At 48.6% G+C, this 244508-nt stretch overlaps 29 protein-coding genes, 6 long non-coding RNA genes and 1 pseudogene across 71 annotated transcripts; 15 read left to right on the forward strand and 21 right to left on the reverse strand.

Moving 5' to 3' along the window:
- Positions 1 to 20800: 20800 nt before the first annotated feature.
- On the reverse strand, positions 20801 to 22530 carry LOC120709004. Its single transcript, XM_039994501.1, has one exon. It carries the CDS (start codon positions 22098 to 22100, stop codon positions 21177 to 21179), a length of 924 nt encoding a protein of 307 aa, XP_039850435.1. The 5' UTR covers positions 22101 to 22530; the 3' UTR covers positions 20801 to 21176.
- A 2708-nt stretch (positions 22531 to 25238) lies between these two features.
- Positions 25239 to 27900, forward strand: LOC120709005. 4 transcript variants are annotated; one of them, XR_005689551.1, is made up of 5 exons: positions 25239 to 25837; positions 25923 to 26080; positions 26197 to 26474; positions 26946 to 27077; positions 27711 to 27900. It is a non-coding gene; the product is annotated as an uncharacterized LOC120709005 (long non-coding RNA). The 4 variants fall into 4 exon arrangements; XR_005689549.1 differs by having other exon boundaries at positions 25253 to 25837; positions 25923 to 26068; XR_005689550.1 differs by having other exon boundaries at positions 25260 to 26080.
- Positions 27901 to 29398: 1498 nt separating this feature from the next.
- Positions 29399 to 31811, reverse strand: LOC120709006. 2 transcript variants are annotated; one of them, XR_005689553.1, is made up of 4 exons: positions 31541 to 31811; positions 30434 to 30616; positions 30242 to 30342; positions 29399 to 29643 (listed from the first exon to the last, which is right to left on the reverse strand). It is a non-coding gene; the product is annotated as an uncharacterized LOC120709006 (long non-coding RNA). The 2 variants fall into 2 exon arrangements; XR_005689552.1 differs by lacking the exon at positions 29399 to 29643 and having other exon boundaries at positions 30237 to 30342.
- A 3484-nt stretch (positions 31812 to 35295) lies between these two features.
- Positions 35296 to 39969, forward strand: LOC120709008. 5 transcript variants are annotated; one of them, XM_039994505.1, is made up of 16 exons: positions 35339 to 35642; positions 35860 to 35940; positions 36490 to 36593; positions 36705 to 36816; positions 36899 to 37042; positions 37402 to 37506; positions 37615 to 37698; positions 37861 to 37976; positions 38062 to 38163; positions 38251 to 38364; positions 38455 to 38511; positions 38589 to 38655; positions 38723 to 38776; positions 39265 to 39339; positions 39427 to 39462; positions 39580 to 39969. In XM_039994505.1, exons 3-16 carry the CDS (start codon positions 36565 to 36567, stop codon positions 39691 to 39693), a joined length of 1209 nt encoding a protein of 402 aa, XP_039850439.1. In that variant the 5' UTR covers positions 35339 to 35642; positions 35860 to 35940; positions 36490 to 36564; the 3' UTR covers positions 39694 to 39969. The 5 variants fall into 5 exon arrangements, with proteins under 5 accessions (XP_039850438.1, XP_039850439.1, XP_039850442.1 ...); XM_039994508.1 differs by having other exon boundaries at positions 36708 to 36816; XM_039994504.1 differs by lacking the exon at positions 35860 to 35940 and having other exon boundaries at positions 35296 to 35642.
- Positions 39970 to 40033: 64 nt separating this feature from the next.
- Positions 40034 to 41831, reverse strand: LOC120709007 (glycine-rich cell wall structural protein 1.8-like). The gene has a single exon (XM_039994503.1). It carries the CDS (start codon positions 41748 to 41750, stop codon positions 40302 to 40304), a length of 1449 nt encoding a protein of 482 aa, XP_039850437.1. The 5' UTR covers positions 41751 to 41831; the 3' UTR covers positions 40034 to 40301.
- Positions 41832 to 66142: 24311 nt separating this feature from the next.
- Positions 66143 to 66932, reverse strand: LOC120709009 (urease accessory protein UreE-like). Of its 2 annotated transcripts, none has more exons than XM_039994509.1 (2): positions 66851 to 66932; positions 66143 to 66776 (listed from the first exon to the last, which is right to left on the reverse strand). In XM_039994509.1, exon 2 carries the CDS (start codon positions 66705 to 66707, stop codon positions 66357 to 66359), a length of 351 nt encoding a protein of 116 aa, XP_039850443.1. In that variant the 5' UTR covers positions 66708 to 66776; positions 66851 to 66932; the 3' UTR covers positions 66143 to 66356. The 2 variants fall into 2 exon arrangements, with proteins under 2 accessions (XP_039850443.1, XP_039850444.1); XM_039994510.1 differs by having other exon boundaries at positions 66143 to 66769; positions 66850 to 66911.
- Positions 66933 to 73160: 6228 nt separating this feature from the next.
- Positions 73161 to 73769, reverse strand: LOC120709011. The gene has a single exon (XM_039994511.1). It carries the CDS (start codon positions 73686 to 73688, stop codon positions 73401 to 73403), a length of 288 nt encoding a protein of 95 aa, XP_039850445.1. The 5' UTR covers positions 73689 to 73769; the 3' UTR covers positions 73161 to 73400.
- A 1732-nt stretch (positions 73770 to 75501) lies between these two features.
- Positions 75502 to 78197, reverse strand: LOC120709013 (neuroguidin-A-like). The gene is made up of 8 exons (XM_039994513.1): positions 78125 to 78197; positions 78028 to 78086; positions 77860 to 77950; positions 77515 to 77694; positions 77231 to 77422; positions 76396 to 76563; positions 76165 to 76319; positions 75502 to 76003 (listed from the first exon to the last, which is right to left on the reverse strand). Exons 2-8 carry the CDS (start codon positions 78072 to 78074, stop codon positions 75850 to 75852), a joined length of 987 nt encoding a protein of 328 aa, XP_039850447.1. The 5' UTR covers positions 78075 to 78086; positions 78125 to 78197; the 3' UTR covers positions 75502 to 75849.
- A 454-nt stretch (positions 78198 to 78651) lies between these two features.
- Positions 78652 to 82818, reverse strand: LOC120709012 (DEAD-box ATP-dependent RNA helicase 30-like). Of its 2 annotated transcripts, XM_039994512.1 has the most exons (10): positions 82601 to 82818; positions 82094 to 82515; positions 81813 to 81992; positions 81566 to 81727; positions 81327 to 81481; positions 81145 to 81237; positions 80961 to 81046; positions 80649 to 80875; positions 79151 to 79384; positions 78652 to 79053 (listed from the first exon to the last, which is right to left on the reverse strand). In XM_039994512.1, exons 1-10 carry the CDS (start codon positions 82654 to 82656, stop codon positions 78959 to 78961), a joined length of 1710 nt encoding a protein of 569 aa, XP_039850446.1. In that variant the 5' UTR covers positions 82657 to 82818; the 3' UTR covers positions 78652 to 78958. The 2 variants fall into 2 exon arrangements, 1 of the variants encoding a protein (XP_039850446.1); XR_005689554.1 differs by lacking the exon at positions 78652 to 79053 and having other exon boundaries at positions 79304 to 79384; positions 80424 to 80875; positions 82601 to 82805.
- A 1648-nt stretch (positions 82819 to 84466) lies between these two features.
- Positions 84467 to 90153, forward strand: LOC120709014 (dolichyl-diphosphooligosaccharide--protein glycosyltransferase subunit 2). Its single transcript, XM_039994515.1, has 19 exons — positions 84467 to 84721; positions 84879 to 85074; positions 85155 to 85244; positions 85364 to 85420; positions 85533 to 85602; positions 85896 to 85960; positions 86353 to 86407; positions 86683 to 86810; positions 86893 to 87008; positions 87194 to 87263; positions 87594 to 87695; positions 87802 to 87891; positions 87982 to 88130; positions 88380 to 88491; positions 88567 to 88650; positions 89072 to 89152; positions 89229 to 89453; positions 89542 to 89664; positions 89744 to 90153. Exons 1-19 carry the CDS (start codon positions 84567 to 84569, stop codon positions 89858 to 89860), a joined length of 2085 nt encoding a protein of 694 aa, XP_039850449.1. The 5' UTR covers positions 84467 to 84566; the 3' UTR covers positions 89861 to 90153.
- A 1255-nt stretch (positions 90154 to 91408) lies between these two features.
- Positions 91409 to 96475, reverse strand: LOC120709015 (ABC transporter B family member 26, chloroplastic-like). The gene is made up of 18 exons (XM_039994516.1): positions 95863 to 96475; positions 95639 to 95763; positions 95092 to 95134; positions 94945 to 94989; positions 94718 to 94840; positions 94527 to 94630; positions 94289 to 94343; positions 94124 to 94194; positions 93926 to 94028; positions 93572 to 93782; positions 93414 to 93487; positions 93138 to 93194; positions 92953 to 93027; positions 92751 to 92825; positions 92382 to 92663; positions 92215 to 92279; positions 92065 to 92125; positions 91409 to 91932 (listed from the first exon to the last, which is right to left on the reverse strand). The coding sequence occupies exons 1-18, from the start codon at positions 96259 to 96261 to the stop codon at positions 91852 to 91854; spliced, it is 2049 nt and encodes a 682-aa protein (XP_039850450.1). The 5' UTR covers positions 96262 to 96475; the 3' UTR covers positions 91409 to 91851.
- Positions 96476 to 101475: 5000 nt separating this feature from the next.
- On the reverse strand, positions 101476 to 105082 carry LOC120709016 (regulatory protein viviparous-1-like). The gene is made up of 6 exons (XM_039994517.1): positions 103523 to 105082; positions 103236 to 103328; positions 102896 to 102996; positions 102239 to 102285; positions 102059 to 102135; positions 101476 to 101706 (listed from the first exon to the last, which is right to left on the reverse strand). Exons 1-6 carry the CDS (start codon positions 105080 to 105082, stop codon positions 101476 to 101478), a joined length of 2109 nt encoding a protein of 702 aa, XP_039850451.1.
- Positions 105083 to 107706: 2624 nt separating this feature from the next.
- LOC120709017 (protein BLISTER-like) lies at positions 107707 to 115187 on the forward strand. Of its 2 annotated transcripts, XM_039994519.1 has the most exons (14): positions 107707 to 108131; positions 108512 to 108699; positions 108775 to 109160; positions 109260 to 109801; positions 110414 to 110533; positions 111117 to 111182; positions 111987 to 112097; positions 112878 to 112954; positions 113270 to 113337; positions 113553 to 113669; positions 113756 to 113937; positions 114070 to 114138; positions 114332 to 114487; positions 114757 to 115187. In XM_039994519.1, exons 1-14 carry the CDS (start codon positions 108057 to 108059, stop codon positions 114832 to 114834), a joined length of 2235 nt encoding a protein of 744 aa, XP_039850453.1. In that variant the 5' UTR covers positions 107707 to 108056; the 3' UTR covers positions 114835 to 115187. The 2 variants fall into 2 exon arrangements, with proteins under 2 accessions (XP_039850453.1, XP_039850452.1); XM_039994518.1 differs by having other exon boundaries at positions 108512 to 109160.
- A 478-nt stretch (positions 115188 to 115665) lies between these two features.
- LOC120709018 lies at positions 115666 to 120432 on the reverse strand. Its single transcript, XM_039994520.1, has 13 exons — positions 120220 to 120432; positions 120016 to 120127; positions 119608 to 119690; positions 119459 to 119524; positions 119213 to 119313; positions 118870 to 118988; positions 118751 to 118791; positions 118229 to 118317; positions 117435 to 117615; positions 117219 to 117335; positions 116915 to 116959; positions 116257 to 116388; positions 115666 to 116126 (listed from the first exon to the last, which is right to left on the reverse strand). Exons 1-13 carry the CDS (start codon positions 120334 to 120336, stop codon positions 115992 to 115994), a joined length of 1338 nt encoding a protein of 445 aa, XP_039850454.1. The 5' UTR covers positions 120337 to 120432; the 3' UTR covers positions 115666 to 115991.
- Positions 120433 to 120579: 147 nt separating this feature from the next.
- Positions 120580 to 122006, forward strand: LOC120709019. The gene has a single exon (XM_039994521.1). It carries the CDS (start codon positions 120656 to 120658, stop codon positions 121577 to 121579), a length of 924 nt encoding a protein of 307 aa, XP_039850455.1. The 5' UTR covers positions 120580 to 120655; the 3' UTR covers positions 121580 to 122006.
- A 2171-nt stretch (positions 122007 to 124177) lies between these two features.
- Positions 124178 to 128207, forward strand: LOC120709021 (snRNA-activating protein complex subunit-like). Its single transcript, XM_039994522.1, has 11 exons — positions 124178 to 124637; positions 124739 to 124791; positions 124889 to 124955; positions 125044 to 125099; positions 125380 to 125824; positions 126410 to 126498; positions 126816 to 126906; positions 126994 to 127089; positions 127173 to 127298; positions 127380 to 127640; positions 127819 to 128207. Exons 1-11 carry the CDS (start codon positions 124485 to 124487, stop codon positions 128098 to 128100), a joined length of 1719 nt encoding a protein of 572 aa, XP_039850456.1. The 5' UTR covers positions 124178 to 124484; the 3' UTR covers positions 128101 to 128207.
- A 1151-nt stretch (positions 128208 to 129358) lies between these two features.
- Positions 129359 to 131603, forward strand: LOC120709022. Its single transcript, XM_039994523.1, has 5 exons — positions 129359 to 129544; positions 129633 to 129871; positions 130379 to 130459; positions 130673 to 131029; positions 131185 to 131603. The coding sequence occupies exons 1-5, from the start codon at positions 129391 to 129393 to the stop codon at positions 131287 to 131289; spliced, it is 936 nt and encodes a 311-aa protein (XP_039850457.1). The 5' UTR covers positions 129359 to 129390; the 3' UTR covers positions 131290 to 131603.
- Positions 131604 to 132857: 1254 nt separating this feature from the next.
- LOC120709027 (thioredoxin F, chloroplastic-like) lies at positions 132858 to 133988 on the forward strand. Its single transcript, XM_039994530.1, has 3 exons — positions 132858 to 133293; positions 133426 to 133525; positions 133620 to 133988. The coding sequence occupies exons 1-3, from the start codon at positions 132977 to 132979 to the stop codon at positions 133752 to 133754; spliced, it is 552 nt and encodes a 183-aa protein (XP_039850464.1). The 5' UTR covers positions 132858 to 132976; the 3' UTR covers positions 133755 to 133988.
- Positions 133891 to 136096, reverse strand: LOC120709025 (putative pentatricopeptide repeat-containing protein At5g37570). The gene has a single exon (XM_039994527.1). It carries the CDS (start codon positions 136084 to 136086, stop codon positions 134470 to 134472), a length of 1617 nt encoding a protein of 538 aa, XP_039850461.1. The 5' UTR covers positions 136087 to 136096; the 3' UTR covers positions 133891 to 134469.
- A 2161-nt stretch (positions 136097 to 138257) lies between these two features.
- LOC120709028 lies at positions 138258 to 139500 on the reverse strand. Of its 2 annotated transcripts, none has more exons than XM_039994532.1 (2): positions 138868 to 139500; positions 138258 to 138746 (listed from the first exon to the last, which is right to left on the reverse strand). In XM_039994532.1, the coding sequence occupies exons 1-2, from the start codon at positions 139333 to 139335 to the stop codon at positions 138696 to 138698; spliced, it is 519 nt and encodes a 172-aa protein (XP_039850466.1). In that variant the 5' UTR covers positions 139336 to 139500; the 3' UTR covers positions 138258 to 138695. The 2 variants fall into 2 exon arrangements, with proteins under 2 accessions (XP_039850466.1, XP_039850465.1); XM_039994531.1 differs by having other exon boundaries at positions 138258 to 138749; positions 138868 to 139486.
- Positions 139501 to 143738: 4238 nt separating this feature from the next.
- Positions 143739 to 156996, forward strand: LOC120709024 (annotated as a pseudogene). The gene is made up of 4 exons (XR_005689556.1): positions 143739 to 143971; positions 153597 to 153814; positions 154351 to 154911; positions 155772 to 156996. The product of XR_005689556.1 is annotated as a protein NRT1/ PTR FAMILY 2.13-like (transcript).
- LOC120709023 (glycine-rich RNA-binding protein 4, mitochondrial-like) lies at positions 153087 to 162512 on the reverse strand. Of its 3 annotated transcripts, none has more exons than XM_039994526.1 (5): positions 162227 to 162495; positions 162055 to 162123; positions 158694 to 158800; positions 158526 to 158608; positions 153087 to 153853 (listed from the first exon to the last, which is right to left on the reverse strand). In XM_039994526.1, exons 1-5 carry the CDS (start codon positions 162390 to 162392, stop codon positions 153850 to 153852), a joined length of 429 nt encoding a protein of 142 aa, XP_039850460.1. In that variant the 5' UTR covers positions 162393 to 162495; the 3' UTR covers positions 153087 to 153849. The 3 variants fall into 3 exon arrangements, 2 of the variants coding, with proteins under 2 accessions (XP_039850460.1, XP_039850458.1); XR_005689555.1 differs by lacking the exon at positions 153087 to 153853 and adding an exon at positions 159812 to 161926 and having other exon boundaries at positions 158228 to 158608; positions 162227 to 162512; XM_039994524.1 differs by lacking the exon at positions 153087 to 153853 and having other exon boundaries at positions 158228 to 158608; positions 162227 to 162485.
- A 38-nt stretch (positions 162513 to 162550) lies between these two features.
- LOC120709026 (pentatricopeptide repeat-containing protein At1g05600-like) lies at positions 162551 to 165117 on the forward strand. 2 transcript variants are annotated; one of them, XM_039994529.1, is made up of 2 exons: positions 162551 to 164169; positions 164754 to 165117. In XM_039994529.1, exon 1 carries the CDS (start codon positions 162607 to 162609, stop codon positions 164143 to 164145), a length of 1539 nt encoding a protein of 512 aa, XP_039850463.1. In that variant the 5' UTR covers positions 162551 to 162606; the 3' UTR covers positions 164146 to 164169; positions 164754 to 165117. The 2 variants fall into 2 exon arrangements, with proteins under 2 accessions (XP_039850463.1, XP_039850462.1); XM_039994528.1 differs by having other exon boundaries at positions 162554 to 164174.
- A 1894-nt stretch (positions 165118 to 167011) lies between these two features.
- On the reverse strand, positions 167012 to 169238 carry LOC120709030. Of its 7 annotated transcripts, XR_005689563.1 has the most exons (4): positions 168506 to 169217; positions 168368 to 168398; positions 167365 to 168293; positions 167012 to 167271 (listed from the first exon to the last, which is right to left on the reverse strand). It is a non-coding gene; the product is annotated as an uncharacterized LOC120709030 (long non-coding RNA). The 7 variants fall into 7 exon arrangements; XR_005689561.1 differs by having other exon boundaries at positions 167365 to 168398; positions 168552 to 169218; XR_005689559.1 differs by having other exon boundaries at positions 167365 to 168398; positions 168506 to 169218.
- Positions 169239 to 175482: 6244 nt separating this feature from the next.
- Positions 175483 to 177143, reverse strand: LOC120709031. 3 transcript variants are annotated; one of them, XM_039994533.1, is made up of 4 exons: positions 176980 to 177143; positions 176327 to 176509; positions 176044 to 176205; positions 175483 to 175682 (listed from the first exon to the last, which is right to left on the reverse strand). In XM_039994533.1, exons 1-4 carry the CDS (start codon positions 176983 to 176985, stop codon positions 175626 to 175628), a joined length of 408 nt encoding a protein of 135 aa, XP_039850467.1. In that variant the 5' UTR covers positions 176986 to 177143; the 3' UTR covers positions 175483 to 175625. The 3 variants fall into 3 exon arrangements, with proteins under 3 accessions (XP_039850467.1, XP_039850469.1, XP_039850468.1); XM_039994535.1 differs by having other exon boundaries at positions 175491 to 175682; positions 176053 to 176205; XM_039994534.1 differs by having other exon boundaries at positions 175491 to 175679.
- Positions 177144 to 179614: 2471 nt separating this feature from the next.
- LOC120709032 lies at positions 179615 to 183603 on the reverse strand. Its single transcript, XM_039994536.1, has 3 exons — positions 182926 to 183603; positions 181118 to 181258; positions 179615 to 179901 (listed from the first exon to the last, which is right to left on the reverse strand). Exons 1-2 carry the CDS (start codon positions 183380 to 183382, stop codon positions 181158 to 181160), a joined length of 558 nt encoding a protein of 185 aa, XP_039850470.1. The 5' UTR covers positions 183383 to 183603; the 3' UTR covers positions 179615 to 179901; positions 181118 to 181157.
- A 5025-nt stretch (positions 183604 to 188628) lies between these two features.
- Positions 188629 to 189317, forward strand: LOC120709033 (putative lipid-transfer protein DIR1). The gene has a single exon (XM_039994537.1). The coding sequence runs from the start codon at positions 188631 to 188633 to the stop codon at positions 189045 to 189047; it is 417 nt and encodes a 138-aa protein (XP_039850471.1). The 5' UTR covers positions 188629 to 188630; the 3' UTR covers positions 189048 to 189317.
- A 687-nt stretch (positions 189318 to 190004) lies between these two features.
- LOC120709034 (pentatricopeptide repeat-containing protein At3g29230-like) lies at positions 190005 to 197474 on the reverse strand. Of its 6 annotated transcripts, XM_039994539.1 has the most exons (4): positions 195216 to 197474; positions 193405 to 193625; positions 190514 to 190566; positions 190005 to 190397 (listed from the first exon to the last, which is right to left on the reverse strand). In XM_039994539.1, the coding sequence occupies exon 1, from the start codon at positions 197443 to 197445 to the stop codon at positions 195670 to 195672; it is 1776 nt and encodes a 591-aa protein (XP_039850473.1). In that variant the 5' UTR covers positions 197446 to 197474; the 3' UTR covers positions 190005 to 190397; positions 190514 to 190566; positions 193405 to 193625; positions 195216 to 195669. The 6 variants fall into 6 exon arrangements, with proteins under 6 accessions (XP_039850473.1, XP_039850475.1, XP_039850472.1 ...); XM_039994541.1 differs by lacking the exon at positions 190514 to 190566; XM_039994538.1 differs by having other exon boundaries at positions 190005 to 190566.
- LOC120709037 lies at positions 190768 to 193337 on the forward strand. 6 transcript variants are annotated; one of them, XR_005689564.1, is made up of 3 exons: positions 190768 to 191161; positions 191287 to 191360; positions 191555 to 191936. XR_005689564.1 is itself a non-coding variant. In XM_039994547.1 (3 exons), the coding sequence occupies exons 1-3, from the start codon at positions 191026 to 191028 to the stop codon at positions 193053 to 193055; spliced, it is 372 nt and encodes a 123-aa protein (XP_039850481.1). In that variant the 5' UTR covers positions 190782 to 191025; the 3' UTR covers positions 193056 to 193314. The 6 variants fall into 6 exon arrangements, 4 of the variants coding, with proteins under 4 accessions (XP_039850481.1, XP_039850479.1, XP_039850482.1 ...); XR_005689565.1 differs by having other exon boundaries at positions 191558 to 191936; XM_039994547.1 differs by lacking the exon at positions 191555 to 191936 and adding an exon at positions 192873 to 193314 and having other exon boundaries at positions 190782 to 191140.
- A 3834-nt stretch (positions 197475 to 201308) lies between the features above and the next one.
- On the forward strand, positions 201309 to 204246 carry LOC120710811 (signal peptide peptidase-like 3). The gene is made up of 12 exons (XM_039996383.1): positions 201309 to 201849; positions 201974 to 202093; positions 202191 to 202315; positions 202425 to 202613; positions 202721 to 202755; positions 202849 to 203005; positions 203101 to 203154; positions 203265 to 203357; positions 203438 to 203577; positions 203722 to 203792; positions 203876 to 203956; positions 204053 to 204246. The coding sequence occupies exons 1-12, from the start codon at positions 201327 to 201329 to the stop codon at positions 204115 to 204117; spliced, it is 1653 nt and encodes a 550-aa protein (XP_039852317.1). The 5' UTR covers positions 201309 to 201326; the 3' UTR covers positions 204118 to 204246.
- Positions 204247 to 210117: 5871 nt separating this feature from the next.
- On the forward strand, positions 210118 to 213350 carry LOC120709038 (protein trichome birefringence-like 18). The gene is made up of 4 exons (XM_039994549.1): positions 210118 to 210280; positions 210359 to 210831; positions 210988 to 211265; positions 212259 to 213350. Exons 2-4 carry the CDS (start codon positions 210405 to 210407, stop codon positions 213054 to 213056), a joined length of 1503 nt encoding a protein of 500 aa, XP_039850483.1. The 5' UTR covers positions 210118 to 210280; positions 210359 to 210404; the 3' UTR covers positions 213057 to 213350.
- A 190-nt stretch (positions 213351 to 213540) lies between these two features.
- LOC120709040 lies at positions 213541 to 214609 on the reverse strand. Its single transcript, XR_005689569.1, has 2 exons — positions 213962 to 214609; positions 213541 to 213837 (listed from the first exon to the last, which is right to left on the reverse strand). It is a non-coding gene; the product is annotated as an uncharacterized LOC120709040 (long non-coding RNA).
- Positions 214610 to 219894: 5285 nt separating this feature from the next.
- On the reverse strand, positions 219895 to 221759 carry LOC120709039. 3 transcript variants are annotated; one of them, XR_005689568.1, is made up of 3 exons: positions 221101 to 221759; positions 220428 to 220565; positions 219895 to 220310 (listed from the first exon to the last, which is right to left on the reverse strand). It is a non-coding gene; the product is annotated as an uncharacterized LOC120709039 (long non-coding RNA). The 3 variants fall into 3 exon arrangements; XR_005689567.1 differs by having other exon boundaries at positions 220428 to 220553; positions 221101 to 221753; XR_005689566.1 differs by having other exon boundaries at positions 220428 to 221755.
- Positions 221760 to 226073: 4314 nt separating this feature from the next.
- Positions 226074 to 227265, reverse strand: LOC120709041. Its single transcript, XM_039994550.1, has one exon. The coding sequence runs from the start codon at positions 227163 to 227165 to the stop codon at positions 226275 to 226277; it is 891 nt and encodes a 296-aa protein (XP_039850484.1). The 5' UTR covers positions 227166 to 227265; the 3' UTR covers positions 226074 to 226274.
- Positions 227266 to 232264: 4999 nt separating this feature from the next.
- On the reverse strand, positions 232265 to 232711 carry LOC120710812. Its single transcript, XR_005690020.1, has 2 exons — positions 232570 to 232711; positions 232265 to 232413 (listed from the first exon to the last, which is right to left on the reverse strand). It is a non-coding gene; the product is annotated as an uncharacterized LOC120710812 (long non-coding RNA).
- A 2117-nt stretch (positions 232712 to 234828) lies between these two features.
- LOC120710813 (cysteine proteinase inhibitor 4-like) lies at positions 234829 to 235574 on the forward strand. The gene has a single exon (XM_039996384.1). The coding sequence runs from the start codon at positions 234926 to 234928 to the stop codon at positions 235346 to 235348; it is 423 nt and encodes a 140-aa protein (XP_039852318.1). The 5' UTR covers positions 234829 to 234925; the 3' UTR covers positions 235349 to 235574.
- The last annotated feature ends 8934 nt before the right edge of the window (positions 235575 to 244508 follow it).

Raw genomic sequence — 244508 nt, forward strand, 5'->3', positions numbered from 1 at the left:
CTCGAGGGTAGCGGATCTGCCCTCGAGCAGGTGACCAATCTCCGCCTCGCTCGAGGGTAGCGGATCTGCCCTCGAGCAGGTGACCAATCTCCGCCTCGCTCGAGGGTAGCGGATCTACCCTCGAGCAGGTGACTCATCTCCGCCTCGCTCGAGGGTAGCGGATCTGCCCTCGAGCAGGTGACTCATCTCCGCCTCGCTCGAGGCCCTCTCACGGCACAAGGGACAAACGGCCCCCGCCGCCCAACCGACCACCGTACAAAGGCATTAAAGGCCAGCCACTCCGCCACGGCTCAAATGACGGGCGGCGCCAGACCGCCGCTCCCGCGGTGGATGTGACCGACGTCCCATCCGCTGACCCCGGTCACCGCTCCGACACCCCGGTCGCTGTAGCAACACTGTGGACATTCAATGCGGGACAAGATAAGCTGGCGCCGCCCCCGTTACTGTTCCGCCGACATCAACCATCCGAACTCACCTCCCGCTGGGGGAGGGGTCTGGCGATGGCATGTGCCCTTCCGAGAGGGGCACTCTGCATGTGCGGGCGGACCCCGGACCTCCCTCTTGTGGGGTCCGGGACTTCCACGCGCCCCCGGACCTTCTAGTGCGCACGCTCGCACCCCGACCAGGGGGTCCGGGACCGTCCCACGCCATTACTACCGCTGGGACACTGCGGGACGACCGGCACAATCTTCGCAGGGCCAAGGACGGAGCCCAGGATGACAGCGACGCGCGCCGCCTTCCCACAGTACACTTTCTACAGTGTTCGTCCACTATACCTGCGATTCGGGGGAAAACGACGACTTCCGCGCACACTACACTCATGCACACCGCCCTCCTTACAACTATAAAAGGAGGGGGTGGACTTCCTTTTGCGCAGGCTGATCAACTCTCTCCAATCGAAAGTGAGCAGCTGGTCCTCCGGTCTTTCTCCCTCAGAAAGGCCTCTGCACTACTGAGCACTCACCTCAACCGACTCCACTCCTAGCAGAGACTTGGGAGCTTCCCTCCCTCTCTCGCTTTGCTTGTATCCCCTACTACAAGCACTCCGGGTGCAAGATAATACAGTGCCCTCGCACACCCCCTTTGCTGGACATACGGCCCCGCGGCCGGAACCAGGATAAAATCGTGCGTTACTGTGTTGCCTCTTGCATCATCATCTGGGACGAGGAAACACGCAGCATTTACTAGTTGGGATTCAGGCCCCTCGGGTCGGAACACTGACAGTTGGCGCGCCAGGTAGGGGCAGCGCTGCGTGACTTTTTCTCTCTTTTTCCCACTTGATCTCCAGGAATGGCGAGCAGATCGAACCCATACCCTATGGGTGTTTCGGATCCGTTTCCAGCAGGACGCGCGATCTCGTTCGGGAGTCTCGAGTTAAGGACAACCGGCAACGGTTACCTCATGCAGCTCCTCTCCTCCGAACGCATCCTCATCACTCCGACTTCGCCAGCCCGGCGCAACAGGCGCTCGGGTCAGCGTTCGCGACAAGCACGCGCGGAGCGGCGTCGTGCGGCACGCCACAGCTCCCCCACGTGGGTCGAGGCTGGCGTGTCGCAACTCAGCATCACGGCCAATGGGGCAACCGTTTCGCCATCGCGTGCCTCGGCGTCATCTGCGCCGGCGCCATCGCCTGCGACAACACTAGTGCCTCCCAGGGGGGACTCGACTTCGGCGTCGCCCTTCCCCTTCGGGATGCGCAACGCTGCCGCCCACGCCTCGTCAACCGTCGCTGACTTCATCGAGCGTGGGGATCTGCCGGGTCATCATCTTCGGTCGATTCGCAGCCCCATCGCGTCATTTCCTGACGAATCCTACCCCGAGACGGCGAGCTCGATCGCCGACGACATCGACTTCTTCATGACCAACTTCGTAGCCGAGGAGACCGAGGACTACTCCGGGGCCCGCGACCCTGACGCTCTCCGTGCGTTCCAGCTGGCGACGGCCTACTGCCTCACCTGCTCCGAAGACTCCAGCGAGGGGGATTTCGATCCTTCCCGGGAGTGCTTCATGGTGGACCTTGCGGACGAGCAAAATGACAACGCCCCAGGCAACGACAGGGAAGGCGGGGCGGACGTACGGGCAAAGCAACCGGTGGTCCCGCCTGCGGCCCCTTCCTCGTCAAGTTCGGCGGCGCGACAAGCTCAACTGGCACAGCTCAACGAGCTTCAAGCCAAGCTCGACGAGCAGCGTCAACAAACCCAGGAGCTACGCGCCGCACTCGAGCAGCAGCGTGCCGTGCCTGGTGCACACGCCCAGGCGGCGGGACGTGTTGCCCGGGAGCGCATCCTGGCCGATGACAACGTCGACAAATCTCCGGAACTGAAGACGGCGGGCGAGAAGCTCGTCGCTGCAGCTTACCTACTCCAAGCTATGCCCGAGCCATCGACACCTTCGGGCCGCAACCTGCGCCGCGAGGCATAGGAGCTCATCGAGCAAGCTGCCGTGCAGCAGGCCGAGAGTTCTGCGTCTCGCATGCGCTCGAAGGCCCCGGAGCAGTGTGATGGGACTGCGCACCAGGACCGTGAGGTCTTCGTGCACACACCCCCAGCGGCGAAGGGCAAAGCAGCCGTAGCGCCCGGCGCGAGGGCACCCTCGGTGCACGAGCGCATCGGGAGAGTTCCCGTAAGGGAGCGAATCCGTGACACTCGCGGGCACGCTGGCGACGGCGACGCCCGCAACGTCATCGACGGCAGGAGGTACACCCCTCGACGGGGTGGACGCTTCGACCCCGAGCACGACAGGGGTGAGTCACCAGAGCCTCCGGGCACCCGGGTGTTCAGCCGGGAGATTCGAACCGCGCCTTTTCCCCCGCGCTTCCGACAACCCAACACCCTCATCAAATACTCGGGCGAGACTGATCCTGCAGTCTGGCATAACGACTACCGCCTAGCATGCCAGCTAGGCGGCGCGACGGAGGACGCGGCCATCATCCGCAACCTTCCTCTCCATCTTGCTGACGCCACACGAACGTGGCTCGAACACCTGCCTGCGGATCAGATCCACAACTGGGCCGATTTGGTCCACATCTTCGTGGGCAATTTCCAGGGCACGTATGTTCGCCCTGGGAACTCTTGGGACCTCAAAGGGTGTCGCCAAAAGCCCCGCGAGTCCCTGCGTGACTACGTGCGACGCTTCTCCAAGCAGTGCACCGAGCTCCCCAGCGTCACCCACGTCGAGGTCATTAACGCTTTCCTCGAGGGTACGACGTGCAGGAACTTGGTGCATGAGGTTGCGAGAAGCCGACCCATTAACACCAATGAGTTGTTCGACGCTGCCACCAACTACGCCGCCGGCGAGGAAGCGGTTGGTGCCATCTTCGACGACAAATCGAGCAAGCGCAAAGACGATGCGCCCGCGGAGGGCGGCAGCATCAAGCCCAATGCCCCCGCCAATAAACTGAAGCGGGGGAAGAAGGGAAAGAAGCCGGTCCCACCAAGCCAGCGCGGGTCGAGACAGGCAGAGGACTCCGAGGAGGCCTTTGCAGCTGCCCCAGACCGCAAGGAACCTCGAGGCCCCCCTCGAGGCGGTGGTGGCCAGTTCGACGACATGCTTAAGAAGCCGTGTCCTTACCACAAGGGCCCGGTCAACCATACCCTCGAGCAGTGCGAGATGCTCAAGAAATACTACAACCGCGTCGTGCATCACGACGAGGACAAGAAGAAGGATGCTGGCGACAAAGGCGGAGATGACGAGTTCCCCCCAGTGGAGAACGCCTTCTACATCTTTGGAGGAACAACGACGAATATGACTTCTCGGCAGCGCAAGCGTGAGCGCCGCGAAATCTTTTCCGTTACCAAAGCCACACCATCCTACCTCGACTGGTCGAAGGATACCATCGCCTTTGGCCGCGAGGACCACCCCGACTACGTCCCGCATCCGGGACGGTATCCGCTCGTTGTCGATCCCATCATTGGCAACACTCGCTTCTCCAAGGTGCTCATGGACGGAGGCAGCAGCCTCAACATCATGTACGCCCCTACCTTGGAGCTCATGGGGATCGGACTGGACAAGCTTCGCCCCAGCAAGTCGCCATTCCATGGCGTTGCGCCGGGGAAGCGAGTCCAACCCCTCGGCCAGATCGATCTGCCTGTATGCTTCGGCACAGCAGCCAACTTCTGCAAGGAGGTTCTCACTTTCGAGGTGGTGGGATTTCGAGGGTCCTATCATGCCATCCTTGGTCGTCCTTGCTACGCCAAGTTTATGGCTGTCCCCAACTACACCTACCTCAAGCTCAAAATGCCGGGTCCGAAGGGCGTCATCACCATCGGCTCTTCGTTCGAGCACGCCTACGAGTGCGACGTCGAGTGCGTTGAGCGTGCGGAAGCTCAAGCGGAGGACGAGGCCCTCGCAGCCACCCTCGACAAAATGGCGAGCGAGGCCTTAGACTCCATGCACCGACACGCCGGGAGCTTCGAGCCCGCCAAGGGTATCAAGAAAGTACCCCTCGACCCAAGCCACTCCGACGACAAGGTGTTGCAGATCAGCGCCACCCTCGACGACAAATAGGAAGTGGTGCTCGTCGATTTCCTCCGCGCCAACGCAGATATCTTTGCGTGGAGCCCCTCGGACATGCCTGGCATACCGAGGGAGGTCGCCAAGCACTCTCTTGATGTCCGACCCAACTCCAAGCCGGTGAAGCAGCGCCTAAGACGCTTCGACGAGCTCAAGCGCCGGGCGATCGGCGAGGAGTTGCAGAAACTTCTGGCGGTCGGATTCATCAAAGAGGTATTCCATCCCGAGTGGCTAGCTAACCCAGTATTAGTGAAGAAAAAGAGTGGAAACTGGAGGATGTGTGTGGACTACACTAGTCTAAATAAGACATGTCCGAAGGTTCCCTTTCCCTTGCCACGAATTGATCAGATTGTAGATACTACTGCGGGATGTGAGCTCTTATCCTTTCTTGATGCTTACTCCGGTTACCACCAAATCAAGATGAAAGAGTCCGACCAGCTCGCGACTTCTTTTATCACACCTTTTGGCATGTACTGCTACGTTACGATGCCCTTTGGCCTCAGAAACGCCGGAGCTACCTATCAACGGTGTATGCTCCACGTTTTCGGAGACCATCTCGGGCGGAGCGTAGAGGCATATGTCGATGACATCGTTGTAAAATCCAGGAAGGTGGACGACCTGGTTGCCGATCTCAGGATCGCATTCGATTGCCTACGGGCCAAAGGGGTAAAACTTAACCCCGAGAAGTGCGTATTTGGGGTGCCTCGAGGCATGCTCTTGGGTTTCATTGTCTCCCAGCGGGGCATCGAACCCAACCCTGACAAAGTCTCGGCCATCACTCGGATGGGACCGATCCGAGATTTAAAGGGGGTACAGAGGGTCATGGGATGCCTAGCGTCCCTTAGCCATTTCATCTCGCGTCTCGGCGAGAAAGGCTTACCCCTGTATCGACTCTTGAGGAAAACCGAGCACTTCACGTGGACCCCCGAAGCTCAAGAAGCCCTCGAAAGGCTGAAGGCATCGCTCACTCATGCTCCCATTCTTACGCCACCTACGGACGGCGAGCCCCTCTATCTGTACGTAGCTGCGACGACCCAAGTGGTCAGCGCGGTGATCGTGGTTGAAAGACAAGAGGAGGGTCAGGCTCTGCCCGTCCAGCGGCCGGTGTACTATATCAGCGAGGTGTTGTCCGAAACCAAGACACGCTATCCGCAGATTCAGAAGCTGCTCTACGCAGTAGTGTTAGCTCGACGCAAGTTGCGCCACTACTTCGAGGCTCACCCCGTCACCGTTGTCTCGTCTTTCCCCTTGGGAGAGATAGCCCGCAACCGGGAAGCCGAGGGTAGAATTGCCAAATGGTCTGTGGAGCTGATGGGAGAGACCCTCGCCTACGCCCCCCGCAGAGCGATCAAGTCCCAAATCTTGGCTGACTTCGTGGCTGAGTGGACGGACACTCAGCTACCCCCATCACAAATCCAGGGCGAATGATGGATTATGTACTTCGACGGGTCGGTGATGAAAACTGGCGCCGGTGCCGGCCTCCTATTCATCTCACCCCTCGGAGAACACATACGGTACGTGATCCGCTTGCATTTCCCTGCTTCGAACAATATGGCGGAGTATGAGGCCCTCCTCGGTGGCCTCCGCATCGCCATCGAGCTCGGCGTCAAACGCCTCGACGCGCGCGGTGACTCTCAGCTTGTCGTCGACCAAGTAATGAAAGAGTCCAGCTGTCACGACCCGAAGATGGAGGCATACTGCAACGCGGTGCGCCGCCTCGAAGACAAATTCGACGGTCTCGAGCTCAATCATGTCCCGCGCAAGTACAACGAGGATGCCGACGAACTGGCCAAGATAGCCTCGGGGCGGACCACTGTCCCCCCGAATATCTTCGCCCGCGACATCGCCAAGCCCTCCGCCGAATTCAAGGACCCGCCGGAGCCGGGCCCCTCGTCCACCGGGTCCCCCGGCGGGAACCACCCGGCGGACGGGGTCGAGCCCATGGACATTGACTTTGGGACCACCTCCGCGGATGAGGCCGAAGCAATGGAAGTCGACGAGGCCCCCACCTCGCGAGACTGGCGCGTCCAGTACCTTGACTGGATGATTCAAGGGATCTTACCCTCGAACCGTGCTCAGGCACGGCGCCTCGCCAGGAGGGCCAAGTCCTTCGCTCTAATCGACAATGAGCTACACAAGCGCAGTCCCTCGGGCGTCTTGCAGCGATGCATCCCCCTTCCCGAGGGCAAGGAGCTGATTCGCGACATCCACGCTGGCATCTGCGGCCATCACGCCGCGCCACGTACCCTCGTGGGCAACGCGTTTCGGCAAGGATTTTACTGGCCCACCGCGGTCGCCGACGCCACCGACGTCGTGCGGACCTGCGAGGGTTGCCAGTTCTATGCTCGAAAAACACATCTTCCGGCCCATGCTCTGCAGACCATCCCCATCACGTGGTCGTTCGCCGTGTGGGGGCTGGACCTCGTCGGTCCGCTGAAGAAGGCGCCCGGGGGCTTCACCCACTTGCTGGTGGCGGTCGACAAGTTCTCCAAATGGATCGAGGCTCGACCCATCGGCAAGATCAAATCCGAGCAAGCAGTCCAATTCTTCACCGACATCGTCTTCAGGTTCGGGGTCCCGAACTCGATCATCACCGACAACGGCACCCAGTTCACAGGCAAGAGGTTCTTGGTGTTCTGTGACAGTTTCCACATACGTGTGGACTGGTCGGCTGTGGCACACCCACAGACGAACGGGCAAGTGGAGCGTGCCAACGGCATGATCCTCCAAGGACTAAAGCCAAGAATCTTCAACAAGCTGAACAAGTTCGGCCGGAGGTGGCTCACGGAGCTACCCTCGGTCATCTGGAGCCTGAGGACGACCCCGAGCAGAGCCACGGGCTTTTCTCCGTTCTTCCTGGTCTATGGTGCCGAGGCTATCCTCCCCACTGACTTGGAGTACGGATCGCCGAGGCTCAAGGCATATCAAGAGCAACGAAACCAGCGAGCTCGCGAAGACTCGCTGGACCAAGTGGACGAGGCTCGAGACATGGCGCTCCTCCACTCTGCGCGCTACCAGCAGTCCTTGCGAAGGTATCAAGCGCAGAGGGTCCGGCGCCGAGACCTCAACGAAGGGGACTTGGTGCTAAGGCTTCGACAAGACAACAGGGGCCGCCACAAGCTCTCACCTCCATGGGAAGGACCGTACATAATCGCCAAGGTGCTCAAGCCCGGCACGTACAAGCTGGCCAACGAAAAAGGCGAAGTCCTCACCAACGCTTGGAATATACAACAGCTACGTCGCTTTTATCCTTAGCATTTCAAGCTATTTGTATATTGTTCGTACTCGTATTTTCAATTTCCCGAAATAATAAGGAAGTACGCTTTACTTATTGCTTTTTGGGAACATTCCCGACCCTCGAGGGCTACTACGGGGGGAACCCCCGAACGTCCCCAAAAAGTCGCCAATGTTTTTTCGAAATATTTCCGTCTCGACCCTAAGCTTCTCGTATCCTTGGAAAAAACGGACGCGAGGCGTAAGCAACTACGGTACGGGGCTGGCCGAGTCATGGGGCCGCCTACGCCTCCGGGATACGGCACCCCCCTCACCACCCTACGCCTACGTTGCTTATGAACGCGAACTTCCTCGCAGATGTTTATCTAAGTCGCATACGAAGAACACGGAAGTAAAGTAAAGAAACACAGGCTCGAACACACGAGGCCTCGACAGGCCACACATTCAAATTATGAAATAATATTTCATATATTCATAGGATACGATTACAAAGAGCGGCTGTGATAAACACTAATCTATTTACAATGGGCTTCGAGGCCCAACTTTCCTACAGGCTACCATCCCCCCTGCGGGTCTTCAGGGGCGTCGAATTCAGCGATGGGAGGGATGTCTGCCTCGAGCTTCTCGGCGAGGACGGTGGCGAACTCCTCCGCGGCTGCGTAAGCTTCATCCATAATGACCGACGCGGCGTCCGCATCCGCATCATCGGGAACGACGTACCCCGACGACACCCTCTGGAGATCCATGAGGTAATGCGTCGAGGCCACGGCGAGAGCCCGCAGGACACCGAGGCGGAAGGTACTCTTGGCGTGTTCGGCAATCCGGCCGCCTAGCGCGCGCAGGCGGCTGATCACCGAACTGCCCGAGACGGCACCCTCCCCCTCGAGCTCTTGACACACGCTCACGGCGGTCTGCTCCAGCTCAGCAAACTCCATCTGTGCCGCCGTGAGCGCGGTGTGGACCGCTTCCTTCGCCGCGGTCTCATCGGCCACCTTTCGCCTCAGCTCTGAGCAAAGGAAATCGACAGACATTAGCCACGAAAGAAAGCAAATCGACGAAAAATCAAAGGTACTCACCCGCCATGTTCTTTTGCGCCTCCTCCCTCTGGGTACGGGCGGCCTCCTCGAGCGAGGACAAGGAGGCTTCTTTTTCCTTAAGGCTAGCCCCCATGTTCTGGAGGGCCACCTCCCTCTCTTCGAGGGCCACACCCTGTTCCTGGAGGGTCCCGGCGAGCGCAACCACGGCCACCTCTTTGTGGAGGAGCTCGGCTTTCTGCTGCTCAAGAGTGGCGCTGAGGCGTTGCAGCTCGGCGCTCTGCGCCTCAGCCTCCCGAGCTCTTTCCTCGAGCATCGTCCGAAGGTGCTGCAGCTCGGCAGCTCGCGCCTCGGCTTCCCGGGCCTTCTGCTCTGCTGTCGCCCTCTGGGCGTTCCGCTCATCGGTGACCCGCGCCAGTTCCTCCTCCAGCGCCCGCTGACACGCCCCCAGATCGGCCATTTTTGTATCGGCGTTGTGTTGCCCGAGCTGGCTCATCTGGGAGTACAGCCGGTTCATCTCGACGCTCTTTTGGCGCGAGATTTCCCTCAGCTGCTGAAAAGGGGGAGGGCGTGGGTGAGGACGCGTAAAAGCTAAAACCGAATTCGAGCAATTTCCGGGGGCAAATACTTACCTGGCTGACCTGGTAATCCGCATTCTGATGGAGCTGATAGGCGCGGTCGAGGGCCTGCAAGATCTCGCGCCCAACGCCCATCTGCTTGTTCCAGGCCTCCTCCTCCTCCTGCTCCTTGCGAAGGAACTCCGAGGGGACACCGGACGGGACGAACACCCCGAGGTGGCTCCCCTCGGACGCCCCCGCTTCGAGCGCGCCCGCGCTGGCCGACGCAAACTCGGCGATATGTGCGGCGGCCCTCGCCGCAGCCGCGGGGTCGATATCCATCGAATCCCCGTATTCCTCGCTGCTGTCCGGCAGCTCCACCACCGCCGTCGCACCCTCCTGCGCCGTTGGCACGGGCACTATTGCGACGGTGCCCTCGTCCTGGGCCTCGGTGGGCTCCGAGAAGGGGGCTCCTTCTACCCCTGGCGCCTCTTGCGCCACGTCCTCTGTGAGGCCCCCGCCCTCGGCCCTCGAGGGCTCGAAGACGAGGGTCTCCTCCGCTGCTTGACCGGCAGGGCGCTCCTGCGCGTCCCCGCCGGTTTCTCCTTCTGTGACCGGTCGGGCGGCGCTGTCCGCATCGCCCTGACCGGCCTCAGCTTCAATAGCCGCCTGGTCGGCGCCACCGGCACGGCCCCGGCCAGTCCCCTCGGCATCGTCAGCCTGAGCAGCCGCTTCTGCATCACTCTGGCCGGCGTCGCCCTCCTCTTGTGCCCGGGCTTGCTACGCCGCCTGGGCCCCTCGGGCCATGGCCTCCCGTAGCCTAGCGGCCGCCGCCTCGAGATCCACGGTGGGCTGGGGCTGCGTCGCCGTGTGCGGAGTGCTGCGAGCCCCGGTCTTGAGAGCCTTGGCCGGGGCAAGCCGCACTACGTCCTTGGGAACGGCCCCGGGGCTGGAAATCAAGAGACGCGAGTTGAGCAGGATCGAGAAATCCGCCAAATACGTGACGAAAACGAGATTCGGAATACTTACCCAGATCGAGAGCTCATACTCCGCTTCCTCGTGGTGGTCTTCCGGGCTCGGGGCATCGTGCTGTCCCTCGAGGTCTGCCCTGAAGCTGCACCCCTCGTGTCGGCCCGGTGGCTCGAGGCTGCCAGCACGGGCGACTCCTCTCCTGCCGCGGCCTCGTGGCCGCGGATCAGCACCTGGGGTGCAGGCGACCCCTCGCCGGCCGCCGGCGAGGATGACCCCCGTACCGCACCCTCGAGGGTGGGATTCGCCGATGACCCCGCTACGGCCCCCGGCTCCTCTGGCGCCACGGTTGCTCCCTCTTCCTCGTCCCACAGGTAGAACGGTAGGGGGCTCGCGCCCTCCCCGTCCCCCCTCGGCGCGCGGTCCTCGGCATCCGAGGCCTCCTCCGAGTCCTCCTCCTCGTCCTCCTCCGAGGACTCAGGTGTGGCGGGCCGCGGCTTCCCCTCCGCCCGAACGAGCTGGCGCGCCTTGTCGTGCGCTGCCTTCCTTTTCCTCTTCCTCTCGGCCTTTGCCTCCGCCGCGTCCTTCCGCCTCTTCATCTTCTCCGCGTGGAGGCGATTGATCAGGCGCTGTTCTGGGACCGGGGGCCTCGAGGTGCCGCATCTCAAACCCTGTACAACACACCCAAGATGGGGTCAGGAAAGGGGAATTACACAATGCATGACGAATTCGAAGCCAAAACTCACCAGGGAAATATACCCCGGCTCGGGGCGCATCTTGATCCTCCAAAGATCCGCGGGATCTTGGGGAAACTCCGCCACCGCATACCTCGCCCTCCGGGCGGCGTTGGTGTGGGAGAGAAGTTTGCTCGACGTCCTCGAGCCCTCGACCTTGCTCCCGGGGATGAGCCGGTAAATCGGCAGGGCCCTCTCTACAAGAGGGATCACCCTCTGCCGGTGAAAGTTCGCGATGACGGCCGCCGCTGTCAACCCCTTCCTCGCCAAACGCGCCAACGCATCGGTGAGGCCCTCGAGCCTGGCTTGTTGCGCCGGGGGCGACACCCCCCAGTCCCACTTCGCCGGACGCTCCCGAAGAACCTTGTTGGAGAACGCCGGGAGCATGCCACTAAAGTTTCGAAGGTAGAACCACCCTCGGCTCCACCCGGAGATGTTTGTCGTCATCTTGCTTGTGATGTAAAGGTTCCTCCGGTTCGGGCGGACATGGAGCGTCAGGCCACCGGCGCGCGCGAACCGCCTCGGCTGGTTCCACGCATTTTCGACGAAGAGCTCGCCGCGGTACAGGTGGATCCAGAGATCCCAGTGGACGTCGATGCCGAGGTACCCCTCGCAGACGGCGACGAAGACCGCCGCCTGCGAGATGGAGTTGGGGCTGAAGTTGTGCAGCTCCACTCTGTAGTACTCGCACAGGGCCCTCATGAACTTGCTGACGGGGACGCCGAAGCCCCGTTCGTGGAGGCGCACGAAGCTTACGACGTAGCCCTGTAGGGGCTTCGGCTCGGTCTCGTCCGGGCGCGGGGAAATCCACGCCGGAGCCCCCAAGTCCGGGTTCCGCGGCAGCAGCCGCTCGGCGACCAGCTGCTCCAGCACCGCCTCGGTGGCGGAGGACTTCCCCCATGGCAAGGGCTCCTGGATGTCCGACATCTCCGAGAGTCGAGGGGGGATGCGAAAAGGAAGGCTCCAAAATGGCTAAGTCTCTCTCTCTCTCTTTCTCCTTTCTCCTTCTCGCTCTTGGCTATGGGTTCAGGAGGCGACGGAGGCGGAGAAGGCGAAACAGGATGAAGGCAAATGGCCAGGTGAACCCAAAACGCCCACTTTCTCTTCGTATTTATTCACCTAGTCGGGCGCATCCGTAGCCACGGCCTAAATCTACCGCATTGAATGCGGTAGATTTTGCTATCGCTGACGGATGGGCCCCACGACCGCGGAGTCCCCCACGCGCGCACGCCGCAATAAATGCGGCACGGTAACCGGCGGGCGCGGCGCGACTGTTGCGCTGTCCCATCCGTCAGCCACCTCCCACGCCGCTTCGTCTGCCCGAGGCTGTCGCCTGAAAAGGCGCACCCACACCGTGCCGCACAAATCGGGCCACGTCGCCCGCTACCGGCGGAAGACCCGCGCGCGCGTGGTTCGCGGCTCTGCAACGTTTTCAGACCACGACGGAATATTCCTTCATAGGAGTCTCTCTACCCTCGAAGGAATCGCATTTCGGGGCCTTACTGATCAGGGGGTCGAAGCCTGGCCCTTCAGGGGGTTCGACAGGCGCCCCAGATCACCAGAGTCAGGGACTGCAGGGATGTGCCGTACAAGCTGCCCTCGAACGCGGAGTTCGAGACATCCTACGCAGTGTTCAAGGCCGGTCGAGGGTGCCTAGATGGGGGATCCCACCGAGGGAGAGCATCGAGCCCTCGAACCCTAACGAATGGGTTCGAGCCCCGCCTAGCGAACCCTCGCGAGCGCTTTATGAGACGTGTCTATGGACCACGAGCCGACCCCTATCGAACGGGGCACGGACGTCCGCTTGAACAACCCGCTAATAGCTCACAGAAGCAGCCATAGCTCGCGGCCCGGGCATGGGTAGCATGGTGTGCTTCACCCCTCCTCCCTGCAGAAGGGCGACGAGGGTCGTAATCAAAGTCGAGGGTTCCCCTGAACGCCTTCACACGGGCCTGGGCTCGGGGGCTCCCCGCACACCACGTTTCAAACCACACTCTCGAATAAGTCGACGACCGTCAATCGTGAAGACTCCACGTGTCTAAACCAAACCCTCCGCTGTTGACGTGCGCTCTCCTGATGGTTAAGCTAAGCCCCGGGCCACTGTACCAGCACTGAGAGTGCCGAGGCCAGCTGAAAGAGTGCCGATGCCGGCTGAAAAAGTCGCTGGACAGCCGCCCCAGTAAAGCTACCCAGTGGGACAACGTTCATAGCCCTTGGACGAGCATAAACTCTCCTCCAAGGCCTCGGGGGCTACACCCGCGGGTGCGCTGACGCGCCCCCGCGAAGGAGACTTCATACATATTCGAGGGTCGTAACTCTATGTACACCCCTATACCCTCGGTAATCCTCCCCGCAGAGGAGAAAGGGGACTTTATTGCTCAATGCGAATAAAGATTACAAACGGTTACCGGCGCGAAGCCATCGAAAGATACAAACACGTCGCCACCTACGTGGCAATTTTCCCTGTCTTGGGGAGGAGCGGGCGATGAAGAAAGGCACCGGGCCCCTAGCAGACGCAATAGCGAGGCTGCTAGGGATGCGAGGACCAGCCCCCAGACCTCACGGGTCCAGCAGGACGCTCTCCTCGCAAGCCTTCTTCTAGCGTCTCCTCCACCGAAGACTACGCGGGGGGCCGAGCTGGCGGACAGCGCCCTCCGCACCGTCTCCCCGAGAGCAACCTCGTCGCCTGGGGGGACGATGCAAAGAACAGCCGCCCAACCTGGCACGAACGCCATGGTCAGGCGTCTCCATCCCCCTTCAGGCTAGGGGACATCGCAGAAGCAGGATCCCACGGGCCCAATGCTCTTCTGCTGATCCCACTGAACCTAAGGGATGGAGCGCACGCCCACTCCGGTCTTCCCCAACCGCTCTCAAGCATTCCTCTAGCGCCAAAAGCCTAAAAAAGCCAGGCCACCCCGTCCGGGGGCCGGACACGAGAAGGCAAAGGAAACATTACAAGAGTTGGGCGACGCTGGAAAAAAGAGTTGGGAGGTTGAAGAAGAAGGGGAACCCCACGACCCCTATTTATAGCTGCGCCAGGCACAAAGCTTCAAGCTTATCAAAGACCGGAGGCTTGTATCGCCCGTGACGAAGCGGCGCTCCACGAGCAAAGGATGTCCTCGGTCGCCGCGCCGAGACACGACCGAACGAAATAAAGCAGAGCTGAGCCCCTGGACGCTAAGCGGTGCAGCATCGACCCTGGCCGGATGCCCTCGAACGGCGCGCCGTAAAGCAACCAGGAACGCTGGGGCCAAGGCCCTACGTACGGGACAGCACGATGGGAGCACTATCTGCCAAGCAGCGGGTGCCACCGTCGCCCTGGCCCCCCTCAGTGCGCGGACACGTCTTGTCCTTTACACAAACAAACGAAGAGGCGTGCGCCTCGAAGTACTCCCCCCACGGGCGTACTATCCCGACCGGCGTGTTGTCACACCTGCCGGGCCCGCGCTCAGGCGCGCCCAGCAGGTGCACGACTTTGACTAAACACGTCAAGGGGGTAAATCGCGGAAACACCCTTTGGCCGAATCCATTAACTCGACCAAAGCCTCGGGGGCTACTGTCGGGTGCCACAATTAAGGACACCCTAATTGGGGTACTAAGATCGCTTTAAAAAACACAAACACCTGTTAAAGCAACTGGGCCCACGAAGGCCCACGGACTGCTTCCTATTCGAAAGAAAGGAAAGGACTCAAAGAAGCCCAGCATGCGGCCCATTCCCATCCCCCTCGAACCAGAAGAACGATCTCCGCTTCGCTCGAGGGTCCCTCTCGGGCCCGCTGGGCAATCTCCGCCTCGCTCGAGGGTAGCGGATCTGCCCTCGAGCAGGTGACCAATCTCCGCCTCGCTCGAGGGTAGCGGATCTGCCCTCGAGCAGGTGACTCATCTCCGCCTCGCTCGAGGGTAGCGGATCTGCCCTCGAGCAGGTGACCAATCTCCGCCTCGCTCGAGGGTAGCGGATCTGCCCTCGAGCAGGTGACCAATCTCCGCCTCGCTCGAGGGTAGCGGATCTGCCCTCGAGCAGGTGACTCATCTCCGCCTCGCTCGAGGGTAGCGGATCTGCCCTCGAGCAGGTGACTCATCTCCGCCTCGCTCGAGGCCCTCTCACGGCACAAGGGACAAACGGCCCCCGCCGCCCAACCGACCACCGTACAAAGGCATTAAAGGCCAGCCACTCCGCCACGGCTCAAATGACGGGCGGCGCCAGACCGCCGCTCCCGCGGTGGATGTGACCGACGTCCCATCCGCTGACCCCGGTCACCGCTCCGCCACCCCGGTCGCTGTAGCAACACTGTGGACATTCAATGCGGGACAAGATAAGCTGGCTTCGCCCCCGTTACTGTTCCGCCGACATCAACCATCCGAACTCACCTCCCGCTGGGGGAGGGGTCTGGCGATGGCACGTGCCCTTCCGAGAGGGGCACTCTGCATGTGCGGGCGGACCCCGGACCTCCCTCTTGTGGGGTCCGGGACTTCCACGCGCCCCCGGACCTTCTAGTGCGCACGCTCGCACCCCGACCAGGGGGTCCGGGACCGTCCCACGCCATTACTACCGCTGGGACACTGCGGGACGACCGGCACAATCTTCGCAGGGCCAAGGACGGAGCCCAGGACGACAGCGACGCGCGCCGCCTTCCCACAGTACACTTTCTACAGTGTTCGTCCACTATACCCGCGATTCGGGGGAAAACGATGACTTCCGCGCACACTACACTCATGCACACCGCCCTCCTTACAACTATAAAAGGAGGGGGTGGACTTCCTTTTGCGCAGGCTGATCAACTCTCTCCAATCGAAAGTGAGCAGCAGGTTCTCCGGTCTTTCTCCCTCAGAAAGGCCTCTGCACTACTGAGCACTCACCTCAACCGACTCCACTCCTAGCAGAGACTTGGGAGCTTCCCTCCCTCTCTCGCTTTGCTTGTATCCCCTACTACAAGCACTCCGGGTGCAAGATAATACAGTGCCCTCGCACACCCCCTTTGCTGGACGTACGGCCCCGCGGCCGGAACCGGGATAAAATCGTGCGTTACTGTGTTGCCTCTTGCATCATCATCTGGGACGAGAAAACACGCAGCATTTACTAGTTGGGATTCAGGCCCCTCGGGTCGGAACACCGACACTGTTCAATTGCTTTTGTTCGGTGCATCTGAGCGTATGAGGCACGAATTGTTTCAGCAATGTAATTACTTAGACATTGATCTGTTCGTATAAAATAAAAAAGTTGAACTCAGACAGTAATAGCTGTTGTTAACTTCTACATTGCATTTTGACTAGTGATGCTCGATCACAATGATCATTCTTTTGTTGAGTACCTGAAGAACACCTACAGAAGTTCAACCACAGATGGTGAGTACTAAAAAAATAACTTTACATATATCACCATACTGTATTTTCACCTTGAAGACAAATTTGCAATTTTCCATTCTTTTTATATCGACCCAGCAGTCATATGTTACAACTGATGTTGTGAAAACAAATATGCTTATTAGTAACTCAGGTACAAATACAAAACTCAATTGAAATTTCCAAATAATTTATTCAGTATTTGATTGCTAATTACGTTTGTCTCAAGTGCCTTGCTCATCTGTTTTGTTTTTACCATGATGGTCTGATATGATCTATTCTTTTCATTACTAGATAATGATGACAGTCCTCCAGAGCAAAAACGTTCTACTTCAGCATCAGGATCATCCCAAGATGCTAAGAAATCAAATTCAAGTAATATTTTTTTTGCACCTCCATTATGATTCAATAAGCAGATTGCTTGTATATAGTTGAATAATTTTACATTATCAGTAGGTGCACCTCATTTGCTTGGTTAACCTTCACGAGATGTAGAAACGAGAAATTAATTGCATCCAGAAATTGGCTCCATCTAGAGTTCCTTTGGAATTGTTTTTGTTTTCTTAAACAGAAAGCTTTTAGATTGTTTTCTTACAAACTTATATCAATTTTGAGCTCTGAACTCTGTGTTAATTACTCTCTGCCTATCTGCCTTGCTACTAGCTAAGCAATTACGTAAAGTTGATCATATGACAATGCAATTTTGATGTGTATATAGATCCTCTAATTTGGTTATGGTTATTTCCATCACAGCTAACCAAAGGACAACACGTGGAATTGGCGGAAAGACTGCAGATGAAGCTTCTCGTGGGAAAAACAACTTTTTCTTGGCGAAATGGTTTGGTTTTGGCCGAAAATAACCTTTTGTCATTAACATAGTTTGACGGTCATTTGACTGATATGTCATGAATTTGAGAAGTACCATTGTTTCGAGAAAGTGCCATGTGAGAACTCTCCCCAGATTGTGTTCATGTAAAACCCCTATTGCATTCTTTGTAACTATTTACATTCCCATGTTTACATATTTTGACCTCTGTCATCGAAGCGCTTCTATAGTACTAGGAATAGGAAGTGAGCCTAGCCTAACTGGTTGGGTTGGTAGTGTGGTTGTGCATCAAAATTTCCAAACTAACCAGGTTTAAATCCTCTTCATTTGAATTTGGGTGCCTATTTTCGTCTCAATGAAAAACCACATAACTCCTCCTAGGTTGGGTTTCGCTGAAACACTTTTATGTTCTATTTTAGGCTGGATTTCTTGGAAATGCTAGGTGGTTTTTGAGATTTTGCTCTTTCCTAAACTATAATCTGGTCATGTTCTCAAAAAAAAAACTATAATCAGGTCATCAATGATTCAACTTTTGGGGGGGGGGATGATGTCAGAAACTCATTTTTCTTATATTTACTCTAATAGTCCATCAAGCTGGTGTTTTTTTCCCTCCTAACACTATATGGAATTTATTAATGGGGAAAAGTGCATGATGGTCCCCCCTAAACTATTTTAGTTTATACAATTTTTGAGGCGAACTGCGGCGGGCCCATTGGACCAGCCTGAACCATATATTAACCAAGCAGAGGTACAATAGAGTTTAGACCGCCCAAGGGACGGGAAGAACAAAAAGAGAGATTACAACAAAGAAAGTTACATATTTACAGCAAAAATTACATGGGATTAAGAGGAAGAAAGTCACTTCAGTTCTCTAAACAAAGTTTATCGGTAGGAGAGCCAAGCCTGCCTATCCAAAGTCGAAGATCAGCAGCACAGCGGCGAAAAATCTCCTCATTAGATTCTTGAGAATGAGAGAAGACCCTGGCATTGCGACATTTCCACAAATTCCAAAGAAGGGCAGTAAGGACCGTCAACTTGACCTTCATCGAGGAACATGGAGGTCCCGGTAGAGTGGCGCTCCAAAGGGCCTCAACCTGCAAAAGATCAAGGGAAGGAATGCCCAAGGCGTTCCAAAAGCTGCTGGCTCTAGGTCAGTGTAAGAAGAGGTGAGAAATATCCTCGGTCAGGCCACGGAAGGAGCAAGAGTCATCATTGTCGGCCCCACGCGAGGAGAGGCGGGCATTGGTGTTGAGCTTACTATGACGAACAAGCCAAAGGAAGGATTTGCATCGTGGGATGGCCGCATTTTGCCAAATGCAGGCGGCGAAGGCATCATCAGGCAAGTGGGAGAAGGAGAACTTATAGAAAGCAGAAGCAGGTAGGAGGTTGCAAGACGATCCGCGAATTGTACGAATATCAGGAGTCTCGGGCTGTAACGAAAAAGAGGAGAGCAAGTTAAGGAGTGAATCAAGCTCAGCAACAGCCGCAGAAGTGAGCCTTGGGCGCAGGCACAGGTTTGGAGAGGCGCCTGAGTCCGAAAGGGTGAAAGCCACGGAGGAGTTTGGGCCAAGGCAAAGTGAGAAAAGAGAGGGGAAAATATCGAATTGAGTTTATACAATCAAGCCCTAAAATTTAGTTTGTCAAATTGAGCCCTGCTGATCAAATTTTTTGGGCAATGAAGCATCTTAAGGACGATCCAGTTTATTCATACCTCTTCAGCTTGTTTTTTTTTTCAATTCTGATCCTTCTTTAACTAATATATCTATGCGGTTTACATTAATTTCAGCAATGTACGATTGGCAAATAAAATGTGCAACTTGGTTACAAATAATTGTTTATGTGACTTATTTTATTGGAAAAAGTCTACATGACCCCCTGAACTATACTGTCAGTACACTTAACCCCCCGAACTCAAAAACCGGATGTTTAACCCCCTAAACTTTGGAAAACCGGACGAAACACCCCCTGAGCGGTTTTGGATGGTGGTTTTGCCACCGTGGAAGCCATGTCAGCGCCACCTAGATGCAAACGTGGCGCGGGGCCCACACGTCAGTGCCCATCTCTACTTTCCCCTTCCTGCCTTGTCCTTCGATGGAGGAGGCGGCTCGCCGACGCAACCTCGGTCTCGGGCGGTGCGAGGCAGCGGGCCGGCCGGGAACGACGCGAGGCGGTGAGCCGGCCGGGGCCCCGTGCTGGAGGGAGGTGGCGCGTTGGGCAGCTCCAGCTGGGGCGGCGCGAGGCGGCGGGCCGGCCGGGGGCGGCGTGAGGCGGTGAGCTGGCCGGGGCTGGAGGGAGGCGGTGCGCCGGGCAGCTCCGATGGCGCCGGTGTGAGGCGGCGGGCCGGCCGAGGGCGGCGCGAGGCGGTGAGCTGGCTTGGGCTGGAGGGAGGCAGCGTGTCGGCGCAACCCCTCGTCCGCATCACCACCCGCCTGGCCCTCCCTCCCGTGCTTCGACTACGCCGCGAGCGCATCGCCCTTCCTCTGCTCCTCGCCCCTCTGCTCCCTCGCACGCCGGCCGCCGGAGCTGGAGCTCGCGCGCGCGCCGGCCTCGGTGGCGAAGCATGGAGCTGACCCTCCTGGAGCTCAAGCTCGGCCGGCGCAGGGCCACGGCGCGGGCCGGCGGCCGAGCTCGGCACGGCTCGCCATGGACGCTCGCGCGGGGCGGCGGCCGAGCTCGCCGTGGACGCCCGCGCGGGGCGCCGCGCCCCTCTTTCTGAGGTCGACGGCAGTGGAGCTCGCCCCCCTCCTCCCTCGTTCTCCCTCTGCTCCCTCCGCCCGCGAGGCCCGCGCCCCTCCTGCTGCGCCGAGGCGACGCCGCCGGGGAGGTGGAGAAGGCACGCCAGGCCGGCGCGCGGGGTGGAGCACGCCCGCCCGCGGCCCCTGCTTCGCGCCCCGCCGCGGCGAGGCCCTCCCCCGTCTATGGCCAGGCCGGCGTGGGCGGCGGCGGGAGTGAGCTTCTGCTCGCTCGAGGAACGGGCGCGGCGGAGCTCGAGGAGCGGTGGCGGCGCAGGAAGCAGCGGCGTCGGAGGAGCGGCGTCCTGCGGCTAGGGGCACGGGAAAGGGCGACGAGAGCCACCGAGAGGGACGACAGACAGCAGATGAGATATGGGCACTGACGTGTGGGCCCCGCGCCACGTTTGCATCTAGGTGGCGCTGACATGGCTTCCACGGTGGCAAAACCACCATCCAAAACCGCTCAGGGGGTGTTTCGTCCGGTTTTCCAAAGTTTAGGGGGTTAAATATCCGGTTTTTGAGTTTGGGGTGTTAAGTGTACTGACAGTATAGTTCAGGGGGTCATGTAGACTTTTTCCTATTTTATTTGTAACTAGTTTGTTAAAAACAAACTGGCCTGGTGTGTCTGAAATCTTAAATGGGAATTTGAGCACAAAGTTGAATGATCCAGATGAAAATGAGATGTCTACTTCAAACCCATGAGGAGAGTATTATATTTGCATTTTTTGAGTAGTGTCCTTTTTTATACAAGTTCACATGAGCTGAATGGTAGAGACTGTATATCAGCATTCAGGGATTTTTTGCCCCCTGTCCGCTGTCATAATTCTTGAACGGAACGGAGTAAAAAAAAATTAGGAGGATAAAAACAAACGAGCAAAAGAATATAATAAGAGAAATGGAGCAGAGTAGTGCATGGGAGAGGGACCAGCTCTTCGCTGGACTCTCCCAGGATAATTCCGCATGAATGCATGATTGGGATAGGCTATGCCATTGCGAATCCTGCCTGTCATGTCTCTCTATCAGATTCAGGACCAGCCTGTTGATCCTAATCCCCAGGACTATCCTGCGCCCCTCCAGTCCAATCCTCCATGTGCTCCCATGGAAAGAGAGAGAAGAAGGCCGCAATAATCATTCCCATACACTTCCACCTCCCAATCCATCAGTATTACATGATATGAATTATTGGTTCATAACATGGCTAGTAGCAACAAGTGTGGCGTAGGATCCTCCTGTCTAGCTCATTCAACCTTCCATGCGTAGAGAAACAGGCAGAAATCAGAGCACTCATCAGAACTGTGGAAGTCAGCAGAGGCCGACGGCGGCTCGGGCTTGAAGATGAAGAGGGCGTTCCTCATCCCCGTGCCGAAGAGCCAGTCGTGCGCGTCCCAGTAGACCTGCACCTTGAGCTGGTTGATCGAGATGCACTCGTTGCCCCTGAACTTCCACTGCAGGTGCCTGACGAGGACGTTGACGGACCCGTCGATCTTGATGACCATGTCGACGTCGACGCCGCCGCCGAGGTTGCTGCTGCTGCACTCGATGCTGATGTCGTGCAGCTTGCCCTTCTCGTGGAACCTGGCCTTGGTGAGGAACCGCTTCTTGCTGAAGACGTGCTCCTTCTTGCACACCAGGACGGCGTCCTGCAGCGACGGCCGCGACCCCGTCCGCCGGAACGCCTCCTTCTTGAGGTTGCCGAGGAGGAGGACAACCTCCTCGCCGGAGACCACCGCGACGTAGTAGTCGGACAGCGGCTCGGGCTCATCGGAGTACCTCGCGCTCCTGAGGTCCCAGACGACGTCGATCGCCTTGCCGTCGACCTGGAACTGCTTGGCGCCGTACTTGCGCCAGAAGTGCCACGGCTGCATCTCCACCTTGCAGGCGCTGCTGCAGCCCTGCTTGGCGCCGCCGGCCTCGCCCCACTCCCTGGCGCTCTTGTCCTTGCCGCCGCCCGCTGACCCTTCTATCGACACGGACAGGCCGTGGGTGAGCAGGTTCCTGCACCATGTCACCGTGACCAGGCGGTCGTGGCCGGCGATCCCAGCGCGGTAGACCAGCGTAACCGCGCTCTGCCCCGACCTGGTCGCCGACGAGGGCGCCGGGACGTCCGGGAGCTTCTCGCCGGCCGAGAAACAGGACGGGACCGAGAACAAGTCCTGCATCATGTGGAGACGAGACGACGACGCTGCTGGCCTTTTGTGGATCGGAACGCAATCCTATATTCCTATCTGATCAAAGGTGTATGCGCGCGTACCCTGATATCGACAGGGTGACTGACGAATTGATCCTCGACAAGGAGGCTAGCTTAGCTATACATAGAGGCGGCTGGAAGTGCCATGAAAGCCATGCAAAGATGTGGAGTTGGGCGAGGGGATGAGGCGACCATGAGTTAGCAAACCGAGCTGGAAAGGGGGGAGGCCAAGAAAGTGAGCTGTACGTGAAAGCGAGTGGAGGAAGAAGCCCTCGGCCTCGTGGGGTGTTTAAAACCGGAGGAACCTTCTCCGCTTGCGTGGAATAACTGCTCCATCTTTCAGGGACCAATCTCGGTTTCCCTGCAGGCCATCGTACTCGCACCACTATTCTAATTTCTACTGCCAACCTTCACCATGACCGGCCGGCGAAGCCCAAAGCAAGCTCCATGAGACATCAGCATTGGAGCTGGATCTCTTTTGGGGGGACCTTCAGGTCTCGGCAGCGGCGAGCATGGCCATGTGGGTGGCAGCATGTTAAAGATAGCAAGCCATGTGGAGAACAGGAGATGAGAGCCACAGGATTTCTCGGTTCCAGGGGAGTATAATGATGTATCGTGCCCAACGATGTGCAGGGCTGCAGGCAGGGGAATGTAGAAGGAGTGGGCAGCTGAGCTGAGGTAACTTGGACAGTGACGACTCTAATGGTAGTACACTGCAACTGCTCACAGAATCTGGACATTTTGTAGGGGAGGAAAGGAGGTTTCCGGGTCCTTTTTTGTTGTTCAGACAAAAGAGTGGTCAATGCATCAGCAAGATGGCTTTAGGATGGCAAGGCATCTTCCTCTACCAGTCTACCGGCACGTTAGTCTTAAAAATAAAAGGCTGCGGCGGCTTGCGTTCCTGCGCTTGTGCTCCGTGGATAAACCTGTAGACTTTCTTCTGTCAACGTCGTCGTCGTCAGAGGCTAAGCCATCAGGATCTGATTGGTCAGTGTGGCGGTCCTGGATGGATGAGAGCCCTTTGCCTCGTTGTGCAAAGGCGTCTGGGGATGCTGGTGGACGCAGTGATGACGGCGACGTGCGAGTTGAGAGCTTCAATGTGGAATTGATCAGAGCATTTGGTGGCGAGTGACGGCGGCGGATTCAACGTTCTTCCTGAATATCTCTTCCGTGTTGGACTGGACCAGTGGCCAGGGCCAATGCTTATTGCATGTTTGTTTATCCTTTCTAGGCCTGGGGCTCGGAACCGGAGAGGAGAAAGGTTCAGCTTTGTGGCGAAGTGAGAAAAAGAATTGTTCCAGCTTCAGGCAAGAGGCTCTGGTTGGTACAATTAGCGTCGCTGAGTTACTGACCGAATAATCATGGACATCTTCTCCTGCTCTCTTTTGTATGACCGTACTGAATGAATATTCACGTACTGTCACCAATCAGTTATGTCCAGTCAATCTGTCTGCACTTACTCTACCCCGCACGTTACTGGAAAAAAAGTTTCTGAAATCACGTCTTGAAAGCAATTTGTGTTTGCAAGCAGGAACTACTGCATGGCCCCGTTTAGATCCCAAAACCCCCACAAAAACCAAATTTTCCATCACATCTCCATCGTATCGAAATATTAAATGTAGCAAATGACTCATGCATGGAGTAAAAAACTAATTGCATAGTTTTGATGTACATTGCGAGACGAATCTTTTGAGCCTAGTTAGGTCATGATAGGACAATATCTACCACAAACAAACGAAAAGTACTATAATGTACTACAGTGTTTTTCACCAGCGCTACCATGTTTTTAAGGGGAACTAAACACAGCCCGTACTGACTGATCTCAACAATCAGCATCACATATCAAGACATGGGGAGCGCTACCATGTTTTTAAGGGGAACTAAACACAGCCCGTACTGACTGATCTCAACAATCAGCATCACATATCAAGACATGGGGATGGGACGCATCGGTTTGCTCCAACTGCCACCGACTCCCCCAGTTGGCCAATCTCTTGCGTTGTGTTTAGTTTCAAAATTTCTCTCGCCAAATTTCACTATTCATTTATCACATCAAATCTTTTACCTTATGTATGGAGTATTAAATATAGATAAATAAAAAAATTATTTGCATAGTTTTGATGTACACGACGAGACGAATCTTTTGAGCCTAGTTAGGTCATGGTAGGACAACAATTACCACAGACAAATGAAAAGTGATATAGTGTGCTGCAGTGTCTGATGCGACTTTTTTACGCATCTAACACGCAGCCTTGCGCGCCGGCCGATCTGCCTACTAGAGTTCGTTGGATCGAGCACCACGATATCCAGCCGACCTGCTCCCTTTTCCGCCTACGGCATCGCGGATTAACCGAGCACGGCCGGCCGGCGGAACCGAGCCCTGTACGAGCTCGCGATCGGAGTCGTTGCAGGCTTGCAGCAGGTTGCCAGCGCGCGCTCACGAGCCCTGTCCGAGCTCTCTCTCTCCCTCCCCAGGTTAGGCGGAAGCTGCCAGTACCCGGACCACCGAACCAGTGAACCACCACACCGGGCACGTGGCCGTGTCCGCGCGCCATGAATGGCCGGTGCCGGTATGCCCGCGCGCCGGCCCGGCGCGTCGCAGTTCACGTGCCGCGCAGGCGTAGTCACGGTGCCATGCCGTGCCCGCCCAGCCCTGCCGGCGTCTGAGAGGCCTGAGTGATCTCGGGTCAGGCGTGTCTACGCAGGGCGAGGCCGCGCGTCGCCTGCGCCATACCTGCGAGTACGAGCGGCGCGTTCGTTTTCATCTCATCGACGGCAGCCTCGCTCACGGGAGGGAGCACGGAGTGAGTGACCATCGCCTTCTGCCCCGTGCCCGCGCCGTTCTCTGCTTAAAATTCTAGCAGAAATCCTAATCCTCGTGCTCTCAGACAGACTAATTAGAATTAATATAAAAATAAAATCTACAGCTAATAGTTATAATTATCTATTTCACCCTCTCTTTCATCTATTCAATATTGTAACACATACTCTAAAATACATATTTATTATTATCAAGTTGTAATCTACCATATTTTCTATTTCTGTATACCACTTCTTGCTCCTCAGCCGGCCACGTCATCCTTTAATATCGTCCGTCCGATCTGCCATCCGATGTCTCATATCGCTTCCAACGGATTCCGTCAGCAGCGACTTCTCGCTCCGAATCCGTCGCGACGGCTTCTTGCGGACTTTTTTTTGTCTTCCTCTGCTTCTGCTCCTCAGTCGTACACTGAAATATCTTCCCAGCTTCTTTCCTCTCCCCCTCTGTGCACGACTCCGGCCGATCCCTCCGCCTCCCTTTCTTTCCCCTACCTCCAGTGGGGGCTCCGCCCAAACCCGCCGCCCCCTTCGCGTCGCCCTGAACCAGCGATGCGCGGTCCCGGGCGCCATGGCCTCCCCAGCACGGGCGGCACCGGGTACCACGGCGGCACCACCGCCCCAGTACGGCCGATGCCGGCCGCCCCGGCGGTGCGGCCGCGCTAGCACGAGCAGCCCCGTGGGCCCTGCGGGAGCCCTTGCAAGGGCGCCGCCAGGCCACCCTACGGCGCCACCGCTCCGGCACGGGCCAAGCCAGTGGCCGTAGCACGGGCGCCCCCCTGCGCGTCGGCCTCAACGACCGGCCCTGCCTGGTCGTGTCTTCCTCTTCCCCGGCTACTGCTCCGCTCGGTAGGTGGCCTTTGCCAAGGCGCGTCACCTCAGCGACCGGATCTGGTGAGACCTCACCCTCTTCTTCTCCTCCTCTATTCCATAGCTGCTCCCCCAGGTCCTCCATCCCTCCGCGTTCGCCTTCGTGCAGGTGAGTGGCCGCTGCGGCAGCATGTGCTACCTCCCCTCTACACGCCGGTCGCATCCACCGCCTCCGTGGCTGCCGTTTTCGCCGTTGGTCTTCCTCTTCACCTCCGCCAACCCCCGTGCTTTGCGTTTTCAATTCCCCTACGAACGGTAAGGCCCCAGGTGTTGTTCCCTCTTCGCTTCCTGTTCTGTGGCCTTCAAATCTTCATATATTTTCCTGTGCATCGTGTAAGTTATCCAGTGTATTCCATGAACTAATTTGGCCTTTTGTTTTGCAGCAAGCTAGGCTTAGCGGTGCCGAGGGAGGTCTAGCAGTTCCATCTCCACCATGGATTCTTTGATCAGGACTAATATTTTTCAGCACACGGCTAAATAGAGTTAAGGCTTCAAGAGTCTTCTCTCCTTTCTTGATTGCTGTCCACATCTTCTTTGCCTTCCATTCCATAAGACATGGAGTACTATCACTTTCATGGTGTTTTTTTTTGGCAGAATCTGTGTTCCAATCACCCACGAACTGCACTTCGCAGGTCAGGTAGCACAGAAAAAAAACAGAGAGGTGAGTATCCATTCAAAGAGGCATTCCCTTATCTGAAATATATTAGCAGAAGTACAAACAAATTCTTGATATTTAAATAAAATCATTCGATATGAAGACAATCAAGCAATTGAAGTGACATGAATCAAAATATCAATCAAATGGGATCATCTCCCCTCTATTTATTTTTGCAAGAGATATTCCCCTATTTGAAATATATTAGCAGAAGTACAAACAAATTCTTAGTATTTAAATAAAATCATTCGATAGGAAGACAACCAGGCAGATGATGTGCCATGAATCAAAGTATCAGTCAAATGGGATTATCTCCCCTCAATTTATTTGGAGCAAATAATGTTAGGTTGTTATGGCATATAACACATTTCAGTTCCAATGTCCTAAAAAAAACAAAGGCACTATGAGGAAATAAATATGTAGCTTCAGTAACGACATGTAGCTTCAGTAACGACATTGACATTTTAATCAATGCAGGCAGCATAGGACCTGAAGAGAATTGAAAACTGAAGCCCATGTTGAGATCATTGCCACAATTGGGTGGCACTCCATGTAGCAGACTATCAACCTTGGAGCAAAACATTATGCCTGAACACCACATAGTACCAGGTACAGCACACCCATTTTCACTCCATCATTCAGTAAAAAGCACTTCTTTATTTTCTTCTTACAAATCATAATTTGCACTACCCTTTTATCACCTTCCTTCACCATATAGTTACATGGTATGTTATTGCTATAAGTCCCTGTGCTTCATAAGCCATAATGGTATGTCATATGTTTAGTTTATTGGTTTGCTTCAAAAGGACAGCAGTACCCAAGAGATTTCGTATGCTTGCATTTACATTCCGTATTACTATACCAATGCACCTTTAAAAAGGTACCACATAGATCAGATGTGTGGACAGCGGCAGCCCAGCCTGCTAATGATAGTTCCCTACAAATGCAAAAAATGGAGCAACACATGCATAAAAAAAAATTCTGCTTCTTGCCCCAGCTGTTACATTGCCACTGCTTTACCCAATTCTTCAGGTCTCTATATCCAGATATGGAACACCTGCTTTTTCTACGACCACTAAAATATTCTTCCTATAATTGGTAGGATGCTTTCTCTATGATCAGTAAAATTCATCCATCTATACCTGCCCAAACTATGTTTGACATCTTACTGACAAGTCTCTTCTTTGCCTGCAACACACTGGGGTATATATCCGCTCGAGCTTATTTTGTTTTTGGTTCCAGGAGAGGCACTGCAGTTGAGATCAATATGGTGGATCTGTTGATTACGTCAGCTGTATTCTTCTCTATTCTTTTCGAATGGTTGGATTGTGGATGTGTTGTTGCAAATGCATGTATTTTATTGGTGCCCTTTGTGTTGTTTCCTCCTGTTGAGATTCGATAAGCACTTCCTTGGCTAAATCATCTTGCTCTCCCCCCCCTAAGTATCACCGATACGCGATACGCCGATACGGGTACGGGTACGGCGATACGGCGATTTTCAAAAAATAAGGATACGCCGATACGGCAAGTATATATATTTTTAAAAATGTAAATTGCCAAATAATTCGTAAGAACGAAATAGATAATAAATATTACATTTCCAAAGAGCCAACATACGTAGTAAATGTTCAAGTTCAACCAAATATAGCTAAATGATTAGTTCAACCTGGATGAGCCTATGTTGATGGGCTCCCGATGCTCTTTCAAATGAGGTGTTATTGGCCTAAAAGTATCGGACAGAGTATCGGGAAGTATTGGACGGAGTATCGGGAATTAAATCTTTTATTTTTAAATTATAATTTTTCGATACTTCCCGATACGCGTATCGGGGCGTATCGGGCCGTATCGGATACGGGTGCGGCATTCATTTTGAAGTATCGGTGATTCATAGCTCCCCCCACTGTGGTTGGACGGACAACCTTCTTAGGAATTAGAGGTAAACTACATCTCCATGAATCAAGCCAAGTAGTACTTTCTCTTTAATATTCACAGACATCGCTCACCGTCCTTGCTCCTTTGTTCAGAAATATGAACCTTTGGTGTATACGTTCCTGCTAATATTGAGAGGAGAGATCCAAATGTTTCTTCATCTACCTTTGTTGCTTGGAATGTTTGGCATCATCATATATTTGTAAATTAGCTTTCGACACATATCCAATTTCTTAGATCTTAAAACATTTCATATCAGGTTGCTTATTTTATTGTGTGAATAGGGGAAGAAACAGCTGCTCTAATGGTCTACATTTCTATGTGCATGTCCTGATTAGAGGCCTGCACAAAGTTTCTCATGAACTGTGATTCATTGCAACTTCTATGAGACCTACCTCAGCGACTCAGATCTCCATATTTCTGCAAACCTTTTGGTTCTTAGGTTCAATTGTTTCATGCTATCTTTCGGACTTCCTGCCCCGTGCGAAGCACGGGGGTACCCGCTAGTAAATTTTAGTTTGCATCACACCTCCATACTCTAGATACATTCATTTTAGTGCTGCAAAGCACTGTTATATACTTAAAAGATCAATGCTAGCAAGATATTCCAAGTGGTGGATCATAAGTCATCCTTTCAATATTTTAAATACCATTAGTCGAAACATCATTTATTATAGGACACGGCTAACGTACGGCCGGCCGTAAATTAGACCGGCCGTACGGCATACTCTTTTTTGGCCATATAGAGGTATCGGATTTCTCTTTTTGTAAAAAAATTGGTACCGGAGTGCAACTTCATAAGATAAACACAAAAAGATGATATCAGCACATGCAAAAGCAATCTCAAATTTAAAAAAACCATAACTTTACCCCCTGAGCATCAAAATTAAAATATAATTGTATCATTGAGTTGCCCTCAACAAAACCATCAAACCAAAATCTCACTTCAACATATGTCGATAATATTTTTTCCCATGTAATCCCAAAAAGCACTTTTTGTTGAAAGTTGAAAGCATATCGTAATAAACTCTGAAGTAATTTAGTAAATGTACAAACCCAAAAAAATTGCTCGATTTTAGGCTTCCTCTTCCCACAAGCCTCGTTGCCGAAAGACACACAATCTGAACCACCTTTGCTTATTCAACTGCCCCTAGTAGAATTGCTAGATCTACAAAGTTGTTTGGCCAAATTCTTCACATGCACACTGCTGGTCAAGCCTCACCCCACCCAGTCCTTTTTGTTGAAGCTGCAAAATGTAGATGGCAAAAAAGTCGACATGCTAGTTTGTGTGTTCTAGCCGTAATGTTGCAAAAAAAAATGCTTAGACAAAATTGCTTAAATAAAGGTATTGCTATGCCTAGATACAACAATAAAATTATTTATTAGGAATCAATATTATTGCCTCTGTATAACCGTTTTATTGAGAACTCAATAAGGGATATACCGAAAAATACAATAGTACAAGCCTTACAGCCTAAGAGCATGTTATAGTGATGATTCACTATGAAAAATAAACTTGCATGCATAAAAATTATCAGGTTTCAGATCCTAAACACTGTTTTGTGTTACCAAAACAAGAATCGAAAACATGAAAAGAATAGAGAGTGCAGTTAGTATTAGGAGTAAACATCAGCAAGGCACCCTGGTAACAGAGATTGTTAGTTCTATATATATGACCTAATTCATGATCACATTTTGCTAATTCAGAAAATTGTCAGAAACACATTATTGCCCAATTCAAAACCATATTATTGCCTTAAACAATTGCATAATTTGCCTAATCTAGAACAACATTATTGCCTAATGAAGTACATATTTAGACAAAAAGAATGCAAGAAATGTACTTGCTGTCACTATGTACTTATTTACTTGAGCTGGTTCATAATGCACACCATATCTGCTTCATGCTTTGTACTTGATCTTCCCTGCTAGATAACCTGGGATCCTACAATGTAAGAATAGAAAAAATAAAGATGAATTAGAGAAGAAAGAATACTGTAAAAATGACCCAACGATTTGCAGTGTTTTGCCTTGACCTTATGACAATATTGCTTGATCATAGTATATTTATTTGCCTATTCTCGTAGCAATTATTACTTTCTAACCGCCAAATGAAGTTTGGTAACTAATCGGATGCACCTGCAGGCATATCATACTGGCGGTGTCTCAACTATAATTCCTCAATAACCCAAATAACCTTGCTACCTCGGGTCATGCAGCTGCATCACCAAACATAAACAACTCACCAAGATAAAAAAAGTTAAATGAAAAAAATGAAAAATGTGCTAACTAAGGGGATGAATGCTCAGGTAAAGAGGAAGAAGTCCAGGATTTGCATGTCAACCAAATCACACTGCTCCAAAATGTACGGAGAAATAAACAAAGAACATTTAATTCAGAAAAGGTCTGTGCTTATTCATCCATTGCAAGCTAATCTATTTATCCTGTGATTGTAATGATGTAACAAACTTGATTCCAGACAAAAGGAGAATTTATCACACGAGACATATGAATGTAAAAAAATGATTGAACTAAAAATTTAAAATGCTATCTGAATAGTATTTAAATGCCTACTAAAGATTTGTTTAAATGCTTCTGGCAATCAACTTTTTTTAATTTTAGTTGGCACAAAGGAAATATAATGGAAACCAATGGCATTGACAATTATGATCAACAAAACCGACGATAGGTAGCAAATAACTGGGCATGAATTGCAATAAGTATGACCACTGTCACTAGCAGAGGACTAGTAATTACCCCTAGAACATCAGTGTCATCAAACTCTCTCAATATTAGCAATTGAGGACAGTAATCAAAAGCACATTTGTCAACTATAAGGAACAAAGAAAAAAGGCTGCTGATTAAATGTGTAAGAAACATTTGTGAACGTTCAAGCAAACCTCGACCTAGGACATTTTTTGTCTAAAAACAAAGGAATGTTAATTTTTGTACCCTGAGCAGGTAGTAGAATCTATATATGTAACTCCTAAGACGACATCAGGTACACAACATAGAAAAAGCAAAATAAAAAGGGCTGTGCCAACTCTCAAATGATTCAGCAAATTAAAAGGAGTGCAGAATTTTCTCTTGCCAGAAGAAACAAACAAATTTATGCAAGCTAGCAAACAAAAGAATAAAGGTACCTGGATGAGCCATTACTTTGAGTGATAGTACTCTCGACATGAATAGTGTAAGGAAAATCATCTTCTAGAAGTAAAATCAGCTCCAGTGCCCTTTCTGAAATCATACCATATCCAATCTTCTGCCACTAGGTGCTCCAATTCGACCAACTTCACCATCATGCAGTAACCTTTGTTGAAAACTAAACTTCAAGCTAGAAAATGGGGCACTATTTTAGGATTGTTTCACAAGGGTTGTGCCAACACATGATGGTGGTGGACTGGTGGTACATTTTCAGCAAAAGAAAAAGGTTCCCTAGTTTTTTTATATAATTGCATATTGGAAAGTTTGGAAAAAAAATGCTTCTAGTATTTGATGTATTTGGCTACTGGAAGGTACCGAAATATTTCTATTAATTGATATAATTACATATAGAGAAGTACGCTAGAGACAAAACTATTGCAAAAACAGCAATCAGCTTGAGCTGGCATTCCATCAAACACTAGCAGCACAGGGCAACAAAACAGAGCCAAAACACCACCGAGCAATGCAATCCCATCAGCAGCATGAGGGGACAAAAGTTCAAGCGTCAGGCAAACACTGCAGGACAGATCATGGCCGCCCCGACCTCAGATGGCATGGCGACGATGTGCATGGTGGGCACATAGCTGCAGCGTTGGCGCAAGGAAAACCTCCAGCCCATGCCACACTGATGCGCAGGAGGCTCGAGAATGGCGCATGGCAACGGGGAGAAGGGGACAGTGAACAGACAGAAATTAAACACGCACGGAGGGCATGAATTGGCTCTTACCGTTAGGATTGGTTCCTCGTCGTCGGCCGCCAGCACACGCGCCCGCTTCGCCGGCGAGCTGCTGCCTTCGTCATCATCTACGCACGACACGCCGCCGCCAGATCTATGCCCACCGAGCACCCTTCACTTCGCCTGCGGCTGCGCCGCGTTGTCCGTGCTCGACGATGCACCGGATCAGCTAACGGGGCTTCCTCCCCGAACCCAGCCCCAGATTCCCTCCTCCTCCTCCGTTGGCACCGGCTTCCTCCTGAACCCCCCGAGCAGGTCGGCGTCCACAGCCATGAGCCTCTTCTTCTCCTCCGCCCGCGGCACGGCCCCAAGGCCCCCGAGGAAGTCACCGTCGTCGATGGAGCCCTCAATAATGAGACGAGGAGCGAGTTGATGGGGACGCAGGGGCGGGGGCGGGGGTGGGGTTGCCGAAGAGGTCGGCTGAGGTGGATCTGCCCGGGTTGGACCACGCGACGGCGGATCCGGCGACGGGCGAGAGCTGGAACCGGCCGTGGGCCCCGCCTTGACTTGCGGCAGCATGCCGAAGTCGCGTACCAGGAGGCCCTCGATCCCGTTCATGGCTCCGGGAAGCGACGTCAGACGTCCCACCGGTGTCCTCGCCGGCGACGAGCCAGATGGGGAGGAGAGGAGGGGGAGGAAGGAGCCCCGACGAGGTCGTATCGAGATGGGGGGCGAGAGATCCGGGGGGAGGAGAGAGCAGCAGCAGCAACTCGTCTGCTGAGGAAGGGAGAGGGGAATGGAGAGGCGTGAGTGGGTGGGGCGGAGTCATGCCGCGGATGCCAGCAAGGAATAGAAACCGGTTAAATATTTTGTTGGATGCAGTCGGCCGTTTTAGGGCCTGATTGGTTCTCTGCTGCCGGCAGCCTGGCTCGTGCTAGCCATCCAGACCCATGCTGGACAGGCTCGCGAGGTGCAGCGTCAAGTTGTTTGGTTCACGTTTCCCCAGAGCTAGGCCAGCCAGAGCAATTGATTGGTTATATGCTTAACTAGCTTGACCAGTCCCTTTTGTTTGTCTGGATGCTGGCCCCCATGCTTGCTCCTGCATCACGGCAGCCAGGCTCACCGCGTGCGACCGATTTCCACGTTCCTCAGGAGCCAGGCTCGTGGGAACCTTTTGCACCGCCGGAGCCAGGCTCGCTACCTCGTACAGATATCCAAACAGGCTTAAACTGCATCCCGTGAGCCTGCCTAGAGGTTGATGCAGGGAACCAATCAGACCCTTAATTGACAAGAATACGGCCGGCCGCAAAAAAAGTTATTACCTTTATTATAAAGCAGTAAATCAAACGGTTGCTCTGAACATCGTATCATTATTTTTCTTAGTCGCATTTCTTAAGCTACCGTCTAAAGTCGAGTTAGAGAAGATAAATGGTTCACTAGCTTATTCGGTAGATATGTGATATTTTGCTCGTAAAATTTTTACTGATTAGTATTTGTATGGAATGTTATTTTTCGCCTTATTCTCTAAAGTTTTATGTTGTGTATATCTGTGTAAGATTTGAATCAATAACCAAAAGTGGCCTAGTACGAAAATGATTAGAGGACGGTCCAATTTAATTGGTATAACATGTTTTATGTAGCTAAATAGAGTAAAAAGATGATGAACTAATTATTATTTCATCTATTATACTAAAAAGAAAAGATAGGAGTATAAAAAAGAAAGAGAGGTAAAGAAATAAAAAGATGATCAACTAATTTTATTATTCCATCCATCATATTAAAGAAAAGATAGGAGTATAAAAAAGAAAGGGAGGTAGAGAAATAAAATAGCATCACGACAAGCTGATTTATAGACCTACCGACTTGCTGAGCATTAGGCATCAGCATTCCTTTCTAATCGAACCAATCTTTTCGTTTTTCGGTTTCTACACAAGTTCGATTCTAAGAAAATAAGGACCGATTGTCTCTTTTCAGAAGTGAGAAATGAAGAAATTCACTTTCGATTAATTCGGTTCGGTTCCGATTATAACCTAATCAATTTAACTGAGTCTATCTTAGCACAGGTTCACAAAATCAAAAAAGAAAAATGGGATCCAGTCCGCTGTTTTGCCTCCTGAATCGTTGCTCTCACCCGGTGGAAAGGCGCCGCCACAAAATTGCGCACGCACTGGCCACCGCCCGCTGAGGTGGCTGTCACGACGCTCACCCGCTGGATCCACGACACACTGCAGGTACCCCTTGCCTGCTGGATGTGCTGGTTGGAGTCGGCGAGTCGCCGCTGCACAAGACGGGGGCACCATCTTGTCATCACCATCTGCCCATCCCCCGCACGTCCCGGCGGCCGCGCACGCTGCCCTTGCACCTCCGGCAACGTTAAAGGTACTGAACGGAGGCGCAAAGCTCACCGGAGGAGGGCACTGTCGGGGTTCGAAGAGCGAAGGTAGACGCGGGCTAGGGGTGAAACTAGAGATGAATCGAGTGGGGTGCACTATTCATGAATTTTCTACTAGCTCTCTTATTTATATGATAAAAATTTGATGATTAACACTAAACTTTTATTTTGGTGTAGATGCATGAGCGCACACTGAGCTCTACATAACTCCGTCCTGGCGGCCCTCAAAAAAAAAACTCCGTCCTGGCGCACGGACTGTGGGCAGGGCCGAGGGCAGCGGGGCCGAGAGGGGTTGGGGTCCATGGGACCGCCGAGGGAGAGGGCTGGGGCGCCGGGATCAAATTATCGTGGAGAGAAGTGAATTCTTGGGTTTTGGTTTTTCAGTTTTGGGATATAAATTCCTAGAACTGTAGGTTACCTTGCTACCTCTATTAAATTTCCAACTATCCAAAGTTAAAATGATATAGTTGTAGGCTAGAGCCTTCCATTAGCTAGCGACACAAAAATTAAAGTAGATATAAAATAACAAAACTAAATATTCAGATTTGCTTATCTTTCTATTTATTTATCAAAATAAATCCGTTTTTATATTTATATATCTTCTCTTTTATCATCCATGCTACTGGTTTAAAAAAACTAAGAACATCTCGGAGTCTTTTTTTTTTTGAGTAATAAACATCTCGGAGTCAGATCCACCTCGACTCTGGATGCTCAGCTTGGGGTGGCAGGCTCGCTCAAGCTCCGGGATGCTCCAGATTGAGGTTGCAGGCTCGCTCGAGCTCGGCTCTTGACAGCCCTCCCCGATGGCTCAGGGCCTCGGTTCATCTCCTCCTTCTGTTTCTTAAACCTTTCCCCTTCTCTCGGACTCTCTCCTCTCTTGCTCTTCCTTCCCTGGCGGCGACGACTGGGCAAGCGGCTCCACCATTTTCACGTCTTCGCCCAGCCCGTTGCCGGCGACGAGCGCATCCTCCAGGTATGCCCGCCCCTTCTCTTTCCTTCTGCTGTGCGAGACGGAGTACCCCAAACCCTAACAAAACTATTTGTATTCGGATCTGAATCCAGTTACAATTACAATATACTACCTACTAACTTCGATTTCGTTTGCAAAAATTATCGGGTGTACATGTGTACACCCATGTCCTATGCTGGGTCCGCCCCTGCTTTGTCCATCAATGATTTGGGACGCACAGTACTAATGTGTCGGGACGAAAAGCAATTGATGCACATTTTGCTACATTTGGAGTGATTTCAACGCCGAAGCCAGCAGCTATGTATTTCTCTTACTTAAAGAAAATGCTATTTCTGCTAACTCAATAGCTCACTGGCAAATCGGCTAGTCATGCTCAGCTGGTTTTGGGTTATCTGCCAAAAAGGGCTTCTTTGGAGTGTTGCATGTACAGTGAGGGCTTCTTGAGGATTGCTATAAGAGTATCTGTTTTTGAAAGGAGTAGAATAAAAAAAATTAAAATATTGTTGCGAAACACATTGAGCCTGTAACTGTTGTCCATCAGTAATATGGATGCATGCTACCGTCTATATTTTTAGTGTGTCAGTAGTTTGGATATTTTGTGGTTTCTTCATCTCAAACTGTGATTTCAAAATAAGCATGTAGTTTAATGGTAATGCAGCTGGGTTTGATAAAAAGGAAACTACTGTGTGCTGCAAAGCAGTTATTTTGTAGTTTATTTAGAAGAAGTGCATAGAGTGGTTTTGTGTAGGATCATATCTTGTTGTTTTATCACTTATCAGCTTCAGTACTCCTCTTCTCGATGAACTACTTTCTTAGAAGAAGCTCTGATTTACCATCTTTTATCCAACAGCTACAAGTGCTTCAGCGGTGCCAATACCATCCTGTCAACAAGTTCCTCTTGTCACAAAAGGACAACACTCGTATCATGGCAAAAGCTGGCATTTTAGGCCGTAGGTACGTTCAATGCATATTGCCTATGAATTGCACTACTGTGCATAACAAATAATTAGTTCTCTTTTCCACGGCCATTCGTACACGTCATAATTTACTGTCGATCCTTAACAGCAGCAGTGTGCCAAGATCAAATGAGAGCTTGCGAATCATATTGTCAGCAGTTATCGGCATTATGCTTGGGTACTTGTTTGGCATTTCCCTCCCTACAGTTAATATAACAAAGGTAAAATGGATCGTTTGCTTCTGTCGTCGTCTTCTGCCGCATGCTCTGTTTATAGAAAATCTTGACTGGCTACATTTTGTAGCTCCACTTCCCTTCAAGCATTATCTCCTATATTGAAGACAGAAACTCTGGCATTACAACCCAAACATTATTGAACCATGCATGGACGTCTGCTGCTAGTCACAAGAAGAACAATTCGGTTTCTAACCCGGATGAAATTCTGAAGGTACTTTGCCAGTCTTTTACTTCTGAGAGTTGCTTTCTCATGCTAATTTGGTGAGTTATGACATATACTTTTGTTACTGTACTATGCATACTCTGGTCAATATCTTTTTGACCTGTTTTTTTACTAATTCCTTTTCATGCACGGTGTATAAGTTTCAAGTTCTTACTCACATGAGCGCTTTTAATCTAGGAAATTCTGCCTACATCGGCCTCCAGTTGTTAATATGGTTCAATTTGTCGCCTTTATTGAAAGTATATGATATAATGAATTGAATATATGGTGTCTACCCAAAGATATCAACTGCTTTGTATTTTAATCCTGTTCTTCCTCTACTTAATTTTGCCAAAAAATTTCCTCAGATTTATGTACCAACAAACCCTAAAGGTGCTGAAAGGCTCCCACCTGGCATCGTTGTGTCTGAAACAGACCTTTATCTCCGGAGATTGTGGGGTGAGCCTAGTGAGGTTGGTCATTGTTTTTGTTTCTTCTCAGTACATTTATCTTCTCAGAACTTTTTTTATTAAATCTTCCTTTTGTGAGCAACATCTAAAATATATGACTTATACCATCAGGATCTTACTAGCCAACCAAGATACCTTGTCACATTTACAGTTGGATACTCCCAGAAGGCAAATATTGATGCAGCGGTAAAAAAGGTAATTTTGTAGAAATCTAGCACGCTTCACCTGAGTAAATAAATAACTAAAGTTTGTAGCTAATATCGCTCAGTCGGTTCATGCATGCTCATGACTACTAACTGTATTGAAATATAAAGGTTTTTATATTGCTTTTAAATCCATTTATTTTTTCTTTGTTAGTTTTCGGAGAACTTCACAATTATGTTGTTCCACTATGATGGTCGGACCACAGAATGGGATGAATTTGAGTGGTCAAAAAGAGCTATCCATGTCAGTGTCAGAAAGCAGACTAAATGGTAAGTTACTGTTTTACATTTTTGCAACACGCTTAATCTTTTGTGTATTTTAATGCTGAAGTTTAAAAACTCTTGTTTCTGCAAGGTGGTATGCCAAACGGTTTTTGCATCCTGATATTGTTGCTCGTTATGACTACATATTTATCTGGGATGAGGACCTAGGCGTCAATCATTTTAATGCAGAGGCGTAAGCATCACAACCTTGTTAACTTTTTTTTTTCTGTTTTTTATGGTATTCCCTTGAAGAAGATGGTCTCAAAACATTTTTTTCCAGGTACATTGAGCTTGTTAGGAAGCATGGACTGGAGATCTCTCAGCCTGGTTTGGAGCCCGACAAAGGTCTGACATGGGAAATGACTAAACGCCGAGGTTATTCAGAAGTCCACAAGTGAGCTACTGGATCTATATTGCTTACCAATGCTTAGCGGCCACACACACCTCTATTTGTTTCTGTAGTAAAATATTTTGCTTTTTGCAGAGTAACTGAGGAGAGGCCGGGTTGGTGTACGGATCCCCATCTGCCACCTTGTGCAGCGTAGGGGTGTAATCATTTGTTGTTAGATAATTTCCCTCTATCAAAACATTTGTTTTCACATCTAATTTGATACGTAGATTTGTTGAAATTATGGCAACTGTGTTCTCAAGGGATGCATGGCGCTGTGTATGGCATATGATTCAGGTGGAGTAGCAATACTGGCGTCTTAGCTTCATGTGAAATCAGTATACTTACGAAGTGTTTTCTGCAGAATGACTTGGTTCATGGATGGGGTCTCGATTTTGCTCTTAGGAAATGTGTGGAGGTATATTCTTTATCCATTATCTATTAGCCATATTAATGTGTGAAGTAAATTATACATGAATATTTTCCTGCATAGTTGTAGCCTTGCAGGATAGATTTGATTGCTGGTCGCATAGGATGAGTCTTTTAGTTTAGATGTTTTTGGGGTTAGGGGTTGGCCAGGTATGGAATATGGTGGTTGGGGATGGTGAGGAAAGGGTTGCGGGTTAAGTCGGGCAGTGGAGATGAGAGGATGGGCAGTAAGGTGGTTTAAGTGCATAGATAATCAGAAGCTGGGTTTCAATTTCTAGTGTGGTGGGACTCAGTTTCATGAATCTTGAGCGTGTGGAGATGGTGAGGACTCAGTTTTGAATCTTGAGTGTGTAGAGATAGAGAATTTCATAGCAACATTCCTGGTCTCATGGACATATATCAAGCAGGCTTATGACATCCAGAATCAGTCATTTTTTACTGACCCAAGATTTTATTATTTGGTCTTATGTTAAACAGCCAGCCCATGAAAAAATTGGAGTTGTTGATTCCCAGTGGATTGTTCATCAAGTTATTCCATCACTTGGTAACCAGGTACTCAAAGTTTGAGGCTTTTAGTATTACGCCATCTGTACACTGTACATAGGTACACTGATTTCTGATCCTGTAACATTTAATCAGGGCAAGGCAGAGAATGGAAAAGCTCCGGGGGAAGGGGTAAGCTATCAAACAGTCACTGATTTTACTTATTTCTTAACTTTTCATGCTGTTACTTTCGCTGTGTGAATGCATATGGATTTTAACCTGCTGTTCCATTTGCCACTTACAAAACAGGTAAGAGAACGCTGTCGACAAGAATGGGGGATGTTTCAAACAAGGTTGGCAGATGCTGAGAGAGCGTATTACTTGGAGCACGGGATCACACCCCCAAATTCGACAGGAGCTTAGCTGCCTCAGCAGTCATGGAAAGGTTTCTGTTTTGGGAACCTGGCACCTGAATGACCGGTATTCTACTTACATCAAAGCTCGGCTCTGCCAGATTTGTACAGGCAGCCTTGAATCCTCATTTTTTATGCTCTAACTATTTTCTTAGCGCTGTTCACTTAGTTTCAGTCGTAGTGAAACTAGCTCGTATGTAACCGATTCAGCACAGATATTGAATTCTTGTTGTCACTTCTTTCCCCCTGCTGACCTGGTGCACGTTGGCAAGTTTTTATTTTTTCCCCTGCTCGTTTTAACATACAAATTACTTGCCTTGGAACAGCTCTTCTGCCAAACTGCTACGCCATCAGATAACTTTTTTTTTCATGTTCTAACCAGATGGAAATGGTAGACTGCGAGGTGAAGAAGCTTTACAGACCTGCTCTGCCATATCACCCATACACGTTCATGAGTTTCATCATCATACATTATTATCTTAGGGTGGCAGAAAGTACATCTCTTATTTTTAGATAGATAGATACTTAAGTTATTTAGCTGCATCACCGGCAACAAATCCCACCAAGTACCGGCACACGTACGACATGGCAGAGGACAACTGGATCGGGGGCGTATGCCTACGCGCCGTAGCTGAGCGGGGAGCACGTGCCGTAGCCGTAGCCGCCGCCGCCGGTGTACTCCTTGGTGGTGCTCTGGCACGACTCGTAGCGGCGCCCGCCGCCGACCTCCTCGTGCCTATCGTAGGACTCGTAGCGCCGCACGCCGCCGAGGTTGCTGCCGGCCCCGTGCTTCTCGTGCTGGTACGCCGCCGCGTAGCCGTGGACGCCGCCCTGCTTGGTGGGGCCGCGCGGGGGGAACGCCTCCTCGCAGTCGCTCTCGTCAGAGTCGCTCTCACTCTCGCTCTCGCTCTCGCTCTCGTAGTCGTACGCCTTGTGGTTGTAGCCGCCGGCGAACCCCGTCTTGCGCGCCGCCCCGTGCGCCTCGTAGCCGTACGCGCCGCCGGCGCCGAGGTGGAGAGGGTACCCTCCGGCAGCTTTGCCGCCGTACACGTCCTGCTTGTACCCGTACTTCTGGACGGCGCCGCCGCCACCGTAGTGAGAGCCGCCGTAGCCTGCGTCGCACTCGCCGTACGACTCGTGCTGGTAGTTGTTCTTCTTCACGCCTCCGCTGTAGTAGGCATCCTTGTGCTGGTTCTGGTAGCCGTGCTGCTCCATGGCGCCGCCGCCACCGTAGTGAGCGCCGTAGCCCGCGCCGGTTTCGCCGTAGGTCTCCTTCTTGTAGCCTTGCTTCTTCACGCCGGCGCCACCGTAGTAGGCACCGCCGTACCCTCCGGCTTCGGCCTCGCCGTACTTCTGATGCTTGTAGGCGCCGTTCGTCTGCACGGCGCCGCCGCCGTAACCGTAGCGAGAGCCATACTCCGCCGCGTCGCACTCGCCGTACGACGGCTCGTGCTTGTAGCTGTTCTTCTTCGCGGCTCCGCCGCCGTACGCGTCCTTCTGGTAGCCGTGCTGCTGCACGCCGCCGCCGTACGCCGCCTGCTGGTCGTAGGCGTACGTCTGCATGGCGCCGGCACCGAAGTGGCCCGTGTCGGTCTCCCCGCAAGCCTCCTGCTTATTGTATCCTCCTTGCTTCTTCACGACGGCGCCGCCGCCGTACTTTCCGGCCGCCTCGCCGTACCCTCCGGCCGCCTCGCCGTACTTCTCCTGCTTGTAGTAGGCATCCTTCTTCACGCCGGCGGCGGCCCCCTCGTACACCTCCTCCTTGTAGGAGGATTGCTTGTGCACGGCGGCGCCGCCACCGTGGCAGCCCCCGTACGACGCCCCCTTGTCGTGCTCCACGAACACCTCCTCCTTCTCCTTGTAGGCGGCCTGCTTCTGCACGCCGGCGCCGGCGCCGCCGCAGCTGGGCTTGTCGTTGACGGTCATGCGGTTCATCTCCGTGACGACGGTGGTCACGTACTCGGTGTTCTGGCGGTGGTAGTTCACCTGCGGCTTGCTGTAGCCACAGTCGTAGCCGTCGTAGTCGTCGTAGCCGCCGTAGCCACGCTTCACAACCGCCGTAGCCATGGCGCAGGCGCTCTCTCTCTTCTTGCTCGGGCCGCTCTGCTTGCTCTGTGTTGGCGTGGCTGGCTCTGCTTGGGTCCGGCCATTTTATAGGCGCCGCCGCGGCGAGAGCTAGCGGGAGCATCTAGTGCCCGACCCGGCCACTTGCTGGTCTCGATGGCAAGGTGGTTGCTGCTGGCCGGCGGCAATGGATATGTGCTCGGCGATCCGTTGCTCGCTTTATATCCAGTCAGGCATCTTGCGATTGTTCGGCCGGTCGACCCAGATCGATCGGCAGAGCTGCGTCAGATCACTGCGTGCAGTATCCCCGGCTTGTATAGTCGATCGAGGCATCTTATAATGTGACGAGGCATCACGCATCTACTGCGATTATTGAGTGGAAAAGCAAGAAGATACCATATTTGGTGGACTCTTTTTACAAGGTGCCTAGCAGGAATGCTTATCATCATGCCGTCCTTACAGTGTTCAAATGATTCTTAATTTCCATGGATTGTTCAACGTTATAGACATCCGTCACGTGATGGTGCACGCACTCATTCTGCGATCCAATTCCATGCTGCGTGCTTTATGTTTTAGGGGCCAATTTTTTTTTTGTTATTTTCCGTTGCAAGGTACAGCTCCATTCATTCCAAACTATTAGCTGTTTTGACTTTTTTAGGCGCATAGTTTTTAAGATGCATCTAGCTATATGTTATGTCTAGATGCATAGCATAATCTATGTATTTAGAAAAATTAAAACGATTAATAATTTGGGATGGAGGGAGTAACAACTAATAATAGGTTATTACAATGAGTTTGGCTCGTTATAATTCGAATGTGTATGGCGATCACGCTGTGGATGGACTCTAACAAATACCGTCTACTAAATGACCCATGTATCATAACAGAGTCAAAATTAACTCAAGTATGTATCATGTTTTCGCTGGGACATTGATTTAGGTTTTTCTCTCCGGAACAGGGACTGGAGTCATCTGATAATCAAAGTTTTTTTTTTGAAATTACACAGTACAACTTGGACATTTACAACGCATGCACACTCACCCCTATTAACACACGTACACAAATCCTACTCCTATGAATATATTTGAAGACCGAGTCGGTAAATCCTCGAGATTGACGAGTACCATGGATGACTAGGGTTGAAAACGGTCCGTTTTGTTCCGCCCTGATTTCTAAATTTTACCGGTTCGTTTTCGTATTTTCGGACAAATTCGGAATCAATACGAAATATTGGATGTCAAATTCGAAAACGGGATGGAAACGGTTTAGCCTGTATCCCGATCGTTTCTGTATTTTCCATATTTGATCGAGATATTCTGTTTTCACTAATTCGGGATATACCGTTTTTTCAGCCCAAACCCAACCAGTTTCCAACCCAACCACTTAGGCCTTGACGGCCCAGCCCAAATCAATTAGGCCCTGTTTGGCTCCCAGACTTTTTTCATAAGTCCATATCACATCAAAAAGAATCTTACTATTTTATAGTATTAAATAAAATCTGTTTATAAATGTTTTTTGACAGTTGAGTGCTAATTCGCGAGACGAATCTAATGAGCCAAATTAATTCATAATTTGCTACAGTGATGCTACAGTAACCATTCGCTAATTATAGATTAATATACCTCATTAGATTCGTCTCGCAGTTTAGCCCCAGGGTTCTGCAGTTAGTTTTATAATTAACATTTATTTAATACTTCTAAATACTAAAAAGTTCTAGAGACTTAAAAAAAGTCCCTGGAACCAAACAGGGCCTTAGCATCTAGAGCTACTCTCTCCACCCTCCTAGTCCCAGGTGCACCTGCCTCCCTCCCGTCCCTTGGCAGCCGCGTCTCTCCGTCTCTCGCCAATCCCGTCTCCTCCCCAGGACGGCCGGTGAGGCCTCACCAGCACGGCAGCACCGTGCGTCCTGGCTCCCCGCTTCCCTCCCTCGCCTGCCGCCTCTCTCCGCCTCTCCCTCCACTCGTCATCGCTAGCCGCCTTTCTGGCTCTGTCCCTCGAGGCCTCGACTCCGGTGTCTCGCCGTCCTCGGTCATCGCCAGCCCCTCTCGCCGTCCTCGGTCGTCGCCAGCCCGTCCTCCGGTCCTCACCTAGACGTCCAGCAAGCCCTCACCAGCACGGGTGCTTGTCAAGTTTGTCTATGTATTTTTATGTACCATGTCGAGTTTGTTGGATGATTGGGCACAATCGTACGGGTCGGTGTTTCCGTTTTAACTTTTCGTAGACCGTTCGCTTTCAACACTTGTCCGTTCAAATTGGTTTGTTTTTAATATACCATGAGTCCGTATTCGTATTCGTGTTCGACTTGTTCGTTTTCGATATCGTTTTTATATTAAAATGTAAAAGTGATAACGGTAATGGAGTTATCCCGACCGATTCCGACCGTTTTCAACCCTATGGATGACCATGTGTACATATTGTTGATGTGACAACAATAGGGGAATACATATACCAAGAAACCATTGTTGATGTGCACTCCGTTTCCAAAAAAAAAAGAAAAGAATGGTTGATGTGCACACCTTAATCACTTATAAATCCTAAATCATAGGCATTTCACGAAAGGTCTAGTCCATATATTTCCTAAAAACATTTATAGTCCATGCGAGCGCATGGGTTGATGCCTTGATGGGCATTGGAATCAGTTGTGATATACAAATCACCACCACTCTTGGCACCAAATGCTTTAGACGAACTCAAACGGTACATCAGCAGGCAGCAGGTCCGGTCCTTCACCTGAACCTGGTCATCACCTCCAACAGAGTGTTTTGGTGGCAATGGTGGCCGGCTGGGCGATCCCTATGCCGGGAAGGTATCGACCGACAGGGAGTGTCGGAGGGAGAGACGTCAGCTAGATCTCTATCGCTCACCTTCGGTTCGATTCGGCAGATAACGACTGCTTGACGCGATCCCAAATTTGCAGGAGACAAGCAATCACGAGCTAGATCAAACAAGCAGGCACTTTTTTTTTTACAGTGGATGTGCAGAGCACCGATGAACTGTGGGGAGTACAATTTATTTAGGTAGTATTATCCTGTAGCCCGGCCGTCACCAGATTATTTAATTTGAGCCGCAGTTCAGTCTGCAGTGTACTCCATGCATGCATCATCGCGGCCTCTGCCAGCATGGCGTCCACAGGGTAGCTGGCGATTGGAATCTGATATCAACATAGCGTAGTATAGCTAGGAGGTTACTGGCGCGAAGAAAAGGAGGAGCTGAACTCAAACATTGGTGAGACCAAAAATGCAGTTCCCAACAAATAGATATTTAGCGAAAGGGCATGTAGTCTATGTAGTCTAGTGGTTACAAGAGCCTCAGTAGCACTTGATGTTTTGGGTTTGACTCCCCGTGGAAGCGAATTTTTTAGAATTTAACGGCGTTTGTGCTTTCAGTGGTAGGCGACGTTTCTGTCGACAGCGGAGTGCCTGACTTTATCAATCTCGAGGATTTGCCGGCTCAGTCTCTCGGAGGTGCTCATAGGGGTAGGGTTGCGTGTGTAAAAAAAAATCATAGTTGACGGCTCAGTTTCTTGGAGGTGCTCATAGGGGTAGGGTTGCGTGTGTATATTCATAGGGAGAGTATGCGTACGCGTTTGTGAGCGTCTGCGTCTGCGTCTGTACTGCGTTTCTAAAAAACAAAGAGATATTTCGGAGCGTGGAAGTTCAGTGCGCTCTGTTCTCTTTCTGAGAGCACAGACTTAACCAAGAGCAGATGGTACGGCCAGTGTGTTTGGTCGCAAAATCAGTCGTTCTCATTTGCAAAAGTGAGGAATGGGAGATGTGGGCAAGTAGTTTAATTCAGAGAAACAGCATGATGAATGGAATTACGAACTGCATTTATCTGAAGAAACTGGACATCGAATGCACAAACGTCAGACTTAAGATGCGGTGGCATTTGACTTCTTCTCTTGTAAACTGAAGATGATGAAGCTTCTTGACAGCAGCGAAAAGACTCTGGAGGACAACTATAAACTTGATCCTTAATTCCTTATTGCTGATGTTGGGTGTTGCTGTTTCTTGAAAAAACTGAGGTCGAGAGTGAAAGCTCAAAGAGAGGCAGATGAGACCATTGCAGAGACTGGCAGTACTGAATCATGCGTACTATGCCGCTTCAGCAGTTGAGCAGTCTCTTGTACTCTGCATGCTTGGCCGGACGCCATGCATGCCTGCAGCAGCAGGTCCTTCCTTCACCCCCGACTGACGGACGGCGAGCCAGGGCTGCGCGGGCGCTTGTGCCTGCCTCACTAGATGCAGCCGCAAGCAGGCTGCAGGCAACAAGGCATCCAGGCCGCGGAGGAGGCAACAAAGGTCCGGCGGACAGCGGCGGAGGCCCGGCAAGCCGCGGCGTGAAGCCCAGGCGGCGTTCAGGCGGCGTTAGGCGGCCAAAGGGGGTGGACGGTAATTCAGATAGCGACCGGGTGGACGGTATTTGAAATACCGTCCACCCTCTGGGTACCTGCGACACGTCCGATCGATCTTGGACGGCCTAGATTAGACCCGTGGCGGGAGCCTCTTCCTCGGACGCCTGAGGCCATGGGGCCTTGCCAAGACTGAACACTACTGAAGAAGAAGAGGATGGCTCACTTGCTCGACTTGGCGGCGGAGCGACCTGCACGTGTTCGTGGAAATGCCTCGCCCCCGCTCGGCCTCCGACTGGGGCGCGGGTCTGGTTTTCAGACGCGCCCATACGCCAGCTGAAGCATAGCGTCAGAGGGCCGGTCTCGTCCATGGCAGCTGTTTCGAGCGCGTTTATCGGCGATCCTAAAACTAATCGGCTTGTGATCTGAATCGCATGAGCCGTGCGTCCTGGGCGCCTCCTGCGTACTCGGCCAAGTATATTGCGCTTGCTGTTTGATCCGGTGGTTGCAGAGCACGAAGTTGATCGATACACGAACGCCAGAGCTGCTCGTGCGACCTGGTACCGGTGCTTGGGCTTGCGCAGCCGCCGACGCCGCCCACCCTTGGCGACCTCATCCTTGCAGGTGCTCTGGCATGTCCTGGGGACGCGCCATGTCTGCCATGCGCCAAGCGCCATGCCAGCACGCCAGCAGCCAGCCCGGCTCTTCACATACGACCGAACGGCGAGCTTGGCAGAGCGCGAGCGCGTCACATACGAGATGCAAGAGCGCGCCGGAAGCGAGGTATCCAGGGCGGAAGAAGAAGGGGGGAGGATGGTCAGAGAGGGAGCCCGGGCGCTGGGGACTCCGGCGAGCCACGGCCCGCGGCGTCCTGGCGTCAACAGGGGGCGGACGTCGTTTCAGATACCGTCCGGGGGGACGGTATTTGAAATACCGTCCGCCCCTTGGGTGCCTAAGCACCGTCCGATCGGGCTTTAACGGCCCGGATAAGACGCATCGCGGGAGGCGTCTTCCTCCTCGGGCGAACAGCGGCGGCGCGTGAGCCGAGCGACACGAGCTTGTGCAAATTCGTCGCTCCGATCATCCTACGGCGGTGGTGCGCGGAGCCTCTGCGTGCGCGCGCGCCTCTGCGCCCGTAAGCTAGCAGGATCTTTAGCACACAGAGCTCTCGTCCATGGCGGCTCTCGCGTACGGACCCGCCAGAGCGCTCTCGCGTATATCGTGGGCGGCTGGGCTGCTGGGCGCGGCTGCGCCTGACGTCCCGAGCAACGGCTTGCCGGAGTATATGAGTGCCGCAACACCTCTTGCGCACACATGCGGGTGGTGGTGGAAGCTGCTCGGGCGGACCTCGTCGAGCCATCGACTCCCCGTGGACGGTGTGGTGCCGCGCCCCACCGCCGCCGTGGCTCGGTTTTCGCGGCGAGCCGGCGACACCACCGAAGTTGTGGCGGTGGTGGTGCTCCACGTTAGAGGCGTCCATGCGGCGGTGCCACTGAGGGCGCCCCTGCCTGCGGACGGCGTACCAATCCATTGCAGCCTGCATTTCTCGTGGCCTTTGCGTTGGTACTTGGTACTCTATATGGCCTGGTATTCTGGCACTCTGTCTCTGGGGATCGTCTTTTCTAGGTTCTTGCTAGCTAGCTAGCTAGCTAGCTAGCTAGATGCACAAGCGTAGCCATGGTTGCCATGCACAGCAGCGTGCGCCGGCGGTGATCATAAGACCGGCCGGCTCCTGAACCGCCTGGCGCTGTAAACTGAAGATGAAGCAAGTCGGCAGTAGTATACACTTGTTGAGGGCAAGAACAAGTCGGCAGATGTAGGAAATCATCAAATAAAAGGCAGGATATGTAGCGCAGTAGCGCACAAATTCAATCTCTGGTAGCTGCTCGGGTACAAGTATGTAGCCGAGCAATACTACCAGCACCTGAAACTGAAAGTGGCAACTCGTTTGAGTACTGCTGTTTTTAGGGAAAAGCTGAAGATACAGAGAGTGGAAAATGATCGATAAAAGAGACGATTAGAAATTTGCAGGCTGGCAGTACTGAATTGTTAAGATATCATGTAGAAAATCTGTGATTTTCCATACACAAAAAGCTTGCACAAACAGGAAAAACTGCTGCTCCTGGCACTCACCGGTAAAACCACGGATCGAAGCTGCTTCCCTCTCATGCTGAAGAGGAAGAACGGATTGGTCACTATCTTGCCGGATAACTCGAGTACAGTTTTCCGGGAATCAAGAAGTTCAGTACCATGGTTTTCCAGCTTTCACCACCATGGTTATGCTTCGTGAGAGATCGCTGCTAGCTTGACAAGCTCAGGAGCGCGCCATGTCCGCCATGCCCAGCAGCCGGTCCGCGCCTTCACCTGCGACGACAGAAACGCAGAACGGCGAGGCAGGGCAGGCTGGGAGAGCTCGAGTGCCTCGCCAGATGCAGGATGGCGTAGGAAGCGAAGCGAGGCATCAAGGAGGAAGAAAGAAGGAGAGGACGGGCAGACAAGCGGCGGTGGCGGTGGCGCTCCGGCTAGCCGCGGCATAAAGCAGAGGGAGCGATCCACGCGACCCCGGGGGGCGGACGTTGTTTGGGATGCCGACCGGGTGGACGGTATTTCAATACCGTCCACCCTGCCTACAAGCCGTCCGATCGAGCCTGTGTGGCCCAGATTAGACCCAAGGCGGGAAGCCGCCTTCCTCGTCTGGCCAGAAGGCCAGATGCGGCCATGGCGGCCCGCCGAGACTGAAGAAGCGGAGAATGGCTGGATCGCTCGGCCGGATCCGACCACCACTGGAGGCGGCGCGACGCGACCTCCATCTCAACCCCGTTCGGCCTCTGGGTGGCGGGGGGCGGCGGGCTGCAGCCGGGTTCCAAATTCCAACGCGATTCTGCGTGCGGCCGGCCAGCTAAACCATAGCGTCAGGGATCGCATCCATGGCTGACTGGTTTGAGGTCATTTTTGTTGTCTTAACCGCGGCCGGCGCGACCATAGAGCCTACAAGCTCCTGAATCTCTTTGCGCCACTCGTTGATCGAGCAGTGCCACGCGCTCTGTAGCACACAGCCCAACTGCGAATGAACACGGCCTGCCGTCCACCCATCTCTATATGTCGAGCCGTCGGTTTGGCAGAGGCTCATTTAGCCAGCTAGGAAATCATCAAACAGAGACAGGATATGTAGCGTACAAATTCTTCCATCGTAATTACTGAGTTTCATTTCTTCTTTGTTCTCATGGTTGGCGACTGCTTTTGTAAACTGAAGATGAAGCAAAGTTGGCAGCAGTATACACTTGAGGAAAAGAACACATTTGATTCGTGTTGCTGGCATGGAGCTCATATTTCATTCCAGCGCTGAAAGTGGCAACTCATTTGAGTATTGCTGCTGTTTCAGTACTGAATTTTATAAGATATCATGCAGAATATCTGCGATTCTGCTGCTCCTGACACTCATTGGTAGAACCACGGATCGGAGATGCTTCCTCTTCGTTACCTGGGCACTGACTGGGGCAAATACAAGAGTGGAACGATCGATAAAAGAGACGATTAGAATTTTTGCAGACTGGCTGTACTGAATTGTTAAGATATCAGAATATAAATGTGATTTTCAATACACAAAAAGCTTGTAAAAACAGGAAAGAACTGCTACTCCTGGCACTGCTCGATCAGCTTGTTAAGATATCATGAGAAAAACTCAGCTTTTCAATCTTGGGGACACGCCATGTCTGCCATGCGCCAAACGCCATGCCAGCAGGCAGCGAGGTTGGCAGAGAGCGAGCGCGTCACGAGATGCAAGAGCGCGCAGGAGTGAGGTACCCAAGAGGAAGAAGAAGAAGGGAGAGGATGGTCAGACAGGCAGCGGTGGCGCTCGGAGCTCCGGCAAGCCACGGCCCGCGGCGTGAAGCAGAGCGACCCGGCGTTCCTGGCGACCACAGCGGGCGGACGTCGTTTCAGATACCGTCCGGGTGGACGGCATTTCAAACACCGTCCACCTCTTTGTTATAAACGACGGCAAAGAAACGACGAAGAACAATAGATCAAAATCACAGGAGACACAAGAATTTAACATGGAAAATTCTTTCAATGCGAAAGGGAAAAACCACGGACGCCAGTGAGCAAATCTTCACTATATCGGATGTGTGTTTATAACGCATAGCGACGGCTTACAAGAGGAATAATCGGATTGATATTCTCCGGTGAAGTCTATGGGTTAGATATATAAGAGAGTCACATGGTTTCCTCAACTTCCACTAGCAATGTAGGATTAAAAGTTTGCACCACATGGGCCTTTAGAATTTATTTGGAATAAGTGAAATACTTAATGGGCCAAACCCAAATTCCAACAATCTCCCACCAGAATTTGGATAACAATATAACATACTCCACCTTGAGACAAATTCTCTCTTGTAGCACAAATCAAACCATCACCTAAACACAATAAAAAAACAAAACTTCTGGCGCCAAATAGCCTCTTGGGCTAAGCTGTCAAACCAACTAAGTTTGACCAAAACTCAAACTTAGCAATAGAAATTGGCTTTGTCATCATATCAGCAGGAATATCATGAGTACTGATCTTGCATATCTTTAATTTACCTTTTGAGATAACATCACAAACATAATGGTACTTGACATCAATATGCTTAGTTCTCTCATGGAACATCTGATCATTAGTGAGACAAATAGCACTCTGACTGTCGCAGAACAGGTCAATGCAATAATCAACTCCATAAAACTCAGCAAACAAATTTTTCAGCCAAACTAACTCCTTACACGCTTCAGCAATAGCCATATATTCTGCTTCTGTGGTAGACATAGCAACAACAGGCTACAAAGTAGCCTTCCAACTCACAGCACAACTGCCAACAATGAACACATATCCTGTGAGTGACCTGCGCCTATCCAAATCAGCAGCATAATCTGAATCCACGTAACCAATAAGTTCCTGATCAGTTCTGCCAAACTTCAAACAAAAATCTGTTGTTCCTCTGAGGTACCTGAAAATCCACTGAACTGCCTTCCAGTATTCTTTACCAGGATTATACATGTATCTACTGACCAAACTCATAGCATATGATAAATTTGGGCGAGAGCAAACCATGACATACATCAAAGAACCAACAGCACTAGAATAAGGAACTTTTTGTAGGAAATATGCCCTAGAGACAATTATAAAGATGATCATATTTTCTTGTATTCATGATTAATAAAGTGTTCATGGCAACTTGTATTGATTAACAATTATGTGAATTATTTGTGAAACTCTTTACTTGTATGGTTATTTTAAAGATGTTCCTAGTCGGAGTTCATGCAAAGACACACATGAATATTAGACTAGCACATGTATTAGTTGATGACTATGTTTCACAGGTCATGGACATAGAGATGTCAAACTAATAATATGGACTCATGTAGGACACGAGTCTGAACTGACCCAACACAAGATATGGTGATTTCTCATTACACAATATGTACGTTGTGTCCTTAAACTTGAGATTGTCGCATATACTCAAGATGTGAACTGACTTACTTAGGAGCCATCAAACACTACTCCGTAACTGGGTAGTTATAAAGGTGGTTTTCGGGTTTGTCAAGAAGCATGCTGTGAGACATGGTCAGTCGAGATGGAATTTGCCCCTCTCTGTCTGAGAGAGATATCTCTGGGCCCCTCGAGTGAGTCAGATCAAGAAGTGCATGTCCATGCTGAGGATAAGTGTTAACCAAGGATCTGAATCACGGCATCGAGAAAGAGAGATCAGCTCAGAGCAAGAATAAATATCGTGAGGCAAAAGGAACAATATGTATATGATATTGTGACGGCTCGTCTGATATGATCTTTGCGTGCGTATAGGAGTTGACATGTCTTGCTAGAGGCCGCTGTCTACTATTGGACCGAGTAAGAGTACTCGGGCCATGTCTATTCGCATGTGAGCCCATAGGGTCACATTTAAGGAAAAGAAGCCTGATAAGGATGAGATCCGAATTAGACTGGACTTAGGTGCACTAATAGGCCTCTCAGGCCCAAAAGAGGGCACCCAAGGTGGGGCCCAAGAGGAGCCTACCTAGAGGGCGCCCCAGAGGCCATAAAAGCAAAAGGGGGAGGCCTCCCAATGGTGAACCCTAACCCTATCTACTGTTCATGCGCGTAGCCGCCCCATTTTCTGGCCGCCCCTCCTGTGCGCCAAGCCGTAGGTCGCCCTTCCGGACCTAGCAGTCTGGATCGCGATGCTTCTTCCCGTACATGTGGACACCTTGGAGGTGCCGCATCTGCTGCACAAGGACGAGCCATACGTGAGGAGGTTCTTGCAACTGCACTGCCGGCTTCCATCTGCACGACACTGATGCGCTTCAGAAGTTCCGCATCTGCGCGTCTAGTGGTAATCCCGTGATCTATAACTGCAGTAATCCTGGTTTATGCGGTAGAAAAATTTTGTTTTTACTACCCCATATTTCTTCACTTTTGACATGTATTCAACATTATCATCTGAATTAGGACATTGAGCGGTTGACAATTTAAAGTGAGGTGCAATAGGAGTACTAACTGGCTTTGAATCATGCATATTGAAACGATGAAGAACATTTTTAATATAATTATGCTGACTAAGAAACAATGAACCAGATTTTCTGTCTCTAGTAATCTCCATACCTAAAATTTTCTTAGCAGCACCAAGATCCTTCATATCAAACTCACTACTCAATAATTTCTTCAATGTAGTGATTTCTACTATGCTCTTGGCAGCAATAAAAATGTCATCAACATATAACAGCAAGTATATAGGTGATCCATCAACAATCTTAATGTATACATAGCTATCATATTCAGATCTTTTAAAGCCATGTGACAACATAAATGAATCAAACCTTTTATACCATTGACGACGGGACTGTTTCAAACCATACAAGGACTTCTTCAATTTGCAAACAAAGTTCTCCTTGCCTGGCACTATGAATCCTTGTGGCTGATCCATGTATATTTCCTCCTCAAGCTCTCCATGTAAAAATGCAGTCTTCACATCTAACTGCTCAAGCTTGAAGCGTCCCGTCATAAGAGAAGACTTAAAAGTGATACAATATCAGTCTCAGGAGGCTGATAACACTTTTATTACATCAGATGGTACATCACCGTACAACTCTACGCGGAAGTGGACAGTGAAGCGCCACTATCGCGAGGATAACAACTAACACCCACACAACGATATTAACTACGAAGAGGGGGTCATCAGAGTCTTGCGCTATACGGAACTTCCTGCGGGTGACCCTATCCACAAGCAAGGTTGGGTGCAGGACGGAACCACTACTCAACGTCTTCGGGAACGAAGTCTGGATCTTCCTCTGTAAAAATTAAGAATGGGGTGAGTACAAACGTACCCAGCAAGTCCAACCACACCCACGGAGGGGGTATCAACAGAATATAATGCACAGGATAAATCAAGGATAAGGCTAGGGTTTAATTTGCGGAAAACTGATTTTTATGCAAGGGTTCATTTGAAAGAAATGATTTTCAAAGCAAGTTTTTCGAGTAACACAGGATCTAAGTTTTAAGTTGCTACCGGACTCCTCATCCGCCATAGCACACGGCACAACTGCCGGACACTTTTTCAAAACAACTCACGCCAACCCATCCAATCCCAGAAGAAACACTAGTTATGTGACCACACCCTAACTCGCCCAGTACCGTGGGCACGGCTATTCGAATAGATTTTAACTCTGTAGAGGTGTGCAACTTTACCCACAAGCGGGGTACCACAGCTCGATTACCGTAGTGTCGGTGCAGATCCCAACAAAGCCATTACCCACCTTAGCTAGACCTGACTAGCCATCATGGGATCCACCAAGGGGTCATTGACCTATCACAGAGGTTTTAACCGGGGCAAAAGTCACACAGAGCTAATCCCTTCTACTTGATCACCCGTTGCTCTCAGCTCTTCTGATGGCTATCAGACTAACAAGTGGGGTTTATGCTAAGCCGTTGCCCATACAACGGTCGAGTGGTTTGCACGATAATGGAGTTAGGTGAGATGACACACCAACTCGGTCCTTAGTTGTGACAAGATGGATATCTCCCTTGCTCTACCACACATGTATGAGCACACCGTTTGGCAATTCACACAGAAGTGCCATCCATCCCGTCTAAACTTATCTTTCGAAAATTTCACATTGTTCCTTCCCACACACTCACACATTTTCCTTTTATAAAACAAGTTGTATTGTGTTTAAGGTCCTAAGCGTTCTAGCAGCGATTAACGTCCAAACAAATCACATTCAGACATTAATCTAGGTGGTCAAGGAATGATTATAACAAATCAAGGGATGGCTATCCAACCATGTTTTCAGCAGGCAAAACATATGCAATCTTATAAAACATGCCAATAGGTTGTGTTTATAAAAACTAGGACAAAACATGCATCAAAGGGCAGGATTGAACTTGCCGTCTTCAAAGCCTTCCGGGAAGTCCTGATCGAGGTATTGTCCTTCGGGTTCGGGGTCGTGGAACTGGTCCTCGTTCGTTTGCTCGCAGTACTGCTCATCGACGGGCTCTCCCTCGTTCACACCGTGATCTACGACGCATACAAACCAACACACAATCAAGAAGAAGAAATAAAAGCTTTATCGTTGAGCTCGAATCGAAAACTATTAAGATATGGGGATAGGAGTAATGTTTTTGAACGATTTCCTAATGGCATGGCCAAAACTATGTTAGGAATGGCGTGGTAAAGTTTTGGGTCGATCGGAGATCGTTTGGCGCATGAAATGATAGGTTGGAGAGGGATTTAGGGTTAAATAAGGATCCAGGGGCTCATTTGTAAATTGTCTGGAATAGAAAAGGACTTAGTTATAATTTCTAGAAATATTTGGGGCATACTAAAAGGTGTGGGGGTTTGTTTAGAATTAAGTTTATATGCTGGAAGGGTTTATTTTGAAATATAATAAAAGGGGGGTTTATTTTGTAATAAAGGCTAAAGAGTGGGAGGGTTCTTTAAAGAATAGAGGGAAATGGAGGGGGGTTTGGCCAAAATGGCCTATCTTCTTCCTTTCCCCCGCGACCAGAACAGGGGAGGGAGAGAGGCGGCGTACGGCGGTCGGGGCTGGCGGCCCTGGGGGCTCGGCGGCGGCCAAGGGAAGGGGGAAAAGGGAGAGGAGGAGGTGGGGGTTCGATTCCCCTACCTAGCTCGAGCTGGGGTGGAGCGAGAGAGGCTGTCCGCGGAGGCTGGAGGCAACGGGCAGAGCTATGTGCGGCGGCGGCGCTGGGAGCCTGGGGAGGGAGCTAGGAGCGGCTGTGGAGGTTGTGGGGGAGGTGAGCTGCACGGGAAGTCTATTTAAAGGCGAAGTAAGGCGGTGGAGGGGGAGCGAGGCGGTGGTGGTGGCCGGCGAGCATCGCGTGGCGCCATTAATGGCGCTCCGGCCGCTTGCGGCCGTCGTGGAGTGGCGCACGGGTGGCGAGGCGGGCACAGGGTGACGGGACGTCTCGGGCAGGCGGCGAGCGGTGCAGGCGGCACTGTGCAGCTTGACGCGGCGAGCAGTGCCGTGCGTGATGCGCGTGGGCGTGCACAGGGGTGGCCGGCAGCGAAGGCGGGGCTCGCACGCGGTTCAGCTCGCTGGTGGACGCGGAAGCCCGGGCGCCGAGGTAGGCTAGCAGGACAGCGGCTCAACTAGGCGGGGCGCGTACGGGGCGGCCGGCGTCACGCTGCGAGCGGCGGGCGGCGCGGCCGCGGGGTCCACGCGTGGGCGGGAGCGCGTGCGGCGGCGAGGGGCTTAGCGTGCTGGGGCGTACGCGTGTGCGAGGGCAGGCCGGGAGCCGGGCGCGCGTGCGCGTGGGCGGCGCCGAGGCAGGTGCACGCGCGGGCGTGGTCGGGGTGGCGCGGCGAGCGGGCTGCCCTGCAGCGTGCGGGGGAGGAGAGAGGGAAGGAAGGAGAGAGGGAGGGAGAAAAAGAAAAGAAAAAGGAAAAAGGAAAAAGAAAAGGGGAGGAAAAAGAAAAAGAGGAAAAGAGAGAGAGAGAAAAGGGAGATTGCTCGGCGGATTCTGCGGCGACGACCGCGGCCGGTCGCGCACGCGCGCCGGTCGGGGTGGCGTACGGGACGAGGAGGAACAGGGAGACGGGACAACGGTTGGATATCGGGACCAGGTTTTCGGGAGATCGAGAGATCGGGCGGGTGATTTTGAATGGACTGAGCTCAACGATTGAAAAGGGATTTTGAAATTATTTAGCGCGTGATTTGATTTGGTAGATTTTCGGGGTGTTACAAAGGTCAAGATCATGCATAGCAACAATATTAAATAAATTACGAATTAAACTATGCTTCACAACTGGAGAGAACACATCATTATAATCAACACCAGAAATCTGACTGAACCCTTTTGCAACTAACCTTGCTGTCGGTACCCCAGGACTGGGGTACCCCCTCTTGCTGTGACTAGGCAAGAGTCTTAGTAGTCATCCTTGACTACAACCAAACAGCCGGACCCCTGCAGTCCGAAGTCCTGTCCTCCCGACAAAGGTCCGGACCTGTTCCGCGGCCGGGGAAGGTCTGGGAACGCCACGTGTCCCAGGAAAAACAGGCGCTCAAGCGCAAGCAGCCAGGGCTCCGGACCTCCCAAGGAATCCAGACCCCCGCGGGGTCCCGGACCCCTCATAGGGTCCTGGATAGCAACCGGACCCCTCTCGAAGGGAAAGTTTGGACGCCCCGCCTCAGGGCGGTCCGGGGCCGACACGTGTATGAAGTCCTTGGTCTCCATATTGAGGTCCACCTACCTTCGCATTCATTGCAGTAGGTGGACATCCACTTTGATATAGTGGAAGCCGAGGCGTTTGACTGACCAGGGGGCACTATTGATCGCGTATTACCAAGGCAGTGGAGCCGATGGCGCCGCCCATGCCGCGTCTGCCAGTCTGCCGTAACAGTCGGATACGACGGCTCGGCTTCACCCATTATGACGCTACATAATAGCCTCAGCAGGCCACGCCGCAAGCTACGCTACTCCAACGAGCACCTAGCTGACGGAACAAGAGAAGACCCCTGTGACAGGAGAGCAGCAGTACGCATATCGAAGGAAAGATTCGCTACCACTGTAGCCGCATTCACGTTGGGCCCACCTGTCGGGGCATCGACGTCCTATGTATCCGCTCCCCCTTGATCTATAAAAGGAGGGAGCGCCGCTAGAAAACCTCAGGCTGGGCAAGAGCCAAGGCCAGCAGAGGATAGGTTCATTCACACAACCAAGACAATACATCTCCCAGTGGACGTAGGGTATTACGCTCCGGCGGCCCGAACCACTCTAAATCGAGTGTTCTTGAGTCCTTGTCTCAGCGAAGATCCAGCCCCATCGCCTAGTACTTCCCCGAGTACTCCCTCACAGGGAATAGGCGGGTGCGCTCCGCCACCCGGCTGTGGGTACCCCTAAAAATCCCCACGACATTTTGGCGCCGTCCGTGGGGAGGACAGGCGTTGGCTGGATCTTCAGGCCTCTAGGCTGTGTTCTCCCTCTGCAACGGCGAACTTGAAGATGAAGGAAGGCACACTCACTCCGCATGCTATGGCACCGGCACTCCGACGCCCTCGGTGCGGCGGCGCACGGCAGCGGCGCCTGCTGTGTGTCGCCACCGCGACACCTCAGAGCCGGCGTAGCAACGCACAGCGGAGGCGCCGCTGCGCGCCGCTGCTCCTACGTCGACTCAAGGTTTTCTCTCAAGCAACGGCCACGCCTCCTCAGCGGTGGCATGGTGTCGGCTCAAGGCTTTCTCTCAACATGGAGCCTGGAGCCGACGGCCATCCCGGAGGAAGTTGACCGTGTCGTCCCGCCGTCTCCAGCGCCGGAGATCCACCTCAGCGTTGCTCGGTGCTGCTGCAGACAGGACCCCGCCTCCTCGTGCGGGGGCCCCTGGCGCTAGCACCAAGGACAAGCCGGCGAACGACCGCACTTCTCCACGCGTCGCACCGGTCCATCTGCTGCGCAAGGGCTCTGGTTTCCACCGGCAACGGCGACGGCAGGGGGAGGGGGCCTCTTCCATTCAAAGCCAAAGAATTTGTCTCATGCCATGTAAGCATGTGACAGCTCTTAGGCAAGGAGGGGTCCCCCGAGCTACCGAGGTGATGCTGGATGATGCGGTTCAGGCACGTTCAGGGCGCCTTCACCTCCGAAGAAGAACACGCTGTATAGCATGCAGCCGTAGGTTACTCCTAAGAAAGGAATGAGAGATTTTCTCCTTTGTAATAGCGTGGTGTCTACGTGTGTGTCCAGAGCGGTCAAGGTCCGACCTTGTAAACCCGACCTCTGGCCCTATCACACAAACAGGCAAAAGCGGTCCGGAGCGGTGGAGGTCCGTCCTCGTAATCCCGACCTCCGATGTATACCGTGACAACCACAATAATAAAGGAGATTTTCCTCCTCAGTTTTGCCTAGGCTCCACCCTGATTACATTTATTCGCCTTGGTTTAACTATTCTTTTCTCTTGACCGGAGTTTCCCTTATTGCTAACAATCCAAGTTAAGTTGCTGGCTTGTGGTCAGGTAAAGACACCCCTTCTAGCTGGAAGGCGGTCCGGACCCCTAAGGACCTGCTCTGGAGAAGTGGTATTTGTATCCTGGGGTAGAGAAGCTCCGCGTGGCTTAGCCTGGTAATGTACCCTAAGTTTACGTACTTCACTACCCTGTTACAAGTACTCTAGTATCCAGGACTGCTGACTTTAGAGGTCCCGGGCTCTCTTCTAGTATAAGGCTTGGTTTCTTTGCACCTTACTATGAGGTCCGGTAACATGCTTCATCGGATTGTCAGCCACGGTCGCTCCAAGTCCACTCCGGTGGCCCGCTCCGGCGGAGACCGCTCGCCACGGTCGCTCCAAGTCCACTCCGGTGGCCCGCTCCGGCGGAGACCGCTCGCCACGGTCGCTCCAAGTCCACTCCGGTGGCCCGCTCCGGCGGAGACCGCTCGCCACGGTCGCTCCAAGTCCACTCCGGTGGCCCGCTCCGGCGGAGACCGCTCGCCACGGTCGTTCCAAGTCCACTCCGGTGGCCCGCTCCGGCGGAGACCGCTCGCCACGGTCGCTCCAAGTCCACTCCGGTGGCCCGCTCCGGCGGAGACCGCTCGCCACGGTCGCTCCAAGTCCACTCCGGTGGCCCGCTCCGGCGGAGACCGCTCGCCACGGTCGCTCCAAGTCCACTCCGGTGGCCCGCTCCGGCGGAGACCGCTCGCCACGGTCGTTCCAAGTCCACTCCGGTGGCCCGCTCCGGCGGAGACCGCTCGCCCCGGTCGCTCCAAGTCCACTCCGGTGGCCCGCTCCGGCGGAGACCACTCGCCACGGTCGTTCCAAGTCCACTCCGGTGGCCCGCTCCGGCGGAGACCGCTCGCCCCGGTCGCTCCAAGTCCACTCCGGTGGCCCGCTCCGGCGGAGACGGTCGACAAAAGCCGGGTCCGGGAAGTAGTGCTACCCCCTGAGCGATCCGAAGTCCGTGTAGCCGCTTAGCTTGGTTCTGTACCCTAAGCCTACACCTTCGTCGCCCCGTGGAGAGCACTCTAGTACCTAAACCAGGCAACAATCATACCGGCCTCAGGGGTCCGGGATGCCCACTCTCTCCGAGAGCACACCAACGCAATCAAGTTGCGTCGGAACACATCACGGTGGTGGCCCCACCCGCGGGTTCATACCTCTCCCGAGGTGGGCCCGGGGGCCACTGTCGGTACCCCAGGACTGGGGTACCCCCTCTTGCTGTGACTAGGCAAGAGTCTTAGTAGTCATCCTTGACTACAACCAAACAGCCGGACCCCTGCAGTCCGAAGTCCTGTCCTCCCGACAAAGGTCCGGACCTGTTCCGCGGCCGGGGAAGGTCTGGGAACGCCACGTGTCCCAGGAAAAACAGGCGCTCAAGCGCAAGCAGCCAGGGCTCCGGACCTCCCAAGGAATCCAGACCCCCGCGGGGTCCCGGACCCCTCATAGGGTCCTGGATAGCAACCGGACCCCTCTCGAAGGGAAAGTTTGGACGCCCCGCCTCAGGGCGGTCCGGGGCCGACACGTGTATGAAGTCCTTGGTCTCCATATTGAGGTCCACCTACCTTCGCATTCATTGCAGTAGGTGGACATCCACTTTGATATAGTGGAAGCCGAGGCGTTTGACTGACCAGGGGGCACTATTGATCGCGTATTACCAAGGCAGTGGAGCCGATGGCGCCGCCCATGCCGCGTCTGCCAGTCTGCCGTAACAGTCGGATACGACGGCTCGGCTTCACCCATTATGACGCTACATAATAGCCTCAGCAGGCCACGCCGCAAGCTACGCTACTCCAACGAGCACCTAGCTGACGGAACAAGAGAAGACCCCTGTGACAGGAGAGCAGCAGTACGCATATCGAAGGAAAGATTCGCTACCACTGTAGCCGCATTCACGTTGGGCCCACCTGTCGGGGCATCGACGTCCTATGTATCCGCTCCCCCTTGATCTATAAAAGGAGGGAGCGCCGCTAGAAAACCTCAGGCTGGGCAAGAGCCAAGGCCAGCAGAGGATAGGTTCATTCACACAACCAAGACAATACATCTCCCAGTGGACGTAGGGTATTACGCTCCGGCGGCCCGAACCACTCTAAATCGAGTGTTCTTGAGTCCTTGTCTCAGCGAAGATCCAGCCCCATCGCCTAGTACTTCCCCGAGTACTCCCTCACAGGGAATAGGCGGGTGCGCTCCGCCACCCGGCTGTGGGTACCCCTAAAAATCCCCACGACACTTGCCTTAAATCTTAGAGGCTCACTAGGAGATAAACCATCTTTTCTTTTGAAGACCCATTTGCAGCGGATAGGTTTCTTTTGTTTAGGCAAATTCACAATCTCCCATGTGCCATTCTTTTCAAGGGACTGCATGTCCTCCTACATAGCTGAGATCCACTTGTCCTTATCAACAGAATCAATGGCTTCAGTATAAGTTGCTGGCTCACTAGCATCCTCCACCTGTTCAGCACAACTCAAAGCATAATAAGTCAAATTACACTCCTCAATTAAATGATTTGGAGGTCCACAACTCCTCTTTGACTTGCGAAGAGCAATGGGTACATCTAGATCCTCCTCTTGCTGCAAAACAGACTGTGAAACTGGAGGTGATTGCTGAACAGTATCAGGAACATTGTTTGAAATATTATTATCAACAACTTTATTTTCCTAGTCATCCATAAACTCCACCTGCACACTGACTTATGGCTGTAATTTTTCAACTAAAGCATCGTCTGTGGTCAAGCTGTCTGTAAACATCACACACTTATTGAAAACAACACTTCTGCTCATGAAATTCTTTCTAATTTCAGGATTTCACAATTTATATCCTTTGACTCCTGAACCATAACCAAGAAACAGAACATTTAATAGCTCTAGGCTCTAATTTTTCATTATCAACATGAGCATAAGCAGTGCAGCCAAAAACTCTAAACTGTGAGTAATCTGCAGGTGTACCAGACCATACCTCAATAGGAGTCTTCTTGTTGAGTGGAATAGAAGGCGACCTGTTGATCAAATAGCATGCCGTGTTAGCAGCCTCCGCTCAAAAACGCTTGCTCATGCGGGCGTTGGACAGCATGCAACGAGCCTTCGAGATGATGGTTCTGTTCATGCGCTCGGCCACACCATTCTATTGCGGAGTGTATAGGATGGTGTGATGTCTAACAATGCCTTCCTTCTTGTAATAATCATCAAAAACATCTGAACAGAATTCTCCATCATTATCAGTCCGAAGTACCTTGACTTTCTTTTCAATTTGCCTTTCTATCATGACTTTCCACTCTATAAAAGCAGTAAAGGTATCATCTTTGTTTTTCAGAAAATAAGGCCACACTCTTCTAGAGTAATCATCAATAATGGTAAGCATATAACGAGCACCACCAAATGAAGGTTTATGAGAAGGACCCCATAAATCAGCATGTATATAATCAAGTGTACCTTTTGTGGTATGAACAAAGGTATTGAATTTTACCCTCTTGTGCTTACCAAAGACACAATGCTCGCAGAATTCTTGCCACTCAAGATGCAACCATCCAGAAGGTTTTTCTTCATCAATTCTGCCGTGCCAAGCTCACTCATATGTCCAAGACGCATATGACAAAGGTCAGTCTTACTAGGTTCAGAATTATTAACAGCAGCAGTAGCGGAAACAGAACCATGCGCAGTACTACCTCTGAGAACATATAAATTTGAAGCATTGAGATCACCCGGCAAACATACAAGAGAACCTTTTGATACCTTTACAACTCCACCTGAACCAATGTATTTGAGCCATTCTTTGTCAAGTGTGCTCAATGAGATTATATTTCTTTTCATCCCTGGTATATGTCTCACATTCTTCAGTGTGCGAATCATGCCATCATGGGTCTTGATCTGAACAGAACCGATGCCCACAATCTCACACGGATTATCATCTCCTATACGCACAAAATCTCCATTCTGCAAAGGCTCATATGAACTGAACCAATCTCTGTTAGTGCACATATGAAATGAACATGCAGAATCAAGTATCCATTCATCATGATCAGCAATACAACCAGCAAAGACAACCAGGCAATCTGATTCAGAATTATCAGCAGCAGAAGCAACACTAGCCTTACCATCAGAATTATTTTTTCTCTTCTTCTTATTCTGCAATTTCCAACATTCTTCAATGTTGTGCGATTTCTTTTTGCAGTACTTACAGAATTTCTTCTTGAGACCTTTAGACTGGAAGCGGCCTCTACCATCATTGCTCTTTAAATGATCGTTGTTGTCGCTCGATGATCTATGCTCAGATCTGCCTCTAACATGCAAAGCGTCGCACCTTGAGGACGATCCATCAACCCGCACAATGCCTTTCATCTTTTCCCTGGACTGGAGTGCCTCGCAGACTTCAGCAAGGGTTAGCTCATCACGGCTTAATAATATGGTGTCACAGAAACTTGCATACGAATTGGGCAAAAAGCATAACAAAAGAAGACCTAAGTCTTCATCATCATATTCGACCTCCATCGACACTAGGTCGGCAACGATCTCTTTGAAGACAGATAGGTGACTCAGCACTGAGTCACCCTCCTGCATCTTAAGCGTGAACAGCTTCAACTTCATATGCATCTTACTGGTTAGATCCTTGGACATGCAGATCGATTCCAGTTTGAGCCAGAGTTCTGCAGCATGTTTTTCCTGCAGCACTTCTTGCAAAATATCATTAGACAAGTGAAGCTGAATTAGAGATAGAGCCTTACGATCTCACCGCTTTTCCTCAGTGGTCCACTCATTCTTCTTCTTCTTCCCGAAGCCTTCCAGCGCCTCATCAAGATCCTGAGATTGCGCCAGAATAGCTCACATCTTGACTTGCCATAGCGAGAATCTCGTCTTGTAATCCATCGGCGGTAGATCATACTTCGTCGATTCCATCGCGGAACCCTAACCAAAGCTCTGGTACCACTTGTTATAAACGACGACAAAGAAACGGTTAAGAACAACAAGATCAAAACCACAGGAGACACGAGAATTTAACGTGGAAAACCCTTCCAATGCGAAAGGGAAAAACCACGGGCGCCAGCCAGCAAATCTTCACTATATCGGATGTGTGTTTACAACGCCTAGCGGCGGCTTACAAGAGGAATAATCGGATTGATGTTCTCCGGTGAAGCCTATGTGTTAGATATATAGGAGAGTCACATGGTCTCCTCAACTTCCACTAGCAATGTGAGATTAAAAATTTGCATCACATGGACCTTTGGGATTTATTGGAATAATTGAAATATTTAATGGGTCAAGCCCAAATTCCAACAATCTCCCACCAGAATTTGGATCACAGTATAACACCCTTGGGTGTCTAAGTACCGTTGGATCGAGCTTTTACGGCCCAGATTAGACTCATCGCGGGAGGCGTCTTCCTCCTCGGGCTAACAGCGGCGGCGCGAGCGCCGAGCGACACATGCTTGTGTAAATTCGTCGCTCCGATCATCCTACGACGTTCGATCATCCTACGACGGTGGCCCGGGGCCTCTGTGTGTGTGCGTCTCTGCCCCCGTAAGCTAGCTGGAGCTTTAGCAGACAGAGCTCTCATCCATAGCGGCGAATTTTTGTACGACGTACCACGGTAGCAGGCCGCAGGCGGTGTCCATGGCGGCGTGAGCACAGCAGCTGCTAATCTGCTAGAATTGTCCATTCTTCCCCTCCACTGAGACGCCGCAGACCTAGTTTCTGCGTAGCCTCGATGCCTGCGACTGCGAACGTGGCCGGTGGCCGCCGCCACGCCGTGGGCAAGCTTCAGGGACCGTCACATATGGCATGCTGTTGGGCAAATCGGCGGGCCATGGTGCCACCGAGCTCGATCGCCGCCGTAATCGCGTGGGAACGGCTACTCCCGACCTCGCGCGCACCAGCTTGCCGGTGCATAACATGCCCAGCAGCCGGTCCGGCCCTTGAACTGCGACGGCCAAAGCACAGAACGGCGAGCCACGGCTGGGAGAGCGGGAGCGTCACAAGATGCAAGATGGCGCCGGAAGCGAGGTATCCAGGAGGAAGAAGATGGAGGGTATGGCCAGGCAGCCAGAGCCCAGAGGTGGCGCTCCGGCGAGCAGCGGCGTCGAGCAGAGGCGGCGTTCCACGCGACCCGGGGGCGGAGGCGGGCGCGGACGTTGTTTTAGTACCGATCAGGTGGATGGTATTTCAAATACCGTCCCCTTGGATGCTTACGAGCCGTCCGATTAAACTTGTGTGGCCCAGATTAGACCCATGACGAGAAGCGCCTTCCTCCTCGAGCTCGGATGTCAAAGGCGGCCATGGTGATCCGCCGAGACTCACTGAAGAAGCGGAGGATGGCCGGCTTGGAGCTGGAGCAATGGTGGCGCGGCCTATACCTGATCTTGGAAATGCCTCGCGCTGGTTCCATGTCCATGGCGACCTCCGACCTCCGCATTCGCCCGTAAGCGAGCTCAAGCATATTAGGGATCGGATCCATGGCGACTGTTTCGACCGATCCGTGATAATTAAACCGACCGGTCCATGGATGATGAATCACCCCGTGCCTTTCGGCGTTCGCTGCTCGGCCAGTCAGCAGCAGTGTGCGTCTCTCTCTCTCTCGGCCTGCCGCCCACCGTCTGTGTCTGTCGCCGTCGACTGGTTTGCCAGAGCAGGTAAATCATCACCAAATAAAAAGGCGGTGCAGCGCACAAATTGTGGTGTCTGCTCGGGCAGCCTGGACGCGTTGGGCCACCTCCCCGCCCCGGGCGTCTCAGCTTGGTGCTGCAGCCGCGCCGGCGCCGCCGTGGCAGGGGTACGGTTTCCCGGCGGCACCGGAGGACTACCTGCACTGATGGTGGGATCAATCAATGCAAACAGCAATCTATATATCCTAACTATTTCTCTCTTGATGCAAGGTATCCACCTCATTCTCCATTAAGTGTCCCACTAACTTTCAACTACCTTATTAATTATAAAAAATATTCATGTCATCTCTATAATATGCAATACTTTTAATCTTTGATTAACTAAAGTAAAATCATACACATACGCTATTTTTTCATCACATATTCTTCTATAATGTGATCAAATATTCTATTGGTGTTTCTTCTTTTAGCTTATCGATTTTTACGAGATTCAATAAACAAGAAAATATCCATATGACCTCTACTATGTGCAATACTTTTAATCTTTAATCTATTAATGTAAAGTCATATATATACTCTATTTTTGCAATACTTTTAATCTTTAATCTATTAACGTAAAGACTCATATACATACTCTATTTCTTTGAACACCTATTCTTTTTATAATGTGATCAAATATTCTATTGATGTTACTTCTATTAGTTTATCGATTTCTACCCAATACTGAAAAAAACATGCAAGTAAAATTCATATAATCTATATAGCCTATATATATGACACCCACTAAAGTCATTAACTCTATTTCTCTTAGCATACAAGTTATCCGCATCATATATGAACCCATTATATCAAATGTCACATCAATGTCCACTAGGGCCATCTTTTTATATTTTTCATCGATTTTTTTGTGAATGTTGCTATGCAATCATCTTAATTTTTTTACTTTCAAATTTCATGTTAAAATTTTATTTAAGAAATCCCGCAGCAACGCGCGGGTTTTTAAAAACACAGAGCGTGCCATGGAAGCACGCACAACCTTTTATTCACGTCATCGTCACGGTCTTATTCTCGTATATATATACATAGCACTACTAGTACGGAGTAGCTCCCTGTCAGGACTCAGCTGGATGGCAGCAGCCCTGGTGTGATATCATGCTGATGATGACCGTGACCGTTCACCTCGACCGTCCGATCCGAGCTCAAGCGTAGTACTGGCCGGTACACGAGTCGTAGCGCCTGCTCTCGCACGCGTCGTAGTGGCGACCGCCGTGGCCGTGGCCGTGCAGGTGCTGCTGCTCGCGATATTCGCCGCCGAGGTGCCCGTGGCACGACCCCTCGTGTCCGCCATGGCCGACGTGGTGGTGGTGGCTGCCGCTGCGGCCGAGGTGGCCGTAGTGGCCCCTGCCGGCGCGCGCCACCTCGTCGATCTCCTCGTACTCCTTGCGGACGGCGTAGCGCTCGCCGCCCTCGCCGTGGTAGTACCCCGGCTCGGCGTGCGGCCTCCTCATCACGTCCTCCGCGCAGTAGCCCGACTCCGAGTAGTAAGCCATGGCAATGGTGTCACTACTTGAGTTGCAGTGAACAGCGCGGCCAAGTGTGTGTGTGTGTGTGTGTGTGTGTGTGTGTGTGTGTGTGTGTGTGTGTGTGTGTGTGTGTGTGTGTGTGTGTGTGTGTGTGTGTGTGTGTGTGTGTTCACTGTTCAGTACTGGTCTGTTCGATCTGCAATGCTGAGACCTGATCGATGGATGATGCAGGGGTACATGGACTGGGCCGGGGTTTTATAGTGTGCAAGCAGTTCATGCAGCATGATTGAGATACTGTAACGAATGCTGTGGTAAGGATCGGACGTGGCGCACGAGTGGAGCAGGGAACTTGTTCTGAAAGATGCGTGCGCGCTCACTGCTTTCTGCCGAGCAGTGCCACCTGCACGTTCGGATCGAAGATGGAAGAAAACTCGAGGCGAATTTTTACACAGACCGATGCCGAGGAATAATTTTTCTGAATGAGATAAAAAGCTTGAAGCTAGCTGTGGGTCGAAGCAGAGTGTAAATGGAATAACAAAAGGGCATGGATGGTAGGCAGATATCAAGATATGTCCAAGGGAAGGGGAGTTTTTTTTTTTTTTGGTTGCAAATGATAGGCATCCTGATGATGACCTGTTTACACTTGTTACTTCTCAGTTCAAACGGTTTTTCCAAGCGTGAATAATTGGATGCTTGTTTGGTTACCAAATGTTTCTGCAGTCTATTCTCTCTGCCTGGCTGCCATCTGTTGGGCAATTTGGAAGGCCCGAAACAAGATGTGTTTTGAAAACATAAAACTGAAGCATCCTATTACGATTTTGATTCACGCTTGTGCGCTTATTTCTTATTGGGCAGGACTTTACGGCTCGGAGCTCCAGGACAAGATCATGGAGGGAGTCAAGATCCTCCTCGCGTGTGCCCACAAGGTGTTGATGCAGCAGCCCCGCCCGATGATCTACCTACCTGCACCACAGGATGACCCTGCGGATGAAGAGGATGAAGCCTGAGCAGATCTCACCACTCTGATCGTCTACTTCTTCTTAGTGGCAGTCTGTTGATCCTCCCTTCTTTGTCTGAACTTGTAATAAATAGATTCAGCAGAACAGTAGGTGGTAACTCGTCTTGGGATCCCCAAGCTTGCGGGTGATTCGGTCTGTGGGCACGTCTGAGTTTTGAAAGTCAAAACTCGGGCGTGGTTCCCTTTCTGATATCTGGATCACCCTGCACTTCTCTTCCCCCTCATACTCTCCCGTGCTCCTCTAATTGTTTCGCTGTAAGAACCTGGGTATTTCCATTCTAGTAATGGAAATGGGGTGCGCCTCGTTTAAAAAAAACGCTTTTCCTCAGTTTATATTTGTTGGTAGATTTTATTATGTTTTATATTGTACTACTGTAGATATTTTATTTGACCAGAAGCAACAACAGTTTTTTTAAAAAAAATAATGTTAACATTTGTATGAGGAACAAGAACATGACAAGAAAAAAACAAATTGACATAAGCATCGATTATAATCTGTTGATGACAAGTAGAAACCAAAAAGGACATATATAAACTGAATGAAGGAGCTGAGACCAGCTGGCAAATTATTACTGAATCCATAGTTTCCATGTGCAGGAATTATATTTTGTTTTATCATGAAGCATAATTGGTACTTATATCAGTATGGTTCAGGTTGAACAGATTTTGCTACAACTTTTTGTCCATTGGTTATTTAATTCTTTTCTTTTACTACAAGGCTCTCTATTTGGCTTTTGTTAATCCAGAATTTTGATCCATCATCGGTTCATAAAATGCATGAAGTTGCTATCTACTACTAACCTATATCCGATCAAAAAATGCATACCCAGAACTAGTTATGATCACAATGACCCCCCCCCCCCCCCCTCCCAACGGCCCTCATATAGTCATATGTATTGGAAACAAAAATAGCCATTTGCCCATTTCTCTACATATGGTCTTTCTCAGATGATGAGACATTTTTTATAAACAATAGTATGTTACAACCTACGTTATCTATAAACCTATCGATCTTCACAATTAACCAAAAGAATACTGGCTTGAACGCGCAGAGTTAATATTTTACTGATTTATCAACATTTATGTTCAGATAGGCGATCACTGTAAAAAAAACAATTGTTCACCTGCAGAAAAAAAACGTGTTCTTCTTTGCCCCCTTTTGAGTGTCATTTGGGTTTTGTGCAGTTGTGCTTCCATGCATCCTTCAAGCATTAGATCATGAGCTAGTGACGCCCTGACACTATAGCTCATTTGACGATAGTACTGGAACACAAGCAGGCATGTTCCTGCAAGGATGCGCAAACGCGAGTATAGCAGTATAGGTGTCATGCCTGGTACGGTGAATGATGCGCCACATGTACGGTACGTATAATCTTAGTATATATACCAATGTATTTAGATGCTCCTATTCACATCACAAACTGCGTGCGTGCCTGTACATAGTAAACGAGGAAGCTTCATTTATTTATTAGGTCACATGCATATAGCTTATTATTTTTCGTAGTTCGTACACAGCAGGCTGCGCGTGCACGTACACGGTACACGCACATATACCCGGCCGGATACACGACTTTTTATACTACTAGTATCATAATACACATAGGGAGCACACGCATACGTGACACGTATACGTGCCTGTGCCTGTGCCTCAGCCTCAGGTCCAGGTCCAGGTCTATATACGATGATCGTCGATGGGACCGGCCGGCGTGATCGAAGCCGGTCATCTCCTCAGTCGGCCCTGACGGCGAAGTTCTCCTTGCGCTCGTGGAACTCGCCGGTGCCGGTGTTGATGTCCTCCTCGAACTTGCTCTCGCGCGCCTCGAAGTCAGGGGCGGAGCCAGGAAGTTGATTTTTTCATTATTAGGGGGTCTAACCATACAAATTTATATAAAAAATTAATCAAAATTTAAATTTCTAATGTAAATTTGGGGACAGGGGGCGAGGCCCCTGTCCGACCCCTGTCTCCGCCCCTGCTCGAAGTGGCCGCCGGAGCCGTGGCCGTGGTGGCGGCGGCCGTGGCCGCCGGTGCGCAAGACCTTGTCGACCTCCTCGAACTTCTCCTTGACGACGTGCTGCTGGACGCCGCCGTGGCGGCCGAAGCCGGCCGGGCTGGCCACCGACCTCACCTCCTCCGAGCTGTAGTCCACGTCCTGGTAGTGAGCCATAGCGCTGGCGATGCTTGGAGCCTGCTGTTGTGTGTGCAGTGCCTGCTGCCTACCAGTGAAGTGCTTGTGAATTGTATGATGAGATGACTCGTGTGTTGGATGCAGGGTTGGACGTGCGCTTTTATAACGACGAAGCGCATGAGTGGAATGTGGAATAACCGGTTCACATGGGGGAGAAAGATTCTTGTGTGCAACCGCTTATTATTGATTATTGTGTGCTCTCTTAGGCTTTTTACCATCCATCTAGAAGTGTTTGGAATTGGACTGTACTAGCAAAGTGGATGCTACATGCTAGGGTGGCTATAGAATTATAGATTAATGTTTTACAGTGTAATATGAGGTTCAAGTTTATATCTAATTAGGATACAACATATGCAAATATGCAATTCAGTTGTGTTGGCGCACATGTGAGCGTCTATATCTGTGCTGTGTTCCAAAGAAAACAGAGAGGAAATAGCTAGTCTAGATATTGGGAGGGTGGGGCAAGTGTGGAAGGTAAGGAAAAAAAAGTATATCTAATTCTACTGTTACTAAAGCAAGCAATGATTTTTTTGACCATCAATCGGAGTCCTAATCGAAATCCATATGACCGCATATTGAGTCAAGAGTCTAAAATCATTTGGAATTAACTTTCGCGAGTAATAAAATAGAAAAAGATTGAAGTCCTCGACTGGCACATACTATGTTATTACGAAATACATATGATATATAATATATACATTTATGTATGGTAATCAACATATTTATAAGTTCCCGTAGCATCGCTTGGGCATATTTGCTAGTTATGAAAAATAAGAGGAAAAACAACATATATATATAGACATAAGGATGCAGGTCATCCATTTGAATCAGCAGCTTGTTCGCAAACCGTGGGTTCCAATTCCATTAAAAAAAGGAAAAGGGTATGAAACTAACCAGCAAAAGATTCTGCTCATCTAAAATGTCAGTCACCGGTCAGGTAAGAATATATTTATCAGATGGCTATGTCAAGCTGGAATATATACTTGCGTCTCGGCCTGCACTGCGTGTCTACATTTCATTTCACCAGAGATGGAGACCGCAAGCCACCTTAGCACCGGACAGCGCGTGGCCTGTAGCTGAAATAGAATCACAATTCCTTTTCTAAGTACAATGATTGTAAAGTACTAATGGTACTTTCAAGTACTTTTATTTTGAATTTTTTTCTAGCCGTTGATCAATAAAAGGTATTTAAAAAAATTAAATTAAGTTAGTATTTGGTCCCACTTTTTTGTACTTAGTCTTATATTTTTGTACCATCAGGTACTTTAGCTTAGGTACTTTCAGGTACTTCCTACCTTGATCACCGTACGATTCTATCAGATGGAGGGCTCTTATTTTTCAATCATTGTAAAAATTCTCTTTCTTACTAAAGTGTGTGGACATGTTTACTACAGTTTTGTAAAGTGTGTTTGGAAAACTGTGATGCACGTGTTACTCTTTCAGAATTAATCGGTTTCCCTTGGTTATGTGTTGGTCACGTTTATATTGTATAGCTAAAAGATATGTTATTAGACCAGAAACATTAAACTGAAATTTCCCAATATATACTTATGCTTTTTTGAAGGAAAAAGGATATACAGATGAAACAAAAAAAATTGACAGAAGAATGAGCTATAATTAATTGTGGTCATAACAATAAGTAAAAATGACAAAAAGGTTGACAATGGTTGAATGAGGAAGCTGAGGCTAGCTGGACAAACAACCGAGATCCACACTTTTGCTGTTCGCAGGAGCTATATTGAGTTTTATAGAAAACAACAAGCAGCATTAGTGCTTTAATCATTATAGTGCTTGTTCAAATAAATTTGCTGCAACTTTGTTCCACTGGTCATTTTTCTTCTTTTTACTGCAATGTTGTTTATTTGAATTTGATTAATCCTGAATTCCTAATCCATCATCCATGTGTCATATGCATGAAATTGCTATCTACTAACACAATCTGTTCGTTTATGACAGCAGAGGCTGACCTGATCTGCTGTATTAAACTAGTAAACTACTATCAGAGGGGAATATGAACTGACAGGTTCAGACTGCAAAAAACAAGAGAAAATATTTGCATATGCTCTCAGATGCTGAGGGTATCTGGATAATCAGTAGCGCGAGTTAAATATAATACTCTTGATCGATGTGTCGTTTGATTTTGCTAGGTTGGGATTTTCTTTTATTGTATGCCCCCTGCTGCAGCCATCAGCCCTGGACCTATGTTCTTTTTTATTGACAAGCTACAAGTTTCGATGTTTTCAATGGTCGCTATGGTTGCTCTTGCTCATCAGATTGAGATTATTTTTCATCCCAAGCCTCTGGTGGTAAGGCACTAAGGCGGCTTCTGGTCTCGATCTCGGCTGATGTGAAACGCGGTGCAGGGCCGAAACGCAACGCGGGTATATATTCCTACCTACTTGCCAAGTGATAAATTTCCCAATTTAATCAGGCCTACCAAAGTACCAATGCAAGAGGATTTTGAGATGAGCTCTGATTTGCACTTCCCTTGATAGTTTCTCATGTCAGATTGGTGTTCGTCTTTTTTCAAGTGATTTCAGGCTTCAAATTGCAAACTGGGTGCTGAATGCTGAATTGCTGATGCCTTTGAAGCTGGAGCTTCAACTGAAGCCTGCACCTCTACCAATCGGAAAGGTCCAGATAATTATCTGCAGTTTACTGATGTCGTTTCAGTATAAGTTTGCGAACATGGCCTGGTGCCATGGTGCATGCAAAGTGGGGCTTGAAGGAGGAAGATGTTCAGTTCTGAAGTGTACATTGTGATGATCATTGATGTTCTTTTGTAGGCCGTGGCTTCAACCAGCTCCTTCTTTTCTTCTTTTGATCTGGTTAAGATAGTATAACTTGTACCGTTACTGAATGTTGGTTTGAGTATTTGAGATAGCAAATTGATGTGAATTCAGACTGTGGCTCAATATGGATTAAGATGATTAAATGTCTCTGTCAAATTGAGGTTGTGATTATTGTGTCAATTTGGGATTGTGCATATTGCAATCGCCTAAGTTTATTGATGTCGTTTCAGTATAAGTATGCATCCAAACAAAAAACTTTCAGAGAACATTTCTTCTTCGGTTTCGTCAGTGATATCCTCTCTTGGCAACATTAGTTACATGATCTCAAATCGCCAACAGTAAGTAATCTCAATTTACATGTACCTCAAGTTCTCATATTGCAATTGCCTTGGATTGAGAATCCCAAACTCAGAAACTCTGCCTGGTCGAAATCGCATGTTCAGTCTGGTGTCTGGAGATAGTTGGGTCGATGCAGCAACACACATCATACATGTACTTCGTTCGGAGAAGCTTTATTCAGGTCACGAGCTTATTTTGGTAGAACGTACAGAGACTGGGTGCGTATGCACGCCCTCAAAGCTAGTACGCGGATACGGTAGACCTTGCACACAAATTTTGTACATCATACATACGGGGAGCACGCACGCGTACGTATGCGATACGTGCCTCCGGTCCAATCCAGATACGTGCGTCGTCGTCGATGGAGCCCGCGTGAAGCAGCTGATCAGTCGGAGCTGACGACGAAGGTCTCCTTGCGCTCGTGGAACTCGCCGGTGCAGGTGTTGATGTCCTCCTCGACCTTGGTCTCGCGCACCACGAAGTGGCCGGAGCCGCCGTGGCCGTGGTGGTGGTGGCGGCCGTGACTTCCGGTGCGTGACACCTTATCGACCTCCTCGAACTTCTCCCTGACGACGTGCTGCTGCTGGACGCCGCCGTGGCGGCCGAAGCCGGCCGGGCTGGCCACCGACCTCACCTCCTCCGAGCAGTAGTCCACCTCCTGGTAGTGAGCCATGGTGATGGTTGGGTTGCTTCTGTGCAGTGGCTGTGCTTACAAGTACTTGAAAATTGTGTGAGATTTGTGTGCTGGATACTAGGGCTGGGTGCACTTTTATAGCAAGGAAATTGAAGTGCTGAAGTACATGAGTGGAGTGAGGAATAATGTGTTCATCTCTTTTTTTTCGAGTTGGAATAATGTGTTCATCTCTTTTTTTTAGTAGGAATAATGTGTCCATCTCTTTTTTTTCTTCGCCTTTTGCGCATTGATCTAGAAATATTTGAACTATATTGCCCGGGTGGCTAGGGCCCCCTTTTAATTACAATTCTTTTTCACGTTGATACGCTGTTTAATTGTATTCTTAGTATTAGGAATACTTTGAGGATGAGGAAATAGCTGATTCAGAACATGTATATAGGGGCACTTTGTAATCCTGCAAACAATTGCTACTCCGCAGCAGTTTATTTGTAGGTAAAACAATTAAAGATACCAAACAGTATCCCCTCCGCTCGCGTCGCCTTGCAGGCCTGCACGGCGACTCGGGCGGACTCCGCCGCCTCACGCAGAGCCCCCCGCCGCCGCCTCCGGCCCTCGCTAGCGGGGTCCGCCCTTTACTAGTTTGTTAGGTTTTAATTTTTTTTCCTCCAGAATAATTAGGCTAGGGTCATAGAAGCCGGGAACGTGGCCACGTTCCTCGTTCCATGTTCCTTGTTCCGGAACGGAAACGGGAATGTTCCGAGAACAATTTAGTGTAAAAATCATTCATAAGCGTTGTTCCTCGTTCCAAGAACGTTCCGGTTCCAAGAACGGAAACGGGAACATGGCTACTAAGGGTACGGTTTGAATTGTCGTTTCGATGTTTTTGATTTAGCTTTCTATTTTGTACTGGATTTTGTCCATGGAATGCGTCGTTTTCTTCAATGGCAGCATATTCATCATAGAGGGATCGAGGTACATCGGTCTAGTCCTTCCTGAGAAGTTGGTCTAGTCCTTCTTGAGAAGGAATGGATCTATTTTCTTCTTTGGTGGAATCGTCTTTCTGACTATTGGTGATACGCGGATTTATCCTTCCGACCGCCGCTGGTGATGACTAACAGTGGTGTCGGATCTTATGGTCGTTTCAACCTTCAGAAGATATGGCGATGTGTTTTCGATGTCCTTTACTACATACAGCGGTTGAGCATTCTGCGCCTCTTTTGTGGTCTCCACGATCGTGGAGTCTTGTGTTGGTGGAAGTTGCGATTTTTATGGCCGGATCTGGTGAAGTTCCATGGCGATGGAGTTTTCCGAAACAGTGGACTTCGCCAAATGCAAGGAAGATGAAGAATAGAGACCTAATGGCGTGCTTCAATGTAATCTTATTTTATGTTGAGGTCTCAATTGTAAAAGAGGTTCTATTTTAATGAAATCTGATCCCTTTCTAAAAAAACTCAGTGGTAAAAACACTAAATTCAACAGACCTGTAGTTACCAAGCAAAGTGCTTATCGGCTCGTCTCAAATCCTGTTCGTAGGTCACCTTCGGTAGAAGCGACGGGTCAGGTAAGAATATACTTATCATTTAGCCAATGGGAATATATACTTGCGTCTCGTCCTGCATCGCATTTCACCCGCCCTTCATGATGTGATAAGGCCCCTTTCCAGTATCCAGCAGCCATGCCTGACGAACCTCACCTGCTGGTTTTGCACAAATGCTTCTCATGGATCTGGTGAAGGGAGGCATACAGCAACCGAGAGAGTCTCACCTATCGTGGGCATCCCCAAGGTTACAAAATTCAAATGAAAACAGAAACCGTGAGAAACAGTTCGTAAGCATACACCAATCATCTTATGGATGCAAGCTGGTACCAGATGGATAGTTCTAGACCATTTCTTTAAATCATTTTCATCCCAATTTTCTAGCTTTGCAAGTTCGATTAGATCATTTGGATGAGATTTGGGTCAACCAAATACCCCAGTGAAATCAATATTTGCATATCCCTAAGAAAGATGCACAAAATTGTGCCTCGAAACGTGTTTCCTTGGCTCAGATAATGTTCTCTGTTCGAGAATTAATACTCTTCTGATCTTCTCTACTTGTTTCCCTGCTATTTTCTCCTGCTCAACTCTTGCCATTTGGCTTGCTTGAGCCATCATCTTCCTAAAACCAGTCGAGCACAAAGGGTTATCAGTGTGTCAAGACTAATGCTTCTTCCTCTTCTTGCTGCTGCTTTTCAGATGCTTCTTTCGTTTTCCACTCTTGCCATGTGACTTGCTTGAACCACCATCATCTTCTTTGTCTCCATCGAACAGCATGTTCATTCCAAGGTCAAAACCATCTGCTAGGCCTCCTAACCTGTTGGCAGAATCAGACAACAGTTGGTTGTGTATGGTGGCTAAGAAACCAAACTGAAAATCTCAAGCCATGTGTATACAGGAAATAAACAGCAGCACAGGAAATAAACAGCAGCACAAGATCAACCATATGAACTCTAAAATATTAAAATTTGAACATACCCATGAAGTTGTCTCCTGATCCGCTTCTCAATCTGCTTATCACGTTTGGTTACGGGAGCACGAGTGAACAGATCCTCTTCCTGTTTCTCTTGCTCCTCTCTCTGCCGGATGTACTTCAAAAATCCCCTGCTTTCATCACCCACGGTTTCCTTCCACTGTAAATTGTAGAAGATTGTTTAGCAAGAAAATAGATGGCATGCAAGACCAGTTGCTAATAAATGTATAGCAAACCTCCTCAGGCCGGCCAGCAGTATCATCGATCATCTCTTTAAGGTAAGGATTTTCCTTCGCCATTCGTGCCATTGCTTTCTCTCTCCTTGAATCTTGTTTTAGACGCTTATCTTCATCATCCATGATAGTAGGCATAAACTTCGGAGGACGGTAAACACCATCATTATTCTGAAATCAAGCGATACGTCAGAACAGAAGGTGCTGCATAAAGCAAATATGGCACAATAATTGAGAGATGAACATCACTGATCCAGCAATTACGGAACAAAAATGACATAGTTAATGAAAAATTTGCATTCAGCACTTAAGCAAAATATCGATGTCCAAACATAAAAAAACAGGGCAATCCCACATCTCTTTTGTTTCTCGAACACGCAGGAGAGCTGCGTATCTTTGTATTAATTAAGAGAGGAATCCCACATCTCAAACATGCTGATGTAAAATATATACATAAAACGCTACACAAAAAGGTGAATTTCTAAAGAAGCAAGAAGGAATAATGTTGCAGTCAAATTCAGTACTGTAGGGATGACCATCATTTTTTTTTTCAAAAGGGATGTTGATTCATTATTACCAGTGACAACCGACAACTATATTACAAAGGACATACTACAGTATTAGAAAAGATGGGAACATTTAGCCTCACGTGAATGACATGGAACTTACTGATATTTGGGCTAATCCATGACTGCACACAATTCAATTAATATATTTCTTTCACAAACTAATTCATGTAGCTGGTTTGGCGCATGCACAAAAGAAAACGAATGACATCTCTTTAGCGAATGTAGGAATAACATGTGTATAGCATCAGCAAGCAAGTGAAAAACATCACCTGCCCATCAGGAGCAGACTTTGTGTCCATCATATCTGGGTTTGGCCTATACTTCAGCAAGTCTTCCTCATCAGAACGCTCACCCTTCCCCTTCACCTCTGCGGTCCCTGCCTTCTTTTGAGCAGTTGCACCATCTGCAGCGTTGGTGAGCTTCTGGATTTGGTACTCTGCCTTCTTGTCAATAGGACGAATCTACCACACCAAATTCAACAGAACACCATCACTTAACCAACTATATCGAGGCAGGCGATTGAACAATCAACATCAAAGGCATGAGCCCAAACCTTCTCTAGAAAGAGCCTGGTCTCAACAAGACTCCGGACGACGGGGTGTCCCTCCACCGAGAGCCCCTTGGCCTTACGGAGCAGGTAGTAGACAATGTCCTGGCAGTAACCAAGGAGCAGGTGGTTTTTCGCTTCTAGGTACCCTATCCCGTTGGCCGTCGGCAACTGATTCTCCTTTACCTATCCACACGCCAACACCAGAGAAAGAAAAAAATTGAATCAAAGCCAGCCAGCAGGATAGCGAACCGGGATTCATTCATTCTCCCATCGTACCCCCAATTCCGGCGGTTGAAGAAATTGGGAGACGGGAGGGAATCTTGCAAGGGGAAGACATGGGTAGGTTACCTTCCGGGTGATTGCCTCGACCTTGCCGCTAACGAGGTCCAATCCATCCTTCATCTCCTTGAGGGCGGCGAGCAGCTTCGGCGCGTCGTCGCTGCGAGCAACAAACGGCCGTGTCAAATTTTCACGAGTTCCTTACGCCGGGGAAAGGCATCTAACTGCTGAGCTTACCGTACGAGGATTTCTGCCTTCCTCTCGCCGTTGGCTTCGGCGGCCATGGTGGGAAGCAACTGTTGTCGGAGAAACAGGAGGCGGCACGCGACGCGGCTACGTCAGGGGAAGAGTGGCGCTGGCGCTGGCGACTGGCGAGGGAGCGGAGGCGGCGCTTGGGGTTTAGGTAGGGAGGGTGCGACGGTGTCTGGGTAGGGCAGCGGGGCGCTGCGATGTTGGGCCGACGAGTCCGGCTTTTCTATTGGACACAGATTCTTTATGGGCCTTTTTGCCGCAGATATTGGACATATTTTTCTTCTTCAACCATGTCGATTAATGAGAGGCTTCTTTCTTCCTTTTTTTATCCGGGCTTCATATATTAGAACGAAAAATCACAAGATAAATTCACAACGCATTTACGACCAACAGTTAATCGCCCAGAACTTACAACAGAATCATAAAAAGAAACCAAGAAATAGGATGACTAGGATGTTGTTCACGGTAACCAGCACCAATGGCAACCGCAGTATACACATCAATGCGCAACAGAGCTAGTCGATTTGCCAGTTGAAAATTAACATCAACCAATACAGCGGGTAAATTAAATAGAAAGCTTTGCATCAGTAAATCCAGCACCAGCACAAATACTCGACAAAGAAGCATCCTTTCCTTCAGCAACACAGGGTGAAGTACAGTATACGACCAGACTTTGACCAAAGGGACTCCGGTAAAACAGTCCTCCAAAAGAGAAATTTGACTTAAATGCAAATGGTAAGAAGTTGATAAAAGTTGATGTTTCATATGATCAGAAGCTTCATAGCTTCAGTAACGGAAGCAAATGACTTTGATGTCCTAGTAGTTGAGGGAATTTCTCAGAAATTTCCCACTCCCAAAGAGTGCATTTAATGCCTAGTAGTATACAAATAGAAGTCTCATAGTTCCTTCGCACCAATTAGTATGGCCTCCTTCCTCCTAACGGAAAGGAATTTGATCCAGACATATGACCCCGGTTACCAAACCCACCTCTTCCCCTCGATCGGAAATTGCCTGAAAACGAAACTCACAAGTTAAAGGAGAAGCCAGGGATGATCCCGGAACATGCATCAATGCAGAAACCAAGAAATAAGACTTAGAAACTAGCCACCTCCTCCCATCAAACTTGCAGATTTGGACATGGATTCTAGTGCAGGATTCACGACTTGGCCAGCTTCCCGCAAAATCTTGACAAGATTCCTTGAGAACTTCGCATTTGCATGTGTGAAAAAAGTAAATGCTGTTCCGCTGGCACCAGCACGGCCAGTTCGGCCTATCCTGTGAATATAATCTTCAAGAGTTGTTGGGAAATCATAATTTATCACACATTTTATGTCCTTCACATCTGCAAAATTAATAAATGTTGTAAGTACTTAATTAAGATTGATGTGTTGTCCTGAAAACCACGCTGGACCACATTGGAACATCAACATTGTCGATCTCCATAGAAGGCAGTACATGGTTTAGACAAGCACCAAAAATAAAATCCACAGTGCTGCACTTCCAATTTCTAAAACACAAGTCGAAGGAGCTGAAAAACTGAACCGGGCCTCAATCACTGCTGGATGTGGAATTGATGGTGATTAACCTCAGCCTTTATTAGGAAATGTTGAATACTGCAACTGGCATGCCTGGGTAACCATTTATTCAATAAGGTAGCAGCATCCAATATCCGCAAGACCATATAACCCAAACAAAATCTGTCAAGCATGCCAGTTCAACATAGGCTGTAATGATTAAGGTGCTGCATCAGAGGTCACTATGGGAACCCACTGAAAAGAAACGTTGATTACTCTTGTAACCATCTTTTGACCAGTTGGCACTTGGCAGTGATACCGATGATAAGGCACTTGACCAAAAACCAGAACAAGCTTCTACAGAATCATATGTAAAGCTAAAGAGAAAGCAAAGGCAGTTCTAAACATATTTAGTTGTCATGTTGAAATCTAAAGGTGCTAGTTGCGATGGTTGTGCAAGTATTTTTATTTGAATTTATTATACCATTGTTACACAAACAAAATTCATTCATAAAAATTCTGTCATACATGTGCAAAACTAATATTGCTCTCACCAATTCTATAAACAAAATGCATTAAGGTACAGTGATTGTTCACCATGCCTTACAGAAGAATATGGAAAGAAGGGGTCAATACCAAGAGTAGAATTTAGGACAAACAAGCAGCAACATGCCATTAAACTAAATGCTCAGGGACGAAGGAATGAATCAAGTTCAGTGCTGAATGCATGTACGCTTGCACATTCCTTTTTCATTTTATCCATTTTATCGAAAAGTAAGGCTCCATAGAAGATCTATGAGGTTTCTGTTTTTTTTTCAAAGGAACATGTTTCTGCTTTTTGGGGCCAACCAAGAAAAGGGAAGTTACCGTCATCTGAAAGCTGAAGTGCCAGGGTAACACTGCCAATGCTCAGGCTCAAGTGAGGTAAACCACGGGAAAAGATGATCTACCTTTGACATGATGGCACCTTGGTATACACCACCAATCCACAAGTTCAGTTCACTCAACCAAACACAGCTGAACAGTCCTCCGACTTATCCTTGAGCACTTGGAACTACTACCTAATCCTAAAATTCAAATAAATAATCATACCAAGACCACGTGCTGCTACATCTGTGGCAGCCATTATTGAACTCTTGCCACTCTTAAACTCTGCAAGAACATAGTCCCTTTCAGCTTGAGCTTTATCACCATGTATAGATAATGCTGGCCACCCATCCATTCTAAGTTGCCTGGTGATCTTATCACAGTCCTTTTTCGTTTGGAAAAATATCAAGATACGGCTCCCATCCATTAAATCAGACAAGAGCTTACTGAGTCTGTGGGAAAGAAGTGACAATCAACTCACATAGTGTCAATTTGTAATCTATAATATAGAAGTAACATAATGCCGACCATACATACCTCGGGTACTTCTCATGATCTGAAATAACTTCAACAATTTGTTGTATGGAATGATTAGCTTTAAGGTCAGGTGATCCTATGGTTACCTATATTGCAGTGTAAGCAAACGTTAATGAAAGGTATGTCAAAATAAATATATAGTAATAAACCAGAAAATAACAATAACAGCAGGAGCATTGTGCACCTTGTAAGGATTTTGCAGAAACTGTCTAGCTAAGGCTTCAACTTCTCTAGGCCAAGTGGCACTCCAATATAAGGTTTGCCTGTCTGGCCGGATCTACAGATAGCATAAGTATGGAACAAACATTAGAGATTGGCTAGACAACGAATACTGACAAGCATTCTGCATTTTCAAGGAAACAATACCTGTGCAACAATTTTTCGAATTTGAGGCTCAAACCCCATATCTAACATCCGGTCTGCCTCGTCCAGCACAAGGTATGTCACTCTACGTAGGTTTGTGTGACCAGCTTCCAGCAAATCAATCAACCTCCCAGGAGTTGCGATGACAATTTCCACTCCTGAAAGTACAGATACCATGCTTTAGTTTAAAAAAAAAAATATTCACCGAAAAGAATTCAAGTGGGTAGGAAGTGCACAGAAACCTCTTCTAAGGTCACGTATTTGTGGACCCTTAGGTGCACCACCATAGACACATGTGCTTCTAGTTCTTGAATATGATCCAAATTTTGTGGATTCTTCTTGTATTTGAACAGCAAGTTCTCTTGTCGGGGCGAGGATTAATACAATTGGGCCATCACCTTGCTCTACAGCCATTACAGTCATGCGTAAGGGAATGGACAGTCAAAAAGGCACATAGAAAGCAAAACAGATTGTTAATAGAACACAAACCTAGCCGAGGCTGGGCGCCAACATGAACCAACCCAGGTAGCAGATAAGATAATGTTTTCCCTGAGCCTGTTTGAGCGATACCAATCAGGTCCCTACCATTCAGAGCCATAGGCCAACCTTGAGATTGAATAGGTGTCGGCTCCACAAACCCAGATTTGGCAATTGCTTGCATGCAGTAATCTGTTGAAGGCATCGAAACGCAGAAATAATTAATATAAAAAAATGATAGATATTGAGTTAGTCTTAACAGATTGACAGGCAAGACTGGAGCTAGAGTAAACCTGGGAAGTTGGCTTCCTGGAAGTATCGGACCGGCTTGGGCACCTCCCGGCCCTCGACGGTGATATCCCGTAGGCGGCGGTACTGCGCCACCTCCGCATCCGACATAGCCTGCACGGAGGGAGACTCCACGTAGAAGTTCTTCTCGAACGGTATCAGGCTCCGGAAGTCAGGCTTGGGCAGGGCGAGCGTGTCAAGCCCGTCCCTGCCGCGCGCCCCTCTGCCGCCACCATAGCCGCCTCCACCGCCACCTCCAAAGCCGCCTCCGCCTCTGCCTCCTCCTCCACGGCCTCTGCCGCCCTGCCCGTAGCGCGGGTAATCGACGCCAGCGGGTGCCGCCGGCACGGGCGGATACGCGGCGGCGTAAGTGTTCACCGCCGGCATGGGGACCGGCGGAGCGACAATAGGAGCCACGGCCAGGTCGCTGCACAAACGAAGCAAATCAATCGAGTCAGAGTCGGGTCAGAATTCAAATCGGATCGGAGAAGCTGGGATCAGGGTTCGCGTACCTGCGCCTGTCGTGGTACGACGAGGGGTCGGCGAAGCGGGTGTCGTAGGGGTTCATGGCGCGGGGCACGGGGGCTTGGCCGGAGGGGCAAGGAGCTTGGCGGGACGAGCGAGCAGGGCGAGGTCGCCGCCGAGCTCGAGGGTAAAGATGAGGGGAGGGGATGGATCTGCTGGTGGCGGCGGGGCGGAGACGCGGTGGGATGCTTTTTGTTGGGTTGCCTTGGTGGCGTGCGGTGCGGGACGGACGGGGTCGGTTCGTGTGACCCGCGCGTCAGATTCCCTGGGTCGGTCCAAGAAGGAAGCCCGGTCCTTCACGCAAGTCGGCGAAGGCGACGGGCCAGCTGGGAAAACAGGCCACGCACGCGCTATCTTCCCCTGCCTGGCTCATGAAGGGCTTCCCTTGGGCTCGTGTGTTTTACTGGTAGGCTTTATGGGCTATAGTCACAGGGGGTTTGCGGATGAGAAACAGCCCGTTTAGAATGTCGGGACTTGGTTATTATTATTGAGGAATAGTCTGTTTTCTCTTAATTTTGTTTGAATTTCTAACCTCTTGAGACCTAAAAGTTTTCGCTGGATGATCGTGTCGACGTAGATGAGGCGTTAAATTTTCTTCATCGATTTTTTTTCAGATCTATTATCTCAAAACAAGGTTACATTCTGCATCACGTAGATATGAAATGTATCACTACCAACACCTTCGAGCAAGCAATTATTAGTTAAAGAATGAGCTAACTTGATGTGATCTCTTTTGAACAATTAAAAATTTTAACCACTTTAATGTCACTTGTCAGCCCTTCACTCCTTCAGCATCAAAGGCCAACCTGCCCCTTATCTAAACTGTGAAGGAAGATGTGAGAGTCTCTCCAGGAGGTTTTGTATCTATGAATAGCTAAAATCCTGATATAGCTACTATGTAAAACGAAATAGCTAGCGAAAAAAAGATGAAATCCAACAGCTTCTTCAAAATCAAAAAAAGAATGGCTAGTGCTCAGCGCTAGCCAAAAATGCCCAGCGGTACCCCTGGATAGAAAACGAGGATAGAAGACGAGGTAGATAGAGTTTCTGTTGGATGAGGTTTTTGTTTTTTTAGAAAACTCATTCAAGATACAAGAGCTCTTCGAGATGCTCCGAGGATTCGCTATGTAAATGCATAATGTGCATATCTTCCACCCGTCTCACCAGCAATTGCATATGTTTCAATGAAAATATTATGAAAAATTTACAAATTCCCTTTTCTTTAAACCAAATACTAAAAGGAATGAAACACAATGACTAGTATTTTGAAAAGAATTACTGCAGGATAAATTTGAAATCTCAGGCCCCCAGCCATTTTGAAAGGCATAGAAACAAACAGTTCTTGCAGGATTATGCTGAAATCTTGAAAAGCCCCACCAATTTCAAAAGCACAGAGCGGTCATTGCATATGGTTTAACCAAACTACTATAAAATTTTCTAAATTCCCTTTTCTTTAAGCCAAATGCTAGCAAACATGAAACACAAAGAGCCACTAGTTTTTTTTTAAAAAAATACTGTAGAATAAATTTGAAATCTCAGGGCCCAGGCCATTTTGGAAGGCATAGAGAGAAAAAAAAAAGTTCTCGCGGGATTAGGCTGAAATCTTGAACAGCTCCACCAATCTCAAATTTTCTAAATTCCCTTTTCTTTAAGCCAAATGCTAGCAAACATGAAACACAAAGAGCCACTAGTTTTTTTTAAAAAAAAATACTGTAGAATAAATTTGAAATCTCAGGGCCCAGGCCATTTTGGAAGGCATAGAGAGAGAAAAAAAAGTTCTCGCGGGATTAGGCTGAAATCTTGAACAGCTCCACCAATCTCAAAGCACACCCCTCTCTCCTCCTGCGGACGGACTGGCGAAATATTTCTAGTCGCCCCCTCCTTCAACCTTCAGATCTGGCCACTCCCGCACGCCCAGTCTCCTAAACCCTACTCATCTCTCTTGCCATCGCCATGGCCGGGAGGCGCCCTGCCCCGGCGGCCCTCATCGTCCTCCTCCTCGCCGCGGCCTTCGCTCCCATCTCCTCCGCCGTCCGCCCAGTCTCCGACGCGCACAGATCCGCGGCCGCCGAGCTCTTCGCCCCCTCCGCCGACGGATCCTTCGGCGAGTAAGTGCACTAAGCACTCGCGAGCACCTTCGTCTTCCCGATCTCAGCCACCCGGACGCAGTATCCGTTCCAGCTGGGAGCAGATCGATCCGCCTGGTTGGAATTCTCGCGCTTATTTGCGTTTACCTGGTGGTTTTGGTCTATGTGCACCGTGCAGTTTGGAGAGGACGTATGAGGCGGTGAGGACGTTCCAGATACTCGGGTTGGAGAAGTACAAGAGTGTGACTGGGAAGGCGTGCAAGTTTGCCGCGGATAAGTTGGCCGCCCCCGCTTCGTCCGCTACGAAAGATCTGTTCCACGCGGCCCGGATCAGCGGCGTTCTCGGATGCAGTGTTGATGCCGGCGTGTATGATGTGGGTGTTAGCTTTAGAGATCTCGGTGTTGCTACTGGTATTGCCATGTTTCATGATGTTTTGAGTTTTTTCATTGGTAGGGTGTTGTCGCGAGGCTCAAGGCAGTGATTAAGGACACCAACTCCCTGCTGGAGTTCTACTATTCCGTGGGAGGTCTGCTTAGCATCAAGGTTACCACTGTATTTTATGTTGATAATACTTGTTTGTTACTCTTGACTAGTTTTAGGTACTTGTCTGAATTTTATGTGGTACTTGATCAATTTTGTTGTTATTCCTTTTCTTTTTGCAGGAACAAGGACACAACGTTGTTCTATCTGATGCAGAGAGCACATTTCATGCCATTAAGGTGATCACATTTTAAAACGTCAATGCAATTTTCGTTATGTAGTTTTTGCGATGTACAAACATAATTCCTCTTCAAATCAGCAATATCTGATATTTTATTGTTGTTCCTGTAGGCACTTAGCCAAAGCGATGGGAGATGGCGTTATGACACTAACAGTGCTGAATCTAGCACATTTGCTGCTGGTAATTGTTCTTGTTCTTGTTGACCTGGAATAAAATAGATCACTACCTGTGAATTGGCAATACAACAACAAAAAAAGCCTTTTAGTCCCAAGCAAGTTGGTGTAGGAGAGAGATGACACCCAAAACATGAGCCACCAACAAAAAGGACTTGTATAAAATACGAAAAAGGCATTAATATTTAGAATTCTACCCATGCTAAGTTGGTCCATCTCCTTCTGAAGCTTGTTATCAGCTCTATGGTGATTTTGATGCAAAGCATAGCCACTGATTTTCATAACAATGTACTGTCACAGGTATCGCACTAGAAGCTTTGGCAGGTGTTGTTGCTCTAGCAGATGCTGAAGTTGATCCATCCATGGTGTGTATTCACTCTTTGCCTGGTTAATAATTTAGACCTTGCCCACCATGTTGTTGATGCCTCCAGCTTATCTTTCTCAAATACACAACACGATCCCCATTCATTTCAGTATCTTAGATATGACGAATCCGACATCATTTATAAACCTGTTAAAAGAGGAGCATCCCTGCATTCTTTGCGAACAATGTGCTTTTGCTCTTTCGATCATCCCAGGATATTTAGGTGCATGCTTGTGTAGGATGCTCTTTTTTTCAGAATTTGTTAGTGAATAGCTCTCACATATCCTACTCTTAGGATTTATATTTATTTTAGCTGTGCATTTGTTTCTAACACTATCATTTGTGTGTATTTGACACTCTAATAATTGATAATCTTGATTTTAATTCCATCAGGTAGGAGTGGTAAAAAATGACATTGTGAAGCTGTTTGACACTATCAAGAGTTATGGTATGTTGTCTACTCTAACATCAGAAGTACAGATAACAACAAGTGGGAAATTTTCTCTTTTTGTGAACTTTTGAGCTGGGCTAGAATACCCTGCCCCATGAGTCTAGGACACTGAATTACAGATTTATGTGATCATTAATAAGAGCACATTAAATTTTCTTTCCTTTCTTTTTGGGTGGGGGGTTGCGATGGGAGGTTTTAGACTAGTGAACCTATTTCACCTGAATATTGTATGGTTTATTGATATGCTTATTTCTCACTGTATCTGTGCTTAGATGATGGAACCTTCTACTTTGACGAGAAGCATATTGATGCTACTGAATACAAGGGCCCTATAATGACATCTGCTTCAGTAGTACGGGGTGTTACCTCTTTTGCAACTGTTGCTACTGGGAAATTGAATGTGAGTATCTTAAACCTTTGGCACTTGTTCAGTAAATTTATGTGCAAGCACCTTTCCCATGTAACTACATTCAAATCTACAGATCCCTGGTGAGAAAGTACTTGGCTTGGGAAAGTTCTTTCTTGGTATAGGGCTCCCTGGTAGCGCAAAGGACTGTTTTAATCAGATCGAGTCTTTGTCATTCCTGGAGAACAATAGGCAAGCCTTCCTTCTTTATTGTTATCGATATCTTTTCACTCCATTGCTAGTGATACATATATCTGTTCCACTTCTATTTGCTATGATAGAGAATTTCCTCTTGCATGCTGGTTATTCAACGTATCATTTTTTTGGTCTTGCCATTAAGGTTTTTTTATTACTCATCTGTTATTTGCAATTTACAGGGTCTTCATTCCTTTGATACTGTCACTTCCTTCCAAAGTATTTTCATTGACTTCAAAAGACCAGCTTAAGGTGATTATTGCATACCATCCTATGTGGTATTTGTAGCTGAAATTCTACTACATTAGCTATTGGTAAGAGAGAAAAGTAGCCCAGTAAAAAAAAGTGTGGAAACTATAAGAAATACAAAAACATCAAATGGGGCCTGGGGCCATAATCCACTGACATTAATTTTATTTTCTGATTCCCACACTTCCTGGTGTTACTGAGCAATCTGCCCATAGTTATAATTTGTATGCAGTCAGTAAAATTGTCCAGAGTACTCTTTGCTTTTGAGTTTGTTTTGTGTCACTAGATGTTAGTTGGCTCTAATTTTGTTTCCTTATTGGCTATTCTTTACAGGTTGAAGTCACAACAGTTTTTGGATCTGCTGCCCCTCCGCTCAAAGTGAATCTTGTACAGGTGCTGGGTTCTGATTCTAAGGTCATCACCAGTGAGAACAAGGTATATAGCTTTAATTAGCGGCAAGCTTAAGCAACTTTCTTGTCAGTATAGTTAATGCTTGTGTTGCAGATCCAATTTCTTAATACCATTCTCCTTTTTGTCTCAGGATCTTCAATTTGACCTTGACAACAATGTTCATTACTTGGACATTGCTGCGTTGAAAATTGATGTTGGGAAATACTCTCTAGTTTTTGAGGTACCTCGTACGTTCACTCTATTAGTTGCATATTGTTGATGTGCTTGTAGTTGGCATTCTTTCTAACGGTCGTGATTTTCTGTACTCCAGATTTCACTTAAGGAACAAGAGCATGAAAGTGTTTATGCTACTGGAGGGAGAAACACCGAGAATGTATTTATCACAGGACTGATCAAAGTTGACAAGGCAGAAATTGGAATTTCTGACAATGACGCTGGAACCGTGGAGTCAATCCAAAAGTAATAAGCTTTTAAAAGTGATTTGAGTTCATGCCATTTCATTCAAAATGAGTTGCCTAAAACTTTGAAAACGTTTTGTTCTTGTCTTAATGAGTTGTCAATTTCTGTAATGTCTATATCATTTATCCATGCAGTGTTGTAATGGTTGATCTTGTCATAGCTATATGAAAGATTTGGACGTTCTGTATTTTTTTTTATATAGAACAACTTATCATATGTGTTTTTCATTTTCGAATTGCTTTATTTCAGGTTAGATCTTCTGAAAGATACAAAAGTATCTCTCTTTGCAAACCATCTGCAGAAGTTGCGCTTGTCTTTCCAGCTAACTACACCGCTCGGGCACACATTTAAACCTCACCAGGTTACCAATCTTTTTTATATTCTGACGTCCTTTATGCTTATTCTTTTCCTGACATGATTTAGCAAATGTCTTCAGGTGTTCTTGAAGTTGAAGCATGAAAGCAATGTTGAACACTTATTTGTGGTGCCAGGTTCTGCAAGGCAGTTCAAAATTGTTCTAGTTGAGTATACCCCCCCCCCTCCTCCCCAATCCCTGGAATTTGCTTTGTTAGTGTTCTGCACCCTGGAATTTGCTTGCGGCAATGTGGTTTAGGTCGAACACTTAAGCCACTTAATTATGTGAAAAGGTCACCTTTTCATCCTGAAAGACAATAAGTTAGCCAATGTAGCTTATTTTAAATTATTTTCTTGTTACATGTCAAGTCATGCTTTTACGAAGCAACATTGGCAACTGAAAATGACATAAATGAAAACATCATTCACTCGAATTTTTTTATGAAAATAGATTTTGTTAAATGGAGTGTATGTAGCATAATTTGCTTGAATGCCTCTTCATGTCCTTAACATTGTTTTGAGGGGATCAAAGATTCTACATTGATGCTTTGACAAGATTCCTTATATGCCTTTTTGGCTTCTTGTAGGACTTCCTAGGTTTGGTGGAGAAATTTTACTACCTTTCTGGAAGATATGACCTTGAGCTTGCAGTTGGTGATGCTGCAATGGTATGTAACTATATAATTTTGTCCTACTCCTACAGTCCCAATTTCTTTGCATTGCTGATTTTCTTTGTGTGCCCAGGAAAATTCATTTCTGCGACCTCTTGGCCACTTGGAGTTGGACCTGCCAGAAGCCCCAGAAAAAGCCCCTCGCCCTCCTGCACAAGCTGTTGACCCATTCTCAAAATTTGGGCCAAAGGCAGAGATTTCCCACATATTCCGTTCACCAGAGAAGAGGCCACCCAAGGAACTCTCGCTTGCATTCACGGGTCTCACACTGGTGCCTTTTATCGGATTCTTGATTGGGGTGGGTAAAAAAGTCATGTGATTCATGTGTTCCATACATTTGCTTTGAATAGTATCAAACACAACCGATTGACGGTATTCTCTTGTAGCTCATGCGTCTTGGAGTGAACTTGAAGAACTTCCCATCTTTGCCCGGACCGGCTGCATTTGCATCTCTTTTCCATGCAGGAATAGGAGCAGTCCTGCTGCTCTATGTTCTCTTCTGGCTCAAGGTTTGCATATCCCTTGTGTTGAACATTAGTATTTTCACTTGTGAGAACTTGCGCTGATGGTCACTTCCATTCTGGGCAGTTGGATCTTTTCACAACTCTGAAGTACCTTGGCTTCCTCGGTATCGTCCTTGTGTTTGTGGGCCATAGGACCCTGTCCTACCTTTCCTCTGTGTCGACAAAACAGAAGACTGCATAGTGAACAATGCAATCAGAAGTTTCCCTATCATCAATTTTTGAGGTGGCAATTGGAGTCCTTGGGTTCTCAGTGTATTATGCTTGGTACTCTGACCGCTCCCAAGATTTTCTTGAGCAACTTGAGTTTTGAGGGAAGACTTGGCTTATTTCAGTTGGATTTTAAGAATCCTGATACTAGTAGAAGAGTAGGACCTCATCTTCATGTATGATGATGCACTGATGACGCAATAGATTGATGTTTAATCATAGAATTAATATGATAATTCGCCCTTCCAGATGCAGTATATGTTGTCCTCTTAAGTTTTCGTCTCTGCCGTTTGGTTGGATCTGCGGTGGATTCACATTCACATATCGATGCACTAGTATACGGAGTTTAAAACCTTGAGGAAGAAGAGCTTCGTTGCGCTGATGGCTCAACTCCTGAAAACACTGTTTTGTTCTGACGTATGCCAACTGTGATGCGCCTGATGGCACGATTATCTTAGAGTGTATTACTTTCCAACCCAAACTAGTATCACACCATAATGTTTGTAGCAACAAAATCATGATTATGGTGAAGTTACTTTAATATCAACCCAATTCTATTGTTCCTCGCCAAAAAAAAACAATTCTATTGTTTTTCCTATTATAAAATTTACATTATGTTAGATTAATCATTGGTCAAGGATTATAAAGTTTGGAACTTGTAAATACCATGTGTATTTCAATTTCATGAGGGCAAGTCTTTACCAATATGATTACTCTATTAATTTGTTATTTATGTGATACAAACCCATAATGACATGTATTCTGTCATACAAATCTAATGTTAACAAAATGAAACAAGCTTTACCAATGTTAGATGCATATTTGCGGAGTACTAAAAAGCTTCCATCTTGATAAAAAAAAGCTCTCCATCTGAGGCACATGGCCTGTTTTCTCAAAGATTTCCATTCTGACATTCTCGCCTAAGCACCTGCCGCACGTGCAATGCAAAAACGAATGGATGAACGAATGAATAAAAAGATTGTCATGGCAGTTTGCAGTTGGGTTCGACCATAATTTAGCTCGCCTGAGGTCATAAAATCCTGCATGAAACTCCCATTGAGACTGGCCTAAGCACCTGCCACAGTTACAATGCAAAAATGAATGGATGAACGAATGAATAAAAAGATTGTCATGGCAGTTTGCAGTTGGGTTCGACCATAATTTAGCAGCGCGTTATTACCTTATACTCATAGCAGTCATTCGCTCACTCAGATTACACTACCATATGAAGAAAGAAATGGGCAACACAGGGCATAGGACTGACACAGGGTGCATACGGGCATTATCGATTAGAGTATTCGCACGGTGGCACGATATGCAAGAGCCAGCTATTCCACGACACACGGCAGGATGCTGTAGTGAGCGACAGGGAGCTCACTGGTGCAGACTGCAGAATCCTATTGGTCGACCGAAGCAACCGACTAGGCAGCTGGACACCTTTTTGGAGACGGACTATCAGCAGGACCAACCGACCAGAGGACACGAATCGTCATCATAAAATAAAATGCAGGCTAGCACGATATTAAGCGAATGGCAGCATATGCACGTTGAGTCACATTACTTGAAATTCATAACTGAGGTAACATCGTCAAAATTGGAGCATTTTCTCCATGTGTAAAATAAGACAAAGATTAATATGCCTATACACTTGTAGTTACATGCTGGATCCGATGAAAAATTAGTGGACAGGTTTCTTTACAAACTACTGGATTCTTATAAGCCTGCTCTCCGTAATGTCGATCTAGATGTTTACTGTCTAGCATCTCTTCGTGGGGAAAACCATTATGGTTTAGCTTGATTAGTAGCAAACTGCTTTTGGTCCATGGGGAAAACAGTGCAAATTTATTCGAGCTCCCCGGTCCAGGTCAGTCCTTGTAAAGAATACACCGATGACAGTCGACCCTCACTACCTGTCAATCCACTGAAAAAAAGGCGTGGAGTAAACCACCTTCTGTGATTTCAGGGCTACTCGAGGTTGTCATTTTGTCGCCTGGCTAGTCTTGAATATAAACCATTCTTCTCAATAAGTTCACTGTGTTTACCATCCTGTAATACCATACAAACCAAAATATGATATTTTAGGTTGCTGCCAATAATCATGGGACCATTTATCTTCAAAAGATCACAACGGTGCTATGAATTTGCACGCTGAAGTAATGACACAGCATTAAAACATACCTCCACAATATTACCATTTTCCATCACTATAATTCTGTCAGCTGTTTGAATTGTAGATAGCCTAAACAGGAAAAAAAGGACCAATACCCCAATTATTTGATGCGTCCAAAAATCAAGATAGCAAACACTTCTGTGCCAAGTAAACATTACCTGTGTGCTATGATGACCACAGATCTTTTAGTCCTCGAGTCACGACTAACTTTTGTGATGACACTCTAGTAAGACAAAGTATCAAGATACCATAAGCATGAATCAATTATAATACACTATTTGGTGCAGAAGTTAGCATACATTCAAGTTCTTCAGGAAGTGCTCACCTTCACATAATGTTCACTCTCAGCATCGAGCGCACTAGTAGCTTCATCAAGTAGTAAGATAGATGGGTGTCTCAGAAGGGCCCTGGCAATAGCAACACGTTGTTTTTGACCACCACTAAGAAGAGCATCATCAACAATGGTGTTATAACCACCGGGCAGAGACATTATGAAATCGTGAGCATAGGCCTGCTTTGCAGCCCACACCACTTCTTCATGACTGACTTCTCTTGGGCAACCATATTTAATATTAGAGCTAATATCCATTCTGAATAAGCGTGGTTCCTGCATATACCAAGTATAGACGATTGTTTAGTACACCATAAGTTCCAGGTGGTAGCACAATGTATGATGATTTGATTAACTCTGAACCTGTCCAACAAAACCAATTCTTTCTCTGAACCATCTGATATCAAGTTCAGTGAGTGGGACACCATCAACTAATATCTGCACCAACACACCAGGCTTTCGAGTGTGAGATATTTATACTATAAAAACAGCAAGGTCCCAAAGGACAGCTGTTTGGGTGTGAAAAAGCTGATACCACAATCTGTTTGGGTGTGAAAAAGCTTACTTGCCCATTTGTAGGCTCGTATAATCGAAGCAGTAAATTGACTATAGTACTCTTGCCACTTCCGCTGAGACCAACCTATCAAGATCATCACATAAACACAGTGACTAATACATCAAAAATTGCACAATTTGTGAGAGTTCACTTCTACAAAAAGAAAAAATAAACTATGTTATGTAAGTCCATACAATTGCAACTACTTCATTTGGATTCAGCGTTAGATTCAATCTTCCCAAAATTGGTACCTGTTGAGAAAAAGAGATTCATAAATTAAGGGCCACATGGTTTGGTTACCACCAAAAAAATTCAAAACAAACCATACTTGAAAGTTTATCCTTCCAAAAAAAAAATCCCCCTTCATTTTTTTCCCAATATAAGATGTTAACGTCAGAAGCACCAGTATGTGAACAGCAGTCATAAACAGAGAACGCATAAAAAACTTCAGTGTAAGCAACTAAGCATACCGTAGGTCTTGATGGATATGAAAATGATACATCAGCATACTGAATTCTCCCTCCCAATTTCTCTAACTTGAGTCCTGCGATGATGAAAAGCTTCACATTACCTAATAGTCACGCTTCCAACGAAAATAAATTTACAGTCATGCACACATTTTTCTTGCCTTTGGAGCTAAGCTGCTTGCTAGGCAGGAGATCCATCAAACGGAAAACTTTTTCACTTGCTCCAACAGATTGCATAAGGGAGGACCAGTTGTCTCCAATCCACCATGTGGACAAAATTAGCCATTCAGCATAGAGTGTGAATTTTGTCAACTGCTCAGCAGTTAACTTCCCAGACATGATAGCTAGTCCTCCAATCACCACTCCGATGACCTACGCGAAGCTTATTTGCAAGAGCACTTCATCAGTAGTGTAAGGCAGTGTCGATACCGGACTCAGACTTTAACACCATCAGATTTTTTTTCAAGTTACTATGATGTTTAATGATTTCTGAACAACAGGAACAGCGGAGATACCTGAGTAGAATGGTATAGATAGTTCAAGCTCAGGCTCCAGCCTCCATAAGCCACTGTCTGCCGAAAGCTTACATCATATAGCTTATCGAGCCACTTTGCATACCTAGTAAAGACTCACAGTACAAGATATTAATCATACAAGAAAAGTGCTAGCATAATGGACCTTAGGAGACATGAGGGGAAAAGTATAGAAATTACCTTTCAAACTCATGTTTTTCTGTTCCATACACCCGCGCTGTCCTAACCAAAGTTATCACCTCTTGAGCAACCTGATTTAAATTAACGTAAAAGCCAATTAATGTGTAGGGTGGAAAATGGATTTAGCTTTAGAAATGGCATATTTGCATGATAACAAAATCTTACATTATTGGCGCTTGCAGTGAACTCCTGTGCGAATTTTGCTGCTCTTTTCTGAAACCTACCAATCAAGTAGTAATGTGATGGGCCAAGTTCTTTCATATGCACCAAAGATGCAAACCAACAAATAAATTTCTCTCACATGCCTTTTCAAAAATGCACCACTCTAGCAGCACAAAGAATGGAGTAAAATGAAACTAGAGCAAATGAACAGATAGCTTGAGTCAAATAAGCAAATTTGTACCGTCCATGAACTAGCATAATTGTTGATAGAGTTGCACAAACAAGCAGTGTACACAACCCAAGAGGCCAAGATAAGACTAGCAGATAAATTAATGCACCTGCACCCTGAGATACATTAGGGAAATGGTGTGTGAGATTTTTAAAGACTGGGTGGGCGATGTTTAATAGGAGAACTCCAAACCAAATTCTCACCTGAAGTACATTGCGGGAAATCAGGTTAAGGTCATTTCCTATAACACGAGACACTTGTTGGCAGTCAGAACCAAGCCTACTTGTCAGGTCACCAACAGTTTCTTCGTCAAAAAAGGAAATATCCTAGCACAATGTGATTACAGTTAAAATCCTAATGATACGATCGAGCCGAGAAATGCATATACCATTTTTCTTCAGCTTCAATATTTTTTCCCTTTCTTTATTACCTGAGAAAGAATAGAATCAAAAAGCATTTCTCTCATCCGTTTGACCTGAGAAAATTTCAGATGATGAATGTTAGAGACAGATCATATGGAAGTGTTGTGTGGAACAAACAAACTTGTCAGGACATGGGGAATCTAACATGGTTTTACCAATATCATGTTTGCAACACCAAAACAGCAGCTTCGTACACCACTGCAAATGAGGGATACCACTACATAAGCAACCTCATTTGTTTCTCAAAAAAAACCACAGAAGAAAGCAAGGAGAGTGTATGTATGTGCATCTCCATAGTGATCTGTATAACTTATTTTTCTGAACAAAACCAGGAGCACTGCTGATTCATTTAAGAAGAAAAGCAAGGTGAGATTACAAGAGCGTGTGATTACATGGAAAGTGTGATCTTATAATTTCAAGTCCAATTTTCCCAGTGATCTATCCCATTGCACCTCTATCAAAACTTTATGCTAATAAAAAACAGAAATGTTTCAGAGTGTTCCTCCAAACATTGCTGACTGCCTGAGCTTTCTGAATTGTACACTGACTATACAATCTGCAGTAATTACATTGTACTGCTATAAGCAACAATGCCTATGCTCAGCAATCAAATGTGAGCAATCGGCTAAGTTGTGTATGATTTTATAGAGAAAATTGCAAAAATGGACACTATGAGCACAATCTGAACAAAAGATAACTAACCTAAACACTCCGGAAACCAGACATAGGACAACTAGAAGCTTGGCATTTCTGTAGAACACGGCCCCTCCATTCTGCGCAGAGAAAATGGACGCCGCGAGGAGATGGGGTATAGCGATCTCTGCAAGCTGCAATCGCAACCACAGCACATCACTACGGTCATCAACAGACACCAAAAACTCGACAAACGACAGTCAATGTCATGGGTCATGGCTGGCTCGCATTACCGCAGCGCCGACGAGGGACGCGAAGCCGGCGTAGATGACCCAGCGGTCGGCGGCGACGAGCCCCCACATCCGCCTGAGCGCTGAGAGCGCGGTGGTCCCGCTCCCCTCGGCGCGTCCTCCCCCGTCCCCGGCCTCGTCGCCGTCCTCGAGGCGCCACCAGCTGCCCCCCGGCAGCACGTTCCGCAGGCGCTCGATGAACTCTCCCACGACCACGCGGCGCCGGCCGAGGCCGCCGAACTCGCCCCCGATCGCCGCGGCGGCGCGGGTCCTCACCGGCCGCAGCGCCAGCCTCCGCTGCCTCGGGGCCCGCGGCGGCGCCCGCCTCGGGGCCAGAGCCAGCGACAGCGAGGGAACACCAGGTGCCGCGCTGAGCAGCAGCATCGCGGCCGGTGGTGGCATTCCGCAGTTTCGAGACCCCCCCTCGCGTGTGATGCTCGATCTGGATTCCGATTCCCGGCCGTGGGACTTCAAATAGCTGGGGGGAAGGGGGGGACGCGCGCGGTTGCGTCCTCGCCGGAGTTGAGCTGGGTTGGGTTGCCGTGCGCGGCACTGCCTCCGCGACGCCTCCTCCGGCAGCCCCGGTGTTTTCTCTTCTTCCTCGATTTCCTCTGTCTTTTTCTGCGTGTTTTTTAAAATTTTGTGTGCTTTTTCTATTTTCCACGAGCGTGTTTGCGCTGCGCAAGGCTCCGCGGTGTCGGAATTTTCCTGGATTTTGGAAATTGTATGGCTATGATTAATTTCTATGGGGTTTTTGGATTGGCTTTGGTTACGCGAGGAGGGAACGTGGGGAGACTTCTCCTGTGGTCGTGGTTCGTGAACCTCGTGTTGCCGCCGCCGCCGCCGCCCTTGTTGGGAATTTTTTTTATTTTAATTCTTTTTAATTTAATATTTTAATAATAGCTCATGTAGATCTAAATTTCCAAGAACTAGTCTTTTTGGTCGCGCCAAACCCCGTGGCGCGACTCACTGAAGGGTCACGCCACATGCCAAGTCCCGTGCAGGAGGCAAGTCCTTTAAAGGGGGGCTCATCATCATTGCCACTCACCCACTCGTTAGCAGTCCATTTTCATATAAATATCCGGGTCAATTGACAACTGGCATTCTCAAATTCTCAATGGCAAAGCATGTAATCGAAAATTCAGACATGATTGCATATACAAATAGATAAACAAATGAGAGCGGGAAGGATCCATCAATCACAAGGCTAGCTCTCACACTACCCGACAAAACCCCAATCGGAACCGCAGCAAACTTGCCCTACAGTTCCCAATCCTCTGCTGCTGCGAACATGCACACCTTCTCTCTCGCCAGGGGATGAGACCAGGCACATCAATGTTCAGATGTGCCTACTAATTTTCCACACACACAGAGAGAGATCACCTCTGCAGCAGCTCTGCAGCAGCAGCAGCCGGGTATCGACAGGAATAGAGAGAAGGTATCGCAAACAAGGTATATATGCATGATCCATCCATGTATCCATCAAGAAGAGCGAATCAGGACACCGCGGCCGGCCAAACCCGACTCAGAAGCCACGTCAGGTACCACCGCACAGTTCCCAGCCCCTGCCACCACCGATGCCACGATAATGCAACGGGAGAGCAATTGTGAGGCGGCACCATACAGATGGGGACCTTAATCGACATCCGCTCAAGAGAATGGCCGCGCACAGCCTCGATTCGGACCCACCGTCTCAGAGCCTAACCAACTCAAATCCTAAAAAATCCGTGAAATAGAAAAATACTAATTGGTTAGAATGAAGGAGTTACCTTCAAGGATCGGTTTTCCTTCGTTTCCCCTTCGAATCGGGTGGAGGATGGAGTGGAACTAGAGGAGGAGAGGGAGGGGCGGCGCCATGGAGGTCGGGTCGAGTGGGGAGTGGAGAAAAAAAGAATGGGAGAAAAAGGAAGAGAAGGCTAGCCGGGTGGATTTGTATTAGGCTGAGTCACGCCACGCCGCATGGCACGACTCAGTCGCGCCAATGCATGTGGCGCGACTCAGCCTTGCCACGTCAGACTCGATGGCACGCGTGTGCCAGGGTGGCAGCTCGATCGCGCCGAAGCATGTGGCGTGACCCTTCAGGGAGTCGCGCCACGGGACTTGACGCGACCCAAAGAGTTAGTTCTTAGAAATTTAGATCTATTTGGGTTATTATTAAAATATTAGATTAAAAAGGATTAAAATAAAAAAAATCCCTTGTTGGCGGGCGTTGAAGCCAACAGGGCCATGGGCCATAGCTTGTGGTTGGTGGCTTGGGCGCTTGGCGCCGTGGTGGGTGGACTAGTAGTTTTTCTTTTTTTGAAATTTGTGGGTGTTCTTTTCCTCTCTCTTTTTTTTGTCTTGGCCCATGTAAATATCAGCATAGCCGCAATGTAGAGATGGGATCCAAAGTCCAAACAAGCAAAAAAAAAGAAAAGAAAAGAGAGATGGGTTCCAAGAAATGGGATCATATTTTACAAAATCAATAATAAGTCAGGATGTCGAGTCATTAACACTCACAAAGCCCCAAGGCAGGACATGGACATAGCACTAACTAGTCATCATGTATAGAGATCTTATATTGACTTTTTATGCTACCTTACTTAGCCATGAAATTAATTGTCCGTCGATTTCCATATATAAGAAAAATGCTATGCGTGCGTACTTATCAAGAGAGAAAAAAAAAAGAAGCGTGCTATTGCCAGGGGCGGAGCCACATGGGGGGCGGGCAGGGGCCTAGCCCCCCTGATGCTCCATTAATTCAACTTAGAATCTCTAATCAAATACAAAATTACACTATATGATTCCTCTAATTAGCTTTTGGCCCCCTCCAAATGACTGTTTGGCCCCTCTCATTTGGAATTCCTGGCTCCGCCCCTGGCTATTGCTTGCCAGAAACAAAGTCTAGTCAGAAGTTCCCGTGAAATGGATCTAGTCATCTAGACTGATGCATGCGCTACGTGCATACGTACACGCGTAGACTTGGCATTGCTGTCGTTACTTGGGAATTGACTGCTAGAAGTAGAGTACGTTACAGTCTACCAAAGAGACCGGGATTCAATTGCGTCCGGCCGTCTGGGTGATGAAATACCTTTCAAATTTCATGACTGAAGGTCCAATAAAAATTCCTGATAATCCGCAGAGAAACGAGCTAGGATTAAATTTAAAGTATACTGCCAGTATTCAGCCCCTCTCCCGCCCTTCCGGTCTGGAAACTGAAATATACATTGACTTCTGAGTAATGTGTACGTTCTTGATCGATCTCTACGCAAGACGGCAAGATCAGCCAGGCTTGACCAAGTGGGGACTTGTTGGCATACAGTGCACATATGCTGATATACAACTTTGCATAGAGTAATAGTAGTACTGCATGTACTTTTCTCCGCCCTGTAATATAAGGCATTTTACTTTATTCTAAATCAAAGTAGTTTAGATTTGACTAAATTTATGTAGAAAAATATTAACATCGTATACATCGAATAAGTAAATTATAAAAATATATTCCATAATAGATCTAATTATTCACATTTGACATTCAAAATATTATCATTTTTTTCTATAAATTTAGTTAAGTTCAAAATAATTTGACTTAAGATAAACCAAAATGCATTTAGATTTCAGTACGAAGGAAGAACAGCTCTCTAAATGTGTACCTCTTTGGCCCATATATAGGGTATATCGTCGATCAAGAGTGTATACTTATGTTATCCTTGAGGGATATACCTTAGCTTTGTTTTCCCAAGAAGAACTAACTAGCCTACACTTAAAAATGGCTACACCCATGTATACGGGACCTTGCGGCTGTGCTCTCTTTTAGCTAGTGTACATCCGAGCATCTCATTGTTGGCGCGAGCACACGTCACCGGTTCCAGAGCGAGCTCACCCAACAGATCACATCATCATTGCCTTATCCTTTACGAACACACATCACAACCCTTTCCACACAGGGGCGAAGCCAGGATTCTAAAGTAGGGGGGCTGGAGGGTCGTCTTCAACCTCAGAACAGCATCTCAGCTCCTCCTACCTTGCAACAATGGCGAGAAAAATCAAGGGGGGGCTCAGGGGGATCCACTGCTCCGCAAGGGGTAGGGGGGGCTCGAGCCCCCTCTTAGATCCGCCCCTGTTTCCACAGCCTCCAGATATTCAATAGTATTTTCTCAAACAAAGAGGAGAGAAACAAATAATAAACAAATCAAAGAAACCTAAGAAAAAAGAGCCCACAAACAAACCACCACAAACTCCGCCACATCTGATCGTCCGGTGGGCGCGCGGGATCGATGATCACCGTGCATTCTTTCTTTCTTTCTTTCTTTCTTTTTTTGAAACAAAGGATGATGATCACCGTGCATATACACGGAGCTAGCACACCACGAATTCCCGCCAATCCTTGGCCTACCACGCTTGTCAGTCGTCCAAGGTAAGCTGAGCGCGCGGCACATGGCGGCCGGAGGGAGCTCCGTCGACCAGCCGCCGTGGCTGCGCCGCGCTAGTAGTTTATCATATCGCCCCCCGGCGAACCGGAGCGCGCCATCCCGTCGTGTCTCTCTTCCCTACCCACGCCAGCGCCGCACATGGCGACGCCACGGCGCGGACAGCCTGGCCGCTGGCGCCTCGCCGCCACACGGGACCGATCGATCGGTCGATCGCCGCAGCAACAGCACTCACGAAACGGGGGAAAGCATGCGCACGAACAAGTCCCGGCCATGCATGCCAGGCCACCCCCATCCCATGTCTAGTCCAGATGAAGAATCTAGGGATGCATCAGGAATCGACCAGGTTGAGTGATGCACTGATGATAGATGATGCAGCATGCATGATCGATCTCTAGTCAACCAGGCGCGCCCTTTTTGTTTTTATTTTATTTTTTAAAAAAAAATCAGACAACGAGAGAATAACCATACGAGTATTTGGTGGCATATGTCCATGCAAAGCTTATAATATAATATTATCACTACCACTGTCTCTGTAGCTATCGAAATATATTGTTCATTATTTTGTATATTTGTATACTTGCAGATGTGTAGCTAGCTACTACGTTTCTGCTCGTCACTGCTATCCTAGTATCCTGCGATTAGGGGTGCAAGCTATATTTATATTGGATTATTGGATCGACCTAAAATTTTGATAAAATGAACTAGAATGACATTGTGCGTAATTATTTTAGGAGAAAAAATAAACTAGAATGGCATGCCATTCTAATTATTTAATTGACCCATAAAACACCATTAGATACCCACTTGCATCTCTTCAGCACTTGCAACTATTAATCATGCATATAGTGCAATTCCAATCAAATACCATCATGGCATACACACAAACGATGCTCTAGCATTTGTTGCTGTCTTGTTGTTAGCCGAATGGCACGACGACGACACGACAATTCAGGCATGTCGACGATCCATGTACAGGACTACTACTTGACGACAGATGTTCAACACAACACAACACAAACCAAACCATGAACAGTTTAGCGTCACAGCAGGCGGGCTACTTGATTTAATATCATCACCTAGCGCACTAGCTACATGCTTAATAACACACGACGGGGTGACGACCGTCATCATCATCAGGTGTACTAGCTAACTTCAGATCAATGGTGGATCGGAGGATGGAGCGAGGCTGTCGCTGTCCTTCCCTTCAGATGCTGACGGCCATGGAGGCGGCTCCCTGGTGGCGAGCCCGCCGCACACCTTGTGGGGACCTCCCCTTGCAACCGCCGTCAGGCTTATTGGTCCCGTCGGCGCCGCCGTCATCAGGAGCACCACCGGCTTTCTCTGGACCTGGATACCCATGCTTGTGCTTGCCTAGCGAGCTGGAACCGTTGCCCTGCTGCTCCTGAGCCGGCCTAACCTTCACGCCCCGTATCAGCTGTTGATAGACAGAAGAGTGTTTCAGGTTATTAGCTGCATGCTGCTGAATCTAAGTCCACAACAAGCAAGGTCAAATATGCTACCACTCGATATGCTGAAACTAAGTGCACAACAATGTCAAAGACGCTACCAATGTCAAAGATGCTACCACTCGATTGAGAATTGCCATTCACATATAAGAACAGTGGCATGCAAAAACAGCTGTATCTATTCAGGCAGTTGACTTTGCTTTGGCCAAGGATGTGAGGAGAGTGAATTTTCTTTGATTTGTACAGAGTAATAGGAAGAATACAATGTATCTAAAACAATCATGGCGAGTAAGTTAAATAAATAAACAGGGTGAACATTACATATTTGCCCGACTTGACATCAGAGTAGATAACTATGAAATCTCCCTCCTGAAGTTCATTGGAACGAACAAATTCCCCTGCAAGTTAAGAAAAACAAGAAAGTTTTAGAAGCGACGACTACGTAATGCTATGCAATGACCAGATGATGGAAAGTAAAGTAATGCTTTGTTTTCCACTCACCCGTGTTCTCTAACAGATACATTCTGCTCTTGTTGTTGGGCCAAAACCTGCATGCATGGGGGCACTCATGTCATTGTCAGCAGTCCATTTCAGAAAACATTTGCCCAGAACTACCACTAAGAAAGAAGAACGACCTAGACCCTCAGTATTGCATTATTGGAACAAGTTATTAGCAAGCTGGAAGAAACACGTTTATGGCGTGCAAAAATGGACGTAGAGGAGCAGCAGTGCATGCCACTATTTGCTCCCAGATTCTCATCGTATATTCATATGACCCACTTGCCCAATTGGGAAAGAAAAGGGACCATCGCACAGTGATCTCAGTACTCATGTCATTTACTATTTCTGGCCCAGTGGCCAGTGTGGTGCTATCTACTCCCTGCCCCCAAGTGACCAAGAACACAATTTAATTTCAACAAAAATGAGGACTACCCGTCCCCAGCAAGTTGGGGCAGGGTAGAGTTGAAAAGCCAACGAGACAAAAAAAAAAGGAAGAAGGAAGAGAAAAACAGGAGTCAGATATTAGGAATTTAATTTTGCAAAACATTAAATAGAAGAGAATACGACTTATAGAAAAATAATCAAAAGGGGGGATTTAAGCACCCATGGTCGATTGGCTATCCCAAAACGGCAAATCCCTAGGCTAATGACACTCACCTGTACCGCATGTTCCACACGCGCGATGTCCCGATGTCCTCCATGGGGATGGAGATGCCATCCCTAGTCTTCAGCTCCGGCAGGTGAACCTCCGCTTCCTTCTGAAATCGTCCAAAACAGAAGAGAGACATCTTTTAGAAGAAATGTCGAACCACCGGTGCAGCAAGCGAAGAACAGATTCAAGTGTTTGCAAAGCATAGATCCAAGGCCAATTTAATTTTTAAAAAAATTGCAAGTGGATGCATGCCTGCACAATTGCGGATCTATCTAGAAATTTAAGATTTGCATGCCCAAGTGGGGTAGATATGATGTAGATCATGAAGGGCGTTGTCTGTCTCACTTTGGGGAGCACGATGCGGCCGAGGCTCCCGACGTCGCTCTGCTTCAGAACCTTCTGCAGCAGGTACCTCAGGTTCTTGTCCGTCTTCGCCCCCTGCGTGACCACCACATACATGTTCATCAGATCTACGCATGAACTCCGGGGGAACACGCGTCGCGTCGCGGTCGATCCGTACGCGATCGCACGGCATGGACAGCGATGTGCGTCTATCAGGAGCAAACAGAAGAAGAAAGAGATTGATGTAGATCTTGTGCTAGATAGCGGTGTCAAGGTCTGCATGCAAGCACCTGCCGCTTATCTGCAGCCATCGAGCGCTGGGGGCTCTCCTCCTGCCGAGCACCCGGCGCCGGCTTCGCCGGTGGCGGCGGCGGCGGCGCCGACTCCGGTGAGCGCGGCACCTGCTGCATCGGCGCCCTTGAGGAATTGGACTTGGGGAGCGCGTTCTGGACCTGCTGCGGGCTGCCCGGCGACCAGAACCCCCAGCCACCGGCTGCCGGCGTCACCGGCGCGGAGTTCGTCGACCGAGCGGACGGCTCCTGCTGGAGAACGGGGACCTGGATCTGGCCCAGGTTCAGCTGCTGGCTGCGCTGCTGCTGCAGGCAGGACAGGCGCCGCTGTCTCGCCATGCGCTTCTTACGGGCCTCCTTGGTCGCCGAGGCCTCAACGGCAGCCATGCGCTGGGGGGCCATGGGGTGGCCGGCGCCGGCGTACTGCCCGCCGAATCCGGAGGAGAACGGCTGCGGCACGACGGGCGGCAGAGGGTACGAGCCCATGGAAGCCCCAGGGTACGGCACGTACGGCTGCGTCCAGGCCATGTTCCCACCGCCCGCGGCGTGCATGTCGCCTACCGCCGGCGGGGAGAATGGCTGGCTGCTCACGACCACGCTGCTCGTGCTGGAGCTCTGGTGGAAAGGGTATTGGCCTGCGGCGCTCTGGTAGACGGCGTCGCCGCCGCAAGCAGGTGGCGTGAACGGCTGCTGGTAGGGCATCCAGGATGTGCCGCCGCCGGCTGTCATGTCCTGGACGCCGGCGGGGAACTCATATCCGGGGTTGCCCCCGGGGCTGGAGAGCTGGCTGTGGCCATGGCCGTGCAATCCCGCCGCCTCCTCCAAAGCGTCGCGAGGGCGCTTCCTCTGGAGGTGATGGTTCTGCACCCAGGTAAGGATGAGCTTGAGTAGCTGCATGGTGCCCTGGCGCCCGCCGCCGAGCCGGGCGGCGGCGGCCTCGATGGTGGAGCGGCGGAGGCGGATGCTGCGGAGATCCTCGGCCGAGATGTTTTCGCGGTTGCTAGTGAGCCACTCCATGAAGAACCGCGGCAGGTCCTCCCCCGCCGCCCCCGCATCCATGCAGGCCTCTTCTCCCCCAGTCCCTTCCAGCACGGCTTTACCTTCACGTGTGCCGTCGCCCACGGGATGCGGCGGCGCGAACATGGCGTCCTCCAGCATCATGCTAACTTCGGGGAACGTTGGCTCGGAGTCCCACGGCATGGACAGCGACGCGAAGTCGAGGAGCTGGTCGATGTCATCGAGCGCATCAAACCCTTCACCGGCCGATGCCGGCACGGACCGGTCGCCGGCGGCGCCATCAGCGCCGCCGCCGCCAGCTCCTCCTGCCGCGTTGGTGTAGGCGCAGGAGGAGTTGGACGAGGACGACGACGAGAACGTAGAGCTGGACGGCGACGAGAGGCAAGGGAAGTCCGGGAGGGACGGGAAAGTGTCTTCGGCGAACAGGAAGTCATCCGCCGCCTCCCCACCGATCTCCTCCGCCGGGGCCTCCCCCAGGGCGCCACCGTGCTCCGGCGGGTTCTCTTGGGAGTGCGGTGGCGACGAGACGGCGGAGGCGTCCATGCAGATAGACACGGCGACGGACGGAGGAGAGATGTGTCGCCGTCTCTCTGTGTAGGTGTGGAGGTGGGTGCAGTTACTGAGCAGACGAACAGGGGAAGCAGGAGGTGGATGAGGGGAAGAGGAGAGCGGAGGGAACCGAGATGCGGCTGCGTGGCACACGTGGCGGCCGCCGGGGGCTGTGGGGAGCGCTCCACCGCCCACGCCAGCCTCTCCTCGGCCACCCTACTTCTCGCCCCTGGCGCACGATCAACATCTCTCCCAGACGCGTGGGCCCGGTAACAGATGGGCCCATTTGTCATGGAGATATAACCAACCATTTCAGGTGAGGGTTCTATGTGCATGCTCCCGGTCCCTGACAGTGGGCCATAGAGAGCTGGCCCACATGTCAATGTAATGTGTTTGTGACGTTGGTGCAAAACTTCGGCGCGTGCTAAATTTGACCGCTCAAGAAACGGAGACGAAACCACATGTTTGGCTGTATCGATGAGGCGTGGGCCCGCGAGTCTGCGCGTGGAAAAACAGGGTGCGCGTAGCTGTTTCGGCGCCGTAGGATGTCCGTGTCGCCGGCGCGCCGACTGAGGACCGAGTGTTGGAACGATTCCAGGCCGTCCGATACAGACTCCTCCTGATCCAACGGCTAGAAGCTGCGGTGGGTAGCGGAGGCTTTGCTTACGACGGAGGAGGAGTTTCTCTACACGCACTGCGTGAAGCCTACACGGTTGGGTACTTTGGGGACTTGCGGTGGCCCCGACGACGTGGAATGCTTCTATTGGATGCAGCCCTTGCGGGGTTGCCGTGCATGGGAGACTTGCAGCGGCCAGCTCACCGGCAGCCCAAAGACGTCCGCACTTGCTTGGGGATGCACATGTTGTTGGGCGGGGCTTTCCTTTAATTTTATTTGAAAACTTCCTCTTCAGATGACATAATCTGTAGCCATTGTATCTCACACCTTACTTCATCTTTTGTCTCCTTGTATCATATTATCTTTAGCATTTTCCCACCTAAAGAAGTTAAACGTAACTGCATTTACAAAAGATGACGAACGTCTTGAAGATAGTGTGTACAGATGGTCGGGTTTTCATTTCACTGTCCATTTCAAAAGATATCCTAAATAACTATGCATTAATTGCAACCAACAAACTTTTTAATTTTCACCAACACAAAAATCATTTAGTGAAAGATAGGTATAATACTAGTTAATTGTGTATCACAATAATTGATTACTTGTTCTTGTGCATTTAAATTTGTTTGATTTTCGGGCCATGTTAGCTTTGAGTACTGTAGCACTTTCGTTGTTATTTGGCAATTAATGTCTGATTATGGACTAATTAGACTTAAAAGATTTATCTCGTTGTTTACAGTTAAATTTGTTTTTTCAACTGCATTTATTGTTCCATGCATATGTTCGAAGATTCGATGTGATAGGTATTATAGGAAAACTTTTGGGAACTAAACATGGCTAGGTTTCGTGAATTGAATTGTTAAGACACAAGATTTGATGGATACCACATATTTATACAAAGGAGGAGTCATTTATATAGCTGGTTTAGTTTTAGCAAATTGTGGTGGTTACAACGATGTATAATCTAAAAAATAATTGGTTGCATGATTTACAAGATTAACGTGTTTGAGACTATAATAAGACGACACGTAGCGACCAATGAGAATATTTCGGCTTGATGGATACATTACATGTGGATGGATAGCTTGAGAAGGAGCGTTGCTACTTTAGATTATTTTCTTCAATTCCCATTTGTTTTTTTCTGTAGTGACATTTATAATTTGTGTGTTATGTGTATTCTCTTACCTCATCTTTAGCATTGTTTGGTACTTTATTTAGCATTTTCTCACATTTTTTTTAAAAACTAATCACAAATGGCTTATGGAAAAAAGTACAATAAATATCTCATTCAAGACTCACTCTCGCATGCGTGCTTCTAAGTTTCCTTAAGGATATCACAAAGTTATATAGTAAACTATATAATTAGTCTTATTGAAATAAAAGCACCGGTGGGCACCTACTCGTTGAAAAAAAAATACTATTGATTCTTGTGGTTGATTTTTGTATTGTACGTGTATTGATACATGCTGCACATTATATGCATTCTCACTTATCCTATACCTCACCATATCCGACTGCATTTGAAATATGCACATAGTTGTGAAAATAAAATGTGATAAGAAACTTTTTTTTGCGAGGAAATGTAATAAGAAACTTATTTCATAAAGAAATAGTTGTTACAACTTGATAAGAGTAGGACGTGTACAAGTTGTAATTTTAAAATAATCTTACTTCTATAAAATCAGAAATAAAAACTAATATTCACATTGTTTCGTACATTCATTGCAACCAGCAACTAATTTTGTTGTTTTCCGGTTTCCACCATCATGAACCAACCATTAAATTTGTTCTTTTACACATTTTGTAGAAAAAGGCTCGTTGTTCACAATGCTATAGACTGCCAGCCTGCTTAAGAAACACCATTTTCTGCCAATTCGAAGATGGAACCACGTGGTACACGCCTGCGCCGATGGATCACCTCATGGCTCATCACGAGCAGCAAACGGAAACCAAACCGGCAAAACCATCCCAGCCAGATGCGTCGCCGGGACAACGCCCCCACACCACCGTGCTGACTACCACCAGCGAGCGACCGCGACGAAGCAACTGCCAGCAGCAGGCAGGGAACTTGCAAACCGGTCGGACTCCACGGCGACGCACCAAAAAAAGATGGGATACTAGCAACACAGGAGGAGGCGAAGGCCCAAACGAACACGTTCGGGGGCCGAGCGGGATTTGGAAGCTGCGCAGCGCGCATCCCGACCCCGCCCCCGATCCCGTCGCCAGATCTCGCGCCCCCTCCCCGGGGCTCGATCGAATCAGCGGCGGCCGGGGCGACCGGCGATTCGGGGACGGGGAGATCTCGCCGAGGTTTGGTCCGGGTTGGGTTGGGTTGGTGGGAGCCGGGGAGCCATGGCGTCGGCGCAGGCGCCCTCCTCCTCCTCCGCCCCGTCGCGCAAGGAGCATCTCGAGGCCGGGAAGAAGCGGGTATGTCTGTCTGTTGCCTGTTGGTTGCGAGAAATGTAGACCTTGGTCACACGCAATCGCTAATTGTTGAGCAGCATGTTAGAGAGCAGCGTAGAGGAATCGGGGGCATCGTGTTGCTTAGCGCGATGACTATCGTTCATTCAATTGTTTCGCTTGCGATATAGAAGCCAAATGCTATCAAATTGTCTCAGGCTGTTTTGCTTGCTGTAGGGAATTCAAATGAATGGAATTTGCCACATTATCTGAGGTTCAGTTTGCAACTTTTAAAATTTAGCTGCATAGATCTCGCTACGCGGTCAGCTAACCTCGAACGCTGATTCAACAAATGTTTGACTGGAAATTGGCTTTAGAATAATAATGTTCTATTTTCACTGATCCAGCTTGAGCAGTTCCGCAAGAAGAAAGCGGCAAAGAAGGCCACTGCCGTAGCAACTAGCGCAGAGCCGGCAAAACCGCCTGTTACTGATATAGTGGAGAACCCCCCTCCAATAGCCAGTACAGCTAGCTCGGGAGACGGGCTAGTGTCTGATATAGAGCCAAACCAAGCAAGCACGTCTTCTGTGCCACCTGCTGCATATGAGAGTGGCCCAGCAAGTTCTTCCAGAAGTGCAGAATCACTGTCAAATGGTCCTGTCAGTGCAAATGCTTCAGTTGGGGTTAATAATGTTAGACCCCAGCAAGATGCTGTTAGTGATGGAGGAAGTAAGTTCTATGGGAACTTGAGCTTCTCTGACCTTGTTAATGGTCATCATGAGAATTGGAGAAGTGACGCTGCCCTTAAAAGGGACGAGCACAGTCCCGACAAGGATGTGCAATCAGCATCTAAATTAAGTGCCTATGGGAACACCGACAATTTGAGTTTACCTTCTACCAACACCTTGCCAAGTTGGGGAATAAATTCTTTATCAGGTCAAGTACGTGATACCGAGCAATCTAGTTTGTACTCATCCAGCAGCTTTTTTGGAAAATCTGAAAGCGCTTACACTCAGGATTACTCTGCAAACAATGACATCTTTGGTCGGTTGAGAGGTAAATTTGATGTCTTATTTTTCTATGTGTAAATGGCAACATCGAATAATTAATAACTTGAGCCTGGGGCTCTTCTGCTCTTCTTTTTGCTCTATGTAGCTACATCCAAAGACTCTTCCCAAGTGGAGCAATCTATGTATGGAAGCAGTCGGGATTATGGCAGTACCTTCAATAGTTTGAGGACTGCCGATACTGTAGATCATGATACAAATATTGGAGCTCGGAATGCAGAAGATTCCACACCTGTTAATTTTGAAAAACAGGATCCTTTTCTGTCATCTGGTTATCCAACTACATACACCCGATCAAGGCCATCATTTCTTGATTCAATTGGAGTACAAAGAACCCCTCCAACAACTCAAGCCTCATATGGGGAGCCTGCAAAGGCTAATCAACTATCCAGCAATTCAAATTATCAGAGTTCGTTTTTGCAGCAATCAAATCAACAGTACACTGGAAGTAATGTTGCAGATATTTCTCTTGCATCAGGAAGTCAAGAATATAGTCATGAGAAATATAGCAGTCCCACACCTCCTGATTTCTTGCTTTCCAAAGAAGAAAGAAGTGTACAGCATGGTAATCAAACATCCCAAAACTTCACAACTCATGGGAAAGATGATGATTTTGCAGCACTAGAGCAGGTGATGAATGTTTATTATTTTTTCAATTTGTTTGATGTATTTTCTTGAGGATATGATATTCTTATATTATTAGAGCTGCCATAGCATTATCAAACTGCATAATAGACATAATATAATGAATCTAACTGTTTACTTGTATTGTTCGATTTTAAGCCACTAACATGAATGAAGCTTAGTGTGCTAGTTGCCTAGTTATTTCTCTATAGGGAACTAAAATCTATGGAACAAAAAAAACTCTTTTCTCTATCTACTCTTTGGGTTCACTTAATAATTGATATTTTACAACTTATAAGTACTCATTTTTTGTGTGTTCTGTGCTTCATAATTGTTTCCATACTTGTACATGGTACTATCTTGTGTCGTGACTGTACACTACATGCAATTTTTTTGTCGTCAAGATTAAAGGATAGAGAGGTTCTGTGAAATTATCTACTTTATCTTGGATATGTGTATTTTTACACAGCTAAGCCTTTTTCTTCTATGAAGTCTCTATCACTAAGAAGTTTGTAACTAGTGCTTTCGCATAATTTAGTGTGATGCTTTTGCATATTTAGTTTTTTTTATTTAGGCCCATCAACATACTACTAATAGCTCCTCTGCTTTGGTTGCCAGCTCATTGAAGATTTGACAAAAGAGAAGTTTTCCTTGCAACGCACTCTTCAGAAATCTCAAGAATTAGCAGAAAATTTGGCCACAGATAACTCTGCACTAACTGATAAGTTCAATCAACAGGTGTGTGCATATTTCCTGATGATTATGAGAATAGTTTCAAGTTTGATTTTTTCTAACATTTAATGAAATTTGTCACTGATGACCGGTAGAAATTCACTTCCCCCCTTTCCTCATCGTATTTGTAGTTTTATAAACAAGGCAATGTTTGCTTAACATTGGAACTAGTTTCTTCCATAACTGATTACGAAATCAAAATTCTGATTTTCCTGTAAATTATTTGATGCTTCACTCTATTAAAATCTCTAGCATAATCTGTCAGAAAGGTGAGTGCTGCATATGTTGCATTATTCAAATTCTTGAGTAGAATGTATCCACAGAATCCTATCAGTTAAACTTACTAACAACAGTGTTGTAAGGAAAACCAGAACTGAAGTGAAAGGTGCTAAGTTAGAATGTAATATTAAGCAACCTCAAGACTTAACCAAATAGCTATCTCTATTGCTTGATCAATACCATCTATGTATTATATGCAGCTTGGTTTAATTTGGATGAAATAAATGTTATTACACACGTGCTTGTATCTGCTATTAACTATTAATTAGTATACTTTATGATTCTTCTTTTTTCCACCATTCAAAATCAGGCACACGTAATCAGCCAGTTGACATCTGACATGGAGAGATTGCAGGAAGAAATTCAAGCTCAACTGGTTAGGCCTGCTGTACCTTTCTAGCACTTCAATTTGGACAAAATGTATCCTCAATAGTCAATAATATTACGGCTATGTAATTGCAGTACCTGTCATGTCAGTATTGAGGTTGTTTGGGAATGTCAGTACCTCTCTATACTAGCACTAACATTGCCCCCCCCCCCCCCCCCCCCAAGCACAACTGAGCAGCTTTGTAAGGAGAGATGAGGCTAAATGTAGCTAAAGGGCTAATTTCTCAAAGTACACCACCCATACAAACTAACTAAATCGCATCTTCCTCTTTTGCCTCACCTATATTGCTTCTGATGTTCATGTTCCTTGGGCATGCTGTGCAGTGCAGCTGCTGACAGACCCCCCAAGGCCTGGACCATCTGTTATGTGTTTTTCATTTATTTAATTGTCCCACCCCATCCCTACCCCACCCACCAAAAACAAAAAGCCATCCTACTGTCATAAATTACTTAAATGTCTTTGTGCTAAATGAGAACCTATGGAATGATTTATTGTTTAAACGTCTTGTACATGCCATGCAAAATTGATCGTGAAATGAAGTATGCTGATAAACTGTCTGATTTTAAACTCGCACCACAATTGGTTGCTATGAAACAGTTACCGCTAGGTCAGTTATGTGATGTTTGACTCTTCAGTGATGTATCTGTTAGTTTAAGAATAATGTCTGTGATCAGTGCTGTATATATATATATCAGTATTTCTATTTACTATTTAGTTTTTGTCGTTCCCGCGGTACAACATCTGTCATCTTATACTATCAGAATTACTGTACTAACCCTATTTATACAACAGCTGGCTCTGGAGTCTGTCAGGACTGAATATGCTAATGCCCAGCTGGAATGCAGTGCTGCAGATGAAAGGGCAAAAGTACTTGCAGCAGAAGTCATTCTACTCGAAGATAAGGTGATTAGCTATCTTGTTTATTTTGTACCCATTATGAAACATCTTTAAAAATGAACCTTGGCATCATGGCAGCTTGTTTAGAATATGTCATGTACATCGAGTGTGTAAACCTTATTCATGTTGGAACGAATCCAAATAATAAGAAGCGACCCTTCACATGCAGTACAGGAATAAAATCGATAATTTGCAATCCTTGGAAGTGAGCTCTAGAGGTTTGGTCATACAGGCAGGTTCATCGTATCTTATTGTAAAGCACTCCCTCCGTCCCAAAAAAAAAACAAGTAATCCTAGGAATTCTAGGACAAATCAACAAGAAGGTAAAATGACCATGTTTGCCCCTATTTATTACCCATATTTGGCACTTATTGATTCTTGCACTCACATGCACTTTCTAAATAGGGTAGAGATGACTTGTTTTTGGGACAAATTTTGAATCCTAGAATGACTTCTTTTTTTTTGGGGATGGAGGGAGTACTTGATATTCCATGTTTTCTTGTTGAAACCTTATGGATAGTGAACTATGTCGTTTTTTGTGGCAATATCTTATCCCATATTCACTCTGTATGCTATAAGGTACTGCTTATTTAGTCTTAAGTTCACAGGGCAGTTTTACTCTACTAGCCTGCATTTTTTATGAAACTCTCTTGGATTTGAAATGGATGTGTGCACTATATATAAAATACTTATCAAGCTTAAGAAATTATACAAACTAACATTTTTCAACCAGTCCCAACTTTAGCATTGGCTCGTGGCAGTTTGATAAATATGTTTGTTTTGTAGGCTCTGAAACTGAGGTCCAGTGAGTTAAAACTTGAAAAGGAAGTTGAAAGTTTACATTCTGAGATTTCTTCATACAGGTGAAACTTTCTACTGATTTTACTATGCCCCACGCTGCAATTGTATGAGTGCCTATTGTTTTCTCGATTTTATTTGAAGATAAGAGTGCCAAGATCTCTTGTGTTTCATGATATGTGAAATGATCCTAAAGGATTAAGTAACAATTGAAATTCACATTTCTGTCCGCGTTGGCATTTCAGAAGCGCTATGCAAATAAAATGTCACATTTAAATTAGGAATACTTGACATGAGTTACTGAACACATAAGCTGAACGTCCAGATGATGATAATATCAATATCTTGTTTTGCTAACTTTTCCCATTAATCATCCACAGGCGCAAAGTTTCTAGTCTAGAGAAGGAGCGCCAGCATCTTCAAACTACTGTTGAAGCTCTTCAAGAAGGTCGTATTTTCATTGCAATCTAACTCATTGTTCTTGTTCTCTTCTTTCCGTAGTTAACCTCTGAAATTTTCCTTTTCAGTTATTAGGTGTGTTTGCATCTTGCACACACTTTGTTTTAGCCTCTGAAATTTTCCTTTTCAGTTATTATCGTGCCTTCGTTTTAGCCTCATGCACTGATACACCTATTTGTGTTTCATTTCTCTCTATTTGGACAGAAAAGAAGCTCTTGTACTCCAAACTGAGGAACACTCCTGTGAATGAGAAGGCAACAACTGCTAGAGAGAAACCTTCAGCCGATAAAATAGATGCATCAACCACGACAGAGGATTTAGGTGTGAATATTAGAATCTTCTCTTCTATTTCTTCATCGTAATGCATATAAACTATTTTTCTGCTGACATCAAATGTGTTTATATAGATACTGGGGAAATCAGTTCTTCGGAAACACTGACCAGCACCGTCGACACATCGGAAGATGCTGGAACATCTGTTTTGCGGTCCAACAATATGTCTGACTTTCCTTCCTCGGAAGAGGTCTCATCTAGCATTCCAGATGATCAGCTTAGAATGATTGACAACATCAATTCCTTGATGTCAGAGGTAATTTCGTTGATGTACAGAAATCCAATGTTTTTCTTGCACTAATCAGAATTTTCCAAGTAACCTTAGCTTCCTTTGACTTTTTGGTGTAAAAGCTATGTGGTTTATGATAATCCATATTTTTATTTGCAGTTAGCGGTGGAGAGAGAAGAGCTGCTGCGGGCACTGAGAATTGAGTCATCCAACTGCTCCAAGCTTAAGGTACTGTCTATCTCATGTACTAGTGTTCATAAGATGCATGTTCCATATGACTAGTTAAGACCTGGGTTCTGGTGCGTCAAGCTTTCTATATATAGGCACACATGTTTGCTGGTCAACCAGTGAAGCAAGGTTTGTCTTGTGTTACTTCTGTAACGGTGCATCTCCTAATGCAATTTACTCTTATATCCTGAAGGAGTTGAATAAGGACCTAACACAAAAGCTGGAGACTCAGACACAGAGGCTTGAGCTGTTGACTTCTCAAAGGATGGCTAATGAGAATGTCCTGGCAAAACCAGTCGATACACGCTCCATCAATGATGCAACAATGTATGCTGATGAAGGAGATGAGGTAAGTGTTTATCACCAAGTACCCAGCGGAAGTCTGCTAGTTGATCCTATTGCATAATCCTTGGAGTTTTTTTCATTATGTGTTGTCACCTTGATTTATACTTTGCAAGAAATCCTACTTGTGTCCTGGCTACCGTTGCTGTGTTTCTTTTTATCTTGTTTGAATAAGAGTCAGCCAAGGAAACCAAACTTTCTTTACTTATGCATGTTATACGTACATATCACCTTGAAGACATTCCTTGTAGATGTCTGACACAGAATATTGCCCAGGTTGTCGAACGGGTGCTTGGCTGGATAATGAAACTCTTCCCGGGAGGGCCCAAGCGGCGTACCAGTAAACTTCTGTAATGGAATAGAGGTCCTAGTATACCAGATGCTTCTTTCATTTAGGTCTTGTTTAGAAGAAAGGGATTGCTCTAGGAGCTGTAGTATTTAGTTCAAATTTGAACTGAATCCTTTGGATTTGAATCCAAGTCCCCTCTTTCCAAACATGCCCTTATATAATTTTTTTTTGTTTGCCCGGTTTTGCTGATAGCATGGTGAGAAGTTGTATATTAGAGCCATTCGATGTAACCATTCTTTTTTCTACAGAAAATGAAATGTACGCTGACTTCCATGCAGCATGGAGCTGCAACCTTGTACTGGCAATGAAAAGAACATCCGAAAGAATAAATCTATCTATTTGTACCCATTATACATTTTGTTCCATCATATGAGGTGAATTCGTGACCTGTACTTGTCTTGGCATTCATATCATATGCCTTGCGTTGTCATACTGTAAAATTTCAAGACGGGTCTGCAACTTCAATCACGTTGGCAATGAACAGCTTAGTGTGAAAAAAAATAACCTTGATGCACGGAATTTATCGGTTAATATCACAACATTATTCACTCTTATACCTTTTGCTTTTTTCTTATGTCAAAAAATAACAGAAAAAAAGTCGAGCCAAATGTACGCTGACTTCCATGCAGCATGGAGCTGCAACCTTGTACTGGCAATGAAAAGAACATCCGAAAGAATAAATCTATCTATTTGTACCCATTATACATTTTGTTCCATCATATGAGGTGAATTCGTGACCTGTACTTGTCTTGGCATTCATATCATATGCCTTGCGTTGTCATACTGTAAAATTTCAAGACGGGTCTGCAACTTCAATCACGTTAGCAATGAACAGCTTAGTGTGAAAAAAATAACCTTGATGCACGGAATTTATCGGTTAATATCACAACATTATTCACTCTTATACCTTTTGCTTTTTTCTTATTTCTTATGTCAAAAAATAACATAGAAAAAAAGTCGAGCCTTTTGTGGATGACACGGAAAGAAGGCCTGCGGAAAGTACAGTTCCATGAAGCATGACAAGGCTCCAAGCTCAATCTACTCGTTGACAGAGCAATGGGCAGGCGTGCCTAATTCAGTGTGGTAGATGTCTTGTCCTCACCAGCGAACCTGACGCAGCAGCAGAAGATGACGACTTTGTTTTTTTTATAGTAGAAGACGACTACTTCTTGTTGTGGGTAGGAACACTGAGATAGAATTTTGTGTTCTTGAAATCGTCGAGAAGCGGATTATATCCATCTTTGGTCCTTGTCTTCAATGGCAGGCCAAACTCCTCCATGAACGCTGCAGTATCAAGCTGAATGCGCACGATCATCGACAACTCAGTAAGCCCAATTTCGTCAGAGATATACGCACAGCCAAGCTCACAGAAAGCTGGAGCGAATGGACTGTAGAGGAAAGCTGTCGAGCACAGGGTGAGAACTTACTATAATTGTCCTCCTCTTCTTCACAGGCTTAAATGCGCCGGGATTCTTCTGCTCTTTTGAGAAGCCAGAGCAGTGATGGTCGATCTGCTCCAGGAGCCGGAAATCGGTTGGGAAGAAGATGTCTGTGTCACCCTGCCCAGTAAATAAATACAACCAAGTGATGCAACGCTTGTTTGATTGTTGAAAACACAGAGCAGTAACGCCAGAAAACAGTTGGGAAGTAAATACCTACACCACCTCATGCAACCAAGTATGCTATTGCTGGCTCATATACAGTACCAGGTAAGGTGGTACTGGTAACACTTACGAGTTTCAAAGAAAAACAAGTATTTGCTTAAAACTTTAATGCACCCCAAACCCTCTGACGGCTTATATCAATTTGATGTTTCTTGCTTTGCTATGTTGCGCTGCAGAATCTAGGTAGTGGCACAAATCTTCACTGGTTCTAGTAACATTTGGTTGCTAATTGCTATGGCCTATGGCCCAAAAAGTTATCCTCCCAATCAATTTCTTTCAAAAAGCCAATGCTAGCCTAACACCGCTGGTAGGTTGTCTGAATATGGCATGTAGACACAGGACTTTTTAGATGATGCAATAAATAAATTATCCCAATGTATATGGCCGTAAACACAGAACCTAGGATATGAACGGAATATACCTGAGCATCCAGGTAGTTGCAATGATCTGATGTTTTCCCATCCTTCTACAAGGACAAAACAAGCTCAGTAAGATAATCAGCAGCAAACCCCATGATCCTCAATTATAAATAATAGAATGGTAATTGACTCATCAGCACATAAGGACGCCAATAACCATTCTCAGGAAACAAGCTTAGTGAGATGATCATAAGAATTTCTTTTTATGCCCAGCTGGAGAAATGCAGCAAGTAGTTGGAACTTGGAAACACTAGAGCTTTACACACATGACAAAGTACAAAACTATTATCTATCAGGACATGTAACCTTTGATGAAACCAGTGGAGCTCTGTCACCAGGTATGCTAACATCAGGAAGATAGCTGAAGTCTGAAGCAATAAGGGACATGCTTGGTAAAGCTTCATGTAAAGTATCCATTAGTTTCTGCATAAGGATTGACGATCAGAAATAGTTTCCAAGTCAGAACTCATAACATTCACAAAGATCTAGGCTCACAAAAGTTGTAGTTTAAGAAAGGCTTACCAAACATCCAGTCGGCAACCAAGCTCTACGAGGCTTTGGAAGTACTTTTGATAAAACTCCTTTCGCAGCAAATGCTAGTTTTTCACTTACAGAAACTTTGTCTTCATTCATGCCAGTAATTTCAACACAACGGGAAATTAATGGGTCTTGTAGTGGTTTATAGACTTCGGAGGCTTGTGAACTTTCTTGAGGAAAGGCATGCAGGACAGATGCAATTTTTTAAAATAGTAGAAAAGAGGTTCATCCTCAAGGATCTCAACAATACCAAGTTAACAAATATGCATGCAATATTTTAGTTTCCACAGAGGTTAGCCATAAGCACAGGGATGGCATGTATGCCCTACAAGGGAAAAGGACGCAACCCTTGAATATAGCTAAAATAGTGAACATTCTAACACAAGTCAAGCATAAAAAGAAGCACAACAGGAGGACACTGTGGAACACAACCTTCCATACAGCCATCTCCAGAAGAGGTTCCCATTGTTTCTTCTAAAAATGAAACATATTTTGTCATCACCATGCACAATTGTCAGTCATGAGCTAAGTAGCAACAAAGAGTCGACTAAATGGTTTGATAAAGGATCCAGCGAAATGTGGTTATTGGGCAGCATATCCCGTTTTGCTTCATCATATTTCCCCAACTCTAACGTATCTCAATGATCTAACTTGAAATCCCACATAAACAATGAACATAAAAGTAAACATAGATGCTCTTCAACTAACTAGTACAGAGCAAAGGGTATAGGTTCGCAGCTATATTCTGCAAATATTCTGAAAACACAAAAGTTACAAACCTGCCCTTTATTTTTTCAATCCACACTTCCATCCATGGAGAGACCTGATCTGGTGAATAGACGAGGTCATGAGGTAGATTGTCAAGTACCTGATATTCCATAGAAAGAAAGTTACTGTTGGAGGCGCTACTATAATCTTCCTTGGAATGCAATCTTTGCTTTTCAAGGATACAATGGAAAGGTATACAAGAAGTGCTTGTTTCCTATAATTTGTTACAGCTAGTAGTTGCATGTTGTTTTGTGACCATAATATTACTATAAAACTAAATTTGGCAGTCAATATATTCATCTGCGGTGTAAAATGCCACATTTACGAGCACATAGATTCTGAAGCATTTATGCGTTTCTCTGCATCATAATGTTTTGTGTGCCACAAGATACTAGACTTTTATGCTTCTAGCTACAATGAATCAACTGGACACATACTTCAGTTCATAATGGGGGGAATATGACATGATGATCTTTTTTACAAATAAACACAAGAATAAACTGAAGTGAGAAGAAAGTCCAATCAGAATTCACCTCAAGCATGAGGACCCAACATGGACGTGGATCCTTGCGGCCTGCATAATAGAGAAGGAAGACTTATATCCAATCATGTCAAGGTAGATTGCCCTACACAATAGCGGGGAATATCTTACCCCATCCAGATCTGTTAGTTGCATCGCGGTGCTCCACTGAAAACTTCGATAAATGGCTTTGCACTTCGCCGACAGTTTCCAATTGCTTCTTGGCAAGAGAGGAGCTAATCTCTACTGAGCTAGCAAATGAAGATAAGGCAAGGTCAAAGCATATTTGAGCGTAAGGCAAGGTCAAAGCATATTTGAGCTCATGACATAAAATGCTAGAATGGCACAAGCATGGCAGCAAGAAGAAAAACCAGCCAACCACTGCCAGTACTATATATCTTTATATGACATGCATGAACCCTATTATTCTGAATTTCTGATAATTCAAGCAAGAAATCACGATACAGATGCTTACATGTATTTCATATCATTGTAAACTTTGGGCGGTGCATTAAGCATCATGTAATCAAGTATGCACTTTGCACATGTCCCAGAACCACCACCAATCTCGTATATCTGATCGGTACAAGAATCCGATTCATAAGGAAAAAATGGATGAAAATGCTTCTTGATATTAATGAAAATGGACAAAAGCAATTATGTAACTTCAAATGTAGATTCAGGAGCGGAATGATACGGCAAAGAAATCTTGAGACTGCACCTTCAACGGGACTGAAAGATTTGCTGTACGCAGAATCGATGCTGCTATTGCATAGGCATACCATGGCTGCAACATAGAGGGGAAAAGGTGCATCAGTGACCAAACTGAAAGAACCTCATTCTCTTTGAACACTAAAGCATAGAAAATACCTTAAAGAGTTCCACAGGAGTAAACCATGCAATATCGTGCTTCTTATACAGCTTATCAAGATGCTGCATATAAGCACTCCTCCCTACATGGTATTAAAGCAAATGATTTTTGAATCCAAGTATAGAAAAGTAAATTATTCACATCCTAAGCCGAATATCCACCATATTAACACAACATGACACAGAACTACCATCAGACAACCAGCAATGTAGTTTGGCATTTAGAAAACAAACACCAAGTCCCAAATGCCACACGCATCCAAGCTCTTCGTTGAAATGCCAACCCGACTAACGAACGAAAAAACAGCAACAATTCATCCCTGTAATGCCGGAACACACACCAAACTTCCTCATAGAGGAGCAATGCAAGAAAAGGGCTGATGAAATGAGCTGGACAAAGGAGACCACCCTCGAGCTGGTTGAAACGGATGCTGGCGTCGAGCACGCCCACCGGCCCCGCCCGCTTGGAGAAGTAGCCATGGTTGGGGTCGTACAGCGCCGACCTCACGAAGTCGCGCACCTGCGACACCCCCATGTCATTCACAACCGCCGTGGCAACCGCTGCAGGGAGATCTCACTGTGACCGGAAACAAAAAAAGGCTCAGCCTTTACCAGAATGGGCTTGTCGCCGGCGAGAATCCCCGACGAGAACATCGCCGCGGGTACCCACCGCCCGCACAGCGCTCCACGTCGGAGCGCGGCGATGTGCGCCGAGAACGCCGGCGCCATAGTTGCGGCGGCGGCGGCGGCGCGGCGCTGCGAGTACCCGTTCCTTTCCGAAACAGGTGCGGTGCGTTGGAGGGATAGCCCCCGACCCGATTCGGGTAGAGAGGTTGAGAGAGAGAATAGACAAAGCCAAGCCAATTTGCGCGGGTCCCGTACCCTACCCAACCCGACCCGACCCGAATGTGACTGCCGCTCGCCAAATCGGATCTATATAGGAGCGGAACGGGCCAGCGGGGTGCCGGCGTCGAGTTGGCCGCCATCCATCACGCGCACGCCCCAAGACGAGGGGGACGGAGGAGAAAGAGTGTGGGGAGAGGGAGCAATGACTCGCGGCAAGGGTGGTCCGGTGAGGGCCGCCGTCGACCCCCGCTACTGCCTCGTGAGGTTTATGAAGCGCAAGGAGGTGCTGAAGCGGAAGGCCGAAGCGCTGGCGACGCGCTGCGCCGTCGACGTCGCGGTGCTCTGCACGGGCCCCGGAGGCCGGGGCGACCTGGATTGCTGGCCGTCGAAGGAGGCGGCCAACGAGGTGGCGAGGCGGTACGGCGCGCTCGACCCGGCGCAGCGCGCCAAGCACACGGAGGACCACGCCGCCAACGTCGCGCGCCGGCTCGCGGAAGAGCGCGACAAGCTCGCCAGGGCGCGGGAGGGCGGCGTGGCCGGCGCGCTCGGGTCGTGGGACGGCTCGCTCGAGGCCGTGTCCGAGGGGAGGCTCCTGGAGCTGCTCGCCTCCATCGAAGGCTCCCTGGTGGCCACGAAAAACAGGGCCCTGGAGCTGCAGGCGCCGCTCGCCGGCGCGGCCGATCGCGCCACGTTGTTGTCGGTTCTCGTGCACGATGAGGGCACCGTGGACATCTTTGTGCCGCCGCGGGGCGAAGCCGATGCCGGTGGCGGAGGGCTCGGGCTCGGGCTCCCCCCACCTCCTAGTAAAAACCCCAATTCGCCCAATGCCGAGGATGCCGGGGACGAGCTGCAGATACTCCAGCCGCCACGCGAAGCCGACGCCAGGTGGATGCGGGGTCTTCTTGATGGTATCAAGAAAAGGCCCCAGCCGTACAACCCCGCGGCGTACGACACCCGGATCGAGAGCATCAGCGTGGGTGGGTTCATGATGAAGCTCGACGCCTACGAGTTCATGCGCTTCGACCTCGGGATGCCTCCGCCGTGCATTGCGCCCAATCCTCTGGACGACGACGACGGCGAGCCACTAAAGCTCTGGTCATGGGGCAACACCATGCCAGCCTCCTAAAGCAAGTCTGCAAGTGTGCGCTACCTAGATGCCGAGCGGGGAAATCCACGAGTTCGGCGACTTCGTCCGCTGCTTCGCCGGACTCCGGCCGGCCCACCGCCATGTCGAGCTCGGCAATTTTGGGTGATTGCTTTGCTGGACTCCCAATCGTCTCCAAGGGAAGCTCCTTTTGTGAATAAGCAATTCACCATTGCTGTGCATTCCTAGGTTGGATGTTGTAGATCAGTGACATTGTAGATTAGCATTAGAGACTATCGATCCCAGGTCGTCGACAAGAATTTAGCTCAATTGATTGCATCGGTTTGGTACTGATGCGCTAGTGAGTAGTGAAGAGTTGCAATCATATGAATCTAACAGACCGGAAATTATCCGGCGAATCTGCTCAAAGCAGTCAATCCACAAAAGAAATCAGTTTACTTGATGGTCATGTCGAGATCAAATCACACCGTTCTTTTTGTTCGGTCTTCGTCACTAACCATGATTTGGTATCTACTAAGTGTACACCACAGTACTCTGACGCCTTTTGCCAAAGTAATTTGTGCAGTCAGGAACGGTTGGCAACACTTATTTTCGGACAGTCTTTGTAGAGGTTGGACAGTGGGGAATTCTTTTGCCTGTACTGTTTGAAACAAAGAGATTGCAAACTTATATGACTGAAATTTGTGCGGGATTGCTCAGTCCGAGGTGAGATTAAACTTTTACAATGAGGATTAGTATTGGAGAAAAAAGATCTTCTGAATCTTTCGTTCGTTCTCTAAATGGCTGGCGAATTGTAAGGAACCAAACCAGCTCAACCTCTCGATTTTGGTTTTGCCTTACAAATCACATGAGTTCAGCCATTGGACAAACTTAACTTTTTTTTATATAAAAAAGCGAATGTTAAAGTGCGCGCTTTGTTATCCAAATAACTAGCTAAGTGTGTGTATAACCGTTTTCAAGCGAGAGGGAACTTATATGTTTTGTCATCAGCATGTTAATAGTAAAAAATTACATTTTAAAGATTGCATACGGGAGGCAACATATATTACGTCACATGACATAAGTGTCAGTGATATCCTAAGGCGAGTAAACTAGCGCTATATGTGTTGGCGGTATCACCATTTTGAGCAAATTAAATGAATATCATCATAGAATAAATATCATTCCATTCCATAGAAGATCCAGACACAACCCAGCACCCTCATGAACATGGCATGCGTCTTTTTATGGAATGGAAGTAGAACATACACAGTGACATCTGTCCAAGTTCCTTCTCCTCTAAGTCTTTTTTTTTTTGAGAATGTCTCCTCTAAGTCTTCTTTAGCAAGACAAACTGATACCTCAAAATGGTATGGCTCATGACGAGCAAACCCAACTTAAGGCCAATACTACGAAGATGAGGAATGCATCAAGCACGATTAAGGCATGTACTTTCAAGATGATGATATAAAAAAAAAACAAAGGTTATCCTAGTCTCTATACTACACCCAAGATGTTTGCAGCATATCCAGGACACAAGGCGAACATCTTGTGATCTTGATGTGAATCAAACTGCCGTTGGAAGAATTGGTATCGGTGCGTGCCACGAGCACAGTTTGATTCACCGACAGAATGGCAATGAGGAATTGAGGATGCTCTAATCCTTTTGTGCTCAGACGTGAACGGGTGAAACAAACTCAGAAATCTCTGCTAGAAAAAGCTCAGAAATCCTGTTGTGGCGACATGGCGTGTGGGTCGTGGAGCCAGCTGTTTCGCGAGGAAGATGGTGACCGTCATCATGGACCTCCTATACATCTTGTGGAAGATAGTTAAGTAAGTTATCTATAAAACTCAATAAAACATATTTATTAAAAAATGCTGAACTAATATTTCGAAAATGTTGAACCAACATTTTGAAAATGTTAATTCAACAATTGAAAAATGTTAAACCAGTGTTTCGAAAATATTGAATCAATATTTTAAAAATGTTAAACACAACATTTTTCTTTATCTTTTCCGGCTCCGGCGACCGGTGGCGGCGCGGCGCACTCGGGCAGCAGCGTAGCAACAGCGGGGCGGCAGCAGCAAGCAGCGGCGGCGCGCAGCAGCAACAAGCAGCAGCAGCAGTGCTTGAGTAGCAGCAGCAGCAAATCAGCGGCGGCACGCGAGTAGCAGCAGCGCGCACCAGCAGCAAACAGCGGCGGCGGCGAGTAGCAGCAGCGTGCAGCAACAGCAAGCAGCAGCGGCAGAAGCGGCAGCGAGCGCGCGGCAGGCAGGGGCGGACCTGCGGCCGCTCGCGACAATGCGGGCTCGAGGGGTGGTGGCGGTGCGCACGGTGAGGAAGGGGGCGGGAGGAGGAAGAGTATTAGGATTGAGAAAATATAACGGATGAGATAGTTTGTATGAATCTCAAATAAAGATTTTTTTTTGAAAGATATATAGAATTGCTGGTCATCATGACGCCAAGATGGGTGGGCTATGCTAGCAATGTCGGGGGCCCTAAGGCCCATTGAGTCGAAATTTCTCGCGCGAGGCCCATCTAGCCGAAATTTCTCGCGCAAGGCCGATTGAACCGACGCGCAGCCCCAAGGCCCAGTAAGCCAGAAAATGTACCCGCCGCAACGGCGATTACGACGACGATTCGCGCGGGGCGGCGGCGGCGCGGCGGCGGGCTCTGCAGGCGTTTTCTGCGTGGGAGGCCCGTCGTCGTGTGGGCGGGCAGGCGAGACGACGGGGCGAGGGTTTCTGACTGCCGGGCGCGCGGACATCGGCGCTCCAACACAGCAGCCGTCGATCGGGGCAATCCGACGCGGCGGCGAGGGCACTGTCAGGCCAGTGCGCGGCGGCCTGCGTCGCCGCTGTTTCTGGGCTCACCTCCAGTCTTCGAGGTTAGCGGCAATTTCAACACTGTACATCATCAATTAGCGGAAGAGAACGGCTCGCGGTGATGGCGGCCGCCGGAGAGGGAGGCGAGAGCTCCGCCGCCGGCGAGCGGCAGAGCGTGTCCTTCGCTCGGGGTGGCCCATTGTTCGTTCCCTTCATGGTGGGACCCATCTCCAATGCCTCAGGGTTCATGCACTCCGCCCTCCAGGAGCTCCAGGTGCCAACCAACCCCACCTTGCAACTATTCCTAGAACCCTAACCTTGATTTCCCCCAGAGTTTTGGGTATGATTCTCTCTGCCTGTTTCGTTTGCGACCAGTCCTTGGAAGATGAATTGGGAGACCCTGGCAACGAATTCGACGATGAACTTTGGTAATTCCATGATTCATCCTGTTGTATCGAAGTGACAATTCTTTTCCCTTTGTGCCTACGCCGATTAATGTGTTGATTTACTCTGTTTTTTTTTCAGTGTCGATGAGCTGAGGGTGCTCTCCGAGGAGGAGCTGGTGGAACGCGCCCTCCAGGAGGCTATGGAGGTAACCTCTCTACTGCTAATCAGCTTGCTTTTTATCACTTCATTTTAGATCGCGGTTTAATTTGAGTCGCTGATGGTTTCTTTTGCAGGAGGACTTGGATTCGGGCGCTCCACCACAACCAGAGGAGCAAACGTTTGATGAAGGGTAAGTGGCCTGCTTTGACCATGGATTGGTTGGTCTACTTTGGTAGTGTGGTTGATTGATTGTCTTGTCACGGTGGTTTAGGCAACTCATAGGTTTGCAACAGTGGCAAAGGTTCTTCAATAAGGATGACATTTTTGTTACTGATCTGCCTTAATGCAAGCCAAATATTTAGTGAGGCGGCTTTTTTAAGGTTTCTGATGCAATGTGCAATTGGCATTCCTGGCAAGTGATCCTTTTTTGCCAGTAGAATCTGATATGTCCTTTGATTTACTATATGCAGGATGTCAGCGAATCCAACCCCCAGAAATGAGACCCTCGCATCGAGCCCATTAGCTGAAAGAGAGAACTCTAGATTGCCTGGTGAGGATACAGCTGCAATATCAGGTGAACCTGAAAGCACCAATGGTAAACTCAGAGGCAAAAAGGCGAAAACCAGATCCAGGAAGGGGAAAACTGGAACCATCACATTAGATTCGTCAGTTGAAAGAGAGAGCCAAGGATCACCTAGTGATATGGCAATTGTACCATATGAACCAGAAGGCAGTGAGGGAAATGGAACAACCACTTCAGATCCATCTGCTCGGAACGGTATCTCTGAATCACTTGTTGATGGTTTGTCAATTGTTCCACTTGATCTAGAGGGAATTAATGGACAAACAGCATGTGAAAAGGGCAAAAAGAGAGGCAGACATTTTGATAGAGAGGTTCGAGCGAAGATTTTACAAGTATGCCTATCCCTCTTGACTGCCTTTTGTTTCGTTTACTGCAATTGTTTGAGAATTCATCTAATGTAGCTGCCTCATTGCATTGTTGCATTAAGTTGTCTCCGTCCTAAAACAACTATGTTCACTAAACATTTATCCTGCATTGGAGTAATAACTAATAAGGTGCTAAGTAGTTGTTGATAAATCCAGCCATCCACATCTGTTATTGTCACTGTATTCAGATGCATATAGGACTAGTCTATTTAGGTAATACAACCATCTGGCTAGGAAAATCAATTTTGCAGATGCTGCTAGTCTGTAAATCTGAAGATGCTAAAAACCACAAAATCCATGGTAGATCTGTTCTCACTGTAATAGATGACATGTTCGCAAGTTATATTGTAAGATATGGGTCTGTATTGTGGTGATATGTCTTAATCTGTATCCTTTAAAACATTTGATTAATATAATCTTGTTTTATATTCTTTCAAAAGTAGCCTGCAATTTTTGTCCTTTAACGATGAAACACATTTGTTATCTTTGCAAATTCTTTTTTAATTATTTTTCATAACTATACATTTAAGTTATTTCCGCTATCATTATCAGGGAAGCTATCTTACTAAGGCAGACAAGTGGGTAGAAATCAAGGCCAAGCAAGACGAAGACAAATTTGCAACAAGGCTGCACTCTTTCAGGTAATAAAGCAGTTAAAAATCCATTGTTGTCTATTGTTAGTATCATATATTATGACTCTATTCTACACATCTATTTTTTGAGGTTTTAGTTATCCCTCATCGTATCTCTATGGAATGTTAATATGCAAGCAATGACAAGTTGGCAGAAACAATATTCTAGAACAGATGTAACAGACTGATACTGCATTCAAGTCGAGCAAACTGGAGGGAGAAGCTCATGGCTGTTTTATTGTTATGCACTTGAGACCATAAATTAGTCTATTCCATTTGATCTTTTTCTTGCTGCAGTTTTAAATGAGTATGATTCTTTGGTGCAGTGGCGATTCTATGAAGTCTAAAGGTTCCAAAACATCATCTGAGAAAATCGAAATGGCGACATCCCTTAAATTAGTCGGCGCTCCTTGGAAGGTTTGGATTATCTCATTTCATCTGTAGCACGCCTTTTCAGAAGCTTCTACCTTTGGAATTTTATCTTACAATCTATTTTGTTTCCAGAACAAATCTTTAAGATCTGACGAGCACAGGCCTGTGGTTCATCCAGAAGTAATTCTTTGTGTTGAAATTTATCAGAAGAAATATGGATCTGTGAAGGTAATAGCCTATCCTTCGATTATTACACATAATTAATTTTGAGGTGAAGGCCCCAGTTTTATGGTGAGTAGCATACCTTGCAGTCCCAGGAACTTCTTGTGTTGGGAAGCCAGTTCCTTACTGATCTAAGGGATAACATTTGTTGTTTGACTGATAAGCTGATGAATGTGGCTGGACAACATGATCATTCTGGATATTTCCTTATTGAGGTATGCTTTTCCTCTTTGAAAATTGAATGCATGTTCTTGAAGAACTATGGCACGTTTTTAATCTCCACTTTCTTATGTCAGGACACGTTCTACAATGACATGAGACATCGTTCTGCCACTGATTACAGTAAACCCATACTAGATTGGCTTCAGAATTCCAGTGATGAGGCTGCAGAGAAGTGGGATGCCATAACATCTGGTGTTTTGAAGAAACGGCAGAAGGATCTACTGAGGGGTTTGAATATTTCCAATGTGCCTGAATTTAAATCTGAAAGAATGCAAACAACTCGTTTCTCTGACCTGCAGTTCAGGCCTGGTGCTGGGTACCTCTACTGCCATCAGGTTCTCTCATCTATTCTCTTGCCTTAACGCCTTCAGAGAATTTCAGTTTCCTTGCTTTATAGATATTTGATGTTAGAATTTTTTATTTGGCTATAAATATGCTTAACTTGAATGCTTGACGAAACAGATATATCAGTCCGTTTAACCATGTTTCCGACATTATATTCCACATTTTCAGGGGAGCTGCAAGCATACGATCGTGATAAGGGACATGAGGTTGATCCACCAGGAGGACTCGCAGAACCAAGCAGACTACCCTCTCCAGACGTTCCAGTTGCAGAAGCGCCTGCAGAAGTGCTCGGTGTGCCAGATCTACCCTGCCACCAAGATGACGGTCGACGACAAGTGGGCGCTGAACAACCCCTGCTATTTCTGTATCAAATGCTACTACCTCCTGCACTACAAGGAGGACAACACGCTGCTGTATCAGCACACTGTATATGATTTCATCCAAGAGTAACATCTCTCTTCTTTTTTGGGGTGGGAAATAGTCTAGTCTATGCTACACTGTACTGTACATTCTTCGCCGCAAGAGATCCATGTCGACTCGGTACATTTTTCAGAGTTTGGATATGGACCTATGATGACTCGTAACCAAACCAACATCGGCGTGAACGGGGTACGCAGCTGCTGTCTCAAGTGGCAGAGCCGCAGAGGCTACACGCTCGCTTCGACACCGCCCAGCTCGGCAGCCAAGTCGCCCATTTGCCGGGAGCATTCGTTTGGGGTTGAGCTTGAGCTGCATCTGCAGCTGATCGAGCCCCTGTTCATATGCATCGACAATTTGGCATTGATTATTTAAAAAAAAACGTACAGGAGTCATGATTTCACCATTTCATATGGGTCCGAGGGACTACAGTTGAATTTTTCTAATCCATACTTACTTTAAGGGGGGGAAATCCAATTTACTTCTTCAAGTATAGCCAAAGTTTGAATAACCCCCTAAACTATAATTTAGTTCAATTTGCCCTCTAAACTATGCTATTTAGTTCATTTCACCCTATAATACAATTTATCTTTCTTGTTTCTCCACGCACAAGTTGAATTTTAATTTCAAATTTTGCAGGGCGGTAGTGGACATCACAATGCATACTAAAAAATTATTATTTTTTCATCATTGTTTTTCATTAAATATTGAACTCTAATGATTAATTCATTATTAAATATCCTAACCTATCAAAATAATAATAAAAGGCTATGATATATTTTTTCTAACATGTGTTATGATGTGTACTATGGATAATGAAAAAAAGTATATTGTATTAGGGGATAATTTGAACTAAATGGCATAGTTTGGGGAGTAAAATGAACCAAACGATTGTTTAGAGGGTCTATCCAGACTTTGGTTATAGTTGACGTTGAGGGAGTAATTTACTTTTAAAATATAATATATGCACTGCAGTAGTTAGTTGTTTTTAGCATACTGGAGACTGGAGTTTTTTTTTTTGAGAGAGGAGATTGGAGTAGTTAGCTAGCTCCGGATTGAACTAGGAAAAATAGATGAGAATTGAGAAATCCACGCCCACCAGTTGGGCCGAGAAGAAGGCGCGCCACTAGTAAAATGCGCTCAGTTTCCATGAAAAATAGGCCGTTGGGCCATGCCACGCGGGCCAGCGTTGAACGCCGACCACTGGCGCGACCGACCCCGGCCGTAACGAGAGGCGGTGGCGCGCCGCGGTCTTATCCGCATCAACCATCCCCTCGCGCCTCTTCACTTTGCGCCACGCGCCGTCCGCGCCATGGGCCACCAATGGCCACCCCAGCCGCCGCCGCGCTCTCCTGCTCCTGCCGCCCCTCGCCCTCATGCTCCTCCGCCGCGCCCCGCCGGGCGAGCGTCGCGCCCGTCAACGGCGCCCATTCTCATCGCCGCCGCCGCCGCCGCCTTCGTCTCGCGCCGTTGCACGGTGAGTTCGGGGCCCTTGCGCGTGCCTTCTTCCCTGATGATGCATTCCGCAACGTGTGTGCTGACGACGTGGTGAACCGCGCGCGCAGTTGTCGACGACTCGAAGGAGGTGCAGGTGGAGACGAACGCCGCCGCCGATCTTCCCGAGGAGAGGTCTCGGACGGATAAGATGGTCGACGGCATGGACTTCGGGCAGCTCTGCAACGACTTCGAGTGCATAAGCAGCCCATACGTGGAGTCCACGGCGAGGCAGCTAGCGCGCGATATCCTCGAGCTGCGGGAGGACAACCGGGCATTCAACTGCTATGCTGTCTCCGTCAAATACAAGGTGCTGATGCTCATGCGATCTTTCTGTGCAACTCTACTTGATCCCTTGTTTGGCAACACGAAGGCGAAAATTTTACATTTGGTTGGGGATCTAGCAGACTATCTGTAAGCCAATTTAGTGTCAACTTGAAGATTTAAATGGTCGGTTTTTGGTTTCCAACTTTCAGCTAAGTAAAGGTAAAGAAAATCATTTGGTAGTTACTAGTTAATTAGTGAATGTTCACTGAACGAATCACTGTGTAGCAAATGCTATGTGCAAATAGCTGTGGCTTTTGCCTGCATGTAGCAATCTTTTGCCTTATTGATTGACTAAATAGTTGGAAATTGGAAATAAGAAAGTAAATAGCCATACATCAAGATTTTTGTACTGGCTTCATTGATTTCAACAAAAATAATCCATAGGAGAAAATAAATTGCCAATGTGCGCTCTTGATTTTGTGATGGCCTAACTTTCATCCTTCAGATACACGCCTGCTTACCCAGTGCCTCCATACTTAACTTCTTTCAGGATCCGCTCAGGACATTTGTTGGGCGTGAGAAGTACAAGAGGCCATTGTGGATCACCAAGGCATTGGAAAACCCTGTAGTGGTAAGAACTGATTAGATGCATCGCAATGCATGATTTTTTGTTGAATTATGTTGAACATTAAAAAAAAGAATCACGGGGCATCTTTCAGGTATTAGGTACCTGAGCCCAAACTTGCTGCACAACATGTTATTACTTTACCTGTATCCAGTATGATCATTGATCCCTCTCCAAAATTCAGATAGCATCTAATCAGCACCCTTGCTATTGGGTCAGACAGTCCAGGAAATGTCAATGCAATCGACAAGTAATCTGACCATCAAGTGGGCGTTTAGAGGGAAGCCTAAGAATCCATTCTTTGCAACCATTGGAGGAGATGTCATTGTCCGTGTTGAATCACAGTTCGTCTTGAACCAGATAAGTGGCCAGGTACTCGAACAGGTTGACTCCTGGGACCTCTCTGCCTCGTCTCTTCCTGCCCAGACCTACTTCTGGTTGTCCAGAAGGGTTTACTCCACTGTTCAGTCCGGGAAGGATACAATCGAAGCTGCTAAGAGCACGGCATCAAAGCTGTCAACAAAGGAAGATCAGAATTTGGAGGCTTATCCAGATCCTTCTGGTGATCCTACAAAGGTACATCAATCTTTGTAGTTCCATAACTGCGCCGCTACATGATAATCTCCAGCTTATATAGCCATCGTTTGATCACTTCTAACTCCCCAAATTCTGAAGAGGTCAGTTCGGTTATGCCAGCTATTCAGAACCTTATTTTGGTTTTATGGGCGCAGTTCTTTCAAAGGCCAGATGATGGATTCAATCAAGATGTGTACCAGATTGGGCTTTTGCTGGCAGTGATCTACTTCGTTGTACAGTTTTTGAAAACAGTTCTGTGATCCGCGCACCAGCTTCAACAAAATTCGTCGAATCCTCCTGATGTAGCCTGTGCACCTCCTGATGTTGTAGCATGTGTGTACATTGCATGTAATTATGTCTAGCAAAATTGTTTCATATAGGTGCGTCACCATCTTAAGTGGGAGAGATTTTTAGACTCCCACAAACGGTTGATAATCCATTCTTCTGGCCTTTTCTTTTTTTTTCTTGCGAGCTACTAATTGGGCAGTCATGACTTCATGTTGCCACTTATATGTAGTATTGAGTTGCTGAATCTTAGTAAATATTAAACGCATACATTTTTAGGAGGTAAAAATGACTTGAATCGGATTGCCATTTTACGGTACCAGTGGAAATTTTCCTTCTTATTTTGTGTCGAAACCTATGGATGCAGATAATTTTTAATTTGAAAAAGTAACTTCTTTAGAGGAATTCAAAAAAGTAGTAAATGACAATAGATGAATGACAACATGTTCGGTGGATCATCTCGCCACTAGGCCTGGTGGGCCGAATTCCATTGACCCCGGCCTTGATGAATGATGACTTCTGGAGATGCCACCAAGTTCTGGTTCCTATTTCCTCCTTTGCCGTAGTCATCCATGACCATGAGTCCCTGACGGTGCATTCCATCTTCGTGTCACACTCGTAGCAGGCAACAAGACGCATGTCTGGTGTTTTCCAATAATATCCCGGGCATTTTTCGATTTTGTTTCACCCCAATGGCTCAAACTGATGCGAGCGGAGCCACAAATACTGTCGCGCCCTAGTTTTAAATTTCCTGCGACTACGTGTAAATACCGTGGATTTGGCCATTTTCTAAAAATATCGTCGATTGCTTTCTTTCTTTCACGCGATTGGGACAACATATGAACCGATCAATTGAACGCCCCTGAGCTCATTGCCAAGTAGCCGAGTCAAATTACGACCTCATCTACTCGGCTCTTAACATAACTGGGTTCCTATATAAGAAACCACAATAAGAAAAATGGATATAGAATATGAAATTTGATCTGTTTTTTGACAGCACGGCCACTTCCCTTATGAAAGTTGCTGATAATAAAAGAAAAAGGAGAAAATGGAGCTATGCCAGGTTGATGAATTTTTCCCATACAAAACTAATAGTCAAAATTACGAGTGTAGACCATGTCAATGACAAGAATACAAAACAGTTGCATCTTACATGTAGGCGTAAGAGAATGAAGGATCTAAGATGCTGATTCCATGCTGATATTACAACCATCGTGAGGCCACATGCTATCAAGCGCCAAGGGTTACTATTATACGGGAGATTGTGCCCCAGACCTATGGGCTCATTCTGCTCGGGGACCACCAGTTATTCCAGACACGAGTGCGTATACAACTATACATGCGCTGTGCAAAAACATGTCCTTCGTGAAACCAGAGAACTGATCAGGCAACCACACAATCTGATGGTCCAGATACCGAAAATGCACTCCGGAACAGAGCGCGTCACACCGTCACCACCACAAAAGTGCATAAACTGCCGGGGACAGTTATGTCAATTCCCACAAGAAACTATCACTCGTTGGAAGCTGATAAATACCACAAAGCAGCCCAGGATATCCTTTCAAGCTCACCCACTCGTCGGTCGCCACCGCTGCTGTAAGCTCCCTCTCCTATCAGACTCACCACCCGCTTGGCCACTGCCTTCCAAAGCTCTAGCAACCAATGGCGTTACGCCTCTCCATCTCCTCGTCTCACGGGCCGGCCTCCTCGCCGGCCATCTCCACATGCCGGCCGGCCGGGTGCGGGCGCTTCCCAGCCTTGCTTGGTGGCTCGGCAGCGTCCCAGAAGAGGAGCCTAACGGTGATGACAGGCTCTGAGATGAGGGAAATGACCCCCGTGAGGTCGAGCAGCTTGGAGACGACGTCGGTGGGAGCTGAGGCAGTTACCGGACAGGTCACGGAGGTGAGCAAGGATACCTTCTGGCCAATCGTCAAGGCAGCAGGAGACAAGATTGTCGTCCTCGACATGTACACTCAATGGTACCGTCTGAGCTCTCTACCAATCTCTTCTACGTTTCAGTTTTTTGCCAGGATGAAAGACCAAGAAGAGAACTGGTCTCACCTCACTGTAGATTGTAGAATCTGATGACTGTCTGACATTCTTGTTTACAGGTGCGGCCCTTGCAAGGTGATGGCACCAAAATTCCAGGAGATGTCTGAGAAGAACCTCGATGTTGTTTTCCTTAAGCTCGATTGCAACCAGGACAACAAGGTCAGTTGGGATAACCTTGCTCTCTCGTGTATTTACTACTCTGTGCTCTGTAGGATATGACATGCTGAAAAACCTTGGTGCTTGCTACTTGCAGCCTCTTGCAAAAGAGCTTGGCATAAAGGTTGTGCCAACATTCAAGATTCTCAAGGATGGGAAGGTTGTCAAGGAGGTCACTGGTGCCAAGATCGATGAATTAGCTCGTGCCCTCGAGACAGTGAAGTCAAGCTGAGAAATACCCTGAAAAATGTTCACGAATTAGTATGTCATCAGGAGTGTACACTCTGAATGGGCCACACCCTTTTGTGGAAGTGGATACTCAACGTGCAGGGAAAACATGTTATTCTACTTCTTCTGCTTATGATTTCTCAGTCATCAAGACCAATATACACTCATTCATGTGGAGTGCTCACTGTAAATAATAATTTCGCTTCATGAGGATACTGCTTTCTGATATAGTTTGCAAGTGATCCTAGTTTTTCCTACTCAGAATGTTTTGAAAAACTATATCAGGCGGTTCTCCGGCTGAACCCCTTGAGTAACAAGTACTAAGGTGTATCATTTAAATTCTAATGAAGTATAACCACTCCTATTACTAAAACTTGGTGAATCATATATAAGACCTCTTGCTATAGCACCTATTCTAGATGTAGAGCTTCGTTGCAAGTGTTAGGCTTTATGCTCTGCTGTCTAAGTATATTAGGATATAACTACACTTCGTATAAGAAATCAACTTGGTCAGCACCTATATGGATCAAAATAATTTATCACAGTATGTTTCAGATATGACATGAAGTCATGAGCTGTGAAGGGAGAAAAGATACCTCAGTGGCAAGCTGATATGAAGCTCTTGCTTTGCTAACTGTTAAATAGCTATGTTTTATTTTAAGACTGCCTAGCTTCCACTATCTCCAAATCAAAAGCAGTGTACCTATTTCAACTGATTCTCAGCCGTTAAGGGACATCTTGGCATGCTCCCTCTGTCGATCCTCAACCCAAGTGGATCCTGGATTTTTAAACGGCAGTTTTGTTCTCATTAGAGATCTGACTCTTTCTGCCTCCTCCCACAGTTCTTTCCCAGCATATATATTTGAAAGCAGTATATAGTTCCCAGTGTTACCAGGTTCCAAATCAAAAAGCTTTTTTGCAACAATTTCTGCGATCTCAACATTGTCATATGTCTTGCAGGCACTCAGCAGTGCACCAAGAGCCCCTGGATGTGGCCCCATTGGCATTGTTTCAACCATCTCGAATGCCTCCTCAATCCTCCCTGCTCGCCCGAGCATGTCTACGACACAGGCATAGTGATCCGCACGGCGCTCAATTCCATAATCCCGCACCATTGCCTCCCAATACTCCAGTCCCTTATCGACAAGCCCCGCATGGCTGCATGCAGTAAGCACACCAACAAAAGTGATAGGGTCCGGCAAGACGGTCTGAGCCTGCATCCTTTCGAACACTTGGAGTGCCAGCTTTGCATGCCCATGAGTTGCCAGCCCACTAATCAATGCTGTGTATGGATAGGCATCAGGCTGTGCAATCTCCCTAAAAGCACTCAGTGCCTGCTCAACATTGCCACACTTGGCATGCATATCTACTAATGCTGTAAGAATCTTAACATTCCTTTCAATCTTCTTCCTGTCAACATAAGCTCCGACCCACCCAGCCAACTCCGTGCTGCCTATCTGTGCAACTGCAGAAATAACCCCAACCATTGTGGCTGCATCAGGCTCAAACCCAGCAGACTCCAATTTCCTAAACAAAGCAAGTACCGCCTTTGGCTGCCCAGTCTGTGCATAACCATTAATCATTGCGGCCCAAGCCACAAGATTCTTTTCCGGCATTTTATCAAACAGCTCGCGCGCATTCTGGACCAACCCGCGCTTACAGTACCCAACAATCAGCACCGTCCACGAGGTCATGTCTCTTATAGGCATTTCATCAAACACACGGCGAGCAGATACGAGGTCATTAGCATTGACGTAGACGACCACCATGGCGTTCCAGGAGACATGGGTTCTGCTGGGCATGGCGGTGAAGAGGGACTCGGCGGAAGCCACGGAGGCGTTGCGGGCGTGCGCGCAGAGAAGGGAGTTGAAGGAGACTGCGTCGGGAGCGGGGATGTCCGCGAGCGCAGCGTGCGCGGCGGGGAAGTCCTCGCACTTTGCGTAGAGATCGACGAGCGCATTGGCGACGGGGAGGCGGAGAGGGAGGAGCCCGAGGCGGATGGCGACGGCGTGGAGGGAGGCGCCGAGCGGGAGGACGCGGAGCGACGCGGCGGCGTTGAGCGCGAACGGGAGGGTGAAGTGGTCGGGGGAGACGGGCAGGCGCGGCATGAGGAGGAGCAGGCCGAGCGCGGCGCGCGGGCGCGGCTTGGAGAGGTGGCTGATGGCTCTGTTCATGAGCGAGCGGACGAGAGCGGGCTCGGCGGCCGCGGCTTGCGAGCGGAGGAGGAGGGCGTGCAGCGCGGCGGGCGGCGGCGGCGGGTGGTCGGAGGGGAGCGCGCCCCGGGCGATGCGGTCGAGGGGCGCCAGGTGTCTGGGCCGGGCCGCCATGGCGCACATGTGGGGGTGAGGAGAGGAGAGGGATTTGTGTGTTTGGCGGAACGGGGTGTTGGAGTCATTTACATGTGCTGGAGTTTTGGACTTGTGGGCTGGGCTCCTCTTGCGATCTGGCCGCTGGATTGAGGTTACAGGCCGATTTCGAGTCAGATATGAATTCAGCCCAAACCTCTGCTCTTTTGTTTCCTTCTTAGCCAGCGTGGTTCTCTCCGTGTACCACTCGCAATCAAACTGAAAATTTCACCTCTATGGACAATCAAGTTCCAAAAATGCAACCTTCCATTAAAAAAAAGGTGCATCACTGTCCACAGCACAGCTCAATGACACCGCACGATGATAGGACCCACACTTGATGAACAGTCGACGATGTGATCGGCCTGAACTGTTTACAATCAACGCGCTACCACCGTGCACAAGCTAAGCCTGAGACGTCACGACCTTGACGCATCCACAACGGTGCTGAAGATTGAAGAAGACCCGCATGAAATCCCGGACGGCTGCTCCTCCTCCATGCTCCATCCCTATCCCGACCACCTAATCCGCCACCAAATCCACAGCCAGTACAGGCCAGGTGGTGGCGCTCCCAGCCTCCCAGGCTCACGGCTCCCTCGCCGGAGCGGCGGGCCGGCAGCCGGCAGCGGCATTGCCAATCTGCCATGCCGCCACCACCTACTGCACCAACCAACCAACCCCGGCAGCTGCTGCAGCTGATATGCTTGTCCCTTTCCCATCATTAGCCAGCCTCCCCCTCGCACTCGCACATGTATCGCTCGCCGATCGCGTCCCGTCACGTCGCTGTTGCCTGTGACCTGTCGCTCCCCACTCCAGCACTGACACGTAGGACGTACCGTCACCTGCAGTTGCTTGCTTGCTTTGCCTCGCCCCGAACACGCTCTGCCGCCCGCGAGAACGAATAGATCCCTGCAACCGTGGACCCACTGGCCACCGGCGACCTCAACCTCGACCCATGTGTTCTTCAGCAATAATTTTCGTTTCGTTCACGAAGAAGATGACGCTCCGGTAAGAATTACGCAGTAGTTGTTTTCTGTTCCATGAGCAGTGGTGGTTAAATTAGGAATTAAGATACCAGCAGCAAGTAAACACCCACCCAGGTCAAATCTGGGCAGCGTCGTCGTCAGGCAGAGTGAAGCAGCAGCCAGCGCAACCAGCACTGCACTGCGCACGCAGATGTTGCTGAGCTGTTGGTTTGGCCGAACAGGGAAGGGGTCTTGGAAGCGCCAGGGTCGCCATGCGCATCATCCTGTCCGCTTGTGGCCAAGACCCAGGAGAGGAGGGGAATTATTGTCCAGGCCGGACTCGTCACATGCTGCGTACTGCTACCAGCCACAGCCATGCCACCAATCATGGATCCTTGCGATTAATGCCCACGCACGCCTTCGTTAATCGTTGTTCATCACTACGATTACGTAGTAGTACTATCACTCATCTCTACGAGTATACTGTATGAGTAGAGTACTACTCCAGTTAGTGATTCTCCTATTGGTTAGCAAAAAAGTAACTAAAGATTCCACTGGTGGTTAGTTAGCGAACTGTAGCGTGGATCTCGTTCGGGTGGAATAGGAGGAGGCATCTTCTGCAGCAGTACATGGAGAGTGACCACTCAGCAGTCAAATTTGCTCGTGCAGGGTGCAGCGGGCGTGTTGCGGTGACTGGTCCAATCCTCCCAGAGCGAGTGCACTTTTGCCGGCGACACAGCGTATGGCGAGCAACGGCGAGAGGAGCCACCTCACCTCACCTCACCTCACCTCACCTCACCTCACCTCACCAATCAGATCAGCTGCCATGGCGTGTTGGCGAGAGGGCGAGAGGAGGTTAGTCAGCATCCGCCGTGGCGAAGCACTGACGGAACTTGTCAGACCTCTCTCCGACGACCATTCATTCGGATGTGCAAGAGGCGCCGGCAGCTACGGCAAGGCGATCGATCGCATGGGATGGATGCCACGATGGAACGGACAGAGACGGCATCGCATCACGGGCATCAATCAATCCTCTCGGCGACGACGACGGCGCCGGCTGCCGGCAGCGGCGAGACAACGACGCTGCTCGCCTCTGAATCGCAGAGCATTCAAACGGACAGGGATAAGGGATGCGCAGGAGGCAGGAGGGAACGACGCGAGTTCGCGGTGGCAGCTCCTTCCGGCGAGGCACCAACGTATCGAAGCAATCATATGATTTCGACCCTGGACATGAGAATGTACAAGAACCATCCATTACCGCGAAAAATATCGCCGACGGCCGCCGCCGCCGGAGCATGAGGAGGTGAACAAGGAAGGCGCGCAAGCAACGCGACCGGGCCGAGCGAGCATCCTTCCTTCCCCCGTCGCTGCCTGCCAAATCGGCAGGATTCTCCGTGGCCGCCGGCTTCCGCCCGCAAAGGACACGGACATGGACGACAACAAGAACAGAGGTGACGAAACGATGCGGACGGCGTTGGTTGGTCGCTAGCTAGGAGTAGGCGAAAACAGAAGGAATGCCCACGCTATCTTGTATGTGCACGGAAGAAGGCCGGCCGGCCGGCCGGCGATCATCTCCTCTCAAAACTGCGCTTCTGGTGGTCCCGGCTCGCCGGCGCCGCCGGATCGCCCGTCCCATCATTGCGACGCGGCGCCGCCCGTGAGCACTCCGTCGACGTCCTCCAGCCGCTGCTGCAGCGCCCGAGAATAACGCACAACGGTTACATTCACATCTCGAGGAAACGCGAAGGATTCGCCGAAACAGAAGGAGAAAAAAAAAGGACATGGACGGGTGGCATAGGGTATGTACCTGCGGTGTGGTGCGGGTGAGCGGTTCGGGCGTGCAGGGCGGCGGCGCGTCGAAGACGGCGCGCGGGAAGTGCTTCTTGACGACGCCGACGTTGAAGATGATGACGCCGGCGGAGGAGTCGTCGATCCTGATGTCCTGCACGCGGAACCACATGAAGAGGTCCTTGGCGGCGACCCCGGAGATGGAGGCGATCTGGCCGCTGCTGATGACCCCGGCCACGGTGGCGTTGTAGCGCAGGTCGACCTCGAAGCGCGCGATGCAGGGCGCCTCCAGCTCGGCCTCGAAGCGGCCCGTGGCGGCGTCGTGCCGGAACGCCGTGATCCACCGGGGCAGCAGGCCGCCCGGGAGCTGGTGCGCGCGCAGCACCGCGTTGGCCGCCTCCGCCGCCGCCGTCGCCCCCGGCGCCCCGCGCGCCCCCGCCGCGAGCGCCGCCGCCGCGACCACCAGCGCCCACGCCGCGGCCGCCATTACCGAGGAGGTGGGACGGTAAGGGGGCGCGGGAGGAGGAGGAGGAGGAGAGAGCGCCCGACCGAGAGGGGGAGGAGACGAGACAATAGTTGATTGAGGTGGGAAACGGGAAATAGAAATCGGGGGAGGGACGGGGTGATGGATTGGCTCGGCTCGGCTCGGCTGATGGGGGAGGAGAGGAGCAGGAACGGATGGGGCTTGGGGGCCCGCCTGCCGGTGACCGTGGCCGGAACCGGAATGGCTGCGCGATTAGCACCCGCCGCGGCCGTGTTTTAATCATGATTAGCGTGGTGGTGCCGCCGGCTGGCTGGGGCTGGCTGCCCGCGGGGGGCTTCCGTAATCCCGGGGTGCCGGCGCGCGATTGCCTCCGTGTCCCGCGGGTTGGCCGTTTCGTTTCTGTTTGCTGGCCGTGTTGATTCGAGACGGGTTCGGTCGGGACACGACACGAGCCATGGGAGCGCAGCGCTGCGCGGCGCGGCATGTGAGGCGTGCTGGTGGTTTGACGGCCGGGATCGCCGAGTCAAACAAGGGGGAAAGGGCGCGCGGAAAGGGAGGAGAACCCGAGGGCGAGATCGCCGGGCTGTGGAGCCCGGTCGCGACAATGGTGGTGGATGTTGCCACGCTGGCTACTGCCTTCCTCACTACTCCCCATCGTGGCCGGCCGGCGCAGATGTTGGCGGGGCCGGCAGCCTGCATGGGCCGGCTCCGCGTCCGGATTTTGCAGGCTACCACCGTCCGTCCTACAAGCCATGTGCTTCACCCATGCTCACTCTGACGTCCCAGTACCCTGCCCAAGGATATTCACCCAACGTACTCGAACGCAACTGAGAAATTCATTCGTCTGCACAACACAAAGGATAGCCAGCGTTGTCACCCTTCCCGTACTCAAACGCTGAGCAGAAAAACATCATTATGCCAAGTAATAAGTTGAAAAGGCCAACGACACAACACCAAGATTAAGGTCGTTAACAAACAGAGAAGAAGCGTTGTCATTATGCACTGAATCACTGATCTGGCAGCTGCTGCTGCTGTTCATGCTGCAGGGGGTTCGGTTCAGCTACCCCCCTGACGAGTGACGAGTGTGCGACCACAACCTGTCGGGGGAGCAGCATAATAACAGCGGGGGATCCGGGCGCGAAAACCATACGGGATTCACACGCCAACGGCTCATCGGTGGCGGGCGGCAAAAGGATATCTATCCATTCCTCTCCTCCTGTTTTCCCATGGGAAAACCTGGCAGCGGCTGAAGCAGCGCAGGTGCAGCCTTCTGCTAGCTCCGGCGGCATTGCGTCGCAGCGCCTTTCCATGGGCTCTCGATGGGCGACATCTTTGTCGTGTGTGCTGTCGCAAACCCCTGTGCCTCCTCCCTGGCCTGGCCTGGGCAGCTAGGGAGGACTCCTTTTCCGCCTATCCTATGACGGCCGTACAAATGCAGGCATACTAGTATAGGATGTGTGCATATGCTCCAAACTTCAGAGTTCGCTGAAAGATATGGATGGATCGATCGAGCACCTCGAGAGGAGAGCAAATATGTGTTTTTTCTTTCTTTTGTTTGTTTCTTTATTACCAAAAAGAAAACAAAGAGGAGATAGATGAACAATCTGGACTCTCGCTCTGCCCCTCTCTTTCTCTAAATCCAGCAGGTCGGTTGCCTTTCCTGGTGCCTTTTGTTTCATCAAGCTGCATGCATGAATGATTTGGAGCAAAAGGGAGAATCATTGTCCAAGCTAGAGCCGGCGCCAGTGCCCATCATGCATGCCATGTAATGTAACAGGAACCAGACAACCTGGATGCTGTGCCTGTGTGTAACTCATCACTGTCCATCGGAGTAGTTAACAAGCATCGTTTAGTCCTTATTCGCCGGCCGGCTATAGCCTATAGGTGAATTTAATCGATCGACAACCTAATCTCCGGTTTATGGCTAAACTAATACCCATGGCCTGTGCAGATAGTCAGGTCGTTGGTGAGCTCGACTGCTGACATTTAATATAATTTACTACCTCCGTTTGTAAATATCTGTGAAGTCTATGACAAAATGATTACTAGTTCTGAAGTCTATGACAAAATGATTACTAGTTCAGAACTAATCATCTATTTCTAAAAGCCATTTATGTAACAATTAATCGTCTATTTCTAAACGCTATGTATTTTTTAAGGGTAAATGCTATATATTAAAGAATGGAGATAGTATGCAATTCTATTTGAGAGAAAAAAAATGGATTCATGTGTGCTTAAGGCCAATCCCAGTGGAGGGTTTCATATTGATGTTTTCAAGATAGCCACATAAGCAAAAAGACTATGAAACAATGGTCGAAACTACCTCTCCCAATGCATAATTTCATATTTTAGTTTTCTAGGGTCTATGTTGCATTTAATTTCAAGACTCATAGAGTGTTGGTATTTATGTAGAAAGAGTTTCATCTAGATGAAACTGGTTTCTTCTCTTTCTTCTTAAATTCTATGCCATGTCATCATATAATCCTACATGGCATGCTAATTAATGTGTATGAAACCTCTATGAAACTCCCATTGGGAGTGGCCTAATTACTTAGGAAGCCTCGAGGCAGTGGCGAATCCAGAAATTCTTAAAGGGGGGCTGATTTCTTCTTTCCTCTCTTCTTCCTCTCCTTCTTCCTCATCTTTTCTTCTCCAAAATGAAGGGGGGGCTGGGGGGGAGGGGTTCCATGGTGTTTTTGGGTCTAGGGGGGGCTGGAGCCCCCCTAGACCCACTGCTGCTTCCGCTACTGCCTCGAGGAATAGGGCCATATCATGCATGGTTGGTAAAAACCTATGAAGCCACCATGCCACAAGGAAAGGAAGGACGACGGGACGTACACCAATTGTGTGCGCGAGAAATGATCATGTCGCCCGATCGTCGTCGTAGCGGCAGCAGGTGACAGAAACTCTGCATGGATCCATCGAGATGGCGATACGGCGGCGAGCTCCTTGCATCCGTGATCATCCAGCCATCCCCTGCGTGTTCTTGCCCGTTCAATAATCACGATCATAAACACCAATGTATTTGGATAGTGGTGGGCCCCATTCATAGTAGGTACACGTTATGATGGATGCAAGACCTAGTCATCACGTCCCTCTTGCTAATTAAGATTATTCATTTTCTTTTCAAAACACAGTACATACACGTACACAAAACAAGGGCGAATCCAGCCAATCTATGAAGATGGAGCTCATCTCTCCTCTCTTCTTCTTCATGCTTTCTTTCTAAAAGTGGAAGAGATCTTAAGGAGGTATCTATTGATCTTCGGAGGTAGCGGGGGTTTGAGCCATATTTTAGACTTTGTTTCTCTATTCGTCAGCTGTGTGCCATATTATTGCATTTTATTTTGCTATTTAACGTTATGTTCAAATGGTCTACTAGCTATTACGAGGTTTATATTAGGGGCCGTGACTTGTTAGTTTGAGGATTAGTATTAGGTATACACGTTATGATGGATGCAACAGGAGGTAGCAACAACAAGCTGCCCGCGGGCCCTATCATGGAAGCTCGTTTAAACTGATTTTGTTAGCTGTTAGCGTGCGGTTTGGACGCACGACTGTCGACGACGCCTTTTGATCTGCGGGGTCCGTGTCATGGGACATGCTATACCTGTGTATGGCTTTAATTTGTTTTTCAAGGACCTCGCCTCAAGTGGCTTGCCGGCCGGCTTTTGTATTAGGGAGGAGCATTGCATCATGCATGGGACATGGCTTTAGGGATTACTATATGTGGTGCCTTTTATTACCACCGCCTCGGCCAAACAAATGTGACGAGGAGGGATCGATCAATCAATGATGATGGTGATTCTCTCTCTCTCTCTCTCTCTGAGAATTTGATGGTGATTCTCTTGTTCCACCTTTCGGATCGGAGTTGGGTCCAAAAGAGGCTTTGTCCTCACCGAGCCCAGTTCTCTTCGCAGGCCCAATGTGACCGTCGCGATCTTCTGTCTCGTCCACCACCACCATTTCGTCTACAGGCCCCCAACTGGTTGCGATGTGTCCTCTCAAAAAAAAAAAAAACTGGTTGCGATGTGACATCCATTGGGCCATCACCTTCACTGTTCGGCTCTACTCGTGTGTCCGCACGCGCCGCCCGTCCGGTACCTTCGCAGAGGTTCCTCCGCCACCAAGCACCAGGCGGGCGCACACACGGCGTCGACATGCCGGGAGCCCGGGGCTCGTACAGGCTACAGTGTGCCAGGACCACGTTTAGCGCCCACGCCGGCACTACAATGTCAACACAAGACGACACCCGGAGTCATGGACGGACGCAACAAAGCGCCCGGTTCACTCTCACGGGCGTGCTGCTGCTGCCGCAATCCATCATCTCCTCCGAGATGACAAGACCAAAATCGCTTCGGCTCGACCACGTACAGGTACAGAGCCGAGCCAGCCAGCCACCCGTCCCCTCGCAGCCAGAAGGCTCTCACTCCGTACAGTGCGTGGCTCTTATAGGGAGGCCGGAGTCGACGACCTGGGACTTGGGAACAGCGCTGGCTTTTTTGCTCCGTCCAGCCACTGGTGTGTAGCAAGGCTAGCTCAGACATGGCTGCCCAAGAGGAGGGAGCGCAGGCGACGCAGATCGAGGCCGTGAGGAAGAAGAAGCCGCAAGGGTGGAAGTGCATGCCCTTCATCATAGGTTGGCTTCTCTTCTCTTCTCTTCTTTGTTTATGGGGCGTGCATGGCGTGAGCATTTTTTTAGAGTTTTAATGGCGTGAGCATTTTTTTAGAGTTTTAATGGCGTGAGCATTTGTTACGGAGTTTTCATCTTCACATGTTGGATAACCCTCTCTTCTACACCTGGGGAGGAAATAAAACTCCATCTTTTGTTCTGTACCCCTAACATCAGGGGCGAAGCCATATTGTTTTTGAAACGACCCGGATTTTCGAAAGAAGAACCCGAATCCATGTATTATCGTGATAGTCCATGGATCAGTAGCTATCACATACAGAACTCATTTCAGACAGTAAATCAGTTCATACTCACTTAAAAAATTCAAATATGGGTTTAATTATTCCAAAATCCAGAGGATTTGCAGTACGAATCTTTTATTACAAGCCCATTGGGCTAAACTGGAACAAACAGAAAACGGTAGCGGTAGCTGGTCTTCGGGCCATCCTTCAACTCAAACTTCATCTCCACAGGCAGCACTTGAGCGTAGCACGGGCTTCTAAGCTTCAATCGTACCATCCGTCTTCGTTGGCGTCGAACTCCTGATCGGATCCTGCATCTTGCCAAACTATCCCCAAGGACGAGATAGGTTCACGTCACCATCCATATGCAAGCTTTAAATTGATGCAAAGGTATAAAAGTAGCCAAAGAATAGGCTGAGATTTTCTATGCGAGCGTATATGTGGCGGAACCGCCCGACATAAACCAGCTTAAGTGCGCTAACCATCGTTGCGAAGGCAATTAGGTTTAACTCGCACAGCAGACGGAGCACATCGGAGGTCCGTCGGGTAAAATTCCCGATAAAACCACTTAAACCTGGATCGAACAAAGCAGCATAACTCACGCGAAGGCGAGTCCAGAGATTACAACACTACACCATATATTACAACACAGAGATTTTAACATAATAGTAGAATTACAAACCAAGTTCCAAATTTAACAAAGTACTTTTCGTAAAGCCAACATAAAAGAAAAACACCAGAGTTCTTTATTGCAGCGGATACGATACACGATATCTACCGACGATATGGGTGTCACGATGAAGCCCGATTCGTGACACACTCGTTCTTGTCATCGCCGGCCGGAGACGTATCCCACTCCACGGACCAACTAGGCGGGAGAGTGCAAGGCCAGGTCAGACTGGCAAACATGTCCTCAAAAGTATCTCCTGAAACAAAATGAGCCACAAGCAAGGCTGAGTATACTAATACTCAACAAGGCTTACCCAACTGAGGGTATATTTAGCCCACTATCTAGACATGCAAGGCCTTTGGCTTGAGGGATTTATTTTGCCGAAAAGCAATAGAGTGTAGGTCCTTACTTTTAATTTTAGCTTCAAGGTTCTAGTTCAATTAACCTTTCTAGGTGAGCATCTATCCAAGAGCATACATGGTGAGAAACATTTATCTTTCATCAATCAACCATATTGATCATCAACATCATGTTCCACTTCTTACTCTATGTGGCAAAAGGGTTAAGCAGTCCCATTATCCGTGAGAGGCGGACGATTCGAATCGAATTTATTGACCTTGCAAGGCAGACCTAAACACACGTCACGTGGTTACTCCCAGAGTCACACGTGCAACATTTCCCTTTTCTTTCCGGGTTGTGGATCAGGGTCACCGTCCTCGACTACAGAGTACGACGACTCTGCACTCGCATGTGCGCGCATGAGAAACGACGTTCAAAGAAGGTGAAAGTAAAGTCCACTTGCCGGTCCAATCAGGTACTTATGCTTACCGATTACCATATTTCTCGACATGTGGTTAGTACGTTCAAACGCTTAACCACCACTACCACACACTACGGCCTTATCAAATTTCACTAAATAGACGGGGCATCACAAGTACCACAACCCCGCCCATAGGCCTTATAGTTGCAGCAGGTAGTAAACATACAACTCCTATAATTCTCGCGAGTGACCGGAAATCACTCGACTTCTACCGAACCATTAGCATAGCCAACTAGCGACCTACACATACTAGTGTTCAAGCATAGATACCTAGGATCATGCAACTAAGGTTCCAGTCAACTCCTGTAACTTAAATGCACAAGTAGATAGGAACAATAATAAGTTGCATAAATTTAAAATAGTTGGACATGCTCCGGGGCTTGCCTTTCTGGGCGTAGCTAGTTCTGGGTTCTTCTGAAATCGGGTTCGGGTCTTCAGTAGCTTCAGTTAGATTCACTTGAGCTTCACGCTGCTTACTCTCGGACTCGGGCACCAGCTCGTACGTTCCGTCAGCGAGAGTAGTAGTATCTATATGAAATGCACATGTGTGAGTTGTTGTGATGATAATAATTTATAACTTGCTTCACTATAAAGTTGTAATTCAAACAAAACCCGGAGATAAAGAGTGAAACACTTTCATTCATATTTTACTGGGCAATTGTTTATAGAGTAAAATCTAATATGTTTTAGTTCATAAAAGAATCTACGGTTGAGTGTCAACACTTCATAAGTTAGAAGTAGATTCAGCAACTACAACATTTACACAAATTAAACTACAACATTTTTGAATCTCAAATTTTTACAGAGGAGTCTACATACGATTCTAAACACGCTTTAAATTTATCATAATTCTTCCAGACATAAAACAGGGGTAATAAAATTAACAAATTTAACTCACATATAACAAGACTAATTAGTACAAAGAGTTACAAAGTGTTTTTGGCTTTCAAAGTTTGTGTGCTAGCTTATCTTCTGAAGACTAAGACATGGTAAAATTTTTAGATTTTTTCAGATGCAAAAAACTATTTATCACAATATAACACCATTTTAATGGATTAATTCACGAATCTAGCTACACAAATCTAAAAATAACAAAACTTGGACAGTGGTGTTCATCTAGTATTGTAAGTACACAGAAAAAGTCTCATACATATGTATAAATCAGAACACCCAGAAATAAAAGAATATATTATTCTACTAGATCTAGCCAAGACTAGGGTTTCATCTAGTTACAAGTGTCAAATGGTGCTCAAATTTTTACACCAAGCTAAGCATGGCATGGATTAGCTACCAGCCAAAAATCACCTATAAATGCTTAGTAGAACTCCTAGAATAATTATAGCCTAGGTAATCTAATCTTTTCCCTAGATTACAACACAGACAAAAAATAAATATGTTCATGTAATGAAAGTTGTAGATCTTGTTGCAAGGATTCCAGAACATTTGGATTTGTATTTTTCTGATTTTTCTACGAATTTCTAGGCATTTTCAAAGTTTGCTGTTTTGGAAACAAAAGAAAAAGAAAGAACTTTTTGCACAGAGGTCCCTGGAAGAATTGTTTTCCTTGCAGATACGCCCCTGGCCGGACTTGGAGATAGGGGAGGCGGCGGGCGGCCAGATTCCGGCGCCTGCGGCGGCCGGCGGCGAGGGGGAATAGGGGGAGGAGCAAGAGGGCGGCGAGAGCAACCTATAGATGGTCTTGGACGGGGTTGGGGAGGCCGGCTTGGGGGTTCCCCGCGGAGCAGGGTCTCCGGCGGCGGCGGCGGTCCGACGAGCCTGGGCGGCGGCGAGCGGGTCAGTGAGCACCGGTGGATGTCAAGGAAGCTCTCTGCGGGGTTTGTTGGGCGCGAGGAAGGGTGGAGGAGGGAGCTCCGCGACGGCCTAAGGGGCGGCGGCGGCCATGGTGGCGGCTTGGCGCTCGCGCTCAGGAAGGAAGGAGAGAAGGGTGAGGACGTTGTGGAGCTCGCGGGAAGGGTCTAGGCGGGTCAAGGGCGAGGGTAGGGCGGGCGCGGTCGGCCAGGTCGTCACGATGTCGCCGTGGTGGTTCGGCGGCCATCCTCGTCTTGCGTTCAGGGATCGGCGACGCGTGGTGGGGTCGAGAAGCTTCAGAGAGGAACCGGGGCGGAGCGGGCTGGGGGCGCAGCGAGGGCGCGGCTCGTGGCCGGCGGCCTCAGCTCGGCACGGTGCCAAACAGGGGAGGGAGAGATAACAGAGAGAGTAGAGAGAGAGAGATTTAACTAATTCAAATTTGAATTTCTCTCAAAATTTTCAAATAACACTCGAAAAGTTTTGAATACGAAAGCTGTTCCAAAATTCAAACCCTACCACTTTTGTTTCAGGCTTACTTGCATTTGGAGCTCAATTCAAAAGTTAAATTTGAAATCCCGACGAATGTACGTTATTATCCGATTCGAGTTAAATTCAAATTTTCTTCGACTTTTGTATGAAAACTTAAAAATATTTGAGCATGAAAATTATTCAACACTTAAAACTCTACAAGTTTTATTTCAGGAAAATGTTCAATTAAACCACGGTTTGAAAGTTACTTTAAATCTAACACAACTAAGATTTTGAATTCCTAATTATTTCATGTAGACTTTCATTGGGTTAAGGGTACATGATTTGGTGCTAATGACCCTGGTTTAGCTAATGAAACACCTGGGGTGTTACAGTATACATATATATATAACCATAATCATGTCTCTCACCCATCTCAGGTTGGTGCAGGAAACTCCCTCTCCCTGCACCTCATCTGACTCCACAGGGGGAAGTGGACTAGAGGGAGATAGAAATACTGGGGTTTACTACTCTATGAAAGTGCAGCCGGATCAAGAGATGTACATGACCGAGTACGCAGCTATACGTATAGTTTTCACCCTGTAGGGGTTGTACACATGTACCCACTCGGGCTGCAAGCCGGGAGCGACCCAACTGAGACACAACCCACAACCATAACTCCCTAACCATGACAGTACCATCCTGCATTCTCGGGGTGGGATACATTCGCCGCAACGAATGTTCCGGGGCTGTGGATCTCTAACCTGGCCATATGGCTTCGAGAATCTCGGAGACTGGGGTCGGAGAACCCGATCGGGCCCACGCACCCCGATTTGGGCGTGCACGGTCTACCCGCTCCTGGAGACTAGGGTCGGAACACAGCCACAGTCTGGTACCGCACAGCTAGAAATGGTGGAACCCCTACCCATACGGGGGTAAGTGGTGTGCACGTTTGACATAGTTCTGTCACTGTGCTTGGACGTGCGCTCTCCCTCGCCGGCGTGCCGCAGCTGGTGATCAGGGACCTGCCGCCCCCGCGGACCCCTGCCTCCACCGCTCCCCCAAGTCAGATCGGCGCCGCCTCGCATGTGCACCGCTCTCCCTCCTGCATCCCCTCCGTGGAGGACCTCCTTGCGGCGGAGAAACACGAGGCCAGCGTGCGGCGGCGTCGTGTTCGCCGCAAGCGCGCCCAAGACGTTGCTGCCAAAGCCCGCCGACACAGCCTCCGCCTTGCCACCAGGGAAGAGCCTTTCTACATCGACGCCACCTCCAAGGCTTCCCGCGTCAAGGCGGCTCAGCTGGACCTCGCGCGCGCCTCCGCTTGCATGCGGGAGGTGCTGGCGCGGTCCGGCGTTCTGGAGCGCCCTGCCCCCAAGAAGATCTCGGCGCGTGACCTCTGCTACCTGGGGCGCGCCTGTGGCCTGCCTAGCCTCTCCACCGCCGGCGACGACGCCGACCCCGGTGTGGCGCCAGAGGCTTGATGATGTTTTTTTTCCGTTTGTGTTGCGTGATGGGGCTTCTCCATTAGGGAGATCCCCTTGGCTGGGCATGGTCCTGTTCTCCATGTTCGAGCTGCTCATCCCCCTCTAGGAGAGCGTTTGTCTCTCTGGCCTGATGCTTTGCTCGGCCTCCCTGCGCTAGGTCGTGAGCGCATGGTGATTTGTTATGTGTTGTACTCTCGGTTGTTCATGTCATGGTGTTGCAGCTGCCGGTGTAACTTGTGCGCTGCCATTGGTAGGGCGCCGACCTCAGTTGGGTCTGGCTTGTTGTACGCCCCTACCTCATGCCATAATATAAGTGCTTTGTTTGTGTACTGCTGGTGTTTGTTCTGTGTGTTATGAATCGCCAACTCTCCTTTTGCTCTTGGAATGTTCGCGGTCTAGGACAGACCACGCGCCGCGACGATGTGCTAGCTGAACTCATCTCTGCTCGTCCTACCTTTGTGGCGCTCCAAGAAACCAAACTGCAGTCCCTTGAGGTGCACAAGCCGTCCTCGTTCCTGCCTTGCCGTCTTCGGAGTTGTGTTGCGCGCGACGCCATCGGCGCGTCCGGTGGAATGCTTACGGCCTGGGACCAGCAGGTCTGCTCCCTGATCGACACGGGATGTCGCCCCTTCACGCTTACTACGAAATTCAAACTCGCCTCAGATGCTCCGAGTTCACCCTTACGAATGTGTACGCGCCAGTACGCCGGGATGAGAAACAAGGCTTCTTTACTGAGCTCGCGTCCGTTGCTGCAACCATTTGTGGCGCGTGGATTGTGATTGGTGACTTCAATCTCACTCGCGACCCTGCGGACAAAAACAACGATAACTTCAACTTTGCTGAAGCAAATAACTTCAACGATCTTATAAATTCTCTTTGTCTCATTGAAATCCCACTAGCCGACCGGGCGTACACTTGGAGCAACAACCGGGCCGATCCAACCGTGGTGAGGCTTGACAGGTGCTTTGTCAATGTGGAATGGGATGCGATCTTCCCCAACACCACTCTCTCCTCCCTAACCCGTTTCTGCTCTGACCATGTTCCCTTGCTCCTCACTGCTTGCACTAGGATTCCACGTGGTTCATGCTTTCGCTTCGAGAACTCGTGGCTGGTTCGGCACGACTTCCGCTCTGTAATCCTTGCTGCTCTTAGCCAGCCAACGCACGGTGAGGTCACCAAAGGCTTTATCCTGAAGCTCAAACACTGCCGGGGTGCCTGTCGCTCTTGGGCCAAGCGCCTCCCACCACTTGAACAAAGAGCTACTGACATCAGAATTCTCATCAAGGCCTTGGATCTTCTAGAGGAGCAACGTTCACTTCATCCTGATGAGCTGCGCCTACGCCGTGCTGCTGTCCAGGGCCTCCAGGACACTCACGCCGAAAGCCTAGCGTTTTGGCGCCAGCGTTTCAGCTCTCGGCTTGCCGTCGAGTGGGACGAAAACTCCCGGTTTTTTCACGCTGCTGTGTCTGGCCGACGGCGTAGGAACAACATCGCCGCCCTAGTCAGCGAGAGTGGCACGGTCACCACTCATAGTGCGAAAAGTGCCATCCTGCATAATTTCTACTTGGGACTTCTTGGACGCAGCCGCGACGTCTCTTGGAGCTTTGCGTTACAGGAATTCTACCCGTCCCTTGATCTTGCTTCTTGGGATCTCTCCGCCCCTTTCAGCGCAAGCGAAATCACTACCGCTCTCTTCTCCATGGATATGAATGCTAGTCCGGGGCCAGATGGTTTTGGGCCATCTTTCTACAAGCATTTTTGGGGGCTCCTTCGAGACGACATTCTTAGCCTGTTCAACAGCTTCCATGCTTGTTGCTTGGATCTCGACGGCCTCAATCGTGCGCTGCTGGTCCTGCTTCCCAAGAAAGAAGGCATCTGCACTGCTGACGCCTTCCGGCCCATCTCCCTGCAGAATTGCCCCATGAAACTGTTCACAAAGGTCATGGTTAACAGGCTCAAACCCGCCATTCCCACCATCATCGATGCCGACCAAACAGGGTTCGTGCAGGGACGGTGCATCGCAGAAAACTTCGTGTATGCGGCTGATCTCCTAAGCTGCTGCTACAAACACAAAGTATGCACTGCCATTCTCAAGCTTGACTTCAAGAATGCTTTCGATTCCGTCGAATGGTCCAGTCTGGACAAGATTTTGGCTGCATGAGGATTTGATCAACGGTGGCGAAACTGGGTCTCCTCCATTCTCACGAGTGGCAAGACAGCGATCATGCTTAATGGCGCCCCTGGTCGTTGGATACAATGTAGACGCGGCCTCCGTCAGGGAGACTCACTCTCTCCATATCTGTTCATCATTGTGGCTGACGTTTTGCAGCGCCTCATCCGCCAAGCTTCTAACCGTGGTGAGATCCAGCACCCACTTGATCCCAACTTACCATGCCCGGTTCTTCAGTACGCTGACGACACATTGATCTTGACTCGAGGTGACGTCGCATCCATGGTGGCTCTGAAACGCATCCTTGATGCCTTTTCCCAAGCAACCGGCCTTGTGATCAATTTCCACAAGTCTACCTTTGTCCCAATGCACATTAGCGATGACACTGCAGCGGAGATGGCTTCTGTCCTTGGGTGCAGCATCTCCACTTTCCCCCAAACTTACCTGGGGCTTCCACTGTCACCGCACAAGCTCAAATGCACAGATTACCAACCTCTCATCACTTCCTTTGATCGATACCTCGCTGACTGGAAAGCACGGCTGCTCAGCACGGGCGGCCGCCTTGTTCTTGTCAACTCTGTACTAGGCAGCCTCCCCATCTATTACATGTCTTCTATCCTACTGCCGAAGACGGTCAGAGAAATCCTCGACGCCAAAAGACGTGCTTTCCTTTGGACGGGAGAAGAAAAATGCCACGGCTCAAGTTGCTTGGTGGCCTGGGAGGACGTGTGCAAAACCAAGGAACAAGGCGGCCTCAGTGTCAAGAACTTGGAGAACATGAACCACTGTCTCCTCCTCAAGTTTGTTCACAGAATGCATGACACGAGCACACCACCCTGGAAACAGTGGCTTCATTCCCATGGTGGTGAAGACTCCTACCTGGGCAAAATCCTCTCCAGTGAACTCCAACGCTACCAGAGCTTGACCACTGCCAGGATTGGCACTGGTGAGCATGTTGCCTTCTGGCATGACCGTTGGCTCCTGAACATCACACTTCAGGAGGCATTCCCTGCTCTCTACATGCACTGCACCCGCCCGGCGGCTTCTGTCCGTCATGTTCTCCGCGACGGGCTGCGACGCCACCTTCGTCCACGACTAACCAACGTTGCCGTGGGAGAGGAGAGCACTCTCCTCAACTGCCTGCGACACACCATGCTCACCGATCGCCAGGACACCAGGCTACTCCTCTCCTCCCCCCTGAACCCTTCAGCTCGCGGGGGGCGTGCCGCCTCATGCACGCGGGGGTTCCCTCGGACGCTATGAGGGTTTGGGCAATGCTCCTCCCCATGAAAGTAAAATTCTTTGCCTGGCTCCTAGGCCGGGGACGCCTGAACACTCGGGCCTACCTCCATCATCGGAACATCAGGGCACTAGAAGACTCCTGGTGTGTGCACTGCCCTGGTGTTTTGGAAACCGACGTTCACATCTTCGTTGGTTGCCATAAAGCACATGTTGTTTGGGCCCGGCTTGGCATCTCCATGCACTGCGACCTGGTTCAGCGTCCATGGGACATTGGCGTTGGTGTCACTTTGCCTGATGTGCTCCGCGTGGACTTCTTCCTCCTACTGCTCTGGCACTTATGGAAGGCTAGGAATGCCATGATTTTTTATCAGCTCGACTTGCCTCCTCGCGAGGTTCTCAATCGAGTCGCCTTGGATCTCGACGCTTGGACGAGACGGTACAAGAAACATAGGCTGGAACTACAGATTTGGCAAGATTGGCTCGCAACATGTAATCCTCCCCCTTCCTCAACTCTTCCCTCTTAACCCTCTCCCCTGTATCTCCTTCATGGTATGCCGGGAATCAATTGGATTGTACAAAAGTTTTCAATTAATGGTAGGTGGGGATGCCCCCCCCCCCCCCCCCCGATATTGCTTGATTTTTTTTTCTTCAAAAAAGGTGCATACTGCTCTCTCTTCTGATGTGCAGCAAACGAGACGTTCGAAAAGGCAGCCTCATTCGGAGTGGCAGCGAACCTGACAACGTACCTTGTGAAGCGCTTCAACATCGGGCAACTCCAGGCGACCAACGTAACCAACATCTTCTTCGCCACGCTCAACTTCACACCATTGCTAGGCGCCTTCATCTCCGATTCCTACCTGGGAAGGTTCAGAACCCTAGCCTATGGGTGCTTCGCGACCCTCCTGGTATGTCAAATCAGTCCATGAAGCTTCTGTCCATTTCACCTGTATATGAAATGAAAAAAAAAATCAGTTGTCAGTGTTAGTAAAAGGCTCCATAAAATGAACCTCAGGATGAAATGATGAGTGCGAGTGCAAGGATTCGAGCCAAAAGATTAATAGCTCACAGAACTTGATATCCGAGTTGATGATATTTTACTGGTTTAAGCTGTTCTAAGGAGTAGTCCATAGATCCCAGTAAAATCATGCTACGGCCACCATATACACTGATTCATGCTATCATGCTGCATCCTACAGTGCTTCATGTAGATTAAGTGCTTATAAGCACATGATACACGATACAAACCCTTTTAGATGCATAATGTAGTTGGATTGCACATTAGCACTGGCTTGGTAGGCAACCTTACACAAGTTTTTTTTTCAAAAAAAAATGCACGACTACAAATTGACTTGATTTTCGAATAAATGCTTGCAAATATCGAAAGTTGATGCAGTTGTGCATTGCTTCTTTCTAACTTGTGTGTTTTTGTCCAACAAAACAGGGGATACTGGGGGTGACTTTGACTTCGTCACTTCCTGCCCTCAAACCAGAGATATGCAATCAAACAGCCCAATTAGGTGGACACTGCAATGGTGGTGCTATACCTTTCACTAGGGCTGCTAACTATTGGTGGTGGAGCAATACGGCCCTGCAGCTTACCTTTCGGAGTAGACCAATTTGATCAGACTGATGAAAAGAGTCGAGAGGGCCTAAATAGCTATTATAATTGGTACTATAGCACAAGTACTGCTGCTCTGGTGTTCTCTATGACTGTTCTCATCTACATCCAGACAAATGTCAGCTGGGCAATAGGATTTGGCATACCCACATTGTTCATGTTTTTCGCAATTATCATCTTCTTCGCCGGTGCCAGATTTTATGTCCATGTACCACCAGAGGGGAGCATCTTATCTGGATTTGCGCAAGTTTTTGTGGCATCATTTAAAAAGAGAAGACTCAATCTTCCATGTTCTCATGACATAAGCAAACAAGAGTTGATGCTCTACAACCCTCCCACAAGGGGCAGCCGCATTTTCAGACTGCCACTTACTTCACAATTCAGGTGAAATATAATATCACCCTTATATATATATATAGGGTATGCAAAGATCAAAAGCTTTCACTAGTACAGGAAATTCCTCTAAAGAACTAACCAGAATCTATCACACATGTCTGAAAATATGCATATTGAAATATTTCCAAAAGAAACCTGATTCTCTCAAGAAAAAACAATTTTCAAAGATCAACCCGGCCAAGAGCCACTATTAGTATTTCATCACTATTCTGACAAGCTGGAATAACTGAAAAAGCTGGATGTTTCAGTCATACTCCCTCCGTTTGAAATTACAAAGGTGTATTTTGTTTCATTAGGATAAGATTTTCACCAACAATTACTCCAACAATACATAATTCTTGTGACATAATTTCAATATTATTAGGTTTGTATGGTTATGATTTTCTATGACATGGTGATACTTTAATAGAGCAAGTGTCAGTCGAAGCTTTGTCCTAAGAAATGAAATACATATTATAATTTCAAAAGGATAGAGTAAGTATTATGTATATCCTAATTGCAAGTGAATCTGTCTGATTAACAAACTGACATGAAACCATTCATCAATTGAAAATATTAAATAAACAACTAGCCTAGGAGGCACAAGATGAGCATATAAATCTGTCTGATTTACAAACTGACATCAAATTCAAGTTGAAGAGGGTTAGAACCAACTGAGCTAGGCCAATTGATGAAATCCATGTAATGGAAAATAACATACAGGCCACATAGAGACTATTTTAGACCATGCTCTATGCAAGCAAGGATGTAGTTTCAGTAGATTGTGATACATGCCTGAATGAAGTGAAAAGCAGTGTTGGCAACATGCTAGGATTGTCTGATGTGTCCAAATTTCTATTCATTCTCAGGTTTCTGAACAAAGGTGCAATTATGCTGGATGGTGATATAAACGATGATGGTTCTGCAAGAAACTCATGGGAACTCTGCAGTATCCAGCAAATAGAGGAAGCCAAATGTTTGATAAGACTTGTGCCTATTTCTTTTTCTGGCATCCTATGTTTCGTTGCAATGGCTCAACAATTCACCTTTATAGTATTGCAAGCGTTCACCATGGACTGTCACCTAGGGCCACACTTTGAAATTCCTGCAGGTTCTGTTTCATCCATCTCACTTATTGCCCTAACCGTGTTCATCCCCATTTACGACCAACTTATGGTACCACTTGCAAGAAAGTTGACTGGGCTGGAAGGTGGAATTACAGTCCTACAGAGACAGGGTGTAGGATTGGCACTTTCTCCAATTTCTATGGTGGTAGCAGGACTTGTTGAGCATAAAAGGAGGGATTCAGCTTTGTCTAATGGAGGTATATCATCTATGACAGTTTGGTGGCTTGCACCCCAACTGGTTTTAATGGGTATTGCTGAGGCCTTCAATGCAGTTGGACAAATAGAATTCTACAATAAGCAGTTTCCAGAGCATATGCAAACCCTAGCAGGATCCCTTTTGTTCTGTACTATTGCTGGAGCAAGCTACATGAGCACTGCGCTGGTAAGCATCACAACAAAGGTTAGCGGCAGAAATGGTAACACAGGCTGGTTAACAGAAAATATCAACGATGGCAAACTTGATTATTACTATTATTTTATTGCCATCCTGGGAGTGCTGAATCTTTTCTACTTCCTTGTATGCTCTCACTATTATCAATATAAGGTCGTGTCATTCCATGCTGAAGAATCCATCAAAACACATGTCAAGGAAGAAGCAGCTACAGAGATAGAGATCGTCACAAGTGCACCAAACAAATGAAAATTTCAATGGCGATCTATAATATGCAGACTTAGGGACAATTAAGGTTCAGTTTGTAAGATGCCTTATAGTAACATATTATCTTATGAAGAAGTGAACTACGGTTCAGCCAGCCATGGTGACTCTGTTATCCAAACAACAGTAAATAAAGGTCTATTATTTTGGAACTTCATTAAGTTTTAACGAAGTCTGTCATACTTCAGTAGAAGCTAATGTCGCCTGTAATATGTGTAACATGTAAGCACAGGCAGAGTACACCAATTTCTTCACAGATTTTACTGCAGTTTGTATGTAGAAGTCTATTTACCTGTATATTGCGTTTTTTTTTAGCGTCACCTGTATATTGCGTTGGGACCAAGGTTCACACAACTAATAGTAACTAGCTAGTTACAGGAACTCAGGAAGTAATTGGAAAAAGCAGTAGGCTCCATTAACATGTAACCCAATAGTTTTAACATCTGCAGAAGTTAAAATTGCCAAATTAATTACATCAGGTTCCAAATTTCACTTGATATTTTTAGGTGAGTGCGTACAGTATGGGAAATCTATCACACAGATAAATGCATAATCTAAGTATACCTCTCCTGAGAAGGAAAACAGGGAGAAGAAACTTGGGAAGGGCATGAGACAGCAAGCAACTCGTTTGACTAGTCAACAGCAGTTTAGCCATCACATGATTTTTTTTTAAATACGACACTAGCTTGTCTCAGTACAATATTTCCAACCAGTTGCTGATGCTCTTAGCATTCATCTCTCTCAAGCCAGCTTCTAACACAGCTGCTGGGCCATGGCCAATACAAGCAGATCAGTTTAAATAACTTATGAACTGAGGGTTAATAAAGAACAAGAGGCAGCAGCCAATATGATTAAAAGTTCAATTTGTTACAGTTAATAGAGATTTTATTTGACTTGTAAAAAGATTTTAGATATGCAAATGCCAGAAAGTCATTAAAAAAACAATGTTTCGATCAACCACAGCTGGACAAGAGGTTTGTGGAGGATGCAAACGGTTGAGGAAATGGCAAACTTTGTAAAGCTTTGAGACTTGGTACAACAAATTCAACTGAGCAATGGGCCGGATAGAATCTTATGGAGGTGGACTGCAGATGGAACTTACACTGCCAAGACAGCTTACAATGTGCAATTTATGGGTTCTTACAGCACGTTCAGTGGAACATCTATCTGCCAGGCTGAGGCAGAAGGCAAACATAAGTTCTTTGCGTAGCTGCTAGTACAATGCAAGGTTCTCACAGCAGACAAGCTCATGGCTAGGCAATGGCAGTGTAACCCGGTCTGTGTACTCTGTAATCAGGAGCAAGAAACGGCAGCACATCTCATCCTTCATTGTCCATTTGCACGGCTGGTTTGGGAAAGAGTAGAAGCATGGACCAATAAACTGATACAGTACCGACTGGGAATTTGGAGATCATCGTTTGGTGGCAAAAGAACTAGCACATCTACCAAAGAAGACAAGAAGAACAAAAGCAGCATTCATGATGTACAACGCTTGGAACATATGGAAGGAAAGGTACCGGCAGGTTTTCGAGAATAAGCAAGGTTCACCAACGGATGTCTTGCATGAGATCAAAATGGAAGTCCAAACAAGAAAATGGCCTGCGGAGGGCCAGAGATTTCTTAGTTATCTGATGTTACGCTTTTCAATTGTGTTTGAGTACTTTCTCTTTTATGTAATATCGAACTTATAGAACACATTATCTGTTTCCCTCTTCTTAAATGACAATGCAGTGCTCCTGCAAATTTCTTCAAAAAAAAAACAATGTTTCTATAGACCAAGTTGTTAGCAAGCACGTTTCTGTTTCCAGGGAGTAAACATGTAAGCTATTAAATTTCCTCACGTAGAAAGTCGAGGAACAATCACTGGTGCGCCACGGACTTTTTCAAGAGCAAAACTTATTCGCAATGGCCGCCCTAGCATTACCTGTAGAATTAACATAGTTCAATTAATTTGCTGAATCCTTTCTAACCGCAATGGCTAACATGTGTTCAGAACTATACAGCTATACCTTTCCATCCATAGCATCCTTCGCAACCTTAGCCTCATGGTCATTTGAGAAGTGAACAAATCCAAAGCCTCTTGACCTTCCAGAATTTTTGTCATACATTATCCTAACTGCAAAAGCAAAACAAAGTCCTCATATAACTTTGATAATTATTTTAAATATAAAAAATGGAAAATTGCTACAAATTTGTGGGACACATAGGGCAAAGGTATAAAAAAATCCATCTCTTATCACACTAGCTTAATGCCAGGTAAACACGTAAACAACTCTATCCACCGGTTTTCTTTCAATTATATGAACACTGATATGGTAACTCATGTGGATGAACAAAAACTACATGCAGGCTGAAATAGAGGACCATCAACTGCTCATTTTTATACAAAGTGTTGATAGCTATCTGTGTAGTACGGAGTAATACGTACATAGTTCTTCTGAGTGTAGCTATTTAGTGTCAACATTGTTAACTATTGGTTTTGTTAACATACATGATACATTAATGTTAATGCTATTGACTTTAAAACAAAAAGGTGTAACCACATGATTAATTTCATGAACTTTCTCGCAAAAAGAAAAATCATGAGCACACACCCAAGTTAAACCTTATAAGTGGCTGATAAATAGGGACTGGCAAAAAATATGCAAGATGTGGCAGAAATACTTGTACATTTGCAATCAAACTGTCTATGGATGCCCATGAGCAACAAATTTCATCAAATACTTAAGTAAAATCAACACTATCACTTTTCAATTGCCTAGGCACTGCTTGTTGTATGCCACAACTCACAAGCTGCATTGTACAGATGAGCTGCACCCTAATATATTGTTCAAAATCAAGTACTCTCAGAAGCTCAGACAGATAGTATCTCAGGCCTTTTACCAACTCTTTGCAATGAAACATGAACCATAGGCTTTAACCATGTTCTCGTTTTAGTAAATGTTTGTATTCAAAGATTGGTTAGCATAGTGAGGAGGATATCGATACAGATATATTAGGTTAGTCAACAAGTTTTCTTTTGGGTCAGAATACCATCAGATAAACTCCAAATTCCTCCATATTCACAAGACATAAGGCTCCCCTCCTGATTCAACCATGCTAGAATTGAGATGAAAAATTGTATAACCTGTAGCAATCCAAGGAACAATGCAAGTCTCCATTGCATCAATCATGCTATAGCTTCATTCTTGACATGTCTCTTTTAATCACATGGGACTTGGCTGTCGGCAAAGTGAAACTCCATTGCTCATGCCTGAAAGGCTAAAAAATATCCCCACTAGGCACTAGCTTCAGACAGACAGAGAGTGGATGGTAATTGTCTCATATATCTTTTCCCTTCCATCGAGATTAGTATAGTAGTGCTATCTAGTGCTGACTGGCATGACCTCAATGGAACTCAGCCCTAAAGTCTTCCTTTTTGTTTGATTTGAATAACATGATCTGATAGATTCGGCAACAATATACTTCCCAGCTGATGCATAAGCATTAGACAGTAACACCACGTGGCCATAATCAAACGACTCCATGTTCAGCACCTTGTTAGCAGCAACTTCAGTTAACTCTGTGTCACTGTGAAGGTGACCTCCTCCCATCAAAGCCTTCCAAGAATTTGCTCCCTCTTTGTTGGTCAAGCTAGCCACTTCTGCTGCTTCATCCAAGCGACCGGCTCTTGCCAACATATCTACTAGGCATCCGATGTGCTCTTGGCATGGATTTATGCGCTTCTCATTAATCATTCTCCTGAATGTGACCAACCCATCATCAATTAGTCCAGAATGGCTACATGCCAGCAATGTGTTCAAGTATGTTACACTGTCTCGCTCTTCACTAGATTCCTCCATGTCGTTAAAAAGTGCCATTGCTTGCTCTCCTTGGCCATTTATGCCATAGGATAATATCATAGTATTCCATGAGACAACATCTCGAGAAATCATGTCATCAAATACTTTACGGGTTAAACTGACATATCCACACTTACCATAAACTGCCATGAGAGTATTAGGTACGGGTCTATGCAGATATAAACCTGTCTTGTAGCTATACCCCTGAAGTTGAACACATAGCTCAAACTTAGCAATGTCATAGCACCCAATCAATAAGCTGACTAACGTCACAGAATCAATCACAAAAATATCTTCACGCCTCATCTTACTAAAGAGATGTATCCCCTCTAGTGCTTTTCCACTTCCAATATACCCTGAAACCATTGCAGTCCATGAAACTAAGCTTTTCTCCCTTGTTCCATCAAACAACACTCTAGCGGAACTTAAATCCTTGCATTTGGAATACATTGTGATTAAAGAATTAGCCGCAGGAAGCTCTCTAATAAAACCACGGATGACCATTTGATTATGAACCAATTTTCCTCTCCTTGCATCACCTAGAAGCGCACAAGCTTGCACCAAACTGACCATTGCTACCCTATCAGGAACTATGCCATTTGACCTCATCTGTACAAAGAGACTTATAGCTTCACCAGCATGTGCCTGCTCAAGAAGGAAACCCATCATCATTGTCCAAGTAACAAGATCATGAACAATGATTTTCCTAAAAATCTCTCTTCCGATCTCAATGTCACCAAAATTCAAGTACATGCCAAGTATTGAGTTTGTCACCGAAACATCCATATCAAGGCCCATCTTAATTGCATAAGCGTGTGCACTCTTGCACATTCCAAGGTCACCACAACCAGCATAAGCTTGAGCCACATTAATCATGGTCACAACATTATTAGGAAGTATCCCAAAACAACCACACATCCTTTTAAACACCAACAATGCTTCCTCAAACAAATCATTGTGCATTAACCCGGAGATCATAGCATTCCAGGAAACCAAACTGGGATCCCTCAAATCACTGAAAAACGCCCATGAATTCATGGGGCACCCGCATTTCGCATACGCATCGACCAGTGCAGTTGCAACAAAAGGATTGGATTCCAGCCGACTCTTCACAGCCCACCCATGGATGCACTTGGCAAGCACAGCGTCACCCAGCTGAGCTGCCGCAAGCAACAGACCGACCAAGGTGAACGAGTTTGGGCACACCCCCTCCCTCATCATGCTGACAAACAGCCCAACTGACTGGCGGAATGACCCACTCCTTGCATGCCGGTAGATCGCCGCCGAGCAGGCGACCACGTCCCTTACAAGCATTTCATCGAACAGTTCGCGGGGCTGGGCGCGATGGGGTGGCTCACTGCCTCCACGGCGTCTCTTCGAACACCTAGCACGCGCACCATCTGAACTCGAACCGAACCCAAAAATCCCAATGCGGAGAGGTTATATTATTAACCACACCCAAATTGAGCACTTCTAACTTCCTAAGTACAGTAACAGCGAGGTTCCAGTTTGCGATTCTGTTTCGTACCTTCGGTGACGGTGCCGAAGGAGGAGAAGGCGTCCGTGAGGGAGCGCTCGTCCACGGACCACGACAAACCTGTGCGCGCAAGCGGGAAACCGAGACGTAATAAGTCGCGAGCCATGCTGCAACCGTGGATCGGATGGGAGACAAACCCGGATGCGAGAGAGTAGAGTGGTACCGGCGACGAAGAGTCTGGAGTTGGAGGGCGGCGGCGGCGCACCGGGAGGCGACTCATCTAGTGGTGGTGGTGGGGCGGCGGCTGCGGAGAGCAAGCGTCGCAGGTGGTGGCCGTCGTGGAGGAGAGGGGCGAGACGCAGGCGGGAGAGCAGCGCCCGAGGCGTCATGCTGGGTTCCGGCGAACAGCGGCGGCGGTCGCGAGAGCCAGTGGGGGCTGAGCCAGCGGTCGCGGCCCAATTATCGTGGGCTTTGAGAGCAATGTGGCCTGCTCGCTGCACAAGTCGGACCGGACCGGACCGGACCGGTCGGTCCATCGCGTGATCGCCTCGACGACGCCACACAGGCTGAGCCTGACTAACTGAGGCTACAGCAGCAACGGCTATGGGCGGCACGCCGGTGCGGTGGCCGCGGGTGCTGGCCCCGGCACAGCTCGCCGGGGCCATTCGCCGGCAGAAGAACCCCCTCGAAGCCGTCCACCTGTACTCGGACTCGCCTCGCCGCTACCCGCCCTCCTCCTACCGCCACAACGACGACGTCCGCTCCTCCCTCCTCGCCGCGGCCGCCGGTTCCCCCGCACTCCCGTCCCTCCTCCGCCGGATCCTCCCACCCTCCCCCTCCGCCGACTCCCTCCTCGCCGCTTCGATCCCCAACCTCTCCCCAGCGGCCGCCGTCTCCATCTTCCGCTCCTCGCTCCCCTCCTCCCCGTCCCCGTCCTGGTCCCTCTCCTTCTCCGCCCTTCTCCGCCGCCTCGTCTCCGAGAGTCTCCTCCCCGAGGCCGCCCGCCTCTTCGCTGAGTTCGCCGGGCGCCCGGAAGTCTCGGTAGTATCCGGAGACCTTACTCTTCTCATATCCGGCCTCTGCCGCGTGCAGCGTCCTGAGCTGGCGCTGCAGGTGCTCGACGAAATGCCAAACCTATGCCTTACGCCGGATAGGGACGCGTACCGCGCGATCGTGCCTGCACTCTGTGACGCTGGCATGCTCGACGAGGCCACGCATGTCCTCTACTCCATGCTGTGGCGCGTATCGCAGAAGGGCTGCGATGCAGACATTGTGGTGTACCGGGCATTGCTGTTTGCCCTCTGTGCGGCTGGCCGAGGTGAACAGGCTGAGACTGTTCTGGATAAGGTGCTCAGGAAGGGCCTGAGATCACCAGGTAGTCGCCGGTCTCTTCGTGTGCCAATGCTTGCTGTGCTTAACCTCGACGATGCCCAGGAAGCTATTGACAAGGCGTTGGCTGTGCGAGGTGGCCGTACTGTTGTGAGCTTTGAGTCCATTATTCTTGACCTCTACGACGAGGGTCGATTTGGTCAGGTGGAAAAATTGTTTGAGGACATGGCCAAGAAGGGTTTCAAGCCAACAATGTGCATGTATGAGGCAAAGATCACTGCTTTATGCAGGGACGGGAATGTGGATGACGCTGTGAAGGTGATGGAGGAGGAGTTGCCCAAGAATGACCTTGTTCCAACTGTGACAACTTATAACTTGCTAATGAAGGGTCTTTGTGACACAAAGCAATCATTGAGGGCACTAGAATTACTCAAGAAGATGGATAGGCAGCTTGGTTGTGTTGCTCAAAAGGACACGTTCTCTATCTTGGTGTATGGGTTGTGCTCAGAAAGCAAGTTCATTGATGCATCAAAGTTAATGGAGAGGATGGTGAAGGGGCATCATCGTCCCGACAGAAGTGCATTCAACAGTGTCATTGAAGGTTTATGTTCTGCTGGCAGAACATATGATGCATTGCTATGGCTAGAGGAGATGATCGACCATGGAGAAACACCAGACATCCGTGTTTGGTCTTATTTAGTCTCAGCGGTATGTATGTCCCAGTTTGAAGCTTTAGGAACTGGACTGCTGGAGAAAGCTGAAGTTGGAACTTTGCCAGAAGTGGAGTTGGGATTCAGCCTAGAAATCTCTTGAAACCACAACTGCACCGAAATGATTGTAAGGTACTCTTATTTATGCAAAAGTTTTTGTGATACGTACACGACCATTAACCAGGGCTTTTGCATTGCCTTAAGGCTTTCATATGTTTTTTCTGTTTCTTGTTTGGTGGTAATTTTTCTTTTTGAGCTTCATGCTTGATGAAGAAGACATTTGTGTGCAAGGGTCCTCTAAATCATACATTCCTATTAAGCATCGCTAGTCGGTACATCCTCATCCTCTGGGCATGGGCATAGATTTTCCCAGGAAAGAAGTTGGACACCTCCATTAAGGGAGGGGAATTTTCCTAGGTTTCCAAAAGTTAATTGCCATTGCTTGTCTGCGACCCTCTAAATGAGGGGAATTTCAATATCCGGAAACAATCAGACATGAAAGGGTACTACAGTTTCATAGGAGTAATAATAGATAAGGTTTTATTGGAGATTTTATATTTCTTTCTACAAGCATAGTAAATGTACTAGTTTTGTCAGACAATATTTATCATGTATGCTCATTTGCTCTCATAGCCATTGCTTGTTGCATTTCCAAGATACGATAACGAGCACTACACATCCCTGTTATTTCAAAACTTTTTTCCTTTTCAGCTGATCCAAATGACCAAGAGTAGAACCTACATGCATGAAGCTGGTGAGGTGCTTCGAGGCCAAGTGAATGCAGAAGATGGAATGAGGAGCAGATAATCTAGGTTTAGCAAGAGCAGCAGCAGTGGGAACGGTAGTGCAGAAGTGGGGGAACAGTGACAGTGATGGCAATCAAAGTGATTCGACCAGCTCCGGAGGTGATGATTGTATATGAGTTTCATTTGCAGAGTCTTGCTTTGTACATCGGCCAATTTTACATTCTTAGCAAAAGCGTTTGCTACAAATTGTGATCTATGGGGCTACAGAGCGTTTGCTCCATCTGTGTGGTCGGTTTTATGTTCACTAAACCTAGCATATACCGATCGAATACCATTTTTACAGGAAAATTCGGAATTCAGGAAAAATCCGGAAACAAAATCGGGTGAAGCCTTTTTCCGACTGAATTTTCGGTTCCCGTTTTTTACTCGGGAATTCCCGGATTCTTCCCGTTTACTCATAGGTTCAGTACTGACGCTGGCCCTCAGTCTAATTTATTAATTAGCTCGCAAGCGCGTCCTGTATTGCTCCCTGGCCAAGGCGGGACTAATCGTGGTGCGCTTCTGCTGCTAGCGCCGTGCGCTGCACTGCCAGCCTTGCTGCCCAGGCTGAACCTGCATGCAGTTGGGCCAGTGGCCACGGCCTGTTTTTTTTTTTCTTTTTTGAGATTAGTGGCCACGGTCTGCTAGCCACACAAGGTAGTACTCAAAAGCTATGGCCAAATAGCTGGAGCTCGTGGTATGGTTCAGGGTCTATGCATGAGTATTATAATGCTATACAACAACATAGTCTTTTTTCCAAGCAAGTTGAGGTAGGCTAGAGATGAAATCCGAAAAAAATAAATTAAGCATAGCCGATCCCAAGCCCGGGTAAAATAGGAGGGTTGCGTTAGATTTTGGCAAATCAGCATAAAAAATAGCCACTCTAATGGATTTGAAACCCACAAGAAACTCGTTGGGCGTAACCCTCTTAGCGATGCGCTACATCGGAACCCGGGTGTGGTGATAAATGGGCAAGGGCCGGGTCGTCATCCCCCAAGGGCGCGTCGTAAGTATTATACTGCTATAACAAAGGAAATATATGTTATGATAATTTAATATGTATAAAAGGTAACATTCGTAGTTATATCCATTCCTCTAGTGCCGATCTGCATGACAATAATTTGAACCATGTCTGATGTATATCATATTCTTTTCTTTAATTGCTGTATCATATTCTTATGGCCTAACCTGTGAGCACTAATGCCCTTGCTATGTGAACTCTATTGTGGTGTTAATTTATTTACTTTGGACTATGGTACTATTTTCCTTTATATTATGTATGGTTGCAACCATTGTGTCGAGTCAAACATTCGAAGGGTTACATAATTCGTTATTCCCGCTTTTGAGTACCGATTTCTGATCGTTATCAACATAATTCCGATCGAATTGTACCGTTTCCGATATCCCGCATAACCGATTTCGTTTTCTCAACCGAGCTTTTCCGTTCATATTTCCGTTTCCAAATAAAAGTTTGAAAACAAAAATAGTTAGGATATTTTCTCGACCGATCCCGATCCATTTCATCCCTACCGAGGACTAGCACAGCGCCGCGAACGAACAGTGCGCGATGCCGATAACTATAAAAGAAAAAGTGCCCGCTTGCACGTACGCGTATCTGACGAAGCGACCTCACGTGCGATGTCAAAGGTTCCGCTCCACGTCGGCGGCAGCACGGCGGCTGTGGCCGCGACGCCGCCGCCGCCGGTAGACCCCGGCTCCGACTCCGATTCCGACCAGGACCGTTACTCGCTCCACGAGCCCCAGTTCGTGATCCACGCCGTCGACGACGACCGGCGGCGCCGCCTCTCCCGGTCCAACACCCCCCGCCGCCGCACCGGGACCCGAGGTTGCCAGGCTCGAGCGCCTCCGCTACTTCCTGACTCTGTCGCAGGTGAGGCAATTAAAATTGGATGCGATAGATGCAACGGTGCTTCTGGGTTCGTTATGACTAGAAATGCCCGCGGCATTGCCGCGTAGGCCCTGATGTATGTTCTCCTTGCAGCATAGATGGGCGTGTGAGTTATTGGATTATGATTAGAAACTGAAGTGTGGCTATGAGATGATTTTGAGATCTCTTGCTGTTATAAAGTAATAAAGCACGTCTTAGGCGAGGCATTGAAGTCATCATACTATGTTGCTTACAACCTTAATATTAAGCAAACTAAAATAGTACTACTCAGCGGAAGCAGTGAACCTAATCTTTGTTCTCAAAAGATAGATATGTTTTAATCTTTCATTTCATCATCGATGTTATTCTGTGGTGGCTACAAATGTTCTGGGCTGTCGAAAGTTTATTTTTCGACCTAAAGATGTATCCCAAAAGCAAAAACATCAGTTAGCCAAAGTTGTATCCAAAATTATAAGCAGAAGCACAATCCATATTGGCATGTCCTGCACAACAAAATATCCTTCTGTTTGGTTTGCTTGCTGCTAGCTGTGTAGTCCTATACCACACAGATGAAAAAATATAAGCAGATAGTATCTAAATCCAAATTAAATGATAATGGATAAAGGAGAATTATGTAAGGCTGGCTTACCTTGGATCATTCTTTAGTTTTTTAGCTTCTTCCTCTCCTGTTGCTCACGGTTGTCCAACCGCATAAGCTTGAACAGGCTAACATCTCAATAAAAATGAACTGAAGGCTTAACTATGCTTCTGATGCATAGATCATAGGATTGTAATCATTACAGGCAGAGCGACTAAACATCATCAAAGAGCTAGAATGGCAGCTGATATCAATTGGATGTAAAAGATCTCCAGATGTGTTACATGCTACAGCTACATTTGAGATGACAGAGTGATTTTTCCAATGACATCTACATTCCAAAAAGACTGTAAGTTATGATAGCCTACTATATTTAATGAACATGTGCAGATTAAGTGTGAGGCAAGTATAAATGTGTGTAAATAGTTCTTTTTGTTACCTAGGAAACGGTTTGTCCTTCTTGCATATTGTGGTAGCATTTCGATTGGGGCTAATGAAAATACATACTTTGTAAAAGTTGTATCACTGCTATTTTCTTCAAAAATCTGTGTTCTCATGATCAGTTTTAATATGTAAGGGGCATCCACAACTCTAAATCCAGGTATAGCCCTTTCAACACATGCATTGCATATATATAGAGAACCTTTCCTTCTTGTAAATATTGCTTTAACTGATCCAGCACTTGTGGAGGTACCTCACAGTACACCGCATAACCCTGTAATTCCAATTTCATAGATTTAAAATTATGTGAACATAGTTTTGTAGGAGAAATGCTTTGAAAGATTATCTCTATAAAAATTGGTGCCAAAGGAGTATGTAGTCATACCATTTGATCAATGAGGACCATGTCAAAATGGATTAGAGGATTGTTCTCACTTTTACCCCTAAATTCCCAAGTCCTTGACACCCTGACAACATTGTACAGAGCGTTCATGGGACGCAACTCTATAATGGAGTTATTTGGCCCTGCAACTCGTTTACTAATTACTACACATTGTTATTATTTTTTTAATTTGGACAGTAGTATAAATGAAGATGTAGGTGGATAGATTACCTGCATCGCTAGTTTGACAATGCAAGGAAGCCTGCAGTGAGTAAGAAAGAAATAACTTAATTGAAGCATAACAGTAAATGTAAAGAAATGCAATAGAAAAAAAATAAGTGGAAGCAAATATTCTAGGTTTGTGCACACGTTGTTATGTTATTGAGCTGTCCTGAAAATTTTGTCCAGCCAACACCTTCCCTTGGAGGCATTTCTTCGAGCAGTTAGTGGCCGGCTGGGCGTGATCCATTTGATGAGGCAGGGAAGGGAGGAAGACGAAGAGGGTAGCAAGGTGGCGCTCCGGCGGTGGGCCGGCGGTGGCCGAGGCGAGAGGTGGCGGTCCCTGCTCCGGCCGGTGGCGCGGCAGCGGACGCTCGTGGTGCATGGCGTGGCGCTGGCCGACTCTGCTCCCCTCGGCGGCGCGGAGGCCAGCCGTGGTGAAGGGGGCCAGGGGCCAGTGGCGCGACGGCCCGTGGTCCAAGGGCAGGGGTGCAGCGATAGCCGGATATGCTGCAGGGGACACTGGGCTTGTGGCGCAGGGGGCACTGAGGCGGCGGCCATGCTGCTCCAGCTGGGGTCACGCCGGCGGCCAACCCAGCTGGTCCGGCCGTGGCGCAGAGGCCTGCAAGTCTGGTCTCAGGGGAAGCCACTGATCTGCTGCAGAGGATAGGCACGGCTGCGGAATCAGCATTTGCGGAGGCCTCGGCCTCGGCCTGCGCGTGCCGCCGGCGCTCTTCGCGAGACTTCCTGCCAGATAAGTAAGGCCACGTTGAAGAGGTCGATGTCATTGATTTCTGATCCAACGCCTGAGCAAAATTTAGATGACGTGGCCCAACCAGATGTCCGGGTTTGGTGCAAGAATCGTAGTTAGAAGATGCGGATTGCCTTGGTTGCAGGCACTTCCTTGCTCCTGGAACGTAGTCCTCGGGGTCCTGATGATCTGCCTGGCGAACAACGCTGAGGCGCGGACCAATCTCGTCTGGGTGGTCGCGTGCTCGGCTCTGGTTATGCTTTTCTCGCTGGCGTCGTTGGTGCTGTCCTACCTCGCCCTGTACCATTACGACGACTGGCCGGGACTCGACAGGTGGCTGCGTTATTGGCTTGAGCCACTCTAGCTAGGGCTCTGTTTAGATGCATAAATTTTTTGGTGTAAAGTATTGTACCATTTTCGTTTGTATTTGGTAATTATTATCCCGTCATGAGTTAATTAGGTTCAAAAGATTCGTCTCGCAAATTATAGACAAACTATGTAATTAATTATTTTATTTAACTACATTTAATACTTCATGCATGCGTTGAAATATTCGATGTGATGGGGAATCTTGTAAAGTTTTAAAATTTTGAAGGCAACTAAACGAGGCCTAGGTCAAGAACATATAAGGGCACCCGCGACAGCCGGCTATTTGACCGGTGATTTGATTTTCTTTAATCAATAAACAATAGTTTTGTATGTTCATCTTGACATAACAGATTCAACCTGTATTAAAACCTGATTCAACATTTTTTTTTGGAAAATGAAGGTAGCTTCTTCTTCTCTGGCGGTGGCGGCGCGACGGCTGTGAGCGAGAGAGGCGTCCCGAGCGGCGGCGGCGCGCACGCAGGAGGCACCGTTAGTGACGGCGGCGAGCAGGCACCCAACAGTAGCCATGGCGGTGGTGGTGGATGCACAGCGATGGAGGCGGATGGGGACGGCTGGGGATCGGACGAATAGGAGTAGTTTGCATGAATCTCCAACATTGAAAGATGGATGAACTTTTCACTTTCCAAAAGATGTATAGGATTGGCGGCTCTAAATGCGTAAGCATTGATGGCCCGCACGCAGCCTTTTAGCCCAATAAGTTTGTAGGTTCGCCCGTTTCATTGTTTATGTTTTTTTAAAACTAGTTATAGGCCCATCAAAATCTTTCATGGAAAAAAATAGTCCTTCAGTACTATCATAACCAATGGAAAATATACACGCAAAGATCGTTGTTGCATCACTACGTTGTTCACATTTACATTCGGTTCATGTTATTTTATATTTTACAATTTCTAACTCACCAAGGATCATGTCAGACTGCTTTGAAGAGTGTGATCGGTCAAATATCACATAAATTGAACATGACACATCTTTGGATACGAAACCTTGAAGTTGTTATATAATTTTTAATCATTTAATTGATTCAGATTTATTTGTGCACTGTTAATCTACTATTTAATTTTTCATAATTCTATATAGTGGTATGAGTTCATTTATTAGTTTAATTATTTTTAAATATGTTTCTGTGGCAGGTGCACCTCCACTAGTGACAGAAAAAGGTAGAAAGCTATTTTTTTAGGGAAGGATAGAAAGATATTGATGGCAGAACTTGACTATGTTTTGATTCAATGTAATAATGCCATTAAACTGCCTTCTATTATTTGTACAAAAATTGCTGGATCTTCTCCGAGCTGAGCTGCTCGGTTACAAACTCCTAGGCCTTTTGTTGACAGATAGAACCTACTCCTTTTGTTTCAAAATATAGATTGTTTTGATTTTTTTAGATTTATAGTATTTACTATGCACCTAAATATAAAATATGTCTACATACATAATAAAATATATAAATTTAGAAAAATCAAAATGACCTACATTTTAAAACGGAGGGAGTTAGTAGGTAGCCCACTGCCCACGTATCTCCATCTCTCCGGGCAACGGCGATATACCCGGCGGCTCTTGCCCTTCCATCACCCAAAATTGTAGTGCCCCAGATGGGACTGCTCAGTTGAATTACACCACCCAAAATTTCTGGACTCCTGAATCCTGATCTCGCACATCTGACTGGGACTGCTCTGAACTAAATTGTAGTGCCCCGGAGCTGCTGCGACACTGAGCAGAGAGTTCAGACGTCCCGGAGTTGCAACTGAGGATGCCGTCGGCCACATCACTGAGGTAATGCAGCGGCTCGTCTCCATACTGCTGGGCGGCGTCCGGCCACTGGAAGTAATCAGCCAAGCACTGCGTCCCGTACCCGTGGCCACCTGCATCCATGAAGCCGCCGCCGTCCAGGCCAATGGCCGATACGCCCATGCCGGAGTGCTCCGACGGCATGTACACAGGGTTGCAGGTGATGTCCAGGGAAGGGTGGTAGTACTCGGCTGCTGGCACCACGGCGTCGCGTGGGGACTCGTCGGCGCCCCACATGGTCTGATCGAACCAGCAGCCGTCGTAGGCGATGGCATTGCTCGGCACTGCCGGCATCTGGGGGCAGCCGGCCATGCCTGAGTATGAGCAGTTGCTGTCAGTGTATTGGAAGCCGTAATCAGGGCACAAGAAGGTGTTGTGCAGCTGGTACGTGTCCCATGGCCGTTGACCGTGGCAGTCGTTCTCGCCATTGCCTCCCATCTGCTGCAGGTACTGGTTGCCGCCCATGTCCTCCAAGCTGCCGCCATTGATGTATTGGACGCCGGATGCAGGCTGCATCGTCATGCTGGCATCGAGCGGATTATTCTGGTCGGCGCCGTGCCACGTGAGCTCGTCGATCCAGGCCTCCATGTCGTCGTCCAAGCCGTCGCCGGCGAGCGGGGGCCCTTGGCCACCGGCTGCGACGCCATCGTCCGGCATGCCCAGCGCCTTGCGCCTCTGCGCCGTGGCCAGCAGCGCGGCGTCGATGGACCCGAGCAGCTCCTCCAGGTCCATGCCCTTCAACAACGCCGCGCCGGGCGACGCCAGCTTCCTGGGCCCCTCCTGCCGCTGCTTGGCCTGCTCCTTGCGGACCTTGCCCAGCTCGGCGTTGAGGTAGTTGAGGTGCGTGTGCCTGGCCCGCTTGTCCGCCGGCAGCCTGCGGTACCTGCCGATGACCCCGCGCTAATCAATGCTTGGAGATGTACTTGAGGTGTGTGACTTATGAAACACCACAGAAATGGAAGCAACTACTGTCCCAAACTAAATTTTGGTACAACACTTCGTTCCATTCTTCTATAGGCTGTTCTCCTTTCCATGCTCTCTATGGATATGACCCAACTAATGGTTATTTACAAGTGCCTCTGGAGACAGGCAGCTCGATAAATGAGAGGGTGCAAGAGTTACAGAATCAAGCTGTTGTTCTGAAGGAACAGTTGTCCAGAGCACAAAACAAGATGAAGCTGTCGGCCGATAAACATCGATCTGATAAAAAATATCAGGTGGGGGAGTTAGTCCTGCTGAAATTACAGCCTTATGCCCAGTCATCCTTGGTTAACAGACCTTATCCAAAGTTGTCATTCAAGTACTTTGGACCTTACAAAGTCACCGAACGGATTGGTCGGGCTGCATATCGTCTGGACTTGCCGGAGAATAGTCAGATTCACCCGGTGTTCCATGTGTCCCAATTGAAACCATTTTTTGCCTAACTACACACCTGTCTTTTCTGTACTTCCTAGAGTTGCAGAGTTGGACATTCAAGATCTTCTACCAGAGGCGATCCTGGAGCGCCGACTCGTCAAAAAAGGGGGCAAGGCGGTGCCACAAGCGCTCGTCAAATGGTCCAAACTGCCTGCTCAAATGGCTAAGTGGGAAGATTGGTATGTTCTGAAGGAGAGATTCCCGGAGGCGCTTGCTGCAGGTGCAGCAACTTCTTGAGCCGGGGGAAATGTCATGACTACCACGGAGTCAAGACAAGGCGTCACCTTTGTATTACGTCTTTGCAAGTAGAATACGTATTCCATTCTTGTATCGCTGACCGGTGGGTCCAGCTTCTGTAACTAAACACAGACTTAAACCTGACGGCGGCGACCGCAGGGGACATGTTTTAGAATTGAGAATAGAGAGACTACGCGAGGGTGTCAGGGTTCATCGCCCGGCCCGAACCCTACCGAATTTGATCTACTCTGTTGTGATCTCACGCTGCTTGATCCGAAGTAGCCACGGGTGTATCACCGCCCGGGGGAAATTTCAGAGCAGGGGGGAGGCCTGGAAGAGAAGGGTCTTTGGATGGCTTATTATTGCAGCTGGAGGAAGCTTCTTTGATCTGATCGTCTCAAGTTGTTTCTTCATTAATAGAAGAACCACACATCACAATATCGTGTCTCTCCGAAACCTCTCAAGAAAATAGTTGAACCTAAGCGTAAAAGGAGTCGTGGCACTTTTTTTTTTTGAGGGAAACACCGGGGGACGAAGAGTCCCCACCTGAATTAGCTTTCATTGATGCCGGCAAGCCGGTGGTGAAAGTTTAGTGCGTATGGCCGCTTACAAGCAGAATCAATCTGCAGGATGAGGGAATTACAGTATGGTGGCAGAGTGTATTGCATAGAAAATAAAGCACTCCAGTAGTTTGAGTCGCCGCGTTGCGATGCCGGGAGACGGCACCGCCAGAGTTTTGCCGCAGCTCGGCACTCAAGCAGCAGATGTTGCATGTTGGGAGGCTTGCTTCGGAACACGACATTGTGGCGGTGGTTCCATAGTTGCCAGCAGCATAGTAGGAACAGGGGCGGAGACAAGAGGGGCGGGCAGGGGCCTGGCCCCCTAATGCTCCCGTAGCACCATTATAGCACCATTATCAAAGATGGAACTTACCTCAGTGGCACCCTGCGGCAAGACGGTTGCCCCCCCCCAATCACTACTTGGCCCCCCCAATCACTACTTGGACCCCCCAATGATCAAATCCTGGCTCCGCCCCTGAGTAGGAACATAGTGGGTAGCGAACGGGCGGGAGCACCTCCTTGAGCTTGCAGCTTCCATAGCTGAGAAATAGGAGGGATGGCTGCCGGATCCTAGCCGATGGCGGCACTTCATTTACCTTCTACAGTTGTAGTAGGTTGTAAGAGTTCAAAACAATACGAGCCATTGGATTTTCTAAGCGAGATAAATTAATTTTAAAAACCAGATATATTAATTTAGAAATAATAAAAGGGAAAACGCGCAGATATCAGGTTATGCGCGAGAGATTCGCTTGCGGCAAAATCTCGCTAGCGCGCGGACGGATCGCGCATTAATCGGAGGCGGACCCTTTTTCTGATGCATGATACTATGATTGCTTAAAAAAAATCCAATTGCTTGCGTCCCAAAAAAAGAAAAATCCGATGTTTGTGATGCTCAAGCAAGAGTGATTGTTTCTCTTTCTCCGAGTCCTACACGATACCCAAGTCATCCATCTAACAGTATCCATAATTAAATCATGCATTGAATTTATTTTTTCTAGACTAGAGAAAGGTATGTCAATTCGTAGGAAACCATGATATAGCTCAGCCTAGCAACATGAATGTTACCTCATGTCACGTAAGTTACCTCACGTTAGGTGATAATAAAGCACCATGTCGCGTTAGTTCTAAATATGATTCGTATCTAGTTCGAATAATAAGAAAATATTTCTCATATTTTTTCTATTCTTGCAATTAGGACTGAATACGCAAACCAATGCTATATGTAAAATTACAAAAATACCCTTTATTTTTTGTGATGGATGAATGATGTGTTAATTGTCTTTTGTGAGAAAATTTCAGAAATTGTCTTGTCTTTTATGGTTGGTATGTCAAAGTTAACATTTTTTTGTGTTACAAAATTTTGAACTCTATAGTTACAATTATTTTGGTACGGAAGGAGTATATAAATAAACAATTAATCTATTACCTTCTAGGTGGAGGTAATATCTAATGAAATGGACGATCTATAATTATTCTGAAGTACCGTAGCAAAGCCTAGGGAGAAGTAATGTTCTGACTTGGTACAACATTATTAAGATAAAAAAATGGATCACGAGGATATTCACTTTGTTCTAATAAAAGTGACGTTCTTTTAAACCAGGACTTGTATGTTTACTTATAGTTGAAAAGAAGGTTTTTGCTTGTATTTTTTCGAAACAAGGATCATCCCCAATTCCATTCCAGAAGAAAGCCGGAATGATTTTTGCTTGTAACGAGCCTAGTTTACAATCCCTGCCGAAGGTATCACATAAGGAAGAAATCATACCGATCTTTAATCCTAGTATACTTGCGATAAGGTCGAGTTCGTACATTTTTAAAAGTACTTATAATAAGTTTTGGGAATTAGAAAAGTAACGTGTCCAGGCATTTCAAATTTGAGTTTGATTTTTAATCCCTATGCACCCTTAATTGGTTGAATATGTGGAGGCCTTTTTTTGCACTAAAGCGAACTAGCGAAGTACTAAAACTAAAGCAACATGCATCAGGAGAGATCGAATGCAGGTGATGTTACATTCAAGCGAGTGCAAAGCAGTAGTAAGTTTTCATTAATTCCATATTAGCATAGATACTATACAGCTCTCTAAAGAAGCAACCAAATTCCTCATAGACTTATTAAGCTTTGCCACTACTCTCAGGCGATGCAGCTCAAGCCCAGGCAACCCCCCAGTAAATTCCTCAGCAGCTTCTTCTGCAATACAAACAAAAGATCGTGAGAATAAAATCATCATACATCGACTTTCAGCTAAAATCCTGCTGAAATTTACAACCCAGCTTTAGTAGGAAAGAAAACTAGAAAAGCTCCAAGAATGCTTGCTACAACTGCATGCAGTGCTTAATAAGCTTTTGAGCAAAGGTCACATCTTTGATAAATGTTGATGTTCTACTATTATCCTAATAAAAGCTACTTGCAAAAGTTCAGCTTAGGCTAGACAAAGGCTTGTGTCAATCACATGACAAGAACTGGATAAAAAGTAAATCCACTTAGCTACACGTGGTACCCGTAAAAGACGCACTAATCAGGCAGCAAACTTGAATTACAGGGTACTTGCCTTCTTCACCTTGCAGAGAAGCTGTGGGGAGATCTTGTACAGGTCATCGTCCACTGCCCCCTTCGGCTTCCACTTCTGCTGCTCGTTCATATACTGCCTCCTGGCTCCCTTCTTCCTCGCCGGCACAGCATTGGTTTTCTCGCCCTTCACTCGCACGACACACTGCAAAATTGATCACAGAATTATCAGTCTATTTGACAGTTAAAGTGTGAAGTCAAACTGAGATGATAAATTTCATGCTGAACACAAATGTGCTAAGAACCGAATGGTGCGGTTGCTTGACCTTCTTGTAGCTGTAGGGCTTGGCAGGGAACTGGGGCACCTTGAATAGGTCCTCGTCGTCTTTGTCAACCGGCGCTGTGAAGAAGAAGGGTCCTGCCTGGAAGTATTGGGTGACGGGCATGTCGTCCCACAGGTTCCAGTCGCCGAACGCCGGGATCTGGCGCCATTTGCCGTCGTCCTGCGCCTGTCGAAAATTGCAACAAAAATTACTCCTCTGATAAGCAACTGAATAGTACAGCACCTGTCTGGTTAGAGTGGAGGTTTATGCAGATTAAAATGGACATGAGGAAGCCGAGTTTGAAGCGACCTTATTATAGCATGCATGTCAATGCAGGGCTTCTAACGTACTTGTTTAAAAAGAGCATGTATACTGCTACGAGCATAGTATATTTCAGATCTACAGTAGACAACTATATGTGATGAGCATATTTCCTAGTTCCTACTGCCACGACAATTTTCTCTGTTGGCTAGTACGAGATGTATAGTCACTTCTCGTTGCAAAAGGATGGAAATGAGCACCTCACAGCAGTGAAGCTAATGTATCTCAGTATCTGAAGTGCAGAACATGCATGCACACTGCACAGGTTCAAGCAAGTAAAACGAGAGAAGAACGGAACACAGCAGAGATGAGAGATGCATGCATGCTTGGCTCACCTCCATCTGGCAGTTGCTGAAGCTGTGAAGCAGGCGGCCGAGCGCGCGAGAAGAGGAAGAAGATGAACAGGGGCGCAGTCAGAGAAGGCTGTGTTGGAATTGGGCAGCTGCAGAGGAGGCCGGAGGAGGAGCTGAGGGCTCTGCTCTATTCATAGCCGCCCAAAGGCTCGGGCAGTCGGGCCGAGGAGAATGTGGGGGCACACGTACCGCACCTTTTTCAGAAAGCCCTCCGGGGGAAAAGCAAGGGCCCAAAGCGGCAGCTAGCGTTCAGCCGCTACTGATGAGCCGAGCCCGGGCAGCGGGCAGGCAATGAGTACCACCAGCACTCCGCTGAGAGGAGAGCGCAGGCGCAGGGGCGGCAGGGCGCACCACGCGGTCCACGCCCCCCTTGCTTTCCGAGTTCCTAGTGTCCCTAGTGCAGTGATGATGCTCGTCTTTCCTCTCACTGGGCCAGATTAGTTACCTATTTCTCTCTGTGTGTTGGACGGTTGGTGCCTCTTTCTCTCACACACGCAGTGCCACAGAGACACACACTCGCCCAGCAGAGAGAGAGAGGAAGGCAGGGTCACTCCAGTGAGGACTGTAAAGTTGCCGGCTTTTGGCACCAAGTCCTTGCCGCGGCATGATAAACAATGAGTGTGCGTGTCTGTCGCGCGCGTGCTTTCGTCCATCCATCCAATCCGCCCGCGGAGCGAGGCGGATGCGGTCGTCTCCCCGGCAGCTCCTGCCGCGGCGGCCGGGCAGCTGCTGCAGCCTGCAGCTCTCAAGCCTCAAGAACGGCCGGCCACGCATGGGAGCGGAAAGCGGCAAAAGCCACCCGCTTTTGCTCGGAACCATGGCGAAACCACAATGATTCGTGCGGCTCTCCTCCGCGCCGCGCTTTACCTCGCCGAGAGAGCTTGCTTTCCCTTTTCCACCGGCGTCACACGCAGCCGGTGAAGAACGAGCAAGAAAAGGGTCAGTGCTATCAGTAACCCCCTGCTGTGTCCCATCTAATCGTGTACTTGATGGCTGCTTTCGTTGGAAAATTGACCGTAACTAACCGAACGGGAAAATTGCGCGTAAAAGTCTCTGACCGATGGGTCCTTTTGTATGCATGTCACATTGTCACCTCCCTTTTCCAAGTCATTCGTCGTGTCACTCACTCACTCACTCACTCACTACTCCACATGGTTTGAAGTTTGAACACGTACGTTATGGATGATACAAAAGCTCTCTTAGACAGAGTTCTCCGTTTTTGGAAGATTGCCATGATTTCAAGTCTTTTTTTGGACAAACATGCATGCTTAGTTGCTTATTATGGATTATTACTGTGTTCTAGTACAATTTTCTCAAGCACTGATTGGCCAATTCACGCTCTAACATTACTGTAAACTAAAGCAGTTACCCTGTAGCCGCTAATGCGCAAAGACACACTGTACTGTAAAGTCTAAAGCTATGCGTAGCAAAAAAAAAAAGGCCCAGGCCTTGTAGTAGGACACGCGGATATTCACGCATATGCGATGGGCCTTTTTGTTGTTGGGCCAGCTAAGAACCTTTCGGAATCTATATCTGCTTTTGACAAAGACGACCTCAGGAACCTGGCGATTTTTCTAAAGCCCGGCCCGCATAGCGAGCTTCTCCTCCCTCCCTCCTCTCTTTTTTCCTCTCTCTTTTTTCCTCTCTTTTTCCAGGTTTTTAACAGGTGCTCTCTGCTCCTTTTGATTAAAAGCTTGTTCGCTGCCCCTCCTCTCAGCTAGTCAGTTAGGCTTTTGATGTAGATTAGCTAGCTTAGGGACAGTGTGGATGTCCGCCGCCCCCATTGACGCACCCAGATCTGCTTTTCTTGCTGCTGCATTTGCATGCTTGCGGCAAGCTTGTTGGCTATGTATCACCGATACGGGTACAGCAATACGGTACGGCGATACGTGAGTTTAAAAACGACATAGTGGTAGTATAGAGAGAGTATCGGAGTATTGAAATATCGAAGTATCGGATACGCAAGTATCGGATACAGGTACAGCTGGGTTAGTGAAGTATCGGTGATTGATAGCTCGTTGGCCTTTTTGCTTCCCATCTTCTTTCTCTGCTCATCAAACGAGTCAAATAGTTCCATTTTCTTTTTATTGCTTGCCTGCGCCATGAAATGCAGCACAAGTCCACGGACAGCCATAGAAGGGGATCTCGCTCCAGTTTCTGAAACAGCGATCGGCGTCAGAGTCTGAAGCGATGGCCAGGCACTGTTTCACACCTCTCCCTCTGACGAATTCGATCCGAGCTTGAAATTTCGTATAGCGATGCGCCAATGTGAAATTATCAGTATGCGGAAGAATTCGTCCGAGTTTGGAGCTTGGAGGGATGATTCATTCTATAGTGACCTTGCAATTACAAATTTTGAACATTTCGAGCTCAGGGAAGTCATTCACTTGCTCAATCGAGTCTGAAACTTTTTCAGGGTACTGTAGCAGAGTGTATTTCATCTGCCTCTTCCAGCTTTTGCCGACTCCCTCTGCGTTCGAAGCTCTGAAGTTTGAAGAATGTGTTGCCAAGTACTAGTAACATGTCCCCGGACCCACCATGAAATAGACCGGGTTTCCGAAAGGTGAACCCGACCCTTTGTATCGTCGTGATAGTCCCTGTATCAGTAGCTATCACATACAAAACTCATTTTAATTGAATATCACAGACATAACTCACGTTTACAACATCACATGGGTTTATTTATTACATAATCCAAAGGATTGTAATACGAATCTCAGAGTACAAGCCCCTTGGGCTAAAAGAAAACAAACAGAAAGCGAAAACGATATCTAGTCTTCTGGGCAAACTTCATCTTCACGAATCCTCTCCACAGGCAGCTCGGAGTGTAGCTCGGGCCATCCTTCACATCACCTTCCTTTGTCGTCTTGTCGACTCCTTCACTCAGATTCTGCATCTATCAGGCTATCCCCAAAGATGGGATAGGTTCACGTCACCATCCATATGCAAGCTTTATTGTGGATGCAAACGGTAAAAAGATAATGCCAAGGATAATCTATGTCTTCCTATGCAAGCAATGTATGTATAAGTCATCCAAAACACCTCTCAACACGGGCAGCTCCGGCAACCCGGACTCCCGGTCTCCTATCTTCCACTACAACTGTCTCAACCCTGTTTCGGTGCGGGAACTCCCTCTCCCCGCACCTCAGCTGCTATCCAAGCAGGAAAGTGGACTAGAGGGACGTAGAAAAGTATATATGGATCTAACTACATTTGTGGGGCCAGATCCAGAGTTGTACATGACCGAGTACGCGGCTATACGTATACTTTTCACCCTGCAGGGGTTGTACACCTGTACCCACTCGCCCCGTCACCAGCCGACCCGTCGACCGACTGACTCCGAGGCACCAGTCAACGAAACTAACGGCTACGGCACCATCCTACTCCCGGTCTGAGGTGCGTCCTCCCGCAGTAGGTCGCCCGGGGCTGTGAAGGTATCTAGAATGGAATCTCCATGGATCCTGCGATCGGGGGCTAAAGGGTCCTGCCCACTCCCCTTGACACTGAAACACTATCCTCCTGCAGTAATGGTGCCGCGCGTAGCTAGCTCGGGCCGGGTCCCCCCTCATAAAGGATAAGTGGTGTGCACGTTTGACATAGTTCCGTCACTAGGGCCACAAAGTCAAGTCCTTCATCCAGCCGAGGCGAGCGTCTTCGTCCAAGTTGGCATTCCGTCAACACGGTTTGTAATCGATACTCATTACAAGTATCTCCTCCAAAACTACACCTCTACTATGTTCCCACAGGAACAGTCTAGCACCAGCCACAGGTGCCCGTCACCCATTACAGGTGCTCACAGGATCGTGCCCAACACACAATCCCCGGCTCTCGATCCGAAGATCAGAGAAAAGGATCCGCTCGCCCCCGCTGTAACCTAATCACCAACTCCCATATATGTGGAGTCAACTTCCAGCAAGCAAGGACTACCACATCATATATTCCCATACCCCAAATCTCACTCATAGTAGCAATAGCATGTATCAATCAAAACTAAGTATGGGAGACAAGGAATACGGAAAGTAAATGGCAATGCAAGCTCATCTCATCACACTCAATTTGGGAGCGTAGCGTATCTAGCAAGCAATGCCTAATAGGTATTCAATCGCGGACGTGCGTGAACCTGATAGGTCTTTGTAGTCTTCCTTGATCTCTGGCGTCTTCTAGTCATCCGGTATGTCCTTCTGGGACCTCCGAGTGTCGAGGTAGTCCTTCCGGATCTTCTGATCGTCCGGGACGTCGGTCAACTCCTCCACGTCAGGACCTAATCGTAAATACGTATAAATACAAGGACCAAAGTGCGAGAATGCACAAAACTGATCAAATAAGATCCAACTCACAACAAAACCTATTCTAACGCGTAGATCATGATTTTAGAAGAATTATGAAACTGGTTTCATATTTTTCGGAGCTCCGGTTGAATTACTGTGAATTTTCTACGGTTAAAACATTTTCTGGAATTAATAAATGGTTATCGAAAAAGGAAAAACACAGAGGTGACACGTGGCAACACCAGAGCGTGCCACGTGGCATGATGACGTCATCATGACGTCGCCTCGGGGGTCAGCTCTGCTGACGTCAGCAGTGGGCCCTGCTGTCGTCAGCGTTGACCAAGTCAACGTCGACCGTTGACTGGTCAACCGGGTCAGTGGGGTTCGCAAGTCAGTGGGTCTACGTGTCAGCCACTGGGTCTCACCGACAGGTGGGACCCATGTGTCATCGTCGGTTTAAACAAAAAGAAAAAGAAAAAGAAAAAAAGGGAAAGCTAACGGGTTCTTGGGCTAAGAGTGATCCGGGCCGGCTCATGGCCCAACTTGGCTCGGCTCAAATAAGCGGGTCAGCTCGGGAACTCAGCCCGACAACTTGGCTCGGCTTGGCTCGACTCACTGGCGGCTTGACAGGCTGACTTGGCCCGCGGCTCAGGTAACAAGGCCGGCTCGAGTCTTCTGGCTCGTTGGGCTGGAAGTGGCCCAAAGGGCCACGGGCTTCTCCTCCCCCTCTCGTTCCCTCATTGGCTCCTGGGCCCAAGGTGTCGGTGGCAGCGGGATCCCGTGCGGCACATGATGGATCCGGTGCGGCTGGCTGAGCTTGCGAGGACGGCTGTGCGTGAGGTAGGAGACTGGGATGCGGCGGTGGAGCAGAGATATTTCTCCGGCGGTGGCTTGGGTCCGGTATCGGGCAAGCTCGGGGTCTGGACTCCCCTGCAGGCTCAACGGGTGCTCGCGATTGGCTTCCGGGCTCTCCTCCTTCTCCAGCTTCGGCATCGACGGCGAGAGCGGCTCGGGCGGAAGTCCCAGCGAGCTTCGCGGCGGCGGCAGCATGTACGGGGCTCCATCTTTGGGCGTCGTCATCTCCTCCCCCCTGGCTCCCGGTATTCCCGTGGCGGCGACCGCCGCCGGCTCTCCGGCGGGGCAAAGGTCTGGCTGCTAGGACCGCGGCGGCGGCGGCGGCGGTGTGGCGAAGGATGTCCGCGACAAGGGTGAAGGCGAGGCCGTCCCGCTTGCCAGGTTGTGGAACTCATGACGAGGGCCAAGAACACGGCCTAGAGGCGAGGCTGGGGCGCACGCGCGTGGGCACTTGGGAAGCCAAGGCCACAGCGGCGGCGCACAAGGTCGGTGGTGGCGGAGCTCGCCATGGCGTGCCAAGGCAACGCCCCAGGCTTGCTCGGGGTTGGGCCACTCGCACATGCGTGGGAACCTGGTTTCCAGGGCCGCGACATGGCCCTGCCGAACGAGCTCGGCACGGCGGCGCAGGGGCAACGCAATGGCGGCGGTCCGGTTTGGCTTCAAGGCGTGGTGAGGACGGGGACTCGGGTGTGCGCGCGCACGACGTCGCGAGTGCGGCACGGCGTGGCGCGGTGTGGGTCACAGCGGCGCGAAGCTCACACCGGCAGCAAGGAGGTTTGCAAGGGCGGCTTGGGTTCGGGCTCACCGGTCGGGCTCGGGAGAGAACGCGTGATGCCGTGGCGAGGTGGCGCAGAGACGAGCCGGGGCAGTGCAGGCAGAACAGCAGCGTCGCGGGAGTCGATCGGGGTGCCTGGTCGACGAAGCTCTGGTGGTGGCAGCCCTCCTCCTCCTCGCGGCTCCGGGTACGGCGGCGTCGGCTCGATGTCGAGGCACCAGCAGCGCTCCTGCTCCACCTCGCGGCCGACGGCGTCGAGCTTCTCCTCCTCTCTTCTTTCTCTTCTTCTCCTCCTCTTCCCCCTCCTCTTCCTCCTCTGCTTCTCTCTGTTCTTGGGGGAAGGCGGCGGCGCACAAGGAAAAGCAGGGCTAGGGTTCAAGGCGGCGCCCAAGGGGGTTTTATAGAGGGGCTCTAGGGTTGCTCGGGCTTGGGCGTGGCCGGACGGCCGGTGATTTTCGGCGTCAGCGCCGGGACGCGTGGCTCGCATTCGGCGGTGCGGTGCTGGGGTTTGCGGGGCGGCCAAGGCAAAGGCGCGGCGCTGGTGGTCAAGGGTGACGTGAGTAGGGCAGGCGGGGCAGCGCGGCTCGCTGCTGGCGGTTTCGCTCCGTTGTCGTGGAGTGGGGACGGCGTCCGCGCGGCGCGGTGGAAAGGCAAAAGCAGAGCAGGCGGCGAGCAGCGTCCGCGTGGGGGAGAAAGGGGGACAGAAGGGCGCCTGACGTACGGGGTCCACCCGTCAGCGGCTCGGGGCGAAGAGGAAGGCGCGCGCGGCGCTGGCGAAAAGCGAAGCGGAGCGACGCGTGAGGGGCGGCATCGCTGGGAAGGGGAAAGGGGAATAGGAGCACCGGTCCCACTCGTCGGTGGCACAAAGGAAAGGTGGGGGTGGAGTGGTGCTGGGCCGATATCTCGTTCGCGCGGTGAGGCGCGCGTGTGGGGCTGGCGCTGGCGGAGCGGGCCAGTTGGGCGAGCGGGGCGAGCTGGACCGCGTGTGCGGGAGCAGGCCGGCGTGCACGGGTGTGAAACGGGCCAGGCCAAAAAGAAAAGAAGGCCAGGCGGGCCGGTTGCAGAGCTGGGCTAGGCTGCTGGTGGGTTTAGGTGCTGATGGGCTTAGGTGGTTTTGGGTCCAACCGGGCTGGATCGGTCCTGGGTTCGGACTGGGTTAAGGTCGGTTCAGGATAGGGTTTTGATTTAATTTGAATGGCCTAATTCAAATTAAATCCGACACAAGTGTTAGGAGCTGAAATTAAATTGAGGGGCACACCTCAATTTAATTTCCACACAATTTTCACACAATAAAATAAATCCAAATCCAGATTCGAATAAACAAGGTAGAGCCAAATAAAATCCAATAACTCCAAATATTCTCACACTAGCAATACATTATCCTTAATTCAAATCAAAGTTTTAATTACTAGGATTTTTGAGAAGATAGAAATCCTACTTAAGTTGATATTTACAGTATTGCCACGAAATTTTTTTGAAATTCACATTTTTCGACTTTATAACATTCCGGAAAAATCCGGGATGTTACACACCACTTCTTTTGTGTAAACTTTGGGTGTCATTTCGACTTCAGGGAGGTGAGCAGGTGATATTTCATAGCCTGAAACTCCGGCGCAGCCGGCCGTGCAGCGGAGGGGAAAGCAGCTGCAAGCTCTTTGTCTGGTCCTCGTCTTCCCTCTAGCTCCCTCCCGCCATGTGACTTGTGTGTAGGGCTAGTAGACTTGACTTTTTCTCGCTGCGTGCCTCTGCCTTGCCATGGCACAACGTACGAACTGACAATTGGGACCACCCAGCTCTGCATGCATGTCTCCGTGCCTTGCTTTGGCCTGTTGCTTTTTCAAGTTTGAACAAAAAAACTGTGGGCATGTATGTCTTTGCTGGAAGAAGAGGGCTCGAGGGATGAAAACGAAAATGGTAGTTTCCGATTTTCGATGATCGTTTTCGAGATTTTACCGACTTTTAAGGCTAAACGAAAATAAAAAACAATTATCAAAAAATGAAAACGAAAATGGTAAAAAAATATGAAAATGAAAGTGATTTGAGCATCTTCCGACCGTTTTCGAGAAATATCGTATTTTTGCGGTATTCTACCATATTTTATCGATAGAAATACCGTATTCACGTATAATGTCAGCACACCCAGCTATCTATATTCTTAGAATGTCATATCTATATTTTTATAGAGTCATGACTCATTTATCCTAACCCTAAATCACAATCTAGCAATATAAATTCATGGGACTATATATAGTTTCATGGATGATGGGATTAATGTCTAAAACTTTAGTATTATGAAATGAGACACATGTCATGGATGGACTGATACTTGGACTAACATCTTAACCATTAGTACTTATGTATGAAATATGTCAAATCATATGGTCAGTGTTGTGCTCTATGGTTTGACATATTTATCATTTTTCAAAATATTGTTTCGATCGTTTTCGATGTGTCCTCAACCGTATATTTTCGTTTCCGAAATTACCACATTACCGATGCCGTTTTTATTTTTGATAATATCGTATCGTTTTCGTTTCCAATGGAAAAATGTGAAAGTGAAAGTGGTGGAGCCTTTCGCCGATCGTTTTCGACCGTTTTCATCCCGCTTGACTGGATGCAAGACAGCAAGAGTAGTGTGCGTAGAAGATGCATGGAGCGATCAAAATGTGGTTAGAGGAAGGTTAGTTTACAACTCATGCAGCTTTCAGATTTCTGAAAGAGGTGAAATATTGACGCGTGGATGCAGAGGAGCACCTGTACATTGAGCTACCACTGCATGTTTCGGATGCATATATCTGCATTGCTAATTTGCTACTGCGGAAGTTTCAATCAATTTCTGCAGCAAAAGGGGAGAATATAACTTGGCACTTGGTAGAGAGAGAGAGAGAGAGAGAGAGAGAGAGAGAGAGAGAGAGAGAGAGAGAGGAAAAGAAATCAGAATGTTGAAAAGGAAGGCATCTCCGGTCCATGTCGAGCGTACAGGCTGGGCATGTTCTTCTTCATCAGCTAAAAGGTTCTGCTCCTGCTCGGCTTAATAGAACCCGTTTGGTATGGCTGGCGGCTCCTTGAAAAACTCTGGTTGCTCCTACTCCACTACTACTAGTCCTAGCTATGCAACTAAAGGGTCACAGGCGTAACGATAGGTTATTTTACCCCCGCTACGGCACTACCGTACGCGAGCCCGTGCCCCCGCTGCTGACCTCGCGTACATCTCTCGCCGTCCGCCCCGACCGGAAGCCGCCCACCGCTTGACGCGGGGGGGATGCGTCCACAAGCAGCCACGGCCGCTACCGTCGTCTTGCCCGTCGGTACGGCCCGCGCTAGCTGCAGCCTCTGTAGTGATGACTCGGCCTCGCCCGTGACTGGTGGCCACTGATGACAATTGACATGATGCTGAGCCGAGTCCTGATGGTGACAAGCTCGCGAGCACATCCGCACATGCACGCACGTCGTCGTCGTCGTCACGGGCGACGGCGCGCCCGCCGCCGCTGTTATCTCTCGCCGTTTCATTCCCCGCGCCAGCGCTCTATATAAACCTCCATCTGCCTTCGTCGATCGTGCCACACGGAGATCGCAAGCAAGAGCCCGGCGAACACTGCAGATCCAGCGATCCCAGCCTCCTTTGCCGATCACATTAATTCCACGCGTACACACACCGACCCCCCATCGATGGCGGCCGGGAGGAAGCAGCTGGCGAGCAGCGCGGCGGTGGCGGTGGCGCTGGTGGCCATGCTGGTGCTGGCGGCCGCCCAGGACTGCGGCGTCAGCAGGGACACAATGAACAAGTGCCTGGCCTACTGCTCCAGCGGCGGCACCGCGGACGGGTGCTGCGGCCCGCTAACGAACGGCGCCAACTTGGACTGCCTCTGCAAGAACTACTGGGGCAAGCTCAAGGGCTACCCCAGATTAAAAGACTGCGCCAACAAGATCAAGTCCAGGTGCGGCATCAGCAAGTCGTGCTAGGGGATCGGATGGATCATCGATCTCGGAGCCAGCAGCCACACCGGGATCTGTGTATACACATCCCGGACTAAACTGTTCTTCGATGCAACGATGACATTGTCATGCCGTCTTTGCTGGTAATGATCATCCGATCCGTTGCTCTGCTCTCCATTGTTGCGCTGTGTCTGCGCTTGTACTCTTGTATCGTACGCTATATATGCGTCGTGTATCCTCTTCGTTTTTTTTTTGTGAACTTTGAGTCTCCTGTGTTATGATCAGCTAGTGGAAGTCGTGCGAATAATAAATTGTGTATGTATCTTGCAATTGCAGCTCCACCGAGTTGCATTCTGTGTAATAAGAAGCTCATCCTTCTGTGTTTCTGGTACCGTGTGCACATACAAGCTACTCAAAATTTCTAGGTCTGCAAACTTGCTGTTAAATTTTTCACTACAGGTCCACGTATATATGCACGAAATTCTAATAACATGACACTAACAACGATTATAGGTTATATGCACTATGTTCATACTTGAGGCCAGGGGCGGATCCAGCGGTGGGTCGGGAAGGGCTCTAGTCCCCTACCGTCGCCAGAGCCATGGAGCCCCTTCCTCCCTCCCCTACATTTTTTTTCCATAGATGCACTGCGAGGAGAGGTTGAAATTGTCTAGACGTGGAAGAAAGTCTCCTAACAATTATGCTAGATCCGCCACTGCTTGAGGCAGACACACTAATCAACAATGTGGTAAAGTCTTTGGATCATGTGTATAGATTAGAGTTGTCTTGGAAGTATGTGTGTTCAAAGACGTAATTCAATATTTGAGCATGAAGAAAAGTTCTGGCCCATCTTTTTTTGGATGGAATATAAGAAGAAACTCTCGGGTTAGGAGAAACTTGTTCTTGAAAAATATTCTATTAAAATAAAAATGTGGGTTTTTGACCCGCCAAAAAAAAGAAAAAGAAAAATGGTGTTTCATAACAAAATGTTCCTGTGGCTAAGAAAAAAATGTTCCACAGAGAACAAAGAAAAGAAGATTTAGATTCACTATGCGTGGGACAATAATAATCCTGGTATAGTAGTCTATGCGGTCTCTATAACACTTGATTCCCCCGCTCCACGGTGCTATCCGCAAGACCAGAAATTCAGAAGCTTCAGAATTAATTTGGCAGATGTGCAGAAAAAAGTATGGTTTCTCAACTCCAACAGATAGTAGTAGATAGAAGTATATGACTTGTGCAGGAGAGAGATATGATGGAGACGTACATGGAGAACGAAAAAACAAGTTAAAATGTAGTTACGGTAATCCTGACCAATCCCAGCTAGCAGTCTGCCAGTCACGGGTGCACTGATCGATCGATGCGCTAGTGTAGTTTGCTCCACGTCAAATTTGCCGACGCGTATGTGCACGCACGCTCCAAAGGTGGCAGAGCCAGAAATAGGGTGTTCACAGCAGCAGCTCGAAATCAGCCAGTCGTGTCCGATTTGTCGACCACGCGCCATTTCCTTCTCGTAATCGGCAACGATGCTCTGAACTTCTGAAGTCGATCCGAGCTCAGTCCACGCTGGCTTGGATTGAAAACGCCCCCACTTGGCACGAAGCGACACCCCGCCGGACCAGACTTGATCCGATTCCAGCAAGGCCAGCGTCGTCGTTACCGTCGACATGCCCATAGCCCGCGTGCGCTGCATCATGCCGGTAGAGCCAAGGGCCCAAGGCAAGCGAGCAAGAGCATCTATATATCTCTGCACGCGCCTGGCGATTGGCACGCACGGAGCCGAGCGCGCGAGCACATGCATGCGCGTCACGGGCCACGCTAACCCCCCGCGCTATTTAAAGGCGGCGGCCGTCGTCCGACGAGATCACACGCTCGCTCGCTCACATCATTGGAGGTACGTGAGGAAGCAGGCAGCGATGACGGGCAACTCCGCCGCGGCGGCCGCGCTGGTGGCGCTGCTGCTCGTGGCGGCGGCGTCCGGCGCCGCCGGCCTCTGCGGCATCGACATGCAGGCGGCGGTGGCGGCGTGCCAGTCCTACTGCAACAAGGGCAGCACGGACGCGGCGCCCAGCACGGACTGCTGCGACCAGGTGAGGAGCGCCAGGTGGAGGTGCCTGTGCAGCCTCAGGGGCAACCTCCCCAGCTACATCGACGGCGACCGCGTCATGCAGATCCCCTCCAAGTGCGGGTTCGTCAACACGCCGACCTCCTGCTAGTAGAGCTAGCTGTAGCCTTGGATCCGCCGGCCGGCCGGCCGGTGCACTCCAGTAATGCCGCCGTCGTTAGCCACGGTCATCGTGCCTTGCTCTCATGCACAAGCTAGCTAATACTTGTGGCGTGCTGCAGGGTAATTCGTGTTCGTGCTTGTGCTCGTCAGGTTATCCGTGTTACCTCTCGTGTTTCTTGAATTCTTGTAACGTCCATTACGTTGTGTGTCCACCTCAACCGTGTCACGGTAATAAAATTTGCTGTTTGCTTTATTTGCAGGATGCCATGTGTCATGCGTACTGCAGTTTTTGTGAACTACAATAAACCAGATCCTTATTTGCCCCCCTCTTTATTTGCACAACAAAATCAAGTCGTCAACCAGACAACCACAACCACCAGCATGTTTGTACACAGTTATGCTGCAAACAAACACAACGCCGTTGATAATCATATAAAAGATACCAGCACTTTGAACCATTTTGCGACATGCACAATCCGACGAATGGGTGCAGAATGCAGATACATACAATGTCCTCTGCTCAGCTAGTGATGAACGAATATAAGTTGAGTAACTGGTGGTAACAGGTAAGGCTTTTTACCCGCCGAGTGCTTCCATTGCTGGCGATATGTCCTGATCTGGACAACAAGCAGCGCAGGCGGTCAACTGAGTACTGGTGGTGTCCCGTGTCCGCCTGCATGTTACTCCCTCCTTCCCCGTTTATAAGGCATACACGTATATCAAGATTCAAATCTTCTCATCTTTGACCAATAATTTGACTATTAAATTTTTATTTTTATAATGCAAATTTCATATGATTGGATTCATAATCAAACATAGTTTACAATGATTATAAGTTTATAATCAAAAGTGATATAATATATGATAAATAAATAGTCAAAGTATTGTTTAGAAGACCGTGTCATGTTCCACCATGCCTTATAAACGGGGAAGGAGGGAGTACCAAACAAATTAATTTGACTACGCTTGGACCCGGCTACGGCCTCGTGACCATCAGCATCTCCCCGTGGTAGCGCGGTACCAGCTCTGAAACTGAAAGCAACAGCAGCTGAACCCTGCCCATATCCACGCCCAACATCTCCACAAATGCGTCGCAGATCCAGACTCCAGAGCTTCCAACGATTGCTATCGAAGAGATATCACCAGACTGTACATGATACGGCTCTGAATTGAAATCCAGACGCAGCCCATCCCTTGAGGCCGCAGGAGATGGACAGGGCAGCGGTGGTCGACTGCGCAAAATCTTGGCATGCAGAGATGCAGAATCCAGAGCACGCGAAATCCTCTGCTTCTCGCCCTTCTCTGGCATTCGTTCACCTTTGCAGGCTCACAAACGATACTGCATGTATCAGAGCTTCCCCTTTATTAGTTGCCTTCTTTCAAGCATCTTCTCTTAGATTCTTATACTGAATAAGGTTGCATTTTCCTGCTTCAGTTTTATTATATGCTATATACCTGGCTGCTACTGGTGCAAATAATTGTCACGTCTCTTTCAACATGCCTTGGTTCTGTAGAACAAATGGAACAACAAATATTGAACTAAATGGCCATATAAAGCACAATATTGACCTCTTACGTTCAAAAATGGGGAACGGAAAATAGCATGCAGAGAAGCACATGCATTGAAGACAAAGTGATGCTATGGTAATAATTGAAGCAAGGACCCCCGTTGCTAGGTTTCAGACGCATTTGTTATCCCGTGTGTTCGTGCAAATGAGGGGGAGCCACCTGGTGGTCTCCGCAGTCCCCACTGCTCCCTCTCTACATACCAGTGTCTCTGCATGGAATGGCACAGGGATATGCATATGCAAGGCATGAGCAGAGCCACAGAGCGGCCACACACCAGCCATTGCACCAGTCTCCGGTTTATATAGCCTTCAACATTTGCTCCCTTATGCTGTTTCTCTGAATCCAAACACAGCAGCATCTCCCATTCTCTATCCATTGCTTGTTTGAACAAGAGAAGCATGGCTCGTGGTTGCCCCACAACTACCACAAGCTCCCTGCTCCTCCTCTTCATTCTCTCTTGCCTGATTATCGGTCATGCTTTCTGCAACCATGGTCACCATGGCAGAACATCAGGTTGTTTCCCCCTTACAAACAGTGAGTTAGTCATTCCTCTTTTTCTTGCATGAGACTAGACCCTTCAGTTCTTGTTAGCTATTAGCCTATTACTTTTGCTTTTGTTCAGTGCTTGTTCGCTCATTTCAATCCAATTTGTTATGAAGGTGCAGATTATGTAGAGCAATATCCGCACCAGGAATCGCCTGACAAACATATAGTTTCTCAGGAGACCATGAAGGTACCTCTCTCTCATTTAACTATTGCTTATTGGCATTATTAAGGGTTCTCGATTTTCAAAAGCCTATAGCACTTCTGTTTCTTCTATACATGTATGTGATGAAAACTTTTCCTACTTCAAATGCCAATTTGCTTTGCGTAAATTTTGTATTATTTATGGAGCTTTTCGTATGGGGCTATGATGCACCAAAACAGCAGGGGGTTGTGTATAGCATATCTGATACGGATACACCGCGGATATGTATCGGCTGCATACTGCAGAAGCCAGACAAACATTGGGTTTGGTCACCCGTACTGTACTTGTTATGTGGGGGAAACAATACGTGCGCCGTTCAAGGAAGGTGGCAGGTTAATGCGCCAAGTATCTCGGTTGGTGTCAGTAAACGTGAGTCGGTTTGTTAGAGTCTTTGTTAGCAAGTCTGAGTCGGTTTGTTAGAGTCTAGTTCGGTTTGTTAGGATTGAGTTGGAGTCGGATAAGAGAGAGATTTGGGTTGTTGGTGAAGGCTTGCTGTACGAGATATAAATATATCTCCAACCATGTAATCTGGAATCAATCAATATACAAGTATTCTCTCCTCCTATCTCTCAACAACAGCAAGCGCAGGGCAGGGAAGACAACGATCTCCCCCCTCTGTCGTCATCTACCGGCTGGGGAACCCCTGGCCATAACAGTACTGGTTTACTGGATATCCTTGCCTAAGGAGAATATGGGAAGGAGGGAACAGACACTGAGACGGGAGAAAGAGGAAGAGGGGCGACGAGGGGTGGTAAAGGGTCTCAAATTTTAGCTTAGATAATCTAAAAGACCGGACTCTTATCTCATAGAATTTTAAGCTAAAAATATATAAGGATCAAGTTGGATTGTGAAGAGAGCACTATGGTCATGATCCGTTACCACCCCTGAGCTGACCAGAGAAGAGCCAACAAGGCTCCTGGCATCCAAGACGAAGACAACCACAACCGTGCAGTGTAGTCCACAGGGCAAGCCACCATCAGCATCAAAATACTGTCTCCAGAGGAAGCACGAGTACCAGAGAGAGGAGGGAAGTGACAATTGAATTTGCGAGTACTTCATGTGAGATGATGGCCGGCGGTAAGATACTTCAGAGGTGGCGGCTCTGCTTGTGGATTCAGGGAGTTGGGAGGGCTAGGACACGCTGTTTAGTTGGGCTGTGAGCCAGAAAAAAAGGAAATGGCAGCCCAATAGCATGTTTTATGATAAGTATGAGAGGTAAAATAGCCAATTATTAGCTGTATCTCTATTTTCTTTAAAAAAGGTACCACTTAATATATAATAATTAGTAGTGTTAAAAAAATACTAGCCGTAATGTCAGTATTTTTCTTGAGAATGATGTATCCTGTATCGTATCTGGGCAACATAGCCTACATTATTACTAAGAAGAAAAGTTCTTTAGAACAACCAAAAAAGGCATGGAACCCAGTTTAACCCACGAAGTGCGCAAAGATCTTAAATTATGATTAACATGATCTTTTCTCAAATGCCTCATATTAGGGTGAAAACAAGGACATACTACCCAAGCATGCAAGGAGAATGTTGATCGGCTCAATTGCTCCAATGTGCACATACAATGAGTGCAGAGGGTGTCGATTCAAGTGTACTGCCGAGCAAGTCCCAGTGGATGCAAATGACCCCATGAACAGTGCTTACCATTACAAGTGTGTTTGCCACAGATGATCTTTAATATGTAGGAGGAGCTTCTATCTTACGGTATGTCTTAGCGAAGAGTAGTAATTTTCTTCCATTTGCTGTTCTCTTCTTTCTCTTCTATTCTCTTTTTTCTCTGTTGAAAAGGCATTTTTTCCTTTCCTTTTTTTTTAAAGAGGTTAGCTAGTAGAGGACTTGAGTCTGGAGGGGCATGTTGTACTTTAAAAAATGCTTAGTTCAGGTTATGGAATATTTTGCCAGTAAATGGCTAGAAATTTTGACATCAGCAGTATGAACTGGCCACCTTATTTTTGTATATACATAGTTTTTTTTTCTACCTATGGCTACGATGCATCAAGTATGTGAAATATGAACTGACCTCAAAATGTTATCATCTACTTGAATAGCATTGTAGATCTAGGCCGGATCTTCTGTGGCTGTTAAGCTTCATTTTCATACCAACATTTAACTTGAGTAAATTATTTCAATATTCTTCACCTAAAGTTCCAATTTATCCATTCTGAGCACTGCCAGTTCTAATCACCTTATGAACGGACATTCATGTCATTCCTCTTTTTCATAGTAACAGCCACCTGTGACCTGTACAAACAAGCAGTATGTTAAATTAGACGAATCACAGAAGAAATGCCATGGCAACGAAGATTATGTGAAGGGAATACTTTTGTGCAGCCTACAACCCATCAAACAAGACTTCATTTTAAAGTTCAACTAAGACGATGTCTGAGAAATGATGTCATACCATCACCCTCTTCCCTCCAACTTAGGCTAATATGCAATTATGCATAGCTCTCATATGGTACTTTATTATAATCAATAAATGTATCAATGCCAAAAAGAGTAAGAAGTTTGCTAATAGAAAGCCTGCAGATTGCTCTGTATATCCAACACAGAACTTGTGAAGGATTTGAGTCAACTGGAAATATTTACTAACAAGAACTCTCGCATTAGATGCCACTGCAGAGCCACAACTGCAATGCATGCAGACTATGAGAAGGATACCACAGTAAGAGAATTACAAATCATTTAAATTTTTAGTCGTTCACCCAAAACCAAGACATGTTAAAAAATGTGTTAATGTGCAACAAGGTTCATCGAAGCCTTGAGATAAACAGGTTCGGCGAATACTCAGTTATTCATCAAACGCAACCAGTGAGGATTTTTATGGAGAATGCACTAATTTAAAAAGTCCCTTCCCATAGCTTTCAGCACTAAGGAAGCTCTGAATAAGGTGCCATTAGTCATGTAAAAAAATTGAAACACACATTAAAGGGCCAGTTATATTTCACATTAATGATTTCAAAATCGAATTTCAAGTAAATCGCACTATGCTGATCAATCACATGTCAAGAGAGCAATTACCACATACTATGATTGTAGCTTCAAATACTTGTAGATCTCCCAAAAAAAAAAGAATCGACTGATATCCTGAGAGTTACACAAGAGAAGAGTGGAGATGTGTATGCCAAGAGAGCAAAATTGCTGACATGTAGTGGTCCCAGTATTGGCAATAGAATGAGATCTCACCGCTTGTCTTAAATAAACAAGAATATGTCATAGTGGCTCCCTTTGAGGTGGTCCCAAATCTAAGAGAGATTCACATGGATGTAAGAAAGAGGATTCAAAGCTATTTTGTTTTGCATGCATAAGATGCCTGCATCAAACGCTGCTTGAGTATCATGCAACAAGGTTAATGCCAACACAGCAGTGAACCCATGGTCCAGCAGCACCTTTGTATCTTGATGGTGTTCATCATTGTTAATGTTGTTAGGGTAGGTCTAAGCTTGAGCAAACTCCTACACTGGTAGCAAAGAGGGTCAACCATTTTGATGTCTCATTCATGCCAGATTGACTAAACAACAAAAATGCATTGCAAAATCACGAAAGTCATGTTGACGGTCACATAGTCAAGACTACGCGCTTAAAGCGGATCTGTAATTAGAAAGCAGTCAATTTTAATTTTTGAAGCCAAAGAACCAAAAGAAGGCATCGTTCAGAGTCTGCATTGTCGACTATTGCCACTAGCTTATGATAATCCATAGATCAGCCATTTCTTTTTCTCGAGTATGCAGGAGAGCTGCGCTAGATCAGCCATTTCTCATTTTGTAATCAGTAAACAGCATGGCTACTAAATGAAATGGAGCAAGTAGAAAGAAGTAATTAGCAACATACAATTTTGAAGGCTTCAGTCTTCATTCTCAAATTCATGTGTCTTCATGCTGATGTAAGAACAATGGAACAGGGGTGCAGAGACTTCTCAATTTGGACCAAACTTGTTCACTGTGAAAGACTGAAACCGACTTTTAGTCCAAAAATCCACGGCTGGTCCAAATAGTTAGCAATGTACCCTTTTAAACTGACTAGAGTAAGCAAATCCAGCCTCAGATACAAAGCTTCTTCACGAAATCACATGTTCAGTCACCACTGTGCAAGCAAGTCCAGAAAAATTGAATAAAATGGACTGCATGCGGATACTCAAGATGTCCATTGATCCAGTGATGACCTGGCATCTTCTCATGTTTGAGCTGGTAATCAGAATCTTGAAAAGAAGCCAGTTACCATCAGATGCAATTTGGTATGTCAAGAATGTTAAATCAACAGAAATTTTTAGTGCACAAAAGAGCAGTCAAATAGATGCCGCCATGTTAGATAAATTCCGCAGCATTAAGTAAATTTCATCCTTACAAATATGTGAGCTGCCTCCATTAACAAACTCATGTATTTCCCCATCTACTTCAATCACACTGCGCCCAATATCCTTTTTCATCCCCTCGTCACTCATCAATTTTCGAATTCTCAAGACATCCCCCCACATTCCTTCATCAGCATAGATATTTGACAGAAGAACATAGACTCCTGAATCATCAGCTCCGAGATCTGCAAGACGTTCAACTGATAACTCAGCCAGCTCAACACATCTATGGTTTCGGCAGGCAGCAAGAAGAGACCCCCACAACTCCGGAGTTGGTTCCATGGGCATTGTTTCTATAGTATGCCTAGCTTGATCCAAACATCCAGCACGGGCAAGAAGATCAACCAATGCACCATAATGTTCTACCTTGGGATCTATCCCCAAATCCTTTTTCATTCTGTGAAATATCCCTAAACCCTCTGAGACTAATCCAGCATGTGTGCAAGCAGTCAGCACGGCACGTACGCTTAGATCATCCATTGGAGCTCTTTCAGCCACCATCCGATGGAACAGTGTGATGGCTTCTAGACCATAACCATGAGTTCCAAGTCCGACGATCATCACATTCCAAGTGACCACACTCCTCTCAGCCATGTTTTCAAAGATCGACATGGCGAGATCCAAGCGCCCACACTTCATATACATATCTATCAAAGCTGTCTGCACCACAACATCGAATAAGACCTTTTTCTTCTCCAAGTAAGAATGCAGCCATCTGCCGTACTCCAAAGTACCAAGCTGGGCACAAGCCGTCACAGTCCCAACTGCAGCAACCCTATCTGGCCTTACACCACACCGTAGCATGCTCTGAAAATGCTCCAAAGCTTCCTTCGCCTCCCCGCACCTGACATACCCATCAATGATAACACTCCATGAGATCACATTCCTCTCCGGCATCTGCTCGAACAGTGACCTCGCCTCATCTATCCTTCCATGCCTCGCATAACCATCAATCATCGTGTTCCAACACACTAAATCCCTCTCAGGAATTTGATCAAACATCTCCCGTGCACGGTCCACACCACCAACCTGCTTCCCGTACCCGTCGATCATGGTCGCCCAGGAGAACGTGTCCCTCTGCGGCATTTCATCGAACAGTTCCTGCGCAAGCTCCATCTCCCCGCACCCGACGTACCCCGCCACCATGGAATTCCACGAGACGAGGTCCCGTGAGAAGCCACTGGCCTCATCGAACACCTTCCTACCCGAGCCGCAGTCCCGGACCCTACAGTAGAAGCTGATGAGCGCGTTCACCGTGAAGAGGTCCGCGTCCAGCCCCCTCCTCACGGCTTCCGCGTGCACCAGGAGCCCAACCCTGCAACCAGGCGCGCAGCCGCAGGCCTTGAGCACGGCTGGGAACGTGTAGGCGTCGGGCCGCACGGCGCAACGGCGCATCCGCGCGAAGTAGAGAAGCGCGGTGCGGGGGCGCACTGAAGCGTGGAGGCGGACGACGGTGTTCCATGGGAAGGGGTCGCGGGCGGCGGGCTCCGGGAGGCGCGCGAAGACGGCTTCCGCGTGCGCGTGCGCGGCGGGGGCGGAGACGGACGCGAGGGCGAGGAGGAGGAGGTTGGAGAGGCGGAGCGGGGAGGCGGCGAGGTGGCCGGAGGTGAGGAGGAGGGCGTGGCACTGGAGGGCGTGGGAGGCGGACCTGCACGCACGGAGGCGGGAGAGCAGCGTCGGCAGCGCGACGGCGAGAAGCGGAGGCGGCATCGATCGGGCATGGCGGCGACTTCAAAGCGGAGGCCCGCGGAATTTTATCTTGGGCTAGCTATGAATGATGTGCTCTGGTGGGCCTGTCAGTGGGCTCAATTGATCCGGACCTCAAAAACACACGGGCTTGGGTGAATGGCAGCCACCCTCCCTCCTCACTCCTCAGTCACCATCAGGGTTAACATTACCGACCGGTCCGGCCAAACCGGCACGGTCCGGTACCGGTATACTGGTCCGGTTTGGTCGGAAACCAGTCCAAATCGATTCAATTTAAATTTGAATTCAAAAGCCGCAGTGCAATCGGTTCGGACCGGTTTATCGGCCGGTTGGACCGGTTTACTGGTCGGTTTGGCCGGTATACCGTTAGTTTAATGATATTTTCCGACGGTTAAAAGTGATTCCTTAGTGTAAAATAAAAGAAAATTTCGGCATGAGCTATGCACATATTAATGTAAATGACCACACCAAAACAACAATTTATAATCATACATACAAATATCGAGTCATACACTTATACACATCAAATAAGAGTTCAACGTAGGAATGGGAAGATCCCCATTTGGGACACAGTTTGGTATTCGGCGGTGGACATCAAAGCGATACCTCGCACTCTAAGCAGCTCAGCCTTGTAGTGTTGCCAAGTTTGGCCCGTCCACGCCGATGTTGTCCGCCATTCCTGAACTAATATAGTGTAAAAATGGAGGTCTTCTTATTCGTACACCCATCTCATCGGTGGCTGCATGCTGATGTCAGAAATGGGGTAGTGAAAAGAGTGCCTGGAATCGCTGTAGGAGAAAGAAGAGTACTGTGGAGTGTCGTAGTCCGTCGGTCCACCTGTTTTCCTCTGCGAGTGCGGTGCTCCATGATCGGTGTCCTGAGTAGCATGTGTGAACTGAGTCTTCCCTGCAATCAACCATATATCATAATTAGTAGTCAATACTCATAGTCAGAAATATGTGTGTATTTATATGTGCAATATATACTTGTGAAACGAACACCACGAGCACCACCACTACCACCAGCAGCACCACCATCACCACAACCACTACCACCAGCACCACCACCAGCATCAGCATCAGCACCATCCCTATCATCACTATCGTCAGCCGAGGTGCTATCCTTGGACTCCTGATACGGAGGATTACGCTCACCTTCGCCATCATCAGTCTCGGTGTTGCTGTTTACTGGTTTTGTTGTTTCTTTACCTTTTCGACGCTTCGTGTCACCCTTCGTAGGCCCCTTCTGCAACTTCCTCTTCTCTAGGTGAGTGTCACCCACATTTTTACGTGCCCAATCGCTGATGGAATCAACCCCGTAACCTCACGTAGATCTGACACGTTTATTTGATCTCTGACAAGATGGGACGGGAGAGGGATGTCGCCGTCATCATCATCTTCGTCCAAAAACTGGAGCCCGGTTAGATCTACCATATTCCATCCATTCCCGCATCGGATTATTCTCATCATAAAAAGAAAGATGGGCCAGCTGGTCAATGAAATCACCTTCTTCACGCATCGGTGGGCCAGAGACCTCCTCAAGTCGGAGACGAAGGTTGTAGTTGACATAGACAAGCTTGTTAAGTTTTTTGTGCGATAACCAATTGCGAATCTTTGTATGCAGCAAGGCAAAAGTACTCCAATTCCGCTCGCATCCACTGGACGAACAACATTGTGAAACAAGCCTCATGGCAAGGTACTGTAACTTTGAAGTGCTTGATCCGAACATCATCCACCAGGACACTACATGTGCAACCGAATATGTAAGCAATATATTCAAATAGAGAAAACAACAATGTCGTACGGAGTAACTCTTACATGGGGATGTCTTTGGGTCCATCGCCATCCGCATTGCCATTTCACTGCCATACTCGCCAACCTTCTGCCGAAACATGTCAAATTGACGGTGTGTGCTAGACAAGGTGTCCAAACTATGTGTTCATACATCTCACTTAGTAGTTTCTTGCATGCTTTCTTGTAGTTCGAGCCGTAGTCGGTGACTACGTGCACGACATTCTCCGGTCCAATCTCTTCCACCACCTTTCGAATCTCCTGCAAACAAAGACAGATTGTTTAGTAACATGTTAAAACATACTCAATGTGAATGGAACATGTTTAGGGGCTACCTTGAGCAAATATACAGCATCTTGAGTTCTTCCACTCACATCAATAGACTTATGGAACCACATGACTCCATTGCAATATATCAAAAAGTTGATGACACTCATCCTCGTCGGGCCAGTCCATGAATCACACATCAACGTGATGCCAAATAAGGGCCAGTCTTTCTGAAACTTTACGTACCTCGTCTTCAAGTCTTTCTCGTTCTGATCAAGATACTTGCCATCAATATCCCGTCCAGTGGGTGATGCGATACCTTCACCTGCAACCATATGAAATTCATGAGATACAAGAATGTAAGCTCATATGTGTCATTCCAATGAAAAGAAACTTACCCCACTTCTGTGTCTTCCTGACCGTGCTGACAAAATATGGACTGTCAGCCTGTCTTCCAAGTACTCCTGCAATATGGAAAAACTTTGACCAAGCTTTACCAATAGCTTCCTTTGCATTCTTACCCTTTTGCGTCCACGAGCCTGTATCAATCTTTGGTTGCGTCATTCCTCTTCTCCCACCAGCTGCCAAGTTATAGTCCTCCACCACAGGACTCTCCCTCTGCGAACTGGCCCTTCGAAACATCCTCTGCATAGCAGTCCTCCTCGTCGAACCACTACCCCTCCACGCTCGTATGCACCTCCTCTCTGTTCCACCCCCCGTCGGAACTCTGCTTCCGCTCTCGATAGATCCATGGCACGCTGCACCTGAGCCTCCTCATCTTCTTTATCACCGGGATAGTTTCCCTCCGCTGCAGACTTCTCCCGTCTCAACCTCTCTCGAGCCCGGTCAGCAGTTGCCTTCTTTGCCCTATCAATGTCACGCTGAAAGAAGTCCCGCACATCAGGTGGCATATTCTTGCAATGGACAATAGTTGCATCGCCATCCGAGATAAAGATATTCACCGTGTTCCCATACAACATCCTTGCCTGCCATTGTCTATCTGCATACATGGACAACAAAAATATATCAATCACATAAATAAAATCCTAAATCTACACAAAAATCTTATCTAAATCCTAATTCCTACACCTAAATCTTACCTAAAACCTAAAACATATCAGCCATACACCTAACTCTAACATAAATCCTAAAACAAATCATCTAATATTCTAAATCATACACCTAACCAATCATTCTATTAAAAAAATTCACTTCTTATCTTCTCTCCCGGTCGCATCGGCTTACCGGCGCTACCGGCTGGCTAGCCGCTCGCACCGGCCAGCTAACTGCCTCTGCGCGCCGGTCGGCGACCAGATCCGAGGCCGGGCCGGCTTACCGGACTAACCGGCCGGCTAGCCGGGCGCGACGGGCAGATTTCCGGCTGCTGGTGCCGGTCGCCTCCTGGGGGCGGCGGACAGGGAGCGGGTGGGGGCGGTAGGGTTCTGGGGGTCGCGCGACCCCCCCCCCCCACCCAGCTCTATCCAGAACGTTATCAACCTCGCCAGAGCGCCGTGGGCCTTAATGGGCCGTCAGTTTTTTTTCTTTTTCTTTTTTGATTTAAATTCAAAATTCTGCAAACTATACTAAAATGAACGAATTTTTGAAAAAAATTGACACCATTAGATTCGTCGCACCTTGAAGTATTTTTTTGAATTTTGAATTTGGGCCGGTTTCATACCGGTCCAAACCGAAACTGGATCGGACCGGTTTGACCGGCGGACCGGTTCCCACCGGTTTCGTAAACCATGGTCACCATCGCATCGCAAAGAAAGGGAAGCGAAATCTAATTATGGAATCGCGTGGCAAGACGTCCTACACGCACGGCGCATGCGCATGCAGCTGCCGATCCGCAGGCGCAGCGCAGGGGCCCAGGCGGAGGACGACGTGCGCACGACGCGGCCTGGGTGGAGCCGGCACGGCATGGCGATCCCGACCTCCCCTCCCCGCCGCGGGCTCCTCCGCCTCCTCTCCGTCCTCCTCCTCGCGCGCACCGCCGGCGCCGGCGCCGGCGCCGCCTCGGAGTTCGACGACGGCACCTCGCCCAAGTTCCCCGGCTGCGACAACACCCTCCAGAAGGTGAAGGTGATGTACTGGGTGAACGGCAACGAGCAGAGCAGCCTGACGGGGATCAGCGCGAGGTTCGGCGCCGTCCTGCCGGACACCGCCGGGTCCGGCGGCCAGAAGCGGCCGGCCGTCCAACCCGACCCCAAGGGCAGCTGCGCCAAGTCGGCCAACCCGCTGTCCGACTCCGTGGCCGTGGCGGTGCGCGGGGAGTGCACGTTCATCGACAAGGCCAAGACGGCGGAGGCCGGCGGCGCCGCCGCGTTGGTCATCATCAACGACGAGGACGGTCCGTCACATCGCGCAGCCGGCGTTTCTCTCCCATCACATCAGTCGCCCTCGCTGCGAAACGTCGTCCATGGCCCATGGCGACGAAGGAAGACTGACGGGGATACCTGCTTCTTGTGCTGCAGCTCTGCAGAAGATGGTCTGCACCGACAAGGACCCGCCTCCCAACATCAACATTCCCGTCGTCATGGTGTCCAAGTCCGCGGGCGACAAGATTCAGTCAGCCCTCTTTGACGGGAACAAGGGTGACATTGAGCTGCATTGTTCTTGGTGTTGTTGTGCTTGTGTTCCATGGTTCTGATCCCTTGCAATCTGTGCCGCGTCGCTCCCAATTTCTTGCAGTGGACATTCTCATGTACGCGCCGCAGAAGCCGTCCTTCGATGGCGCCATACCTTTCCTCTGGATGATGGCCGTCGGCACGGTGGCCTGCGCCTCCGTCTGGACTGTCGCCGTCGTCGGAGAAGAGGTACACGCGGACTAAATTTCCTGACAAATTTCGGGCACAGTTTCTTAATTCCTGCAAATCCTGCAACATTACTGACGAAATCTCCACGATTAATACTGCAACGCTCTAGCCTAACAAGAACAACGCTGCTTCGCTGGGCGGGGAGGAGAATCCCGAGGCCGAGGTCGTGGAGCTGCAGACCCAGACCGCGCTGGTGTTCATCGTCACGTCGTCGCTTGTCCTGCTGTTCCTCTTCTTCTTCAAGTCCAACTGGTCCGCGTGGCTGCTGGTGTTCCTCTTCTGCGTCGGCGCTATCCAGGTACGCACCCAATTCCAACGAACTTGCATTGGTTCAGCTGATCCATGGAGCAAATGCCCTGGATTGCTTCACCTCATCTTTGATTCATCATCTACAGTATTTTCCAGGGAATGGAATACGTCGCATCATCTCTTGCCATAAGGTGTGAATGATAACTACTAGTACCAAATCTTTTGCATTGTATGGTACTTCTGCTTGTTCTGCGCCCAACTGTTGCAAAAACTGGTGCGTGCAGAGCATGCAGCCGGTGTGGCGAACCAAAAGTGAAGTTTCCTGGCATAGGGAATGTGAAGGTGCTGACACTAGTTACCTTGTCGTTAGCCTTTATCTTCGCCGCTACCTGGGTTGCACACCAGAACTCACCGTCTGGTTGGGTTGGTCAGAACATCATGGTAAGATATGCATGTGTACAGTGTGCTTCGTTATGCAGGAATATTTGCTCGACCATCAGTGCTTGTGCTCACTGACACGGTTCTTCTTCATTCAGGGCATCTGTATGATGATTCTTGTATTGCAAGTGGTCCATATGCCAAATATAAAAGTATGAACATTATGGACATGCTATGCTATGGTTTAAGAGGCTTGGCAGTCAACATTCTTTTTCATCTGCTTTGTCTGCTACACATCTGACGATCTTCAGACCATTTTCAGGTTGCATCGGCGCTTCTCATCGCTGCTTTTCTGTACGACATATTTTGGGTGTTCATCTCACCCCTCATATTCAATAAAAGTGTCATGATCACAGTGAGTGATTTTACATATATAACATGCAAGGAGTAAAAACAAATGTTAGTATTGTGTAAATAAAATACAGCAAAATTCAGGTTGCTCGTGGTAGTGACGATGGGCCGAGCCTTCCCATGGTGTTGAAGATGCCAAAGGAGTTCGATTCATGGAATGGGTATGACATGATTGGATTTGGGGACATTCTCTTCCCAGGACTGCTTGTTGCTTTCAGTTTCAGGTAAAATCGGAACTGCACTCTGAATCTAACAGCAATGTCGTTAAAGAACAATAAGCTAATAATCAGTTCTTTTTTTAAAAAAAATATATAGTGATGATCGGTTGTTTCTTCTTCTGAAACATACTGAGTGTCCTTGAGCTGCAGATTTGACAGATCGAACGGCAAGGACTTGACTGACGGCTACTTTCTATGCCTAATGCTCGGTTACGCCTTCGGTATGTAGTAATCAGTCCATCTCTGAATCTCAGTTTCAGAGAAGAAAATTGCTGCTTACATAAACACTGTTATGCCAATGCAGGCTTGTCGTGCACATATGTTGGACTGTACCTTATGAATAGTGGCCAGCCTGCTCTGCTCTACCTTGTTCCTTCAACATTAGGTACCGCAGACTAGCAGCAATTTGGTACCGTTTTCGACATTTTGGCGCATAACATATTGGAGTTCTAACAACTGTGTCTGCAATGAACTTGTGCAGGAGTTATCGCCTTGCTTGGCGCGAAGAGAGGGGAGCTCAGTCAGCTCTGGAACGCCAAGGTGTAACCTGGATGGGATGCTCCTTGTTGATATGATGGAATTGGTTGCAGGCTTGAAATGGACTTCGGTTTAGCTAGACTTGTGATCATGGATCCGGTGGTTTTTGGTGAAAACATGCCAATCATTAGCATGACACTCCGTTAGAAATTTGCTTTCTTCCAGTAGACAACACACACACAAAAGGGTGGTTAACTGATTACTAGCCTGCTGCAGTACACACGGCGTGTCGTTAGGGTGATGTAAATTTGAGCAAAGTTAGATGATATTTGCTCCTAATATGTAACAGAACGGCCCATGGGCTAGATGGGCCGGACCACTTTCCGGGTCAATGTAGCGAGGGGTTACTGTAGTGTCGCGCTACTGTAGAAATACGCCACAGTATTCCTTTAGTCAAATCTGAGTGGGAATCACGGTAAGCTAGTTAACTCCGGATCATCTTTTTGCGTGAAGCGAGGACGAAAGCGTAAGAGAATTATTTAGCAGGTGTGGTTTACTCAACATGCAGAGTAGTTCTTAGTTGTTATCCCGGGCCAAGTCGTTACTCTAGTATCAGAGCCGACTCTCGCGGTTTCACGGGTAGCTGTGGGTCACGGGCCCAGCATGTACACGGGCGTGTGCGGGTCAGTGCGCGGGCATCGGGGATGCGCCGTTAGCACTGGACGCACAGACGTGTGTATGTGTTGATTGGCACTAGGACATACAGTCGTGGTCAAGGGAGGAGATATTGGTCCTTTGTCCCGTATGGGTAAGCTGGCTCGATGACGTCGAATCCTAAAGGGTGGGTGGCTGTAACAGAACGGTCCATGGGATAGATGGCCGGACCACTTTCCCGGTCACTGTAGCGGGGGCACTGTAGCAACGCGCTACTGTAGCAATGCGGCACAGTATTCTTTTAGTACAAACTGAAATCTGAGTGGGAATCGAACCAGCTTAAATAGCCGGTCGCGGGAAGTGTAACATCCTGAAAATTTACTAAAATAAATCATGCGCTAAAGTTGTGTTTCGTCGTTGAGCTCGACTCCCCCTTGAACCCTGAACCCTAGTCCCGAATTTTTTTTCTCCTGAACAACCCGACACCCGATTTCAACGCACGTCTCATCCTTTTCCCATCCAGCGCGACGCGTCGCGTCCGACCGCCGCGAATCTCTCCTTTTCCTCCCTCTCCTCCCTGGCGCGCACCCGACCGCGCACGCCGCCCGCTGGCCCGCGCACCCCGCGATCGCTGCCGACGCGTGCCCGCTTTTTCCCCCTCCCTCTTTTTCTCTCTACCCTCTTTTTCTTTTTTTCCTTTTCTTTCTTTTCCTTCCTTCTCTCTCTCCCTCTACCGCGCGCGCCCAGGGCCGACCCCCCTTCCCTCTCTCCTTCCCCGCGCGCTCGGCCCTCCCCTTCTCCCTCTGCTCCCGAGCGCCACCACGGCCGCTCCCCTCTGCCACGCGGCCCCACCGCGCCACCCCTCCCTGCTCGGCCACTCCGCTCCGCGCCTCCTGCTCGGCCCACTCGGCCGCGTGCACGCGCGCCGCCCCGACTGGCCGTGCGCCCGCGCACACGGCGCTCGGCGCACGCCGCACCACGGCCGCAGGCCCGCGCACCAGTGCGCGTGAGCACGCCCGCCCCGACCGCCTCCGCGCGCCCACGCACACGCGGTCGCGTCACGACCCGCGCGCCCGCGCATGCCACGCCGCCGGTCCTGCTCGCCCAGTACCCCTCGAGCCCCGCCCCTCCGCATCGCCAACCCGCACGCGCACGCCGTCGTCCTGGGCGCGCAGCGCCGGCGACCACGGCATAGCACCGCCTGCGAACGGCTGCCGCCTGGACGAGGCGTCGTGTCACCTCGCTAGCGCACACCCCGCCACTGTCACCGTTGATGCCGCACAGCGCCGGCGACCTCGGAACAGCGCCGCCTGCGCACGGTCGCCGCCTGCCCGAGGCGTCGTGTCGCCTCGCTACCGCCCAGCTGCCGCCGCCCCCGCTACGCGCCGAGCCACCACCATTAAAGCCGGTCGCGGAGTCCGCCGGCCCGCCACCGCCGCACCCTCGCCTCCACCGCCTTAACCACCTATAAAAAGGGCCAAGGGGCGCCTCCGAGCTCCGCACCCACCACCCCGACCTCACTGACCTCCACGGCCCTCCTCTCCTCAGCTGCAGCGTCGCCCCGCCGGACTCTGGTGGCCGCCGCCGCCCGCTCTCGAAGACCCGCCGCCTCGCTCCACCTCAAGTCAAGCCAGGTGCGGGAATCAAGCCGCCGTGCCCCCCTGCTCCTTTTCCCCCTCACCCCGGTCGCCGCCGTGGCCCAGAGCGGCCGAATCGGCCGCCGCCGACGAGCGCCTCCCCCTCCCCTGTTTCCCAGTGCGGGGGAAGGAAGAGGGCAGGGCAATATGCCCAAAACCCCCTAACCTTTCCCCTATTTAATAAAGAAACCTCCCACATTTTTACCTTTTTGCAAAAATAACCCCTTCTTTTATTATATTTCAAAACAGACCCTCCCACCGTATGAAAATATTTATAAATAAGCCCCTGACTCTTTTAGATTAACCCAAGTAATTTCTAAAATACAAACCAAGCCCCTGCCTCCTTAAATTTAATTACAATTAGGCCCCTGGACCCTGATTTAACCCTAACCCTTTATGTAACCTATCATTTCATGCGCCAAACGACCTCAGATCAACCTAAAACTTTACCACGCCTCTCATAACATACTTTTGGCCAAGCCATTAAGAATCCACCCAAAAATATTACTCCGTACTCCATATCTTATGTGTTCCCGATTCGAGCTCAACGATAGATCTTTATTTTCTGTGTATTGATTGTGTGCTTGTTTGTGTGCGCTGTAGACCACGGAGTGAACAAAGGAGAGACCGTCAGCGAGCAGTGCTGTGAGCATGTGAACGAGGAACAGTTCCGCGACCCCGAGCCCGAAGGACAGGACCTCCCCGAAGGCTACGAAGACGACAAGTTCAATCCCATCCTTTGATGCATGTTTCTGTCCTAGTTTTTATAAACACAATCCAATAGCCTGCTTTATAAAATTGCATATGTTTTGCTTGTATGAAAACACGGTTGAATAGCCACCCCTTGATTTGTGATGACCATTCCTTGACCACCTAGGTTAACGTCTGTTTTTGCTTGGACGTTAATCGATACTAGAATGCTTAGGACTTTACTCATAATACGAATTATTTTATAAAGAAAATGTGTGTGTTTGTGGGATGGGATAAATGTGGTGTTTTTGTAAAGAAAGTTTAGACGGGATGGATGGCATTTCTACGGATTTGCCATTTGGTGTGCTCGTGCCATTGTGGCAGGGCAAAGAAGGGAGATATCCATCTTGTCGTGTCTAAGGACCGAGTTGATGTGTCATCTCACCTAACTCTACTATCGTGCAAACCACTCGACCGTTGAATGGGCAACGATTTAGCATAAATCCCACTAGTTAATTTGATAGTCATCAGGAGAGCTGAGAGCAACGGGTGACTAAGGAGAAGGGATAAGCCCCGAGTGACTTATGCCCGGTTATACCTAAGTGAACGGTCGATGACCCCTTGGTGCATCCCGTGATGGCTAGTCAGGTCTAGCTAAGGTGGGTAATGGCTATGTCGGGATCTACACCGACACTTCGGTGCTCGTGTTGTGGTACCCGCTTGTGGGTAAAGTTGCACACCTCTGCAGAGTTAAAAGCTATTCGAATAGCCGTGCCCACGGTATTGGGCGAGTTATGGTGTGGTCACATAACTAGTGTTTTATTGGGATGGGCTGGTATGAGTTGTTTTGAAATTGTGTCCGGCAGTTGTGCCGTGTGCTACGACGGACGGGGAGTCCGGTAGCAGTTTGAAACTTAAACTCCGTGTCACTCAAAACAAAAACTGGTTTCCGCAATGTTTTCTGCTAAATAAACCTCTGCATAAAATGTAGTTTTCTGCAAACTAAACCGTAACCTTACCCTTGATTTTACCTGTGCATATTATTCTGATGTAACCCCCTCCGTGGGTGTGGTTGGACTTGCTGAGTACGTTTGTACTCACCCCACTCTTACTTTTTTACAGAAGAAGACCCAGACTTCGTGCCAGACGACGCTGAGTAGGGTTATCGTTCTACACCCAACCTTGCCTGTGGAACCGGCCCTGTCGAGATGCATCCGCTGTCGCAATACTCTGAGCCCGTGCTAGACCCCATGTGGTTTGCGGTCTGGTGTTATGTCGTAGCTTGGTTAATTATTATTATCTGTATCGAGTGTCCTCCAAAGTTTGTACGGTTTTGAACCATCTGATTTAATAAATGTGGCATCAGCCTCCTGGGATTGGTGTTTTGTATCACATTTAAGTTCTCTCTTATGAGGGGACGCTTCAGGAAGCTAGTTAACTCCGGATTGATCCTTTTGCGCGAAGCGAGGACGAAAGCGCAAGAGTTATTTAGCTGGTGTAGTTTACTCAACATGCAGAATAGATCTTAGTCGTTATCCCGAGCCGAGTCGTTATGGATCACATGTGATGTAAAGTTCCTACTGTCAGTAAGGAGCTGCTCCATTTTCTGGATGTTGGATGCATATTTTGTTTGGATGTATATTTGCTCCTAATATGATGGGTCACAAACCTAATTCTCCCAATGGCTTCAGAGAGGGAGAGAATAAATGGGGCTACAAGGTGCATGAACTCTATTTTTTATTTTATTTTTCAAAAGCTAGCAGGAACAGGAGCTTTTTTATATTAAGATTTTGTTTGGATTGAGGTGATTAAAATTAGTCACACCCTTTTGGTCACTTTTAGTCATCTATTTTGCAAATAGGTGACTAAAAGGAACTAAAAAATTTATAATCCATTAGTCAAGTGAGGGGCTACTAAAAGTGACTAAAGTGATCTCTCTACCTTAGACCACGTCATGGACGCATCTAGGGGTGGGCTAGGTGGGCTAGGGCCCACCCTAAGATTCGGCCGAAAGAGCTTCATTCTTTTTTTTCATATTTGATTTTATTTATTGCTAGTAGAAAAAATAGCTACTAATTTTTTTTGTATATAGAAATTGATAATTGAATTGAAAAGGCAAAAAAGTAAGAAATTATATCTTTATAAAATTAGATTGAATCATGCTATAAAAATATTTAAAAATTTTATTCTATTAGACCACTCTAACATGAAATTCTAGATTCGCCACTGGACCACGTGCCTGGCTCTATCTCTCTCCTCTCTCTCTGCTTTAGTCATTCTTTTAGTCCCTCTATCCAAAAGGTGTGACTTAAAGTTAGTCACTTAACTAAAGATTTTAGTCACCTGACTAATGTATCCAATCAGGCCCTAAGGAAAAAAGAGTTCAAGCCTCAGCTTTAAAAAAAGCAGGAGCAGGAGCTATCACCATGTTTAGTTTCTAAAAAAATTTCTATGGTACCCATCACATCGAATTTTTGGATATATGCATGGAGCATTAAATGCATTGAAAAAAATAACTCATTACATAATTTATCTGTAAACGACGAGATAAATCTTTAAGCCTAATTAGTTTATAATTGAATATTAATTGACAAATAACAACGAAAGTGCTACAGATCCAAAACTCAAAAATATTTGCGAATTAAACAAGGCCTATATGGCTATATAGGGCGGTTCATGCATGATGTGGTATGTACTCTATATAAATTTAAAAAGGTGCTCGAAAATATCGTTAAATTCACAGGAAATTCCTTTTTTCAATTTTGCACTGAGTTTATTTGACCAGAAAATTGGAGCGTTTTTTTTTTTTTTGAAATCTGCCAGGAGCTCTGGCGCATCTTGTAAGAAGGAGTGGAGCACCCGCGCCCGGCCGGCGTCGAACGCGGGTGGGCTTGCCCAGCCCCAGCTGAGCTAACCAACCGAGCCCCAGCTCGGTCCCGAAAATTGGAGCGTTGGACCCACGAAAAGAGAGGTCATCGGGTCGCCTCAGATTCTTCCCAGTGCATTTATTTGACCACTGGATGATGGGTGTTTACCACTGCAATCTTACCTTTATTAACCTTGACAAGCCGCATGATCAGTAATTAATTCGTCCTCCCCCTCCTCGGCCCGTCCCTCCGTCCCAGGCTCCCAGCGTTTTCTCCGCTCCTGCAGCCACCGACACGAGCATAGCCGCGCCGGGCCGCGCCGCTCCCGCCCGGCCGCTTCCCCGCCCGAATCCGATCCCTTCTCCACCTCCATCTTCCACGCTGGTACGCCTCCTCGTCGCCTTGCTCTCCATCGCGATCCCTTCCCTTTCCTGGATCTGAATTTCGTCGCGCGTGGGGCAGATGCGGTTCGGATGGGAGGATTGATCTCGGGGGAAGGGCCGTGCACATGAGCTTGCCGGGGAGGAAGGCTCCGGCAGGGGTCTCCGGAGTCCGGCGGTGGCTCGTCACCATCGTCGTGTCGGTGCTGGCGCTGGTGCTGACCCTCGTGGTGATATCGCTCTCGGTGGGCTCGTCCCTGCCGCGGACGTCGCTGCAGGATTACCTCCCCGTCATAGTTAGTGGCCTGGGGAAGCTTTCGTCGCCGGAGGATGCTGGTGGAAACAGGAATAGCGCTGCAGTTGGGGAGAAGTTGGTGCGGGGTGGCCGGGAACCCTTGGTGGAGCAGAACGGTCAGGGAGGTGACGTGAATTCGGGTCAACCATCTCCGGTTACAGAGAAAATTGAAAGCAAAGAGCCGGATCCAGATGCTCCCGGTGGTACCACGTCTACCCCGGATGAGGATTCATCAAAGGGCTCTCCAAACGCTGAGCAAGGTGAAGTGCTAGTTCAGTTCCTTGATATTTCTGTACGGCATTTCATCAACATGGATGAGATGTAATTGGCATTGTACTGTGGTGGTTTATTAGATTTATCATCACATATTCACATAGGGCAGAACGCAGATGTTGATCCTCGTTTTTATTGTACAGGTACTTGTGATCTATACCATGGGCGGTGGGTTCTTGATTCTTCTGGGCCACTATACACAAACAACTCTTGCCCTATCATCACGCAGATGCAAAATTGTCAAGGAAACGGGCGGCCGGATAAGGAATATGGGAACTGGAGATGGAAACCAGAACAGTGCATTCTTCCACGCTTTGATGCAAGGAAGTTCTTGGAGTTGATGAGAGGCAAGACACTTGCGTTTGTTGGGGATTCAGTTGCTCGGAATCAGATGGAGTCCCTTGTTTGCCTTCTGTGGCAGGTGAGACACTGGCTGAAACTGTTCATGATCCAGCATTCAAACTATGCAATTCATTGAAGATAGCAATGACCTGTTAGATGCATTTTGTGTCTAGTTTTGGTGACCTCTATGTTATTCCCGCTGCAAATTGGTATACAAGTACAAATTCCTAGGTGTCTCTGCTGATGATCTACCCTGAGTTAGGGTTTGTTCGGGGGTTGCTGATGAACCATTGTTTTTGTTTAACATTTAGTAGCTTCAGTGCTTGCCCACGGCGACATTATTTGGAATTTTGAGTTAAAATGAAAAGAATTTGACACTAGGTCCACACAGGCACATAGTTTCCCTGTAACATGCTTCAACCACCCAGTTTTTGTTAGATTTGTAGCCAACTTGATGCGCCTCTACCCCCTACTCCCATCGGTAATTTGGGTGGTGCTGAACCAAACACCAGGTTAGTTAAGTGGCTGCCACAACCAGGTAGGAATTCACGAACCCAGGTATCAGGTTTAGGGTTTAAATATATATATTTGAATTTTATCAGTTATTGTTTTCTCATGGAATGTGGAAGTGCTCGGGATATAAATCTAAGATAAGCTTGCACAAAAAGCTTATCAAAGCTGAAGAACTACCACTAATAAGCAAAAGAATGTGAAGTATTTGGAATATTTCTTGCATACTCTTACAGACAGGTGGCTCCATGACTTAGAATTGTTTCAAACGGTGTACTTCGTCAACATATGAGGCTCCTATTTCGGAAGTTGCTCCTGTAGGAGTTTTGGAGACTATTATAAAGATTGGTTACTTTTCTTTTTTCACTATTCATGTTTGACATGTTCATCTGTACTGAGCACTTCTCAAGGGTTTTTTCTCCCTAGACTAGCGCAGTTGTCATATGAAGGCTAACTTCAAAGAACTTTGCACTCCTATACTGAGTGTATTTGTATCTTATGTCATCAAGCAACACTTAGTTGCTTCGTTGTCTTGAACCATTTGGTGTTCTCCTTTTCACAGGTAGACGTCCCACAAAACCGTGGCAACAAAAGGATGCACAAGTGGCTGTTCAAGTCAACTTCAACGACTATTGCCCGTGTCTGGTCTTCTTGGTTAGTACACAGGTCAACTGAAGCTGTGGGGATTGCTCCCAAGGGTATTGATAAGGTCTTTCTGGATGTCCCAGATGAGACCTTCATGGATTTTCTCCCACGGTTTGATGTAATCGTCCTCTCCTCTGGGCATTGGTTTGCCAAACGATCAGCCTATGTCCTAAATGGCAATGTTGTTGGAGGGCAGCTCTGGTGGCCTCGGCAAGCAGGAAAGATGCAGATGAACAATGTTGATGCTTTTGGTGTCTCTGTTGAGACTTGCCTGACTTCTGTGGTTACTAACCCAAATTTCACTGGCCTAGCTATTGTGCGCACATGGTCACCAGATCATTATGAAGGTGGAGCATGGAACACTGGTGGATCATGCACAGGAAAGGTCAAGCCCTTGGATAAGGTGGTGAGGAACGGCTTTACTGATGCAATGTATGGTAAGCAGATTGAAGGCTTCAGGAAGGCAGTGAAGAATGCAGGGCAACATGGTTCTAGGTTGAAATTGATGGACATCACTGAACCTTTTGCCTTCAGGGCTGATGGGCATCCTGGCCCATATAGAAGTCCAGACCCAAACAAGAAAACACAGAGAGGGCCAGATGGAAAGCCTCCACCTCAGGATTGCTTGCATTGGTGCATGCCAGGGCCAGTAGATACATGGAATGAGATGCTGCTAGAGATCATACGAAGAGAGTTCGAGAGAGATAGAAGCTGAAGATAGAACTTGCTGTCTACTTCGCCATCACATGATATGTTGTGCGCTGCAAAACACCTTGGCGTGCATAGCGGCACTTAGCATGTTGTTCTTACCACATAGGAAGGAATATAGCATGTTGTTCTTACCACATAGGAGGGAATATAGCTTTGGATACGCAAGATTCAGTGTATTTTTTTGTCTGACACATTCTCTGATGTACCATTTATTGGCAGATTTTGTGGAACTGTAAACACAATAGTGTAAACTGGAATTCTCTGTCCGTGACTCCGTGTACTAGTTTGCTTGGTAGAAGAGAACTAGAAAGATTGCCCGGCAATTGCCGCGTGAGACCATTGTTGGACCATGGATAAGAGCGTAAGGCGTAGAAATTGATGAAACACTACAAGTGGGGTGCCACGCCATGCACATTTACCAGTGTGGCGAAAAAGCAACATCAAGAGGTGTGGAGTATCAATGTATCGGCCTATCAAACAAAGAAAGGTTTGATAAATATGCAATGCTTGGGATTGTCTCATCTATTTCCATGTCATGTAAAGTTTCATGCCACTATGCATTGTTGTTATTATATGTTTTACAGGAAGTAAACTGGAACCAAGACAACAAATAAAGGGAAGCAAAAAGAAATAAAAAACGGGTACTATGTAACAGTGTAATTACACAGGAATAATCTGGATAGTGGACGATGGCTTTTGTCAGCAAGATCTGCAGCTGGCTCTATGATAATATCAGCTGGCTCTATGGTAACATCAGCTGGTTCTGTCTTAGATCAGCATCCTCTCTAGATTCAAATGGCAAATCATCCGTTATAGTGTACACGAGAGAGCATAGTAGAAGAGTTATTGGTTAAAGAAACAAAATATCACAAGCACATTAATGGTTTTTAAAAAGAAGATAAACATCACCAAGCAACTTGAATGGTGAAATAGCTTGCACAGCCTCACTGAGCATCCTGTCGCCAGTGTCCAGAAATTGAGCCCTCGGCTTCACCTCGTGTTGCTGTCGCATACCTTGCAATGGTGATGAATAACTAAATACAATGTTACAGGCAGCAGTTCTTACCTGTGTGGAGGAATGAAGTCACTTATTGTTCTTCCAGATTGTAGTATTTGCGAGTTGCCAACTTTAGATTCTAGCCTAGCAGGTGTCAGACATAGCTCCCTACGAGCTACAAGCTTCAGTACAAATGGTCTTGAATTAATGTCATTGTTGTTTGATTTGAGAAAGGCAGTCAGTACATACCTCTGAAGTCAATCCTTACAATGAAGTTAAAGAAAAGTTTTCAGGGTCTACAACTTGCTATCTAATAATTAAAAATTTTCAAGAGGGAAGATTGAACTGGATAAAAGCTGCTACCTGAGTTTTGGAGAACAATGAAAGCTCACTAGCACCAATGCAACACACTTCACACAGGAGCAAAGACAAATATAGTAGCAATAAGACCTAGAGCCTCAAAGCTGGTGATATCAACAAATCATCAGTCGATATGTTCGTATTTAGTTTCTTGTCCTCGCCATATCCAGTTATGCACTGAAATCGTAATCTAAGATGGACTTGTTAAGTATGGCCCATATAGAGACTGGCCCAGCCCATATTGACGACCTCATATACTAGAGCTGCTGCCGTCCGTCCGCACTCTCTCTCTCTGGTTCCATTCGCTAAAGGTAACATGGTATCAGAGCAGGTAGGGTTAGGGATACTCATCCCACCCGAGATCCACTGCAGCCGCCGCTGGCCGTCCGGCGACGGATCCGCGCGTTACGGGCCGCCAACAACCCGTTTTGCAGCCGCCCGTCGCGGCTCGCGTGTAGGAGCGGCCGTCGTCGCCCTGTTTTCCGCGCCATCCCCCGCCCCTGTCCGGCGCCGGTCCGCGCCGGCCCCTGCTCTCGTCCGGCGCCCGTCTGCACCGCACCCCCCCATCCGCGCCTCCGCCGGCCGCCGTCTGTGGTCGTCGCCGCCTGCGCGCTTCCCTCCACGCGCGCCTCCGCCTGTCTGCGGTCGTCGCCGCCTCTGCGCTCGTGCGGCCGTCGCGCCAGAGGGAGCAACCACCGCCTGGTTCTGCTCTGCTGGTGCTGTTGCGCCTCTGCTCTGCTCTGCTTGTGTTCTGCAGCAAGAAAAAAGGGTGTTCCGCTGTGGTAACTGATTCCTTCCTGCCCTCTGTTGTTTGGGTCACGAGTTCTAGCAGCTTTCATCATGGCACAGATCAATACAATAGTAATCAATATCACTCTTGATGGTCAGAATTACCCTGAATGGGCCTTTTGTGTAGAGACTGCATTGAGGGGTCATGGTCTCTATTTTCATTTAACTAATGATCCACCTGTGCTTGCATCTGATGGCAAGAATGCTACTGAGATCAATACATGGCAGATTAATGATGGGAAAGTGATGGCTGCTATGGTCAATAGTGTTAAGCAGTCCATGATTATGAGTCTGTCCAAATTCAAAACAGCCAAGGCTATATGGTCTTCTCTTAAGCAGCGCTATGTTCAGGACAGTGGTGCTCGTTTGCACAATCTCATGCAGCAAGTTCATGTAATTGAGCAGAATGACATGTCCATTCATGATTATTATGCTGCCTTTGATCGTCTGGTTGGGTCTTTGACCTCTATGGTGGCTGAATGCACTGCTAGTGATTGTCCAGCACACAAGTTTCTTGACAGATTTCTTACATATCGCTTTGTCATGGGAGTACGGGAAGAATTTGATTCCCTTCGTAGGCAGCTGCTCCATGGTGACTCTGATTTGACTATGGCACAAGCATTGTCTGCTTTACTTGCTGAAGAAACTCGTCTCCAGTCAATGTCTTCTTCAGTGTCATTGCCTCATAGCGTGTTGGCAGCTTCTCAGCGGTTTCATGTGCCAAAGGCTACCTCTTTTGAGCCTTGTAAGCATTGTGGCAAGAAAACCCATATTTCAGAGAATTGTTTTTCTCACTATCCAGAGAAGCTGGCTGAGTATCGTGCTGCTCGTGGTCGTGGTACTTCTCGTGCTACTCGTGGTTGGGGTACTACTTCCACTACCAAAGGCTCCGTATCTGTTGCTGCTGCCTCTCCTGCTGCTCACTCGTCATGGGTTCTTGATTCAGGGGCCTCCTTTCATGTGACATCTGATCGGTCTCAATTGGTTGCTTGCAAGCCAGTCAACGATGATGCCTCTATTCAAACAGCTGATGGTACATCTTGTCATATCACTCATCAGGGTTCTCTTTCTAGTTCAAAATTTTCTATACCCAATGTCTCCTTTGTACCTCAGTTATCTATGAACCTCCTTTCAGTTGGTCAAGTCACCGACCATAATTGTTTTGTTGGATTTGATGACACATCATGTTTTATTCTGGATCGTCGAAGCGGGGCTGTGATTGGGACTGGCCATCGCCATAGAGGTTCTTCTAGTCTCTATATTTTGGACACCCTGCGCCTTCCTTCATCCACTACCGCTCGTGTGTCATCCGTTGCCTTGTCTTCGACATCGTCCTTTGCGAAGTGGCATCATCGACTTGGTCATCTATGTGGTTCTCGCTTGTCTATATTAATCAATAGTGGTTGCTTAGGCCATACATCAATAGAGCCTAGTTTTCATTGTAAGGGATGTAAACTTGGAAAACAGATCCAACTACCATATTCCTCTAGTGTGTCACATTCTGCTAGGCCTTTTGATCTTGTTCATTCTGATGTATGGGGTCCTGCACCTTTTGCTACTAAGGGTGGTCATAAATACTATGTTATCTTTGTTGATGATCATTCTCGATACACTTGGATTTACTTTATGAAACATCGATCTGAATTGTGCTCCATCTACCAGTCTTTCACTCGCATGGTTCATACTCAGTTTTCTACCTCTATTCGCATTTTTCGTTCTGATTCTGGTGGAGAGTATTTATCTGACACTTTTCGCAAATTTCTGACCTCTGAAGGTACTCTTGCCCAGCTCTCATGTCCTGATGCTCATGCTCAGAATGGTATTGCTGAGCGTAAACATCGCCATATTATAGAGACCGCTCGCACCCTTCTGATTGCTTCTTTTGTTCCTTCTCATTTTTGGGGGGAAGCTGTCTCCACATCTGTATATCTCATCAATAGACAACCATCATCCAAGTTGTCTGGCAAGTGCCCTGGGGAAGTCCTCTTTGGTAAGCCTCCCAACTATGACCACCTTCGAGTTTTTGGATGTGTTTGATATGTTCTGCTTGCCCCTCGTGAGCGCACTAAATTGACTGCTCAATCGGTTGAGTGTGTTTTTCTGGGGTATAGTCCTGAACATAAAGGTTATCGCTGCTATGATCCTTCTTCTCGTCGCATGCGTATCTCTCGTGATGTGACATTTGTTGAGGACCGTCCTTTCTTTTATAACCCCTCTACACATCCCTCATATTCTTCCACAGAGTCCACATCTTTTATGTGTCTTCCTCCTATTTCATCCACGGGCGATGTCACTTCACCTTCCGCATCTATTCCTGCTCCTGCTATTTCCACCACGCCACCTCTTTATGAGACACCTACACCACCTCCTCCACCTCCACCTCCACCTCAGCCGTTTTCGAAACCACCAATAACCCGTTTCTTCAAGCGCCGTCCCAAAATTCCCACTGACCTTTCTTCTAGCTCTACCACCTCGGTCAGTCCTGATGAGCCCGCTATTGATACCTCTAATGCTAATATTAATGAGACACATATTGTTTCTGATGATATTGATGAGTTACAGGCCGGTCCACGATATAATCTACGAGATCGTCGTACTATTCATCCTGAAGACAAGTATGGTTTTCCCAGCATGAATGCTGTTGTTTCTGAGCCAGTCACATATCAGGAAGCTGCTAGTATTCCAGAGTGGCAGCTTGCTATGTCTGAGGAGCTTGCTGCCCTTGATCGTACAGGAACGTGGGATCTTGTTCCACTGCCGCCACATGCTATACCTATAACATGCAAATGGGTCTTCAAAATTAAAACCAAGTCAGATGGTTCTATAGAAAGATATAAAGCTCGTTTGGTTGCCAGAGGTTTTCAGCAAACTCAAGGTCTTGATTATGACGAGACATTTGCTCCTGTTGCTCACATGACCACTGTTCGCACTTTAATTGCAGTGGCTGCTTCTTGTTCTTGGCCTATCTCTCAGATGGATGTTAAGAATGCTTTTCTCCATGGTGATTTACATGAGGAAGTATATATGCAGCCCCCACCAGGTATTCATACACCTTCAGGCTATGTTTGTCGTCTTCGTCGTGCCTTATATGGTCTCAAACAGGCTCCTCGTGCTTGGTTTGAGCGCTTTGTTTCTGTGATCCGGGCTGCAGGTTTTTCACCAAGTGAGCATGATCCAGCCCTCTTTATTCATCATTCTCCCCATGGACGTACTTTGCTTCTCCTATATGTTGATGATATGTTAATCACGGGAGATGATATAGAACACATTTGTCATGTGAAGAAGCAACTTGGGGAGCAATTTCAGATGTCTGATCTAGGTCCTCTCAGTTATTTCTTAGGCATTGAGGTCTTGCATTCTTCCAAGGGCTATTATCTTTGTCAGTCCAAATATATACATGATCTTCTTACTCGCTCTGGCATTACTGATAGTCGGACAGCTGCAACACCTATGGATCTTCACTTGCAGCTTCGTCCTACTGATGGTGCTCCCTTGGAGGATCCCTCTCGGTATAGGCATATTGTTGGGAGCCTTGTTTATCTCACTGTTACTCGACCTGACATTGCTCATGCTGTGCATATCTTGAGCCAGTTTGTGAGTGCTCCTACATCGGTTCACTTTGGACACTTGCTTCGTGTTCTACGGTACTTAAGGGGCACATCATCTCAGTGTTTGCTCTATGCTCATGATAGTCCACTCCGACTTCATGCTTACTCGGACTCCACTTGGGCGAGTGATCCCACAGACCGTCGTTCAGTCACTGGTTATTGTATCCTTCTTGGTTCTTCTCCTCTTGTTTGGAAGTCCAAGAAGCAATCCGCTGTATCTCGATCAAGTACAGAGGCAGAACTTCGAGCACTTGCCACTACCACTTCCGAGATTGTCTGGCTTCGATGGTTGTTAGCTGATTTTGGTATTTCCTGCGATACCCCCACACCTCTCCTTTGTGATAATACAGGAGCCATACAGATTGCTAATGATCATGTCAAGCATGAACTCACGAAACATATTGGTGTTGATGCCTCTTTTACTCGGTCTCATTGTCATCAACAGACAATTGCTCTTTAGTATGTGCCATCAGAGTTGCAAGTCGTTGATTTCTTCACCAAAGCACAAACTCGAGAGCAGCATCGACTTCATTTACTCAAACTCAATGCTTCTAATCCTCCACCTCCGCCTTGAGTTTGAAGGGGGGTGTTAAGTATGGCCCATATAGAGACTGGCCCAGCCCATATTGACGACCTCATATACTAGAGCTGCTGCCGTCCGTCCGCACTCTCTCTCTCTCTGGTTCCATTCGCTAAAGGTAACAGGACTCATGTCAAAGTACGAAACTAAGTGTTTACTGGTCATCGCAACCAAAGTAGAACAATTGCATAACCTGGTAAGATCAAGAGAATACGTGATGAGGATTGTTTTTTGATTCCTACTCATCAAGGGCATCATTTTCAGGCAATATTGCTGCAAAATGCAGAAAGGAATTTGGCTTTTTGCCTTTTGAATCGTATACTGAAAACAAGACAACTCCTAATGCTTTAATCTCCCAACAAATTGTCAATAACTGTCCCAAGCATGCAGATACAATATAATTTCCATACCAAATTTGGAATAATAGACCTTTTTAAACTGAACTTTCATCATCTCAGTTTCTAAATGTTGGTACAAAAGTTGTAGACTGTGGGGATCCGTTAGAAAGTGGGCTGGCCTTGCACAATTACTTTGTTTTCTTTCTACTACCATAACATAGTAGAAATCAGTTGATCGAACATGTTCATGGCTGAAAATGTGCAATGCACAGCATTATGTAGTATACTCACCAATTACGAAGCAAAGATGAGTGAATTTCACCATGGACTACTATTCCTTTGCAATTTTGTTCTATCAGCTAATTTATCTGTTCATTTAAAACATGAAGGCCGAGAAAATAGTCTATACTTTGTTCTACAAAACCTCCATTCAAATTTCAGAAGATTACCTTTGCACTTGTAGGCTGTAGCTGATGCAGTAGCTCCTCCTTACCGAAGTCAAACCATATAGTATTGTTTGATCTGCGGAGCATCCAGTGTAAAAGATCACGGTCGTCTTGTGTCTTGTACCGATACCCAAAATTTGCTACCATTTATGAAAACTTAATTCAGCTAAAAACCATGATGGCTAAACCACAAAGTGAACAAATGATCCTCACAAACATTTAGTCGAACAAGTAGGCTGCATGAATGGGTGTCTTACCATCGAGTCAGAACTCAGCAGTGGAGTACTGATGTGCAACGTCCTTTTCACGTGCTGTATGGTTCCCGCGGGCCATCTGCCGTGGAGGTGACGCAAGTTGCCAAGGAGCTCGGCGGCGACCTCGCCCTGCGAGAATAGCTACTTTGGAGGTGGTATGATGTGGAAGGACCAAGAGTGCAGGCGGCGCACAGGGCAAAAGGTTCTACTAATTGAGTAACTTTGTCATATTCTTGCAAAATAAAATTAAGCATTGTATTTCTCTGGGAGCAGCTGAATATGATTTAGGCACTGAAGCTACCTTCAGGTTATTGCAGCAAGGAACTAAAGGGAGGTTGCTACCAACTTTGTCATATTCTTGCAAATTAAAATTAAGCATTATATTCAAAAAAGAATGCACGAGTATTTCTCTGAGAGCAACTGAATATGATTTAGGCACTGAAACTACCTTCAAGTTATTGCAGCAAGGAATCAAAGGGAGGTTGCTACTTGCTAGTGCTGCCCTAACTAACTTCTAGCAGCAGAGCAAAATATTCTTTCAAAGCATGTGTGATTAGGCTCATCTCACCACGACTTCCCATTGTCGATTGAATGAGGGATAGAGTGGGGAATTGAACAAGGAGGCAGAAGGTTGCTAATTTTTCTCAACAAACAGAAGTGGAATTTTGCCGAGCACCTTATGTGCGGCTGTTGAGCATACGCAGGCACCATGCCGGTGCTGTTCCTTGAGGTCGCCGCTGCAAGGGAGGAGCCTGGCGCGGACCTGGCCGCGGCCACACTTCCTAGCCGCGGCATCACGACCTCATGGTGTCCCCTGCGCGCGGGGCGGGCTGGTGAGGAGGCACGTGGGGTAGACGTACACCGGCGCCGGGCCGCCAGCTGCGAGGTGACCGGAGCCGCCACGCCCGCATCACCGGCCGCGCCAGGGTCGCAAGGGCTGGTGGGGTCCTTGCCCGCGCCTGGATATCCGGCATTGCAGCTGCCGGGGCCGCCGCGCCCGCAATCCTGCCTGCGCTGGGTCGCCCTGGCCGCTGGCGCCCTCACCAGTTCCGGACCGCCGGGATGGCCGTGAACACCGTGCCCGTGGCGCCCGCACCCCGGGCCACTGCACCCCGCCCGCGGGCGCCCGGAGGATAAGGGAGGCGGCGGCGGAGGCCGGAGAGGCCGAGTCGCCCGCGAGCGGGTTCGCCACCATCCGGGTTGACAGCTTAATGGGTGATAGACCCACTATGACCCCGATCGGACGGCTTATATTGTGTCTTGGCTGGATCCGACGGCTAGAGGGTTAGCGGATGACGTGGCTCGATCCGCTGCCCGTCTTTTGGTGCGTGAATCGTATTGTAAGATAAGATGAGGATGTAACCGGCTAAAGGAGTATTCAGTACAAAGTGTTAACTGAAAACGCAACAGTGTAAGCTGATATATTTGCTACGATAACTGGCTTTAACTGCACTTCCAGTGTTTTTGCAAGATAATGCTGCTCTGCAACCAGAGTGTGCACAGATGGTTTTGGTCTTGCCTAACACGTGTCCTTTGGTTCAATTATATAGTATATACTGTATGATCGTGACGTGTTAGTAGTGTTCTAGAAAGCAAGGGTACAAAAAGTAAAACAAAGGTATATTCTAATGCTACTTATCGGTTTGGTGGAGATCGTTATCTTTTGTCTGCACAAACTGCATATTGTGACTGCCATTAGTTTTCTAGCAGATAGACTGATAGTGCATCTAGTCCTTTCGAAAAGGTACTAATTACAAAAGGTGTGAGATAATAAGTCGCATCTCTGGAAAATCATAGCTGGCTGGCTAATCAAATTCATGTTCCTCAAGGGAATTCAGCCGCAACTGCCTTCTTTCTCGATATGAAAAAAGAAAAGAAAAGGTTGCTCTGTAAGAGAGTATTATGTACTGCACGTCCAGAGTAATTTCTTAACCCTAGTTTCAATAGTCATGTGCAAAAAGGCAGCTATCCGAATGCTTTGTTGCCCTGTGGAATTCAGTTCCAGATCAGCTTTTGGTTCATCAGGAAAAGAAGAAATTAACAAGGAAAAGAGGCGCTGCTCCGACAAAATTCTATTCCCATGACTAGCCTAAACAATGGCCATGTGATGTGACCCTTCTCTAGTCAGTAGCGTCAATCGCCGCAGGGCTCAAGATAACATTGTTATGTCAACTGTCATCGGAGCTTTGATCTCATCGGTTAGGTTCTATGCCCGGAATATGCCACTTGGCCCTTGGCCTTGGCCCCCATGTTATCTCCTCCTACAGGCATTTGCTCCGGCATTTTTTTTCTTCTGTTCAATGGGCTCTAGTTTATGCCATAGTATCGTCAGCCGGATGCTGCTTGCTCGCCTTTTAGGTAACCATGCGAACTGCGTGCTATTAATCTAGGACCTTGGCAGCTGCCCACTACCCCCAGTGAGGAGATAAGAAGAAGGATTAGCACACTGTGTGCGGCAGGAAATACCTGTTGTTTAGTTCAAAAAAAAAACGTGTTGCGGCGTGCTGAGCAACAATACGACTAGTATTGTAGAGTTATTCTTTTTTTTTTCTTTTGGAAAACCACTAGTACTATTATTATCCAAAATTAGGATCAATATACGTGTGTCATCTTAGGCCAAACTATCAGCAAGTTGTTGTACTAAATGTGTGCTGGAATGAGCATAAGAAACACGTGTCCCCAAACCATAATTCCAATAGGCAATTGCCATCCCGTGATGAGCATAGAATCTTTCAGCACATACAAGTTGTACTAGTTTTTTTTCCCTATCCAAAATGAAAAAAAAAACAGCAGAACAGTTCAAGCAATTCTCATCGAGTCATGCGCTAAGTAAACAAAGTTACATCCACCTTGCGGTAAGGGAGGAAAAAAAGTGGCAATGAAAGAAAGAAGAACGAAAAGTTCAACACGGGTTGAAATCAAATGCAAAAATCATGTCCTAATCCGACGATATCCGCGAGGTCAATTCCCGGCATGCCATGCCCAATCTTTTCAGAGCAGAGAGCCTGGCCTAGGAGTTTTCCCTTTTGACCAGGCATTTTTCACCACTGATTCACTGAATTAAAAATTAAACTGAAAGCTTTCCACAAATTCGCCTCATCAATCCGGGTCCCATCACCGTTGTGTGATTTGCCCACGTGCCGCATCACCTGTGCCTAGGCTCTGCTTACAATCTTGTGCGCGTGATCCATGCTCTCTCACCGTTTCAGCACACAGTGACGAACAGACAAGCATGGAGCACTTGTCATGCAATGATACGAGTGACCCAAAGGCCACTGAAGGAGTCATGGGCTCATGGCACCTGCCCATATCTCCACTGCAGTTGCATCAATGCCACTCGTTGTGTCGACCTCTTGGTCTTGTGTCCAAATAGACCGCCGCAACTTAAAATATTTTTTTTAAAAAAAACTAGGAAGTATCTTCATGCATAACGGCAATGCACATGCACCTGTCGAACTCGAGCGCGTAGTTGCAGCCAGTCGTTTCAGATATCGGTGTGGGCATTTGTATTTGTCCATTCAGTGGCTTGAGTTCAGTTCTGCTGGTTGTCTTAAGCGAGTGTCGAGCTCCTTTTCTGAATCTTCTTTCTTTCTTTTCGTGTTGGTTTCTACACTCAACTATTGAAAATGAACCCAAAACACTCTTAATGACATTTCTAAAAATCTTCTGCGCAAAAATAAATTAACATTCTAAAAAAATGACCTGAGATATAATCTTAAAACTTATCGAAAGCGTGGCTGCGACGATTGACCCTTCGACCATGGTCTACGTCTTTCTGGACTAGGGATGCAAGTGGATACTCAATGATATTTTATGGGTCAACTAAATAATTACAATGGTATGTCATTTTAATTTATTTTTTCTTCTAAATTAATTACGCACAATGTCATTTTAATTTATTTTATCAAAATTTTAGGTCCACCCAATAACCCAAAATAAATATAACTTCTCTAGACGCATCCCGCATCCGTGTCAATGACTCGACACCTCCACATCCATCCGGTCAGTATAATTAAGTGGCAATCAACTAACTCACCTGGATGCCGATGTAGATATTCACTGTGTTCGGCTGGCTGGTGCTGAAATATTGTGAGAGAAAATTACTGTTGGTTGACTGATACTAGAGGCTGATGCTGAAATATTGTGAGAAAAAAATATTGTTGGTTGGTACTGGAGCAGAACAGCAGAACATATGGATTACTAGATAATTTGTGTGGCCGCGCTTCACCATTAGCAGGAGGAGGCTGGAACCATCCGGGACCGGGAGCGAGGAGGGCTGGAGCCTGGAGGGGACACGGTGATAACTGATAAGCCCCCCTCCGTACCGTGTCGCCCCCACCCCCACCCGGCCCCGGCACAGGTGTCCCTCCCCCCGCGTCCCTTTCCCTCGCCGCCGTGGCGCCCTTCCAGCTGGCGGCTTCACGAAAGCGCCGGAGCCTCGCCAAGCTGCCGGTGCCGGGCCGCCTGTGAGGCCGTGATTCTTCTCCTCGGTGTACGGCGATCGAGCTCGCGGTTGAGAGAGAGAGGCGATCGTCCTTGGAGTGGGCACGTATGGCCACGCATGTGTCGACAGGATGATCCCTCCAAGCGACAGGTCTCGTCGTCGCATTATTCCATTTTATCCATCTAACCCTGGACCACTGACAATAATTTCCGTCGCCTTTCTCCTACCCAATCCGTTTCGCTTGATGGCAATGAGTTTTTTTTTTCTCTCTCTCGCATTTTTCGTTGCGTGGATTTTTCGAACCTGAACCCCACGCTCGGCTAGCTGCCATGGACCATGGCACAGTACTTTGCGTCGTCAGAAGTTTAGATCACGGACACCGGTGCGCGGCCACTATCAGTTAATAATATTTTTTCTTATAATAAATCAGCATCATCCACCAGTCACAGCCAACCAAATAAAATGTGTATAATCCTTCCAGCAAAGGATGATGTACACTCTTCTTCCCTCGTGATGCTTCCATCAGGCAATGAGTTCAGGAATCCTTTTGGAGCTCGGTGTTACTGGCAGAACAAGGGCCTTGTTTGGATCGGCAACGATTCTAGCACGCACACTTCTCGAAAAAAAATCTCGTATGCATGAAGCACTTAATAAAGTCTATTTGTAAAAATTTTTTAGGGATGGGTGTAACTTTTCGCGACGAATCTAATAACGGTAATTAATCGATAATTTGCTACATTGATGCTACAGTAAGCATCCTCTAATCTCTAATCGCGCGGTCAAAAGCCTCATTAGATTCTTTAGGGTCACTAGCGCGAGGATTCTGGAGTTAGTTTTGTAAACTGACTTTGTTTGACATCATAATAAGCGGTCAAAGTTTACTATTCATTACCGGCCATCAAAACCAAACGGGGCCAAGATTTGGTGGCCTCTCCAGACGACAAGAGGGTTGCTGTTCGAATGGTTACCATGTGCTTATCAGGATGCTGCTGATTTTCAAAGGCGAAAATATCAAACGCAGATCACAGAGCAAGTATAATAAAAACCTAAATCTCGCCGACGACAAGCACACCGCAGCTAGAGTATGTAAACAATGCTATCGTGCTCATCCAATGCAACACCACCTGCCCGCCGCGTACACCGTTTCTTTTCCGATCTCTTTTAGCCTCTCCAATGTTTTCTAGGGGAAGATCAGGATCCAGTACTAAATGATTTCTCGAGCCGCCTTTTTTTTAGCAAGGTGCTGTGCAAGAAAAATTTGCTCCTGATAATCTCGAACAAAAATTCATGTACAAAAAGTTCGAGAGCAAATCAAAGTCAAAACGGAAGTCTCGCGCACTAAAAATCTCTCCTTTCTACAAAGAACAGTTTTCAATGATCTCGCCGGAGAACGCCGTGAGGGCGAGTTACATGATCCTCGCTGCCGGCGCCGCGGCCGGATGCGGAAAAAACCCGACGGCGCGGCACTTGACGTCCAGGCCGGCGCCGCCGGTCATCGGCATTGCGCCGCCGGCAGCCGGCGAGGTGGTGGTCGACCGCTTGTGGGGACCGAGCCACTTGGCGAGCATGTACCGGGTCTTGCGCCACGGCGGCACGTGCAGGCCGTGGGCGCGGAGCGACCGCCGCGCGGCGTCGGACACCACGCGCACGGCGCGCCCCACGGACTCCTCCCGCGCGACCACCGCCGACGCCGGCACCGCGGCCACGACGGCGGCGCACTCGGGCGTCGCGCGCACCACCTCCAGCCCCGCCCGGAAGTCGGCGTCCACAATGTACCTGCTCCGCGCCGCGCCCCTCGCCGCCGCGGGGGCGACCACGTCGACGTACTCGTACGTCCCGGCCGTGATGCCGCCGGACGCCTCCCACCGCGACTTGCACACGCCGGTGTCGTACCCCGCGCCGCGCAGCCGCCGCGCCACGGCGCGCCGGAACGCCGCCCCGTGCGCCCGCAGCGCCGCCTCCGCCTCCACGGCCGCCGCCACCGCGGCGGCCAGCCGGACCCGGAACACGTCCTCCTCCGCCGGCGGGTCGAGCAGCTCCCTCACGGACGCCGCGGCCGCGGCCGCCCGCTCAGGCTCGTCCCCATCATCGGACTCGTACCCCCCGGCGCCCTCCGGCGCCGGCCCAGGCCCCTCCTCGGCTGCGCCGGCGTCCGTCTCGAGGAACGCCTGCACGAGCTCGGAGAGGCAGGCGGAGGCGTCGTGGTCGCTGCCGCTGCTTGTGCACCCCGCGCCGGCCGCGGCGTCCCCGAGGAGGCGCGCTCGGACGGCGTCGTTGAGGCGGATGTACACGGCCATGTTCGCCGGCGAGCGGGGCCCGGTGCGCGTGCGTCTCTCTTTTTTCTCTCGGGGAGGTGGCGGTGCGAGCTGCGACGGGGAGGTGGAGGCGGACACCCGGCGAGCCCCCGGGTTTTATAGGATGGTGGTTGGCTCGGCGACGGGCGCCCGACGGGGCGGAGGGTTTATTCCGTGGATTAACCGTGGCGTTAGTGGGGGGTGGGGACGCGATTATCGTTTGAGGAAACGGGGGTTTCGAGCGGCGAACCCTCGGAATATGCTCTCCTGATGGGCGTTTTGGGAAATCCGGGCGCTAAAGATGGATTGCCTTCTAGCTAATTCGGTCTTGTGCCACGCTGGGATGAGTCCCGTTCCGTGGAAGCCAACGGTGGACCAGCTGCAACGTGTAAACCTCGTCACATGACCAGACCTACGGTTATTTTCTTTCTTGGTTGCGGACGGTTACGTGTCGAGGTTTTCAGTAACCGTTTTGTGAAGTTCTAGCTAGGCGTGTTGTTCAAGGCAAGTCATGCCGTCTGCTGCGTGCATTGTTTAGCGTCCAAGGGGAAGGTAAAAATACTAGCAAAGCCTTGTAGTACAAGGTAAGGTGTCCTAGTCTTATCTTTTTTCTACAGTAACTAGAGGTGACCCTTTGGCCTCCAAAGGAGCAAGCGGCAGCATATTCGCGGTCCTTTTTTTTGGGGGGTGGGGGAGGGGGGGGACAAACGAAGGTAACTGGGGCAAGTGTTCCATTCAAAAACCCAAGGAGTGAGTAGGCACCCGGACTAATCAAACGCGTCCGTGCGCCGAGACTCGACTGAGGGAGGCGACCCGGAAAGTCCGTGAATTGGATAGGTTGGGGACGGGCAGGAGCACGCGTCGTCACTGCGACATCGTGTCTGGATCGCCATGGGGACTGGGGAGAGAGGGATATGCGGCGGCATCGCGGGTCTTTATCCTCTGCCACGCGGGCCTGCGGGGGTAGGGAGGACGCGATTGGGCCAGGTCAGCGCCGCGCTTGGCCCTTGGCGCGGCTGTGGGGGCGGCCGCGGCCGCGGCCGCGCGGCATCGCTACTGGCCGCGGCGGCCGATGGGGACCCGCCCTTTCGCTCTCGGGGCGCGGGGGCTCTCGCCGGCATCCATCGCGCGGCATCGCTACTGGCCGCGGCGGCCGATGGGGACCCGCCCTTTCGCTCTCGGGGCGCGGGGGGCTCTCGCCGGCATCCATCCCTGTCCCTCCCCCCGCTCCCCGGCGCCCACCTGGGGCCTAGTATACTCATCGTGTATCATCTCGATCGGCAGTCGGCTGGGAATTCATGGCCTTGTGTCGATTAGGGGTGTAAAAGTTTTTATGAATTTTTTTTCTCCTTTGATCATTGATTAGAGGTATTAAATGAAGTCTAATTATAAAACAATCTCCACAATTATGGTACTGTAGCATGTGTTGTAGCTGATAAGGCCTTTGACCGCATGATTAGATGAGGGGCGGTTATTGTAGCATCACTGTAGCCAATCATGGTGGAATTTGGCTCATTAGATTCGTCTCAAAAAATTACACCAATCCGTGAAAAAATTTCACAAATTAACTTGATTTATTACTCCATACATAAATTCGACTTTTTATGCAAAAAGAATTCTAAGATGTGAACCAAACATAGCCCATGCGCATGGAACCGAGAACAGCGTCCTGTGCTAGCTAGCGCCGGACGCGTACGAAGCACACACAGAAGAGAGGGACCTAGTGCCGGTGTCCATGCCATCCACTGTGATCTGCCATTGTCCTGCTGAACCAGGACGACAATGGCGTACGTGACCACGGGGCACCGGACACGTGCCGGGGGGCTCCGAGAGCGACGGGCGGCGCCGGTGGGCCAGGAATTATCAAGGTTGGCCGCCGGTGACCATCCGCGGCCGCGAGCGGGGACGAGGACGTACCACGACTCGCCCCGCACCGGCACCCGGCCGGCCCACCGGGTCCGGTCCGATACCATGCATCCGCCGCGTACGTGCCAGCCGGGCCACGAGACCCCGACCCCCTGTTTCGCCGGCTGCACCACGGTTTTGCCGGTGGCGGGTTTCCGCCGGCCGGACGAACTAACCCAACACTACCCACCCACCGCGCGCGGCCAAGGCCAGCGGTTCCCTCTCCACCCCAAGCCGGCTCGTGTTTGTTCTGTGCTTGCTTGTGGTGTGGGCGTGTGGCATAGGGGGGTCGTCCAGATGCAGTGAACGAACCTGTCCGCTCACGGGATGTTGCTGGCCTCCTTTGCGGTCGTTGTACGGTTGAACCTGTCCGCGTCTGCATGCTTGCATTGCATCGTTCCTCCAACGGCTTCGCTAGCTATACGAAACGGGCGATGCGTTCTTGACGCACCTGGACGGGAACTTGGTCAGGTGCGATTTGCGAGGTTGATTGTGGAGGGGATCGATCATCAGTAGTACAAGTCACCGAGCTAAACTTATTTATGACTTGTAAGCAATGAGCTAGTCGCGTACTGTAGCACTGAACTCGCATGCATGCGTAGTGTGGCGGCGGCGAAGAGCTGGCAGTGTGGGCTGCCTACGGCACTGTACTGTACGATCGAGTAGTGGATATAATCGCCAGCTAATGGAACGGAATATGGTAGTCGGGCAATAACTTATTCTTATCTAGTGACACGGAAAATCGATCGATCGAGCAGCAATGGTGCACCCATAGCATTGCGGCGGCCAGTGGCTCGTCGGTGAATGGCGCCTTGCAAGTGCACGTCTAGTAGCTAGTGCACAGCCCAGTTGCTCATCAAGCTGTCTCATGAGATTATCGAGCTAGTGTCTGCTACTCACGTCCTGTTTAGATGCGTAAATTTTTAGGTATAAAGTATTGTAGTATTTTTGTTTGTATTTGATAATTATTATTCTGTCATGTATTGATTAGACTCAAAAGATTCGTCTCGCAAATTATAGACAAATTGTGTAATTAATTATTTTATTTAACTATATTTAATATTTAATACATGTGTTGAAATATTCGATATGATAGGAAATATTGTAAAATTTTGGAATTTGGAAGCCAGCGTCAAAAAAAAAAACATCGCTCCTGCGTGAATCCGTGCTACGAAATCTGAGCGTTTATTGGACGTAACGCCGTCATAGACTGACAGATCACATGGACCCCGCCCCGTGCCGTCCACGCATTTCCAGTTATCATCATTTGCCTGCATGGTTCGGTCAGATGGTCTTCGAGCAAGCAGAAAAGACCGTGAGGTGATCAGGTCGACGGGAACAGTCGTCGGTGCCCCGCGCGGCCGCGAAGAGGTGGGAGCAGCCTCGCGTGCTAATCCCGGCGGCCACCTCCTCCGTCCAGCAGGGCCCCAGCAGCGAGAGCGTTTGACGTGAGGGTCACGCTCGCAGCTGACACGTTAACGTTACACGAGACGACCTTATCTGCAGGCAGGAAACCGTCCACGTACGTACCCGATGAATCAAAATCACGCCGCGGGATCACGCACGGCGATTATTTTTTTTAATTTTGTTCCGGTCCTCCTCGCATCGGATTGATCGGTCTCTACATCGTAATCACCAGGCGCGCAGGCTAATCCAAGTCAAACGACCTGTCAATGCAAACGGGTCGGCAGTGATGACATGTTTGGACGCTGTTAATAATCCTGATCATATGCACATATATTGTTTCCCCTGCTGACCACATACAAAGTGTGTGTTTTTATCCTCTGTATCGCCCAATCTTGATGATCAGCATGTGTCATGTCATGCTCCAATTTGGTACCAACAAACAAACCTTCAATAATAGAACCTAAAGTAAGGTTGCGGATTGGAGGAGTGGATACATTTGTATTTTATTTATACATAAAAATCGAAATGGTTATCATGATACTGTCCCCCAGCAGCAGATACTGCTCAGTCCTTTTCCGTTTCCGTTCGGATCAGATACATATGACGATCCTCCTCCTGCTTGGACTTTGCAAAAGGAAGATTACATCCAGCAGCACTACTAGTACTGATCATGAAGTGTCCAACGTGTAAAGTGAGCATTATAAGAGGATAATAATGGTCGCTCGCATTCTGTTTAGTTTATTTGATTCGGGATTGAGCATATCGAGACCCGATTGCACTTGCACCACCTATAATTTCTCCTTTTTGAAATTTAAAAAAAAACAATCCCTTCATTCAACCTAGCTTGTCTCAGGAAAAAAAAAACAAATGCTAAACGAGGGGGGAAATGACGTCTTCATACGACCTCCAACAAAATAGTTAAAATTTGTTTGCATTATTGTTACCAATGCCCAAAACCTAATGATGGTTTGAGAATGTGTGGGGGTAATATCATCCCGGAGGAGTCCTCCAGGATGACTCCTATTTACATATCATCCTGCAAACAATTTAAATACCCTCGGTCGCATTTTATTTAATATCATCCTGGAGGAGTCTACTACGTGTCCTATTTTCGTTTTCATATGGTCTATATATACATCTAGACATCTCTGAAGGGACTGCTGCTCAAAAATAAAAATAGTCAGGCATCAGTTATTTTGGGCTGAACCAGTACAATGATAGAGAAAGAAAGGGATATATATATATATATATATATACACGCCCCCACCTCCACCTCCACCTCCAGTTCCATCAGCATTTGTTGCAACAGATTTAGAGGATCAATAGCAGATCCATACACTTTCTCTTTATTAGTAGTTAATTCGTGGCCGTGCAATTATTTAGTTGTAAGCAGTCGTATACGCCCCTAGCTAGGCCTGATCAGTGGCAGATGCAGGATGAGAGACCAGGGGGGCTGAAACAATGGAGATGTTGATTTGTGTGAAGATTTAATAGTGATTTGATGCTTTTGCTACAGTGTTTTACGTGTAATTAGGGGCTCTTAGGGGGGTTTGAGCCCCCCTAGCCCCCCTCCTGGATCCGCCGCTGGGCCTGATTGATACATTTCTTTGATTTTGATGGATGTGGCTTTCGAGTTCAATTCCTTTTGATCTGTGTGGAGATGCATGTATCTCCACAACGAACAACGGCATATATATGAACGCAAAAAATGGGATTTTTATCGTCTTATGATTATGATAAAGAGGCGACCTTTTATTTTCTAGCCTATCTGGTATGACTATATAATATGGTTACTTACCTGCATCTCTTATGTATTCACACAATAGTATTGGTTGCGCTTACATCCCCTACACATATACTGAGCGGAACCCGCTCCAGTTATCCTCAACATCATGCCATATATATGCGAGCTATCTCCCGATCTGACTATAACCACATGCTGCAGTCAGAAAACAGTTGATTGGATTAGAGATAATCAGATAAATATAATAAACAGCATTGAGCAATATAATGCGCAGATGCAGTAGTGATGGAAGACCAAGACCAGAGCGTCCGACACTATTCGCTGTGAAGAATCGGAGATTCTCACGATCACCTTGATCTGCGTCCGGTTGTAGGTGTAGGTGACGGGTTTGTATACGTGAGCACGAGCCTGCCGCCGTCGCGCGTCCTCGTCCCGAAGTCGATGCCCGAGTTGGGGTTTGGGCAGGGCGGTGGGCGCGGCGTGCGTACGTTCAGCTGACGCCGCCGTCGCATGAGCACGCGCAGGGTGCCGCCTCCGCGCCGCCGCCTGTCCCACGCCTTGCCGTCGCTGAGCCCACCATCGCCCGTAGGCCATAGTGCGGGCGGCGCATGCGGCAAGGCTGGCCGTGGGCGCTGGGCTGCTCACTTGGTCAGGATTCCCACCGTGGGCCTAGATGCTGTAGGGAGTTTACTGGGCAGGCGGGCACAACTTTCGTTTAGAAGGCCTGTCTGAATGAACTGGGCGCCCATGGGCCGGCACGAAAACAGAGAAGAAATAAAGTGACCCACGGACCGGGAATCCTCTCTATCTTCCCATGGATTTTTTCTTCCTCACCATTCAATGTTCAAGATTTATACAATCATCTAAAACTATTGGATCAACCCACTCAAATCCTAACCTTCACATCTCTCGCACGCCCATCCCGTGCCCCAGCCGCCACCCAACACACCATCGTCGTGCGGCTCTTCCCTGCCCCACGCAGCCTTGCGCTTGCCGGCCACCGCTCCGTGCAGGGCACGCACCGCCGCTCCCCGCAAGCGCCACCGCGCGTCGAGCTCGCCGGCCGCCGTGCCCGCACGTCGCCACTGCTCCGCGTGGGCGCGCGCCACCGCTACCTCACCCCGCCGTACGTGCTGAGCTCGCCGGAGCAGAAGGCTGCTCGTTGGAGAAGAAATATCTTCAACAATTCAATTTAGTTTTTTTAAAAGATCTTTAACCTTGCTGTTCGGCGTATATTAATAAGAAAAAAAAAATTAACCCTATTTGTAAGTAAATCGGGCCCGAAAACCGCACAACAAAAACTACGAAACCTCAACATTTTGTGCTTTTAATTTCAACATTTCACTTTTACAGTTTCAACAATTTAAACTCAAATATTAATTTTTTTATAAAAAATGTTGAGTTAATTCTACAAAACATTAAATGTGTTTGCAATAGTTAATTGGGTCAAATGGATTTTAAAGATGAATAATTTATCTGTCTTTCAAAAAATGTATAGGAGCCCCTGCCCCTGCTCACTGGTGGTGGAGTTCGTGCTCTCGCCGTCGGCCGTCCAGAACCTCTCCCTTCCGAACGGCCCCGCGGCGCCCCATAATTTCAGCAGCCAGCGATCGAGAGATCACCTGTACTCTTCGATTAGACGGGAACTAGTAAGCGTGGAGTAACTTTACCTGTGCAGGGTACCCGAGACGGCGGCGAGCAGGCAGGGAGCAAGAGCGGGGCGACGCGCATCCCCGCGTCCGCCGTCATCGCTCTTGAGCTGGCTTCTCGATTGTGCTCTCTTCCGTTCGACGTTTCTGTTGATCGCCCATTGCTGCTGCATGTTCGCGCGCTTTTCTTATGCTTGTTCTTATTACTTCCCCATTGACTGCGGTTCGTGGAATACTGATCATAATATGACCTCATGGCTAGCTGGAGTTTGTAGATCTTGATGAGCTAAGGTTGAAGAAAATTGACCACACCAACCTGAGGGCAGGTACGGCGTGTTGTCAATCATAGATCACTGTCAGTCTGTCACTAGGATTTGGTGCTGTTTGTTCTGCAAGCTTGCAACAATATATACTGAAAAAAATTAGGCCGTTGTTCAAATTCGAATACCAGTACTCTAGTAGTAAACATGTTCTGCTTCTCCATCAGTCGCTGCGGCGAAGGATGTCTGCCTACTCAACGTTGGCGATAGCTGGCAGCGTTAAAAAAATTGGGGGGAAGGCAGAAGCCCACAGTACGGTACAGTGTCTACCATATCCGTTCAGCTCAGGCTCAGCAGCCCTATGCGGCGACACAACCCCTCGCGGCCTGGCGTCATAGCCCACGAGGAACCAGCCCCACCATCTCACGCAGCCCGTCTACGTGGCGCCACGCCTCACGCGACCACGCCCGACGTGTCCTCCGCCCGCCTCCCCCCGTCCCTATCCGGCTATCCCCTCCCCGCGCGCGTCGCCGCCTCGGGACGCGCAGTTCATGCACCCACTGCGCGCCGCGTTTGGCCGCACCAGCGCGCGCGGCGCACCATGCCACCACGCTTCCTGACCCAGCGGCGCCTTTCCCTTCCAGGCAGGCGAGCTCCGGCTATATATAATGGCGCCGCCGTGTACGCTGCCCCGGAATCACTCGACCGCAAGCTGTCACAGCTCTCAACAACCACACAGCACGCTACAGCTAGAGATAAACAGATCGAGCGCAGTACGCGACCACGGAAACCAGTGCGATGGCTCGCCGGCTGCTCGGTGCTTGCTGCGTGCTCCTCGCCGCCGTCCTGCTCGTGGACGTGGCGGCGTCCGCGCGCGCCGACGAGCCGAGCGGCATACGGCAGCCGGGCGGCGAGTACCGGGGGAGGAAGGTGGGGGCGAGGACGGAGGTCCGGGACGTGGAGCGCGACGGGGAGGTGCAGGAGCTCGGCCGGTTCTCCGTCGCCGAGTACAACCGGCGGCGCGTCGGCGGCGAAAGGCTCGAGTTCGGAAGGGTCGTCGCGGCGCAGCGGCAGGTGGTGTCGGGGCTCAAGTACTACCTCCGCGTGGCCGCGGCGGCGGAGAACGCCGGCGGCGAGCGCGTGTTCGACGCCGTCGTCGTCGTCAAGCCCTGGCTCGAGTCGCGCACCCTGCTCAGGTTCGCGCCGGCCGCCCCGAAATAAGTGTAGCGCCACCCATTGAGTGCGTGCTATGTCCGTCCGTGACTTTGGGCCGGTCTGCTTTCTCGCAGACTTTGGTGAGCGAATAAAAGTCTTGTTTTTGTACAAGGGTATAGTAGAGGAGAGTCAAGACCAATAACTTTGCGCTGCAGTAGATGTGTCTGAAGGCTATTGTACAAAGAGATGAGGGTAACAATAAACGCTGTGCTTCTACAAGGATGCTACTACTTGTTTATCAGAGCTTCCAATCAGAATTGTTTCTATATTTTTTTTAAAAAAAATGCCGACGAGCGATCGATCGAGTTAAACGGAAAGGAATGGGTGTATGCTCGCTCGTTGATCCAAATCAGTGATGACCGGGGGTCATTTGCCTGCACTTCGTACTAGCTTGGAGCCCATGGCTAAGGTCGCCGTCTTGCTTCAGAAACAGAGCCAAACTCTTCAGCAAACAAAGATCACGCGGTCAACATATCATGCATGCACGTTTGTTTTCAGTGGGGATGTTTCGTCTTTTTTTTTTTTGACGGTCACGGGGGAGCATCCCCCACCTGAATTTTGCATTTAAAGGGGCTTTTGTCGCAAGCCAAAAGTCAGTACATTGGTTTTCAGCAATTTGAAGAAAAGGGGGTGGCATCTATGAGTTACATATTAGAAAAGATCAGGCACCAGGAGTCATTTACAGGTAGGTCTGCTGCTCTCCATCGATAGTTCCAGTCCCGAGCTTCATCTTTGCATGCACACCAGTCTTTCGTGTGAAGGAGGAAGGTTCCTGAAAACCACCTCATTGCGGTGTTTCCAGATATTCCAGCACACCAGGAGGAGGAAGCTGTCGAAGTGTCGAGCCGGGATTGTTGCTGGGTGGGGAACAGTCCAGATTGTCTGCACCTCGCAATTCTGAACATCCATGCCCAATTTGCTCCAAACCTGAGCCGCAAAGGGGCAAAACAGGAAGAGGTGATCGCAGTCCTCGTCGCCATGTCCACAGAGCTCACAAGTGGCCACATCCAGCAAGTGTTTGTGCTTCAAATTGGCGCGGGATGTTTCGTCTTTGTTTACTCGAATTTAAAGGTCGTTAAGTTAACACCGTGCACGCATGCAAATACTGTCTTTGTAAGCAATAAACAAACCCACCATCATCAGCGGGAAATAATCTTACGTTCTGCCACCATCTGTTCCACTCGCTTGAAACGCTTCACCCGATCGTCGGCGAGCTACGCTGGACCCGGACAGGACAGCAGCCAGAGTGCCAGAATCCACGTGAAGCCTCCGGGCAGCGCAGCATGCCCGCCCCATTCACCAACCTTCACGCGCACGTGCTGTTTTGCATGCCAGCATGGTTCTTCCTTGAACGTTTTGGTTATTTTGCAATTGGCTCTTGTAGTACCTAATCCCTATGAATTTGCTTTTAGTTGTGCTCCGTATAACAATCGTATGTGGGTTGTGATCATTGTTGGTGGGTTCCCCTTAGTTATTTAGTTTTTTCCACCATAATTTTTCCTCAAATGGCTGGCCAATTATCTTCTTCTAATAAAACCACTGCAAAACTCTTGCCATCCGTTCGAATTTTTTTAATAAAATAGCTTGTTAGGTCATCGTGTTGTTAGGGGTTGTTTGGTTCCAGGGACTTTTTTTAAGTCCCTAAAACTTTTTAGTATTTAGAAGTATTAAATAAATATTAATTATAAAACTAACTGCAGAATCCTGTGGCTAAACTGCGAGACGAATCTAATGATGTATTTTAATCTATGATTAGCGAATGGTTACTGTAGCATCAATGTAGCAAATTATGAATTAATTAGGCTCATTAGATTCGTCTCGCGAAAAAACACTCAGCTGTCAAAAAACATTTATAAACATATTTTATTTAATATTATAAAATAATAAGATTCTTTTTAATGAAATAGAAACTTTTGAAAAAAGTTTGGTTCCAAACAGAACCTTAGTCGTTGTGTAGAGCCCATTATTAGAGCGTTTCAGAACCACCTCATAACAGCTACGTCTAGGCCGTGGTCATCAACTCACCGTGTAGGTACCCAATTCTGACGAGGGTTTGCTGGATCCGGTTGGTCTTGTACGAAATGATGATCTTTTGGTACTCAAATCCTTAGTTCCTGTCCGTACGTGTGCATCAATCACTCTGTTCGGCTAGTGGATCGAGCCTCCAGCCCTACAGTAACTCTCTCTCACATTACTCCAGCTCCAGCCTCCAGCCACCAGCTAAATAACAGTGTTTTTCTCTCACACTACTCCAGCTCCAGCCTCCAGCTCCAGCCTGCCGAACACGGTGAATGTATGGAGCAGAAACAGCAGTTCATGAAGATTCAAAAGTTTTTCCACTGTCCAACATCCAGACCAGCTTCGCCACTGCAGTTATGAATTATTTTAATTAATTATAAAAAAATATAGATATAAAGCTACGATAAAAAGTTAGTGCTAAAGAATACTATATTATATATTCACTGTGTAGATGGAGTCCAAAAAAATAGATTTTCCATTTTTATCATTTTTTATGATTAACTATGTTTTTCAAAGATTCAAGAAAATAAAAGAAAAATAAAAAAATAAAACCATGATACTGTAGCAAACCCTGCTTCCAAAATCACTTGGGGGTTATTTGACTAATTTTAAAAAGCTTAGGGAGTAAAATATTCGGTTTTATAGTTTGGAGGAGAAGTAGTCCACGCATAACTTTTTTAAGTAGAAGTCCACGAATAGTTTTTTTTAGAAACAAGTCCACAAAAAGTTGGGGGTTGTCGTTGCCTTGTTGGTGCGGTGCTGTGATTTCGAGCCATTGGATTGGATTTCGGGGTTCTGGTGTTGGATGGACGGGGGGCGCTGCTGGGTCATGCGGGTGACCCTCAGCAAACCTATCACCAATTACAAATTTTATATTGTTAGGTTTAATCTGGCCTAACAAAGAGTAGTTATTGGACCTTATACGATGGTTTGACTGTTAGTAGTCCGAGCGAGTTCTAACATTTACCCGAACGGGTCCCGGATATGAGCTGGGCCAGTGGAGTTTGGTTGGGCTGGGCCGCACTTGACGAAGCAGTAGTGTTTGGGCTCAGCGGCCACTTCGTTATACACGATGGCCCATATAGAAACCAATGGCCCAACTAACTAACAATGAGTTCCAGTTCGAGCCCATAGATGACTCTTGCAGCCTTCCCCCCCCCCCCCCCCCCCCCCCACAGTTCAACTACATTTCCACTGCAGAAACTGACAGTCTGACGCCATGACTTAGGTCCGCACCGTTTTCTTCATATCTTGATGAGGGTGATCGTGCACCGGCATAAGCGTCAAGGTCAAGCCGTCAACTGCATCTATCACCCGTCTTTGTATTTGAAGTGCATGCTTAGTTGAAGTTCCATCAACGCGCTACTACGGTGTACAGCATGTGTAAGTTCCTGCGTACTTGTGTTGGGTTTATTTCAGGTTAACTCCAAAGCTGGTTATTGTCATTGATTGCACATTGCAGTACTCGACAACTCTCGCAGCATTTTTCATCTGGACCTAGCTAGATGCTCCGCTATAGCTAGGCCACGTGAACCGTCAGTTGTAGCCGGTGTAGGTACTAGGTAGGCTAACCCAGATGCCATCTCCGGCTCTGTTTGGTTGCGCGATGTAAAATTTTTGAAAAGACATCTTTCTATATTTGAAGTACTAAATATAGATTAATCACAAAAATAATTACAGAACTCGTCTGTAAATCGCGAGATGAATCTAATGAGCCTAATTAATCCGTCATTAGAGGTTGTTTACTGTAGCATTACTGTAGCAATTTAGTACCTGATTACAACCTAATTAGGTTCATTAGATTCGTCTCGCCATTTACAGACAGCAGTCGCAATACGTTTTTTATTTCGTCTAGATTTAAGTCTCCATGCAGGTGCCGAATTTTTTTTTTGAAATTTGGAATTTTGCAACTGAACACGGGCTCCAAATCCGAGCTGCGGTCCTGTGCACGTCGTCAGCCCCTGAAGTACACCGCCAGCGATAGAGACGAGCTCTTACCGGTCTCGTAGACCGGACCATGCACCTAGGGCCGTGTTTAGTTAAAAAATCAAAATTTCAAATTTTTTTCTGGCATCTGTATGAAGACTTAAATCTAGACGAAATAAAAAACGCATTACGACTGCTGCCTGTAAATCGCGAGACGAATTTAATGAACATAATTAGGCCGTAATCAGAAGCTAAATTGCTACAGTAATGCTACAGTAACAACCTCTAATGACGGATTAATTAGACTCATTAGATTCGTCTCGCGATTTACAGATGAGTTCTGTAATTTATTTTGTGATTAGTTTATATTTAGTACTTCAAATATTGAAAGATGCTTTTTCAAAAATTTTACGGAACCCAACTAAACGGGGCCTAGCTACGCACGTACATAGAGGCAGCCACCGCAATGCAAGGAGCCCAACCCTGCTCCCCCTGCGCGCCTGACCCGTCCGCCCTCACTCAATCAGGCCACGACGCCACAGCGCCTGTCGGGCGGGCGCAGGGACCTCTCAAGTCGGTCGGTCCCGTCACCACCCCGCGCCCGATGCGCGATGCGTCGTCGCGTGTCATCCCGGGACCGTGTCACGTCCTCCCCCCCCCCCCCCCCCCGCCCCGCTCCCACCCAGCAGCGAAGCGAGCCGCACCGTGGTCACGGGCCGTCGGGCACGGCGCCGCCCCTCCGCCTCCGCCGCCGCGCCCGCCCCGCCTCCCGACTCCGCGTCACGCGCGCGCTCCAGTGCCGGCTCCGTGGCCTCGTTCGTGCGGCACAAACCCATCCCGCTGGGAGCGGAGCACATCGCCGTCCGGGCTTTTGATAACCCGTCCGCCCCCCGTGCGCGCGCGCCCCGCGGCCGTGCGGGGATCAGGACCCGGGACCGCGCGGGCAACCCAACCGGTGCGCGAGGCGGCCGCGCGTCTGCCCGCTGCACGTCCCCGCGGGGGCGCAGAGCACTTCGCCCTCTTTTCGCGCGGAGGTCTCTGGCCGATCGCTAGCTCGCCGCGCGGCATGATTGCGTGGGTCTCGCGCGCACGGGGGGACCGCGTACCGCGCCGCGTCGCCGTCGTCGGCCCGTCCAGTGCTCGGTACCAGCAGTAACCGAGCGTCATCAGGGGAGGGAGACCCAGACCCAGGCCGCGTATTTCTACGTGGCGTTTGCCCCCTGGGCCGTGGTGACACGCACACATGGTGGCGGGGCCGCGGGCGCAGCTAAGCCGGGCTGACAGGCACATACCAACGCACGCAAGCCACTGGAACAGGAGTGGCCCTCCTGCGGGCTCCTGTTCTGCTCCTCATCCCACCCCCGACCCAGGATAGATAGGGCACCTCACCTGTCGAGCCACCACTCACCCCCGCAGGGCTCCTGCGCCATACAAATCGCACGGGGAATCACAGCGGATGACCATGGTGTCCCGTTCGTTTCAGAGGTGATTTTTTTTTTTGCGAGAACGTTTCAGAGGTGATTTGCATGGCCTTTAACTGTACTCGTACGACGGTGTGGACTGGGTATTTGGGTTGGATGCAATGGTCGGCCTCTGTGTACCTTTTTTTGAATAAAGGCCTCTGTGTACCTGCCGATGGGGATTTGCCGCAACGCCGACGGGCCACCAGCCGGCCGGCGCGGCGGCGACTGTGCGCCCCCCCCCCCCCCCCCCCGGCCTCGCGCGCTGGCTTATGTCGGGTGGGAAATGAGATGGCGCGCGCTGGGGCGGTATTAGGAGGGGGATCTCCATCACGCCAACCGCGAGCCAGTGCTGGACCGCTCTGCTATGCCTTGGCTTTGGTTGCCGCCAGGACTAATCCGACCCTGAACGGCTGAACGTGAAACTGACGTGCCTTCTCCCCCTCACGTTTCGTCTCAGTGAACGCAAAGCAATGGCAAAGTAGAATGAACGGGCTAGTGGCTCAGTTTCAGATTCTTTTTTTTCTTTCTGTCCGGTGAAAAACAGGCCGAAGTCTGTAGGGCTGCGGGTCAGCACTGGCCTCGCTTTGATCTCGCCGCTCATGATGGCCGTGGCCGATGATGCAAAAGCTGGAGCGGATATGGACAGTTCGGGCGCCTTTCTTTTGCATGTATGCAGGCGAGAAAGATTCAGAATCGATGGCTTCAGAAAAGCTGCCCCGGCACTTCTCTCATGCCTACGCCGTCTGCAGGTGCCATCGATCGCCCTTGAAAGGACTCGAGGAGGGCTCGGGGTGTCTGCGGATGAAGCTGCCGTTTGATTCTGCCCGTACTGTATCAACGGATGTTGATGTAGTGTTAGTGCTAACTGCCAAGCTAGCAATGAATCTCTTGCGATGGATGCTGACGGTGACGCCATGCCATGCGTCGCGAGACTGTACTTAGCTCAAAAATTCAGTTCATACCGTGGAGCCGTGGAGGCCAGGCGCAGACCTTAATTTTTCCCGGGAATATGGTGTCCAGATCTGGGCCAGCTGGTGATACACACATCTCTCATAACAAAAAGCAGGGCCTTTGACTTGCTGTTATGGTTGCGATCGCATCACATCCCCTTTGCGATGCAGCATTTCGCGGCAGGTGACGCACAGTCTTCGCTTCAAAGCTAACAGAAAATTACGTCTCAGTCCAGTTGCAGACCTCTCGACATGGAGCGACGACGAGGGCCATACTCCCACTCTGACCAAAACACCCACCAGAAAAATCTGCCCGTATCGGCCATCTCGCCCTGGTCCTCTCATCATGAAAAAAAAACACTTGTCATGCCATAGTATAATTTTTTTGTAGAAAAAAAATGTTTCCTGTTCTTGCTCGTGACAGAGCCATGATCTGGGACGCAAGCACGAAGCGTTGGCTGTTCGTGGCGACCACGATCTCTGAGTCTCATGCCGAGGCCACGAATGAACTCCTGTACGAGACGCATCACGTTGTATCGTCCTCTTCTTCCATGTTCCAGTATTTATAAACGTATATGATCCCCTGTCTCACCTTCCCTCTGTCTGTCCCCTCCCGGCTGCAGAACAATCCTCTCGCGACTTATGAGCTTGTCCCACTCATTTTTGCTGCGAATTTACAGCTCGTGCTGCAGTGCGATTGCAACCGGTCAGACAGAGCAGTGGGAGTGCTCCGGTAATAACAGGGTATCGGAGCAGAGTGATCGGGCACTGCTAGGATTAGGGAGGTGTGTAATTTAGTCATGATCTGGAGATGGCTCAGCTATATCCTGCACAAGATCGCCCGGTCAGGCTCAGGAAAGGGAGAGATCAGAACAACTCGCTGCGCTGATTCCGTTCCGGCGCGTGATCACAGCCTGGATGATTTGGACGCGCTGAAGTGGATTGGTAGCTCCGATCCTAAACAACTTAACGACTAAAGAGGGATGAATCTTTTTTCTTTTCTTTTTCTTGATTCATGTAGGTGAACAGGAGCAGCATAGCACCGCCACTGAATGCCGTTGCACACCGCACTGCGGGCCTGATGTACGCCTGGCATGGCATCTCTGCGAAAACAAGTCTAGAAATAATTCAAAAGGGGAACGATGGCCTCCTCAGCGGAGCTCGCCCCTGCCCTAGTGGAGTGCTGTCCGGCTGTCCCTTTCTTCGGGTACTTATCATACAGCTAAAAAGCACCCACAAATCCACTCCCAGCACAAGTTGCTTGTTCCTTCTGTCCATGTCCTTTCACAGGATTCCTCTTCTTGGCTGAATATATTCCAGACCCAAAAAAAAAATCCTAGCTCCAGAGCTCAGAGCACCGACTAGAACAAATGTGAGGGACCGAAGCCGGCGACCAGAGGGGTTGAATGGGAGCTGATCAAAATTTCTTCAAAATTTAAACCGCCGGCCTATATCCCGAAAATCACTCAAGCCCTCAAGCGTTCTGACCAGAGTTTGGAATAGTTATGGAAAAGCTAAACCAACACAAAAAGCCTCGAACGAGCGAGCGAAACCACGAAGCGAATCGGAAGCGAATCGGGAAAACTGCAGAAATAATCTGCCTGGACCGGTCTGACCGGTGCACAGGACCGGTCTGACCGGTCGAGTCTGTTCAAAAACTAGCAGACCGGTCTGACCGGTCTTGACTACCGGTCTGACCGGTGGCACCCAGAAAACCCCCCGAAAACTTGGATTCAAATGATGAATCTCGACCAGACGACCACGAATATCGATAAAACTTGGAGGAAAGCTTTGTTTCTACCCCAAGAACGTATCCCCAAGAGATCCCACTCTAAAGATATCCATAGCACGAGAATTTCGGGATGAGATCAAAAGGAGTGGGGTTTTCTCTAGAACTCAAGAAATCAAATTCGAACGAGCTAGTGATTCCAGAGGGTTTAGGATAGAGCTAGAAGCACGGGAATCACAGCAAAGAACACATGGAACCATCGCAATCGTGTGCACCAAAATCGAAACCAAAATCCATCACAAACAGGCACAAAAACGAGGGGATTGAACAATTCAAAAGCCCAGAGGGCACGAGGAGGATAGAGCCTCCTTTCCCAATCAAATCTCACTCAAGGTCTCAACAATCCATGGACAAAATCTACTCTAAATAGAGGAACAGAGGGAGGGGGACACAGGGGCGGCGGCCTGGAGGAATAGAGAATTCACGGACAAGTTCTAAAAGCCACACTAAACCTAACACAAGTGAAGGGGTATTTATACCCGCGGGACCGGTCAGACCGGTACGCTGGACCGGTCAGACCGGTTGGTTAGACCGGTCAGACCGGTGCCAGGGACTGGTCAGACCGGTTAGCCTGCAGCACCCCCTGTACACAATCTCATCCGACGGCCGAAGTTCTTTCTTCGGAAAGAAGTCTTCTCCACGATGTCGCCGTCTTGATGAAGATCCAGTCCGCGATTTTGGAGGATCCGAGAAACCCGGGTAGGTGGCCGGTTTTGAGAAAACTGCCAAAACCTCACGCCGTGGCCCTAGACGCCGTTCCCGCCTCGACCTTTTGACGGCCCTAGACGCCGCCCGACGCCCGTCACCTCCTCGCCCGCAGCGAGGCCCTAGACGCCGTCGACGCCCGTGCCTCCACGACTTGGCTTCTTCAACCGCCGTCCGCCTCCTTGGTTTTGTTGCGCAAACCAAGAAACCCGCCTTCCGTCGCCGCTTGCGCCCTCGATCCAGGAGTGGACGCCACAGCTGCCACCCGGTCCAAGCTCCGGTCCCGGCTGCCCTTCACCGCCGTCCACCGCACG

This window comes from Panicum virgatum, chromosome 5K (genome assembly GCF_016808335.1).
Source record: "Panicum virgatum strain AP13 chromosome 5K, P.virgatum_v5, whole genome shotgun sequence".
Taxonomy (NCBI): Eukaryota; Viridiplantae; Streptophyta; class Magnoliopsida; order Poales; family Poaceae; genus Panicum; species Panicum virgatum.

Bases quoted from the DNA above. Each gene is read 5' to 3' on its own strand.
- LOC120709028 (XM_039994531.1), bottom strand. From the start codon at position 139,335: ATGGCGGCCGCGGCGTGGGCGCTGGTGGTCGCGGCGGCGGCGCTCGCG. The intron at 138,750-138,867 runs GTACATACCCTA...CGGGCGCTGCAG, and splicing joins TCACCCGCACCACACCGCAG to CAGCGGCTGGAGGACGTCGA.
- LOC120709026 (XM_039994529.1), top strand. From the start codon at position 162,607: ATGGGCGGCACGCCGGTGCGGTGGCCGCGGGTGCTGGCCCCGGCACAG.
- LOC120709033 (XM_039994537.1), top strand. From the start codon at position 188,631: ATGCGCGTCACGGGCCACGCTAACCCCCCGCGCTATTTAAAGGCGGCG.
- LOC120709019 (XM_039994521.1), top strand. From the start codon at position 120,656: ATGACTCGCGGCAAGGGTGGTCCGGTGAGGGCCGCCGTCGACCCCCGC.
- LOC120709018 (XM_039994520.1), bottom strand. From the start codon at position 120,336: ATGGCGCCGGCGTTCTCGGCGCACATCGCCGCGCTCCGACGTGGAGCG. The intron at 119,525-119,607 runs GTATTTTCTATG...TCTATGTTGCAG, and splicing joins CTCCTGTGGAACTCTTTAAG to CCATGGTATGCCTATGCAAT. The intron at 119,314-119,458 runs GTGCAGTCTCAA...TGTACCGATCAG, and splicing joins ATCTTTCAGTCCCGTTGAAG to ATATACGAGATTGGTGGTGG.
- LOC120709025 (XM_039994527.1), bottom strand. From the start codon at position 136,086: ATGTGCGCCATGGCGGCCCGGCCCAGACACCTGGCGCCCCTCGACCGC.
- LOC120709011 (XM_039994511.1), bottom strand. From the start codon at position 73,688: ATGGCTCACTACCAGGAGGTGGACTACTGCTCGGAGGAGGTGAGGTCG.
- LOC120709021 (XM_039994522.1), top strand. From the start codon at position 124,485: ATGGCGGCCGCCGGAGAGGGAGGCGAGAGCTCCGCCGCCGGCGAGCGG. The intron at 124,956-125,043 runs GTAACCTCTCTA...TTTCTTTTGCAG, and splicing joins CCCTCCAGGAGGCTATGGAG to GAGGACTTGGATTCGGGCGC. The intron at 125,825-126,409 runs GTATGCCTATCC...TATCATTATCAG, and splicing joins TTCGAGCGAAGATTTTACAA to GGAAGCTATCTTACTAAGGC.
- LOC120709041 (XM_039994550.1), bottom strand. From the start codon at position 227,165: ATGGCCGTGTACATCCGCCTCAACGACGCCGTCCGAGCGCGCCTCCTC.
- LOC120709013 (XM_039994513.1), bottom strand. From the start codon at position 78,074: ATGGCCGCCGAAGCCAACGGCGAGAGGAAGGCAGAAATCCTCGTACG. The intron at 77,951-78,027 runs GTAAGCTCAGCA...TGTTGCTCGCAG, and splicing joins AAGGCAGAAATCCTCGTACG to CGACGACGCGCCGAAGCTGC. The intron at 77,695-77,859 runs GTAACCTACCCA...GCGTGTGGATAG, and splicing joins TCGAGGCAATCACCCGGAAG to GTAAAGGAGAATCAGTTGCC.
- LOC120709015 (XM_039994516.1), bottom strand. From the start codon at position 96,261: ATGCCACCACCGGCCGCGATGCTGCTGCTCAGCGCGGCACCTGGTGTT. The intron at 94,841-94,944 runs GTAATAAAGAAA...ACATTGTGCTAG, and splicing joins TTGATTCTATTCTTTCTCAG to GATATTTCCTTTTTTGACGA. The intron at 92,126-92,214 runs GTAATGTTTACT...TTTCCTGTTTAG, and splicing joins GTGGTCATCATAGCACACAG to GCTATCTACAATTCAAACAG.
- LOC120710811 (XM_039996383.1), top strand. From the start codon at position 201,327: ATGCGCATGCAGCTGCCGATCCGCAGGCGCAGCGCAGGGGCCCAGGCG. The intron at 202,614-202,720 runs GTACGCACCCAA...AGTATTTTCCAG, and splicing joins TCTGCGTCGGCGCTATCCAG to GGAATGGAATACGTCGCATC. The intron at 203,793-203,875 runs GTATGTAGTAAT...ATGCCAATGCAG, and splicing joins AATGCTCGGTTACGCCTTCG to GCTTGTCGTGCACATATGTT.
- LOC120709016 (XM_039994517.1), bottom strand. From the start codon at position 105,082: ATGGACGCCTCCGCCGTCTCGTCGCCACCGCACTCCCAAGAGAACCCG. The intron at 103,329-103,522 runs GTGCTTGCATGC...GTGGTCACGCAG, and splicing joins TGGCTGCAGATAAGCGGCAG to GGGGCGAAGACGGACAAGAA. The intron at 101,707-102,058 runs GTAATGTTCACC...GTCTATCAACAG, and splicing joins ATGTCAAGTCGGGCAAATAT to CTGATACGGGGCGTGAAGGT.
- LOC120709004 (XM_039994501.1), bottom strand. From the start codon at position 22,100: ATGATGCAGGACTTGTTCTCGGTCCCGTCCTGTTTCTCGGCCGGCGAG.
- LOC120709023 (XM_039994526.1), bottom strand. From the start codon at position 162,392: ATGACGCCTCGGGCGCTGCTCTCCCGCCTGCGTCTCGCCCCTCTCCTC. The intron at 162,124-162,226 runs GTACCACTCTAC...TTGCGCGCACAG, and splicing joins CTCCAGACTCTTCGTCGCCG to GTTTGTCGTGGTCCGTGGAC. The intron at 158,801-162,054 runs GTACGAAACAGA...TTGCTTTTGCAG, and splicing joins CTTCGGCACCGTCACCGAAG to TTAGGATAATGTATGACAAA.
- LOC120709034 (XM_039994541.1), bottom strand. From the start codon at position 197,445: ATGCCGCCTCCGCTTCTCGCCGTCGCGCTGCCGACGCTGCTCTCCCGC.
- LOC120709008 (XM_039994506.1), top strand. From the start codon at position 36,439: ATGAACTACTTTCTTAGAAGAAGCTCTGATTTACCATCTTTTATCCAA. The intron at 38,164-38,250 runs GTAAGCATCACA...ATTTTTTTCCAG, and splicing joins AATCATTTTAATGCAGAGGC to GTACATTGAGCTTGTTAGGA. The intron at 38,512-38,588 runs GTAGGGGTGTAA...TTTGATACGTAG, and splicing joins CATCTGCCACCTTGTGCAGC to ATTTGTTGAAATTATGGCAA.
- LOC120709012 (XM_039994512.1), bottom strand. From the start codon at position 82,656: ATGAACCCCTACGACACCCGCTTCGCCGACCCCTCGTCGTACCACGAC. The intron at 81,238-81,326 runs GTATTGTTTCCT...TGCTATCTGTAG, and splicing joins TTCGAAAAATTGTTGCACAG to ATCCGGCCAGACAGGCAAAC. The intron at 81,047-81,144 runs GTGCACAATGCT...ACTGCAATATAG, and splicing joins TTCTGCAAAATCCTTACAAG to GTAACCATAGGATCACCTGA.
- LOC120709027 (XM_039994530.1), top strand. From the start codon at position 132,977: ATGGCGTTACGCCTCTCCATCTCCTCGTCTCACGGGCCGGCCTCCTCG. The intron at 133,294-133,425 runs GTACCGTCTGAG...TCTTGTTTACAG, and splicing joins CTCGACATGTACACTCAATG to GTGCGGCCCTTGCAAGGTGA. The intron at 133,526-133,619 runs GTCAGTTGGGAT...TGCTACTTGCAG, and splicing joins ATTGCAACCAGGACAACAAG to CCTCTTGCAAAAGAGCTTGG.
- LOC120709038 (XM_039994549.1), top strand. From the start codon at position 210,405: ATGAGCTTGCCGGGGAGGAAGGCTCCGGCAGGGGTCTCCGGAGTCCGG. The intron at 210,832-210,987 runs GTGAAGTGCTAG...TTTATTGTACAG, and splicing joins CTCTCCAAACGCTGAGCAAG to GTACTTGTGATCTATACCAT. The intron at 211,266-212,258 runs GTGAGACACTGG...TCCTTTTCACAG, and splicing joins TTGTTTGCCTTCTGTGGCAG to GTAGACGTCCCACAAAACCG.
- LOC120709009 (XM_039994509.1), bottom strand. From the start codon at position 66,707: ATGGCTTACTACTCGGAGTCGGGCTACTGCGCGGAGGACGTGATGAGG.
- LOC120709017 (XM_039994518.1), top strand. From the start codon at position 108,057: ATGGCGTCGGCGCAGGCGCCCTCCTCCTCCTCCGCCCCGTCGCGCAAG. The intron at 109,161-109,259 runs GTAAATTTGATG...TGCTCTATGTAG, and splicing joins CATCTTTGGTCGGTTGAGAG to CTACATCCAAAGACTCTTCC. The intron at 110,534-111,116 runs GTGTGTGCATAT...ATTCAAAATCAG, and splicing joins CTGATAAGTTCAATCAACAG to GCACACGTAATCAGCCAGTT.
- LOC120709014 (XM_039994515.1), top strand. From the start codon at position 84,567: ATGGCCGGGAGGCGCCCTGCCCCGGCGGCCCTCATCGTCCTCCTCCTC. The intron at 87,264-87,593 runs GTGATTATTGCA...TATTCTTTACAG, and splicing joins CTTCAAAAGACCAGCTTAAG to GTTGAAGTCACAACAGTTTT. The intron at 89,153-89,228 runs GTATGTAACTAT...TTGTGTGCCCAG, and splicing joins CAGTTGGTGATGCTGCAATG to GAAAATTCATTTCTGCGACC.
- LOC120709031 (XM_039994533.1), bottom strand. The intron at 176,206-176,326 runs GTCAAGCAACCG...TCAATTTTGCAG, and splicing joins AGCCCTACAGCTACAAGAAG to TGTGTCGTGCGAGTGAAGGG. The intron at 175,683-176,043 runs GCAAGTACCCTG...TTTGTATTGCAG, and splicing joins TTCTCTGCAAGGTGAAGAAG to AAGAAGCTGCTGAGGAATTT.
- LOC120709032 (XM_039994536.1), bottom strand. From the start codon at position 183,382: ATGCGAGCCACGCGTCCCGGCGCTGACGCCGAAAATCACCGGCCGTCC. The intron at 181,259-182,925 runs GTGAGCCCGAAC...ATTTACGATTAG, and splicing joins TTCTCTCCCGAGCCCGACCG to GTCCTGACGTGGAGGAGTTG.
- LOC120709007 (XM_039994503.1), bottom strand. From the start codon at position 41,750: ATGGCTACGGCGGTTGTGAAGCGTGGCTACGGCGGCTACGACGACTAC.
- LOC120709037 (XM_039994544.1), top strand. From the start codon at position 191,026: ATGGCTCGTGGTTGCCCCACAACTACCACAAGCTCCCTGCTCCTCCTC. The intron at 191,162-191,286 runs GTGAGTTAGTCA...TTTGTTATGAAG, and splicing joins TTGTTTCCCCCTTACAAACA to GTGCAGATTATGTAGAGCAA. The intron at 191,361-192,872 runs GTACCTCTCTCT...GCCTCATATTAG, and splicing joins TTTCTCAGGAGACCATGAAG to GGTGAAAACAAGGACATACT.
- LOC120710813 (XM_039996384.1), top strand. From the start codon at position 234,926: ATGGCTCGCCGGCTGCTCGGTGCTTGCTGCGTGCTCCTCGCCGCCGTC.
- LOC120709022 (XM_039994523.1), top strand. From the start codon at position 129,391: ATGGCCACCCCAGCCGCCGCCGCGCTCTCCTGCTCCTGCCGCCCCTCG. The intron at 129,872-130,378 runs GTGCTGATGCTC...AACTTCTTTCAG, and splicing joins CTGTCTCCGTCAAATACAAG to GATCCGCTCAGGACATTTGT. The intron at 130,460-130,672 runs GTAAGAACTGAT...CTATTGGGTCAG, and splicing joins CATTGGAAAACCCTGTAGTG to ACAGTCCAGGAAATGTCAAT.